Source organism: Mustela lutreola, chromosome 10 (genome assembly GCF_030435805.1).
Source record: "Mustela lutreola isolate mMusLut2 chromosome 10, mMusLut2.pri, whole genome shotgun sequence".
Taxonomy (NCBI): domain Eukaryota; kingdom Metazoa; phylum Chordata; class Mammalia; order Carnivora; family Mustelidae; genus Mustela; species Mustela lutreola.
In genome coordinates, this window is record NC_081299.1 from 96,126,811 (window position 1) to 96,412,504 (window position 285,694).

The 285,694-nt window shown below is 43.0% G+C and overlaps 8 protein-coding genes across 30 annotated transcripts; 5 read left to right on the forward strand and 3 right to left on the reverse strand.

Moving 5' to 3' along the window:
* The first annotated feature begins 8,022 nt into the window (after positions 1–8,022).
* On the forward strand, positions 8,023–57,015 carry CTTNBP2NL (CTTNBP2 N-terminal like). 2 transcript variants are annotated; one of them, XM_059137708.1, is made up of 6 exons: positions 8,023–8,172; positions 20,690–20,813; positions 23,705–23,812; positions 47,709–47,939; positions 51,342–51,449; positions 52,846–57,015. In XM_059137708.1, the coding sequence occupies exons 3-6, from the start codon at positions 23,714–23,716 to the stop codon at positions 54,334–54,336; spliced, it is 1,929 nt and encodes a 642-aa protein (XP_058993691.1). In that variant the 5' UTR covers positions 8,023–8,172; positions 20,690–20,813; positions 23,705–23,713; the 3' UTR covers positions 54,337–57,015. The 2 variants fall into 2 exon arrangements, with proteins under 2 accessions (XP_058993691.1, XP_058993690.1); XM_059137707.1 differs by lacking the exon at positions 20,690–20,813 and having other exon boundaries at positions 8,101–8,172.
* ST7L (suppression of tumorigenicity 7 like) lies at positions 47,898–166,996 on the reverse strand. 6 transcript variants are annotated; one of them, XM_059137710.1, is made up of 15 exons: positions 166,303–166,671; positions 164,462–164,544; positions 161,190–161,352; positions 159,066–159,120; positions 155,280–155,395; positions 149,592–149,670; positions 140,812–140,966; positions 139,001–139,098; positions 138,619–138,733; positions 136,550–136,622; positions 135,144–135,246; positions 118,319–118,469; positions 114,515–114,607; positions 107,918–108,057; positions 47,898–48,036 (listed from the first exon to the last, which is right to left on the reverse strand). In XM_059137710.1, exons 1-15 carry the CDS (start codon positions 166,508–166,510, stop codon positions 48,022–48,024), a joined length of 1,647 nt encoding a protein of 548 aa, XP_058993693.1. In that variant the 5' UTR covers positions 166,511–166,671; the 3' UTR covers positions 47,898–48,021. The 6 variants fall into 6 exon arrangements, with proteins under 6 accessions (XP_058993693.1, XP_058993694.1, XP_058993695.1 ...); XM_059137711.1 differs by lacking the exon at positions 47,898–48,036 and adding an exon at positions 54,403–55,171; XM_059137712.1 differs by lacking the exons at positions 47,898–48,036; positions 166,303–166,671 and adding an exon at positions 166,683–166,996 and having other exon boundaries at positions 95,394–108,057.
* Positions 75,485–88,242, forward strand: WNT2B (Wnt family member 2B). Of its 3 annotated transcripts, XM_059137722.1 has the most exons (6): positions 75,485–76,112; positions 81,900–82,120; positions 83,164–83,441; positions 83,892–84,156; positions 85,037–85,156; positions 87,388–87,496. In XM_059137722.1, the coding sequence occupies exons 1-5, from the start codon at positions 75,925–75,927 to the stop codon at positions 85,120–85,122; spliced, it is 1,038 nt and encodes a 345-aa protein (XP_058993705.1). In that variant the 5' UTR covers positions 75,485–75,924; the 3' UTR covers positions 85,123–85,156; positions 87,388–87,496. The 3 variants fall into 3 exon arrangements, with proteins under 3 accessions (XP_058993705.1, XP_058993704.1, XP_058993706.1); XM_059137721.1 differs by lacking the exon at positions 85,037–85,156 and having other exon boundaries at positions 75,489–76,112; positions 87,388–88,242; XM_059137723.1 differs by lacking the exons at positions 75,485–76,112; positions 85,037–85,156 and adding an exon at positions 76,142–76,288 and having other exon boundaries at positions 87,388–88,242.
* Positions 166,997–167,117: 121 nt separating the features above from the next.
* Positions 167,118–215,838, forward strand: CAPZA1 (capping actin protein of muscle Z-line subunit alpha 1). Its single transcript, XM_059137724.1, has 10 exons — positions 167,118–167,274; positions 190,021–190,084; positions 192,643–192,694; positions 195,882–195,945; positions 200,834–201,040; positions 203,935–204,014; positions 204,614–204,692; positions 210,367–210,438; positions 213,770–213,832; positions 214,204–215,838. The coding sequence occupies exons 1-10, from the start codon at positions 167,236–167,238 to the stop codon at positions 214,342–214,344; spliced, it is 861 nt and encodes a 286-aa protein (XP_058993707.1). The 5' UTR covers positions 167,118–167,235; the 3' UTR covers positions 214,345–215,838.
* Positions 215,839–219,754: 3,916 nt separating this feature from the next.
* On the forward strand, positions 219,755–243,021 carry MOV10 (Mov10 RISC complex RNA helicase). 5 transcript variants are annotated; one of them, XM_059137706.1, is made up of 22 exons: positions 220,055–220,128; positions 220,265–220,447; positions 231,328–231,476; positions 233,304–233,507; positions 233,736–233,971; positions 234,156–234,414; positions 235,267–235,401; positions 236,050–236,218; positions 237,127–237,281; positions 237,551–237,727; positions 237,840–237,987; positions 238,402–238,560; positions 238,822–238,925; positions 239,085–239,182; positions 239,280–239,496; positions 240,253–240,370; positions 240,579–240,770; positions 241,020–241,094; positions 241,920–242,045; positions 242,132–242,220; positions 242,483–242,604; positions 242,680–243,021. In XM_059137706.1, the coding sequence occupies exons 4-22, from the start codon at positions 233,335–233,337 to the stop codon at positions 242,769–242,771; spliced, it is 2,844 nt and encodes a 947-aa protein (XP_058993689.1). In that variant the 5' UTR covers positions 220,055–220,128; positions 220,265–220,447; positions 231,328–231,476; positions 233,304–233,334; the 3' UTR covers positions 242,772–243,021. The 5 variants fall into 5 exon arrangements, with proteins under 5 accessions (XP_058993687.1, XP_058993686.1, XP_058993689.1 ...); XM_059137704.1 differs by lacking the exons at positions 220,055–220,128; positions 231,328–231,476 and adding an exon at positions 219,755–219,858; XM_059137703.1 differs by lacking the exons at positions 220,055–220,128; positions 231,328–231,476 and adding an exon at positions 219,880–220,029.
* A 411-nt stretch (positions 243,022–243,432) lies between these two features.
* On the reverse strand, positions 243,433–249,546 carry RHOC (ras homolog family member C). The gene is made up of 5 exons (XM_059137726.1): positions 249,415–249,546; positions 245,970–246,133; positions 245,312–245,432; positions 244,843–244,973; positions 243,433–244,057 (listed from the first exon to the last, which is right to left on the reverse strand). The coding sequence occupies exons 2-5, from the start codon at positions 246,123–246,125 to the stop codon at positions 243,884–243,886; spliced, it is 582 nt and encodes a 193-aa protein (XP_058993709.1). The 5' UTR covers positions 246,126–246,133; positions 249,415–249,546; the 3' UTR covers positions 243,433–243,883.
* A 2,244-nt stretch (positions 249,547–251,790) lies between these two features.
* On the reverse strand, positions 251,791–257,076 carry PPM1J (protein phosphatase, Mg2+/Mn2+ dependent 1J). Of its 5 annotated transcripts, none has more exons than XM_059137720.1 (11): positions 256,715–257,076; positions 255,251–255,365; positions 254,683–254,793; positions 254,506–254,565; positions 254,104–254,216; positions 253,731–253,815; positions 253,054–253,172; positions 252,781–252,844; positions 252,524–252,631; positions 252,256–252,407; positions 251,791–252,112 (listed from the first exon to the last, which is right to left on the reverse strand). In XM_059137720.1, the coding sequence occupies exons 1-11, from the start codon at positions 257,038–257,040 to the stop codon at positions 251,965–251,967; spliced, it is 1,401 nt and encodes a 466-aa protein (XP_058993703.1). In that variant the 5' UTR covers positions 257,041–257,076; the 3' UTR covers positions 251,791–251,964. The 5 variants fall into 5 exon arrangements, with proteins under 5 accessions (XP_058993703.1, XP_058993701.1, XP_058993700.1 ...); XM_059137718.1 differs by having other exon boundaries at positions 254,506–254,583; XM_059137717.1 differs by having other exon boundaries at positions 253,054–253,124; positions 254,506–254,793.
* Positions 257,077–260,464: 3,388 nt separating this feature from the next.
* TAFA3 (TAFA chemokine like family member 3) lies at positions 260,465–269,720 on the forward strand. Of its 7 annotated transcripts, none has more exons than XM_059137342.1 (7): positions 260,465–260,838; positions 262,032–262,089; positions 263,378–263,586; positions 264,152–264,301; positions 265,068–265,192; positions 265,465–265,506; positions 265,657–266,070. In XM_059137342.1, the coding sequence occupies exons 3-7, from the start codon at positions 263,379–263,381 to the stop codon at positions 265,759–265,761; spliced, it is 630 nt and encodes a 209-aa protein (XP_058993325.1). In that variant the 5' UTR covers positions 260,465–260,838; positions 262,032–262,089; position 263,378; the 3' UTR covers positions 265,762–266,070. The 7 variants fall into 7 exon arrangements, with proteins under 7 accessions (XP_058993325.1, XP_058993327.1, XP_058993329.1 ...); XM_059137347.1 differs by having other exon boundaries at positions 260,472–260,838; positions 263,378–263,484; positions 265,657–266,066; XM_059137344.1 differs by lacking the exon at positions 265,465–265,506 and having other exon boundaries at positions 260,467–260,838; positions 265,657–266,069.
* The last annotated feature ends 15,974 nt before the right edge of the window (positions 269,721–285,694 follow it).

A 285,694-nucleotide genomic window follows, 5' to 3' on the forward strand; every position in this document is an offset into this window, starting at 1 on the left:
GTTCAACTCCAAATTCAAAAGGATAAATGGGGAACCAACAAGCAGAGTGAGGGGTCCTCACAAGGAAAATGTCTAAGATGTCCCATCGAGGGTAGGGGCATTCTTGCTAAACCGGCTTAACAGGATTCTTGCTGCAGGCTAAGGACCTTTATGTCAAAGAAGGGTGATGGAGAACTTGATCAGATATCATGTGTGATACCCTCCTCAGCGGGGTTATCTCTAAAGCTGGCCACAGCAGGCCCAGCAAGGCGGGGGAAGACTCGAGATGGCGCAGGGGAGCCTGACTAAAGTTTGTCATTGTCACTAGATGCCTGGGGCAGAGTGGTACCAGATGATTCTGGAGAGATACACAGGAATCAAAGGAGGGCTTTGTGAATCTGGTTGTCCTAAGAGCTCTGAAAAGTTTTGATTGGGAGGGAGGGGCGTGACACGATCAGGCTGTGTCTTCTACGAGTTGGCTCAGCCCATTACAGAGAAGGGACTGGAGGGGCCAGACCACTCAGAAGACAAAGCTATGGTCACGGAGAGAGAAGACAAAGGACAGACCAAGAGGGAGGTCAAGGTAGAAACAGACATAGAAGAATCTGAGATATTTAGCAGGTAAAACGGACAAGACTCGGTGACATTGGTGGCAGAGAAAAAAAAGTATAAGTAAATCTCGTTTCATCTTCACTACAATCCTGTAGTAAACACAGTATTATTTTCTCAACTTTATGGATGGGGGATTTGGAAACTCACGGTAGATGATAAGTGACTTTCTTGGGTCCCACAGCGAGTAGGTGGGGCCATAAAGTTTCTCTCTTTCCACTGCGCTCACCCTGGGGTCGGGCAGCTCTTCCTCACAAAGTCCGCTCCCCTTCTTGTGCCTCTGAAGCTATGGCTCTTCAGTACCCCCGGCCCTGTCGTTCACCAACATTCCCGGCTGGTCAATGCCGAGGGAAAATAAACAAAAACACGATCATGGAGGCTGGCTGCAGTTTGAGTCAGTTGACCTCCACCAGAGTGTACAAATTGATTCCTTTGTTGAGGAGAGTGACTTCCTGGGTTTCTCTGGCAATGAAAGTGAGAGTCCCCTGGGTAGAACTGAGATGAGAAAAGTTTGGGCCACAAGGAATTAAATTGCTCTACCTAGCAAAACTAAAGACACTTTGGACCAAACCACCCCTGCGGCCTTAGTGCCCAGCACACAGGCACTCAACATATTTTTGTTGAACCTCTGGAAGCGGGGTCCAGCGATCCCTGATTTCACAAGGTTTTCAGATGATTCTGATATACCCTCAAATCTGAGAACCTCCAATCTTCTTTTTTTTTTAACTTTTTTAAAAGAAGATTTTATTTATTTATTTGTCAGAGAGCAGAAGCGCACACAAGCAGGGGGAGCAGCAGGCAGAGGGAGAAGCAGGCTCCCTGCTGAGCAGGGACCCCCCCCCCGATGCAGGGCTCCATCCCAGGACCCTGAGATCATGACCCAAGCTGAAGGTAGTCACTTAATGGACTGAGCCACCCAGGCATTCCCAAGAAGCTTCAATCTTTAAAAGCTTTTTCTTTTCTTTTCTTTTAAGATTTTATTTATTTATTTGACAGAGGGATAGAGAAAGAGCACAAGCAGGTGTGGAGGGAGGCACAGGCAGAGGGAGAGGGAGAAGCAGGCTCTCCACCAAGCAGGGAGCCCAATGTGGGGCTCACTCCCAGGGCCCGGGGACCACGACCTGAGCCAAAGGCAGATGCCCAACCACCTAAGCCACATAGGTGCCCCCAATCTTTAAATGCTTTTTGTAGCACTATCCATATCATCCTCAGACCCAAAATCCTCAACGAAAAGCTGCTGCACACAAGAATCTTCCTTCAGTCGTGCTTCAGACAACAAAGGACAAAGACCAACCATCCCAAAGTTTCTGACAATGACCAGTAGGCAAGGAAAGACGAGGTCAAGAGTTGGGCAAGGTTATAGAAGCAGGCTGCAGCTCAAATTGACCTGAGAGCAAACATGAGACCACCCCCAAATGTGATGTAAACACTCACTGTTTGCTTCCCAAACAACCATCCCTATTTTTTTCTGCTAATGGAATGAATGAATGAACGAAATTTCAGTTGAGGTTATAGCTTTTCCCCACACTTAATCCATAGCTCCAGATAGAGCACATGACCCAGATCTAGCCAATCAAAGAAACTCTTCCCCCTGATCACAATGAATGATTGAGGGATGAACATAAAGTCCAAGAAGAGCCCAGAGAACAGAGTGGAATTTTTCTCAGACTTCTGGGAAAGAAAGAGGAAAATATGACCAGGAAAATATGACTCTGCTTACTGCCAACTGAGGAAGAAAGCTTGTCTGAAAACAGAACCAACACAGAAGTAGAGTTAAGAGTTACAGAGAGAGAAACCTGGTCCTACTAACATTTTTTTGAGAAGCTGGATCAAGCCTTATCTGAAGACAGCCTCATTCTGGACTTTTTCAGCGCATGAGCTAATGAAGAGTGTTTTTGCTTTGGCCAGTTTAGTTGGAGTCTTCTGTCCCTTACATAGGGAGGAATCCCGACTATGATGTAAAACAGTGGATCGAATGATGTTATTTGGGAAGTGTGGTTACAGAAAGGAGGACAACTGGGGTCAACCACAAGTCCACCTCCCCTCAGGACTATGAGCACCTGAGGTCAGACCTATGTGTTATTTCTCGTGGTAAGGATAATTGCCATGCAATGGTTCCTTTAGGAAGAAAAGGAGCACAAAAAGAAAGCAAGGTGGCAGAAAAAAAAGGTGAGGAGAAATGTACAGACCCCTTTCAACCTGCATCCCCTGGTCACTCTGTTAAAGGCCGACCACACCCTGCAGGGGCCTGGCAGGAGCTGTGAAGCAGGAAATGAGAGCATAGAAGCTTCTAGCAGCAGCCTACTCCAAAGGGCCACTTACCAGGAAATTGCCTAGAAATGATGATACAATCATAACTGTGTCATTACTTTCCCTAGAAATATTTCTCCCCTTTGTGAGCAACAAGGACCCATTCAACCAACTGTGTGGTACCTCAGTTGAAAAAACAGACCAGGGGAAGTGTGTAATTGGCTCTTCTCAGATCGAAACTGTAAGGCAGCTTGGCTGAGCCGAAGTTCTGTCTCTGACTATAGCACAGAAATTACTTTTTGCTTAATGTCAGCCCATGTATAGGGAGGAAGTGGGGATAGAGGAAAAGAGAAAGAGGACCAGCCTTCCGGTCAGTTTCAGCCCTTCTGGCAAGGCTACTCAGCCCAGGAGGGGGCTCTGGCTCCAGACTTTGGGGAGAGAAGTCACCCGGGACAGAGGAGGAACAGGAAGAGAGACCGAAAGGGGAAAGTCTGGAAGAGAGGGAAAGAGTTAACCTTTAATGAACTAAGTCAATTTACCAAAAAAAAGAAAAAGTGGCTAACTGAAATCTTTTCCCATCTGTTCGCCTCTGTGAAATTTATATTTGGAAATAACAAACATAACATCAACTAGTTTATCAAGTCGTCATCTGGTATCTGTCTTTCCATAATAATTTAATAATTTCAGAGATTAGAATGAAAAGGGAAATTTGGGACTATTCAAAGAGGCATGGAGTGTTCTTCCAGAGACCTATGACTAATCTGTTGTTTGGTTATGAAGGGGTGAGTTAAAAATGACCCCAATCCTCAGGAACTTGCCTGGGTGATTTGGGAACTTCGTGGCTTGTCTCAGCTACTTCCAGGAATTTTGTGTCCGGGCTAGGGCCACCAGGCAGCCCCAGTAATGAAAAGAACAGTGAGTCACAGAGGCCTGGGCTCCATCCCACTCTGTCCACCTGCCGGCTCCCCGGGAGAGTGGTGCAGGGGAAGCTGTGGGATTGAGGTCAAGAGGACCTCGCTCTTTGACCTCGGTCAAGCTTCTAAGCTATCTACTTCTTACACTCCCTAAATCTCAGTGACCTCCTGACTAAAAAGGAGATTACAGTAACCATCTTAAAGGTTTGTGGTGAGAATTAAAAGAAATAATGTGCTGTGAATTAGGCACTTAACAAGTTGGCTGATGTTGTTAACATGATTGTTGTTCTAACCTCTCTGCACTAGCTGTGTTATCTGAAAAACCAGAATAGTAATCACCTCTTAGGCTGATCACAAGGATTATATATGTAAAGGATCGCATGTGTGGAGATCACAAGGATTATACACGTAGAGATTACAAAGGATTGTACAGGTAATATAGGTAAAGCACCTTGGCACAGTGCCTGATGCAGGGAGATTTTATGTCTTCCCCTTTCCTCCCCAACCTTCCCCTAGCGGGTCCAGGATAAGAGTGTTGCTGCTCCCTCATGGCCAAGCTGGCCCCAATATTTAGCGAGAAGCCAGAAGAATCTGTCCCTGAAGGTGGTCCTTGAGCCCCTTACCTGCTGAGCCCTGGGCCTACATCCATAAAAGGAAAAACGGCCAGGTGAGAAGCCCTCCTGGAGCGCATGGGGACGGCCAGAAGGGAAGGGAACGGCTGCAGGACGCATCGCTGGGCACTAGGGGGAGCAATAAGCTCGGGAACACAGTGAGGGCGACGCCCCAAAATCTCTCCACTCCCTCTGTGCCCTAGTCGCCCCGTTGGGCCTATACAAGCCGGAAGAGAACGCTTAAGGATTACTGGGAAGTGCCTTTGTGGGGACAAATGATGGGAGAAAATGCAGGGATCTGCGGAGAGGGCGCACCTTACCTTCTGCGTCAGCTTGATACGGGCTTAGAAAGCTCTCCTCGGCTTCTCGACTTCCACCTTTGGGTCTTCTGGGGGAGGAATTCCATGGAGGTCAAGGAAAACCCGAAGTAGGGAAGACTGGCCACTTTTCCCAGTCACTCCAACTTCTACATTTAGCCCCCTAGCATCTCAGCAAGTCCCAGTGGCTCACAGCTAGAAGTCTTATAGAGAGCCCCAGAAATTGAACCCCCAGATGTTAGCTGAAGGACTGGAGCCCAGAAAAGAGAATGAGCTTGAGCAAGGTCTCCCAGACAGTTTATAATAATCCCTCAGAGTTCACCGAATACTTTCATGTCTATCATCTGTCTTGGATAGTCACCACCACCAGATTTGGGGGGCAGGAACTATTCCATTTTACAAACAGGGAAACAGGTTCAGGTAAGTACCCATAACTCTCCTCTTTGCTACTAAATTTCCATGGCCACCCACCATCCCTTCCTTTCTTGCTTTCCCTTGTTTTAAATAGGTCTGAACTATACTCATAACCTCAGGAAGATTGCTACACAGCTCCAAGTAGTACATAAATCTTATGGCATTCCCCAAACTCTCAACCTATCCAGCATGATAGAGAGATGATAGAGCAAAGTAATGAGGAAGGTACTCTTTGAGATCAGATCTGAGTAAATATTCATTGTTCATCTCTTACAAATTCCATGACCATGAACTTCTCTGTGCCTCAGCTTCTTCATCTGTAAAATGGCAATATTCACCCCTATCTCTTGGAATTCTTTTATAGGTTAAATAAGATGAACCGTAAGGCAATTTCACAATGCCTGGCATACATAAAGACTTGAGAAATGTTTCTGGTATATACAATTTATCATATAGTCATAGACCTGAAATGACCTTTAAGAATCGGTTCCTTAGTTTCATGCCATTTACCAATGAACTTAAATGGAGTTAAGTGGGGAATGTTACTTTGTGAAGTAGGTTTGCATACTGGTTTGAATGGTTTTCTGTCCTTCCCCAAATTCACGTCCACCTGGAACCTCAGAACGTGAACTTGTTTGGAAACAAACACCTTTACAGATGTAATGAGTTAAGACAAGGTGGTACTCTAATCCAATGGGACTGTTATCCTTATACATCCTTACAAGGAGAAGAGAGGAGATACGGGGACAAAAGACACCCAGGAAAGGCCACATGAACACAGGCAGAGCCTGGAATGATTTGGCTACCAGCCAAGGAAAACCTAGGATGGTCCAAGCCACCAGAAGCGAGGAGAGAAGCAAGGAATGGATCCTTGCTCAGGGCTCCCTCCCTCAAGGAGCCAACCTGCCAACACCTGGATTTCAGACTTCTAGACTCCAGACTGGAAGTGAGTAAGTTTCTGTTGTTTTAAGCCATCCAGTTTGTGGTGATTTCCAGCAGCCCTGGGAAACTCTTATAGCTTGGGGAGAGGGAGAACTCCAACAGAGCTCTTTTTTTTTTTTTTTTTTTTCCACTTCTAGTCTACTCCATCATTAACTCCCCAGACCAGCAAATAAACATTTGTGGAACACCTACCTAGGAAGTTTACGTATTTGGGGAAAAATCGACACAAGCTATAATCGTGACCACTTCTTATGAAGTTGTTGCCTGAAACACAGTAGCTGCCTGAAACACAACATTTACTGGCAAGTTGATAAAGCTATAGATATACAAATGTAATACAAACTTAAGATATTATTATGAGCCCACTCTCTACCTCTGCATACCTTTGTACTAGACTCTAAATTTATTTACATGCTTTTCATATAGAAGAATCACTAAACTTCAGAACCGTCTCACACTGCAGCCTAAAGGTCACCATGGGCTTTACAAAGCCTGCCTGTTCACTACCTCCAGAGGTGATGAATTAAAAGGAAAGCAATGTGAGCACCCTGAGGACTCTGATTCCTCCCAGACAGGGATGATGTCATTCTTGGAGATCCTCCCACACTCACTCAGGAATGGGCAGAGGGAGCCAGGAAGTCAGGAGAGCTGCTGATTACCATCAAGGAAGTAAACCAGGCTGGGAGGAGAATGGGTGGTGGTGGGTTAGCAGCTACAAAGGAAAGGAGGGGAAGGAGGGAGGAGCTGATTCACTAGGACAACTCTTAGGGTGACTCAGAAGCTAGCAGAAAATAGCCTGTTCTCCCACATTTGCCTCATTGTCGGGCAATGAGGCACTTCCCTCATTGCAAATGCTGAGGCAGGGCGAAAGGGAGGAGGAGGAAATGGGATTTTTCACATTTGTGGGCCTATTCCAGCACCCCCACTCTATGTTTTTAACCATTTCAGACATTCTCTTTCAAGACAGGTCAGTGTTCACTGAACACCTACTATGTGCCTGGCCATCATCGTGCCTTTCGGATTGTCTGCTCTCCTGAACACAGGGCATGATCCCTTTCAGTTCTGAATTTCCTATGTCATTACTTCAAAAGCACTTGGCCTGCTGCTGAGCTTCTCAGTATCTTGCTATCCTTAAATAGGGATGACTCTCTCAAGCCTCGCAGGGAGGCATGGAGCCTTATTCTGGCTCTGATTCTGGTTTTGTATATACTCTCCCAGGCCCCTTCTGTGGACCCGTCCTCCTTGTGAGAGTCTGTGTGCGTTAAGCAGAATATGGCACAGGTTTAGAGTCATACAACCTCATTGGAAGTTCTTTCTTTATTATTTACTAGCTCTGTGCCCATAGTTATTTGAGTTCTTTTCATTGCTATCTTCTCATCTGTAAAATGGGCAGGATGATGTCTATATTACAAGTTAGGACAGATTTATCATATAATAGCGGGAATTAAGTAAGATAGCATATGAAAGTGTCCGCCACAGTGATGACATATCTTCCTAGATCAATACTATGCCCCAGTACTATCTGGGTTTATCGTGTTTGCGCTCTTGCTTCTAGCACCACACCCACAAGCTGGTCCAAGAGAAAGAGACAGCAGGAAAGACACGTTACCAGGTTTGCGACAACTAATTCTAAAGCAGACGCCAAAGGGCATTTCATTTATTAACATTTTGGATAGAATGAAACGTGAATGTGCCCAATCAACCTGAGCTCCCAAAGCCCGCCATTCCTAAGCCTCCCAGACTAGGAGGATAAAGCAAGAAACACTCGGCACCGTGCTGCCCAGAAACCGCATAAGGTGGAAAGTTGCAGAAGCCGAGCCGGGAGGGGCGCGAGCCCACCCCGGAGCCCCGGCCGGAGGAGCGCGCTTCCTCCAGGAAGTGACGCGAGCTCAATCCCAGCCCGGCTCTCCCCAAACAAAAGGGATCTTGGGGCCCCGGGAGGAGCCTAAATGACTTTGGAGAAGCCCCTCCTCCAGCAGGCGCGGATTGGTGCCGGTGCTGAGGAAGCGAGGTGGCGATTGGCCCTGGTGAATGCCATTGCGCCCGTCTGGCGGTTGAGGGGCGGGGCCTCAGGAGGCTTGGATGGGAGCGGGTGGCGGAGGCGGCGGGGAGCAGAGACCAGAGCGCCGGGAAAAGGTAGGAGCCGCCAGGGCTGGGGCTCGACGGTGGCTCGGGGGCCGGGTTCTCGAGAGAAAAGCAAGGCTAGGACCACCGGTGTCCTTCCACCGCCGGCCCAACTGCCACTTGCGCCCATCCCCTGAGGGGGCGGGGCCGTCTCCTCCGCCTCCCGGTATTCCCCGAGGAGGCGGCTCCCCATCCTCCGAGGGTCCTCGCAACTACTTATTGTCCCCGGTCAATCCCAGCTCCGTATAAGGGGCTTCCCTCTGACACCCCTCGTTTAAGGGTCCCGCTCGCCCGGCGCCTCAACCTTGGAGAGGGCGCGCAGGTTCTCATTCTCTAGGCTGCCGCCCCCACCCCCATACGGTAGCCCCGGGAACCCAGACATCCCTCCCTACACTTGTCCCTGCTCGCCAGAGTGGGACCAGCGCTAGTTTCACCCGTAAGATAAAAATCAGTATTTTCCAAAAAAGATGGGTGAGGCAGAAATCAAGACCCTATCTAGACAGCCAGCTCCACAGAAGAAGCGGCCTTCCCCCACTTCAGTTCTTCCCATCCCCCACGCTCTGATACTCGGGCTTCCTCTTGAAGCCCCTCGGATCCTCTGTTCCCTTGGGCGGGGGAGGGGTAAGGTGGCGCGGGCCCAGAGCTCACCTGCTTCGGGACTGTTTTAGACTCTGGAGGAACGAGAAATACTAACTCCCCGCTCCCCCTTCACCCTTTGTGCGGTCCCTCTAATCTCTGCTCCTTGAGGGAGGACCCAACTTGTAAGGCTTTTTCAGGTTTGAGTTGCGTTTCATTTTGGCTTTCTACCCTATTTCTGCCTTGGGAACTTGATGAAAAACCATCCTTTTCTGTTTCACAGATAGGTGGGTGTGTTGGTCATCTGCAGAGTTGGCCTTACGTGGGTAGAATGCAGTGTGTATTGTTGGACTGCTAGTGAATAATAGCACGTTTTCAAATAAAACCGTGTAGATAAGTATATAAAGAGCATTAGATTAGGACTGAGTATCTCCCAGTCTAGGGTGGGCTGGTCCGTTGCTCAGGGAGACTGCAGTTAACCTTGAAGGTATAGTTCTGTTGAAACAAAAGGCAGGAAGTGTTTGAAGAAAATTCAGGTTCAGCCATCTAGGTTTATCATTAATCCCCTCTGTGGCCTTTGGTTACTGTGTAGCCCCTTTTTTATGGCGGAGGTTTTTCCTTCCAGAGGAAACTGAAACACACATGATGTTATTGACTGGTTTTGTAACAGTGGTATTACCTGCCAAAATTTAAGGGATGAGAAGTAAGAGCCAGGCTTAAATCTCAGAGATAAGGACAAATAAAAAGCAGGGTCAGCTCCAGCTATTCATGGACCTGTAGCCACCAAGAAGTGTCTCTATATTGTGCTCATAAAGGCTTTGCCAAGTTGACCTTCATTTCAGCAGGTGCAAAATGCTGATGATTTTGGCCTATTGTTAATGATATTGAATCCCCAGTAATCATCAATAGGTAGCACTTCCATGTATTAAAATTTGCCATACTTTTTAACATCGTTTCTTTTGCTTTCAAGTTTATCTTACTACTATTATCTGTAGCCAGGCTTATAGCCGTGAAATGCAAAGAGTTGAAATCATGGTGGGCAGTTGTAATGGCTGTCTCTTACCTTCCTGATTAGACTTTCTGAAGGTAGACTTCCTGAAGTTTATTATTTTTGAATAGTTAGCTTTGAAGTTTTCAGAGCCACTCTTAGTGCTCACAGAGCTGTTCAGTGATTGTTTCCAGACCTCCAATAAAAAAGCACAAAGAAAGAACCGTGTGGTAGGTCTCCCCAGCAAACACAAAACTTACTGTGATAGGAGAGGGTAAGACATGGGGCCCCCAGCAAAAGCAGCAGAAAAAAAACTAAAAGCAGAACAGGAAATCCCAAAAAGATATATCTTATTACATGAGCAGAGAACAGAAAATAAACTGAGGTAAGAGACTAAGAACCAAAGCAGTGATGATTGCCAGAGCCTTAATGAGCAGAGAGGAAAAAGCAAATAATGCTCTCTGATTATTTGGCACAACAAGCAGGACCTGCCTGATACATGTTTGGGTCTTGGAAATCTTTGGTCTGACTTTTTCAACAACTGTTTGGTCATATTAGATGAGGAAAAGCATTGTAATTGCAGAGGATTTTATGTATATATCTACTCTATGTGACTTAATTATAAATTCGTTGAGAGCAGGTAGTAGTAATTCTTTTTTTTTAAGATTTTATTTATGTATTTGCCAGAGAGAGTGAGCACAGGCAGAGTGGCAGGCAGAGGCAGAGGGAGAAGCAGACTCCCTGCTGAGCAAGGAGCCCAATGTGGGAATCGATCCCAGGATGCTGGGATCATGACCTGAGCCAAAGGCAGCCCCTTAACCAACTGAGCCACCCAGGCATCCCAGTAGTAATTCTTTTTTAATCATTGTGTGTTTCCCAGTCTCTGGGACAGGTGTATGTTGAACTTTGTTTGAAGTTGTCACCTTAGGGTAGACTAGAAAGATAAATTGCTGATAGGATATGACACAACTTAGTATAATCCGTTTCTTTTTGCTGTGATTTAACATTATTTTCCCTACCTGATGTCTTAGGAAACTCCAGTATCTTAAGTGACTCTAAAATACTGAATTTCCTATAAGAAAATATCTGCTGTTTATATATACATAATTTTGCTGTAATGAAATCTGAAACAGACTTACTAATGTAATCACTGCTAGTCATTTTGGAATTTTATTTCTCTGAGTCTCTGACCTGAGTGAGGTGAACTTAGGAGAGCACACTAGGAACTGATTGCTGGTTTTTAAGAATGGTTTCCGAGTGTTTGATTTGGACAAGTTACTCATCTACTTTGGGATTTTTTTCAAGTGGATTTTTAGTCGATTTTGTGCTTTTCTGAACTAGCACTAAATACATGAACAGGGACACAAATAGAATTGGGTCTCTGAATGTAATCATGTGGACTGATAGAGTGGGCCCAGTGCACTCGGGTCTATAATGGATTGTCTTGGCAGAATCAGATTTGCAATGCTACCAGTTTATTTGCAGAACAGGATTGGAATTCTTGGCTTTTTTGAGTGTAGGAGACCCATGTTTCGAGGGGTTGCCATTGTACTGGCATCTGGTGGCATGATATGAGAAGCAGAGATTTATTTCTAGAGGAAATATGTCCAGTCTCTGGTGGTTGACCCCAGGAATGACTTGTCAGCCTGTTTCTGAAGGCCCATTTTTTCTTATTTCCTACATGTTTGCTGCTAATAACTAAAAATCACATCTTGTAAGTTGCAGTTCAAAGCATTTCAATGACAAAATGGCTTATTTGTTTTGAAGCTATGGAGTGTGGGAGGTGACAGCAGAAACTCTAAAGGCAAACCTGGGTTCAAATCCCAGCTCTGCTGCTCTTTTACAAAGTGTGCCCCAGGCAAAGGCAGTTTTCTATCTCACCACATCCCATTTTCCTCAGCTATGACATAGAAGTAATTTTTAGAGTTTTATTTTGTTTTGTTTTGTTTTAAGGTTTACATGAACTAATGTATACATAAATCACAGAGCGAGGTCCCTGGCATGTAGGAAGCATACAGTATTGATAGGTATTATTGCTGTCCTTACTAGCACTTTGCATGTGAATTACAGAATTTAGTATTAAATATTCTTTTACTCCTTTGGCATTTTTTTTTTTTAAGATTTTATTTATTTACTTGACAGAGAGAGATCACAAGTAGACAGAGAGGCAGGCAGAGAGAGAGAGAGGGAAGCAGGCTCCCCGCTGAGCAGAGAGCCCGACCCGGGCCTTGATCCCAGGACCCCGAGATCACGACCCGAGCCGAAGGCAGAGGCCCAACCCACTGAGCCACCCAGGCGCCCACTCCTTTGGCATTTTAACAAAAGAAAAGAATCGGTATATGACTTTAGTTATCATTTGGTTGCTTTTAAATATTTTAGTATATAGCTAAGATTCCTAAGTTGAGGAAACAAAGCTTCTATACATCATGATCTCAGACATCTGATACAAGGATACAAGGATTTTTAGGGGAGTATGTATGTCCGCCTCATAGAGTGTGTATTTCATAATTTTGTCATGCAAATTATCTTTCTTGAATTTTTCGGCCTGAGATAAAGAAAGGCAAAGGATTCAACCATCTGGTATCTTCTCTGACTTGTCAGTTGCTACACTCCAAACTTTACCATCTTAAGTACCTCCATCCTCAGTGTCCTATAATTGGTTTTATGGACATGGGGATGACAGTACAGGGTTGCACCTTCTGTTAGATTAAAGGATTTTCAGTGGTAATTTTGATCAAAAGTGGTTTCTGCCTTTTGAAGACAGCTCCCCCAACTGCCCCCAAAGTAAGGAGCGATGATGGGAACAGGTGAGAAGAAACCATAGACAGGAATTAAGAGTGGAGGTGAGGGGAGTTGAGGACAGGGGTGTGTGGGTTGAGGAAAACAGGACTACAAGCAGGCATTGAAGTAAAGAATGCAGTAATATGGTTCCTCCCTGCCAAGTAATTCTAAACTCTGTATTTCAGGTCCAAAGCCAGAGTTTCCCATCTAAGTGTATCCTTTGCTGCTAAATGAAGCCTTTCTGATTTGTGGAGCCACAAAGGATGTTATCCTTAATTGTTACTGAGTTCAATAAAAACTAGAAAAGAAAATAGGAGAGCATAGGATGATGGGGTTTACAGACCAAAAAAACTTCTGATCTTGAGCCTTAAGAGCATCTGCTTGGGTCCTTTGTACACAGCTGCTAGCCAGGGCAAGGCTGAAGAGTGCTGTAGGTATGCCATCCTAGACTGGTGAGAGCCAGGGAAGAAGTACGGCAGGGAGAAGCAAGCAGGGAGGAATTGATTTAACAAGAAGTAAGAACTGTAAGTTACAAAAGAGAAAAGAACAATGGGTAAGTGACTGGTAGGTTACAAGAAAAAGAGAGAAGCACTAACTTTGCTTTGGGGAGGTGTGGGGGAAGGGGTGCCCCATCTCTCAGTTTTTGCCAGCCAGACCTTTCTGTTGTAGCAGGTGGTTCAGGAATAAGGACAGAACAAATCTTAAGTGCTTTAATAGTTGAGGATACAAAAATGATCAGGTCTCATCCCATGTATCAGCTCCTTCCTATTGCCTCTTGTTCTTAAATTGAAGGCACAGGAGGAATTTTCTTAAAGGCTCTACCCCTGAAGACTTCTACACTTCGAAACCTTTAGTCTTCCCTACACTAACTGACTCTTAACACATTTCGTTCTTCTTGGGAGTCTGAGGACTTCTCATTCAGCATGTCTCACATCAGTGACCATTTTCCCCTAAAACCAGTTCCTTTTCTAACATCCCCGTTTCTGTTAATGGCGTCATCATTCTAGTCAATCAGTCTAAAAGTTCAGCCGATCTGCGATAATTTTGCTTCCTGTGTCATGGAATGGAACCAGTACCAAGTTACTGTAAATTCCGCACGAAGTCTCCTGCATCCATCATTTCTCCTCCATCCTGACTGCTGCTATCCTACTTCACACATGTTTGCCTCATACCTGCACTGTTGAAGTTTTTTCATTTTTTTTTATTTTAAAATATTTTATTTATTTATTTGACAGACAGAGATCACAAGTAGGCAGAGAGGCAGGCAGAGAAAGAGAGAGAGAGGGAAGCAGGCTCCCTGCTGAGCAGAGAGCCCGATGTGGGGCTCGATCCCAGGACCCTGAGATCATGACCTGAGCCAAAGGCAGCGGCTTAACCCACTGAGCCACCCAGGCGCCCCGAAGTTTTCTCTTAACTACTTTTTCTGCTTCCAATTTTTCAGTCAAATCAGCTCTTTCCCTTCCTAAAAGTATGCTTCTGTTGTGAAATTTACCTGATGAAAAATGTTTAGTGGCTTCTCATTTCCTAGAAGAGCTAAAGCCCAGTCTTGCTGGCTGTAATTCAGGGCTGTACATTTCTTTCCAACCAGCATACTTTAAAAAACCCCTTTGAACCACACTGCTAGGTGCTAAGTTTAATCAACTTGAGTTTGTCAAGGAGAGAGGTCTTAGAAGACAGATATGAAAACAGAAGAACTGATAAAACAGAAGGTCGTAATTGCTCCTGGGTTATAAATATAGATACATATCCACTATGCATTTAACATAATGTAAAAAATAGCCATGTTATTTTTAGAAAATCAATTTCTCAAGCATTAAGTTAAAATTGTGACTCGAAAAAGAAAATTGTGACTTGATTAAAAGCTGTAAAAAATTCTGTGGAAATGAAGTCATGCTTTTCACCTGTGTCCTAAAGTCACAAAAAGCTAGTATAGGCAAAAGGATGTCCTTTTCTTTTCCCAAGTATGGAGATAACCATTGGCCTGAACAAATGCTGTGCATATTCCTGAGCTGTGACCTTCAAACTTGTTTTGATTTCTAGATTAGACACATGACTAATAGAAAATGGCAACTCATAGGAAAAGTAAAACTTCATTATCTTTGCTAATGAAGCCACGTATGTGCTCCAGGGATGAGAACTGACCAGCCACTCATTTTAACTGGTCTATATCCTGTTAAAGTAGTTGGTATTAGCCCATTTTATAAATGAAGAACTGAAAACTCAGAGGTTAAGTGAATAGAGGAATGATGAAGTAGCAGAGCCAGGATGCAAACCTAGGTCTGTCCTACTCCAAAGCCCACACAGCTTTTTGCGGCAACATACCACCTCTCAAGAGCATTACTGTCCCTGAGGAACCTTGGAGCAAAAATAATTGCTAGGTCCATCGTCGGTAATTTTCAGCTGGTAGCAAATTGTTAAACTTTTATTTTTTAAATCCATGATTTGATTTAGAATACAACAATTAAGGGGTGCCTAGGTGGCTCCATCGGTTATTAAACTTCCGACTCTTGATTTCAGCTCAGGTCATGATCTCAGGGTTCTGAGATCTAACCTAGAGTTGGGCCCCACATTGATTCTCTCTCTCCCTCTCCCTGCCCCGTCCTGCCTCCCCCTACTTCTGTGTAGTCATGCTTGCTCTCACGCTCTCTCTAAAAAAAAAAAAAAAAAATTCATTTAAAAAGGAAGACAAAATTTAAAAGGTAAAACACACACAGTTATAATATTTATTGTGGAGTTTTTTGCAGTTCTAGGAGAGTCAGGTTATGAGCATAGCTACAATACAGATACCTTGACTGTTTTATGGCTTGTGTGTATGTTCTGTTTCTTCCCGGTTTGGAATCCTGATGGAGTCAACAACTTCCTTCTACATTGACATTTGAAGGGTTTTTGTATTTCAGGCTGTTCCTAGAATTATGGCCCATGAATCATTTTACTGGAAAGAAAATCAATCTATATGTTATTTTTTTTCTTTGTTGTAGTATTTTACAACTCATGGTGGCATTATTTCAGATATACAGAAGTTTAGGGGAATGATAGACAGATAGATGATACAGGCATATATGTCAATGAATCTTGTTATAATTTCATTTAAGCTAAATAAAGTCAACCAGCATATACTTAATGGTTCATACTTCTGGTATTTTTCTAATGCTAAAAGACATTTTTAATGAAAAATATTAATGTAAAATCTATTATTCATTTTCATTAACACACATTCCAGTAGCTTAACTAATGTAGTTCTTCTGGTTTGGTCTTGTCTCAGATGAGAATACTTGAAAGGGTGTAAACAGATATCCAGGTAGACAGACCTGTTTTTAATAGTGTTGTGCTAAATGTCCTCATTTTGGGGGAGAGATGTTTGAATATTTGTTTATGGGCATGAGGCCACTTCCTTGTTTTCCTCAATACTCCTATAAATCTTATTGGCAACAAATAAGAGAAACTATGAGAGAAACAGACATATACACATACACACATAGAGAAGGAGATGGATATTCACACACAGAAAGAGATATACCAGAGATGCAGGAGTCTTCAAACAGAGTGAAACAAAACAAAAATCTCATATCCATCATGGTGTCCCAGAAAGTGGATTAGACTGGATCTATAGAAGACATAGGTGTTAGAACTAGTTTACTATTTAACTGTAATCTTCGGGAATTCACTGAACAACCCTGGTCTCAGTTTTCATCTGTAAAATGAAGAGTGCCAAATGAGATTATTGCTGAGGTCCCTTCCAGATTTGTGGATCACGTTGTAGAGAGGTTTTTCTACCGTACAGTTCATAAAACTGGTAAAATGAGAAGATCAGATGTGAACGATGGTTACCAAGTCGCAGTGGTTGTTAAGGAAACCACTGGAATCAAATTACTTAGGCTCAAATCCCATTTCTGCTGCATACTGTATCAGAAACTTCGAGCAAGTTATTTAGCCTCTGTAACTGACTTTTCTAGTCTGTAAGATGTGATGGTGGTTGTAGCATCTGTCATCTAAGGTTGTTGTGGGGATTGAATTAATTCTTGGCAGGTACTTGGAACACTGCCTGGAACACATTAATGTTTATCTTTTTTGTTTTGTTTTTATTTAGCTCGATAAATGTCTTTTTTGTTTTAACTATTCCTGCTTGAATTCTTCTTAGAAAACTCTGCTGTACAACTCTGAGGTGGTGGTGATTAATGTTGATAGGCTCAGTTATATCATTATTCATTTCTGCACTAAGCATAAATCCAGAAAATTTGGCATCCTAGAATCTGCTGTGAATAGAGTATGTTTGAATAGAGTACTAAAAGTATTTTAAATGTCGATGTTAATTAGCTTCATTACAGAACTGGTTTCTTGAGGCCTACTTCAAAGTCTGTATTGACTATCGATAAACAAGCATCTCAATCCTTTAGCACTGTTGCAATTTTTTTCTAAGTGTATTATTCATATTACATTTCAGAGTCGTGAAATTTATAATCTTCAAAACTGTTTTGAGACCATTTTGTTTTATATAATACTATCTATAGTGTGGCTTGAAAAAACAAACTGATAGCAATAAGACAAAGCAAGGCATTCTGAGAAGTGTTACAGCACTCTGCTGGTAATGGGAAGGCTCAGATCTAGTTGCTCTAAGAGTCTGTAAAGTAGTAAATGGTTAACATGTTGTATTCATTTGCTTAGACTGCCATAACAAGGCAGACCGGATGGCTTAAACAACAGAAATTTATTTTCTCAAAATCCTGTAGGCTAGAAATTGGAAATGTGTCAGCAAGATTGGTTTCTTCTGAGGCTTCTCTCTTTGACTCCTAGATGACCCTCTTCCCCCTGTGTCTTCACATGGTCTTTCCCTGTCCCTTGTTTGTATCCAGGTTTCCCCTCTTATAAGGCTACCAGCTATAGTAGATTAGGGCCTACCCTAATAACCACATTTTAACTTAATTCCCTCTTTAAAGACCCTGTCTCCAAATGCATTATATTCTGAGGTGTTGGGGATCAAGACTTGAATATCTGAATGGGGGCAGGCATCCAGTTTAGCCCAAACAGGTTTTTGTTGTTGTTGTTGTTGTTTTTTCCTGAGAGAGAGTGAGCAAGGGGTGGGAGCTGAGGGAAAGGGAGAATCTTAAACAGGCTCACACTCAGCGTGGAGCCCAATGCAGGGCTTGATTCCACAACCCTGAGATCATGAGTTGCACAGAAATCAAGAGTTGGAACTTAACTGACTGAACCACCAGACACCCCTAGTCCAAACATTTATTATAACACATAGACACATAAGGATCCAAATAGTCCAGTAATATATTTTATCTTCAACTGAAAGATTGATTTGTCATTTGTAATAAAGCTTATATTGCTTAGTATTGTAGAATTCAATAAAATGATATTTGTTTTTATACCTTGGTTTTAGAACCTTTGTAAATAATAATAGCAAAAACAACTCTCTTTAGTAAACGTACAAAAGATCTGCTTTCTTGGTCAGAAAATTATTTTCTGGTAGTATTTTGACATGTTTGTCTTCCCTAGACTAATCCTAAAATGCCAAAAGTGGAATGAGAAATATAGTTTGGAATGTTGCCACTCTCTTACCCCAAATGTGTAAATAACCCTTCCAAAAAACTAGAAGTGCCAGAGGGTGGGGAAACAAATATTTTTGAGATAGTCAAGGTAATGTGTCAACACCTTCCACCAGATAGTAGGTTGCTTTGGATACATTTTTAAAAATAGCAGTGCATTTTTGTCCATATTTAGATTTAGTATTTATAAATGTGACATGTTTATTTTATTTTTTAAGTTTCATATATTCTGGGTTTTTAAAGAAGTGCATTATCTAGTGGAAAGCTCTCAAAAACACCCATTTTGTATGTCAGTGTTGACTCTGAATTTTAAGAATTAATTGGCCTCCTATATGTTGCCTTAGCTGATATGTATGTGAAAATCCTCACATAGTTGGAACAAATTTGCTTTCTGTCTTATTGCTAATACTAAAAACTTACTAAATGGCCTGAATCCCAGTCAGTTGCAGCCCAAGTATGTTTTTTTAAATCTGATGTCTCAGTATATATTAAAGAAGTGATTTTTATGCAGTTTGCAAGTGTGATTTTCTGGGCAAAACAACTGATTTGTTTTTTATACTAGCCAAGTTGACTTAAAAAAGAAAAAAAAAAAACAAAAACCCAGATCTGTGTAGATTTTTTTAAGGTGTTTCTATTTCCAGAAGTACCTAAGACTTACCAAAAATGTGCTTTCCCCCTTTCATGCCCCATACTACCCACTATTTAGAAATCAAGCCTACTGTTCCACATAAAGACATACACACACCCAGATACTTGATATACAAACACATTTGTACTCCACCCTGCCCTGCCCTCCTGCTTACATAGCTATAGAAACCTAGGGTGTTTCTTTTTCTGCCAACCAGTGTCCCTGTGGTTAAAAAAAGGCAGCAACTCCTGCTCTCCTGTAGAATTCAGATTTCTAGAGCAAAACCTGGGGCTTCGTCAAGAATGAAAAGGAGCAACCAGAACCAGAACGAATGGAGCTTGGGTATTATCCAGAGAAGGGAAAATGAATAGAACCCGAGCCACAGCAACATACCTCCATGGCAAAATCAGCACTGCCACTGAGGAGGATCAAGGAGGGGTGAGGGCACCCTTCTTGGTAGCCTCCACTCTTGTGACTGTTGGCACATAAAAGCTTGTGTCGAAGACTCACACACTCCTGGCTTGATGGAAAGTAGCCTGTGAATAGACCAAATGGTGCGCTGGGCAAACTGATGTTTAAAATTTTTTATTGATAACCTAAAAATAAGTTTCATACCTATCCCATAAATAGGTTTACTTTTCCCCAGGTAGCAAAATATGTATAATTTGTATATATTTTTTAAGATTTTATTTATTTGACACAAAGAAAGAGAGATCACAATTAGGCAGAGAGGCAGGCAGAGAGGAAGGGAAGCAGGCTTCTTCCCTGCTAAGCAGAGAGCCCAATGTGGGGCTCAATCCCAGGACCCTGAGATCATAACCTGAGCTGAAGGCAGAGGCTTAACCCACTGAGCCACCCAGGCACCCTGTCTCTTTTCTTATATACATTTATTTTTTAATTGAGAAAGCTATATAGCTTACTATAGCTACAGTTAGCTGTGCCACAGTGTATGATAATGTATTCAGACAACTTGTCTACGAGTGGTTTTTATTTCAGATTTATAGACTGAGGCATGCCTTGTACAGGCATGCCTCTAAACTGTAAGGAAAGTTGTGTCTTGGAGACTTTCAAATGGAAGGAATGAACTGAGCATCTGGTTGAAATGATCTTGTCTTTCAGAGTTACTTAATGGATCATGACAGTGACAAGTAACAGCTCATTCAGAAAGCAAGTAGAGAATGAGTCTGTAGACTATGACACGCCAAAAATCTGGCACTCTTATTTCTGACAATTAATATGGAATTAGCAACAGCCTTTTTCCAAATATCTTGGGCCACATCATTTATATATTAGACAAGAACGGGAGTCAAGTTTAAGAGTTGGTGCTTTAAAGTACAGGACAAAAGTTGTGTTTCCTCATAAAATTTAAAGTCAGTCATTTTTTTAAAAGTTTGCAGGGTCTGATATACTGTTAGGAAAATATAAACGCAGAATTTGCATATAATTCAACACTTAGTATTTGGGGGAAAATGGGGAAAAGTAGGAGCTAGGATGAGGAATTAGCCTTACAGACAAAGTCCAGATGGTGACAGGTTGATTTGTCTGTGCATTGCCTGGCAGAAGGTGAGGGTATAAAGGTGTACCTTACAAAATTTAGCAGTTCAAAAAGTTCGGTTGTAATTATGTAATTTTTCCATCCAAGTGTATTGTGCATCAGTCATGGTGATTTAAGCAAATAGGCTTTTGTCAATTCAGGGAGACAAAGTCATTTCTCTTCTAGGACATTCATAAGTTAGTCCTTGAAATGGCAGTGCACATCTTAAAGTAAAAAAGGTTTTGAAAGCCCTCACCTTCCCTAACTATAATTGCAAAAAGGAAGTCAGATGCATGGTATTTTTATTTTATTACTCAGCTTCGACTTGAAAAAGTGGCTGTTTTCTTTCTTGTCTGTATCAACCCACACCTGTCAGGCCTTATCAGTTGTAATCATAGCTGATATTCATAGGGTTTATCCAATCATTTATGGTATAGTAACATAGAAATAAATTTCTTATTATTTTGTAGCATCGGACACTCTTCCACCATGCTGATGGCATTTTAAATATATTTGCCAATTTTCCCAAAGTTTAACTGAAGAAGACCTTAAGAATTTATCCTTGAGGCAGAAAGTGTGACTGCCACTTATCAGGTCAGTATCATCCCCACCCCCCACCTTTACCCCCACTCCCAGAAATATCACTATTCCCCTAATACATGATGTGGTTTTATGGTCTTTCATTTATATTAAATTTATTGCAAATTTAAGATTGGATTCAAATATAAAGAACAGCAAAGAACTGCTGAATTTTAGTATTTCCAAAGAAAAGTTATAAGAGTATGTGAAAACAGACCTATTGGTTTTTCAGTTACAGAGCTGTGACCCTTTTTTTCCTCCTGTGTCATATTTGTATTGTATTTACCTTATGTAGACACTCAGCTGGACGAGTGGGTACATATTAGCAGATTGTTCCAGATACTAAGATTTGTATGGTGAAGCAATTTACAAATGCAGATAACAAGATTATAGTGCTTTATGCCATTGACAACGATTGGAATTTTTTCTTGCCTAGGCTGAATAGTTAAGTGACTCTGAAGATTGTTTCAATTTTCCTGTTTTATGAGGACGTATATTTATCACAACAGATCCAAGACTTTGATTTAGGTACTGTCTGTTTTAGTTTATTGTATATTCACTTTATTTTTATTTCATTGGATTCTCTAACAATTAGTTCTGGATTTTTACCCATGAAAGTTTGGAATGGAAACCAGAAGGACTTTAGAGATGATCTAGTCTTTCTGATTTTACCTGTGAGGAAACTCCGAGCCAGAGCAACTGGGTAACTTTTGTCCCCACGCCCATAGAGCTACTCAGTGGCAGAGCCAGACTGAAATTCTGCACACCTCGCTCCCGGTCTGTTAAGCTTTCCTCACCGGGCACTGCTTCCTTCAGCCCCAGTTTTAGATCTCTAAATAAGAGTTTTGAAGGACTACAAAGATACTGAAGGAAAAAAAGGAGAATATGTGTGAACAGTGCCATTATTATTTTGGTGTTTCTGCATCCTGTTCATTTCCTCAGGGTAGCTGGTGTTTACAGAGTACTTTTCCAAGTGCCTATTATTCTGCTTAATATCTTGGGAGGGAAGGGCATGGGCATAAAATGACAGGATTTTTCCTGTGCTTTTTAATCTCTGCGAGATTGAACCATGAAACCATCAGGAAGAGGGGGAAGGGTTTCATCCACGAAACCAGTGTGACTCAACTGGTGGCTTAAATTCCTCACTGTTCTTCACTCCAGGATGCTATCACCCCTCTCCACTTGTGTTTCCAAACCACAAAAGGGCAGCTTGAAGGTATTTCTGAGGTCATTGATCTTGGCTGCCCCCAATTTTGATAATGCCTTTCTTAGAATTCTTGTGGAAAATGAGAGAGGATACTAGTTATTAATAATTAGACCATTGTTCAGCTTGTATTGGGAATTTGGCGAGATGTTTTACATTTATTAACCCAGTCTTCACAGCAACCCTATGAGTTTGATATCATCATCCCCCTTTCACAGATAAGAAAACCGAGAATCAGAAAACTTGCCCCAAATCACACAGCTAAGGTTATACAGACCTGGCATCTATCTGACTGCAAAGCCAGACACTCTTTCCAGCATCCTATCTTAAATTAAGTGTGTGGCATTATTAGGTTTATGTGCTTTATTAGGTTTTTTTAGTTATTTTTAAAATACCTGATGTGAGAGGTCTTCTCTAATCTCAAAGTGAGGACCACTTAACCAGCTGCTAAAACTCAGTAGTTAGAAAGTTAGCAGTTAAAACTGAAGTTAGATGGAACATATTTTGCCACGTGGCAAAAGATTCGTACGGCATGTCTTGGAACACAATCTAACAACAGTGAAATAGGCCTTCCCTACATGCTCTCCCTCACTGAGAGGCGGTAGCTCTGGAAGGAATCAATGACTCTTTTGTCTGCCTCCTAAAATTTCATGTGCTCTTAAGAGTTGGGAATTACTGGAGGGTGTGTGAACTAGTCATGCTGTAATTCACTTTAAAGGAAACTATATGAGAGTGACAATTTGGAAGTAAAAAGAGGGAAAAGGAAAGTAGTATTTGCTCAGCCTCGGAAGTTACAAAATGTATCTCACCATACCCAATGGTCAGAAGACCCTTGGAAAATTGTGTAGCAGTCTAACTTCTGTCTCTTTGTGATTTTTGAGAAATTAATCTTGTAGAAAGGATTGAGTCTGTGCTATGCAGTTTGCCATTTAACATATTTCAGAAGATATAAGACTTCTTGGAAACGCGAACTTGCTGAGTCCGATAAATTCAGTTTGTAGTAATCTGTCCAGTTAAGATGTTTAATAAGGAGGGTATATTTTAAGAAATTATTTGTAAGTATATTTGTATGATGGCTACATTGAAGTCTTATTTTACTATATGAAATATAGTAAATACCATGGTAGGTGTTTTTCCTTTTAGACTCTATTTCAGAGAGAACACCTATCACATGAAAGCAGATGGTTTGAAAAGAATTGTCTCCCATACTGCCACCAGCCATTGTCTTTGCCCAAGTTTTGTTTCATCCAACTTCAGAGAGATGCCAGAATGTTTTATAAAGAGTTTAGGAATTTGGTTCTCTAAAACTGGGAAGTCTTTCATGATCTCATGATTTTCTGGTGAAATAGTGTTCATGGTAACAGAATTTTACCTGTGCTTCTAGTAACAAAACTCATGACTAATTCTTTCTGAGACCTCCCAGGATGTTCATAAATATGCCTGGAGGAAAAATGATGAAAAATTGATCTTTCTGAATAGTGATGAAATCCGTAATTAAGGTGAATTTTATTTTCCCTTACTGCTCAGTTTATGATTAATATCAGAGGCTCTTATTTTTTCTACTTAATTGTACTGTTTGCCATCTTAAACCATTTTTTACAGTAATTGTTCTTTTCTTGTCTGGCTCACTTTATTTTTTTCTTTAGTAATATCAAACCCACTCTGTCTTCTGGAGATTGTCTGATCATTGTCTTTGTTTTAGGCTTTCAGGATGAATCTGGAAAAACTCAGCAAGCCTGAACTCCTAACACTATTCAGTATTCTTGAAGGAGAGCTTGAAGCAAGGGACCTCGTGATAGAGGCTTTAAAGGTGTGTTAAACCAAAAAAAAAAATTGCATTAATATTTATTTCATGTGTGTTCATATGAAGCTCCATTGTTGAAGGTTTTTTTTAAAGATTTTGTTTATTTATTTTATTTATTATCACAAGTAGGCAGAAAAGCAGGCAAGGTGATGGGCAGGGGTTGGAGGGAAGCAGGCTCCCCAGTGAGCAGAGAGCCCGATGCATCCCAGGACCCTGAGACCCAAGACCTGAGCCGAAGGCAGAGGCTTAACCCACTGAGCTCCCCAGAGACCCCATGAATATTTTTTTTTGCAGCAACAAAGATAATTTTCTAGATAATTTCAAGTAGGCTTAGAGAATCAGTGATTTCCTAAGTAGCAACAATAACCACTTAAAAGAGTTCATACAAAAAGCCTTTTTCCCTTCCTGCACTGATACAGAGTAAATGTGTTCGTTTGGTCATATCTGGGTAGTCTTTTCTTGGATTACTCTAAAATTATAATTGTGATAAAATTAAATCTAAACCTATTATTTCTATGTGCTCTTAAAGTGACATGCTAATGTGTTTTTCAAGAATGACTGAAAAAGACTCACATTTCTGTTTAATGAGTATGCCTCAGGGTAGTTTATCACTGAAAACTATTGGGTTTTTTGTTTTGTTTTCCCTGGTAGCTTTGTGATATGTGATAAGTAATTTCCAGTGGTTTCGTTCTCCAGAGTGCATGAGACAGTTCCCTTCTGATATGTGGGGGGTGGAGGTGAGGATGGAGTCTGTTTTCTGTTCTTCCTTTCCCTGCTTGTTTCAGTATTGGGTTTGCGTGGCTCCCTGGGGATCACATGTTTATGGCTTTGACACATGCCTAGTCATATATGTTAAAGTTCATTGCCTACGTCTTTGCCTTCCATACTGCTAATTAGAACTGTATGACTTTGGTCACATCATTCAATCTGTCTGGAGCACAGCTTCCTTCTCTGTAATAAGAATAAATGATTAATAACTAGTATTTGTGTAATATTGCAATTTGCCAGGCATTGCAGATCCTGCAACAGCTTGGGAGCCATTTTTTACCCTTTATGTAGATTCTTTCAGTGCATACCATGTTCCCCATATCCGAGGAACAGTCAGTGGTCGCTAATATTATGAATGGATGACTCTAGTGTGCCCTCAGCAGTGCCTGGTTTTTCTAATGACTCCCCTGCCAATGTACATTGCATATAAATGTTCACTCTGGCTGGTGATTCATTTCTGCCACTTCCACAGGCCTCCCCCTTTTGTCACTATTAGTGAATTTTCTTCCTTTCCCTGTATATCCCTGGAAACTATTCTGTTTCTCATAACCCCATCCCATTGTTACCAGTAGTTGTAAACTGATTAAACCCAGGACACCCTCCCATTTTGTATTTTTTTGCTCAATGAAGAGAAGAGAGAAAAGGATTGGGGGAAGTGTGAGCTCATTCCTAATTCTCACTCGTGTTGCCTGTTGTTTTCTCATTTCTTCTCTTGGTTCTCATCTGAGAACCTGGCTCTCCTGCCCGTAGGTGTTACCAGCTTAGAACCCGAAGAGTTCTCTGCCTAAGCTGCACTGGGAAGTGCTTGGCTCATACCAGTGACTCCCTGTAAAACCCAGAAAGCATTTTCTAGGAGCAATATTATTATAAATAGCAATCAGATTTTAGAAAACTCCAGTAGTTTGGCAACATGTGTTATAGACACTCAGCTGAAGATCTACCCCTGTTGGCACTGGGGCTCCGGGAGGCGGTTCCCCATATAAATATTACAGTTGACTTTTACAAAAACTTGTGGGCCTCAACCCCTTCACAATTGTGGTGGGATGGTGGAAGGATGGCTGCCTCGAATAGAAAAACCAGGCCAACCTTATTTTCTCTTTGCTTTTCAGCCTTAGAAACCAAAAGTGTCTATTTTGCTAATCACTGTATCCTCTGCACCCAGCGTAGGGCTTACAGACAGACAGTAAAGACTTGTCAAACAGATGAAATGATCGTGCCATTGTGATGCGTTGCTTTAAAAGACTGCAAGAGGGGCCCTGGGTGGCTCAGTGGCTTCAGCCTCTACCCTTGGCTCAGGTTATGATCTCAGGGTCCTGGGATTGAGCCCTGAATCAGACTCTCTGCTCAGCAGGGAGCCTGCTTCCCTCTCCCTCTCTGCCTATCTCTCTGCCTACTTGTGATCTCTCTCTATCTCTCTCTTTCTGTCAAATAAATAAAATATTCAAAAATAAATAAATAAATAAAAGACTGCCATAAGATTTCAGAGTGGATGTTGTGAATTATTAAATTTTACAGCTTGTTCTTATGTGGCTGAACATACTGCCTTCTGGTTTTAATGTTAACAGATGCGTAGGTGCTTGTTGCACATGTTTTCCTAAAATACATTTTTTCTGCGCGAATCCAATTTTAGTTACTTTAGGCAGCTTCTGACAAGTTGAAAGAGTAGCTTGAGAAGCAGGAGCTATAATTAAGGGAACATTTGGATATAAGATACCATTCAGAATGGGGCACAAGTGTTGTGTTTAGTCTGCATAGGGCTTGGAGGTGATAAAGTTATCTTCTGAAGCTTAAGCTAGATGCAGTCTAGGTTGAAATGAATAGCTTCACCAGAAGTGAGACGTCTTTAAACAGTCTATTGTTAGATAAAATCAGTAGCAGCTGGGGTCAAAACTGTTTCAATCCTTTTGAGAAAAGCAACTGCCATACCAGATTGTTAAATTTAAAATGAAATCTGTTTGTAGTTGTTTGTTTGTTTGTTTGGGCTTCTATAATATATAAAGATTTTACTGTTACTATTTCTATAATTCTTGCTTAGCAACAAGCACCTGTTGGGCTTCTCAGACTAATATGGCAGCTTACTAATTTTCTTACATTTAGTATTCTTTCTTAATTCATGTTTCGTGGGTTGAAAAGGTTTTGAAATAGATTGGTTTTTTTCTTTCTGTTTAAGTAAAAAAGCTTATCTTTTTTTTCTCTTTACCTTCAGAATAGATTTTTTTCCTGGGCATAAAATCTATTCTTCAACCTTGCAACTTTGAACAAAACCATATGGTTCACAGTTGCAGCTAAATAAATAGTAGGTCACATTGGCAGGGCTTGGGTTTTTATAGGAATATATTTATTATAAAGTCCCAGATCCTACATATAGAGCTAAATTTATAAAAGAACTTCATTCATTTTCCAGAATTTCTGCAAAGTGCCAGATTGCAACTACACCCTTCTAGAAAAGCCCCGCCATAGTTACTTTTCTCCCCAAAATATAAAAGCCTCCTCGTTCTTCTGTTGCAGCCAAGGCGTGTTTGGCATGGAACCAGGAAAGTCGGTAGAAAATAGAGTAATATTCAGCTTCTCTGTATTTAAAAATCTAGTTGCTACAGAGGCCATTTATACTGTATTTGGTCCTAATTGAACTTTTATATAAAGTGATTTTCTGTTTTACAAGAGATTATGTCAGCGTGAAACATTCTTGGTGAAAGTCTTTCTCTTTGACCAGTTTATTTTCATGAATGGGTACACTATAGGAATCCCTTCCACAGTGAAAGCAAATTACATTGCTCATGAACTAACTGTCCCGGGTTGCCTGGGCTGGCATCCCACAGTTCAGTAAGAGAGCTCATTAATTCTAAGCAGATCTAGGAGATGGCTTCCCAGTGAGGTTTGACTACTCCAGAGGAAGATGGAGGACCCTTAATGGCCATTTAAAACATTTGGAAAAATAGATTTGATTGCTAATAAAAGTTAGATTAAATCATTTATTTTTGAGTCCTCCACATTGGGTGTACTATATCTGCATGCCTTAGATCTCATGCGGTGTCAGGTTTTATTAAGGTTTTTAGATTTACGTTCATAACCTTTACTGTAAAACATGTTTTAGAAGGGATTTAATCAGTGGGTGTTTGGGGCCATATTTTAATTTTTTTATAGTTAGAATGGCTGATATTTTTTATTCTTACTTTCTCTGAGTGAAGTCCAGATGTGAAGTCCTAGCTTTTCAAACAAGAGAGACATAAAGATAATTACTAAGCAGTCTACAAAGCCATTGATTAGAATATTCAAATTAAGTATAGCTGTATGAGTATGGAGCTTTCAAATCAAAAAAGTTCAGAGTACTGCCATTTAATTGTGTGATTTTTGGCCAGTTATTTACACTATAAGCTTTATCAGCAGAATGATATATTGTGAGGATTAAATGAGATAGCAAGTGCTATTTAAGGTACTCAGTAGTCATTTACTCTTAGTTATGTTTATTAGAACAAAAGTTTTACAGTCCATCCATTTCAAACAGCGTATTCAGTAATATGCTGTTCTTCATACAAAAGATGAATCTTTAGATTAAATATTTGTTGTCAATAGGGCTTACACTTTAGCTTGTTTTTCTTGTGGGAATTGATGGTTGTGAGTGAATCCATCCCCACCCCCACCACCAAAGCTGTACTTTGAGACAGCTGGCAAGGGTTAAGGGTGTGCTCTGGGGCATGAAACAGATGTTATGTTATATCCCCCTTCCACCCATAATGAAAACAGGAAATACAGGGACATCGTGGAAGCCTTTTTACAAGTAATTTTTTTCCCCATTGATTTCCTTGTGTATTTCTCTATTGTTTGATTTGGCATGCTGTTATATTTTGTTTTTCTAAACAGCTTTATTGAGATATAACTGACATACTCTAGCTGCACTATGTATATTTAATGTGTATAAATTGATGTTTTGTTACATGTATACATACTGTCATGAAACCATTACTACAACCAAGATAATGAACATATCTATCCCCTCCCACAAATTTTTCTCATGCCTCTCTGTGACCCTTTTACCTAACCTTCCCCACTTCTCCCTCTACTGGCACCCACCCCACTAATCCACTAGAGATCAGTTTACATTTTCTAGAATTTTACGTAAGTGGAATCATACAGAATGCACATTTTTTTTCTTGGCCCAGTATTTCACTCAGTGTGATTATCTTGAGATTTATCCATGTTGTTACTATATTGATAGTCCATTCCTTTTATTCCTGAGTAGTGTTCCACTATATGTCTCCTCCATATCTGTTGGTGAACATTTTCATTTATTTGCAGCAGTTCTGAACTGCTGCAAATAAAACTGCATATGCAAGGCTTTACGTAGACATATGCTTTCTTGCTTTCTTTCTTTCTTTCTTTCTTTCTTTCTTTCTTCTTTTTTTGGGGGATGAATACCTAGGAATGAAATGGCTCTGTTACCTGGTGGGTGTATGTTTGTTTTTGTTGTTGTTAAGAAACTGCCAGACTTTTCCAAAGTGTACTTTACATTCCCACCAGCCCTGTGTAAGTGTTCAAGTTGCTCCACATCTTCACCAATACTTGGTATGGCCAGTCTTTTTAATCTTAGCCTTTCTAATAGGTGTGTAACATCTTACTGCAGTTTTAATTTCCATTTCCTTGTTGATTTAATGTTTTGTTCCATTAATCTGTCTTGATGCCAGTACTACGTTTTCTTGATTACTGTGGCCTTATAATAAGTCTTAAAATCAGGTGGTCTTAATCTTTCAATTGTGGGTTGGTTTTGTTTGGTTTGGTTTTTTTTTGTTTTGTTTTTTTTGGTTGTTTTGGTGATTCATGCTTCTTGGCATTGCCATATGAATCTTAAAATCAGCTCATCCGTTTCTCCAGAAATGCTATTAGGATTGGGATTCCATTGAATCTATAGATCAATATGGGGAGAATTGACATCTAAAAATTGTCTTTTCTAATCCATGAACATGGTATTTGTCTCCATTGATTTAGGTCTCTTAGCAGTGCTTTGTATTTTTCAATGTATAGGTCTTTCCCATCTTTTGTCATATGTATCACTAGTAGGATAGCTCTTTTTTCAATTTCTCGAGGAACCTCTATACTGTTTTCCAGAGTGCCTTGCATGGCTGCACCAGTTTGCATTCCCACCAGCTTGTAAGAGGGTTTGCCTTTCTTTGCATCCTCGCCAAAATCTATTTCCCGAGTTGTTAATTTTAGCCATTCTGACCAATGTGAGGTGATACCTCATTGTGGTTTTGATTTGTATTTCCTTGATGCTGAGTGATGTCAAGCATCTTCTTGTGTGTCTGTTAGCCATCTGGATGTCTTCTTTGGAAAAATGTCTGTTCTTGTCTTCTACCCATTTCTTAACTGGATTATTTGTTTTATGTGTGTTGAGTTTAATCAATTTTTTATAGATTTTTGGATACTAACCCTTTATCACATACATCATTTGCAAATATCTTTTCCCATTCTATAGGTTGCCTTTTAGTTTTGTTGATTGTTTCCTTCACTGTGTAGAAGCTTTTATCTTCATGAAGTCCCAGTAGTTCATATTTGTTTTTGTTGCCCTTGCCTTTGGCAATGCTTATTAACCTTCTCTTAGATCAAGTAAAGTGATGTAGAGTAGCTTTTTAAGCTTTGTTCTACCACTTTTTAGAAATTAAAATTCTTTGGGGCACCTGGGCGGCTCAGTGGGTGAAGCCTCGGCCTTCAACTCAGGTCGTGATCCTAGGGTCCTGGGATCCAGCCCTGCATCAGGCTCTCTGCTTAGGAGCCTGCTTCCTCCTCTCTCTCTCTGCCTGCCTCTCCACCTACTTGTGATCTCTCTCTGTCAAATAAATAAATAAAATCTTTTTTTAAAAAATTCTTTTTAAAGAAATTAAAATTCTGTAATTTGGTTTTTAAAATTTTGCTGAAGAGAGTTCAGTAATTATTTTTCCAATGGCAAAACTTAATAGTGATTTAAAAATCATAGCCATCTCAAAAAAAGAAACAGAACTGCTCCCTTCAAAGCAGCTTTTTATCCCTTGTCTTTGTTAGCTTTAATAGTTTACTATCTTCTTTTTTTGTTAAGATTTTATTTATTTGAGAGAGCGAGAGCAATACCGAAGGAGAGAACACGAGTGGGGGGCAGAGGAAGAAGGAGAAACAGACTCACTGTTGAGCAGGGAGCCAGAGGCAGGGCTTGATCCAAGGACCTGAGCCGAAGGAAGGCAGATGCTTACTGACTAGCCACCCAGGCGCCCCTGTATCTTATTTTTTGATAAATAATTTTATTTATTATTTTGAGTAATTTTTCTAAAGAGGAAAAAACAGTATGTACATTTTTTACCTTCTGATAGAATATTATTACCTCTTTCCTAAAAGTAACAACTGATCTAATTGAAGTTTAAAGATTATCTTAAAAATTAACGTTTTAGGGGCACCTGGGTGGCTCAGTGGGTTAAAGCATCTGCCTTCAGCTCAGGTCATGATCCCAGGGTCCTGGAATTGAGCCCCGAATCTGGCTCTCTGCTCAGCAGGGAGCCTGCTTCCCCCTCCCTCTCTCGCTGCCTGCCTCTCTACCTACTTGTGATCTCTGTCTTTCCAATAAATAAATAAAATCTTTTAAAAAGTTTTATATTGAATGATTTTCACTAGCCCGTAAATAGACATTAAAATATACTGTTTCCTTATTATTTCCTAGAAAGCATTCTTTTTCTCATTGTTAATTTGGACCATAGGAAGAAAATTTATTTTAAAGGGGATTTATTTATAGGCAACATCCCTGTATCTGAGTGTTATTCCAGAGGGTTACTGCAGAATAGGTAGACATAGTATTACCTCGCTGTTATGCTTTTGAATTAAAAATTCAATGTTGGTTTCTTTCATTAAATATACTAATCTCAAGACATCTATTTATTGAAGAGACTTGTTGTAGTCTAAATCGTTTTATGTAAAAATTTATTTATAGAAAAAATTTTCTGTAAGTTACTTCCAGTTACCCCCCCCCAAACAGCTCATGATAACATAGTTATATTGTCCTATTTCCAATTAATTCTTTATAAAGAGTAGCCTTTGGTTAATGGCTGCATGAATTAGGTAATACATCCACATGGCGACTGTTAGGTAGCTATTTTACATAACTATTTTAAAACATTGGCGTGCCTGAGTGGCTCAGTGGGTTAAGTATCTGCCTCCTGCTAGCAGGGACCCCACTTTTCCTTCTCCCTCTTCTCCTCCCCTCTGTTTGTGCTGTCTCTCTCTCTCTGTCAAATAAAAAATAAATAAAACCTTAAAAAAACATAATGCATATGAAAAAGTTTTAATGACATGGTAATGTTCCTATGGTGTAATGTTAAATTTGCAAAGCAGTGCGTAACATTAAATATATCCTTTAATCTTGATTATACGAATAACGTGTGCATGTGTGTATACACAGGAAAAGGACTCAAATAGATTGCAATTTGTAGTTTTATTGTATTTATTTTTTTTTCTAGAGAGAGAAAGAGTGCACATACATGTACGAGTAGGGAGGAGTAGGGGCTGAGGGAGAGAGAGAAATCTTAAGCAGGATCCATGCCCAGCACAGAGCCCAAGGCAGGGCTTGATTTCACAACCCTGAGATCATGACCTGAGCTGAAATCAGGAGTCAGACAATTAACTGAGTGAGCCACCCGCACCCTTGAAATCTGTAGTTTTAATATTAATAGTGGTTGTCCCTGGGTAGTGGAAACATAGGTACATTTTAATTTTTTTCTCCAAAACCTGTGTGTTATATGTAAATTACTTTGAAATCAGAAACATGTGCTTTTAAATATAGTAATCATATACAACAGCTTCTTGTTCAAATTTCTGTTTGTAGAGAGTCATGCCCTAAGACGATAATTTGGTTATATAATATTCACTTTGTAGGGAAAGATAGCAGAGCAAATTGGAACTACAGTTAAATTATCCCCTCTTTGTTGTTCCTGATATTGTTAATATTATTCTTTTTCTAGCTCACCCTAAATAACTATCTCTGCCTGAAAAACCAACCTCAATTCCCAAGCTATACAATAAAAAGATCATAGAGTGTAGGGAAAGAAGAAAGAAGGCTATAATAAAAATACCTCTTTATCATACCAGAGTCTAAAGAGGTGTCTTTCAAACAGTTTTGCAATATATTCCATCATTCTGCCACAATCCAGGCCACACATAGACAGCAACAAGCATGTATTAACTAAAGCAGAAATTTCACCAAAATGTATACTAACTTTATACTTTACTATAATATTTATACTATACCATACTATATTATATTATTTTCTGGTCTTTTGCACTTTATTTTTCATTAAATGCTCTTTGTGATCCTACTAACCTAGTTTCATGACCCACTTTTAGAAATTTTCCTCACAGATGTACTTAGACCCATCCAATCAAATGTATGTGTAAGGATATTTATTGCAATATTGGTCATAGCAGCAAAATGCCAGATACAACCTAGATGTCTATTAGTAGGGTTCCAGCCAAGTAAATTATGGTAATATTATGCAGTAGAAGTCTGTGCAATCATTAAAGAGAATGAGAGATAGAGCTTTATGTATAACATTCTCCAGGATATGGTTAAGTGAGAAAGTAAGGCACAGAACGGTGGGTATAGGAGGGTAAAGTTGCAACTGGCGAAGCCAGAAATACATCTCACAGTGCCTCTTTCTTGCTTCCTGTTGGCTTGGTTTCTTTGAGAATAGGAGGAGCTCCCAAAAAATGTTCTGTCCTGGGAATAGACTGAAATTCCTGAAAGGGATATACCAGGATTAATGGTAGGTACTCTGGCAGAAAAGAGCCAATTCTTTTGGCTTCTTGCAGGAAAGGCTGGTCCTATATGGACTGTTTCTAAATTGGGTATTTATATTAAAGAGAGGACTGCATTCTCAAATGATTAAGCACCTTTGTTGCATTCAGAAAAATGTGGAGCCCCAGAAGGAACAGCTAACTGACTCTTGAGAGTAGTTGTCTGATATCAGCTGCTTGCTCTGCAGATTTTACCACATCATCATTCATATTACAAATTATGGCATTTAGGGGTTCAAGAGGGAAAGTTCCAAAAAATAAGCAGATTTCTCATTTCACCACATCTTCCTGTGGCCTGTTATCCATATGCCTTTGAGGCAAGAAAGGGGGAACTCAGCTTGTACAAGGCTACCTATTTAGAGAACGCACAGTTCTCTAGCAGTTGGGGAGCAGTTCCACAAAAGATTATAGCAGTGGGGAATTTCACCGCATTTATTCAACCTGAAACTAAAGCAAATAAAAAAGGGAAACAGCTTATTCCTGTTATTTTGACTTCCTCTTATTGTGTCTTCCTTGCATGTGTGAGCCTTGTGATTCGGGATTAATCAGAAGTTATTTCTAGTTGCTCCCCTTAAAGAGAGAGAAAGGAAGATAGCGAGGTTGCTTGCAAAATTAAAGCCTGTGACCCGTCATTTAGTATTTCAGTTTAGCCAGTTATAGGAATATTTGGAAAGACAGGAGGAAACCATCATCTTGTATGTTTGCTGAAAATCTTAAGTGCTGGGGAGCATATATTGAGTGAAGCAGGGAATTTTATTATGTGGGGATTTATTTCCCTAGAAAAGCAGCGGAATGGATCTTTTCCACCAAACTAGTCACATCCATGAACAAGGATGCTCATTGCAGTATTGTTTAATACAGTATTAGAGAGCTATAAACAATCTAAATGTCCATTAAGAAAATATAGCAACATCAAGTGGTCCATCCTTACTGTGGCATATTATGTAATTGCTTTTTTTTTTAATGAGAAAAAAACAAGCAATGTACTGACTTATTAGAAAGATCTGAGACACAATAAATGAAAAAGTGCACATACACACATTTATGGATATACTTGGAGAAAGTCTGAGAGGATACCCATGACACCAAAAACTCTTGAAGAGAAAAGAGAGATTGGGTTGTGTTCAGGAAGGATTTTGGCTTTATCTATATAGTTAAGTTTTTTATTAGAAAATATTCATTTACGAAATGAAAAATTGTATTTTAAAGAAATATAGTATGAACTGGAACATTAAGGAGTTAAGAACCACATTTATTTCTTAAGTGTCTTTACTTCTAAGTGATTTATACTCTCACATATATCTAAATAATTCTTAGATACAGTTAAGAGGGTAGAGACAAGCCTGGCATACTTGGGAGAGCATGAGCTTGTTAACACCATATCCCTGATTTTCTCCCAAAAAGAGCACAGAGTAAATTTCCCATTAATTTTCAAATTCTCCTTTTGAACAGGATGCCTAAAAGTTCTTTCAAAGCAGATTCTTTCACAGGTCATGGACTCAAATTTAATAGCGCTTACAACATATATATGAGGAACTACATGACTAAAATTTTAAGAAATACCATTATCATAGCAGGAGACCTATAACCCTTCAAAGTGCTTTTCCTGGCTTCAGTTTCATATCTGTAGTTCATAATATTCCATTGTTTAACAACAACAAAAAGAACTTCTGTATCGGAAAAGCCAACCCCACCTAGTGAGTTCTAAGATAGGCATAACTTCCAAAAATTATTTTAATCTTATTCACTGGCTGTCTGTTCGACAAAAGCCTAAATTCATTGGAAGAACTGAGTATGGGACTGTGTTACCGAAGTCAGACGTCTCTGTTCTTATTGACTGGAAACTTCATACATAAAACCTCTCCCATTACTGTATCCAATAAAGTTTTGTAGGATCGAATCATACTTAATGTGATTTCTTTTTCTCTGTACCAGATTAGTGATAATACAGGAATTTATCAATTCCTGCTGCTAAGTATCACAGAAAATAGAGATTTTCATCTCTTTTATGTCTGATATTTCTCTTTTGCAATAAATGTAAGCAAGCCCCACGAGGGATGAATGCTTCATCTTGTTCAGCCCTGCATCCTGAATGGCTAGAACCTCCAAAGTTCTTGCAGAAGTATTTGTCATGTGAGGGAATAAGTTCAGGCCTTTGGGGTCTAAGTTGAATGTATTCAAGGCCCAAAATAGATTGCCTCTTATTAATCATATTTTTGAGAAGAGAGGCTTCACTATAGTTAATACAGTTTCATAACTTTTACTGTTGATAATTCCTAGTCGGTGACATTATTTACATTTCACCCTGCACTAAGGAGGAACAGTTTGTTCTTCAGACGGGAAATCATTGCTTGTGTTTGTTTCCATATTTGTCATAAAGGATACCAAATAATTGGGATTGGTACCTTTGTTCACTATGCCTGTGTCTTCATCTAAAAAAAATGAAAGACGGGCACGCCTGGGTGGCTTGGTGGGTTAAGGCCTCTGCCTTCAGCTCAGGTCATGATCCCAGGATCATGATCCAGCCCCCTCATAGGGCTCTCTGCTCAGCGGGGAGCCTGCTTTCTTTCCCTCTCCTCTCTGCCTGCCTCTCTGTCTACTTCTGATCTCTGTCAAATAAATAAATAAAATCTTTTTTTAAAAAAGAAAGTGAAGAGAAACCATATTTTAGTGGTTTTTTTAAAATGTATTATTTATTTATTTATTTATTTATTTGCGAGAGCAGGAGTAGACACAGGATAGCAGCAGAGGAAGAGGGAGAAGCAGGCTCCTCACTGAGCAGGGAGTAGGGAGCCTGATGATAACCCAGGGTCCCGAGACCATGACCTGACCCAAAGGCAGACACAGCTGACTGAACTACCGAGGAACCCCCATATTTTAGTTTTCAGCTGGCATTTTACCTCGGGGTCCCGATCTGTCAGATTGGAATGTGGTCATCTGCATTCCCTGACTGATCAACAATGGGAGCTTTGTAAGCCTCACTGAAAATTGTATATTATCTTTTTTTAAAGAGTACAGTATTGCTTGTCTTTCCTTATGTATCTTTCCTTAAATATATCCAAAAATACTGTTGCCCAGATACTGCAACTAAGGGCCTCCGTGGGCATCTGTCTAAACTATACATGTCCTCTCTCTTAATCTTTCAGAACTTGCTATCTCCCATTTCATCAGTGGGTTTTTGCTTTTGGCTCCCACCAAATCTTCCTCATATCCCCCTTTCTCTGGTTGCTTTCCAAATTGTTCACTTTTCCCTTTGAAATCCTTTCTTTTCCCTTTAAAACCTTTTCTTCCTGGGACAAGTAATGATCTCCAGGAGGCCAAGAAGCCTTTAGGGAAGAGGCTGAGACAGACAGACAGGTTTAGAATAGAGCCACTGGTGCTGTTTCTTTGGGGATTGAAATGGTCAAGGTTATCCCATTCTTGTCCTTGTTGACATTAAAGTTTCCTAAAGGTATTGCTACCCTTTAAAGTAAAAAGGAAGCACTCTTTTATCTCCAAGCAATGATAACTTCCTGTGCCATTCATCCTCTAATCTCCTCAATACACTTTTATTATGGAGATAAAAGCAGTGTGTGGGGGTGGGATTATTTGGGATTAGTAGTAGCAGGGGTCAATTTGAGCAGGCTGGGTTTCACCATACCTGTATTTATCCAGTACCTTCTTGTAGTGATAAACATTGCCAGTTCACATTTAATAAATTTTCATGAAATACCCACAATGCACTTACAGCCCACCTTTCTCTTCACGGTCTTGGCTGCTTTACTCCTCTTCCTCTTCTGTTCTCCAAAGAAAAATCATCCTGCCCTACTTTGAGTCCCCAGTTTCCGTGTATGACGGCTGGTTCAAACTGAATAGCTAGCTCCCCCTTCTTCGTGAGTCCTCAGTGAGTCAACAGAGGTTGCCACCTTTCCAGCCTCGGACTTGTGACAGAGGGCTTGTGCTCTCTCTCAGCATGTCATAATATATACTCTGTTTTACCTTCTCTCATCAGCGGGTAGAATTAGCACAGTCCCTGCTTCTGTTTGCTTGCCCTCGCATCTTGCTCTCCCTGTGGCTTGAGAGCCACACAAGTCCCCTTTCAACCCCCACAAAACTTCTTAGCCCTGTTGCTCACTAAACTCCTCAGTGTGAACACTTTCTACTCCTGAGTCTTGCTAATAAGGACCCTCTTCCCATGACCTTACCACTGAGCAGCTGGTTTCTTGCACGCTGCCTTGTAGTATGACTGCATGCGTCATTTAAGAATCTTGCCTTGAAAAAAACGCTTAGAGTTAAGACTCATCCCACAATCATACAGCTCCCTCCATAGGATCCCCTAACGAGAGGAAGAGGAAGATACCTTTTCAGTCTTATTAATGAGCTCTTTTTAACTGTTTTAGCTTTGAAGTTAGTTTCTGCACTGCTAATACATTGAGTTAAAGAGGCTGAGCACACTTCTAAGAAAGAAGTTTTTCAAGTTCACAGTTGCTTAAAGGATCACACGCAGGTTATAGTCTGTGGTCTGGGTCTCCCTGTGCCATACTTCAGAGACGGTTTTTGGATTATATGCCTGCCCGGCTCAACCTCCTGGTGTTTCCTGTGATTCATTATATCGCTGATAGTCCCATTTATCTGCCAGAACCCGCCCACTTCCAGGGTTGGCCTTTTCCTTCCTATTCTGAGTGTAAGGTCTGAGTCTTAGAAAGTCCTGATCAAATAAATTGTACTTGGTGTTCCTCTAAACATTAATGATACTGTTTAGAAAACATTTAAACAGCAGAGGCAGCTTGTTTATTTCTGCTCTTAGGTCTTGAACTTGTCTGGCATATTTTAAGCCCCTTAAGAGCAGAAGACTACATCTTACTTAGTTAAGCCTATATCCCCATTATCATTGCCCATATCACTCAGTATCTGTAGTACCCCACAAACATTAAATGGTCAATAAAGGCATTCAAAACACGTGTCCTTGTGAATCAGCCATGTGTCCAGGAAATTTTCCCAAACCTCTCCAGTGCTGTGTTTGGTTATCTAACCCTGATAACACGGAGATTTTTTTTTTGTTAACATTCTTATGTATTTGTTGTTAGGCCAAACATCTTGTGGCTTGTAGACATTTATAACATTCACTAGTTTAAAATAAAACAACAATACTGATTACTTTATCACTTCTTTTAGAATTTATTTATGATAGCTTAAGCTGTTTAAAATCATAGATTCAGGAGTCAGACTAATTGGTTCTTCATTCTATTTTATTTTTTTTCATACTTTTTTGATAGAGACACAGAGTAAAAATAGACTGTATTGTGACCCAGGGGACATACATGCAGACACACAACTATATTCTTAGGTCAGAAGAAAAGTCTCGAAACACGACTCACAATATTCAGTATTCTGTAATGTTTTCTGTTCTCTTTCATTTTTAAGCCACTGAGAGAGACCTACTAAATTGAAATTAATTCCTATAAAGTCCTGGGAAATATCTGTGTAAATAGTATTCATTGAGCTAACGTATTCAGTACTTCTGTACCATTAACAGTACTTCTGCTACTTAACTGGCTTTGTGGGAAAGTCACATGTTAATGTTTAGTTTCTTCTATAAAATGGAGGTATAATTGATGTCTACGTCCAGAGCTATGTCGTTTAGGATTAGATTAGATGTGCCCACTGCCTGGCAGGTAATAAGCACTACAATATCTGCACCTGCTTCATTGTTTAATTGTTATTAAAATCACATTGATTCCAGTGTCCCATATTTCTGAAACACTGTATATAAGGAATACATTTCATATAACTTCGTTTTCCCTTTAACTCTCAGTATGTATTTTTATATTTTTGAACTAGAGATATAATTTAGTTATAGTGGAGTGCACACAGCTTAAGTGTTGATAACACAGATCAGTAAGTTTTGACAAATGCACCCATCCATTTGACCTCCATCCCCATCAAGATATAAACAGCCCCATCACAACCAAAAAGTCATCTCGGGTCCCTTTCTAGTACCTTGTTCGCCTACACCCAGAGGCAACCGTTGCTCTAATTTTTCTACCATAAAACTGTGGTGATCATTTCCAGTGTGGGACTGTTATGAAAAAAACTTTAGACAATTGTTGTTTATGTCTTTTTGTGGATTTATGTTTTCGTTTCTTTTGGATAAGTACTTAGCTGGAGGTAGGCATTTTCTAACTCTATGATTAATTTCCAGTTTATTTCCAAAGTGGATATACCGTACTCCCCGCAGCAATGTGGTGAGTGTTCTAGTTGCTCCAAATCCTTTCCAACATTTGATGTTGTCAGTCTTTAAGTTTAGCCTTTCTAGTGGCTTTCTAGTGTTATCTTCTCATTGTTTTAATTTACAGCTCTTTGATCACTAATGAGTTGAGCACTTTTTTATGTGCTTTTTGGCCATTCCTATATTATCTTCATGTCTGTGATCCATCCCTGTTTTTTGTGTGTGGTATGAGGTTGATGTCAACTCTCATTATAGTCTCCTGGATAAAAGAGGTTAGGATCTAATGTACCATTAAAATTATACTTTATAATTCTTAATTAATGTTCATTAATTTGTTTAGTACTTATTGAATCTCTTTGCACATTTTCTTTCCCAACTCAAAAAATTATTTATGGAGACCCCAGTCCAGATTGTATATGTAATTTGTTTCAACCACACACATAAACCCACCTCCAAAATAAAACAGAACAAAGACAACAACACTGAATACATTTATTTCAATTTCATTAGGAGTTTTCATAAGGCTTTTTGGAATTTGAATGTTGAAGCAGCTATATTAAGCTGTTTACCCATTTTTTTTTTTAAGTTTTTGTTTAGATTTTAGTTAAGATACAGTGGAGTATTGGTTTCAGGAGTAGAATTTAGTGATTCATCACTTACATACAACATCCAGTGCTCATCATAACAAGTGCCCTCCTTAATGCCCATCACCTGCTAGCCCATCCCCCACCCACCTCCCTCCATCCACCCTCAGTTTGTTTTCTGTAGTTAAGAGTCTCTGATGGCTTGTTTCCCTCTGTCCTTCTTTTACTCCCTTCCCATGTATTCATCTGCTGTTTCTTAAATTCCAGATATGAGTGAAATCATATGGTATTTGTCTTTCTCTGAATGACTGATTTTGTTTAGCATGATACATTCTAGCTCCATCCACACTGTTGTGAATGGCAAGACTTCTTTCTTTTTGATGGCTGAGTAATATTCCTGTGTGTGTGTGTGTGTGTGTGTGTGTGTGTGTGTGTGTGTTGTGTTTTGTGTACATATACACACCACATCTTTATCCATTCCATCAGCGTCACAGGAGTTCCTAAAATTTGGAGTTTTGAAACCCAGTCCTACACCTGAGATGAAACATCTCAAACACAGGCAAAGAGAAGGCAGAGTTCTGACAAAAGCCAGGGACACAAGAGTGGTGATTGATTGCTCTTCTGTGGGGGCTTCCTGAGGAGTGGAGGATGTGAACTTTCAGCTCCAGGGCTAGACTGGGGCAAGGTAGATGGGGTCAGGGTGCCGCCATATTCCTCCCCCAATCTGTGCTGAAAGCCTGCATCCTGGAGGCCCATCTCCACTAGGGCAAGTCCACCTTGGACTCAGCACAACAGGCCCCTGGGAGACCAGCACAAACACCTCGTCCACACCAAGTCTACCGATTATAGAGTGCTGCAAAGCTTCAGCTCTAGAGGAAATGGGATCTAGCTTCCTTTTATACCCATATTCTTAGTCTATCAACAAGCAGCATTCTAGCTGGAAATATCACACTTACAGCTATTTGTACTAAACTTACCATTTTTAGTCTTCAAAAGAATTTAGTGCACTTTAGTCAAATAATAACAAATGGTCATTTGTCCTTATGTAAATAATTGGTTTTATAAACAGCAGCAGCTGCAAACTGACTCCAAAGGGAATCTTTGAAACTCTTTCTACTTTAAAGTCAGTTTGCTAAATGTATAAATTAATATTACCTTAAGTGATTGTATTAAATAAATCCTAGATTTTGTTAATGGCAAAATGAAATATTGACCTCACTAAAAATGATGAGAGTTAGGAGAGGCTGAAACATCAGGAAAGAGCTGGAAAGTGAACATCCGTTAAATGCCTTAGGCTTAAGTGGAAATATAGGATATAGGAAGAAGAAAGATGTATGAGAAGTGCTTTTTCCTTTGCCTCATTACAATCTGGGCAGGAAGAAAAAAAGACAGAAAACTGGGAAATGTTTAATCATAATGCAGGAGATAAATACCAAATGATGGTATTACATAAAATATCACATAGCAGTTCAGGATTATTTGCTAAAGAAAATACTGTTATCAGTATTTCTTATCAGTTATACAGGTTCCCAGTATATTTTTAGTAATTTGTATTACTTTGGAGTTATCTGTTGATTGATTAATTTCATTTGCTTTTAATGAAGATTTCCTGGCTCAGTCCAATTTTAGAGACTCTTAAATATCCAGGAATAGGTTTAGTCATAAGGTCTAAAATAAAAGGAAAACCTATCCTCTACACTTGGTTACTGAAAAATTAATTCCTGTTTATAGTACATAACAATGTACCAGGCACTTATAGGAAACATTTTTTATTACTCATTTAATTTTGTAAAACAAACCTGTAGGTGGGTCATTAACCTTCATTTTACGTATGAGGGATCTGAGGTACAGAGAAATTAAGGGAATTGCTGAGAGTATACAGATAGAAAGTCGTAGAGCCCAGATACAAACCAGTTCTGGTAGGCTCCAGAGCCAAAAATTATTTAAAAAAAATAAATGTTTAGAAAGTATATTAAAGAAAATAAATGTATAGATTTGAAAAAAAAAATAGCATTTATGGTTAAGGGGAAAGAGCACTGGATTTTCAATAATATATTAGAAGTATTTTTTTTAAGATTTTATTTATTTATCTGACACAGAGAGAGATCACAAGTAGGCAGAGAGGCAGGCAGAGAGAGAGAGGGGGAAGCAGACTCCCTGCTGAGCAGAGAACCAGATGCAGGACCCTGAGATCACGACCTGAGCCAAAGACAGAGGCCCACCCACTGAGCCACTCAGGCACCCCCAGAAGTATTTTTTAAATCATAAAAATTTTCATGTCGAATTTTGTACCCTTTTCCAAAAGTAAAGGTTTAATTCAAACATGGCTAAATCCTCTCTTATCAATATTGTCAAATACTGAAATCCAGTTTTCTCTGAGCAAGTCAAAGGCACTTTCAGAACAGAGGGTGTACTTGTAATGTTCTTGCATTTTTATCCAGAACAGTCACTTTATTTCCAGTTACGGTTCATCAGGGACTCCAGAGTATAAATTAGTTGAGGATTAGTAGATTCAACTTGTGTGTGAAAAGGATAGTTTTTAACATGCTTTTGGTGCTGTATTAGTTAAAACCATCCTGGAATCATGTTCTCTGGTCTTTCTGGTCTCTGTCATAAAGATACTCAGCTATTTTTAAAGGCACAAAGTTTGTATTGCTGATTATTGTTAAAAGTATCACTTCAGGATTGGCAACCGATTGCAAAGATATATCCTCATCCAGTTAGGGTACCAGCCTGAGTCTTAAAAATAAAACTTGTACTTGAATGTAAACCCCCAGTTAAGTGGGCCTTAAACAGGGAAAAAACATAAGGATAGGTACACACACTATTACTATAATAGGATTTTATCATACTATACTATATATAGAAATATATTGCACTGCTTTTATGTATTATACTATTTATGTATATTGTCATATGTGACATATCTAATAGTATAAATTGCATTGGAGAGGGGAGAGGAGGTTACTGTTTCATATTTCTTTTTGAAGTTTGTCATAGCAAAGCTGAAAATTTTGGAGAGCAAGCATGACAGACTCCCAAGAATTATACAGTTTTATTTTAAGCTTTCAGTAGTGGTGGTGTTTCATTCAGCCTGTGACAGGAAAAGTGAGTAATAGATGACTCGTGTGTTTTGTCTGCTGTAGCAATACCCTTTATCAGTGAATCTGTCTAACCAGCCAGTTATATTCCTGTTGTCTGAAATTAAAGACCATGATGTTTTCTGACATTGTAGAAATTTCTGTTCAGTTAAAATACGTTGTCAGTGAAGTGAAAATAATGAAATCGCAAGAAGTTGATTGATTTTAGCTGTATTACTGAATTCCTCCCTTCAGAAGTCAAATTTGGATCACTTAAAATTTCTTACAAAATAGTTCATACACCATTAATGTATTAAAATTCAGCCTTAACAGTTTTTAGTGTTTAATAGGGATTTGGTCTCTAAGTTTGACTTGAGATGTAAACAGTAGTGGTAGCATATCTAGTCGCTCATCTTGTGGCAGCCAGCCTTCAAGATGGCCCCCAATGACCCCACCTACTGATAGTCACACCTTTGTGTAGGCCCCTCCCACATTTGCCAGGGTTGGTCTGTGTCTCCAATAGAATACATCAGAAGTGATGGTATGTCACTTCTGAAATTAAGTTATAATATAAAAGACACTGGGATGCCCATCTTGGTGTCAGTCTCTGTCTCTGCCTCTCCCTCCCTCTCACTCACTCCCCCATCCCTCTCTCTTCCTGTCTCCCACCCTCTCCCCGCCCTCTCTCTTTCTCTCTCTCTCTCCTTCTGTCATGTCACCTGCTCTGTGGGAAGCCAGCACAAGCAAGGAACCAAAGCCTATGCCAGCATCCCCGTAAGGTGGGAGATGGATGCACCAGCCCCAGTTGTATCTTCAGATAACCACAGCCCTGGGCAAGGGCTCCGCTTCAGCCTCATGAAACAGAGTCAGAACCACCCAGTTCAACCCCGCCCAGATTCCTGACCCTCAGAAACTGTATGAGATAAGGAAGGGTTTACTGTTTGCGCTGCTGTATTTGGGAGTGACTTATATAGGACTAGATAACCAATCCACACCTCCACCAATGTTCTTTTCATTCTTCAGTTCTTAACGTCTATTTTAGTTGTCCTTACTTGTTCTGTGAAACCTGTCATCCATACAGTCCACCCGACTGAGGCATTAAGTTGACTGAAAAATACCATATTCCATCTTCCATTTTCCAATTCAGTGTTTGGTTATAGTAAATGCAGACTTTGAATTCACTTTCCCCATATCTGGGCCCCATATTTGAATGTACTTTAAAGAATTGTTTTGTGACAAGGAGCCTTTTTTAGATTATTCCACAGATTCTTTTCATTTATGTGCAAAACCACCAATTTTGTATAACTTGCAATTACTATGCAAGTGATTATGGAATTACTATGAAGTACTTCAAGAGAAAACAGACAGCTTAACAACTGTTCTCAGAGAAGTCTGAGACCTCACCAGAGAAGCTCATCTATTACTCGTAACTCAGTGATGGTTATTAATTATACAGGATAATAACAGTGTGGGTTTTAAAAAGTCATGCTTTTAAGTATTAGTTAACTATATACTCCAGCCTGAGAGACAGCTTCTCAGCAGATGTGTCAAGGTCATGAATTTACACTCCCAGCTCCTGCGCTCCCATCCCACGTCCCCCCTTGCTGTTCTGAAAAGAAAGCTGTAGAAATACTCAGGTTTCCGTGTTCCTTTCTGCCCTACCAAACCAATTTCAGTACCGAAAATCATTCCTTTACCATTGCTAACCAGACCAGAATGGTAATCATGAATAAAACAATGTGAGAGTAAGAAAAGTAGAATTTCAACTTTCTGAAGAGTCTTTTTTCCTCTTGCTTCCTTTGTCTAAGCATTTTTCTGAATTTGGATTTGCCTTTAGGACGTAAATAGCTACAGACAGTTTCTTTCATCACATCCTGGATTGTCAATCTCGAGTTTTTATACCTGAATTTAAAGAAACAGATGTTCTTGGTGAAAGGAAAATATTGATGAGTCCCTGTTGTCTGACACTATTCCTTTTAAAAGTCTAACTCAAAACTAGCTTTTTCTGTTTTACTCCTGCCATGATTTTAAAAAACAATAAAAATAGCCAATTCAGGAATTGGTCTTGTGTTTCTCTATCCTAAAATGGAATAGAGACTATTTTGAAATTTTACTGAGGATTTTCTTTTTAATTGGGAGCTGAGAAAATAGGAGTCTGTCTTGGGTTCTGTCTTTCATATCCTTACCTCTTTAATTCTCATGCTTACACAGAGACACACAGACACGCACGTACACACACACTTATAGTAAGGTCAGGAAGATGGTTATTTTAAGATGGCAACTTAAAGGAACAAATCGATTTGGTTCTTCATAATTCCAGTATACCAATAATGCCATCTTTTAAGATGGTTATAGAGGGGCACATGGGTGGCTCAGTGGGTTAAAGCCTCTGCCGTTGGCTCAGGTCATGATCTCAGGGTCCTGGGATGGAGCCCCGCATCGGGCTCTGCTCAGCAGGGAACCTGCTTCATCCCACTCTCTGCCTGCCTCTCTGCCTACTGTGATATCTGTCTGTCAAATAAATAAATAAAATCTTTTTTTTAAAAAAATGGTTGTAGTTAGGGATACCTTGCTGGCTCAGTCAAAGGAACTGCAACTCTTGATCTCAGAGTCATGAGTTCCAGCCCCATGTTGGGTGTAGTTAAAAAAAAATAAAATCTTAAAAAGATTTTTAATCGTTGTAGTTAAGCCAGAAGTAAAACCCCAGGGCTTCTAACTTTGCTTTGAACTTTTGCCAGTTGACACCAATGTATATTTATAGCATAAAGCTAAGTGATTCCTAGGTCTTGAACTTGGACAGTCTAATGAAGGAAGCATTGTGTTTTCAGGACTGAAACATACTTCTGTGTTAAAGCCCATGTTTGCTTTATTGTCTTGAGAGGTTTTTTTTGTTTTTGTTTTTGCTTTGTTTTTTAAGCATAGCCATTGAATTGTAAATTTCCCTTTCTTTTCAAATGGCTTCCTCTTTGTGGATGGTACTTAGCTCCCCCAACAAAAAAAAAAAAAAAAGAAGAAGAAGAAGAAAACCTAGCTTTTGATGTAATACTTTTTTAAAAAGTGATAAATGACAGTAGTTTTCATTACTAGATATCATATCAAAGCGTAAATCATACAGTACTTTGCTGTGGTTTTTGAGAAAGTTTCTTCAATGCTGTATTAACACTTCATTTTTTTTTCATTGTAAAATGTCTCAGGAACCTTTGTAATGTCTGTGTAGGAAAGTACTCGTTACTATCACCCTGTTCGCCTGCATGTAATATATGATGTTCTTACAAAGTAGTACTTCAAGTCCTTCGTAGCAGACCTGAAAGAATAGGGAAGGAAGTCAAAGAATCTCTTTCCACTCCCTTCCTGATCCTTGCATCCAGTGTGGCCCCAAGCCCTAAAGCAGACTCTGATACCAGCCCGCATTCCCTGCTCACCTTCTGTCTCATCCCTGAAGCCCACCGAGCCCTGAAAGGGACAGAAAGATGGCAGGTAGCCCCAAACAGACTAAAAAAGGGGTGGAATTTGGCAGCAGGTAGAAGGGATTTTTGTCTGCACCTCTGGCTGTGAGTGACCTGGTCTTCTTGATCCACCAATAACTGAGTCACGTTCTGCATGTTCAGATCACAAATAGTTGTAAAATATAATGTGAAAACACGTTTAACATTCTTTACTTATATACAACTGCCTTGTTACATCCCTAAATATGTAAACTTGTAAAATTCTCATGTTTACCATATTTTAGAAATGCAAATGCCATAACAGAAGGAAAGGATAAGGTATTCCTGCTGGCAGTCACCAGCATTCATAAGCAGAGGCAGTAAGCATGGTGCTTAAGGACAAAGACGTAGAGCCTGACTGCCTGGTTTTAAATCCTGGTTCTGACCACCTGTTACTTGACCACTTTATCATAGTTTTATCATCTGAAAGTTGAGCATGATAGCACTACCTTAGAGGCTTATAAAATTTAAGTAAGTTAGGGGCACCTTCTGCTTTTCAGTTCAGGTCATGATCCTGGTGTCCTGGTATCAAGCCCATCGGGCTCTCTGCTCGGCAGGGAGCCTGGTTCCCCACCATCCCCCCTCCGCCTGCCTCTCTGCCTACTTGTGATCTCTGTCAAATAAATAAATAAAATCTTTAAAATAAGAAAAAAAAGGTTATATTCCTAAAGATATAACCACATAAAGAAACTTAAAAAATTTTTTAAGTAAGTTAATGCGAATATAAATGCTTGTAACAGTGTTTAATGCATAGTTGGCTCTACATAAGACTTTGTCCTCACTGATGTTACTATACTGTGCCCCCTTTCTGGTGTTGCTTCTCCATTAAGATGGCTTGATCAGCAATCAGATTTGTAGTTGGCAGATTCCGTTCATACTCACACTGCCGTCTTTACCATATAACTCCTAGCAAATCCCCGGCCACAGTAGTTTTAAAAAGCAAAATGCTTATTTTTTTTCCCTCTTTCCCAGGCGCAACACAGAGATACGTTCATTGAAGAACGCTACGGGAAATACAACATCAGTGATCCTTTAATGGCTCTACAGAGAGACTTCGAGACGCTGAAGGAGAAGAATGATGGCGACAAGCAGCCAGTCTGCACAAACCCACTCTCCGTCCTGAAGGTGGTGATGAAGCAGTGTAAGAACATGCAGGAGCGCATGCTGTCGCAGCTGGCGGCCGCCGAGAGCAGGCACCGCAAAGTACGTTCACCCACCTGACTCGTGTTTCGTGGACCTGCACAGACACCTGCTAGGCAACGCCCGATCCCGTTCCCACAGTACTTCAGTCGGGGGTCTCCTAGAGCCAAGAGTTCAGGAAGAAAATGCAAGTTATGCAGAATGTTAAATTTAGGGACTATGCCAGGCATGTTATTTACGACGGCATTCCTTCCTGATAGGACACTCTAAAACACTTGCTCTGTCCTTTCAGCTCTTGAGCATCTAAACTTTGTCAACAGACTGGGGTTTGACCAAGCTCTCAGCTGAACAGAGTGTTCCCTGTGTGCTTCCCTAAGTGACAAATAGCAAGATTAACAGGTATTTGGGGAATCCTGTACAAGAGAGAGAGGATTTACCTGATTATAAACATGCAAGCCAATGGATTGTTTTTCTGTGTCTCTAGTTTTGAGATTCATTGCATTTTACTTCTCCTAAAACCATAAACAGTCCCGAGCATTGTTTATCTTAAAGCTCTTCTATCGTATTAGGAAAGTGTAAGGGGGGGTTGTGTGTGTGTGTGTGTGTGTGTGTGTCTGCATGGGCGCACACGCGCGCATCATGCACACATGCACCTGTTTGGCTCCTCTTACAGACCCTAGTTAGGAAGGCAAACCTGTGCTTTCCTCTGTCTCATCTTATTGGATTTCTAGTGCTTGTGATTTCATTCCCCGACCTGATTTACCACTCAGATTTGGCCTGTAAAAGATGCTTGGCTAGAATCTACATTTTCTAAAACTATTGGTTTAGATTTATACCAGCAAGGGAGACATCAACACATTTAGTAGGAAGCATTTTATTCTGAAAAATTGGGTCAGCAGTTGCAAACTGATGAACTTTAGCTTGCTTTTATGATGACTTGCATTAGAGAATCTGCTTAAAATGCACCTTCAGATTGCTCAGGCATAGATCTTGCCCATCATTTTTCTCATTCTCCCCAGGGTCCAAGTGAAAGGCCAGGGTGGAGATTCTTAACCGTGGATGGGCCTCAGATGTTCCATGATTCCCCAGAAAATACACAGAATGCCAAAAGTCCATACGTTTTTATAGAATGTGAATTTTTCCCCCTATCTGTAATTGAATTCTCAGAGTTGTCCAAGACCCAGCAGAGTTTAACCATTGGTCTAGAATGAAGGAATCTAAAAGACATTTATGCCCAATTTAAAATGTGTCAGGTCCGTGTTAGTTGCCTAAATTTGGGGGCCTTTTACATAATCCTCTAAGAAAGTCTTCACAGCATGGTTTGCTCGGCCTTTTAACCCCTTCATCCATGAAGCAGCTGAAGGGTTGACCAGCTGTCATGCCCATGAAAATTGTAGTACTGGGATAATTTGTGGCTCTTGGTGTTTAGGAGAGGAAGAAATTAAAAATAATTCAAAATTCTTTAATACTATATTTCAATGTAAGATTCTTTGAGCGTTAAATATTTTTAAACCAACTCCCTATCTGTAAGTGTTTATATCAAAGTAAAACCCTGACCTTGTTACGAATCATACAGTACCTAGAGGCTTATAATTAGGGTGCTTATTGTCCTAGTTTGCCCAAGAGAGTCCCAGGTGACGTCTGTCACCTCGGCATAGTCATTAAGAATACCTCCTTTGACTCTCAGAAGTGCTGTGGTTTGAGTGGTAAATTACACGCTTACCCTGCTTATTATGAAACAGAGTTCCCTCGTCCACCTCTCCCCCTTCCCTCTTCTCCGTAGTCAAAGACCATTTATTTGGGTAGCTAAATTCCATATTTCTAAGTGGTATATTATTCCCACACATGTCCATTCTTGACACCTGTCTTGCTTCCTGTCATTAGAGATACGGATTTACTTTACAGCCTGCCTCCCATTCCGCCCTACCACCTTCCCGAAACCAACACAGCCCCCTTCCCTCACCCTCCTTCTCTGCTATTCCCAGATCCTCAGCCTGCCGCATTCTGTTTCTTCTGAGGATAAACATTTGCCTTGTTCCTGGGCAGTGGATACCTAACATTTTATGTACGGGAATCAGGTGGAGGAGACAGATAACCTTCTAGAAAATAGACATTTTGATTCAGTGGCCTTGTTTCCTACCCCACATCTCACCTCTCCCCTGTAGCACCTGCCATTTCCAGGTTCCATATCTCTTTGGGGCCCTGCAGGGCAAAACGGCTTCTTCCCCCATACCAAAGTAGCCACCGCACCTCCTGCCTCCTGCCCTCTTTAGATGTTACTAACATTTCTTGTGTGCTACAATTTCTGTCTTTGCGGGTTTTTATCTTTTCATTCCATTTCTGTAATTTTAGAGGGCTATCCAAAAGGAGAGATGATTGACCATCATTAGCCAAAATTGTTTTTCAGTTAAATTGTAAAGTTAAGGTTTGGGGTTTTTTAGTTTAGTTTTGTTTTTTTTAGAATTTTATTAAGTAATCTCTATACCCAACGTGGAGCTCAAACTCAGAACCTCGAGATCAAGAGTCCCATGCTCTAATGACTCAGCCCATCAGACGCCCCAAGTTAGGCTTTTTTTTTTTTAAAACCAGAAGGAAGAACACCAAGATGTTTTCATTTTTGTTGAATGAAAACATTTTGGGTTTCATGTCCCAAAAACTTTTCCTCTCTCCATATAAGAAGATTCTTAGTGTAGAGAAATGCTGAGAAATGGTCATTGGGAGGACAGTGCTCTGCCTTAGAGGTCTGGGCCAAGGTATCTGGGAAGCAGGGGCAGAAGCTGCTAAGAAAGCCCTGGTCTTTCAGCATCTTGTGCAGTATTTATAGATGGGATTATGTGGGAAATGTCCCTTTAAATGTGGACAGTATTAGCCTTCAAATTGGGCTTAATTCTTTGGTGCCAGGATAAGTGGATTGGGGTGACAGATGAGTTAAAAGGCCTTCTGAAAAAATCTCCACGTAGGATCCCAAGTGTTGAGGCTTTTTACGTGCAGGCTGAGCTCAAGAATCTCCACCTGTCCGCTAACTCTACACAAAATGCATATTGCTGACTAAGTGGGGCACAGAGATTTGAGCTGGGGAGGAAGATCTTGGCGTTCAGCTCTCGGTGGTCCTATCTTGCTGCATCCCCTCCCCCCAAACCCTAGTCTTAGCAAAAGGCCTGTGGTTGCTGGACCTATTAATTCTTGGAAACCTTCTCAATCCCTAGAGCTCATTAGTTGACCTCCTCTGCTTACTTGCCATTTTGTATCTCCAATAAAGCATCGATCTTACTGTTTTCTGGCACGTAGCTTGCATATCTTTCACCCTGCTAGATAATGTGATCCTGGATGGCCCTGATGAGGGTGGATGGATTGATCTCTGGAACTATCTTAGGTGCTTAGATAGGTGCTTAGTATTTAATTGTGTTGTATTATAAGTGTGTTTTCTTGATATTTGGAATTTTTGTTTCTTTAATTCTTTTAAAGGTGATCCTGGACCTTGAGGAAGAAAGGCAGAGGCATGCGCAAGACACAGCTGAAGGAGATGATGTCACCTACATGCTGGAGAAAGAGAGAGAGCGGCTGACTCAGCAGGTAGTGACGGTGCTCACAGCACCACGTGGCAGAAGCAGCATTTCTCAAACATTGTTCTGCAGGGTGTAAATTAGTGTTACTCAGAAACAAAGGGCTTTGTGGTCAGATAAATCTGGGAATTACTGGATTAAACAAAGTTAAATAGGTTTCTAATTTCTTAGACCTTTTAGTACAGAAAAGTGCATTGTGAGTCTTCAGAACAAGATGGTATTCTGAGTTTAGCAAATCTATTTTCATAGAGTCTTTTTTTTTTTACATAACTCACTCGCTGTGGGACTGTCATCATGTAGCACATACTTTGGAAACACTAGCTTCGAACTCACTTAGGAATTCAGAAACAAATACATTTTACATCACAACCCAGCGTACAGGCATACACAAATACGTGTGTGCCTGAAACAAAAATCCCGTGAAATTATATATAACCCTTACTGCCATTCATTTTTTTAAAACTTTGATCGTGACTCATGAGACTGGTTTCCTCAACCACTGAGTCTCGTTAATGAGTTTGAAAAACATTGACTAATAGGGTTCCATCAATGCTCTCTCTCTTGCTCAGAGTTTCTGTGCCTTAAATAGGGTGGAAATAATAATTAAAATAGACTGCATTTGTGTAAAAAGTACAGTTTATTTATTTATTATTTAAATAAATTGACACATAATTATTAGTTTCAGAGATAGAGGTCCGTGATTCATCAGTCTTACAACACCCAGTGCTCCTCCTATCACATGTTCCCCACCCCCAACCCCCTCCAGCAACCCTAAGTTTATTTCATTTGGTTAAGAGTCTCTTATGGTTTGTCTCCCTCTCTGGTTTCATCTTGTTTTACTTTTTACCTCAAAAGTACAGTTTAAATGCAACTATTTGTTTGTTTTTAAGACCAGAAAGAATGATGACCAAAACTTGAAAAGTTTTATTTTCATCACTTAGGCTGATGAGAGCCTTATATTTTATACCTGAAACTCATGGAACACCGCATCAACTCTGCTGGAGTTAAATAAGATGCATAGTTTTGTTTTCCTCAGTATTCATCACAAAACCCTATGTGTGTGGCTTTGTGTTATCAGTCCTGACCGGTTCCGATCTTCTGACCCCCCCACCCACCCCCACCCACCCCCGCAGACCTAAAACACAAACAATGGTCCGGATTCCTACCGCTAACAACAGAAGAACTAGAAGCGCATCCTAAATCACCAGAGCAAGAGTAGACCCTAGTGTATACCCCCACGTGGCAGGCGCTCTGGTGCCTCAGAAGCATTTGAGCTGAGCACATGGCCACGAGGCCTCCGTGCGTCAGACGAGAGCCATCCGGGACGCCCCACCTGATAACAGTTTTGCGACCGAGCTCTTTGTTGTCTTGTCCTAATCAAGCTGTCCGGTGGCCTTCTTTTCTAGTTGGAATTTGAGAAGTCCCAAGTGAAAAAGTTTGAGAAAGAGCAGAAGAAGCTGTCCAGTCAGCTGGAGGAGGAGCGCTCCCGACACAAGCAGCTCTCATCCATGCTGGTGCTCGAGTGCAAGAAAGCCACCAGCAAGGCGGCCGAGGAGGGCCAGAAGGCAGGCGAGCTGAGCCTGAAACTGGAGAAGGAGAAGAGCCGGGTGAGTAAACTGGAGGAAGAACTGGCGGCTGAGAGGAAGCGAGGCTTGCAGACAGAGGCCCAGGTGGAGAAGCAGCTGTCCGAGTTCGACATCGAGCGAGAGCAACTGCGAGCAAAACTGAACCGAGAAGAGAACCGCACCAGAACCCTGAAGGAAGAGATGGAGAGTTTGAAGAAGATAGTGCAGGATCTGGAGGCTTCTCACCAGCACAGCAGCCCTCCTGAGCAAGCGAAGAAGCCGGTGACCATGTCTAAAGGCACGGTGACCGAGCCTCCCGTGCTGGTGTCTGTGTTCTGCCAAACCGAAAGTCTGCAGGCAGAAAGAACCCAGGGGAACAGCGCAGCCAAGGGGACAGCCACTGGGCTGCCTGGTCCCGCCACTCCTACTTACGCGTATGCAAAAGCCAATGGCCATTTTGAGCCCGAGATGCAGACTGCCCGGGAGCCAGGGGCAGGCAGCAGCGTAGAAAACCAAGTGCCTCCACGAGAGAGATCTGTGGGGTCTCTGGGGTCGGCCCAAGAGAAAGCAGTGGAGAATGGCGGGTGTCCTGTGGGAATCGAGACTCCTGGCCCAGCACCTGGTCACCTCCCGTCCAGTGGGGGCTCGCTGTCTCCCAGCAGCACAGCCTCCTCCTCCCTCACATCCTCTCCTTGCTCCTCCCCAGTGCTAACTAAGCGCCTGCTGGGGTCGTCAGCCAGCAGCCCTGGCTACCAGTCATCCTACCAAGTAGGGATCAACCAGCGGTTCCATGCAGCCCGGCACAAATTTCAGTCTCAAGCAGATCAGGACCAACAGGCCAGTGGTGTGCAGAGCCCCCCATCCAGGGACCTGTCTCCCACCCTCATAGATAACTCTGCAGCCAAGCAGCTGGCCCGCAACACCGTCACTCAGGTGCTTTCCAGATTCACCAGCCAGCAAGGGCCGATCAAGCCTGTCTCCCCCAACAGCTCTCCCTTCGGCACAGACTATCGGAATCTGGCCAACACCGCCAGCCCAAGAGGCGACGCCAGCCATTCCCCGACTCCAGGGAAAGTGTCCAGTCCGCTGAGCCCTCTGTCTCCAGGGATCAAGTCCCCCACCATCCCCAGAGCTGAGAGAGGAAACCCTCCACCCATTCCGCCCAAAAAACCTGGCCTCACCCCTTCTCCATCTGCTACCACTCCACTGACCAAAACTCATTCCCAGGCCTCCTCTTTGGCCACCACAGAAGACCTAGCCGTCAGCTGCTCTTCCCCGGCTGTTGTAGCTAATGGCAAGGACGTGGAGATACTCCTGCCTACCAGCAGCTAGTCCCTCTCGGGAGTCTCCACGGCTGACATTCCACCGGATTTCGTCCAAGAGCTCAGAGTCCAACCGTTGAGTCAGATCATGTTATTTATTTTGATAGTAGCTGGAACCATCTGTAGAATCCATTTAGTGTTTTTCGCCTTTTTGTATTTTTTTAAGTAGAAACTGAGTCCTTCGGATTTTTATGCCTCCCACCTTTGTACTAAAGCTAGAAGGGCACCTCAAAGACGTCTCAAGCTGAGCAGTCACTGTCTCATTGTGATGGAGAAGGCTAACTGAGGACCGGCTGGTGATTTGCTGTCTATTTGGGGACTGGAATCACTCAACACTCACGGCGAATTATGCAGAAGTGGTTCGTGCAGATTTTTATTCCAGATGAACATGTTTCAAAAGTGCCTGAAATAAGACTGCCACATGAATGTGATTCTGCAGCAAAAACACAGAGTGGATCATTTAATTACAGAAAATGAGATCCTCCGTGAATCCTGAATGTCAAAAACCAACACTGCTTTTAATCCTCTTTTACTGTTTTTAATATAAGCTTTGTGTTCAGAAACCAGGCTGCGTCAGTAGAACGGGAATTGGAAAAAGGTGGATGTGACCTTGCCACCAAGCTAAGCTTTCTAGAGCCCTTGAGAATCCCTCCTGAGCAGGAAGCAGCTGGGGTGCTGATTTTTCTCATACTTCTGAAAAATTAAGTCATTTGCAGTGTCCTGCAGCAGTTCTTGAATAGAATGAAATCACCTCTCCATTCAAAAAATGTCTTCAGGCATCTACTGTTGTGTAAGGAACTTCTGATTCCAATTACTATTACTTGAATAGGAAATGGTTACTTGTTCTGTATAAAAAAAAAAAAGGTTTGCAACAGAATGAAATCTTTATTATGTAATCAAAGAGCAATAACTTAAAATTCATTGTCTTTGTAATATATGTCAGAATTATACAGGTTTTACCAAATTGTTACACTTAACTCTTGGAGCTGCCAGCACTTGGTGTCTGTATCTGTGGAACCAAATTAACTTTTCCCTAAATGGAAGTATACATAGATCTGTATAGATACACAGCCTTTTATGTGTCTGACATACACACACTTAAACACATAAATATTAGTGTGATTATATCTTTGAAGTTTGCAATATAGCATAAAGGGCGAGTAGAAATGCACATTAAGATTACTTAACAGAGCAACTCCATGTGCCTGGGACCTAGTCGGTCAAAGGAGGAATCTTGTCCACAGGGATGGGCGGGGCAGGGTGGGAGGAGTTCCAGATCAAGTCAGGTCTTCAGCACCCTAAAACACCAGAGCCAAACTGACCCGTAGCACAGAACTCAACTGGCCATATGAAAAGAATGAAACAGGTCACTCGATCGAGTGCTATAAGTCAGCTGGGGCAGGGGAAGCTGTGGCTAACGGAACTGCCCGAGCCCCCTCTGAAAGGCAAGAGCCAGCTGCTTGTTGCCATGCAACAGTGCTAGACCAGGGTTACCAGCTCCTCAAATTTTTGTGAAATCCAAATTTTCAGAGAAACAGTCTCACTTTTAAATATCAAAACAGACTCAAACACAATTTGAAACTGCTAGTTAAACACTTCTGCAGCTGGGTTTAGCTCACAGACTGCCAAATTGCAACCTCTTTCATTCTAGAAACTTCTGTCATTGCCATCATTGTGAGTTTGTGAGGACAGACACCTCCCCCCTTTCCAGCGGGTAGTCTAGTACAGCTGACAGTGGCCATAGAATATAATGACGATTCCCGCCCTCCAAACAGGACTGCAGCCCAGCTCAGACAAGGTGGTTATAGGACTTTGTGGCCACAGTGATGGAGAGGCCTTGGTGTCCTCACATACTTTCTCCCTAGCCAACATCTACCCAGCAGCCCTGCCTTCCTGCTGTAATTTAAGTCTATTTCCTCTTAATCCAATATGAATTGATGGGGGACCGGCTGGTGATAGAAATCCATGTATAAATCATAATTGGTGTCTCCAGGGCTTACGGTTTGATTAAGACCAATACATCAAAAATTGAAATGCTCCTTGTGCCCCAGGGTGTCTACCAATTGATGAACGGGGTATCTTTTAAGCTGCCCAAAGCAATCATGCATTAAACTTCATTCCCATGCACGGCCAAATAAAGTGATAAAATAGCTGAACTTCCTGAACAGGAGAGGGGCTACAGTCCCAGAGTGTTATTACCTCTCTTGCTTGAAATGGTAATCTTAAAAGTTGCATTGTGCTATTCCTTTGTTTCGGCATAGATATATATATAGAGAGAGATACTATAAGGAAGTTTATTTCTTAGGAAGTGCACTGAATAATGTATTTCTTTTACAGTGTAATATGGGGGTGGGGAAATGCAAAAGAAATGTGTATTTTTGCTAGTTGCCTATCTTCTAAGATAAATAAGCACAATACTGCAATGGATCCAGTAATCCAGCTAGGTCTTAGAGATTAGTATTTAAGTTTGCTGTAGATTGTGTGTGTGTGCTAAGTAAAAGTTCCATGACTCACAATTTTGGTACTAACCCACGTTGTGGACGCTAGATGACTAGTCAGCAGATGCTAATGGATGTGCCGCGCATACCACAAGCATTAACTCGTCGTTCTCGTTTGTAAAGCCAAGTGTACCATGCAGAAGTCTTCATCCATTTTTATAGCAGACTACATTAAAACAAGTTAAATCATACTGTCTGGGGAAATCTAGTCTTGTTTGTACAAAGTGAAGGATGTTGCACAACTGGGCCTGTTTTGTAGGGGAAGGAGCAGGTGGTGTGGAGAGAGCGCGTGCCTGGGGCTTTCGAAAACCAAGAGAAGTCTGTGACCCGTTCAGGTTAGACTCCAAAAGGAGCCAGGGTCTTGGTTTTCTTGAGAACCTTGGAGCTGTAAGAAGGTTTTGCAATGATCCAGCCTATAATTTTTAAGCTCTGGAGGGGTTTAAAGGGGTTCTGGACCTTCTGAGAATCTAAGACTACATCCCCGGAAAAATGGATATACTGACAGGCAGAATGTGGCTGATGGCTTCCCAAGATCCAAAGACCTTGAAGCCATCCATGATTCATGTACTCAAGCTATAGAACACCTGATCTTGCCCTGCCCACGCGTTTTACAAGTGACTAATATATCCCTTATCTCCTAGTCCAGTGCTATGGCGCTACCCTGCTGTAGGCAGACAGAAGCACCTGAAAAATCCTTTGATGTACAAAAGACCTGGAGACAGTGTGGATGTTTACATATGTTACATTTCCACCATTTAAGGCAATTAATGATCATTTCAACAAACACTGGGTATATCTGTTTTCCTGTAAGAGCCTCACTGTCAGCCGTGCTGCCTTGTCTTCCCAGTGAGGGTCCCTCGTGCCTGGCATGGAGTCTCTGTGCCCAGAGTGTCCCTCCTTCCCACGGATAGTCCCGCAGGTCTCTTTGGTTCCAGACCATGTCACCACCCTTCCTACCCTCTTGGATGTGGCCTCTTCTGGAGAATGTTCTACCAGTCTTTGGATCATTTTTTCTGGGCTATTTCTACTGCTGTGGAGGTGATCTAGGTATGTCTGTGGGCCAAAGAGCCTAGGATCCTTCTGCTCCGCCATCTTCCCAGAAGGAGCAATGCTGCCTTGTCAATTAATTTATAAAGTGCTCTTCTGATTCTTGGTCCTCCCAAAAGAACTTCAAATTTCTTGAAATGCTGGCTTCAAAATAGTATCTGTTCTCAAGATCATGAGTCCGAAGTAGGTAATGAGCACAGTTCCACTGCAGTCATTTCAATTTCATTGCTGTAAAACCAGATGAGAAAACTTGAGAGCACCCAGCTGCTAGGGTACCAATGGCCAGTCCATTGGTAAAAGCAGAGGAGAGAGGAGACCGCAGTGGTTCACAAACTTTCCTGTAACCTGGGAACCCCTCCAAAATAAGGCCTCCTGAGGACTGGGCCTAGGGCCGGCTGATGCAGGTGGGCGGAGGCTCACATTTTGAAAGACAGCGCCTCACAGCCCTTACCTTTCGCAAGAACTTGGTCTTTGCCTCTGACCTGCGGAGCTGTCTGAGAATCTTGAAGCCGGTTTGCCGCAACGTCAATGATAGACAACTGAATGGGAAAAGCACTATAGTAGCACACAGGGCTCTTGGTGGGCAGGAAAAAGTTCCTAGAAAGGAGCAAATGTCTTTTCTCCTCCTTCCAAAGCATTTCCCTGGGGTTCTGCAGTATCTCTCTGTGTTTGCATTATGTCTCAGCTGGCTTGTCCTACTCTTCGGCTGTGGTCAGAGACAGCCGCACCGGAAATCCCCCAAGAACACAGTGCTGTTTCAGGGAGACTGACAGACACCCGTGTGAAGTGCTCTCTGTGAGGGCTTGGGCTGGTGGAAGGAGCTCCCAGGGCACAGCACTCTGCTAAACATTCCCCAACAGCTTGTAGGGAAGACCCAGGAAAAGGCAAATAGAGAAAGGACCGTCTTGCAAAAATACTGCATTCCCCTTAAGTGTTCCCTCCTACCCTCAAAATCTCCATAAGCAAAAGAGAAAAATGAACATCAAGCTTTGGAAAGAGGCAGACAAGTCCTTCTGGGACACCTGTGAGTGGCTTACTGCCTTGGAGGGGTATAAAAGCAGCTTGTCTTCTCGTAGTGCGACTGTGCTGCCATTAGATTGGCAAGCATGTTGTGTGGCTCTCCTTAGCGACTGGAAAGTGGAAACGGGAAATTCCTGGGAAGTGTTGCAACAAGACTGGCCTTATCCCTAGGGAGTCAGTCACCTATTTAATTTGACAGAGGAGTCCAACGGACTAACTCCACATGGTAGATTCTTGGGTCCCTTCAGAAATGAAGGATTTAGGGGCATGTCAGGGGCTCAGTCAATTAGGCATCTGCCTTTGGCTCAGATAGAGCCATGTCGGCAGGGGAGGGGGTGTTCCCTGCTCAGTAGGGAGTCTGCTTCTCCCTCTCTTTCTGCCCCTCCCTCCATTCATGCTCTCTCTCTCTCAAACAAACAAAATCTTAAGAAAACAAAAAGGTTTTATTTTGCTAGCTGCTGGAAGTGCTAACAGTAACAGCCCAAGGCTACCTACCACTTCTAGGAGTTGCCTGAACTGAAAGAAATGAACTTGACCAAGGTCACCTCTCCTTCAAGAGGGCAGTTCATGTCCAAAGACTGATTGACTTTCAGTATAAAGACCTGGCCCTGGGGTTCCTGGGTGGCTCAGTTGGTTAGGCATCTGCCTTCAGCTCAGGTCATGATGTCAGGGTCCTGGGATGGAGCCCCACATTCTGCTGTCAGCTCAGCGGGGAGCCTGCTTCTCCCTCTCCCACTGCTGCTCACCCTCTACACCCCATCCCTGCTCCTGCTCATGCTCGCTCTCTCAAATTTTTTAAAACCCTGGCCTCCTGTCCCAAATCAAGAGAACTCTGAAGGGTCATGCCCTGCTTCAAAACCCCTGTACGGTTGGCTGAGCTGTTTGTTGGGACGGCTTTCTCCGTTTTTCCTCCCTTCTGTCCCTTCCTATGAACACCAAGGATACACCCTGGTAAGCCTCTTGATTCCCAGTCTCCTTCTCATACTCTCCTCTGTTCCTTTGGGTCATGATTAAGTCCTCTCAAGGAGGGCAGGCACATTTTCTGAGTATTTATTTGGTGCCAGGGTATCCTCCATGTTATTTCATTCAATCAACACCACTACTCCATGAAGCAATGAATCTTTCTTGCCCCACAAGGTAATGAAGGCCGCCTGAAGCCTGGTTAGTTGCCTGCGGTCCTGCAGCAGAGCAGGGCTGGAAGCCGGTGGCACAGCTGGGATTCAAACCTTCACCCGTTTGGACTTCAAATCCACCCTCCTTCCACAGGCCACACGACAGCCAGAACAGTAACGATACGTTTGAGGAGTTAAGAGCATTAGTGTGTTGTCGGTCAAACACCTAAGTAGAATCCACTATTTAGCTATCCTGCTTGTGAGACTCCCAGCAGGAACAGGATACCAAAGGCATGAGGGTTTTGGTGAAGAAAAAGGAGAAAGATGATTTGCCTACACAACGGAGTCCTCAACGGCTGCAGCTAGCAGAAAGCTTAGATACCCTGCATTCTGGCTCTGACCTATTACTGATCAGGAGAATGAGGCCCAGCAAGGTCAGGTGACTTGCCCAAGTTGACGTGTCTCATTAATGGCAGAGCCCAGACCGCCTTCTCAGCCTGCAGCCAACCGTATAGCTCCTCCCTGAGCTGACCTGGACCCAAAAAATCCTAGCCCAGCCCCAGCAGCTCCTTCTGTCGCTCCTTCCTCCTCTCGCCTGCTTCTCTACAATGTCTGGGCTTTGATCTTGTTCACCTGGGCTGCCCCATACCCCCAGCTTTGTCCTCTGCCCATTGTCCTCCGGCTGCCTGCCACACTTGTTGCCACAAAAATCCTGTCCTCGTGTCCCTGGACCGGTTTGACAGCTGAGGTAAGGTGACGAGTGGGGAAGCTGGGAGAGCTTCTGTTCCCAGGCGGTGCCTCCCTCTTCTAGCATCAGCTCTGGGAAACTCTTACGCATTGGGCATGCCTTCCTTGCTCCTCAGGTGTGGACAAGAGGCTGCGGAAGCTGTGAGCATATCTCTCCCCTGTACTTGTGAGTGTGACCTGCCCATGGAGGGGGTACAGCTGAATGCTGAGAGAGAGGGAGACCGTCTTCTCCGGTCCTCCTTCCCCACCTGAACTCCAGACACAAAGCTCTCCCAGGAAGGGCCTCTGGTGTTCCCAAAAGACTTGCCCATCTCGCTTCTGTGCAGTACCCACTCTCCAGCTCCCCCAGGGCACCTAACCCCAAGCAAAGCCTTCCAGGACCTGTGGGGCCTCAGAGCAGACACGGTGTCCTCAGGGTAGCAGGGCGGTTTCGAGCAGTGACCACAGCATACAGGCCCCTTCTTCAGCCCTAGCATGTTTTCCTTCCCCTGCGTCTTGGTGAGTCAGCACCATGGGGACACACACAAGGCTCCTATTCAGGGCTCATTTTCCTTCTGCTCTCACTCAGATCTTGGCATCTGCCTCTCTCTCTTTCTCTCTATGTGGGCCTTATTCTGGCCATGGGAAAGCTCTGCTCCCTGCCCTGTACCACTGCGCAGTGCCCAGGCTGCTCCCCCAGCTGCACACGCCCACATTCCTTGTCCTCACCTTCTGCGGGTTCGGCAGTCCCAGCTGGATAGGCCGTAAAGGCGGTAGAACAAAACAGATGTCAAACTGTTATATCCTCCATCGCATATTTTCCATGGGGGTTTGTTGCTGCTGGCTCTGTGCAGGCCCTGAGCCTTACACACACACACACACACACACACACACACACAGTGCCTGTCGGCCATCTAGTCACCATGAGTTTATTAAGAACCGACACGAGTCGGTTTGACACGATCAAGCCTCATGCTAGTGCTAAGGGCCGGAATTTACACTCTGTCGGGAGAACAAGTCTCAGCACATGTGACAGCCGGCGCTGGGAAGGACCCAGCAGGTGCCCCCAAGTGAGTAAGAAGTTCAGCAGAGCAGGGCAATCGGTGGGGCTAGAGGCACCGTACTTCACCACGCAGAAGGGAGAAGGATGCGGGTTTGTGATGATAGCGGGGTGTGCACACTGTACGCAGCACGTTGCACACGGCGATGCAAAAGCTAGTTCAGACAAGGGCATTGTCATTCCCTGTGCGGCTTTGCGCAAGTCCCTGAACCTCTGCCTCCAAGTCCCTGAACCTAGCCTCCTGGTCCGCATCAATAAAATGAACCGCAGCCACGCGCTGAGGACTTCGCGAGAATTCGCTGTAATGACGCGGGCAAGCGCCCGGCCCCCAGTGAGTACCCTACGCAGGCCTCGCGGCGGGTGCGGGTAGAGTCGGCGAGTCTCTGGGGGACTCCCCCGCCCCGCGGCTCCCGGCCGCCAGCAGCCCCGCCCTCGGCCCGAAAGCTGAGTCTCTGGCGCCCCCTGGCGTTCGAGTCGCTGTGCTGCTCCGGGCCGGGGTCTGCGGTCAGGAAGGGACCCGCGGCAGAGCGGCGGGCGCCAGCAGGGGTGCGTCCCTCTGTGGGCCCGCGCTCGGCCGCCTCCCGGCTGGGGAAGGTCTCAGCGCGCGGGCGCAGACCTCACGTGCCCCACGGGTGGTGGCCCGAACTAGTGACAGGGGAGAGAAGAACGGAAGCCGCCTCCGCAGGCCGGTTGAGAGCCTTAAAAGCCAGTCCAAGACGGCACCCTCCGTAGGGCACGCGTAAGCCCTCAGCACCCCATAGCTGGTAGCATTCTGTAGCTTCGCGAACACTGACCCGTAATACTATTTTAAAAGGGGGGCACCTGGGTGGCTCAGTGGGTTAAGCCTCTGCCTTCCGCTCAGGTCATGATCTCAGGGTCCTGGGTCCCACATCGGGCTCTCTGCTCAGCGGGGAGCCTGCTTCACCACCCCTGCCTGCCTCTCTGCCTACTTGTGATCTGTCAAATAAATAAGTAAAACTTTTAAAACAAAAACAAAAAAACAGGAAGACACGGCTGTGGCAGAACAGTGAATTCCCCAGGGAGTGGTCACAGAGGCAGTGACACATGTGCTGGTCTTCAAGGAGAGGGAGATGCTTTCAAGAGAAGAAGGGGATGATGGACATCCCAAGGAAGAATAACAATGTTTGGGATGGACTAAGTTACCCCTGGGCATGGTGAGAAGCCTGGGGTGGAAGTGGATCTGCAGAAGAATAGAAGAGGAAAGGGCAGGGTCTACCCAAGGAAGGAATTTGGACTCTGGTCTGCTGAGCCACAGGGAGCCTGAACTGAGGCACCAGGAGCAGAAACAGTTATACCATGAAGCTAATGAAGTTTCAGTTTCCCAGCCCTGAGGAGCCCAGGAAATGTGTTCACATGGTCATATGTCATCACAAAATTTGCACAAGGAAGATAACTGCAATCAGTTAAGACTGCTGTCTCTCTGGGCATCTGGGTGGCTAAGTTGCTTAAGTGCCTGCCTTGGGCTCTAGTCCTAATCTTTGGGTCCTGGGAGGGAGCCCCATATCAGCCTCCCTGCTCAGCTGTGAGTCTTTCTTCCTCTCCCTCTGCCCTGCCTCCTGCTTGTGTACTCTCTTGTTCTCTCTCCCTGTCTCTCTCAAATAAATAAAATCTTAAAAAAAAAAAAAAAAAGATTGCTGTCTCTCTCCATTCTGACTTCTCCTACATCGTATTTTCCCCCATGTGGGTGACCTTGGAATAGTGGCCACAAACATTTTTGGAATTCAGTGAAAGGGGACTAATTTTGAGTGAAATATATTTATGTGGTTTGCAGTCACTTCCATGTATAGTTTTTGCTAGCTATCCCGGTGTAAGAATGGCTTCCAGGAATGCTCCCATTCCTCATCAAACTACCTCACTTTGCATGATGTGAAGAAGTAGCACCGAAGGTTGTATGGCTGATCTACGAAAAACCTACAGCGAATATCATTATCAATGGGGAAAAACTGAGAGGTTTCCCCCTAAGATCAGGAACATGGCAGGGATGTCCATTATCACCACTGCTAGTCAACATAGTACTAGAAGTCCTAGCCTCAGCAATCAGACAACAGAAAGAAATAAAAGGCATCTGAATTGGCAAAGAAGTCAAACTCTCACTCTTTGCAGATGATATGACACTTAATGTGAAAAACCCAAAAGACTCCACTCCAAATCCACTAGAGCTCATACAGGAATTCAGTAAAGTGTCAGGATAGAAAATCAATGCACAGAAATCAGTTGCATTTCTACACCAACAGCAAGACAGAAGAAAGAGAAATTAAGGAGTCAGTCCCATTTACAATTGAACCCAAAACCACAAGAGACCTAGGAATAAACCTAACCAAAGAGGCAAAGAATCCGTACTCAGAAAACTATAAAGTGCTCATGAAAGAAATTGAGGAAGACACAAGGGGTATATTTCTCAGCAGAAACCTTGCAGACTGAAGAAGAGTGAGATTATATAGTCAAAATACTAAAAGAACAAAACAGCCAACCAAGAGTACTTTAGCCAGCAAAGCTGTCATTCAGAGACAATAGAGATAAGACTTTCCTAAACAGACAAAAGCTGAGGGAATTTATTATGACTAGATTGGCCTTACAAGAAACAATAAAGGGAGCTTTTTAAGCTGAAATGAAAGAATGTTAATTAGTAACACAAAAAACATGAAAGTATAAAACTGACTGATAAAACTAAGTATATAGTCAAGTTCAAAATACTCTGTTGTAATGGTGGCATATAAATCAATTAACTCTAGTATAAAGGTTAAAAGACATAGTATTAAAAATAACTATAGGGGCGCCTGGGTGACTCAGTGGGTTGGTGCCTCTGCCTTCGGCTCAGGTCATGATCCCCGGGGTCCTGGGATTAAGCCCCGCATCGGGCTCTCTGCTCAGCAGGAAGCCTGCTTCCTCCTCTCTCTCTGCCTGCTTCTCTGCCTACTTATGATCTCTGTCTGTCAAATAAATAAAATCTTTTAAAAAATTAATAACTATATTAATTTTTAAATGGATACATAAAAAGATGTAAATTGTGACACTGAAAACATAAAATGAAGGGGGAATAAAAGAGTAGAATTTTTCTAGGGCACCTCTGTGGCTCAGTTGGTCAAGCATCCAAGATCAGGTCACGATCAGGTCATGATTTCAGAGTCATGAGACTGAGCCCTGTGTCAGGCTCTGCATCAGCGTGGAGTCTGCTTGGGATTCTGTCTCTGCCCCTCCCTCGGTCCCACCCCATGTGCTCTCTCTCTCTCAAATAAATGAATTTTCTTTAAAGGAGAATTTTTCTATGTGAACAAAGTTAAGTTATCAGTTTAAAATAGACTGTTAGGGGCGCCTGGGTGGCTCAGTGGGTTAAGCCGCTGCCTTCGGCTCAGGTCATGATCCCAGGGTCCTGGGATCGAGTCCCGCATCGGGCTCTCTGCTCAGCCGGGAGCCTGCTTCCTCCTCTCTCTCTGCCTGCCTCTCTGCCTGCTTGTGATCTCTCTCTGTCAAATAAATAAATAAAACCTTAAAAAAAAAAATAAAATAGACTGTTATAATTATATGTTTTATGTAAGGCTCACAGTAATAAAGCAAAACCTACAGTAGATTCGTAAAACATAAAGCACATACCACTGTAATTATCAAATCACAAAGGAAGACATCAAGAGAGGATAAAATAAAGGCCAGAAACAATGAACAAGATGGCAATAAGTAGTCCCTACCCATTGATAATTACTCTAAGTTACTCTAAATCAATTTAATTAATTAATTGATTGATTAAAATTACTTTAAATGAAATTGTAAATGGACTAAATACTCGAATTAAAAGACAGAGTGGCTGGAACAACAAAAACCCAAGACCCAACTATGTGCTGCCTTCAAGAGATTTATTTCAGCTTTAAGGACATACATTGGCAGCAAGTAAAAGGATGGACTAAGATATTCTATGCAAATGGAAACAGAGGTCAGGGATGACTACGCTTTTATCAGAAAAAAATGGACTTTAAGTGAAAAGCTGTAACAAGAGACAAAGAAGGTCATTATATAATGATAAAGGTATCAATTCGTCAAGAGGATATAACAATTATATATGCACCCAACATCAAAGTGTCTTAAACATATTGCGACACAAGGGAGGCTCAGTCAGCTAAGTGTCTGCCTTCAGCTCAGGTTATGATCTCTCTGAGCAGAGAGCCCGATCTCTCTCAGATCATGACCCTGAGATCGAGCCCCATATCAGCCTCCCTGAATGACAAGGAGTTGGCTTCTCTTTCTGTCTTTGCCCTGCCCCCACTCGTGCGAGTGCTCACTCTCCTCTCTCTCTCCCTCCCTCCCTCTCTCAAATGTTTTTTTTAAAGATTTTATTTATTTATTTATTTGACAGAGAGAGAGAGATCACAAGTAGACAGTGAGGCAGGCAGAGGGAAAGGGGGAAGCAGGCTCCCTGCCAAGCAGAGAGCCTGATGCGGGGCTCGATCCCAGGACCCTGAGATCATGTCCTAAGCGGAAGGCAGAGGCTTAACCCACTGAGCCACCCAGGTGCCCCTCAAATAATTTTTTTTTAAAAGAAGTGTCTAAATATATTAAGCGAATATCAACAGATCTGAAAGCAGAAATAGACAACAATGCAATATTGGAAGATGAATTCAGTGCCCCACTTACAATAATGAATGGATCATCCAGACAGAAAATTGATCAGGAAATATAGGATTTGAAGTACAATTTAGGCCAAACGGACCTAACAGATACATACATAGCATCCCATCCAACAGCAGCAGAAATGCCCACTCTTCTCAAGTGCACAAAGAACACTGTCCAGGATAAATCATGTGTTAGATCACAGAACAAGTCTTAACAAATTTAAAGTTGAATCTTACCAAGGATCTTTGCAGCCCACAATGGTACAGAGCAAGAAGAAAACTGGAAAATTCACAGATATGTGGCAATTAAACAACAGTCTCCTGATCAATAAACAAATCAAAGAAGAAATCAAAAGGGAAATCAAAAAATATTATGAGACAAAAGAAAGTTGAAATGCAACATAACAATATAGTATTCAGCAAAAGCAGTTTGAAGAGCAAAGTTTATCATAATAATTCCCTACATTAAGAAAAAAAAAAAAAGAAAGCTCTCAAATAAACAACCTAACTTTATACCTGAAGGAACTAGAAGAAGAAAAAGAGAAAACTAAGCACAAGGTTAGCAGAAATAAATGAAATACACATTACAAACACAAAAGAGGTCAGCAAAACTTTTTTTTTTTTTAAGATAAAGTTGACCAATCTTTAGCTCGCCTAATGGAAAAAGAAAAAGAAAAGACTCAAATAAATAAAATTAGAAATAAAAGAGGAGACATTACAGGGGATAACACAGAAACACAAGGGATCAAAAGATAATTGTGAACAATTACATACCAGGAAATTGGATAGCCTATAAACAATGGATATATGCTTAGAAACACACATCCCACCAAGACTGAATCATGAAGAAACAGAAAATCTGAATAGATCTGTAACTAATAAGGAGGTTGAATCAGCAATCAAAAATCTCCCAACAGGGGTGTCTGGGGGGTTCAGTGGGTTAAAGCCTCTGCCTTCATCTCAGGTCATGATCCCAGGGTCTTGAGATCAAGCCCCATGTGGGGCTTTCTGCTTAGCGGGGATCCTGCTTCCTCTCTCTCTCTCTCTCTCTGCCTGCCTCTCTGCCTACTTATGATCTCCGTCTGTCAAATAAATAAATAAATAAATAAATAAAATCTTTAAAAACCAAAAAAAAAAAAATCTCCCAACAAAAAAAAGCCGAGGACAAGACAGCTTCACTATTGAATTCAACCACTTAAGGAATTAATGCCAGTCCTTCTCAACTCTTCAAAAAAAAAACTGATGAGGAAGAAACACCTTCCAAATTCATTTTACAAGGTTACTATTATCCTGATACCAAAGCCAGGCAAGGACACTACCAAAAAAAAAAAAAAAATTATAAAAAGGAAATTATGGGCCAATATTTCTGATGAATATAGATGCAAAAATCCTCAACAAAATATCAGCAATCTGAATTCAACAGCACAATAAAAGGATCATATATGGGGCACCTGGGCGGTTCAGTCTGTTAAGTGTCTGCCTTCCAATGAGGTGATGATCCCAGGGTCCTGGGTTTGAGCTGGGCAGCAGTTTCCCTGTTCAGCGGGAAGTCTGCTCGTGCTCAGTGTCTCTCTCTCTCTCTCTAATAAATAAATTAGAAATATATAATAAATTAGAAATATATATATATTTATATAAATAAATAATAAATAAATAAACCTTTAAAAAAAAAGAAAAGAAAAGGATAATATATCATAGCCAAGTAGAATTTATCCCTGGGTTGCAAGGATGATTCAACAGGTATCAGTCAATCTCATGATTACAGGGGGGTTATGGGGAGGAAAACCACAGAGGTAAAGTGTCTTGTTCATCACATCATATCCAGGGTACATACCATCAACATGACTTATCACTGTTGATGTTGACTTTGATAAGCTGACTGAGGTCTGTGGGCTTCTGCACTGTTAAGTAACTCCCTGCCTTGTCCACTCTCCCCTTTTCTGTTCTGTACTCTTGTAAGGAAGTCACAACCTGGAGCCCACACTTAAGACGTAGCTACATAAATTATTTGGGCTTCAGCATGGGAGATTCGCCCCCCCCCCTTTGTATTTACTTACTTATCTTTTCATGTCAGTACATATACATGCATATTTATTTATACCTTGGGTTATAATCCAAAACTATTCTGTGGCTCCTGTGGTCCAGCTTTGGCCACTGGGATAACCCTCGGCTGACTCCTATGTTCCTCGTAATATTTTCTTAAGATTTTATTTATTTATTTGAGGGGAGGGGAGAGCACACAAGCAGGGGAGGGACAGAGTGAGAGGGACAAGCAGACACCCCGCTGAGCAGGGAGCCCCAGGAGCAGGAAGCGGGTGGTGGGACCTTGGGATGATGACCCTAGCTGAAGGCAGACGCTTAACCGACTGAGCCACCCAGGCGCCCCTCCTTGTAATTTTTCATATGGATGGCTATAACGCTCATAAATAAAAGGACTTTGGGATCCTTGATAAATTTCAGTGTAAAGGCGATCTGAAACCAAAAAGTTTGAGAACTGGAGCTCTAAGGGACCCCCCTACTTGAACCCAAACAGCACGTGTGGGCGTGGTTCTTCAGGAAGGGGCTGCAGACAGCGGAGGAGCAAAGGAAACCGCACACCCACACGCAGGGGGACACGCACTTCTCCGTGCCACGCGCTAGGTCCTGGAGTTTTCTCGTGGTCCCCACGCAGACGCATCTCACCCTGCCGTACCTTTCCAGGAGAGGCCACTGGGGGGCGCGCGGCCCACAGAGTGAGTTACTCACCAGCGAGTGCGAAAGGGACAGAAGTTTTGGCTGGCTCCGCGCTTTCCTCCGCGGAGCCCGGCCCCGGCCTGGCCTTGACGATCTCACTGTCTGCAGGCTCTGCCGGCTCGCCCTCCCGGGCCACATCCGGCGTGCCAGTGTGGCGGCCGGGGACAGGAGCGCTCCCGCGGCAGTGGCGGGGCGCGCGAGAGGCCGCCGGGTTCTGCAGTTCTCGGAAGGGCGCCCCGGGGCCTTCCACCGGCCCGTTTCTGCTGAAAGCCGCCGGACAGCTCCCGGGGCCGGCCCCCCTCCCGCCCTTTCGTCTCCGGCCGGCTAGCTGGGCCAGCCGACCCTTCCTTCTGCGGGCGCACGGCAGACAGAGATAACCGGCTGCAGCTGGAGACCCGGCTAATTGATACAATAAGTTCTATAATTGCCTCGAAAATAAGGTAATGATTTGGCTGAGGGAATGCTTTGATCTTATCAGCCAAGAAAGACCTCTCCAAATGAAAGTTCAGGGGGGCTGGAGGCCTCCAACTCAGAGTGCGAAGCTGGGACAGCCTACTCTCCCACCCTACCACCACCCCTGCACCCCATGTCCCCTGGGCCTTGAGTCACACTCCAGGCTTTCCAGGCTTTTCAAGAAGGGATGGAAGCACCCTTTTCCTAGACTGCAGAATAATATTCGCACATATGCCATTGGTTATGTATGGAGAAGGGGTGAGTTCTGGGAATGATTTCTCCAGCCCTAGAGATGCTGTAGAAACGGAGATGGGGCAGGGTGGGGGGCAGGCTGGGATTCTGAAAACCCTGATTTGGCTCAAGCCTGATGAGGTTTCTTATACAGTGAGGGCTGATGATTTGGGCCTTTCAGGCAGGAAGGGGTACCAGAGGGAGGAGAACCTTGGTCTTGACTTCTCCGAGAATCTGCACACACACACACACACACACACACACACACAGTGCGCTGTGGGTGTCCCTGCCTGGCAGAGGCCCCAGCACAAAGAGGATTAGAGAGATGAGCTAATCTGGTTTGTATGCCAGACATGGCCCCAGAAAGGGACCTTGTCTACCCTGATGTTTAAGGAGGTGAAGGAGTGAGGAGTCCTCCTTTTGGGGCCTGCTGGCTGACAGTATCAGAGCCTCCTTCCCACTGGGGTTCCGGAGGATGTGGAGTGCTGGCTCTAGAAGCAAATCTTAGGGAAGAGAAAGCAGAGGCCTTGGAGAATTGGGTGGGCTGTGCTGCAAGAAACCAGAGAGATAAAGACAGAAATTGGCCCCCACAGAGGGAACTAGGTGTCCGCCCTCCTTGTTTTGCCAGTGAGGAAACTGAGGCCAGGAGTGCAAAAGTGATCTTTAGAGGATGGAAATTGTGCATGGCTAAGTGGAGGGGGAAACTCCAGTTTTCTAATTTCTTTCAGTCCAGTGCACACACTCTTCACTGTCTCAGGGCCTGCCAAGGCAAGTGTGGGACAGAGAGCAGGAGAAAGGAGCAGAGACAAAGAAAAACAAAGAGACACGGGATTGGGAAGCAAGAATAGAGAGGGAACACAGTCCGGTACAGAGAGTCAAAAAAGACATGGAGAGTGAAAGAAAGATGAGAGAGAGAGATAGTCAATATAGATTCATAAAGACAAGGAAAGGTGAAGAGAGGGTCAGACAGTAGACGAAAGGCCAGCAGACACAGACACACAGAGAGACAAAGGAAGACAGAGAAACAAACACAAAAGATAGGAATGGACACAGCATGATAGTAATATGAGCCAGACAGAGACAGACCTAGAGAGACAGAGGACATGGAGAGAGCAAGAGCCAGAGTGAACTGAGGGAGGCAGAGTGGGAGGGAGGCAGATCGAATGGGCTCTGCAGATTTGTGACCACTGGAAGCAAATCTCACTTCCAGAACATTCTAGGGCCCAGAGCAGGTGGTGGGGAGAGAAAGAGAGTTCAATGTTTAGACTATTTGATACAGGCAGATTGGGAGAAGGTGGCTGGGGGCAAAGTGGGAACCTCTCTCCCTTGGGGTTAGGCTGGTCAGTGACCACCCAGAATCCCAGCAGCACACCCACTGGCCTCACACAGAACCTGGGCCACCCGCCCAGGATGGCTGTGAGCCCGCCTACCGCCTGGCTCCAGTCTGATTATAGCCCAAGTGCTAAAGGGCTCCAGACCCCCTTGCCCCGCCCCCATGGTTTCCCCTCCCTATCCCTTCTCCCTTAGCTATTTTCCTTTCTCCCAAGCCCCTTGGGGGAAGAATCTACTCTCCTGTTTGGCCACTGGCTGGGAGGAAGAGGGTCCCTGTCTCTGCCTCTGCCCCACTGAGCCCCCTTCCCTGATTTGGGTTGGATCCTCCTTCCCTCCAAAGTTCTCTTGGCCTGGCCTCTTGGAGACACGCTCCGTGCCTCGCCTGGGAGCTCATAAATACCAAGGAGGGGCCAGTCAGGCTGTGTACAAAGTGTAGATTCCCTGCTCTACTCCCCTTAAAAGCCCCCGAGTTCTTCCCAAGCTCTTTCCTCTTCCCTAGACACCTACATGGGGTGGCCAGGGCGGGAGAAATGGGGTGGGGGCATGAGGGGCTTGTGTGAACCTGGCCCCATTTCAAATAAGACTTGCCTCCGTCTGCAAAGAAACCTCAGGAAAGGCGTCTCAGGGCCCCTTGTGCAAGCAGCAGGCTCAGGAATTCCTTGACTCCCATCCAAACCTCCCCCCAGCCCCTTCTCAGCCTTTCTCTCTGCTCATTACCGTCCACACCACCTCCCACCCACCAGGAAAGAGAGAAGGTCATCACCAAAGGGGCCCAGGGAAGGGGGGAATGGCCTCCTGGGGGGGTCAACCTGGGTAGAGTAAGAGCTGTTTACCCACACCACCTGAGCTCCCCTTAGTTCATCTCCACTCCCATCTAAGGGCCAGTAAAAACTCGGAATCATTCAGCCCCACACAGCTGAGAAGAAAGCGAAAGTAGTCCTCATGGGGGAGCAGAGTATGAGGTTAGACATCTCCAGTGAGGGGAGACCCGTCTCCCTTGGGCAGCCACTTGTGAGAAGGCAGGGGGCTATGGTGCCACCTTGAGGAAGAAGGGAGAACTTGGCTCTGCAGGCTGGGTGGAAGGTGCCCACCTGGAGGCCCCAGGGAATCCAGAAGCCTCGAGGGGGCAGGGCCGCGGGGGGGGGGGGGGTTCTGGAATTCTTCCTCCCGTCTCTGCTGACGTTGCCCACTAAATCTACAATATACAGCCCTGAACAGCAGGGTTCAGTGTGCTGCCCCTCAGGGGGCTTTATTGTATTTGCCTGAAAACGTCCTGGGAGTAAGACCCTGTCTCTCCTTCTGTGTCATTTAGGATGCTCTGGCCAGTGAGAGGCATACAGCAGGTGCTCAGTAAGTGCCAACCTGACTCCATGCAGTGCCCTCCAGACCAGAACTTGACTCCCAAATCGGTGATTCCCCGCCTCCCCTAATTAGGGTGGGGTGGGGTAGGGGGTGGGAGGGAGGGAGGGGCAGGTCAGGCCCTAGCCTGAGTCTCTGGCCTTGACCCTCTGGCTTGAAGTTGGCAGCGGGCTCTCGCGTGAGCTGCTGAGCTCTACAGTGGTGTCTAGGACCTTGAGACTGGAAGTTTGTTTTGAGATCTGAAGTCCAAAGTGGCAGATCCCAGAAAACCTCTTCTTTGGCTCTGTATTTGTTCTCTAGTTAAGTGGTTGAGTGCAGCTCTTGCACTCAGCTGGCTCCTGCAGCCTGGGGTTCCTCTTGGGGAACTGGGGGCTCAGATGGGAGGGGAAGAAGAAGAGGCAGGAGCAGCGCTGCATTTGGCTTGTCCACTCTAGAGCAGAGGTAGCCGGTAAGCCCCGGGGGAGAAAGTCTTGTCCCCTCACCCACTGTCCTTGCTCTTGGAGCTGCTGATGTTTCTGGGGGCCCCCTTCCCTCAGCAACATGCTTCAATAGCTGAGCATCTATGTTGTGCCAAGACACAGTCCCACTTGACTGTGAAGACAGCTGAAGCCAAAGAAGGGGCCTCAGAAGTGAGTCTGGGGCCCACGTGGGTGAGTCCATGCACGGTTAGGGCCGATGTGATCATCTCCAGCCCACCCCGCAACCTCGGGCCCATATGTAGAAATAAACACAGGGCCAGAGTCACACCCAGGCCTAAACACACAGGGGAGTCTGGGAGAGGCTGCCAGAGCCTGCAGACCTTGTAGACCACTGCCCAGCATCAGGGTGGGGCTGGGCCGGGAGAGGTAAATCAGTGGTTCAAGGGAAGGGTCCCAGCCAGGAATGAGACTGGGCCCACTCCTCTCTCACCTGCCCCTCTCAAGGATCCTCAGCAGAGAGTCTGACAGGAGAGCCAAATGGAGCCTCCCAGACTGAGAGGAAGGAGAGGAGGGGAGGGAAGGGTCAGCTGGTTGGCAGGAGGGAGGTGTATGGCTGCATGCCAACCCTGCTTGGTCTTTGTATTCAATCCTCTCCCATTCTTATGCAACTCCAGTCCATCCCCTACGTTCAAGCCCTATCCCCCACCCTGCAGGACATAGACCACCCTGGCTACCTAGCTGAATTCCTCCTCTCCAACCCTGGTCCTTGACACCAGCTGGCTGGCCCCCTGACTGAGTTTTTGCACATCAGCCCACACCCACCGTGGGGTCTCTAGGTTGGTTGTTCCCTGTGGTGGGAATACTCTTCACCAAGAATCTGCCTGGCATATTCCCAGCCTCAAGTCTTTGCTTGAAGGTAGCCTTCATGGGCCTACCTTGGTCATCCTAGTTACAACTCCGTTTTCCCCACTGTACTTACCCATCTGACATACTAGATGTTACCTATGATGTCTACTGTGTTGTCCATCTTCCCTCCAAAGAACGTAAGCTCCATGAGGGCAGAAATTACTTTGTTTTGCTCTGTTCACTGATGCATCCTTGGTGCCTAGCACAGTCTGGAACGTGGTAAGCAGTAAATAAGTATTTGTTTAGTTAATGAATACACTGCCTCCTGCCACAGAAGGTGAGGTTAAAGGAGTGAGAGGTGGGAGAGGGGATAAAGGTCCTTCTGAGCCCTTCTCTCCTACATCTGCCTCTGGATGTCTGCAGCATCTCTGAAGCCAGCTGCGCCCTGTCCACTCACACTCTGGCATCTCTAACATCCCCCTCTGGACACCCCCCCCACCCCCAACCAAGAACTGGCAGTGAGTTTGGTGTGGAGGAGGGTGGGCAGTTTCCAGAGCATTGTTTACACCAAGGCTTTAGAGTTTAGATAAATCGCAGGGAGAGGCACGAAAGACACCTGGGAATGAGGGGCTAGGCAGGAGAAACTGAGGCTGGAGAAGTGGTCAGGGCCATTCCCCAGGGAAACTCTCCAAGTTGTAAGCCCAGGGTTTTAAAAACTTTTTTTTTTTTTTTTTTTTTTTTTTTTACATCTTGGTGAGGGCTACTCGGACCCCAAATGTCTTACCAGCCTGCCTGATGAGTGCGGGGAGAGAAGAGCAGTGTCACTTTCAGCAGTCGGGGCTTTACTACGCCCCGGGGCGGTGTGCAGGGGATAGGTGGCGGAGGGGGTGTAGGATAGGAGGAAGGATGGTAAGGCGAAGAGGAGAAATGGCTCCGGGGCTTCCACTCTCTCAGCAGGACCCCCACCCTGGCCTCTGGTTTGGGGAAAGCCGCCCAGCTGTTTCTGATTCTTCCATACTTGCAGCCCCGCCCGAGGGGGTGCGGGGGGGGGGGGCGGTTGGGGAAAGGGGATCGAGGCGCCGGGGGAGCCGGGAGAGACTGATCCCTGCAGAGGCCGGATGGTAAAGTGCGGGGAGTCCCTGCCGGATCCGCAGGTGTGCCCCCTCTGCTTCCGTCTTCGATTCGTCCACAGGACAGAGGGAAGCATCGGGGCCGGGCAGGCGGGTGAGAGCCATGTCTAAACATTGTTTAGGGGAAGGGGTTGCCGTGGGCAGTGGGTCGGAGGAACGAGGATCAGCAAGCCCTAGATGAGAGAAGCCCCTACCTGAAGCCGGCCGCCTAAGGCGCCCCAGTTGGCAGCGCTCAAAGGGAGTTAAGATCCTCTCACAACTCCCCGTGGCAGAGGTTCTACCCATTTCACAGAAGCGCAAGAACCGAGAGAGGCCCGAGGAAATGAGTGCATCCTCCGTGGCTCAGCTCCAATGTCACCGGAGGTTAGAGGACCCGGGAAAGTGTCTGCAGCCCCCCTTATTCTACGCTCCCGGCCATCACCCACGGAACTTGGGGTTGCCGAATGAAGGGCGCTAGGACCCGGTGGCGCGGCGTCGGCCAGGACTGGGCTCCGCGGGCTCGGAAGGGCGCCCCCGCGCCCCGTCGCGTCCCTCCAAAGCAGGTGGGGGCGCGGCGCGGTGCAGCGCGGAGGGGCGGAGGCGGCCGCCACACCTAGGGCGCTGTGGAGCCCGGGGCTGGCGCGGGCGGAGCCGCCCAAAGGGCCGCGCGGGTCCCCGGCTTCGGCCCCGCCCCGCGCCGTCCAATGAGAGCCCGCGGCCGAGGGGCTGTCCGCGCACTCTGCCCGCAGCCCGGCTCGGCGCAGCCGACCCCCTGACACCAAGCCCTGCGCCGGGGCAGCGCGTCCCAGACCTTGAGCTTGGCGCGCCCCGGTCGGCTTCCGGACCCCGTTCCTTGCGCCCCTCTCCGGGTCGCTGCGCCCCGGCTCCTGGTCTCCAGGTGCCTCTGGGTCCCGGGCCAGCTGCGAGCCCTATGGCCCCCCAGGGGGATGAGGTAGGAGCAGCCTGAGTACCCCGAGCCGGTGCCCCGTCCACGCCCCTCCGGGCCGCGCGGCGGGAGTCATCGGGGAGCTATGGTGAAGCCGGGTAGTGCAGAGGAAGCCGCGCAGCTCCCCCTTCGGCGCACCCGTGCCCCTGTCCCCGCGCTCGGGCCAGGACCCGCGGCCCCCGACGGCTCTCGGGCCTCTGCCCGCCTCGGTCTTGCCTGCATGCTTCTGCTGTTGCTGCTGACGCTCCCGGCCCGCGTAGACACATCCTGGTGGTGAGCGTGGCTCTCGGGGTGGGGTGGGTGAGGGGCTGGGTCAGAGGCCGGAGGCGCCCAGAGGGACTATGCAACTCCTGGCACCCGCTGCTCTGGAGACCACGCTCTCGCTTCGACGGAATTAAGAGACCATCCGAGCAGGACTGTCACTTAAGTCGCGGAGTGCGTGTGAGGAGGTGGGTGACTAGGTGTGAAGCTCGCTCAGGGAGGTGGGTGCTGGGAATTTGTAGCGAGGATGCCCCGTGGTCGAGGCTTCCCAGACTCTCCTGGGCTGCGCCCGCTCCATTTCAGCTCAGTCTTCTTAGAGGGGAAAGCTACTTTCCAAGTTTCCCTCAGGGTGGATTTAAGGAACCAGTTGCCCATCTAGGGCCTTCGGTGGCCATCCAAAGGACCCTCTGATCGCCTAGGTCGCCCCCCTGAGAAGTGGAGAAAAGGGCAGCTGGCAAGGGCAGACGAGCCTCTCGCTAGTCTACCCCACCCAGTAACGGTAACGCAGTAAGATTTTGGTGAGGCTTCAGCACCCAGCGCAAGGTTTAGAAATGGAATCAAGGCAAAAATACTCCATTAACTCCCACAATTAAGACAAACAAAACACTTGGGTTTGCATAATTTTGGCGTTTGTCTTTAGCCTCAGCTTTGAGGATGTTACTTCGAAACTTGATAACTCTCTCTTCTTCCTTTTTCTTCCCCAGATGACCACCCCATCTCTTCCATCTCTCTCCCCTCCAAGATCTAGAGGCTTCTGGAGTCCCAAAGTATTACGAGATTTCTTGCAGGCCTGAGACTCCAGACACTTCACAAGAGGGCAAATGAGGCAAAAGGCGTTAAATACCCACTGGATGTCTGTTCTTTGCCCAATCCTCCTGCCCCCCCCCCCCACCCCATGGCATTCATCTTTTTCTCTCAGGATAAAGAGCTGCTCTTCCCGCTCCCCTACCTTCTGTGGGGAGGGGGGAGAGGGGGAGTTGGACTGAGAAAAGACAGTCTTCTCATCTTTCCCCTTCACTGACCACCCCCCCCAATCGAACTGGCCTCAGACTGGGATCTTGCCCCTCCCTACCCATGCCCCCTTCCTTTCCTTACTCTGCCCCTCCCCCTCACCCTCCTCCCCACAAAGAGGGGTCTCTCCCTCCTCCTTGCACCCTGTGGCATTTCTCCTGTAGACTTGGAATCTTGGCTAGAAGGGTGAGGGGTGGCTGGCTGAGGGGCCAGCAAGCTTCGGCTGCAGATTCCTATCATTTCAAGATGCGTTGCTCTCCATCCCCACCCCCACCTCCATTTTCCTGTTTCAGAAAAATCTCTCTTTTGGATCTTTTTAATCTCTGCAGTGTTGGGGAAGGCAAGGGAGGGGGTTCTGGATGGGGGAGAAGGGAGGCCCGTATCTTACATCTGGCTTGAAACATTCTTTTAGGAAGGGAAAGAGAAGAGGGGACGAAGAGGAGAAAAGCCTTTCAAAGTTCAGAGTGAGATCAAAGCCACCCTTTACGTCAGAGGCTCAGTTTGGCTGGGGGGTTGTGTGTTCAGTGGTCCGATGGCGATGGCGAGAGGATGAAGTGACCACTGCCTATCTTTATCTATCCCACATGGCAGTTTGCTCTTATGGACTCTTGATTGCTTCTTACCAGTTTGGCAGGTAGTTTGGGGACCACTTGGTGTTTAGGTGAGGAAGTATCACTCTGCTGATTTCAGCATCCTGGTAGAGCTTCCTAAAGACCCAAATAGGGCGCTTCCTCATCCCCAAATGCTACTTGGCTACTCCCTCTCCCTTTATTTCTCCCTCCTACTACTCTCACCCCACGTGGTTCACATTAAATATTTTGGAAAAACTCTGGGTAGAAGAGCTGGGTGGGGGGCAAGCCAGTGATACAGAGGAATTCAGCAGTCCCAGTGAAAGGGAGGAAGGCAGCCACGGAGCCAGGATGGGGAGTGAGTGCAGAGGTCATTTCAGTCTCCTTGCGTCACACCTGTCATAGCTGTCAGCCCCAGATGCCTGCCTTAGTGGTCATCACTTCTGAGATAAAGTGGAAAGCTGCTTTCTAAAGGCAGGTCAGGCCCCCAAGGTGATTATCTCTCTTTCCTTTAGGAAAAAAACCCAGCAAGATTGATATTCTGTCCAAACCCTGGAAGAGTTGCCTGTTGACTCTGTGTGTGTCCATGTTCCAATCCGGAGCAGGTCATCACTATCGCCAGCTAACAGTCTGATCTTCCCCACAGCCTTTCCCATACTCCCCGGTCACGCCTTCCCTCTCCCCACCTCTCGCTGGAGAAGACAGATGGTCCCTTCTTATTCTGTGATAAACAGAACAAGAAATAAGGGGTTCCTCGCATGTGCATCCCTGTTCCAGTTTGCATTCTGCAGGGAGCTGGATGTAGGGAATCCCAAGAGCAGGGCAGGGTTCATGGATTCACAAAGGGAGAGGAACAGAGTGGTATAATATTAGCATTATTGTTACCAACAACAGCAGCCGTTTCGTGAGCGGTTACTAAGCTCCGGACACTATAGCTAAGTACCTTACAAGCAATCATCTTTTTCAATCCCCGAGTAACCCAGGGAGGTAGATGCCATTATTATCCCCATTTCACGCATGAAGACAGGGAGGGCTAGGAGGGGAGTGCTAAGGCTTGCCCCAGTGCACACCAGTTTTGGAGCTACCGCTCTATTCGTGGTTAAGCACTGTATGTCTTTCTTGCTCTTGGGATGAAAACGAGCTTGGACTTTGGAGTCCCATATCTTTGGTTCAGCCTGGTTCTCCTCTGGCCAGCTCTGATGGACAGAGCTGGGTGTTATCACTTACACTCACTGAACCTCAGTTTCTTCCTCTGTAAAATAGAGCTCTCTCTCTGTCTTGAGGGGGTTTGTTAAGGAAAACATTTCATGAACTGCAAAGCACCATATAAATGTTGTGGTATGGAGAGACTGAGGGAGGGTAATAGTTTTATCCCTGCATTCAAAGCCCTGTGTGGGCTGGGCTGAATTGTGTACACTGGGGACCGTACGAGGGGAAATGAAAAGAGGATCCCTGGCCTCATTAAAAAGACACAAATATAAAACATCTGCAAATAGGCTGGCAATGTCAACAGGAGTGAGGCTGTTAATTGAAATGAAGTTTATGGCTGGCTGGGGAAAAAAGAGAGTTGGCAGCAAATCAGAGGGGTTAGGTGTTGATTCAGCAAACAGTTATTAAGTATGTACTATGTGCCAGACACTGTTCTAGGTCCTGGGGATACCCAAGTGAACAAAACAGATGAAAATCCCTTTCGTGGAGCAGGGTGTCTGCATCACCTGGGGATGTTGGTAAAAATGCCGATTCTGATTCAGTAGGCCTGGGGTGGGGCCCAAGGCTCTGCATTTCTAACAGATCCCCAGATGATGCTGATACTGCTGCTCTGCATCGGGGCCACACTTTGAGGAACAAGGGAATGAGAAGAAGGTATGAGTCACTCTGTCAAAAGGAGGGGTGTGAACTGGTCAAAAGCAGGTAAAGAGAACATTCTGGGGCAGGAAGCTGAGAAGGAAGTGAAAACTGCTGAAAGGGAAAACGGAGCTGGGGGTCAGAGGCATTTCACCCCTCTTACCAGCCAATGAGCTGGGGTATGCCTTAACGGTCTCTGTGCCCTAACAGCTGGGCTCTGTGCTTGGCACGTGGTAGGCATTTTGTAGGCATGTGCTGAATTGATAGGGGGCTCAGGCTCAGTTTCATTGGAGGCCCCCACCCCAACTCCAAGGGCCTGACCCCAGGCCAGCAGGCGAGAGCCCTGCTCTGTAGAATCTTAGTGGGGTACTTACTGCAGCAACATTAGTAGGGTAGGGGTGGTAATAGAGAAACGTAATTATCTTCCCGTCTGAGATACTCAACAGATGTTCCCACGCTCAGTGAGGATGTAACAAGAAGGACCGACGTGGGCTGCAGCAGAATGGATTTAAGTCAGACCACAGGAAGGACTTTTTGCCAGAGTTTGGCCTGTCCCCACTCCAGACTGTCTCATGAGGGCTGGATTACTGGTCTCCCATTCCCATCCAGCCCCCCTCTTTCCAAGCCCCAGTAAAAAAAAACAAACACCCATTGCTTAGAGCAGTACTTGGGCTGAACTGGGGAAGCAGAACGGTGGTGAGACAGGGACGAGCTCCAATTCCAACGGTCTTGATTCTCCAAACAAAGCACCGCGGCAGTGGGTGTAACTCCAGGCTGTGCGTCAGGCGGCCTTTTCCGGCCTGGCCCAGCCGGGGGTGTTTATTTTGTTTGTTCCTGGAAGCTATTGCCCTGATGGACAGTGCTGCTGGGGACGCTGATTCCATGGGATTTGTCAGGGGTGGGCCAGCCCTCTCCCCCCTCCCACGGGACAGATGGGCCCCATCAGCCCTGCTGAGCTCCAGAAGAGGCAAGCATCAGCCCTCCTTGTGTTTGTTTGAGTTGGTGTCACCAGTGGTGACCTAGTTTGTGGGTGAGGGCCGGGTGCGTGAATGTGGGTGGGGGGTGGGCATAGAGCCCAGGGCAGTCCAGCTTTTCCCCTCTCCCCACTGGCTGTCTTCTGTTCTCCTCACCCACTTCTAGGCCCATTTTTGGGATCTTTCCCAAACCACAGGCTCATTCACAGACCAAAACAAATCTTTTCAGCCTGTAGCAGCAACTGCCCTCCTTGACCCCCACCTGTTCAGAGAAGGGGATAAAGGTATCCTTTTGATGTATTAGGATAGGAGAGAAGAGAATCCGCAGCAAGCCAAGGAAGGTGCTAGGTGTTGGGAGAGACAGCGAGGAGTGAGAAGTGGATGAATGGGTCAGGTCTCATTTGGTGGCCTTGGGGAAAAAAGGTCACGATGCAGTTCTGTCTTCTCTGAAACATTCTTCCCGAGGCTTGTGGTGGAGTCTAGGGCTAAGAGTGTTTGAGTGAAGAGAAAATAATGCCTTGAGAAATTTGAGAATGACTAACAACCCACCTCACTTCTAGTAACCCACCTCAACTGACCTTCTTAAAATTGCTTGAATTAGCTGCACTGGGGACTGGAATATGGGGAGGGTCACCCCCATTGTTTTATCTTTGCTTTGGCTTCCCACTCCTAACAGCCCTCTGCCCCTGCAGGTTCATCCAGGACATCATGCCTTATAGGTTGGGGAGGATGATGTTCGAAGATTCATTACTTAAGAAAAGCTGTGGGACCTGGAAATAAAGGGTATAGGGAGGAGATCTGTGGTGGGGTCTTCTTCCCCAGACCTCAGGATTGGGGATGAGGAGTTTTAGCTAAAACTAAAACATGGATCTGACTAGAGCTGGAGGCATTCCTCACCATTGCCCACGATGTCTCTTCCCACTGGCCCCGCCCTGTCTCCATCCTTCCTCCCCCGAACCCTGTCTTCGTGGACCAGCCATGAAGGACTTGCCTCTCATATGTGGGTGTAAGAGTATTGCTTTGACTCTCGTTTTGTTAGTTTATTTTTCTCTGAGGCTCTTAATGTTTATTAAATAAACAGGCAATGGGTTTGTGTGACATGCGCATGGCTCCTATGTATGTGACACATGCCTGGCCTGTGTTCTGCGAGTGTGTGTCACTTTGGTCTTTGGCTGGGGAGTGGGTGATGGTGAGAGAGCACTCAGTGAGTGTCCGTGACTGCTTAACCATTTCTCCAGAGCTCATGGGGAAAGCTGCACCCTCTGGCCTCAGGGGACATGGTTGGAGAAGGGGAAGGAACCTCTTCAAGTTCTGAAGGCCAAACGTCTCCGCTCCTTATCCCCCCTCCTGAGGCAGGAAAAGGACCAGGATGCTCTGACAAGGCCATCTCCACCTTGCAGGTACATCGGGGCCCTGGGGGCCCGAGTGATCTGTGACAATATTCCTGGTCTGGTGAGCCGGCAGCGGCAGCTGTGCCAGCGTTACCCAGACATCATGCGCTCGGTGGGCGAGGGTGCCCGAGAATGGATCCGAGAGTGCCAGCACCAGTTCCGCCACCACCGCTGGAACTGTACCACGCTGGATAGGGACCACACTGTCTTTGGCCGTGTCATGCTCAGAAGTAAGGGCCTCTTGCACCCTTTCTGCACTCCCCCCACACCGCTTACCTTTCTGTGCCTGGGGTGGTGAGTGGGTAGGACAGGCACGATCTCCCTCCCTTCTCCTACACACTACCTCATAATCAGAGAGACAGCTGAGGGCAGAGTCCAGGATCCCCTTGGGAAAAGACCCTTAGTACCTGAGAGATGTCGGCAGGGACCCCTCTAAATTCCAGTATTCTGGAATGATGGCACAAAGGTACAGCGTTCCCTGGTAACTCCTGCTCTTTTCTTCCCTTTCCCTTCCCTCCCCACCAACCCCAGCCCAGCCTGGGTGTTCCCAGCACTGTAAGGCTGAAGGTTAGGAATGGCTACTCTGTTCTTACTGCCACCATCACTACCCTAGCCCCAATGCTCCCAACACTCCAGTAATGGCGGCAAGGGATAAACAGAAAGGTGATATGTAAATATTTGGAGAGTTGGCGGCTTGGCCCTAGCTCAGCAAAAAAGCTAAGTCGAGCTAGACAATGAACTAGGAGGAAGGGAATGAGATGGGAATCTGGCTGTGTCCAGGGGACAGGGGTGATGAGTCATCAATCCCTAAGAGCAGGGTGGGAAGGAAAGTAGCAGGTCTCCCCAAAGAGGCTGACCCCTGGGCTGGGGTCTCTATTGTAGGGGAACTGTCCAGCAGAGTAGGCCTGAAAAGGTCTGGAATGTGGACTGAGGTTGGCTTAGCTGAGCTAGGATTGGTACTCTGTGGGAGGGGATGACTCACTGTGCAACTTTTCAATGCATGAACCCAGGGAGTTTGGAAGAAGGCAAGAGTAGAGGTCAGCCCAAGAGGTCAGATGCATAAAGTGGATGGAAAGTAGTGAGGGCCGAGGCAAAGAGGTCAGATACTCTCGAGAATGCTCTTGGAAGGGAAGGGTGCCTTGAATAAAGGGGTACAGGAGTTGCTCTGAGAAAGACAAGAAGACAGGAGGTTGCAGAGTTGCGGGTTGTGTGGGCTGAACAAGGGGCAGACGGGGGCCTCTGCTGAAACCTACTCCTGCCCTTCTCTCTGCAGGCAGCCGGGAGGCAGCATTTGTATATGCCATCTCGTCAGCAGGGGTGGTCCATGCTATTACCCGCGCCTGTAGCCAGGGTGAACTGAGTGTGTGCAGCTGTGATCCCTACACTCGTGGCCGACACCATGACCAACGTGGGGATTTTGACTGGGGTGGCTGCAGTGACAACATCCACTATGGTGTTCGCTTTGCCAAGGCCTTTGTGGATGCCAAGGAAAAGAGGCTCAAGGATGCCCGGGCCCTCATGAACTTACATAACAACCGCTGTGGTCGCACGGTCAGTACTCACGTCTATGCATATACAATCGTGTCTGCTGGGGGTGACCAGGATGTGTGATCATGGACTAAATGCGAAGGTGGCAGCACTAAAGGCTTCTGGATCACTTCCAAAGACCCCAAATCCCATGGCATTGGAGCAATAAATGCAAGGGAGCCTGGGAACGCCTAGATTCAACCAAGTGCATAATGTGTCTTCACACAGGTGGAAAGACGGGAAGGGTGGAGAAGAGAGGGGAAGAAGTTCCAGGAAGGAGTCATGGAAGAAGAGGTTCTTGAATTTGGTCAGGAAGAATGGGTGGGATCTGATGGGGGAGAGAACAGCCAATGCCCCTTCTGTCCAGCCTAGGCCACGTCTAGCAGATGTCAGAGCACTCCTGCTTTTATCCCTGGGGAGGGCTAAAAAGTGCCCTGAGGCTGCATCTCCCTTACCTGCTTCCCCAACCCCCAGGCTGTGCGGCGGTTTCTGAAGCTCGAGTGTAAGTGCCACGGCGTAAGCGGCTCCTGTACTCTGCGAACCTGCTGGCGTGCACTCTCAGACTTCCGCCGCACAGGTGACTACCTGCGGCGGCGCTATGACGGCGCTGTGCAGGTGACAGCAACCCAGGATGGCGCCAACTTCACGGCAGCCCGCCAAGGCTATCGCCGTGCCACCCGGACTGACCTTGTCTACTTCGACAACTCCCCAGACTACTGTGTCCTGGACAAGGCTGCCGGTGAGTAAGGAAAGTGGGTAGGGACATGGAGCCCCAGCTCCTGCAAGCAAGCAGGGGTGCAAGCAGCCCTGTTTAGTCACAGGGTGGTCAGCCTCAGGATTTAGGGGAGCGGTATTGTGGGAGGAGTTGGTCTCCTCCCTACATGAACACCTTACAATGAGGCTGGTGGTGAATGCCTGAGTCCACCAGTCCCAGGACTTCCCAAGCAGGGGAGAGGTCATCTGCCACTCCTTTATATCCCCAGCCTCTGGGGTACAGTAAGTACTGTGCAGGGAACATTTAAGTGAGTCACTCATTTCTCCATAGCAAGCAATGGGTGGGCTAAACAGAAGAAACATATGATAGAACCCTAAGTCACTTGCTCTTACAATCCAGCTAAAGAGAAGAGATGTAACAGGGAGACACATGCAACTGCAAAAGACAGATGACTGGAGAAATCCAGAAAAGCTTCTTTGAAAATGTGGAACTTAAGCTCTTTCTTGAAGTGTAAGGATTACCTGGACAGCCTAGTGAGAAGAGCAGACAGAGAAGCAGAGTGGTAGGGGGAAAAGTACATGTTGTTCTAGGAACTAAGAACTCAGATTAATCTGACTAAGTGAAGGTTTGGGATGGGGGGACTAGAGGTAGATAGAAGGGTTCAAATAAGACCATGAATGGCCTTCGAAGACTGTATCCATGAGGTGCCTGGGTGGCTCAGTCAGGTTAAGCGTCTGCCATTGGCTCAGGTCATGATCCCAGGGTCCTGGGGTTGAGTGCTGCACCCGGTTCCCTGCTCAGAGGAGAGCCTGCTTCTCCCTCTCCCTCTGCTCTTTCCGCCCCGCTCATGCTCTCTCTTGCTCACTCACTCTCAAATAAATAGATAAAATCTTTTCTAAAAAAGCCTGTATCCAGTGTGCTGCCATTGAAGATTCAAAATGGAGTTGGGGATGCAAGGAAAGAGGAAATCCCAAGAGGGCTAACCACTAACAGAAAGCAGCAAATTGTTTTCAATCTGTTCCAGGTATTTGTGGTGGAATTCTTGGGGATGGTGGAAGTTGATATGCTATTAACCCCAAAAAGTAGAAGTTACCATCTTGGCTCAGATTTTAGGCTGAGACAGGTTAGACAAGGAATAACCTTATGTGCTGAAGAACTGTTCTTCCCCTGGTCTGTCATGGGCTCCCAGGCTCTTCTCCATGGACTTGGCACTCAGGCCTTAGGAGAGATAGAGCCAGAGCCCTCAGCTGTTTTCCATTCTGTTTGTTTTCACCCATCCCGGTCATTCCTGGAGAGTCGAGTGGCTCAGAGCAAAACTGGGCACAGAAACAGGGTGGGGCTCCGCCCAAGCAACACAGAAAGTAATCTGTGTCCTTTGGATGGTGCTAGGAGAAAAAGGGTGGAAAGAGCCCTTCCGGTTGTTCCAGTGATTGACTTCCTGCCACTAGGTATGCTTCCTTCCCACATGATGGAATTCAAAGGATAACTCTCTAATGTCTTGCAAAACTCCATGACACCTGAGGCCAAGCCTATGCTGCCATACCTAAAATGAACCTTTGGAGTAGGATCTTTGGAGTTAGAAGGGAGGATGGATCATCTACATGTTGGTTTTCCTTGGAGGCATAAAATGAAGTCTCGTAAAACCCAAAGTGGTGCCTGGAATTCAAAGGGTTCGAAGTCAGCCCAAAAGGGAGTAGCGTACCAGAAATTCCCTTCAAAGCAGTCCTGTCCAGTTGAACTTTCTGTGATGATAGAAATGTTCTACATCTGTGCTTTCCAGCATGGTAGCCACTTAGCCACATGGGATTACTATCTGAAATATAGCTAGTGTGACTGGGAAACTAAGTTTTAAATTTTATTTAATTTTATTTAATTTAAATCTAGATGACCACATGTGGCTAGTGGCTATTACAATGGACAGCTCAGCTCTAGAATGAAGAGGCGGCTCTGGGTGCACAAGAGAAGGACTTAAGACCCAGCCCTTAGAGTCCGGAGAATAACAGAGAGTACAACTAGTTAGCTCACACATCAGAGGAGTGACCTCCTAACATTTTGGGTTGTATACTCCTATCATTAAAAATGTCTTGGAGCATGCACTTCCACGATGTGGATATTTACTTATAACAGATAGATATATCCTACTGTATTAATTATGTACATTATAAAACATACAAAGTAGAGATTTTAAGTTTATGAGATAAAAACAAATATAGAAGTTCTAAGTTCCAGCATTTTCTTTGTGTATCACAGTAGAATGTGCAGCCGGCTGTGACAGAATCAATCTGTCAATCAGTCAATCAATTAATCAATCCAGTCAGTCTCAGCCCCGAGGTCAGTACCTGTCCATTTCTGAGGAAACACTAGGCTAGATACTTTCTAGGGTCCATCCCACCCCAAATTCTATGATTTTTATGATCTGTTGGCAGGATCTCTTTTGCTAAAATTGGTCAAAATGAAGTCCTAAGCATTCTCTGCGCAGAGGGATAACATCATCCCTACCCTTCAAGGGTTCCTACTATAAGGGGTAAGGGATATTCTGTAGGAATTCCATAGGGATATGCTTCTGGGCAGTCACGTGAATCAGTCTGCATCCTCAGCTGAATGGAGATTATAGACATAATTTAACAGTCCACTGAGTTAGATGCTATTATTATGCCTATTTTCATAGGAGAAGGCTTTAGTCCAGAGAGATGAACTACCTTGCGAAATCACACAGCTAGGATGTGGCGGAGCTGGAATTTAAACTTGGACAAGCTGATAATAAGGCCTGTGCTTTTAGTGGCCATACTGTACTACTTCCCTGTATGGTACAACTTCATAAACTATCAACTAAGGACCAAAATACTAACAAAGGGTAGCTGGATTCGAGCTGTGGCAAGACTTCTTAGAAAAGATAAATTATAGGCTTATTTGTTTTGTTTTTTTAACTTTTAGTATGGACAACTTCAAACACAGAGAGCCCTTACACAGCTTTAACAGTTGGGAGCATTTTAAGGCCAGGTCTTGAAAGAGATGCAGAGCTGTGTATTGGCTGGGGGATGTTGCAGGTGAAGTCAATGGTCTTTGGGGAGCCTTGATGGTGGGAAGAAGCCAGGCTGGTGCAGAGGGAAGCAAGGAGATGGTCATTTTGGCTAATTGGGCATATTTTCAGGAAAAGGGATTCTTTATGGTTTCCTCTTGAGGATGTGGGTAAGGGAATCCAGGGCAGCTGAAGGAAGAGATAACTTGGTTCTCACTCTCTCTTCCCCAACCCAGGTTCCCTAGGCACCGCGGGCCGTGTCTGCAGCAAGACATCTAAAGGGACAGATGGTTGCGAAATCATGTGCTGTGGCCGAGGGTATGACACAACTCGAGTCACCCGCGTCACCCAGTGTGAGTGCAAGTTCCACTGGTGCTGTGCAGTGCGGTGTAAGGAGTGCAGAAACACTGTGGACATCCACACGTGCAAAGCCCCCAAGAAGGCAGAGTGGCTGGACCAGACCTGAACATATAAATACCTCACTCGTCCCTCTACTTCAAACCTCCTGACTCAGAAGCACAAGATTTTGCATGCACACCTTCCTCTATCCTCAACTTTGGGCTGCTACAGTTTCTATTTAAGGACTTGGAGAGTAATCCAGAAGGACTCTGGTGTCCTGACTGGTTCCTTAGCCCTGGGAAGGAGTTGACAGGGGATGTAAGAAATTGAATGGTTCCCTGACTGCCCCCCTGGAGGTGAGATGGGAGAGGGGTAGAGGTAGGGTCTTCAGAATGATAGAAGTTGCACTAAAGCCCACAGTCAAGGCTCATCTTTTCTTTCCTTTGCACCGGCTCCCTGACACTTCTGGTGTGAGCAAGAGGAAGGGTACCTGGAGAGAGCTTCTTTGTGTTCCTACCTGACTGAGGGGAGATGGGACAGAGATGAAACCACATCTGTTCCCTGGGTCAGTTTGAGCAGACTGCCTGGTACCCCAAAAGAAACTCTTAGGCTACAACTGTCTTCCATTATCAAGAGCCTGGGATAGCTAGTTAAGAGTTAGCCATAGTGGACAAGGTTCCATTCACATGCTCATAAGGTTTATAAACTGCTGTACTTTGTAGGGGAAAGAATTATATAATTATACAAACATACATTCTCTTCCAATCTCCCGCCTCTTTTCAACCTATATCAGACAGCACGTTGCTCACTCGCCTGTTGCTCACTTGCTGCCTGTTCAAACCAAGTGGCATGTGGAGGTTCTTATGCCTAACAGATCACTAGAACACCCGGAACACTCCTGAGAAAGAGTAATTTAGTAAGCCTGCCTAGGCCTTGGGATTTGATATATATTTTTTTAAGTTTCTATGCATTATTCTGGAGGCCAGCCAGATTTGGGAAACACTCAGTAAAAGTATGGGACTCATCGAGGGTGGGAGAGGGCAGTAGGCCTGATCTCAAGGGCCCCACATGGGACATGAGTGTACAGTAGGCAGGAATCTCTGGCTTGGGCAATTTTTAGGAGAAGATCCTGGTCTTTGAAGCTGGGAATGGAAGCCAGTGGCTACAGAGGGCAGGAGAGCTAGGGCTTAGGGCCAAATGGTAAACAGCTTAGAAAGCAGCCTTTCTCAATTTACTCAACAAAATTTTTTTAGTGACTCTCCAAGTCCTCGTGATTATTATTTTTCACTCCATCTTTGGCTCAAATAGGGGAGTTCCTTCTATGCTACTACTCGCTGCTTAACTAAGCTTGCAGTAGTGGAGTCTCCAGAAATGGTAGTAAGTTAGAAGCTAGGACATGGAGTCCCAAAAACCGTGATGTCCTATTTTTATGTGACTTGGACAATGGCTACCTCTTGCCTGGTGACACTCTAAAAGACCAGAATTGCATAGAAATTTGCAGTTATGACAGACCTGGGTTGAAATCACAGCTGTGCCATTTACTGTTTTTGATATTTTGAACAAGATATTCAAATTCTCCAAGGCTTTATCATCTCATCTGTAGAGTGAGGTTACAAACCTATCTCAGATATTGAGTTTAAAGTATACCCCCAATTTCAGCCATCGGACACTCTCACCAAAGTCCCTAACTGGTCTAGCCCATCATGGCGTCTCTTGGAACCCTCCATTTAGAACTGTAAAGTATTGGCAGCAGGCTAAAGATTAAGGGGCCTACACAAGGAATTCTGAATATAGGCGCCCCCCTACCCCGCCTTTCCAAGTTCCTCTCTAACATCCCTTGGGGTCCTCACATGTCTGTGAGCAGCTTCACTCTGCACAGGCAGCAGAAGGATGGGGGAGCCAGAGCTCTGGGCCATCGGGGCAGATTTATTTGGATGATAGGACTAATATTTGTGTAACCTGCTGAGACCTGTGTGGGAGAGTTTAGGGTGGTTTTTCTTTTGGTGAGGGGTTTGCTCCGGTTTCACATCCATTAACACAAAACATGAGCTAGTCAGGGCCCTTGTGGTCTGCGGTGAGGGGATTCCTGTGGAGAAATGGGACTGAGTGAGTCAGGCCAGGGGAATGTCTTCCTTGCTGACTGGAGTCAACTGGATAACTGATGAGCCAATGGTGGGATTAGGGAGGGGGAACGGGAGGGGAAGAGAAGAGCTTCTGACATCTTGAGCTGGGATTAGGAGGAGGAAAGCCTTGGGGTAGTGGGAAGGTAAGGGGGTCGTAGACGGTCTGGATCAAGAATAGAGCTGCAGGAATTTACACAAGGGTACTGTCTTTGGGTACAGCCTCAGGTCCCAGTCTACTCGTGCTCTCATAAGAATGCCCGCGTGACTGCATAAATGTCCTAGTTCTTCCTGGGACTTCAACCCAAGTTCACTCTGCCTGTGCTCTGTTACCTATTCCTTTTCTGTTCTTACCGTGGAAGGAATGGAGCCTCTTCAGGCATCTCATGGTGCTCTGTGCTTCCCCCCTGGACTCCAAATTGAAATTCATAAAGATCCAAGTTTTACAGTTTCCTATAAATGGTTAAGAGAAGAGCAAGCTGGCAAGAGAGTGACACGTATGAACAGTGGGGTGGATAGTGAGGGAAAAGAGGTCCACGTGAGCCCCACTAGAGAAGCTATTCCAAGAAGGAATGATGGCTAAACCATTAATTTTTCCTCTTATTTCTTAGCTTGCCTCTGCATTCCAATTTGCTTTGGACAACTAGCATCTATTCTGCAATAAACAAACTAATTTATTTGGAATGAACAGCAAAAGAACTGCATTTGGTGCGGTCAGGGCTCCATTTAGTTCTACTGCCACCCACTCACTGCCTCTAACCCCCCCTCCCACCCCCCATTTAGTCAGTAGACATCTGTCTCTCTGGCAGCGGTCCCTTTGCTCCTCTCCTCTCTGATACTCCGTGTCGGTCCTCATTTCTTCTAACTTATAATATTTAGTAGAATGCATTGCAGAAAGTGCCATCTGAATACAAAGTTAACTTCAAACACATGACCTCTATCCTTTAAAGGTCTTAGACTCTCTTAGAGAAGGCACGTGGCTGTGGACCTTGGCTGCACGGCCTGTGGACAGTTTCCCTTGCGTGCAAGTCAGAATGCCAGCCTGAACCTAATCCTGCACCAAGAGCCAACCTCTGTGATTCCTAGCCTCAAATAATAGTGCTAACCCATATGCTTTCTTAGAATGATGCTGGAAAAATGAAACCAGGGACTTTGGATTATTTTTTAAAAATTAAACACTGCCTGGCCCTGAATGTCTGTTTGCAAAAAGTCTTGTAGGTCTGACTCATGACCATTTACGGCCTCGTTTCTCTTCTTCCCTATTGCAGAGAGTAATTTCTTCTTTTTCTCACCTCCCTTAGCAAGAACACCAGCCACTAAGTCTTCTGCCAAATTCTCGGACTCACTCAGGACATTGGTTTCTACACAGCTTAATATAAGAGAGATAATCAGGTTTTTTTTTTTTTTTTTTTTTTCCCCTTAGCCTTTCTGAGGTTTTTAAACGCCCTCAGTGGTCACAGGGTAGAAGCCCAAGGGAGGACGCCAGGGAGAGAATGTTTCTCATCCCTGGGAGGCCGTCAGCCTAGCTCCTGCAGCCAAATTACAGCACCAGAGAATAATGTGATGCATTCCTGGGCAGGTCCGTGGGACCCTGGGCGCCTGGGCCTTGTGGAGAGAGGTGCCAGACACAGAACTCTCCGTAAGCAATCCTGCAGAGCTGCCCCCTGGGTGCAGAAATGAAATACGGGAGAGCTTCACATTACACGGAGACCTGTAGCTCACACCTGGTTATTGATGGCCTTGGTGGAGGCCTCTGCCCCCACCCTCCACTTGGGAACTGCCTGCTACTACGGGGGTTGGGCACCTTTGAAGTAATGTTGGAAAACAAGAAAGAGATGCTTCCTTTCCACTTTTTGTTCCTCCTGTGAGCCTGCACACAACAGTGAGGAAATGCACACATGTGAGATGCGTGTCTGTGGACACACACTTCTCCCATGTCACAACAGAGTTCTAGTCCACCTCCCTCTCCCCCAAAACAGAACTAGCAACTAGATTTCAATCAAATCCTTCAAAAGTCATACCAACATCAGGGATTCAGCCATCACCAAAGGAACGTTGAAGTGTTCCATTATTAATATGCAAGCAGCTGTGTGGTTTGGGGACCGGTATTCCCCTGAGGGGTAGCAGGGAGAGGATTCAGAAAGAGCAGGGAGAGGAGAGGTCAATGGGAGACTACTGCCAGCCACCCAAGCAGAATGGTTAAGACTGGGGGACTTCTCGTGACTGGTTCACACTGGAGATAGAGCAATTCATGCCCTGTGTGCCAAGGATAATGGGGCAGCCTCTTAGGACAGCACAAGGTAGAACTGCCAAGCCTGCTGCCCAAGACCTGTTCTGTTTTGTTTTTAAGATTTTATTCATTCGACAAAGAGAGACAGAGAGAGAGAGGGAACACAAGCAGGACAAGTGGAAGAGAGAGAAGCAGGCTTCCTGCCGAGCAGGGAGCCCAAAGCGGGGCTCGATTCCAGGACCCTGGGATCGTGACCTGAGCTGAAGGCAGACACTTAACAACTGAGCCACCCAGGCACTCCAAGACCTGTTATTTTTAACTTTTATTCAGTTAGAAAACAGGATAGCTTTGGGTTTCAGAGATAATGTCCACAAGAGAGAAGTCCTGGAGGGGAGCAAGCAGTGACTTTACCAGGGTAAATATATTACAGCTGCTGCACTGAACTGAGCTTTCCTAGAAGCTGTTAGTCTCTTCGGGTGACTGGCGGATTTCAGGCAATAGTCAGTGGAGTGTCAATAATATGCCTGTCCCTGACCCCAAAGGTCAAAGGGATAGAAGAGAGGGAGACTTTTTTTTTTTTTTTTTTTTTTTTTTAAAGGACAAAGAGTTATTTTTTTTTTTTTTTTAAGATTTTATTTATTTATTTGACAGAGAGAAATCACAAGTAGATGGAGAGGCAGGCAGAGAGAGAGAGAGGAGGAAGCAGGCTCCCCGCCGAGCAGAGAGCCCGATGCGGGACTCGATCCCAGGATCCTGAGATCATGACCCGAGCCGAAGGCAGCGGCTTAACCCACTGAGCCACCCAGGCGCCCCGAGAGGGAGACTTTTTAAGTACATTCTTCCACTTCCCATTCATGGCTTAAATTATCCCTGAGCATCTTTGTGGCCCTTCCTCATTTAAGACATTTTAGTCATCCTGGAGTTGAAAAAGCAAGGGAATCATTGTCCCCCTGACCCCCTAACTCTGAACTACTGTTTGCTCACTTCCATTCTGCATATGAGGCTTTAGATGGAGCAGCTAGACACAGTTCTCTTTCTCTGACCAAAAAGAGCTGAAATCTGGTGACTTGACTTCGCCACCACCAGCCCCTGCAAGCAGGCCTGACCAAACAGAAAGGCTAAACTGAGTGAAGAAAAAGGGAAGACCAGGCAATCCTCAGCTGTCCTACTGACAACTTTCAGGGTAGGGATACCTGGATTATTCTTTAGGATGTGATGCTCATGAGAAGCATTTTCAGGTACAAAATGGTTCAACATATACATAATTTTCACACTGATCCTGTGAGGCAGGAGACATTCTCACTGCATGAGAAAGGCTCAGTGATTTGTCTGAGGTCATTTGATACTGAGTGGCACAGACAGAACTCAAATACATATGAGGCTTCTCACTTCAAACTGTGTGCTCTCCTCAAGGACTAAGAATACCTCAGGCTGGAAGGGCCAAAATCCCAGCCCCTTCAGAACAGAAACTGATACAAAATATACTAGGAGAGTACAGGTGAGCAGAATTTAATAGAAGAACAGCCTAGCCCTTCTTTCACCACATCAACGAATCCCATCATTTCCACCACCACAAAATGATCATTACACTAAGTAGTCTGCATTTAATCAACTCTGGCTCCTAGCACTTTCTATTTCTTTTTTTCTTTTTCAGATTAACATTTGTTTTCATTTTATCCATTTCTTTTAAAGTGATGCTAAGCATGCAGAGTATAAGTAGTCCTGAGAAGCCATGAGAGGAAACTGTTAAGGCTTTGGGTCTCTAAAGTATGTATTAGAATTTCCTTTGAGATTTCACTCTTTTTTTTAAATGTTGTCAACTCCTGGGCTAGGGAAGTATGAACAGGGAATGAGAGTGCTAAAAACCCGCCCTATCCCAGGTCAGATGCCTACTGAAGGCCTGGTAAAAGGCCTTGGGATCTCTACCTGAGACAAGTAATTTATCTACACCAAGGCAAGGAGAATATACCTTGCAGAGAATTCCCTACAAGATGAGGCAGACAACAGATTTTTACTTGATCAAAAACTTTTACTGCTCTCAACCCCACGTCCCACCCTCATTAAAAATCTGGACTTCTGTTTAGGTCCAAGACAGTGAGACAAAGCAGCTCCAAGAGAGGATGTGTGCAAGAGGAGCCCTTCCCTGTTCAACCCTGGAATGCATTCCTTCAGCATAAGCCTGCACATACCCTACCTATCCCACTCCTGCACCCCAACTGTGAAGGCTAAAGGGAAAACTGCAGGAACACAATGTTCATCCATCACAGACCTGGGCCCCCACTTGAGCTAGGGGAAGGACACCTCATGAAAACAGTCTACCTTTAGTCAGGATCTGTCCCAGAGCAAACCTTACTTTTTGGTCCATCCATCTTGGCTCTCACTGCTCTCCCTGCTCCCCACCCCCACTGCCTCCGCATGTGGGCTCAGAAGTCATCATCTAAAGAATTCCACTGCTCACCTCCTGCATAGCAGCACAGCCCCATGAGGCCGCACACCAGATGGAGGGGATAAAAGTACGAGGTCATGGCTTCTAGCAAGAGGCTTTTTCTGAAACTAACCCCGACTCCTGGAAAAGAGGCAGAGCAGGAGAGTGTCGGGTGAGCTGCTGACAACAGCAGCTTCATGGGTCTTGTGTGAAAAGGAAGGAAAAAGCCTTCATTAAAAATTTCCCTGCTCCCATCTCCAGACCTATTTCGGATCCCCCATCTACTCCTTGAAGGCATCTGAGTAGAATGCAGAGATTGCCAAGCCAAAGGGTTAAATCCTTCCCATTTGTCGGGGCCTATTCAGCCGGCTGCCACACACAGGCTGAGGCGGAGGCCAAGCCCTGAACACGTGCCCTATTCCTCCAGGCAGTCAGCTATGATGTAAAGGGAAAAGGTGTGGAAGGCTGACTAGAACACTGGGGAAATTGAGAAGGCCATCGGCAGGCCTCCAAAAGACAAGAGATGCAGGAAAATCATCACTCCTCTGGTCATTATGGTTGTTGGGTGACAAGGTACACAGGCAATAATCACAAAGGAGAAACAGTTGGAGGAATGGACTGAGAAGCAGATGTCTCCCAACATGGCAATGGGGGCCGGCGGGGGGGGGGGGGTGCAGAGGTGATGAATCAGCCTTTCTACAGGGGTGACTTCTGAGTTGGGAGTTTTAAAAGATAAGGGATGGACTAGTGGAGGGGAGTCAGAGAAGGCATTCTACAGTGAAGGAACTGGTATGTGCTGAAACGTAGAAGCAAGAATGTGCAAGCAATATATAAGGAATTTCAACCGGTACATATTATATACACTAGGGACGACCGAGAAATGAGAACGCTGAGATAAGGGCTGAACTAATGTGAGCTAGCTGCATGTGCCTCAACTGTCACATGGTGTGGAGCCCCCGCAGGGCCGGGCAGCATCTTGATCTGTGTCCATCAACTCCAGGGCACCAATGGGAAAGCACAGGGATGAGCCCGTTTGTTACATATACAGGGACGAAAAGAGAGCTACACTGTAAATAACAAATGCTAAGTGTTAACTACAACTCACTAGCATTTGAGGTTCTAGACTAGTAAGAGATGTGAAATATTTTATCCAGAATTGTGATGCACTAATGCAGGCTTACAGGCCCAGAGCCTGGCATAAATCAAGCCAAACTCTTGAGAAATTACAAGGTGAAAAAGGAACAATTTAAAATTAAAACTATGTGGTTATTTCCCTCACTCCCCACCTTAGAATTTGACAGGCTGTGATGTCCTGTTTGACATACGGGACTTCTGTGGCAAGCAGAAGTCATGTCTGAGGCCACAGTGAATGGCAGGAGAGTGATGAAAGAGCTTTAGGGACCACAAAACCAGTTCACTGATAAGGGTGAATGAAGATACGTCTCGTGCACTACAAGCTGCTAGACAGAGCAGCTGCCAAAAACAAGAGACAAATTTCCAACTCCTAACTTCTGGTTAGGTCTCTGGCTTCTTGCATCTGTGAAGGTAAAAACAGAGCTATTTACCAGGTTCCTGTTCTACTTCCTTACTGAGCTTTCCTAATTTTTGAGGACAAAAATCACAAGGATAACCAGGCCTTCCACAGCACTCTCCTTGTGCTTCTTTCAGAAACAGAGTAAGTTGACACCTGCACAACACAGGTTTGAAGTGCATGGGTCCACTTCTATACAGATCTGTTTTATGAACACATTGCAGGGCTGTAGATGTATTTGTTTCTCTTCCTGATGACGTTCTTAATAACATTTTCTTAATTATAAGAACTCAGTATATAATACATATAACATATAATACATAGTATATGTGTTAACTGTTTATGTTGAGGAGGGTTCTGGTCAACATTAAGTTTTTGGGGAGTCAAAAGTCCTAAGTGAAGGGATGCCTGGGTGGCTCACTGGGTTAAAGACTCTACCTTCGGCTCAGGTCATGATCCCAGGGTCTTGGGATCAAGCCCCACATGGGCTCTCTGCTCCATGATGAGCCTGCTCCCTCCACCCCCACCCGACCTCCCTCTCTTCCTACTTGTGATCTTTGCCTGTCAAATAAATAAATAAATAATCTTTAAAAAGACAAAGTCTTAAGTAGATTGACCGTACAGGAGGTCAGTGCCCATAACGCCTATGTCATTCATGGCTCAACTATATTACAAGACACACACACACACAGACACACACACACATAACACTGAATAAGCCAAAAGGTGAACAGTATCCCAAGTGTTTGCTTTACTTAACTGGCACAGTCTGGTGCTAGGAAGCAGCCACTTACACAGTGACAGCATTTGGTTGGTATCATCTTAGTTTTTTCCTCCTTCCCTGGCAGTTTATAAAAGGTGATTTCTGAAACCTTTCACAATAGAAAAGCTCAAGGGTTTACATTCAACTGTGACACCACTATGAATTCATTAAGAAGCATGTTTCAGGTTGCACTATAATTTCCCTATGTAACATAAACCCATGGAATCTGACATAAGCTGATTGCTCATGCTGGTTATTTTATTTACATTTCTGAATGGAAGGGATTTCGATACTCTTAAAATATCTAACTGACTTATTATTTTTCATCTATTCTCCCAGAGCAGCTAGTATAATACAGACATCAAGACAAAAGCCTCTACTTTTATGACTGGTTAAGCGACCAAAGAAAAGTTATTGCTCAAAAGCAATTAAAAAAAACAATTTAATATGGAACTTGAGGCCAAACAAGAGATATGATTAGTCTCAATGACACCTGAAAGCTAAGAGTTTAAAAAAAAAAAAAAAAAAGGTTAAGTAACTGTGTTCATTATCTTTGTCCAAATCCCATAGGAGTAGGTAGTAGCCAGGGGTTCAGAGGGCCTAGAGTTGATTTTTGACTTAACTCTTTCTCTAGAGACCTAATATTGGCAGACATGGTCTAGTCTACATGGAAACATAGGTGAATGGATGAGAGTGGGCTCCTTACAACCCAGAAATATGAAATATGCCTCTTTACCAGCATGTTACAAATCAGACTTCTGAGTTGGAAGATGCTATCATGCATCTAAGTCACTATTTGGAGATACATATTCTGTTAACCCACCCAAAGAATAATAATTTCTATTTATACCAGCAGATATAGCAAGCTTGGATGGATTGCTAGAGAACTAACAATCAGCAGTAAATTCCAAAGCCTCATCCGTAGTCTTCCGTCTCCAAGTCATTGTTCAAATTGTCCTACTTCCTTTCTTCTGCTGCCACACTGAGTCAAATCAGTATACTCTTTGGGCGCACTCTTCTACTCTATATACTTCCATCACATTACCATATTTATTGATGACATGCCTAATTAGTATAAGCTCCCTAAGGACAGACATGTCATGTGTCTATTTTGAAATATGTATTCCAAGGTCATATCCCCAATGACCAGTTAGCACATACACTTAAGTCAGCCAATAAAGATCGGAAATATTTTGTAGTTACTCAGAAAATCTTGGTGGTTCCCCCTATAAAAAGGTAGAACTGTGCAGGATGTAGAATCGATCATCAAAATTCAGCTTCACAGAGAAGGAAAAGGTCCCTATTTCAGTGCCTATCCCAATATCCTTTTATTATTTTAAAAAAATTAACATATGTTCCGATTTTCAGAATCAGTGACTGACTGGAGGATGCAGCTTTGACATTAACAGTAGGCTCTGGGAAATTCTGTAGTGGCTCTTTCCTATCTTGCTCACATGACCTAACTCTCACTATCCCATTCTGCTTCACCACGATATTGCACTGTTTCATTTTCCAAACCAGAATGGCCCTTACCTCTTATCAATCTGTCATTAATAGGGATGAGAGGACACGAAAGAGGGTGATGAAAATGTAAAACCACGAGAGGATTTTGTCTCATGGCAGCTGATACGTGAATCTGAGGTGAGACATCTCTTAAGTTCTGATTTGTGGAACACTTCATTTTTTAACAAAATTTAAACTATTCAGGAAAAATAATGAATACCACTGTTTATAAAAATATGCACTTGGTCAGTTAGGTGTTAAGATGAAGTCCTACATACCTCATGTTTGGAAGAGAATAGAGGCTCCTCTTTCTATCTTCCTTGTGTGACCGAAAGGGCTCCTAACTAAACAGAGTCTTCTGAAAGGGAAAGTCCTCTCTGAGTCTAGAATGATTTTTTAGGTCACTACATCCTAGGTGAGGCATGTGAAAATAATTCCTCAGTCACTTCCAGTCAAATGAATAAACATGCAAGGGTATGCCAATCTACTGCTGGAGCAGTAGCTTCGGTTCAAACCCCCTCCTGCTAGACTATGAGTTACCTGTGAACACACACTGTACCTCATTCTCCATGAAGGTGCCCAACACGTATCTGCTCACCGCATGGAGAAAGGAACAGATCCATCCGTAGTAACATCTTAACATAATGAAGGTGAATGCTGAAAATGTGGAGTACATTACAGAATAATCATTACCACACTGTGGCAAGCTATAGAACGAGAGTTCACGTAGTTTTAAATGCGGAGGCTCTTTAAAAACTACACTTTGAAAACAAACTAAGATAAGCCCTATTGGAGTCCTTCCAGTCAATCAGCCAATACCGAAAGAAGAAATCTTTTCAGGGTCTCCTGGCCTCTAAGCTACATGTTCTTTAGTGCAGCTGTTGTTGCGGTTGTTGTTTATGGTGGTCTGAACAAGAGCTAAAATACATCCAGAGCAAATTAATAAGAAAAGTCTACACAGCTAGGGCTTAGCTGAATTAGAATCCCCAGGCTTCCAGTAAGGGCTAAATCCAAAGGGATCAGAGTCAAGTAAATAAGAAATCCAGCTGAATTTTATCAGAGGGCAAAGTTTCAACTCTGAGTACCCCAGCAACCAAGGATGAATTATGCATAAGATTAGTAAAGTGCCTTCATCCACACCCCAGCCAGGGAACATTCTTCTATCTCACTGTGACTGCAGGAAACACAGCAATGTGTTTGCCTGCCAAGAATGGTTGCAGCTATACTCTAGATAGGAGTCTAACAAACACTAAAGGATTAAAATTTAATTGTAAAGCTGCCGCTACCTGGGAGTCAAAGCTTGAACTCTGGCTTCACAAAGAAAGTGGGACTCCCGTATCTTGAATAGATGAAAACAAGAGCTGGCACGTTCCTAGCAAAGGGTGTGAGAATATGCTCCTTTCTGAATTCTTCCCCAAACTGCTTCTCTTGCTTTATTTCCTACTGGTAATTCTCAACTGCTCAGTAAGAACAGAGCCCTTTACTACACTTTGAAGAATATATACATTTCATTTTCAGAACACTTGAAATTATAGGATGAGATGAGAGGGTGATTATGTGGTCTGAATATCAGTTAACTGAATATGAGTTCTCTTAATTTTGTCGAGCAGCATCTGAAACCCAAGTAATTTATTTTCTCGAAGCTGGCTGTTAGAGATGGACATAAGGCAATCTTAATGTCATCAGAGAGATAAGACAGATAATTTTATTTTTTCCTCAAATTCAGAAAGAATACTAAAAATAGCTAATCTTGTATTGAGGCCTCATCAACATTAAGAAACATACCTACGTTTCCTACTTACTAATACAACTACTAGAAGTACACCTGCTACCTAAAATTCCCATGTTAACCAGAAAATACACGCAAGTTATATTTTAGACCAAAAGTTTATTCTGTTCAGTTAAACTTCCCCAGATAATCCTTCACAAACTTACCCTCTGATTTTGAAAGAAGAATGATATTGAAACATGGGGTATACATTTGTAATTTAAATTAAGTTTCTTTTTTTTTACCATTTCAGACTGTTGATTAAATTCCCTCTGAATCATTACAAACCTACTGTTTGTGCCTACTGTTTTAGTATTACTGTACATTCAGAGAGTTAGATAGGCTAAAGTTTTTTATATTGTTGTCTAAGTATGTGATGGAATGACCAGTGTTCTTCATTCCTAAGAGGCTTACTAGCAAGAAAAGGAATGAAATTAAAGCGAACCAATTTGAAAGACAAAAAAATAAATGGGCATTCTTTATTTTAAAGCATCAGAGTTCATCAAATAGGCTTATGCTGTAAAGAAGGAAGAGTTCTCCAGGTAGTTGTTCTACTGATGTTTTTGTTTTGCTGTAAGCATTTCTGCAACCTAAATGTCTTTTCTATTTTTTGAAAATCTGTATTGGCCTTTTCATTCAAAACTCTTCTCCAAATTCATCTCCTGTAGGAAGACTTCCCTAGCAAAACCACTGTACTATCACCACTCCATCATTCTATATCCCTTCAGCATTACTATTTTATTTAAAATGTATTCTTTTGTACTTGTTCTGCTCTAAGTTGTAAACTGACATATTATTGAAACCAAAAATATATATCATGACTAAAGAACGATCTATTGTGTGATTTCAAGCAAGTCACTTAACTTGAATGACTCAAAATTCCCCATTTAAAACATTGGAAAACCACAATCTGTCCTCTAATGGCTCAGGTAAAAAAAAAATGAGAGTCTAAGTATATACTCTTAAGAACAATGATAATAACTAACTGAAATCTAAATTACTCCTGGTTTAGAATCATAATATATTAAGTAGTCATACAAATTTAGTTCTCTTAAACATTAGAAATTTGATTGATGGGAGAAGGAGCAAAGCTTGAAAAGAAAAAAAGAAAGAAGCCAGTAGGGGCACCTGGGTGGTTCAGTGGGTTGGGCCTCTGCCTTCGGCTCTGGTTGTGACCTCGGGATCCTGGGATTGGGCTCTGCCTCAGGCTCTCTGCTTGGCTAGGAGCCTGCTTCCCCCTCTCTCTCTGCCTGCCTCTCTACCTACTTGTGATCTCTCTGTCAAATAAATAAATTTTAAAAAATAAATAAATAAAAAATAACTAAAGAAAGAAGCCAAGCAAAACTATTCCTCAAGATTATTTTATTCTGTATACCATTATTCTATCCATTTAGAGGACTGTGCTGGGTCTGCAAAAAACAAAGATGTTTTCTAAAAGAAAAATCAGGAGTTTCCTGATGTGAATTCTAGTATCACTTGTGTAATGGGTTTGGAATAAGCAATCTACATCAATATCTAAGCACCAGTCTTCTGAAAACAGCAAGGCAGTCCGTTTACCCCAAGTGCTAATGATTAAGCAATCAGTATATCAGTAGCAATTAGTGACAGGATGTCCTCAACTTTGACACTGGGATGTTGCTTTGGGGGGAAAGGATGGTTAAATATACTGCCAAATAAATTCAGGGAAAGCTTTTGTGAACTTCCCAGTTGACAGGCACATGTTAATAGGGAAAGAATATGTTTTCCACAAACTTCACGACTGAAGGAAACCCTGGGGAAGGGGTATAAACATTCATTAAAAAGTACATTGTCTTGGGGTGCCTGGGTGGCTCAGTGGGTTAAGCCTCTGCCTTCAGCTCTGGTCATGATCCCAGGGTGCTGGGATCGAGCCCCACATCGGGCTCTCTGCTCAGCGGGGAGCCCGCTTCCTCCTCTCTCTCTGGCTGCCTCTCTGCCTACTTGTGATCTCTCTAATAAATAAATAAAATCTTTGAAAAAAAAAAGTACATTGTCTTGACTTTTATTCTTTTTTCCTCCTCTTTGAAAAGAAAAGTTTAGTATTTAGAAAAAATGGATAAAGAAATATAACAGCAAGATCACAAACTTCAGTCTGGTTCTTTTTAAAGAACAATCAGAATGAAGCATGATAAATACCCCTAATAGAAGTAGAGAACATTTCTCTTGCTAGAAATATCCCAATTAATTAAGAAAATCAAAACGGGAATATGCTAGACTGCCCAAATAAAGACTGAATTCAGTGGCACTAGCAAGAGAACAAAAATGTAAACATACAAAATGTTTTGACCTGTCATTCAGTGGGCTCCTTTTGTTATCAGTATAATCTCTGGGAAATGCTTCAGATATATTGCTGTGGAAATAGTATGGTTACAGAAAAATATTTTGTGGGACTATAAGCTTGGTTGCAATTCAAAATGTTTTAAGAACTATGTCAGTTCTTAGGAACTAAAGAAGTCTCACAGGTTTGAAGAGTAATCCATTTTCAAACAAAGTGAAGAAACTTGTTTTACTTGGTTGAATTTCTGAATGTGGCCCTAAGTACTTAATAAAGAAGGATACAACTTTCAAAGGTTTTTAGTATGAATGAAATCAGATGGAGAATATAAAAAATCACTTCCTCCTATGAACAGATTTCATGTCATGGTTATAACAATGGAAAATTAGGAACCTTTAGAAATAATATATTTTTCCACTGGTATATATCAATATAAAGTTATAATTATCTATCAACTCCCCTAGGTATTAAGACGGTCTTTACCCTGGGGGGGGAGGGGGAAATGATGAGAACAGTGCACAAACCTCGAAAGTTTTGATCACTATTCAGTAAAATATACTTGGCATTTATTTCTGCTTATTATTTTTTAAAATGTAATTTGGGGAGAAAAATGTTAATTATTTTTGGGAAGGGGCTGAAGAAATCCCAGTGGAACATTCCGTAGAAAGGTCTTTTGTTAGCATAACATCTGACCTTCTATATCTTTGGAAATCATACAACTTGGCTAATGTAGTCCTTAAAGAATTAATCAAGCAGATTGTTAGGCCCTAGTTACACTGAAGCCAGCCAATTATGAGTTGCTCAGAAATTCATCACTGGCATGTCCAACCACATTTTCCCACATAAAGATTAGTAAAAATATGTGGAAACAGGGCCCATTCCCACCTCAGCACAGCTATAGTATGTGTTCAGTGAAACAGATTTCAACAAAGTTTTGCTTTAGTGAAACAAACTATTTATTTGGGAATCTTTCTGATCCCTATCTTTGCCCGCTAACACCTATTTCTGCCAGGTTGCAAAGGCTAGCTATTCTATTTCATTAAAACCCAACTAGGGGTTTTTATATGCAAACACACTTCCGAATTCAAAGTACTAAAATCACATGCCACAAGCCTGAATTCATCAGTAAGTCAGTAAAACCTCCAAAGACCATCTATAGTCTTCACTGCTGTGATAACGCCCTCCCAAGACTTAGTAAGAAGAAAGCTTTTCTTGCAGGAGAGAAATGAAAGGGGCCAGGCTAGATGAAGATTGGTTCTCTAAGGAGAGGGCAGTGCTGCTCTTAAAAAAAGAAGCTCCTTTCAGATAAGCAGAATCAGATTCCAGTTCATTTGGTTTGCTGGCTACCCTTACTTTGAACTCTCATATTTAACCCAGCAGGCTTCAAAGCAGGTGAGAAAATGACCTACTACTTAAAAGCACTTTTTCCTTTTTCAGGAATTCTGGCCTTGGAGAGTATCAGCTCTGATATCAGCACATTCCACATCTCCAGGGATTTATGAATTTTTTTATTTTTTATTTTTTTTTTATTGCTCTATGTCGAATGTCAGACTTGGTTTTCATCTCAGCCAGGAGAAAAATCAAGAAAGAAAACCCTAACTTGCTGAAACTGAAGTCTTATTCCACACAGCTTCATACATGCAAAAGACAGGGCACTAAAACCACTAACCATTCTAATTACTCTTCCATTTATCTCAATCTGAGGCACAGTGAGGATTATAAAAGACCATTAATCCCTAGTGCCTTGTTTCACAAAAAAGCAATTTTTGTAACAAACGTATTTTCACAAATTCAAATTAAATTTAGTCTATCATATGAGCTAATATAAAAATATATCAGATGAGGAAGAGACCATGGTAACAATGGAAAAAATTTAGGCAATTCTCTTAAATTGCTTTGCCTGACAAAATAGATTAATTTCCATTTTGGCTATCAAATATCTGACCTAATTGAAAATCCTAACATAGGCAGTTTGCAATTTGTCGATATTTGATGTTCTACAAGGCAGTTTGCCAGTACCTACAACCTGAAACATTTCTCCACTTTTGGTGGTACAAATACACATAATGTACGGGCAGTACTGTTTAAATGACACCTAGTCACCATTTATGCTGCAATTTCTATGGGAAAATACATTTTGAGTTTACTAGCAGGACATAACTCCTCCCAACCGTGAGGGGGTTAGGATTTCTCATCACAGCTGCACTTTGGTGATAATGATGACAATGATGGGTGGCGACAAGAGTAACACTTCCCTAGTTTCTACTGTGGCCAGACATGGTTCTAAACACCTGTCATATTTCAAACTCATCTAACCCTCACAAGTGTCTATGAGGGGGAGAAATGGTTAAGTAACTTACCTGAAGTTGCACAGCCAGTAAGTGTCAGGGCTGGAACTCAAAGGAAAGCAGTCTGGCTCCAGAGCCTATGCTCACTGCTATCCCATAAAGCTGTGCCTCTTTACCTGGAAGAGGTGGCACTCTCCAAACCGCATAAATTCCTCCTGTTGCAGGGAGAGGACAGCAGGGCTTCTCAAGTTTTAAAAGTGCATATACGATCACCTGCGGGTCTTGCTAAAATGCAGATTCAGGGGACGCCTGGGTGGCTCAGTTGGTTAAGCGGCTGCCTTTGGCTCGGGTCATGATCCCAGGGTCCTGGGATCGAGTCCCACGTCGGGCTCCTTGCTCGGCGGGGAGCCTGCTTCTCCCTCTGCCTCTGCCTGCCACTCTGTCTGCCTGTGCTCACTCTCTCCCCGCCCCCAATAAATAAATAAAATCTTTAAAAATAAATAAATAAATAAATAAAATGCAGATTCAGGAAGTTGCTAGTGGCACCAGAGGTTCTGCTTTCTAACAAGTTTCTGGGTGATGGTGAAGCTCCTACTGCATAGGCCATTAAGTAAATAGGGAAAGAAGCAGAATTTGAACCTCTGGCTCCCTCCTAGCTGGCTGGTAGGCATTTTTACATTGTGTTTATAAGCTGAGGATTGCCTGCATGTAACCATTTTTCATAAATTCTTCAGTGGAACCTGCCCTTGGTACTGCTGCATGGCAAATATTGGTGTGCAGGTATCCTGAGTAAATAGTTTGCTTTTAGGAACTAAAAATGTACATGTAAAGGCCACTGGATAAAATGTGGCTATAAAAGTTTGCTGTGAGGCACATTTTTAACTATATGCGACCAACTATACAAATATCTAAGGATGGTAAATAAATGCCTGTTTATTGCTCATTACCTAGAACTACAGTAAATTAATAACTTTTGGTCTAAAAAAGAAGATTTCAGTTTAAAATGTATAATTATTCATTCTCAGACCCTGCTAGAGGAGTGCTAAGGAGCTTGTGCTATGTAATCTTAAGGACTCTTTTGGAGCATCAGCCATGTCTCAGATAAAGACAGATACTACATACTAACATTGGTGGCTACAGCGGATGGTGAATCCGCTCTGCACTAATTTTAACCAGTATCTCATGGAAGTACATGACTAACATATGCTACATATCAATTCTAGATTCTAAATCTCTCCCTTACTCTATTTTCCCTCCTTTCCAATGCCCTGAGAGAACTCCAAGGACCATCCCTCCCACCGCTTGCCTGTGATCTCAAATACACAGCTGCAGATATTTTTCCAGTTCTTAAATGGATGGGATTCCCTTTCTAGTCAATTTTTTTCCATGCCAGAGTACACAGTAAGGTCATCTCAGTTTGAGATGCACTCACTCCCCAGCCAGCACCACTGTGAACAACAGTTACCGTACGATCACTACACTTCACTTTTACACCAAAAGGAAACAGTCAGTTTCCAACCCAAATATCTATACTCCCTGAACAATAGTGGAAAGTCACTCTCCTTGAAGACTGACCCAGAATCAAGTGCAGTCTCAGACTGCTAGGCCTACTGCCAGTGGCAACTTAACACATTATACAGCTGACCTTCAGGGAAAAAGGGAAACCAGTGCTTTTACTCCTAGTGCCAGAAGAAAACCAACTAATCTTTAAGGCACCAAATAAACTGTTCTTAAGGTAGCAAAAAAGATTGTGAGGAAACAGGGAGTTAGAACAGATGCATATAGAGAAAAATATAGAAATTACATTGCTGATTAAGGGCTAGTGTTTCTATAGTTCTCAGTGCTTTTTGATTTGGGACTAAAATGAATTAGCATTTTCCTTCTGTGTTTGAAAATGTGAAGATGTATAAGAAAGACCCATTTTTATCCAAATGGCCAAAAGACATATGAAAGTGTTCAACATCACTTGGCAACAGGGAAATACAAATCAAAACCACAGTGAGATACCACTTCACACCACTCAGAATGGCAAAAATTAACCATCAGGAAACGACATGTGTTGGTGAGGATGTGAGAAAGGGGAACCCTCCTACACTGTTGGTGGGAATGCAAGCTGGTACTCTGGAAAACAGTATGGAAGTTCCTTAAAATGTTGAAAATACAGCTACCCTACCTACGACCCAGCAATTGCACTACTGGGTATTTACCCTAAAGATACAAACATAGTGATCTGAAGGGGCATATGCACCCCAGTGTTTATAGCATCAGTATCCACAAGAGCCAAGCTATGGAAAGAGCCCAGATGTCCATTAACAGATGAATAGATAAAGAGGATGCGGTATATACATACAATGGAATATTATGCAGCCATCAAAAATGAAATCTTGCCATTTGCAACAACATGGATAGAACTAGAGAGTATTATGCTAAGCAAAATAAGTCAATCAGAGAAAGACAATTATCATATGAACCCACTGATATGAGGAATTTGAGAAACAAGACAGAGGATCATAGGGGAAGGGAGGGAGAAATGAAATAAGATGAAACCAGAGAAGGAGACAAACCATTAGAGACTCTTAATCTCAGGAAACAAACTGAGGGTTCCTGGAGGATAGGGGCATGGGAGGGATGGGGAGGCTGCGTGATAGTCCTTGGGGAAGGTATGTACTATGGTGAGTGCTGTGAACTGTGTAAGAGTGATGATTCACAAACCTGTACCCCTGAAACAAATAATACATTATATGTTAATTTTTTTAAAAAAGACCTATTTTTAAAGGCTTATCAACTTAAAGGGACTTCTCTTTGGTAATTTTACTTTGAGCCAGTGACATTAATTACTAAGTTTGTATAGAAGAGTAAATAGTCGTGGGATAGTCTCTCTAATATCAGTCTTCACGTACCATCTGAACTCGGCTCAGGAAACGGGGAAGTAGTTCAAATTAAAGGAAAAAATAAGAATAAAGGTCTATCCATGGTTCTACATCCAAGGTTGGGGAAGGCCAATTAAGAATACACAGATTACAACAGTGAGAAGCTTTGAGTAAAGAAGCATATTCTGTACCCAGGCGAATGCTCCATCTGTCCATCTTACCTACTTACTCTCCATCAGCAGACTTTATCATTAATAATTTCATTTAAATGGAAAAATTGAAATAGGAAATTGTTTCCCAAATAGGGTTTTTTTTTGCCAAAAAGAAAGCATTGAAAAGAACTGGGTTATTCCTTAGCTAGGAACAGCGCTATATTTACCACCAAAAGTGATCTACAAAGACCAACTTTATCATGTTGTACCACTGTATTCTTTAAACTTTTACGCAACAAAAATATAGCCCAACTCACCAAAAACTTATATTTGACACATTTATGGAGCTACTTGACAAATCAATTCCTGTAATTTATGGTAACAAACATCTTCCCCTGATCAGCTGGTTTAGCACAAACAGATCAGAGATGGTTTCTTATGTGTTTTACAAATACTCTACACAAGTCCTTGAGATCATACTTACAGCTTTAGCAAAAACACTCATGATTTCAGGAAACTGGTGTGTGAGAAGAGCTATCATTGCTGTAGAAGAACACAGTCCTGCTGTGAAATGGATGAAAAAAGGAAGCTCCTTCTTGGGGTAAACAGAAACATGATGAAAGGCTGTAAGGGAGAAAAGGCAGAAATGGATTTTATTGGAGAATAAATATAGTATAGGCCAGTTTTGGTATTTTCAAACAACATTTGAAACTGAAAAGGATAAAATTTTCAAGTCTCAGTGACAAAGAGAAAATCCTGAAACTGAAAAGGAAAATAATTGTTTTAAAGAAAGAACAAGGCATCTCTGGCTAAGTAAGGTAGAAGAAAGTTATCCATTATTTATTCCAGCAGCAATGATGTATCTACAGAGCCGGATGACTGTGCCAGCAATGGGAATAGGATGGCATCGTGGGAAAGAACACTAATTGTAAAGTCATGCTGAGGTAGTTTGAAAAAGAGCTTTGTCACTTATTAGCTGTGTGATCATGAATAAGCTGCTAAACCCTCTCATAGTTGCTATGGAGTTGTTATGATGAACACTCTAAGTCCCTAAATGTGAGTTGTCATAATTCTCTTTGGGAGTTTGAGAGACAGAAGTGTGGTTGCAGATTTCCCAGAGCCATAATTTTACCCAGTTATTAATAAATGTTCTATGTGTGGCATTTCATAGAGCACCATAAAAACTGAACCAGAACACCAAAGCCCTAGGATTCTGAGCATAAATGAAGTCCCTTGTCTTACCTTATCACATTCCCACATTAACTCAGGTATTATTTTTCTAAGGACTGGATATTTCATTACTAATAGTATTCAAGTACTTATATCTTACTTGAAATTTGATTGAATATACCTAATACCAATGCTGAGATGAGCCTATTACCATGCTTGGCACACAGTAGGTGCTCAATAAATATCTGTTAAACTGAGAACTATTCTGGGACTTCATTAGTCCAGGAAGTTGACTGCTTAGGGCTGGACACAAACCCAGGAATTCCTGATGTAATATCCTGCATAAGTAAGGGATGACTAATTCAATGCTGAATCAAGGTCAGCTATAAATTTCACTTTTTTTTTTCAACATAATGATTCACAGAGAAGATTACACCTAAGTTTCCTTTGGTAGCCATATTTGTTATGTCTTATACTATGCTTAAAAGTATAAGCCAAAAACTGAACTCATTAAAAATCCAGAAAATTTCCACAGGCTTGAGTCACATTTAAAGTAAAAGCACACCAAATCTGAATTTTTTTTTTTTAAAGTTATAAACATTAGAAGCCGTGGACAACATTGTATTTTCAGGACCCAGAAAACCAGCAGTCCCTTCTGCCCTGTCCCTCAAACATAAGAGGTCAACTTCTTCCAGCAAACCAGGGAAATAAGCTATGGTACTTGCAAAGACAGGGAACACTTATGTATACCAATGCTTACTAAAATTCCTATCACGTAAGAGACAGCAACACTGATAATTAATTAAACTGTATAGCATTTTATGATTTACAAAGTGCTTTAATTTATAGTAGTTTTATTTTTTCAACAGCCTTAAAAGATAGACAGTATTATTTCCACTTTATAAGGTAGAAAACAATATAGCTTTAGTAAGATAAATTCCTAAAATACAAGCCTTTTATATTATAGGAGACACCTAATTTTTTCTTTTTGGATTGCTTTCTTTCTTTCTTTCTTTCTTTTTTTTTTTTTAAGATTCCATTTATTTATCTGATACAGAGAGAGATCACAAGTAGGCAGAGAGGTAGGCAGAGATGGGGGGAAGCAGGCTCCCCGTGGAGCAGAGAGCCCGATGCGGGGCTCGATCCCAGGACCCTGAGATCACAACCCAAGCCGAAGGCAGAGGCTTAAACCACTGAGCCACCCAGGTGCCCCTTGGACTGCTTTCTGTAGATCTGTTTGTCAGTCAATGTTTGGCCAATACATCAGTATAATGGATGACTAGTACAGAAACACTCTCTTGGACGTAAAGTTCAAATTTCATCACTGGCTTGTAGAGAAAAATTTATCAGGAGGCATAAAAGACAACTAAATAGCTATGTGAACTAAGGGAATAGTTCAAGTCTGAACTTATGAGGTTCATAAGCAAATTCCAGAATGCTGTAAGTCATATCAAGGTTGAAAGAGAATTGAAAACAAAAAAACATTAAAGACTCCTGGGTATTAGAACTCCACATTATTAAAAATGTGTGCATTCTACCATAGTCCAAGACAGACAAATGCTCTCAGAACAAATAATATAATCAAACAAAACCGCCAGCATATCCCTCCTCTTCTACCTCCTGGATTTGCAAATGTGTAAGTACCCTAGAAATAATAAAGCCCTGCTAAAAAAAGCAAACTCTCCATTCTTGTAGCCTGTGACTCTGGCAGTACATAATAATTACCCTGATTTTATTCATATTACTATGTAAAATTGGCCTTATATCAGAAAACTTTTGTAATGATTTGGGGGAGGCATTTTATTAGGCTAAACATATTAACCTAATATAATACACTCATGCATATTGATGTTCCATAATTCCAAAGACTGATTTCTTTGCTTAAATATCCTTGTTTCTATGAATGGAAAAACAACAAGAACAACTACTACCAGCACCACTATAGGAAAGAAAACAAAATTTCTTTCACTAATGACCTTCTAATTGCCAGAGTCAATGGATTCTTCGTAGTAATCACCTTCCTTGATATCAGATACTCCTCCACACTTGGACATTTTTCCCTCCCTTTAGTTCCTAGCCTATCTAGTTCTGGTTCTTGTCCTGTCTCTCTGACCACTCCTTCACTGAATCTTCCCAACACCTTATCAGCCACCCATTCCTTCAACATTTTTGTGCCCTCATGGTTCCACTCTGAGTTTACTTCTCACCTACACAGTCTCCTTTAGTGATTTCATCCATGCCCAGAAAATGAGGATTCCCAAGTTGGTTTGGTGATGTGAAGCAATGCAGAGAGAAAGAGAGAGTAGAGCCCCCAGGAGTCCTGTTTACACAACCTGACTCTGTCCCTAGGCCACAGCTAACTGCACCAGGAATACACACCTGGATAAATCCATGCTCTCTCTCTCTTCCAGAAGTTTTAGAAGCCGGACTGAGATCTTATTCATGGTGTATTATTTGCTTGAACTGATGATATATAAAGTAGAGCCATGTAAGGGCATCAAGTTTGGTACATGAGTGTCCAAGAAGGGAAAGCCGAATGACAAAGATAGAAAAATGAAGCAGACACACTGAGAGTAGCAGAAACGAGAGCTCATACAGAGAGGAGATGGAGTTGGGAAAGGAGAAAAAGAGAAGTATGAACAGGAGAGACAGAAAAAGGCAGCCAGATATAGAGATATACAGATAACTGACTCCTGGAAATCCTGATAGTCTTCTAGTTTCTGGTTCTAGTGCCTTCTGAGGTCTGACTAGAATTGCTGCCTTTGGATTCTTTGAGATAATCCAGTCATCTCCTATCAAATTTCTTTGAAGTTTAAAACAGCTATTACCCAAAGAATACCTACAACATTTACTATTTATATAATGTACATGTATTTATATATATATATATATCTTATAAATATATCTTAGGCCCACATATTATTTAGAGATATAAAAAATAAAAAATGTGTGTATATATAAGTACTAAATAGATTATATAATAAAATATTTAAGAATGCGTTCATACACATACGCACACACACACACATATCTGGTATATATGCAACATACTCAAAGCCTGAATTTATTTACTTCCCCCCACTCCTGTTCCCAAACTCACTCCTCCTGCTGTATAATGGATTTCCCATTCTTCAAGTCAATCAAGTCAGATTTGGGAATCATCCCTGGCCTTAGAGAGATAGGCACTCCCCATCCCCATTCCAACTTCCTTATAATCTATTTCATATATGCAGCACTTAACACATGGTTTATCAGTTTTTCTATTAACTCGTGAGCAGTTCAGGAGTTTGGAGTAGGATAAGGAGGAAAAGGTACTAAAATTTAATATTTTTGCTGGGTACTAGCAATATATTTGGCTCATTTATGACATTAAGGAGGGCACTTGATGTAATGAGCAGTAGTATTATATACAACTGATGAATCACTAAACTCTACCTCTGAAACAGAAAAAGAAAGAAAGAAAGAAAGAAATTAATAAATTTGACTAATTAAAATATTTACTGAATATCAATTTTCACTGTGAACATTATAGAGATGCATAGAGAGATGATAAAGAGAATCCTGGCCTCTAAGTCTACAATCTAGAAGGGGGAGGTTAAGAAGTACACGAAGTACTTTGAGAGTTCAAAGAAAAACAGATAACTTATCTCAGAGGATGGAAGAAAATAAAAGACTCTGGGAGAAAAATATCAGCATACTCGACTTCCATAATCTCTCCTATATTTTCATCTGTTTGTTTGGACTTTTCAGATCACTATGTTTGTTGGCTGTAAAACTGCAACTTTCCTTCTTTGACTTGAGTTCTAATGGCCCCAGAACTGTAAAAACTGTGGTGTGGGTTTATATCACCGAAGGAAATATGGTGCTAGTGTTTATAACCTTCAGCATGCTTACTTATTGGTTAAATCATAAAAAGAAAAGTTACACATAAATTTACCAGTTCACAAAGAAGAGTGAGTGGATAAGGCAGCTGAGACAAATAAGTATAGATCATTCTTTTGAGGTCTGGCTTCCTGAAAGCAAGGACTCAATGAGACTCTCAGCGATCTTAACACTATATACATCTGGTTCTGCCCCTAAGTCTGTGACTGCTCTTTTTAGAACTGGAAAGTGTAGTCCCTTCAATTTCATTCTTTGTAAAGATTGTTTTGGCTATTCTGAGTGTTGTACCTTTCCATATAAATTTTGAGGTCAGCTTGTCAGTTTTCGCAAAATCCCTCCTGGGATTTTAGTAGGGATTATATTAAATCTGTAGATCAATTTGGAGAGAATTGCCATATAAATAATATTGGGTTTTCCGGGGCGCCTGGGTGGCTCAGTGGGTTAAAGCCTCTGCCTTCGGCTCGGGTCATGACCTCAGGGTCCTGGGATAGAGCCCCACATCGGGCTCTCTGCTCGGCAGGGAGCCTGCTTCCTCCCCTCCTCTCTCTACCTGCCTCTCTGCCTACTTGTGATCTCTGTCTGTCAAATAAATAAATAAAATCTTAAAAAAATATATTGGGTTTTCCAATTAATAAACATGGAATGGCTCTCCATTTACTTAGATTTTCTTTAATCTCTCCCAGCAAATTACATTGTTTTTAGCATACAAAACACATACTTCTTTTGCTAAGTCATTCCTAAATTGTTCTTTTTGATGCTACTGTGATTAGAAATGTTTTCTAGGGGCGCCTGGGTGGCTCAGTGGGTTAAGCCTCTGCCTTCGGCTCGGGTTATGATCCCAGGACCCTGGGATCGAGCCCCACGTCCGGCTCTCTGCTCAGCAGGGAGCCTGCTTCCCTTCCTCTCTCTCTGCCTGCCTCTCTGCCTACTTGTGATCTCTGTCTGCCAAATAAATAAATAAAATCTTTAAAAAAAAAAAAAAAGAAATGTTTTCTAAAGTTCATTTTTGGACTGATTACTCACTGCCAGTATATAAATATGCAACTAAGTTTTATATGCAGATATTCTATCTTGCAAACTTGCTGAACTTGTTTATTAGATCTAAAGTATTTTTATGAATTTCTTAGGATTTCCTACAGAGAACATGATGTCATTTGTGAGTAAAGACAGGTCTTCTTCCTTTCCAACATGAATTCCTTTTATTTATTTATTTTTTTCTGCCTTGATTGCACTGATTAGGATCTCCAGTACAATGCTGAAGAGGAGTGGGGAGAGCAGACATCCCTGCCTTATTCCTAATCTTGGGAAAAAAGCATTCAGTGTTTAAATCATAAAATCACCATTAAGGATGCTGTCAGCTGTGGGGTTTTCGTAGATGCTGTTTGTCAGGTTAAGGAAATTCTCTTTTATTCCTAGTTTGTTCAAAATTTTTACCATGAATGGTTGTTGGATTTTTGTCAGTCGCTTTTCCTGCATCTGTTGTCATTTATTCTCTTAACATGATGCATTGCCTTTTGAAATGTTAAAACACTTGCATTTGTGAGGTAAATCCCACTTGCTCTGGAGTATAATCTTTTTTATATGTGGCTGGATTCAGTTTGCTAATATTTTGTTGACCATGTTTGTGTCTATATTCATGAGGGATATCGTTCTATAGTTTTCTTGTAATGTCTTTGATTTTGGTATCAGGGTAATACTGGTCTCACAAATAAGCTGGGAAGTGTTCTTTCTTCCTTTCTTTTCTGAAAAGAGTTTGTGAAGGAATGTATTATTACTTCTTCAAATTTTGTAAGATGACTGCTCTTTTTAATATCTTCAATTCTTGTGTTCTTCGTTGCATCTCACATAGCATTTTACCCCAAGAATACATGGGAATGAATTTATGCAACTATATCCAAGAAGTGGCTAAAGTAATATTTTAAACAGTATCCTGAACTTCAACCAAACACAGTTTTACTATGAGAAAAATACTATGAAAAACAATCTTACAAGTACTTTTAAGTTTAGGAAAATCAGAATATTTACTTACTAGGTAATAGCTCTCTATCAGCAGTCTCTGTGCAGCTGGGATAAGGATAGAATAGATGGCCTTTCTCTAATGGATATGGAATCATTCTAAAAGCTGAGGAAAAAAAATACACAGGTTGACATTCCATTCAGATTCAATTTCATCTCATACTACAGATCGAAGCTATTTTGGAGGCATATCTTTATAAAACTTTCACATAGAATTTATTAATTTTTTTAGCAATACTTTTAGATGAAAGAAACAAAGTAAGCAAAAGAAGGACTAAGAGGAAGAATAAGATTTATTTAGAGAATAGAATGGTCTGGCTGGAATAAAACTAAAGGGAGTAATGGGTGATAAGGCTGGCTGGATCCTTCTTGCCTCTGTCTCCTGGCTAAAAACAAAACAGACTTAACTCTGTGGGTATGAATTCCTTTTCTTCCAGGTATCTTCATAAAATTGCCACATGTATAACTGTTGTGACTTTAACTGTTAGCAACCTATAAGAGTTCTCAACGGCTCCTAACTTCATGTGTTAGATATCACTAAAATTTTCTACAAGCCGAATTTAACTTAGATCAGAGGTCACCAAAGCATCACCCATTGGCCAGACCTGGACTAATATATATATTTATAAATACAATTTTATTAGAATACAGATGTTAAAACTGCTTGTTCAGGGGTGCCTGGGTGGCTCAGAGGGTTAAGCCTCTGCCTTCAGCTCAGGTCATGATCTTGGAATCCTGGGATTGAACCCTGCATTGGGCTCTCTGCTCAGCGGGGAGTCTGCTTCCTCCCCTCTCTCTGCCTACTTGTGATGTCTCTCTCTCTCTAATAAATAAGTAAGTCTAAAAAAAACCACAACAACAATCCTGCTTGTTCATTTATATATTATGTAATGCTGCTTTCATGCTACAAGAGTTGGGTAGTTATAACCTCAGCTATAGCCACAGAGACTAAATACTTACCATCTGGCTCTTTACAAAATGAGTTTACCCAACCCAGATGATTATCATCAGTTCTTTCAGACTTCTTAAAGAAGGAATCTTTGTTACCTACTCAACTAGCTGAGTATTCATAAAAATTGTGATAAGGTTTCTGTTTTTCCTTTAGTGCTTAGCTCTATAAACTTCTGTCAAAACATGAATTTTGTTCTGCCACAATAAAAAGTAGGAAGTTGTCCAAAGTCACAGAACAAATCAGTGGTAACACTAGGAAATCATTCATAAAGAAGATTATTTATCAAATATAATGTAAGTTCCATATTTACTGAAAACCTCCTATGTGCAAGGCAGAACATCAGGCACTGAAGATACATACAGGATCAATGAGATAGAGGACCTAGCTTTGAGGAGCTTATAGACTAGTAGAGAAAAAGCAAAAGGAAGTCTAATTACCCAAAGACATTCCACTCCTCAGTTTTAGCAGTCCCAGTTTCATTAATCTGCGTATTGTCAGCGGCAAGCATAGTGCCTGACCCTTAGCAAGCAGTTAATGCAGAAGTTCCCAAATTCTCTTGCTTCAAGGATACACAGTACCCTTCAGGTCTCTGTTTATGACATTCCTAGGCTGAAAGAAATACCTAGCAGTTCCCTTTACATAGTGGGTCCAATATACATATATACATTAATGGAAAAAATATATATATGTATATATATATATACATATACATATAAATTAAAGGGAAATTATATATATATATATATATATATATATATATATATATATAAATAAAATGAAGGGGAAAACAATTATTTCATTTTTTAAAGGATTTTATTTTTTTAAAGTAATCTCTACACTCAGTATGGGGCTTGAACCTACAACCCCAAGATCAAGAGCGGTATGCTCTACCGACTGAACTAGCCAGGTGCCTCTTATGATTTCATTTTTAAACAATTACATTTTCTTACTAATGGCATGTATGGACCTCTTGGGCACCACATAACTTTTAAAACCTTTGAATCAGATTAGGCACTGCCATCCTCATTTCCTGTTCCACATTAATTTTTTTGTGTGGTACTTCTTTTAACCATAGCAATTAAGAAAAACCCAGCTTTGCAAAGCTATGACATCAAAAGAAATAGAGAATGGAGAGCCACCTAATGGTGAAACCTTAACCTATGCAGAGCTAACAGTTTGAATGATGCTTGACAGATGTTGAGTACTGCTGTGTTTCCACTGAAATTTTTAAATATCCCATGGCACGCTTGTGAATTTGCTACAATGCCCCAAGGTACCTCAGTACAAAGTTTGGGAACTTAGGGGGATAACCAATTCTAGTTAATGAGTATTGAATTTATTTTTGAATTTTTATTGATAGCAGGAGTGTATTTTTCAAGACAATCATTATAAGAATTCAACTGACAAAATATTTTGATTAAGCTTTTTCATTTTCTAAGTGATTTTAGGAAGTTACAAATCAGGGATCTGGTAGTTAGTTGAAAAACAATCTAGTTCTCCAAAGAAGATACACAAATGGCCAGTTAGGACATAAAAAAATTTTCAACAACACTAATTATTAGGAAAATGCAAATCAAGCCCATAATGAAATACCACTTCACACCCATTAGTACAGCTATTATTAAAAAAAAAAAAAAAAGAAGAACAAATGTTGCCAAGGAAACAGAGAAAGAGAAACCTTTGTGCATTGCTGGTGTAATATAAAATGGTACAGCTGCCACAGAAAATAGTAAGACAGTTCCTCAGAAAATTAAACACAGAATTATATAAGCTACTGGTTCCACTTCTAGGTATATACCCCAAAGAACTGAAAGCAGGAACTCGAACAAATACTTGTAATACCCATATTCATATCAGCATTATTCATAATAACCAAAAGGCGGTAATAACCCAAATGTCCACTGACATATGGATGGATAAACAAAGAACATATATACATACAGTGGAATATTATTCAGCCCTAAACAGGAATGATTTTCTGACACGTGCTGCCACATTATGCTAGTGAAGTAAGCCTGATTTAATATGGCAAACACTCATTATAGGATTCCACTATAGAATATACCCAGACTAGTCAGTCAGAAACAGAAAGCGGAATGGTTACCAGGGGCTGGAGAGGAGGGAAAAAATGGGGAGTTACTGTCTAATAGGTACAGAATTTTCAGACTGGGATGATGAAAAAGATCTAGGGATAGATGATGGTGATGGTTGCACAACAATGTGAATATACACAATGTACATTTTCAAACTGTTAAAATGGGGGTGCCTGGCTGACCCAGTTGGCAGAGTATGCAATTTGATCTCAGGATTGTGAGTTTGAGCCCCATGTTGGGTGTGGAGATTACTTAAAAATAAAATATTTAAAATATAATTTAAAAAATAAATAAAATGGTTAAAATAGTAACTTTTATGCTATGTGTATTTTACCACAATAAAAAAATAGATTTTTAAAAAAAGACAAGAGTTGACACTAGTTGTGAAGAAAATAGTTTCAAGATGTAAAATCAGAAAATAAAACAAAAGTCCAATTTAAAAAATATTACAATATTTTTGTACAACCATATTAAAAAGCCTATAAATCAAGGAATGTAAGTTTTCATTTTTTTCCCTTACAAATATGTAATTTAAATGAACATATGGCAGATACTGTAACAGTTTCTCATTTTGCTCTTCCTAAATGTGGCATCAATATAAGTATATTAAGTATTTCTCCTACCAATAAACCAAAATACCTCTGGGTTCACTTTGAAAGCAATCTGAAAAAGAATACGTAGGGAAACTCAGACGAACTCATTTAAAAAGGCTGCTTGGGAATGCAATGAATAGTCTGAGAGATTAGTAGTACATTTGGAAAAGAATACTTACTGCCTTCCCACGTACACTGTAGGAGATTAAGAGCACCTTCTATTCTCTTCCAGTGCTGAAGATGGAAGAAAGCATAGGCGATTGCTTCACTATCACCCCGTTTCAGAATGTGTTCTGGAGGTAAAATTAGACTTTTCATCTCTAGTAAGTACTAGAAAGATAACACACAGAAAAATGAAAAATTAAACAATGTTAAGTTCAAATACCCACAAAAATGTAGATTCAAATTTTATAATGTCAATTTGCTTTAAAAAACAAACATTAAGCTTGTTGAGATGACAAGAGGGTCACACTGATAACATGTATATAAAATGCTTCTATTTGCCAATTCCAAAGATTGGAATATTCCTTAAGTCAAAAATAAGGGATAAATGGCTTATTTATGATCTTGGTAAATATGTAATGGAAACTCATGCTGAGGAAATAATGTGAGAATAAATATGCATTTTTCCAAAAGAGAATTCAGTATAAAAAACATAAAATACAATTTTGCAACAATATTTTGTGGTGACATTCAATTCTTTTTTCTCTCGTTCTCATTTTATAAATGGAGGAACTTAATTGTGAATATGTTCAATTAAACTAATATCTACTGAGAGCAAAGCACTATGTTTGTTAGGAAACACTAGATTCTCTGGAGTGTCCTAATATAATGAGAAAGACAGATTTCTTAAGTTAATAATTATAACAAGACTCTGCTGAGTGCTTTATTAGAGGTATAAACAGTGTATGTAAGAATTTGGATAGAAGACACTTTTTTTTTAGCTTTTTAATAATGGCTTTATTGAGATATAATTCATATTTTACAATACACCCAATTAAGTCTACAACTCAAAAAAAGTGTACAACTCAATGGTTTTTAAGTATATTCACAGACATGTACAACCATTACCACAGTCAATTTTAGAACATTTTCATCACCACAAAAAGAATCCCACCCTCCTCCTTTATTACCTTCTAATCCCCATTCCCCCTAAGCAACCACTAATCCACTTTGCATCTCTATAAATTTGCTTGTTCTGGCTATTTCATACAAAGAGAATCACATAATATATAGTCTATTTTAACCAGTTTCCTCCACTCTGCGTAATGTTTTCAAGGTACATCCATGTTATATCATATACCAGTACCTCATTCCTTTTTGTGGCTGAATAATATTCCATTATATGAATATACCATATTTATTTATCCATTCATTATTTGATGAACATTTGGTTGTTTTCATCTTTTGGCTATTATGGATAATGCTGCGATAAACATTAATGCACACGTTTTATGTGAACATATGTTTTCATTTCTCTTGGATATATACCTAGGAATGGAAGTGCTGGGTCATATGGTAACTATACATTTAAGAGGTATTAATTATGATTTAGGAGTTAAGAATAAACCACTTGATGGAATTTGGGATTCGAATTGATATAAAATGATGTGTAAAACGTAGGTGAACAGATCGGGCAGCAGGTTGGGGAGACACAGCAAGCTAGAGTACAGGCCAACTTAAACAAGTTAAGAAAGCTTAGAGTAAGATACATTTAAGGAATTAGTGAGTGTACCTGTTAAAGAAGTTATAGCCCATCAGTTCTTATTCACATATGAAATTAAATCATATCTTAAATTCTTAAAGAAAATACTTGTCTTAATATTATAATCCACAACAAAAGCAGTCTAATTAAATGTACTAATTACATGAAGAAAGATGCAAAATTAACCACTTGTACATCATCTTCACTATTAAAGTGGCCAACTTAAAACTTTTCAAAAAATGTTTAGTTAGCTAAATACTTCCTCCAAAGACTAAGACCAGAGTACCTTTCCCCTACTAGACTGGTCTGAAACAACCTCTTGGGTTCTACATAATTTGATACCAAATTATGTGTCATAAGGTCCAAACCACATTAATTTCCATTATAAAAGATAGAAAGAGAAACACTCCTAAGAAATGTTATAAATTATCTATTCTCAAACTTTAAATTCTAAGTTCCTCAGGTTACACAAACTAAGGAGAAAAAGGACATAAATTTGAGCTGAAATTTCTGACACTTTGTAAAACTGCTATAAGCAGGAAGAAACAAAAGGGTGTAGTGGTTTCAAAATTGAACTTTAGTTTATTAGTCAATATATATGTACGCACTGTATTAATAGAGCTAAAATAATTTTTTCTTTTTTATGAAATGTGCCTTTCCAGCACTCACTGAGTTTAACGCTCATCTTTAATTACTCTTACTCCTATACCTCAATAAAGCTGGGGAAGAAAAAAAAAGAATAGTTAATCTTGATGTCTCTGGCTCTCTCCTCAAAAAGTAAGAATGCAGTCTACTCATCAATTTATTTTAGCAGATGTCACAAGCTATGAGATTATTTACTAATCCAGTTTGGGGACTTAACATTTTCCATCAGTTTCTTAAAGGAATGCAGCAGAGGTTGTGTCCTGGTCAAGCAAAGCCCATTTGCTGCCTGGTTGGGTTCTCTCCCCTTAGTGCCTTGGGCCTATGTTCGGGAGGGTAATATTCTTTCTAATCCTCTCTAATCCTTGCCCATTTTTTTAAAACACAGTAAAAGATCACTCGCACCAGGCAACTGTGGGAAAATGGACTCAAATAGCTGACCTCTGACATGACTCCTTATGTTCTTAGCAAGTGCACTAAGAGCTTCTTCAGTAGGAAGAAAAAAAAAAAAAGAAAGAAAAAGAAAAAGAAAAAAGCTGCAATCACAATGGAATCTCCATCATAAAAAGAGTATCTCATTTACAGAAGAAAACTGTTTAAATACATAAACCAAGTCCTTTCTATTAAAATTCTGCTTCATTCTACAGGTAGAGGAGACAAAATATCCCAAACGATTTTCAATGAGTTTTAGAATCCTGAAACTTTAAACCAAACCTACCTTGGTAGCAAATGGTAAGCCAAAGATATTCAGTTAACAATTATTCAGTCAAACTTAGAGAAAATATCAACTAAGTATGTCAAGAAAATCCTTTTTGTACAGCAACTATAAATCTGTATTTTCACTGTTTAATGATCTGAGTGACAATTCAGATAGTAGTCAAACACATGGCATCTTTATTAGGAACCGACTTCACGGGTTTATATTTTAAAATGTTTGCCATTTAATCACTAAAAAAATCTTTCTTATGCTTATTTTTTCATCATGTCTTACATACAAGCAAATGTCCTTTCTAATCTGACTTTACAACAAAATAATTATTATGTTTCAGTTTCTAATAAAACACTGAAGTAAAGCTTCATCCTCAAAATATAAGGGAAATTTTTCAATTTAGAGAAAATATCTTTAAAATAGGTAATTATATGACCATAACTTATTTTATCTCCTTCACAAACTGCTACTCAGGAATTTTTTCTACTCAGCATAAGCTCTAAGTTACTACACAAGAGAAACCACATCCTTCAAATTCTACTACAGCACCTGGCACGTTACACTCACACAGTAGACACTTAAACACTTCCTAACGGACCTGACCTGATATATATAGCTAAAACATCTTCAGACTCATGTTTATATTTCAGTTTTTACTTAAGGATATTTTTTAACTCTCTGGGCAAACTAAAAACAAAACAAAACAAACTTCTGCTATCTAGACTTTATTTTTTTGTGAATAAGAATACGAAAGGTTGAAAACTAAAGAGTGGTTGGTTTGGTGGGTTTTTTTTTTTTCTACTTCTGAAAGTACATGCTTAATGTACAAAAATTTAAACAGTGCAGAATTATATAGTAGAAATACTATATTAAAAGATTGGAGAATAAGAGCACCTACGTGGGTCAGTCAGTTGAGCATCTGACTCTTGGTTTCAGCTCTGGTCATGATCTCAGGTTTGCGAGACTGAGCCACCCCACCTTGGGCTCGACACTCAGCTTGGAGTCCGCTTTAGGGTCTATCACTCCCTCTGCCCCTACCCCTGCTCATGCTCTTGTGCTCTCGCTCTCTCTCTAAAATAAAATAAATAAATGTTTTAATAAAAAGTTTGGAGAATAAAAAATAAAGAAAAAAGGATAATCTAACTTATATTTGTCTTGATTTCTTTACACATAAGATCCTTAAAAATTGGATCAAACTTTTATGTAACTCACTTTTTACTTCACAATATATCTTGTACATCTCTTCTTATTTCTTTTTTTTTTTCCGAAAGTTATGTAGAGGTTTATTCTATGCCAAGCATCAGAAGTCAGACTGACCGGCCAGGGCCGCCTCCAAAGAGAGCGACCCCCTCCCCATCTCACAGGCTGGTTTTATAGGGCATAACTGCAGACCCAAGGTACGTGACTTCTATTGTTAAGGCGTTTACTCCCAGAATCAATATCCAGAACCATACCAGGAACTACAGGGGCATTTATTCCCGGAATGAAGTCTGTGGATGTAAACAATATGGAGTTGCTCTGGCTAAGCAGGCCCTAATAGTTAAACAGGTTTTAACATTAAATTGATCCTAACATTCCCCCCTTTTCTTTGGAGATTAGTCAATTTTTTGACTATTCAGACAGTTCTTGAGGATGAAAACAGGCTGACCTGAGGTGTCGTTAACCTTGAGTGTTGTTTCATCTGCTGTTTTTCTGATTTCCTATTAAGCTGTTTTAGTCTGATGAGGTGTCTCCTGGCTGCTGCTGAGTAGGAACAGGGTTAAAATTGACCAGGTTATGAAACCCTTTTGAGTCTTAGTTTTAGTCCTCAGTTAGTGGGGTGTACCGGCAGTGGCTCCCATTTCTGGGGGGTGTCCTTGTTTTCAGCTCATTTGACATGACACGTGTGAATCCAAGCCCTGATGCCTTCTACTTTTACTCCCATGGGGGTCATCTCTTCTTATTTCTATGGAGATCTAGCTCATTATTTTTAGTTGCTACATAGTATTCCATTAAAGGCTGAGTTATTTTATAAGAAATAAGGCCATGCCAAAATTGTACTACCATTCTTAAAAGGCCAAAAATAATAACATTAAGAAAAACTCATAAATTAAGCAAAATGGCTTCAAAATTCCAAAAAGTGATGGGATCTAAAATTTTACTTTGTTTACTTAGGTCTTTATAGTAAAATAAGTCTAAAGTACAGACATGTCTGTTTACCAAACATTTACTAAATGCCTGTTCTGTGCAAGCAGAGTTGCAGACACAAAATGATATGTAAAGCAAGAGTTCTGCTTTTTTAGGGAACTAAGGAAGAGACATATAAACAGACCAAAAACCAAACCAAACCAAACCTAAGATATGATTAAGGCATTGGAGGAATGGAGAAGAAAGCCATTATCTCTGCTTTGGGAAAAATGGTAAAGACATAAAGACACCTCAGCAGAACAGGCAACAGATGAGCAGGATCCTGAAGAATGCGTAGAAACTTGCCATGTAGAGAAGAGAGTAGGCATATGTGCAAAGGTAGGGAGACACGATGAGGCATGACCAATCCAGGGAATAATGAGATAACGAACAAAGCAGAAGTGGCAAGGAGTAAGGTTGGAGACAGATGCCAGGCCCAGACTGTGAAGGGTTTCTATATATGCAATACTAAGGGGTTGGTCCGGATCGGATAGGTGATAGGGAACAAGGAGAGCTCTTTAAGCAGAGTAACTTTGCTATTTAGGTAGACAACTCTGTTAATGGCCAGTGTGGAGATGAGATTAGGCAGGGAGACTACTGAGAAAGATGTTTTAATTATCCAAGCAAAAGATGGAAAGTATTTGAGATTATTTCCACATCTTTACCTATATGTTTAGAAATGCACAGAAAGTGTCTGGCAATAATACAAACCAAACAGACACAGTGGTTGCGTGAGAGAAGTAGAATTGGGAGAGAAAGAATTGGATTTTTTATTTTATAAACTTCTGAAGGTTTTGATTTCTTTTTTTAAGAAGCATTCATTATTTTTACAATGATAATGAGAATTTTTTAAAGAGCAGGTGGTGAGGGCATATACTGGGTCAGTAACAGAGGGGAGGCAGTAGATGGCTAGATCCGAAAGACAATTCAAAGGTTATGAGCTGGCAGTCTGGGAAGGGCAGAAGTAAAGATTAATGATGAGAAGATGTTAACAAAGCCATAAATCAAAATACACAAATAAGGAAGGACAGGTAAATTGGGGAATCTTAAAAATAAGATTTTAAAAATTCAGTTTGAGGGGCACCTGGGTGGCTCAGTTGGTTAAGCATCTGACTCTTGATCCTGGTTCAGGTCATGATCTCAGGGTCATGAGACTGAGCCCCCTAATGGGCTCTGTGCTCAACAGCGGATCTGCTTGTCTCTCTCCCTCTGCTCCTCTGCCTGCTTGTCTCTCTCTCTCAAATAAATAAATAAAATATTTTAAAAATATTCAGTCTGAGGGGCACCTGGATTGCTCAGTTGTTGGGCATCTGCTTTCAGCTCAGGTCATGATCTCAGGGTCCAGGGATCAAGCCCCGCTTCAGGCTCCCTGCCCAGCGGGAAGCCTGCTTCTCCCTCTCCTACTCTCCCTGTTGGTGTTCCCTCTCTTGCTGTGTCTCCCTCTGTCAAATAAATAAAAATTACTTAATTAATTAATAAAAAATTTCAGTTTGAGACACATTGAAGTGACTGAGGTACCTAACAGATACCCAGGTAAAATTCCCATGAGTAGATAAAAATACAAGTCTATAGACAAGGGAGGAAGCCAGTTAAAACATACAGGTTTGGAAATTATCAGCAAATAAAATATAGTTGAAGATATAAACCAAGGTTGGTACCTACTATATGCTATAGGACCTTCCTTCTGTATTACCTCCAAATCATTCTACTGTTATATTTGGAACAGAACTGAAATTGTTGGAACAATTTGTATCCAACTATGGACAACATACTCAAATGACTACTCAAGTCTTTTCCCTAAAAATTAAGAAAAAAATTGAAGCTCTTTTAGAAGTTATAGTTAAAAAAAGACAAATAATGTATGGTCTGAGGTCTTTTTTACTCTAAAGCCATACCTACGCTTACACTCAGATTCACTTTAATTTTGAATCGCTTTGATCTTCATAATTTATCTTTAGATTGCTTGTTTCTATTACTTTGTAAATCTTACAACAGCTTTTGACCAAAAGCAATATAATTCTGACCTGAAGTAATGATAATACTTTATAATCTTCCTCTTAAAAGGAGAGGTTAAAGAAAAAGCTCTCTGAAGGCATCTGAAATTAAGGTACTTTGCTCTTGATCAGTCATGCACATCAAGAACCAATTTATCTCTGCAATTAGTTTTCTCAGTGCACATTCTATGAGATTGGACAGGCAGGCTGAATGCAAAGAGTCCACATGGATGTGTATTAAGTGGGGAGACTAAAGACTGTTCCCAGAAAGTAAACAGAAATGCCATATGAAAAAATTAAAAGAGAACATAATACTCATGGCAGCCTCAGGAGCAAAGTGAAAGTGATCTTATATTGAAAAGAAAGGGAAGGGAGACTAGAGAGGGCATCTGCCACAGGAAAACTCCTTTCCACATCATCCTACAGAGCAGTAACTCAAGAGATAAGCATTTTATATATCCATTCTTCCACCTAGGCCACAGTGTAATACAACAGAAAGGCAAAGTGCCTTTCTGTGCCCTAAGTTTGGGTCAGAGACTTCAACACCACTTCCCATTTCTCCTTTGATTCCTGCCATGCCACTAAGTCTCAATCAAGTGCGTGTTTCCCTCTTTTATCCTTCATATATGCTACTATAATATAGGTAGTTTGGCCAATTAAACGTATGTTTGATGCTAAAGAGCTGGTATCTTCTGTTAGTGGATGGGACTCAGAACATCCTACATGCTTCAATTCCTTGATCAATCAGAATGGATTTTTCCCTTTCTGTATCAATTTATTTTTAAAATCCCCTTTATACTTTAAAGAAACCTCCAGGCATGATCTGGTTTCTTGGCAACACAAAACAGCTTTCTGGGGGGCGCGGTAAAATAAACAATAATTTTTAAAAGCTACAGATACCATATTCTCAAGTTGTTATTTTGTTTTTAAATGTTCTACTTTATTCCCTCAAGAGCTTCTCTTGCCAGACTCAAATAAATTGTCTTCAGGATATTAACTAATTCAAATTAGTTTGAATTTAGTTGAAATTAGTTATGTAAAGAATAATCCTGACTCTTCAGCATTCACATCTAAGCAAGGTTCATGATCTATCCTCATGTTTACATTTCAGGGGTGAAGTTATATTATAGTGGTATTTTCAACTATGGAGATTCACAGTGGTTTTGGACCATATTAATCAAGAGTATAAATAGCTTAGAATAATGTTAAAGAATACCTTCTTTGAGGGGTGCCTGGGTGGCTCAGTGGGTTAAAGCCTCTGTCTTTGGCTCAAGTCGTGATCCCGGAGTCCTGGGATCGAGCCCCGCATTGGCGGGGGCTGGGGGGGAGTCTCTGCTCAGCAGGAAGCCTGCTTCCCTCTCTCTGTCTCTGCCTGCCTCTCTGCCTACTTGAGACCTCTGTCTGTCAAATAAATAAATAAATAAATCTTTAAAAAAAATACCTTCTATGATAAAAAGACAAATTTAAAAGTGTTCAAAGAATTTGAATAAGCATTTATCAAAAGAAGTTATACAAATGGCCAAAAGCACATTAAAAGATAGATGTTTGACATCATTAGTCATTAAGGAAATGCAAACCAAAATCACAAGACACTGTTCACAACTACTAGAATAACTATAATGAAAAGACAAACAATAACAAGTGTTGTCATGGGTGTACAGAAGTTGAAACCCTCACAAATAACAGCACAGCCATTTTGGAAAACAGTTTGGAAGTCTCTCAAAAAGTTAAACATTGGCGGGGGGGTGGGGGCACCTGGGTGGCTGAGTGGGTTAAGCCTCTGCCTTCGGCTCAGGTCATGGTCTCAGAGTCCTGGGACCAAGCCATGAATCAGGCTCTCTGCTCAGCAGGGAGCCTGCTTCCCACCGCCCCCCAACCCCGGCCTGCCTCTGTCTACTTGTGATCTCTGTCAAATAAGTAAAATCTTTTAGGGGTGCCTGTGTGGTTCAGTGGGTTAAAGCCTCTGCCTTCGGCTCAGGTCATGATCCCAGGGTTCTGGGATCAAGCCCCACATTGGGCGCTCTGCTCAGCAGGGAGCCTGCTTCCTCCGATCTCTCTCTGCCTGCTTGTGATCTCTGACTGTCAAATAAGTAAATAAAATCTTAAAAAAAAAAAGTTAGACATGGAATTACCATATGATCCAACAATTCTGCTCCTAGGTTTATAGACAAGAAGTGAAACTGCATGTTCACACAAAAATGTGTACATGAATATTCATTGCAACATTATTCAAAATAGCCAAAGAGTGAGTGGGACCAACCCAAATGGCCATCAATGGATGAATAAATAAAATGCAGTATATCCATACAATGGAATATTACTCAGCCATAAAAAGGAATGAAGTATTGATAATGCCACATTATCCTAACTGAAACAAGTCAGACAGAAAAGGCCACATATTCTATGATTCTAAATCCACAGAGACAGAAAGTATGATTAGTGGATGCCAGAGATTAGGGAAGAAAAGAATGGGGAGTGACTATTAATAGGTAAAGGGTTTCAGTCTGGGACAATGAAAATGTTCTAGTATTAGATAGTGATGACTGTAGAGACTTATGAATATTCTAAAAACCATGGAATTGTGTACTTTTTAAAAGGGTGAATTTTATGGCGTGTGAATTATCTCAAATTTAAAAAAAAAAAAAAAAGGAAAACTTCAGGCACCCGGGTGGCCCAGTTGGTTGGGCAACTGCCTTCGGCTCAGGTCATGATCCTGGAGTCCTGGGATCGAGTCCCGCCTCAGGTTCCCTGGTCCATGGGAAGTGCACTTCTTCCTCTGACCTTCTCCCCTCTCATGCTCTCTCTCACTCTCTCTCTCTCAAATACATAAATAAAATCTTAAAAAAAAAAGATAAGTTCTATAAAACTTTTGATGGTTGGATAATAAAGGATATGAGACACTAGAATGACTGAAACAGGATGCTATGAATACTTAGAAGGTATGAAACATATTCTACTCTTATAAAAGAACCTATTTCTATAGTTGCTGAAAGATGCACAATTTTTTTCTTGTCTGGTGACTAAAAAAATTTTGAACCAAAGCCATAGCTAGGTAATGAAGAACAAGTCAAAACCCATGAAAACATGCTGTTCTAATTTTTTGCTATTACTATCATAGTTACTGTACACTGAAACTCATTCAGTAGATTAAAAAAATCTGTACAATCAATATTAATGAAATATCTAAAGCAAATTCATAGCCTGAAGAGATTTATGTGATCTTTCTCTATTGTGCTTCTAATAGTTTCCAGCTTTAATAAATTGCACTGCTCTAGACCTGCAGCCATTTCTGTTGTAGTTATGTGGAAAGTTGCCAAAAAATATTTCCTGCTAAAACAGCTTTATCCTTTGTCATTTTACTGGTAAGAATCATACAACATTTGACAAATTTGCTTAATACATTTTTTTAAAAGATTTTATTTATTAATTTGACAGAGAGAAATCACAAGTAGACGGAGAGGCAGCCAGAGAGAGAGAGAGAGAGGGAAGCAGGCTCTCTGCTGAGCAGAGAGCCCGATGCGGGACTTGATCCCAGGACTCTGAGATCATGACCTGAGCCGAAGGCAGCGGCTTAACCCACTGAGCCACCCAGGCGCCCTGCTTAATACATTTTTAAGAATAAATGGTTACGTTTATGTATGTATGTATGCATGGCCACTGTCTGTTAGGTTAAATAAGTTATCACAACCCACAGTTGAAGTCTGAGGAGGAAAACTCCTAAAGCCCTTCATGTTTGCTTGGCTCCAGCTGAAAGGCAGGGACAGAGAACAACACTGGTGGAGGGGGATCTGAATCAGTACATATTTCATCACTTGTAAACCCCTAGCAAAAATAGTCTTACAAACCAGAGTTCTCCCAGTTCATGTAACACCAATGTTACTTAGATGGGATATTATCCAAGTTGTTGGAGCTTAAAATTTCTCCAAAATACCTTACTAGTTATCCTGTTTGAAAATACCCAGCCTAAAGTGTGTATCCACAAACTATACTGCAAGGCTTATAGCACCATTCTACTTAGCTGGATATTTTGATAGAGTTGAACTGGCTTTGAAGTTCAGTTGGAGGAAAAATACTTAAATTTCTACCTACAAATAGAAATGATGTAAAAATGTTAAAGTATATGCATACTATATGCTAGTTAAATATGTACTTATATTAAATTATATATTATAGTTTTACTGAGATATGTATTTCATATCACAAAATTCACCATTGTAAGTATTTGGTTCAGTGATTTTTAGGGAATCTATACAGTTGTGCAACCATCACCACAAAAAGTTCCCTCATGTCAGTCTGCAGTCAGTCCATACTCCCACCCCCAGCTCCAGGGAACCACTGATCTGCTTTTTACGTCTATATTTTTCCCTGCTCAAGAAATTTCATATTAATGAAATCATATAACATGTTGTCTTTTGTCACTCAGCATAAAGTATTTGAGGTCCATCTAAGTTGTTACAAGTACTTATAGCTTGTTCCTTTTTAGTTCACTCACCTGTTTCCAAGTTTTTGGCTATTGTGAATAATACTATTATAAACACTTGAATACAAATCTCCGTATGGACATATGTTTTTATTGCTCTTGGGTAGGTATCTAGGACTAAAATTGATGGGTCGTATGGCAAGCATATGTTTAACTGCAAAATTGTTTCCAGAGTAGCCATACTGCAATATATGCAGTTTCTCCACATTCTTGCCAACACTTGATTTTGTCAGTCTTTGTGAGTATAGCCATTTGAGTGGCATAAAGCAGTATCATATTGTACTTTTAATTTGTATTTTCCCAATGACCAATGATGCTATCTTCTCATGTGTTTATTACCTATTCATATATCTTCTTTGGTGAAGTGACTATTCAATCCTTTACTAATTACTTTTTATTTGTCCTCTTATTATTGAGTTCAAAGAGTTCTTTTTAAGTTCTAGATAAGGAATTTAACAGTATATGACTTCCAAATATTTTTCCCTAGACTTTGGTTTTCCATTTTCTTAATGATGTCTTTTAAGGAGCAAATGCTTTAAGGAGTCCAATTCATCCATTTTTTTAATGGATCATGCTTTTGAAGAAATCTTTGCCTAACCTGAGGACACAAAGATTTTCTTCTGTTTCCTTCTCTCAGTTGTACAATTTTACCTCTTACATTTAGATCTATGTTCCATAGTGAGTTCATTTTTGTAAATGGTGTGAAGGAAGGGTCTCAATTCTTTGTTCTCTTTTTTTCCCTTCTTCTCCAAATAGATACCTGATTGTTCCAGCACCATTTTTTTCCAGCCCCATAAAAAAGACTGTACTTTCCCATTGAATTGCCTTGGAACTCTTGTTGAAATTCGACTGATCATCACTAGGTGAGTTTATATCAGGATTCTTTATTGTCTTCTATTGCTCTATATTTTTAATATATATTATTGATATTATTTTAACTTCTATAGTTTAAAAAGGCATTGAAATTGGGAAAGCTACGTAACTTCTAATTTTGTTCTTCTTTCTCAAAATTGTTTTGGCTATTCTATGTCCTCTGCATTTTTGTATCAATTTTAGGATGAGCTTATAATTTCTAAAAACAAGCCTAATAGAATTTTAATAGGAATTAGACTGAATCTCAGATCAGTTTGGGGAGAACTGTGGTCTGAGCCACATACATGATTCATATGTCTCCATTTATTTGGGTCTTCTTTAACTTCTTTAACTTCTCGTGTGTGTTTAAATTTTGTAAAAATCCCTAAAAGCATTATAGATTATCTAGAGCAGATTCAATCTGGAGATTTATATATTTTATCTATCCAACAATTTAATTTAATTTAAATTAAATGTCTGGAATTTCTACCACCCTCCCTCTACCCAAGTGGCTCCAGCAGTAGTTTTGAAGACCAATGTACAATGCACATTATCAGAATTGTTTCTGCTGGGGTGCCTGGGTGGCTCAGTGGTTAAGTGACTGCCTTTGGCTCAGGTCATGATCCCGGGGTCCTGGGATTGAGCCCCATATTGGGCTTCCTGCTCAACAGGGACCCTGCTTCTCCCTCTCCCACTGCTGTTCCCCCGCTTGCTCTCTTTTTCTCCCTCTCTCCCTCTGTCAAATAAATAAACAAAATCTTAAAAAAAAAAAAATTATTACCACTTAGAATATATTTTGCATGAAAGCATTTTTGAAGCAGAAAACAAATCCACAACTATAGGGTGCAGATTTTGTTATTTTCAGTGGAAATTAAATAAAAATTTTAGACACCTTAGCAATGTATTTAATTTGAATAGTTCCAATTAATAACTGCCGCTTATCCTCTCACAAGGAATAGATTTCTATCCCATTCTGAATAATAATAATAACAAAAATCACTTCTGAAATGTTTACTGTATGTCAGGCATTCTTCTAAGCACTTTAAAGATACGAACTCATTTAATCTTAATAACAACTCTAAGGGATAAGAGATATTAGCCCCTTTTTACACATGAGGTCACTCAAGTCCAGAGAACTTGTCCAAGATCATACAGCTGGGAAGTAGTGGAGCCAGAATTCAAACCTAGGCAGTGTAGCCACAGAATCCTTTCTCGTAATCACTCTGCAGCATGAGAAAGCAGAGCATTTCATATAAAAGGATTTTCAAACCTCTGCTTCCAGTAATTGAAGACTGGACAATTCAGATCAACCCTCTCAGACAACAAAATATTTTTTAAAACATAATCAAATACATCAGAGAATTAAAAAACACTCCAAAGAAGGCAGCAACAAGAGAAGTAAGCCACATTTGGGGCTTCTTATACCATAGAGATATTTGCCAATTCTGGACAAGATGGCTAAAAAGCTGTTCAACCTTTTTGCCAGTTTTATAAGACTAAAGGAACAAAAGTCAGGAGTTCACCGTGTGTTAAGCACGAGAGCTTTGGTAAAATCTCAGGATTAAGTTGAGACTCAGAAAGGCTGCATCCTAGGCATAACGGTAAGCCAGAAATAAAAACCAAACTTTCACAGATTTTAGCCCAATTTCTAGTCATCTGGGGAGATCAGAAAATATCAATCCCTCAAATTGAATTAAGGTGATTCTGTGTTGCTGGCTGCTGCTTCTAGGCATCTAAGAGCAAAGAAAATCTCTCCGAAAGAAGATACTATTATCTGAGGTTCCAAGTTATTTCTACAATTTTTTTCCAATAAAATAGCGGGTACATAGTCAAAGAAAATCAGGCATAAGAGAAAGAAGAGAAGAAGAAAAAATGTAGCAGAAAAAAACACATTATGGAAACAGACACAGAAGTTCCAGATATGTGGATTATCAGAGAAAGACTTTAAGATAATTACTTTAAATTATTTTCAAAGACATAAAAGAGTGTACTTTAAATTTTGGCAGAGAATTACAAACTATAAATAACACAGGAGATGTGAAAAATAAACAAAAATTCAAGAATTGAAAAATGTTTCAAAGGAGTGAAATCACACAGAGTATGTTCTCTGGCCATAATGCAATTATGCAGAAATCACTGATAAAAAGATAATCTCCGCATGCTGGGAAATTAAGAAATAGCTAAATGGAATAAATGTATCTCTAAATCAAACAGGAAATCAAGATGGAAATTAGAAAATATGTTGAATTAAATTAAACAAGAAATATTGCTATCCAATGCAATTAACACTGTACTTAGAGGTTTACAGACTTGAACAACTATATTAGAAAGAAGAAAGGTAGAAAAATAATGTGTTAATTTAAGTACCTATACAAAAAGATACAGGAAATAAAAAAATAATAAAATAGAGCCAAAGAAAGTTGAAGAAAGGCCATAAAGAGCAGAAATGAATGAACCAGGAAACAAATAGTAGAGTGGATTGACAAAGCCAGAGCTGGGTTCTTTGCAAAGAATAATAGAACTGCTAGATTTTTGGGGAATCTGGTAAGGAAAATTAAAAAGGTAACTAGTGTTAGGATCTAAACAGTGGATATCACAACTGATCCTGCAAACATTAATAAGATAAGGATTTTATGAAATCTTTGTGCCAATAAATTTCAAATAAATATAAAAATTTATTTTGATAAAATAAATTCCTAGAAAATGTAACTTTACAAAAACCAACACAAGAAGAAATTTGAAGAGTTATGGAATGGCTAAAGAAACTAAACTTGTAATTAACCTATTAAACTAATGAAATAAAATTTGTGGTGAAAATACTTTTCACAAAGGCAACAGAATTAGGGGTGCCTGGCTAGCTCAGTAGGTAGAACATGTGACTCTTGATCTTGGGGTTCTAAGTTTGAGCCCACACTGGGTGTAGAGATTACTTAAAAAAACAAAAATTCGATAAAGAAATAGAGAAAACTGCAGAATCAGATAGCTTTATCAGCAAATTCTACCGGTCATTCAAGGCAGAAATAATTCTAATTTTACACAAATTATACCAGAGAATTTAAAAAGCCACTCCTTAACTTATCTTATAAAGCCAGCAATGAAAAGTATAGACCAAAAATATAGGAAAAAAAGAAAATGAACATAGTTAATGTCAGAATAGTGATTACCTTTAGGCAGGAGGAAAAAGGTGTAACTGGGAAAGGGCAGGCAGATGGGCTTCTGGGGACTGACACTGTTGCTTCTTGACCTCAGCGGTAGTTTCCACTCATTTACTTTATAATAAATCACTACGATGCTTTTTATACTTTGCTATACATGTAATACAATTCATAATAAAATTATTTAAATTTATGGGACTGGTTCACTTAGTAAGAGAATGGTATGAATATTTGTTGACTGTCATCCTTAGATTGCAGTAATTTTCTTGATTCTATCTATATTGTTAGAGTACTAACAGACTTACAACTTCCACTTCTTTGAGATTATCTTTTAGAGATTAATCTCTTTCATGTTTACTTGCTTCCAAATTCCATTAACCCACATTACACTGGAATCAATAGTTATATTACATTCAGTAATAAAGGCACCTATTTCTGAAGATTCTATACTTTCTAACACGGAGCATTACTTTTAAAAACCCAAAACTTAATCTTGGGTGACAAGACACAAAGATTAACCAATAATCTGTGGTCTGCAATGTGTACAATATAAAGACAAATGAGATGGGTACAGTTTCATCTGGGACTAAATAAACATCAACTTGGCAGTGTTTTCTGCGAATTTCCACATCTGTTTTCTATCATTGATTATTTTAATCTATTTGTCTTCAGTCTTTGTCTATCTAGCCCTAGTTTCAAACCCAAGCATCTGTTTAGATGTAAAAAGCCTTTATAGTAACAGGAAATTTGATGTAATGATCTGAAAAATGAATGATCTTCTATTAAGAGCATGCCATTTTATTTCTTCTCTGTAACTAAAGTAAAAGGAACTGCCAAATGAACACATTTCAAATTTTGTTTTGACAGCAATTACAAAGCCTACAGTGAACGACTGCTCCTATTCACCTCATTGAATACCTTTAAGATCCTCTTTACAGTTAGTAAGTATCAAAATATAATAGACTTGGGGCACCTGGGTGGTACTGTCGGTTGAGCATCCAACTCTTGGTTTCAGCTCAGGTTGTGATCTCAGGGTCATGAGAACAAGCCCTGCCTCACGTTCCGCATTCAGTGTGGAGTTGGCTTGGGGCTCTCTCTCCCTCTCCCTCTGCCACTCCCCCCAATGTGTATGCTCATGCACATTCTTTCTCTCTCAAATAAATAAATGAATCCTTAAAAAAATATGTAACAGACTAAAATAATTCTGACTCAAATTATGGACACCCAAACTTTGGTCTACATGCTTTCATGAATTTGATAAACTCAAATAAAGGTAGCATTTTCATCATAAAATTTCTCACTTTTGGAACATGAGGATTAAATTCCACAGCTCTATGAATTGCTTCCACAGCATTAATTTCTGCTGTGCTTAGCCCTCTTCTGGAAGCTGTTTCAGGAGAGAATCTGTAAGAAAACCACAAAATGAAGAAATAAATATAAAAATCCATGAATTTTGATCATAATCTAACTTCCTGAAGCAGGGGTTTCTGGTTGATAGCCAAAGCCAAATAGTAAACATGAAAGTAACACCCTTGGTTGAACATATAAAGAAGGGCAACGTGAAAAATAGAAATCTTCAAATTTAAGTAATGAAAGCCTTCAGGAGAAGTCCACTGGCATATTCTGGGAAAGGTGATAAAATAAGAAATGCTACATAGGGACATCCAGAGAATGTAATGAAATAGAAGTACATTCTTATCAAATTTTCACTGAGAGGAAACAGACTGTGAATATTCCCTTCTAATCCGTATTGAGGCATAGTAATCTAAGGCGAAAGAAAATGGTTGCCATTTGGTTTCTGAAAATCTTATCTGTGGAATAAAGAGAAATTCGTTAAGGACAGCCAAAAAGATAAGGGAAACAGAATAACTCAGAATTATAATCTCAGAACAGCTTGAAACTATTTCCCTACCATACACCTTATCATTATCATCATAGCTACTATGTACTCCATGTACTTTCTAGCATTGTTTTAAGCATTTTAACACACACAATCCTCACACAACCATGCGATGGTATTATTATTCTCATTTTACAGAGAAGAAGAGACTCAAACTTATTAACATGCCCAAAGTTCCACAGCTGGTATGCAGGAGATTTTGAATTGGAATCCAGGTTTATTTAGCTCTAAAAACTGTGCTCTTGGGATGCCTGGGTGGCTCAGTGGGTTAAAGCCTCTGCCTTCGGCTCAGGTCATAATCTTGGGTGCTGGGATCGAGCCCCGCGTCAGGCTCTCTACTTAGCGGGGAGCCTGCTTCCTCCTCTCTCTCTCTGCCTGCCTCTTTGCCTACTTGTGATCTCTGTCAGATAAATGAATAAAATCTTAAACAACAACAACAACTGTGCTCTTTCCACTACACTGTTAAGAAGTCTCAAAGTCCCATCAGATCAAGGGTTATTCAAAAGGAAATAGGGAGAAAAAAACATTATTTAAAGTCAGTGGTGAAAAACATAATACACGTTTCCCCTGTGATCTGCAAGTAGAGTGTTCCTAAGAAACCTTTCCTATGCTAGAATGGCATAAAGGGAAGAAGCAATTACCATTTCATAAATGTGAGCATCCTGTTCAGATTTCTTTCAGTTAGCAAACACAGGTATTAGTGTAGGGATCTCGTAAAAGTGAAATGGCATAAAGTGAACTTTCAGATAGCGGGGGAAACCCGTATTGAGTTTAGTAGTCTAAATTAATGTAGTTTTCAATACTTACTTATCTGAAACAGTCCTTGTCTTCAATAGTGCTGCTGTGTAACAGATTGCTGCTGACTTTGGAAGGCTTATATCTGTAATTGTAATTTTCAACTTAGGTAAGAATCACAAAAAGTTTCTTAAGATAATTTTTAATAAGAATAATTCCTGGTACAAATTCAACAGATATACTATAGTAGTAGATACAGGTAGACATGTAGTTGGAAGAGCTGAGTTTTAATCCTGATTCTAGTATTTACTAGCTATGCATCCCTGAACTAGCAGCAACTTCTTTAACCTTTAATGTCAGTTTTTTTTTCTTCTCAAAAATAAAGAAATAATACTTTTCTAGCAGAGAAAATTAATTATAATTATATGTATAATTATATATATTACATTATAATTAAATTTTGTCTATGAAAGTCCTCGGAACAACAGTGAAAAGTACTCAACAAATGTTTACAATAATCTGTTAACAATAAAAGTATTCAGGGAAAAAGACATATAGATATAGAACTATTTAAAACTCTACCTATTCACAGAGAAAAACTAAGATTCAAAAAAAAAAATTTAACAGGAGTTAAATCCAGGTAATACAACAGATGATTCTAATTTTTTCTTCTTCCAGTGTTTTTGATTTTCTACAGTGTTTTAAAGGATTTTTTTAGAAAATAAATTAATCAGGAAATATAATTAATTATATCAATCCTTTCTTAAAGAACGCCCCAAATAATGTTATCAGGAGAATAGTATTAGTGGACTCTCTTGAAGTTTTAGATCCTGGAGTTATACCAGCAAATTGAGAACTAAAGAAATAAATTTGCTTTTAACTTCTACAGGATTCTAGAATGGTAAAACCTGGGGAATCATAAAAACAACTGAAAACACAGAAGCATAGCTAAGTTGTTAGTTTTATTTTATTTTAAATAAATCAGATCCTATCTGATTTTTTGTATTTGGTTCCTAAGCTTGTTCACTGTATCATAAGCAGGCCACGCATCCGATAAGTTACATATGGAAAGAATTTCTCACAAATTTCTCCATGAGCCTACACTATCGTGAAGCACTTGTAAGAATTCCAGATGTTTAAAAAAATAAACTTCTCTTTCCAAGTGTGACACATTTCAAACTTTACAAATCATGCGGATTCCCAAACTAATGGCTAGGAACTGACAACAGAACAAGCGTGAATATGTGACCTGTAGATGCTATGTTACAGTGAAAGATGTGACCAGAAACATTATGCTAGTTAGGATGTTTCCATCTTGAGGTTAAAAGGGGATGCCTCACTCAAAATGAGGAGAACTGGCATGCATCTTAAAAATTCTCCCAACTCCATTTGTGCTAACTGGCACTGTTTAGTATAATAATAAAAATAACCAATATACGTCAACTTCTTACCATTGGAAGACTAGTAAACAAAGAAATGGAATAGCTGGATTTAAGTGTTGGCTTGCCATACTGACTGGCTGGGAGAACTTATCTTCTTTAACTCCAGTTTCCTTGTTTACTAACAAGAGTAAAACAACTTGTCCTACCACCTCACAAGATTATTATACTCCTCATATGAAATAATAAATTATACTTTGTAACCAAAAAGCATTGTAAAAATGTTACTCTGAATTTTTTATACATACCATAAAGCAACTTCTGTTAACTATCTCTGACACTCCAAAACAAATGAGGTACCATCCCATGTCCATAGCACCCCACACTTTTCCAATTATCTCACCTTACACACTATGCTTCAATATAACTATTGTTCATTTGTCTTTGTCTGTATGTTCCTTTACTAAACTGTAATTTCTCCAAGGACTAAGTCCATGTCTTCTTGTTCACCACTGTATTCTAAGCCCTTCACTCAACAAATGAGTAAATTTTTAAAGAAAATTTATTCCTTGTAGACTTTTGCTCCCAGAAGTCCTGATAAAGAAGATACTTACTATAACTTGTATCCATGGATTCTAAATACTGACTTGAAAGAATGCAAAAAGAAAAATAAAAGAAATACCAGAATAGGATCACATTTATGATTACATAATTGAAAAAAATATTTTAACCATGCTATCAACTAAGTCAATTATCACTCACCATCATATTTTGCTAGGACTGCCTGAACATCTGCATAGGCCTGTAATTCCAGAAGTGATTCTAGGAGATTCTCATGGATGTTCAACATGGTAAGAGGAGGAAATTCTTTCATCAACTGTACATTAAAAGGGAAAAAGGTTAAAATTATAGTAAAGGAACTCAAAAGAGCTGAATCTGATTCATTAAAGTAGAAATTCTTTAGTTTCTTAACAAAACTGTGGACACTCAACTCTTAGAAATATATGTATATTAATAAACACCTTATTATAAAAGCTACCAATTAAAAAACAATGGTTTTACATTAAAATAACTGGCAGCTTAAAACACATTTTCAAGTTTTTGAAGGAAGAAATACAAACATCCAATCATCAAACTTACTTACATCTCTCATTATTTTTACTGCTTCTCTTATTCTTCCTAATTTTCTTGCACACATTGCTAGTCTTCTTTTAATGTATACCAGTACATTGGTATCTCTTCCTATTTAAAAAAAATGACATAATTATCACTTTGCATTATGACCTACTATTTCGTTAACATATCATCCATTAACTATAATTATAAGTAATTATTTGATTATCCTGGAAGTTTCAATTAAAATTAAACTGTCTTGGGGCACCTGGGTGGCTCAGTGGGTTAAGCCTATGCCTTCAGCTCAGGTCATGATCTCAGGTCCCTGGGATCAAGTCCTGCATTGGGGGGGGGTCTCTGCTCAGCAGGGAGCCTACTTCCCTCTCTCTCTCTCTCTGCCTGCCTGCCTCTCCGTGATCTATCTCTGTCAAATAAATAAATAAAATCTTTAAAAAAAAAAATTAAACTGTCTCAGAATGAAAGACTATCAAAGATTATTAAACTTGGGTGATGAACATTGAATGGGGGTTTATTATACTGTTCTATTTTTGTATTTATTTGAAGTTTTTTATAGTAAAAGCTTAAAATCCACAAATGCAGAATCACTTTTGCCTCTAACAGTAACCTGAGTACATTATATATGAATTAATTAGTGTATACTTGACAAGTACATTTTAGTATTAACATAAAAGAAATACATACAATAGGAAAAAATAATTCTGACCTAGTTTTGAGTTTCTGCATAAAATTTTTTTTAATAATCTCTATTGTTTTAACTAACAAAAGATGTTCAAAACAAAATATCCATGGTTACTGTGAACTTTTGCTCAACAGCTAGTAGTTAGTAAACTATAAAACCATTTCTAGAAAGAGCTAACAAATATTTTTGTAACTATCTCAGAATCATATTTGAGATTATACAAAGAGACAAATGGCAAGGCTTTTTCACAGATGTAGTTTCATTAGTTCCAGACTGCAAAATTATATATTCCCACAGTTGTGTGCTATAACAACATACATTAACGAAACATACTGTATACATCAATATTTAGTTTGGAGAGAAAATATTATCCAAATTTTAATTTCCACAAACAAAAGATTTAGAACTTAACTGCTAACAGATAATGAATTATGTAAACATATTTCAATTTATTGCCCAATATCTGCCAAAATCATTAAACGAAAACCCTCTGGCCACGAAAAATAGCAGGAAGCAGGAGCATTACAGATTCTAACATCTTTGGTGGAAGTATCTCAATCCTAACTGAAAGAGTATCCTTAAGAGCGGAAAGAATCTCGGTTGGTTTGGCCCATATGTTCTCAAACGTATCACAGAGAAGAGTCAAAAGAATCAATGCCAAATGTGAAGCTGGGTGTTATACTGAAGCAGTCACTTCCTGGCACTATGTGGAGATACATACGGTCTGAAGGGCACAGCCAAATGATGTACTTCTGCTACTGCTTGGGGGAAGGGTAAGGATAAAGCTACTGATCACTACCAGAAGGCTCTCCTGAATCTTGGGTATGTTTGAGTTGTGTTTCTCCAATGACCAGTCCAATTCTCACAATTTAAGTAATTCTTAAATTACCTTAAATCTCAGAGCAGCACATCTCAATAACCAGAGCACATCTGTTCCCTTCCACAAGCATTCTCTAGCTAAAGCCTGTTTGTCTTGTTGGCTTACAGATATTACGAATAGATTAGTTATTTCTTATGAAAAGAAGCTAACTTCTAAGTATGAAGGGTTGTTTTTACTATTGTTATTTTGTGTCTTATACATAAAAGAGTCAACTGCAGAAGCTAAATAAAAGACAGGTGAAAATAAGTACAAATTTGCTTACGCAGTTGAGCTTCATGCTGAGGACTTTGATGCTGGCACTGCTGTGACCGCCTGTAAATTGTTTCTCCTGCCTTGAGTGCCTGTTTAAATAACCTTTCAGCATCTACAATAGTTGTTGCTTCTTCCTCGGCCAGTAAAACGTATGCAGTGGCACAGCTATGAAGAAAGCAAGCAAGGCAATTTTAAGTAAAATGGTAAAGAATTATTTTCTCCTGGATATGTCTTTTGTTCTGCATCACACTTTCCTACCTTTACCTACATTTTCCATTTCTTGAAGAAGGTAAAAAACTTTCACTCGACATTCTGTTAGGGGCATGTTGGTATATTTTTGGTGTGTTTCCACTATTTTTCTCCTTTCTTACATTTCTTCACTGTATTTTCTATCTTCTATGTTTATTCTCTAACTGCTTGTCTCATATTTTCCTTTTGTAAAAGGGGGGAGAAAATAAGATCTATAAAGCCTTACCTAAAAAGTAGTTCAAGGAACTATATACATTCTAGTGGTCATGCCTGCTCTTAGCCAGTACACACTTTGTAATATCCATCTAACAGGGGCAAGTATGGGAGAGGGTCAAGATTGAGAATAAAGTCCCATGGCCACCTGAGGATCTTTAGGTCCTTAACATTTGACTTAGAAATATATCATTCCAGGACTAACCCTTTTTTCCAATCCTGAGCCTTCTTTCTGTGTGCTGCCCCATCCTTTTTTGGGCTTAGCCACAATTGTATTGCAGCAAAACTTCCTTGGTGTGAATTCTAGTCTTTCCTCCTACACTGCTGCTTTTGCTCATCACACCCAGGCTCAATCCAAGTTCCCTTTCTTCACCCCACTAAAACAGAAAAGTTTCTCTTTGTTATCAATTATGTCAAAGGCTGGCTAATAAGGTAAATCAACTTGTTTGGGGGACAAAAAAAAAAGAAACAAAAAATTTCCTTTCCATTCCCAGAAATAGCAAGTACATATTGTAGTTCCTCTGGAGACTATATTTCAGTTCTGATTATCTAAGCCTGCATTGTCCAGTACTGAAGTCCTTCACTACGTATAGTTATTGAGCACATGAAATGTGCCTAGTCCAAATTGAGATGTGATGTCAGTGTAAAGTGCACACTGGATTTTGAAGACTTAGAAAAACGTAAAAAAAACTTTAATAGTTTAAGAAATATATCAATTGTATATTAAAATATTTTAATATTTTCAATATAGCTAAATAAAATATATTCATTAATTTCACCTTTTTCTTTCTACTTTTTAAATCTGGCTACCAGAAAAATTACTTACAAATATGGTTCATGTTATATTTCCATCGAACAGTGTTTAAGCAAGAGAAGAGAAATTGTTGGCAAAAGTACAAGACCAGGCATGAAACAAAAATAATGGCAAGGAGGGTGCCTGAGTGGCTCAGTTAGTTAAGCATCTGACTCTTGTTTCCAGCTGAGGTCATGATCTCAGGGGTGTGAGACTGAGACTTGCACTGGGCTCTACATTTAGCATGGAGTCTGCTTGGGATTCTCTCCCCCTTTCTGCCTGCCTGTCCCCTCATTCACAATCTCTCTCTAAAGTAAATAAATAAAACCTTTTTAAAAAATGATGGCAAGGTAGCTATCAAACAACTGGGGGCAAGGAGGATCTTTTAAATTCAGAAAATGCAAATCAGATCGTTTCAGCATCCTTCCAACAGTACACTAAATTGAACTATCTGATAATTTCACTAATCAACAGAGATTTCTCCATTACATATATTAGATTTCTCTGAAACATTAGATACATTGCTGCTTTAAACACTGGGCTCCAAACTGCCATTCTAAACCCAATTCAAATGTTTTTAAATAACAAAAAACAAAACTTTTTTAAAAGATCTAGATGGCTATAAATTGATGCGATAGAATCAAAACATAAATATTTTAAATTACAGTTTAGCTATATGAAAAAAGAAGTTCTTTCCTCTGAGAGCTTTCCTATATTTGTTCAAAATATTTTTATTATTTTTGAAATATTAAAATTAATATGAATACCAAATGACACTGCTATAAAGGTTTTGGGTTTTTTTAAATTAAGGTAAAATTCACATAATAAAATTAATCATTTTAAAGGATGTCATTCAGAGACTTTTTTTTTTAGGGACTTTTAATATATATACAAAGTTCACTCATGTAGCATGGAGAAATATTTCAGTCCTTTTTAAGACTGACATTCCACTGTGTAAATATACCAGTTCTATGTATCCCTTCATCATCAGCTGATGGACATCTGAGTTGGTTGTAGTTTGGGGCTATTATAATATTGGTGTGAACACATGCTTTCAGTACTCTTCAGTATATGCTTAGGGGTGAACTTCTGGGTCATATGATAGTTCTAATTTTATCTTTTTGAGAACTGCCACACTGTTTTCCACAGTGGCGACACCATTTTACATGCCCACCTGCAATGTATGCGGGTTCTAATCTCTCCGTATTTTTGCAAACACTTGGTATTTTCTGAAGGTTTTTGTTATACCCATCTTATGAAGGGGCATGTCACTGTGATTTTCATTTTCATTTCCCTAATTATGAATAATGTTGAGAACCTTTTCATGTGCTTACTGGTCATTGACATAAATGTCTGTCTGAATTCTTCTTTGAAGAAATGTCTGTTGAAATCCTTCCTCCTTTTTTTTTTATATAAACTTTTTTTTTTAAGATTTTATTTATTTATTTGACAGAGAGAGATCACAAGTAGGCAGAGAGGCAGGCAGAGAGAGAGAGGAGGAAACAGGCTCCCTGCTGAGCAGAGAGCCCGATACGGGACTCGATCCCAGAACCCTGAGATCATGACCTGAGCCGAAGGCAGCAGCTTAACCCACTGAGCCACCCAGGCGCCCTCCTTCCTCCTTTTTTAATTGGGTTATCATTTTATAAATGAGTTGTTAGAATCCTTGATACATTCTGGATATGACTCCTATCAAATATGGTTTACAAATATGTTCTCTCATTCTGTGGGTTGCCTTTTCACTTTCTTGATAGTATCCTTCAATGCACAAAAGCTTTTAATTTTGATGAAGTCTAATTTATCTAATTTTCTCTTTGTTGTTGCTTCTGCTTTTGGTGTCATATCTAAGAGACCATTGCATAATCCAGTCATAAAAATCTGCCCCTATGTTTTCTTCCTCTGTTTTAGGTCTTTGATTAATTTTGAATCATGCGAGGTAAAGGTTGCTTTTATATGTGACTATCCACTTGCCCAGTATCACTTATGGAAGACTATTCTTTCCCCATTGAATGATCTTAGCACCCTTGTCAAAAATCAATTGACCATAGGGGCTCCTGGATGGCTGAGTAGGTTGGGCATGCAACTCTTGGTTTCAGCTTGGATCATCATCTCAGGGTTGTGAGATTGAGCCCCATCTGGGGATCCCCACTCAGTGGGAGTTAGCTTCTCTCCCTCTGACCCTTCTCACTCTCTCACTCTCTAAAATAAATAAATGAATCTTTTTTAAAAAATCAATGTACCATAAATGCATGGGTTTATTTCTGAACTTACAACTTGATTCCATCAATCTAGATGTCTATCTTTATGACTTAATTACTGTAGCTTCACAGTAAGCTTTGAAATCAGGAAGTGAGTTCTCCAATTTTGTTCTTTCTCAAGGTTGTTTTGGCTGTTTGAGAGCTCTTGTAATTCATTGTGAATTTTAGGATCAGCTTGTCCATTTCATAATAATGGCAAATGAAGTTTTGATCGGGATTGCATTGAATTTGTAGATCAACTTGAGGACTGCTGCCATCTTACCAATATTAAGTATTCCAATTCGTAAACATGGGATGTCTTTCCATTTATTTAGGTATTTTTTTAACTTTTTTAACAATATCTTGTCATTTTTAGTGTACAAGTCTTATACTCCTTGGTTACATCTATCTTTAAGTGTTTTAACATTTTTGATGCTACTATAAATGGAGTTGTTTTTTTAATTTCTTTTTCAGAGGCACCTGGGTGGCTCAGCATCTGCCTTTGCCTCAGGTTGTGATCTCAGGGTGCTGGGATCTTGCCCTGCATTGGGCCCCCTGCTCTGTGGGGAGCCTGCTTGTCCCTCTCCCCACCATCCACTCATGCTTTCTCTTGCTCTCTCAGATAAATAAAATCTTTAAAACAATTTTTTTCAGACTGTCCACTGCTAGTGTATAGATATACAACAGACATAAATAAAGACTTGCTTTTTGCCATTTTCCTCTTTGTTTTATATGTCTTTAGACAATAAATTTGTTGAACTCTTTTGCTAGCTCTAATGGTTTTTTTGTGTGTGGATTCTTTGAGATTTTCTATGTACAAGATCATATAATCTGTGAATAAAGACAGTTTTTACTTTTTCCTTTCTGATTTGGAAGTCATTTTCCCTTCCTTCTTCTTGCCTAATTTCACTGCTAGTACTTCTAGTACAATGTTAAATAGAAAGGACAAGAAAAGATGCCCTTGTCTTATTCTTGATCTTAGAAAGAAACCTTTCAGTCTTTCATCTGTAAATATATAAATAAAAACTGCATATCTATAGATGAAAGACTATGGGTTTTCCTTTATCAGTTTGAGGAAGTTTTCTTCTATTCCTTTTTTCTTAGTGTTTTTTTTTTTTTAATCAGAAAATACTGTAGGATTTTGTCAAATATCTTTTCTCTATCAATAGAAATGACCATGTGGTTCTTGCTCTTTTTTCTATTAATGTGGTATCTTACATTGACTGATTTTCATTTGCCTTCTTGGGACAAATCTGACTTGTTCCTGGTGTGTAATTCTCTTAATATGCTGCTGGATTTGCTGTGCTACTATTTTGTTGAGGATTTTTGCATCTACATCATAATGGTTATTAGTATGTAATTTTTGTTTCTTGTGATGTCTTTGGTTTTGGTATGGGATAATACTGGCTTCACAGGATGAGTTAGGAAGAATTATTTCCTTTCTATTTCCTTTTTTTTTTTTTAAAGATTTTATTTACTTATTTGAGAGACCGTGAGAGAGAGCATAAGAGGGGAGGTCAGAGGGAGAAGCAGACTCCCCATGGAGCCGGGAGCCCAGTGTGGGACTCGATCCTGGCACTCCGGGATCACGACCTGAGCTGAAGGCAGTCACTCAACCAACTGAGCCACCCAGGTACGCTTCCTTTCTATTTCTCTGAAGAATTTAAGAAGGACTGGTGTTTATTCTTCTTCTAGTTCTTGGTAGCACCTGCCAGTGAAGGGATCTAGTCTTTGGTTTTCTTTGGAAGTTTTTAAATTACTGATTCCATCTCTTCATTTGTTATAAGTCTACTTAAATTTTCTATTTCTTCTTGAATCAGTTTTGGTTCCTAGAAATTTGTCCCTTTTATCTAATTTATAGATCTATAATTGTACACTGTATTCTGCTTTAAATTTCTGTAATGTTAAGTAGTAATGTTCCAGTTTCATTCCTAATTTCAGTAATCTGAGTCTTCTCTCTTTTTTAATTGATCAGTCTAGCTAGAAGTTCAGCAATTTTGTTGATTTTTTAAAAGTATTTATTTCACAGAGAGAGAACGAGTGCACAAGCAGGGGGAACAGCAGGGGGAAAGGGAGAAATGGGCTCTACACTGAGCAGGGATCCCAGTGTGGAGCTTGACCCCAGGACCCTGGAATCACGACCTGAACCGAAAGTAGAGGCTTTAACCCACTGAGCCACCCAGGCGCCCCAGTTTTACATTGTCTTTTAAATCATATTGAAAAAAATATTTGCAAACCCAAAATACATTAACTTTTATATTTGCTTACGTAATTATCTTTACTGGTGTTCTTTATTGCTTTGTGTGGAGTCAAGACTGTCTAGTATCCTTTTATTTATAATATATCCTTTTATTTATAACATATCCTTTTATACATAACATAGATCTGCTAGCAATGAACTGTTTCTGTTTATCTGGAAATGTCTTAATTTCTCCTTCATTTTTGAAGGATAGGTTTGTTGGATATAGAATCTTTAGCTGTGGAGGCACCGGGGTGGCTCAATTGTTTAAGAATCTGCCTTTGACTCAGATCATTATCCCAGAGTCCTGGGACTGAGCCCTGCACTGGGCTCCTGTGGGAGCCTGCTTCTGCCCCTCTACCCTCCTCATGCTCAAGCACACTCTCTCTTAAACAAATAAAATCTTTAAAAAAAAAAAAATCCTTAGTTGACAGTTTTCTTTCTTTAAGAATTTTGACTTTGTTATCCCACTGCCTTCTGGCTCCTAGGATTTCAGATGAGAACTCAGCTGTTTTTCTTACTGAAGATTCCTCATTCATGATGTTCTTGCTGCTTTCAGGAATTTCTCCTTGTCCTTGGTTTTGGAAAGCTTGATTATAATGTGTCTCATTGTAGATTTCTTTGATTCTATCTTACTTGAGGTTCACTGAGTTCTTGATCTTTATTTCTAGATCTCTTTCTAAATTTTTTCCCTAGATTTCTATTGATTTCCTCTAGTGGTAAGATATCCTTCTTATGACTTCCATTTGTTCTTTGCACATGGCTTCCTTTACCTCTTTGAGCATATTTAAAATATTTGATTTAAAGTTTTTGTCTGGAAAGTCCAAAGTCTTGACGACTTCCTTCAGGACAGTCTCCATTCATTTCCTTTCTTTTCTGTGAATGGGGCATATTTTGTTTCTTTGTGTGTCTTTTTTAATTTGTTTAAAACTGCAAATTTTGAAGATTATAATCTAGCAACTCTAGCAGTCAGATTTCCCCTTCCTCCCCATGGCTTGTTGCTGTTGCTTGTTGTAGCTGTTTAATGACTTTTCTGAACTAATTTTCTGAAGTTTGTAGTCATTATCATATATACCAGTGAATCCTCTCTCCTTTAGCCTGTTCATCAGCCAGTGATTTGATAGAACTTGCCTTAAACACTTGGAACCAAAAACAAAACAAAAAAAGCCAAGTCTTTGCAGATTGGTTCTGAGTGTGTTGGGGCACACCTTCAACATTCAGCCAGGCAGTTTACAACCCTGCCTTAGCCTTTACTTTCTGTTTGTGCAGAACCTGAAATTCAGACAGACATGAGAGCTTAGGGTCTTCTTAAGTCACTTCTGAGCATGTGCCCAAACTTGGGCATGTATGGGACATCTGAGATTCCCAGGAATATGTGGGAGTTTTTCAAAAGCCTTTATTTTCCAAAGTATTTCATTCCCCAGCCTTTCCTCTCAAGCTTTCTGGTTTGTCTATTATTTGCCCCAGCTATTATCCCTTGCTCCAGGGCAGCAGGGACTAATGCATTTGTCTTTATGTATTTTCAACAAATGCCCCCCAGTGTAGCTGTGTCAGTGCTGGGAGAGTTCCAAATTAACCCAAATAAAGGCAATACCTTTGAGCTGGCCCTTCAGAGAGCCAACCAGACAGGTCAAAATAAACAAGCACAATTCTTCAAGAATAAGAGCCATTCCACTTTCTCTGGTAGAAGGAACCTATATCCAGAATGCAGACTTTTGTCTTCAAGGCTGCCACTGAGCAAGGGAGTGGGAAATTGGGGGGGGGGGGCAGTGTAAATTAAAACACTTAAAACTCACTTAACAGTGATTCAGCTGTTTTTTGTTTTTTGTTTTTTTTAATTGATCATGCAGTCTCTAGGATACTACAAACTTTTGATTAGTTTCCAGAGTTTCAATAAAGCTAATTGACTGCTTTTGGAGTTCCCTACACTGATTTTTGTTCTATCTTAGGAAGGTCTTCTTAATATTGATAACGTATCTTGGGGGGTGGGGTTGTTGAGGGATACCAGGGACAATGCTAAATTCATACCATTCAGGAAGCATTCTCTGATTAACCCCAACTAGGGCCATACTTTTACTCCTGGCATTTATTTAGTATCAGATTAATACTTATTGATCTATTCCATTTAAATATTAGGCTAACTCATGATTTTACATTTTGCCTTTTCAAAATAAAGAACTGATATAAAGAACTATAAAAAATAAATATCCCTGGGATGCCTGAGTGGCTCAGTTGGTTAACTGGCTGCCTTTGGCTCAGGGCATGATCCCAGAGTCCTGTGATTGAGTCCCACATCGGGCTCCCTTCTCAGCGGGGAGCCTGCTTCTCTCTCTGCCTCTGCCTGCCACTCTGCCTGCTTGCGCTCTCTCTCTCTCTCTCTGACAAATAAAAAAATAAAATCTTTAAATAAATAAATAAATAAATAAAGGGTGCCTGACTCAGTGGGTTAACGCCTCTGACTTCAGCTCAGGTCATGATCCCAGGGTCCTGGGATGGAGCCCTGCTCAGCAGGGAGCCTGCTCTCCTCCCCCCCCGCACCCCCCCCCCCCCGCCGCCTGCTTCTCTGCCTACTTGTGATCTCTGTCTGTGAAACAGATTTTTAAAATCTTTAAAAATAAATAAATAAATAAATAAATGCTGCATTTTGCTTATTTTGATCCTCTTCACATGCCTCCAATTCCATTAGCAACTAAAGTTCTCAGGACTGAATGAATGCTTTGAATGAATGATTTAAATGAAAAACAAAATTTAAAAGGTGGTATAAGTATTTTTATACTCTTTAACTATCCAAAAATTATCACCAATTAGATCAGCATTCCCCATTTTAAAAAGTATCTCTAGGATAATTTCAATTCAAAAGCACAGGTAAGTTTGTAATTTAAGAACCAAAGTATAGATGCCCATGAACACTAAAATTTATCTCTAGTATATGAAAAAAAAAGCAAGGGGGGGAGCTGCTAATGACTCTAAGTGTCTTAGGAAAAGACAAAAGATAACATGAAATCATTTGCCTGAGTTTCCTGCAAAACAAAGTTACTTTCCATATATTTCACACTTACTCATTGTTTAATTCTAAAGCTTGATAGGCTGCTTTGATTCGAGCTGGAGGATTTCTTTCCCTCCATGCCTTCTGCATAACTGTAGGAAAAATATTGTAAAAAGCAGATGAGATGGTAAACATAAATAATCTTATGCAAAACGTATGAAGAATGAGCTAGGAGAGTAAACAAAGATTTAAATAACATGTTCTTAAACATAAACAAGAAATTGGGATGTCAGCTCACAATAATCTTTTGAGAAATTTACATTAAATGGAAGCATCACACAAAAGAAAAATATATTCTTTCTCTGATTTGAGTAACAACATATAAGGTATTTAATCCAGTTAACTATGCCATTACTATACATAAACATTAATATTTCTAAATGCATATTAAAATTGGGTAACATCGAATTATAATCATATGAAATATTCTAGTCCTTTTATCACTTTGAAAAGGGTCGATAAATGCTAAAAATATACAAAACTTAAAAACAAAGTATTTGTCTAATCAATGATTCAATCCAGGAAGAATGTTTGAATTTGTATTCTGTACAAAAAGGTGGAAAAAGCAATTAATTTAGAATATAGTATATTTATGGAAAATGTCAGTCTCTACCAAGATTCAAGAAAAGCCTGAATTAAAACCTCTCTAGAATAATAATATTAGTTTTGCTACCAATTACTGTACAAAATGAAAATTAAGTTTCTTAAAAATTAAACAAACAAATAAAGTAGATTCATGAAACTATCTGGTCTATTTCAAATTTGATAAGAAAAATAGAGAATCTATGAATGTTGCTTTTGGAACAAAACCTACAACTGTCTAGAAAGAATAATGTGGAAAATGTTTGAGTTTTCCTTTGGAAACAAAATATTAGTCTTGGCTTGGAAAAGAAGACAATATATTTCACTTGTGTAACAAAAATACATTTCTCATATCGAACATGTCAGCAGCTGTCTGACAACTAATGCTTCCTGAACGTGACATATTGATGCACGTCAGCACCCATCTGATAATAACCAGGTAAAGAATAGGGTTTTGCTAAAACATTAAAATATTACATAAAATTAAAGAATATTAGACTTGCCAGTTTTAATGATGGGAATTTCTTCTTTAACTTACATGATTTAACTTACAAGTCAAATTTGGATACTGAAATCTTTATCAACATTTTAAGTGGCTATTTGGGATTCTAGCCTATTATGTATATATCAAAATTAATAGAAGCAATTCTTTTAAATTATTAAGTTACATGAAATTTTTGCTAATTATAAAAATGTTATAATAACCATCTTTTAACATCTACTTTTGCATACCTGACCAAATATTTCCTTTCTAGAAGTGGAACGGTTGATTAAAATGTAATGCATCTTCTGAAAGATTTTGGATATAATAAACTCCCAAACTCTTTTCAATAAGATTGTATTAATTTACATTCTTTCAGGCAGTGGAGAAGAGTGAATGTTTCCCTACTTAGCAACACTGAGTTAGTATCAATTTTTGCTAATTTAACACATGGAAACTATCTCATCTTCATTTGCCTGCCTTTCTTTTTTACTGAGATTATCTGATCCACCTTTAAGCATTTTTTTCTTATTCGTATTCTTAGAAAACGTTTTCAACTGCTCTACCCAGACTTTTAAGATTAATCCTCACAACGAATTCAGTTCTAAGCCAAAGGGAAAAGGGGAAATAAAGTATAAGAAGAAATCTGTATTTCTTTCTAAAACAGGCTTAAGAATAATTAAAAGGAAAATGCTGATTTAGTATTTAGCTGTCTTTTTTTTTTTTTTTAATGTAAAAAGGTGGTTTTATTAAAGGACAGGGACAGGACCCATGGGCAGAAAGAGCTGTTCACCTGTCCTCTTTTAAGAGCTCTTGATATGCTTAAAAAAACAACACAAGCAATTAGCAATTCAATCAAATTTATCTATTTTTTAAAGTTAAATAATATTGTAATATGCTATCAATCAGAAATTAGTCAATCCCAAGATCAGGGGCTATGAAATGTAGATGCCTATGAAGACTAAGCAGAAAACAGAAATGTGTAAATTAAAAGCATTTGCACAATCTAAAGAAGAGAGTCACAGCTCAGGTCTGATTATTGCAAGGTGTACATACAGGTCCAGTTTTGCCATATTTTCCAACTTCTAAAAAGTGTAAATTTGGGTTTAAATGTCAAATCTCAAGGCACCTGGGTGGCTCAGTGAGTTGAACCTCTGCCTTCTGTTTGGTTTGTGATCTGAGGGTCCTGGGATGGAGCCCCACATGAGGCTCTCTGCTCGGCAGGGAGCCTGCTTCCCCCTCTCTCTGCCTGCCTCTCTGCCTACTTGTGATCTCTCTCTGTCGAATAAATAAAATAAAATCTTTCAAAAAAAGGTCAAATCTCCTGATTCTTAAGTGTTGAATTGAAAATACCATGAAAACAAATTATTGAAAAAACACTGCTGGCTGGGGGACCTCTCTGGCTCAGTTGGTAGAGGATGAAACTCTTGATCTCAGGGCTGTGAGTTTGAGCCCCACATTGGGTATAGAGGTTACTTAAAAATAAAATCTTAAAAAAAAAAAATCAAAAAAAGATAGAACACTGCTGGCTGGCCCTGAAGATCTGTTTGTTTTATGTCTTAAATAAATAAATCAATAGGATGAGAACAGAATCTACTAATTTAGTAACTGATGGCAATTCATCAAGAGAAATTTGTCGCATCACATATATGTACACATTTTAAAATATAAAACTACAGATATAAAATCATTACCTTTATATGAGTGTCTGAAAAGATCAATATGGATCAATTCACAGGTAAGAGTCTGTCCTTGAGCTCAGTATTTACCTGGGATTACACATACCTCTAGAAATACATAAAACTTTGCAAGGACCAAAACAGCATGCGTGGTTTTAAGAGAACCAATTTCTATAAAGTCTCAGCTTTATATGACTCTTCCTAGAACTGATCTACCTAAAGAATGTGCCTCTGACTGGTCTATGTACCATGCTGGTTGCCCTTTCCTACCCAGTATCTGCTTCCCTGCTCTCCAAAAGATAAATTCCTGAAAAAACTCTTACTTCTCACCCACCCTGAATCTTTCTAAGGTACATTCCGAAGAGTGTAAAAATCTCCAAGTGCCCAGAGGAAAATTCAAAGTTTAGGTTTCGAGGCAGCCATTTTTTGTGAAGGCACCTACAACAGGAATTCCTTTTACTTAACAATAAATCTTGGCATTAGAAATAAGAGTATTCTGGCCCCTGGATGCTCTCCAGGGGAAGCAGAGGAAGTGATAACCGTTTTTATCAGTTCCACTTATCAGCGCCCCTTGCCCCTCACTATCAAAGAATGTGTTGCTCCTAAGGAAAGGTCCCCTCACAGCAAGGCAAAGGGGGCACTAGTAAAGGAAAATAAAGGTGGTGGAATCTTATTTTGGCCAAGTGATAGGCCCTAGGCAAAGCTCCAAAAATTATCTATGTTTCTATCTTAGAATTTAAATTCAGAAGAGAAATGGCTGTCATAGGGATGCATGTTAACACGTTTATTTGACTTAAAAAATGAAGTCAGACTTTTCTGTCAGAAAGTCAGTCTGATTTGGTCAATGAGAACTCACGCAGCCAAGTGCTGTTCTATGGAGGACATTTTCGAAAGCTGAAAAAGCCAAATATGTAGCTCCAAGGATTTGACAAAAATATAACTAAAGTACATGATACCATTTAGAACCTTATGATCAAAGCAAATTAAAATTTTTAAAAACTTAGGCAAAACAATTTTATTGTGGAAAAGCATATGTGATAAATTAAGACTCTCAGGTATACAATAATTATAATATGGAGGTGTGAAATGGATGAGTTCAAGAAGCAAATGAACTTATGTAAAATTTACTACTGCTGAAGAGTATTCGTTGATGTCTTTTTCAATAGATAATGGTGGATATCAAGTCATTAGATTTCTTGAGATACATTCAAATATAGGGTATTCTAGTTTTATTTTTAATTGTCTGTAATATGCTAAAAATCATATTCTTTGCAATTATTTAATCTTATGATGTCAAGTTAAAAATGTTTGAAAGGATACATAGTTTTTCAAAATTCCTTTAGGAGATAAGTGAACAATAATGTTTGAGAGCACAGCTTTAGTGGATAGCCATGGATGCTACCAGAAAAGCCTGCCAACGTCCGCAATTCTGCTTATGAAAATTTGGTGAAGCCTTAATTTCTAGAGTTACTTTTAGAGTCAACTTTAGTCCCTAAAGTTAACATACTAATTTGCCATTAATATAAACACAAAGCATATAAACATAAGGCAATTCCTTTTTCTCCTATTCACAATTAAATCCCTTCATGTAACCATTCCAAAGATCCTTGCATTTACTGCTATCACGCACCCTTAATATATTTAATCCAACAGATACAGATCACAAAGAATTCACTTCAATGCTGGAAAACTGGCTATTTTTCAGACCCCCTAGTGGTGATCTTCTTTTGCCTGTCACTATGATGAGTAGAATCAATGTTAATATAGTGGTGAAGAGTCAGACTTGAATTTGAAATCCAACTTTATCATTTATTAGTTAGGTTACTTAGGGCATATTACTTGATTTTCCTTTGCCTGCCTACCTACCTATCTTCCTTCCTTCTTTTCACACGTTTATTTCTGAGGTTGGTAAAAGTACCTATCTCATAAAATGATGGGGAATACTAAATCAGTACATTTATGTAAATTGTTTGGAACAGTATTTGGTGCATAATAAGTGCTATACAAGTGTTAGCTATTATTAGTGAAATTGCTTAAGACATCTGTGACACTAAGGTCATTCACTGATACTTTCATCAAAGAATAAATATTAATATATTTACAGTATGCCAGGCAATGTGCTAGATGAAAAGGATTCAAAGATGATAAGAATACAGTCCCTGCTTTCCAAAGTTTCCCACCCTATTAGGGAAGATAACCGTTAAAACAACATGATAAAATTAACATGTAAATGGCTGTGGTTGAATAAATTAACTAGAATTGTTTCATTGAGGCTTGGACTAAGTACTGTAAAAATGCAAAAAATAAAGTGTTTAACTCTCAAGTTCCTAGAGAATGTAACTTTTAATTTGGATCTTGAAGGATAAAAGCAGGAAGCACAAAAGTAGGAGGATAGATAGGAAAGGAGAGGGCATTCAAAGTGAAAGAACAGTGATAAAGATCTCTGTCTTTAACCATGTATTTAAGAGTCTCAATACTCTCTTCCATAGAGAAGACTTACACCTAAACACAGACATTTCTATGATATTCCACCACTTTCCACACACTTCTAACTTATGACTGGGATAAAATATATTCCATTTTAATCTACATGCCATGCCCCAGGGTTTACACTTTGCCTTACTCTTATGTATAATTGCATATGTTAACTCCCCAGACCAAACTGGGTACACTGTTCTCTGCATAAGCAGTTGCTATATTTGACCTGAAAGGTTTTTCAAGTAATAAAAGAAGCAATTTCATATTTTTATAAAGTACTTTATATTCTTTATAAGGAGGATATGTAGTGTAACAACCTAGTTTACGTTCATAATTAATTTCAGTTTAATCTGTGTCTGTTATCCATGATGCAAACAACCTCAAGCCAAGTAACTTTGCGGATTATAATAAGTTATGCTAAAGAATTTTAAAAATAATTTTCATCACCACTGTTTACCCCATGAGCAGATATGACACGTACCTGTGTCTGAAGGACGTAAAAAGTCCGTGTCACAGGTGAAAAAGGTCTGATGGTCCTGAGCTGACAAATTCATGTCATAGTATGTAAGTGGCTCTTTACCAGTCACCCAAGTGTATCTTTACCAAAACACAAGAAAATATGTAAATTGAACATGAGAGAGCCTCTACCTATTACAACAGACACTATTTAAAATGCAAAAATATATGGTTACAAATTCTATATCAGGATGTTTTAAAAGCTTATTATCAGAGACACAAGAGATAACAATACAAACTACTTACAGAATGACAACAAAAATCAAAACCAAAGGGAAAAGGCCAGATTATTAGTGCTTCTGTATTAGATTTGAGAGGATAAAACAATTTGACTTATATACATACCTTATAAAATATTCTTAACTTCTCAGTGAATTTGAATTTTAAAAGTAAAACTACAAAGAAACTAGAAGAACACATGGGTGGACTTTACTAGATGTCAAAATGGTAAAGAGCTTTTGAAGCATAAAGCAAATAGAAACTTTTTCTAGATTTTACTAAATTAGAAATTTAAACTTTCATATCCCCCTGAAGCCCACAAAAATTAATAGCAAGTTAACAAACCGGCTAATAAATACATTTTTAAGGGTCTAATCTCATTAATAATTAACAAATAGTGAATTAATTTAACAAATTTTTACTTTTCATTTGTCAAACGGCAAATATATGTTGCTGAGGATGAGGAGGAATATGGACTCACACATACTGCTGGAATTAATTAAATTGCCATTTACCTTTCTCTTTCCAAAAATCAATTAGGTAATATCTATTAGGAGTCTTAAAAATATTCACCTCTAGCTAGGGAATGGGCATGTGGAACTCTACTATGCCATTCTCTCTACTTTTTAATTTTTGAAAATCTCCATAAAAAAAAAAAAAAAGAAGGGACGCCTTGGTGGCTCAGTTGGATGGACGACTGCCTTCGGCTCAGGTCATGCTCCTGGAGTCCTGGGATCGAGTCCCACATCGGGCTCCCAGCTCCACGGGGAGTCTGCTTCTCTCTCTGACCTTCTCCTCACTCATGCTCTCTCTCTCTCTGTCTCTCTCTCTCAAATAAATAAATAAATAAAATCCTAAAAAAAAAAAAAGGAAAATAAAATAATAAAGTGGAGAGGGGAAAATAAAAACTGTTCACATCCTTTAATTCGGGAATCTCAGTACCACAAATCAGCCCTAAGGAAATAATCATAGATGTTTAATATCATGTGCTAAATATTTATATATAAAGATACCACTTTAGTCTATATGTTGACAGTGAAACATAATCTGTGACCCAGATAGGGGAGCAATAGGTAAGGTAAGATACTTCCATATAACAATAGAGTACAATCATTAAAAACCATGTTTTTGAAGAAATTCATGTATGAAGGGGAACTTGGGTGGCTCAGTCAACTTTAAGTATCCGACCTGATTTTGGCTCAGGTCATGATCTCAGGGTCCTCACCCAGTAGAGCGTCTGCATCTGCTTAAGATTCTCTCTCCCTCTCCCTTTGCCCCTCTGCTACCCACTCTTCCAAAAAAAAAAAAAAAAAAAAAAAAAAAAAAAAGCAATTCGTGTATTAAGAAATTCTGAGGAAAATTCATACATTGTGTTAGAAAAAAAGGATGTGAAATTATATACACATAATAATGCCCAAGTTTTGTTTCTATACATGCATACAGAAGAGATATCAGATGGAAATACTAACAACAGTTATCACTTAGTGGTAGGAAATGGTGATTTTTACTTTCTTTTTTTTTCTTTCTTTTTGATACATCTCTTCATTTTCCAATTTTCTACAGTGACTATGCATACATTTTAAAATTAAAAAAAGCATTTTAAAAGCACATTGAATTATTTATATGTATATGATAAAAGATTTTAAGTAATTTAATAAGTCTTTCATTTTCCAATTTTCTACAGTGAATATGCATGCATTTTTAAATCCAAAAAAAAGCATTTTAAAAGCACATTGTAAGTATTATTTATACGTGTATGATAAAAGATTTTAAGTAATTTAATAGTCCAAGTTGCATTGTTATTTAAAGTTTTTAAGCTATTTTGTGAGAAATTTCATAAAGAAAAAAGTAGACCCTTTTTCAATAAGCAAAGTTTTGCTACATATTCTAAACATGTAAAAAGATTATTTATTAATGATCTACATTATTCCCAAAATGACTTAAAGGAATTAAAAAATATAGTGTACAATATTAATGACCTTAATTTAAAAACAAATAAAAAAGACTACGTGAAAGCAAAAATTGGGCCATACAGTGGAGCCAGGAATGAATCTAACATATGAAATACATACCAAAGTTCTGTACATTTATTAAAGGCTGACTACAGTAGGACTTTAAGCTTTCTAAAACCACACAATGATTAGCAGTGCATTGAGACCTTTACATTAAGATAAACTAATCATTCAAAAAGAAGTATAAGTATTCCTGATATCAAGATAAGAAATTTCTTTTTTAGATCTTTGTGAGTGAACCCTGTAATACAACAAGAAATAGCCTAAAACCTTTTTATTTTAACAAATGGACTGAGAAATTCAAGGACTTGTTTCTTACAGAATCCCTTAATACAGACTAAAGGCATCTCTCATAAAAACCTAACTTTTCCTTCCCAGGATACTACTATCCTACACTATCAAGTCCTTAAGCACAGGGATTATCACTCTGTCACTCTGTATTCCCATCATTTTCACAGTGGTCATGGATAGTAGATACCTAATGTTTCTTGATCAATGAATTAAATAACATGCCCCAGTCTACTTCCAGGTAAAACACAGTTCTTATTAAAATAAAGTATCGGGGCACCTGGGTGGCTCAGTGAGTTAAGCCCCTGCCTTTGGCTCAGGTCATTATCCCAGGGTCCTGGGATTAAGCCCCACATCAGGCTCTCTGCTCAGTGGGGAGCCTGCTTCCCCCTCTCTCTCTGCCTGCCTCTCTGCCTACTTGTGACCTCTCTCTGTCAAATAAATAAATAAAATCTTTAAAAAAATAAAATAAAATAAAGTATCTTTGGGTATCTTTAAGTGTCAAAAGCTGCTTTCTCATCCAGAGTTAAAACCAGAAGAAAAATGGACACAGCAGTATGGATAGCAAAAGGCAATATAAAATACAATGGGTGCCTGGGTAAATCAGTTGGTTGAGTGATCAACTCTTGATTTAGGCTCAGGTCATGATCTCAGGATCATGAAATTAAGCCCCACATTGGGCTCCACCATCGGCAAGGAGTCTGCTTGAGATTCTTTCTTCCCTCTGCCTCTGCTTCTCCCCATACATGTGTATGTGCTCTCTCTCAAAATAAATATCTTTAAAAAATTTTAAAAATGCAATATAAAAATACTATACCCTGTACTGTTGCACAAATTAAGTTCATATTCACATTCAGATTGATATTTTCTAGTGAGTGTTCAAATAAATTTTGAAATTGAGCATATATGCATAAGAATATGCTCACATTTGTACTTCTTTTCTTAATCTCATGAATTCTCTGAAAAGGTTTTTTGCCAAAACCAGGAGCCAATTGTATACTTACTATTATCATAAACAACTGCTTGAAGCAATGTTTCTCATGATTATAGAAGTAAATACAGTGAAGATGCTGCCAACTAAAGGTTGGGCTAATCATTTTACTTTATTATTAAGTTTTATTATCAGTGTCTCCAATTAAAAGAGCTGTAATGTGTTTATGAAAACAAATGTTTCCATAATACTTCTACTATAAACTTAATGCTATAGTTATACTGAAAGCAAAATGCAATACCTCCTATATTCTGCTCCTCTGAAAAGATTTAGAGGGTTTCTCCATACCTTGCATTCTAAAAAACAAAGGGGGGAAAGGGAAATGAATTAATCAGCTGCAGTTCAATCTTAATTTCACCAACATTTATTGTACAGTCAGTATATGCTATGCACAGTGTTAGCCAGATAGCCACAAAAATGAATAAGGCCTGGATCATCCCTACTGTCATGCAGCATACAATTAAATCTAGTCATTCTCCTATTTCTATTATTTCTATGGCATTTAGTTCATGATTCAATGACAGCACTTCACTGAACATATTATAATGTGATTATCCATTTGATTTTCAGTTTCTCTCTTTAGAACACGAGGTGTTAGAATTTATTAATTTTTGTATTCTTGGAGCCTAGCACAGCATTTGGAACTAACTTGTTTAAATGAATGAAATGTCATATAAGAGTCAGTTATGTAAACTACCATCTGAACTGTATGGTAAATGCTACAGGAGAGATATATTTTGTTCCAAGAGAAGAAAAACAGAAAGTTAATTAATATTTTTCTGGGGAAATTAGAAAAGGCTTTAGAAAGGAGGCAACACGTGAACTGACACTGAATCGTGGTAAAAGACATTGAATTATGATAAAAAAAAAATCATGGTAAAAGAAAGTTGCCAGATGACGAACATTCTAAGGAGAAAACGTATCATAAAAACCACAAAGTAGGGTGTCTGGGTGGCTCAGTCCTTAAGCGTATGCCTTTGGCTCAGGTCATGATCCCAGGGTCCTGGGATTGACCCCCCATCAGGCTCCCTGCTCAGCGGGAAGCCTGCTTCTCCTCTCCCACTCCTTCTGCTTGTGTTCCCCCTCTGTCTCTGTCAAATAAATATAAAAAATCTTAAAATAACATAACAAAACAGAACACCAGTATAGTTAGGCTAGAGTGCAGGGTAGGGAGTGTCTTCACTCTCCATATGCAATGATATACTCAATCTCACAATAGGGAATAAGATTACAGAAAGCATTATTATCATAATTATTTACATACTGGACTCAACTTCTTGAGGACAGATCTATGTCATATTCATCTTAATATGTCTCATTCTTAGGAGTTCTGTAATTATTTTATGAAAGAGGAGAAAAGAAAAAGATTAAGAAAAGTATCATTATTCCATCCTGTACTCTTGAATGATTGCCAATCCCCTCCCGACTGTTCCTGGTCAATACCCACTCATGCTTCAGAGCTCAGCTTCAATGGCGCTTTCTCAAAGACTTTCCCTGACCATATCTAAAAAGTGGCAGTATTTTTCTACTAAACTAATACAACTCTAAGTTCCTAGGGTTACCAAACAAATGAGACATCTATGGAATTAAGTCATTTGTATTATTACTGTATGAATTTTACTGATATCAAATTAAAGGAACAATAATCCAAAAATATCATTTTTATCTGGCCTTCAAATTTTTACTTTCCTAATTACATATCACCAATAATATTTACTTTGTATTACTGGATACATATAGAGGGAAAGCCTACAATTAAAGTATGATTAAGAGTATCTATACATGAATAACTAAGATTTCAATACCTTTGTAAATATATTGAGAAGAAAAAGTATTTTTCCTAACTTTGCTATGTTGGCAGAAATGGCTAATTGTCTCTGTTCTCTCCTTTATCTAGTAAGATCTCCTAATTATTAGCTGAGCATATGTATGCTGAGAAAATGGTTATAATCTCTAGCTTCCCTTATAGCTACTTGTGGCCATTTGGCAGAGGTCTGACAAAGTAAGCTGAAGTGGTAATGTAACATTCTGAGAAGTATCCTTGGCTGCTGGGGATTGAGTAGGAGGGAAGGGTGGCCTCCTACTGGCCTAGTCTCCTTCCCACTGACTGCAATGTAGATATGATGGCATAAATGACATGAACTGTCTTGAACCACAAGGGAAAACCTCACTTGAAGATTGGCAGGCTAACAAAATAGGAGACTGATGATCACTGGGTTTCTGATGATCACTGTCCTCTGTATCAGTGCAGATTACCTATATTTACATGGAAGACAAACTTCTCTGTGTTGTGAGTTTTCTATCTCCCACAGACAAATACAATCTTAACTATACAGCTCTGAAAACATATTATATAAATAGTTACCTGACAAATTCTGTCTGCTGGTTTCACTTTCTCTGTTGCTAGAAGGAGAACCTGGCTCTGAAATGCTGCTTTCTGTTCCTCCCATCAGTGGTCGCAAATGGCTCACAGATACTTGTTCAATAAAAGACGTGCCATGTTTATGAAAGTACCACCATTCAAATATCTACGACAAACCAAAAAAAATCCTTAATTTAAAATAGAACTGATCAGCAGATATATGAGCTCATATTAAAGCATTCCTAAAAGATGCTCCCATTTAATCTGGCATTTTAAATGTACTCTCCTTCCAAAAAATAAACCAAACATAAGATTCCCCAATAACACATGCTAGGCAGAAATAAAATACCCTTTTTATAACTTTGTTATGAAATTTAGAGAAGCTGGGCAAAACTGGAAGAAATATATCTGTAAATGAAATATTAAAAGAACAAGAAACAGGAGTGCCTGGCTGGCTCAGTCAGTAGAGCATGTGACTCTTGGTCTCTGGGTTGTGAGTCTGAATTCCATGTTGGGTGTAGAGATTACTTAAACAAATCAGCAAAAAGCATTTAATCTATAAGTAATCTAACTCCATTACATTACATTGTCATTTTATTCTATCTACAGCATAATTAAGAGAAATAATTTTGAAACCAGCATGGTGGATTAAGACTAGGGTTAGAGGGCGCCTGAGTGGCTCAGTGGGTTAAGCCGCTGCCTTCGGCTCAGGTCATGATCTCGGGGTCCTGGGATCGAGTCCCGCATCGGGCTCTCTGCTCAGCAGGGAGCCTGCTTCCTCCTCTCTCTCTCTCTGCCTGCCTCTCTGCCTACTTGTGATCTCTCTCTGTCAAAGAAATAAATAAAATCTTAAAAAAAAAAAAAAAAAAAAAAAGACTAGGGTTAGAAAGCTCACATTTAACTCCCAGTCCCCTTGTGTGCTTTGGGTAAGTCACTTAACCTTTACCCTTTCAGAGCCTCAATGTCCTATCTATTAAATATGGTTAACAAGAAGTGTAAGTGCCTTCTGAACATGAAGTACTACTCCAGTATTTGGCAGTATAATTAATGTAGGTTAAGAGGTTGATTCTCATACTGAACCATTTAAAAATCAGGATATTCACTCCTTTAGGTTTTCATGGTTTATCAACGTTATGAAAAGAGAAATCAAAAGAATCCCTGCCGGAGTGCCTGGCTGGCTCAGTTGGTACAGAATGAGACTCTTGATCTCCAGTTCTAAGTTCAAGCCCCATGTTGGGCTAGAGAGTACTTTAATTAAAAAAAAAAGAAAAAAAATTTAAAAAAAAGCTCTGTGTTGAATTAGCAGAATGTTTCATATTTGGATACTAGCACTCCCAATTCCCTTTGCCTGGCTTTTTTGGGGGTTTCAGCTTAAATGACAGGTCCCCAGGGAGATTTTCCTGATTCCACAGAACAGAAAACAGTATTATATGCACTCCCCCTGGATCCTCCATTTTCCTTTCAGAGTAATCTTTTCATTTGTAATAATTAGCTAAACAACTGGCTTCATTGCTATTCTTCAAGCTCCCAAACACACTATCCCCCACCCCTTCTGGTGGAAGTAACCCAATCAGCATAGATAGAGCTCCATATTTCAGGAAGTAGAAGAAATTATAAAAATAATAACCTTTGCTAATAAAAACTCATCAATATTATAAGGGTCATGACACAGTTTAACCTTTAAAATGTTACTTGAATTTCCTAATTTTCTTTGCAGTATATTGTTATGACCACTCTATTTTATTATTAGCTACTGCTATTAACTATATTAACACATAGTTTGCATCCTAAATTCCTCAGTAATTTTTTTTTTTTTAATCAAGAGAAAATTCCTTTCTTGGCTAGCATTTCACTTTCAAAAATGGCCAAGTATTAGTTCTTATTTAAAAAAAAAAACAAAAAACAGAAACAAAAAACACTCCAATACATTAATGCCATTATTTCTACTATAATAGAAGAGCACCATCTAGAGATGAGAAAAAAGCACAGAAAAATTCCTTGGTCATGTATGCCATACTTCCTCAGATTTTTATCTGTAGCAGTATTTTTTCAAGGTTTATACTAGGACACACTAGTTCTCAGGGATGTTAATAGAGATTTTATATATATATACATATATATATTTTTTTTAATTTCTTAATTGAAAATGAGAGTTCAGTCAATTAAGACAAGGGAAAGCCGAATTAAAGTTACAACTTCTCAGAATAATAATGGTCAAATTTCATTAAGTGCTCACTGTAAGCTAGCTACCATGTTATTGAAAGATCTTAGACACATTATCTCATTTAGTTTTCATAATCTATGAAATTGATATTATCATCATCCCCAGTTTATATGAGGAAATTAAAGCTTAGAAAAGTTAACTAACTTGCTCAAAGTCACACAACTAAAGTGATGGTTCTGAAAACTAATATAATATTGTATGTGAACTATACTTCAATTTAAAAAATTTTTCTTCTCGCAATTAAAAAATAAATAAATAAAGTGATAGCTTGGCTCCAATACTCTGCTCTTAAACACTCCAGAGAAGATAACTGGCAACCTATGGGCTGAATTCAAGACACGAATTTTCAATCTGCCCAATGTTCCCAAGATTAAGGTATTGGCAGACTTTTATATAAAAACTTGCTGCATCCAGAGTCTTCCAAAGTCATATGAAAAATTAGAAGATCTCATAAGAGTGGTCTGCAATCTATATGGCAACAACTAGCTTTATACCCTTTCAAAAGGAGCATGAATTGTCCAGATTACCCAGTGCTAAAAGTAAATAAGAAACTTAATTTTCACACATTTTTTTTTTAAGATTTTATTTATTTATTTGACAGAGAGAGATCACAAGTAGGCAGAGAGGCAGGCAGAGAGAGAGGGGGAAGCAGGCTCCCCACTGAGCAGAGAGCCCGATGTGGGGCTCAATCCCAGGACTCTGGGACATGACCTGAGTGGAAAGCAGAGGCTTTAACCCACTGAGCCATCCAGGCGCCCAATTTTTACACATATTTACACTCTATATCATTTGTTGCTAAATTGGGCCCTGCAATCATTTAGTTGGGAACGCACCCCCAATCCCTGCCCCTTCCAGTAAGCAACAGTCTTTCATATACAAAGGAATACTGCCAGTCTCTAAATGTGGAGAGGAAGGCGCAGTATTTTTTTTTTCAAATTCTGAACACATATTGAGAATGCTGATTTATAAGTATTTATAATTATTGTAACCGTATAAAGATACTTGATCTTTAGATAAATACCAAAACATGAAGGAAATGGAAACTACTTACAAATATTAGTCCTGATATCAAAGAAGATGTTCCTGTAAGTGCCACATAGAATTTCGGTGTCAATGAATTTAAAAATACTGTCACTGCAAAAGGAAAAAAAAAAATCAATGTTTAAAAAAATGCAAATGCAGAATATTCAAGTTACAAATATGCAAGTGTCTTTATGAGTGGAGGAACATAAATAGTGTTACTATCTAGTATGAGATTCCTTTGAGAAAGCTCTACTTTTTAAAAAGGTACTTTAAATTTCCATTCTATCACATCTTAAAAATTAGCTTTGCACATGTAAGGGTAGCATTTTAAACTGACAGTTTGTTAAATAAGCAAATCAAAGTGGGATAATTCAGTTTACTTTTGAGAATAAATTAAGAACTTAAAGAAGTTTTGCAAATCCCTTAAGAATAAACTAAAAAAACACCCTGTTACAAAGGAGATTTAAAACAACTCCCTAATTATTTTGGTGAGATACAAACCAGTGTTTCAAATTAGAGGCAAGAAACCAGTATGTGTATGTATTCAGTTTGTCAGCTAGAGAGGAAAAAAAACCCCAAAGAGAATAGCAACAGACTGAGAGAACTCCTTGAACCTGACTCACTGGAAGCCTGGACCAGATTTTTCACTTCAAATAACTGTCTCATAAATACCACAGGTTTCATAAATTAATAAAAATCTACCACAGTTAACTACTCTCATCCCAATGGTGTTATCTAGTTAACACGTGGAAAAATAAATGATAAAATCAATGAATAATATTTCACTGAGCATGAAAACCACTAGTAAGCACTTCATTAACCAGTTACAGAGACAGCAAATTAGCTCTTCCAAATAGTCTAGGAAGGCCAATTTACTTAGTTTTAGTATGTTATATCCGAACTTACATAAAACCTATCTTCTAAAAAGTCCAGAACATTATCTCACAGTATTTCATGTCATCTTATGAAAAAGAAAAGGAGACATTTGCCTTTTCTTGTTGCAGAAAAATAAACCACAGGTACTGATAGTCATAGTCATCACACAGCAGAAATACTTTCATCTTGTTCAGAGCTTGAGTGGAAATACTGTAATGTAATGGTAAAAGGCCCTGGCTCCCATCCACTTTGTCCTGGCTACAGGTAAAGAATAGTATTTGCAGAATCCACGGGGATCATCACTTCTGACACGTCTTTGTATCTTCAGCTCAGACTACATAGCAAGCTTTCTACGAATGTTGAAAGAACCCATTACTGTTTGTGGCTCTCTTCCCCTTAACTTCCTGTACTGTTTTATTACTCAAGATAAAGCCTAAAGCAAAGAAGAGACCAAGATACCACAAAAACTTTCTTGACAGAACTATCTTAGAATATGATAATGGCTGGCTAAGATCATGGCTTTTTTTTTTTTTTTTTTCCTTTTAGGTCTTTGAATGCAGAAACCCTCATCTTTGTAGTCTGGGTGTGGGAACTCTTGGCTAACCGGCGAGAGACTCAAAAGAATGATTTTCAATGGATCCTACCAATGCTGGAAGTATATATAAATTCTGCAACGGATATGAAAATGCTCTCATCTTGTCCTACTACCTGAAGCCTACAGCGTGTCAGGTGGCGGGCTCTTCCTCGGGTAAACGAGGACAGTTGAGAGAGGGCGGATCTTAAGAGCTCAAAGGAGGAGCCCATAGCTGCTGCTCAGGTTTGACAATCAGCTGCGGAGTTGCAGACCGGGAGAAGAACACACTAGGTAGAGCACCAAAGACTCTTTCTCTGAAGCTCTCCAGTGACTGCGGAGAATCTCTGCCCTTTGCCTCTTGCTCCCGGTCCCTCTTCTAGCTCCCCCCGCCCATCCCCAGGGAGGTCTGGGCCTCTCACCCGCAGCCAAATTCTCACACAGCCTCAGCGGGACCCTCAGAGCGTAAAGCAGTCCCAGCCCCGCCACGAACCACAGCGAGGCCCCAGTCCCCGCCAGTCCGGCCCGCAGCCGCTCCCTCCAGCCGAGCGACGGGCTCAGGCCCGGAACAGGTGCAGGAGGAGATGCCGTAGCAGTGGCTACTTCACCCAATCCGTCTCCGTCCGCCATCTTGCCGCTCCCGCAGGCTCCGGGAGCTGGGAGGGGAGAAAGGCAGGAAACCGGGAGTCGGGAATCCTGGGATAGTGGCGGACCTAAAATTGGCCTCTGTGGAGGCTGAGTCCCAGGGAACGCGGACCAAAAAAATTTGGAACGTGAGGGAGCGTCCCAAGACGGAGGTTACCTTTCCTTCGAAGGGCAGGAAAGGGTGACTGGCGGCACATATTGGAGGAACTGGACTGAGATGTGATCTCTGAGTGAAATGTTTTCGCTTCCATGCGAGTGACGGTCACCTCTCACCCTATTCCCAGGGTTGGAAAAGCCACCGACCGTTCCAGGGCCCGAACAGCAGTTAGCCCTTTGGACTCGGCCGCCACAGAGATCACTGGTACTAGGAAAACCTACAGTAACAATTGCGATTTGGTCGGACGGAATTCGGGTGTCAGGAATAGTCGAAACATGCTCCCAGCGTCTCATAGATGAATGGAGGAAATGAACGTAACTCAGTGAGAAAACTATTAGTTTTAAAATCATTTAAGGAAAAGTTTTAAGGCAGAGTTAGGGACTTCGCGGAGGGACGGCGCTCAGAACCACCACCCCGCCCGAAACTGACATGGCGCCCTCTGGGTCGGCGTTTCCGGGCGGGTCCTTCCGACAGCCCCCGCGGTGATTCCATCACTCAGCTTCCTTCCCGGCCTGCCTCGCGCTGGGGCCGGGCTGGGCCAGAGCAGCCCAAGATGGCCGACTTCGAGGACCGGGTGTCGGATGAGGAGAAGGTAAGGGGTCCGCCTCTCTCTCTTGCCTCCTCTCGCGACAGGGAACGGGGGCCTGACCTGGCTGCGGTGAGAACCCTGGCGGTGTCCCCAGAAAAAAGAAGCTTCTTGGCCTGTACTGGGATACGCTCTGCAGTTGGGACGCTTCTCTCTTTAGGGGCTTTGGTCTGCCTCACGGTGGCCCCAGTTCCCCATTCCTCAACTCTTTTTCTCTTCCTGGGCCTGAAGCACAGCCTAGTGACCCTTAAGCAAGAGAAGAGACTTTCGTTTATTGAATTGTGACTGTGGACTTTCTTGTGTAATTAAGAGCGGGGGCGATGGTGATGTCTCGATGTATCAAGAAGCAATTATTTTACCGCCTTTAACTGTTGGGGCTCTCCCCATCCCCCCATTTTTAGATACGATTGAGGCTAGTTTAGGGCGAGTCACTTCCTGGTCAGGATGGCCTCTTAACTTCCCTTTCGCTCCTCCTTCCTCAGGAAGTGATTTTGCTGTCACGACTCCTCGACTGGGAGAGGTACCCATGTGTTGTCCGCCCATCCACTCTTTTCTTACTTACTATCGGCTGAACTGATTCTCAGTAATAAATGTGTAAGCCTCAGGACGTTAGCTTCAGAATTTGACCACTTTTCCCTGTAGACATTCCTTGATTGATTGCATGTATGCACATAAGCCTGCGATGACTCCATCCTTTGCGTCTTCCATCCTATTAACGGTAGTTTTTGAAAAATAGTTTTCTGTTTCTTGTTAACAAATCAAGAATAGACAGCGGATTTTTTTTTTAACTCTATAAAGGTTTTTTTATATAGCACATAAACTTCATATTAACACATTCAAGTCTGGACAAAGCATCATGCCTTCTTTGATGCCCCACTGTTAATGTCTTTACAGTTAAATTTGTCAGTGTGTAATTTGCATATTTACTTCTTAAAATGTGTTTTAAATACAAGAGTGTATTCTACGTTAGGTAGATTAACCTTTTGCTAACAACTGTACACCTTTTTTTTAACACTTCGTCAGGCATTTCAGTAACTATCTGATTTTAAAGTCTATAGAAATTAGAATGATATCACTAGATGACTCGTTACAGGACAAGAATTATGTCTTTCGTTTTCTATAGTGGCTGTTACAAAAATGTGCATTCTTGCGCGCTCTGTAAATGTATCTGGGCTCTTTCTTTTTTTAATAAAAGATAATGGGATGGCACAAGGGACTGTTTATGGTCCAGGAGTACTCAGTACAGAATAATTTGATTTGTTGTACCTACATATACCATGTCATTTTGAAATGTTGAAAGATGTGCTAACCATTCACAAATCATTGAATAATACTTTAGCATTGAATTTTCTCATTCTTGAAAATTCTTGAAATTTCTCTTTCTTGAAAACTCTCCCAGAGGAGAAAAGGACACCTTATATATGAATTTATGCTGAAGAGAAGGCTGTAATAAAATGTCTAAGTCAAAGAGTTATGATTCAGATGAAATTAAATTATAGTAAAAATCGGGATAACCAAACATTTGTTAGCTCAACTGATGGTCCACTTGTTTTAAGGAAAAATACATTACAACAAGATTTCACTAAACACTTAAATAACAATAAACTTTAAAATTTATGGTATCCAAACAATACTGCATTTACCAGTATTGTTGAGTTTTTGTCTTTAACAATAGGGTCGAATGCCTTCTTTTTTTTTTTTTTTTTTTTTTTTTTTTTTTTTTTTAATTTGACAGAGAGAAATTACAAGTACACTGAGAGGCAGGCAGAGAGAGAGAGAAGGAAGCAGGCTCCCCGCTGAGCAGAGAGCCCGATGCGGGACTCGATCCCAGGACCCTGAGATCATGACCTGAGCCGAAGGCAGCGGCTTAACCCACTGAGCCACCCAGGCGCCCCAAATGCCTTCTTAATTAAACTTGGGAAAATGTAATATATGTATTTCAAAAGAAAAGTACAAATTGAGGTGTCTTTGATTATTGACAATATTTAATAACATTGTCTTGATTTTATAACAGATTTTTTTATTAAAGTATTTTGCACTTTATTTTTTTTTTTAAAGACTTTATTTGACAGAGAAGGACAGAGTGAGAGAGGGGACACAAGCAGGGGGAGTGGGAGAGGAAGAAACAGGCCTCCTGCCAAGCAGGGAGCCTGATGAGGGCCTCTATCCCAGGACCCTGGGATCATGACCTCAGCCAAAGGCAGCAGCTTAATGACTGAGCCACCCAGGTGCCCCTATAACAGCAAATTTGTGACCAGTTTCCTCTTATCTCCCAGGATACTTCTTTTTTTGCTTAATTTTAATAATGACACAGCAAGCATGTCAAAATTAGTACAGTAAATCTGTCCCAAAATGCTGATGAATTTCATATTTAGTAAACAGTTTTAGATTAGCCACATTTCTTCATTATTGTGGATAACTATGAATAGCTGGTATTAAGAAGTGTCATATAACCCAATGATTTGAGATTCCTGAAAGTAACTAGACAGTAACTAAACTGTGTTTCTCTGTTGCAAATCTGTAAGTAAAAAGAAAGTGCCTTGACTTGTAAGATTACTTCAGTTCTCCTTTAGCTTCATAGCTACATTACCCCCTTTCCTCCAAGCTTCTAATTCCTTTTAACTGAATTCAGGAATTGAAGTATTTTCCCAATAAAACTAGTTGATTTGATTATCTTAGCATTCACAAACAACCCATAAGAGAGATTCTTGTCCTATAAAACTTTCACAACCAAGGCACAATTACAAACAAAATTTTAAGTTATTTTCAGCTGTAATTTGTATTGATTCTTCCTTGAAGGAACTCTAAAGTTTCCATTTTATTTTTTTTTAAAGATTTTATTTATTTATTTGCAGACAGAGATCACAAGTAGGCAGAGAGGCAGGCAGAGAGAGGAGGAAGCAGGCTCCCTGCCTAGCAGAGAGCCCGATGCAGGCCTCGATCCCAGGATCCTGGAATCATGACCTGAGCCAAAGGCAGAGGGTTTAACCCACTGAGCCACCCAGGCACCCCTCCATTTTATGTTCTTTTTAACCAAATTCTCAACTGCATTGGATTTGGATTTTTTTAAGGCATTTATGTCATCATGTGGGGTATATATATATATATATATATTTTTTTTTTTTTTTAAATCTGTGAATTTGATGTTGGTAATCTCTGATTTCCTTGCAAGTATTTCTATAAAACCTCGTAAGATCAGCCATTCTCATAAGTAACTGCTTAGTGTTTTTATCACTTTACAAAGAGGAAGTTGGGTTTTTTAACTTCTACATTGTTACCTGAAATGGTCATGATGAGCTGCCTAAATAAAACAGGAAGTTGAAAGTGTAAAATTACTTGCAGAAATAAATGCTTTTAGTTTTCTCCTCGAGTTCAGTTTCCGAGAATGAGTTATAGTCTTCCAGTCACTTAGACACTTCAGTTACTAGGTTCCAAAAGCTTAACAAGACATACTTAACAAGTATGACAATTAGGAAACTTGAAGTATGAGACAAATTACTCACTTGGGCTCCTTGCATTGTCTGTTTCCTTTATTTCATGATTCAGCATTTAAAAAACATAATTGCAAAAAGAATTTTAAGGCTGAAAAAGAGGGCAGTTAGTGTATTTTTCCCTTCAGCTTATTAACTAGTAGAATATTTCTGAACAATCTAAAAAATGCCCTAACTAAGAAAGAAATCTATATGCCTTAAGCTTAGACAATTATATCATCTTTAGGGCACTTTTTGAGAAATACATTTATCAAAATTATTTAGGAGTGATGTGGGAGATGTAAATAGATACAGAAATTTGAGGGCTCTGTTAAAATTCATAAAAAATAGCCCTTTAAACTGGATTTTTAAAGTTATATATTACCTCTTTATTTTACCAGATGAATTATTACCCTCACAGGATAAACCCTAGAGCTTATTCCCAATAGGTATTTTCTAAGAAGTCATCAATTAGGATTAGTACTGCCATTCTTTTATCTTCCCTTTTTCCAGTTGGCTTAGCTGAATAGTATTTATAGAATCTGTTACAAAATCCTTGGATAGGCTCATAAAGGATAAGCAGGTGCACATTCAGATGCCAAATCTTTGGTTAAGAGTGTAGGTTTATTATAATTTCTTCCAGAACATTTACCTATTTAGGATCAGTCTTAATGCTAAGCAAAGTGGTATAATTTGTTGAAAAATTCAGACCCTAGATTTGTCTGAATCAGAAGCTGCGCATTTTTCACTTTACTGTTTTTCCCATGTAACCGTGAATGAAAAACCAGAGTAGAGGTGTCCATTTAATGAATTATAAATGAAATATTGTGATGTAGTAGGAAAGAATGATACTGAGTGTCAGGAGATTTGGCCTCTCTCTGCGGAGCTTTTAGCTACCACAGTGCTTTTGGAAACATCACTTAACCTCTGTGGGTCTCAGTTTTCCTGTAAAATAAGTAAAAAGAATTGAATCAAAGTAACCCAACGAAGTTTAATGAACCTTTGCAAATTGGAAAAAACAGTCTTTTAAAAATTGAAACATTAAAATGTTTCAGGAGTTTCTCTCATTGTCTGCTTTTGCACATTTGCCTGATAAAGAAACTTAGTTCTTTGGTAACTGAAACTGTATCTTTTTATTTAGTGCCTAGCATAGCACCAGGTACAGAGTTGAGGCACAGTTTATTTATAAGAAGACCAATCAATCACACTTTCCTTCATTCTCATATTTCCTCAGCACATCCTCCCTTCCCCACCCCCATCCCCAGTTATTTCTGGGGTATTTCTCTAAGTATTTCTTGGGTTCTGGAATGTGTCTCACACTCTGGGTTCTTCTTTGGACTTTCATTGTGCCTGAGCAGCTGCTACTAATAGTGGTGATCTGCCATGCCACTGCTGGGAACCCTCCAGGAGCATTTCTCCTAGTAAATATCATAAAACTGCAAAGCCTTATACATTCCCATATGACAATGAATATATACATCTAGCCTTGCAGAACCCCTAATAAAATAATAAAAGTATTTCCTTCATCCACTTTAAGTTCTCTCCTTTAGAGCTCAGAAAAAGCACACGCTATAAAACGGGTATCATTTGTGCTTTTCTACTCAAGAATTTCATTTTCTCACATGCCAAAAAAAAAAAAAAAAAAAAGGAAGAAGAAGAAGAAGTTCAAGTTCTTCTATGGAGCAGCTCCTGAAAATAAAAACCCTGGATAGGAGAAATTAGTCATGATACTGAAGACCATTTAACTACTTGGGGATTTCTGAACTAGGTGATAATTTTAACATGCACTTAACTATTGTTTTCTCTTTTCCTTTCCTCAGAACGTCCTGACACCCTTTGCCTTTCAGTTAGTTCATCCCACCATTGTTCCCTTTTAGTCACAGAGGCCCAGTACCTTGGCATCATCTTTTTCCTTCTTCTCTCACGTTCAGTTAGTATTCCAGTTCTATAAGTTCTTCCTTCCTGTCATTAGATTCTGTTCCTCCATTTCCATTAGTATTTTTAAGAAAATTATTTTTTATGTATATGAGTTATAATCACATGCTCAAAATTAAAATGTAGGACAGAGCATGAGTAAAAGTCTCCCCACCCTGTTTTCTAGCCATCTAGTTCCTGAGAGGCGGCCAATCTTAAGCAGTTTCTTCTATACCTTTTCTAGTCTGTGCATAACAGACTGACAAATGTACTTTTTATTTAACATCCCGTCCATCCACATTCCTTCTTCATTTAGTCTTCAGGACCTTTTTTGATGCTTAAGTTATTTTTAACAACATTCTTAATTGTTCTCTTTGCCTCCAGCCTCTTTTTTCTGTCTACATTTTCAAGTATTAAAATTCTATGTATCCCAGTTTCTGCAGTCCTTCTCCTCTTAAAGACATCTTCATTCTTGAGTTGCTCAGGCCAAAAAGTTTAGTGTTATCTTTGACTTCTGTTTCTTTCATAATCCACGTATAGTCTATTAGCAAATCCTGTAGGCTCTGTCTTCAAAATATGCCCAGAATTTGACTGTTTCTCACCACACCTTATTCCAAATACTATGGAAAAAGCCACTGTGATCGCTTACCGAGGTTATTGCAATTGTCTTCTCTCTGATGTCCCTGATGCTACTCTTGCCTCCTTACCAGCCGCAGGCTATCCTCAGTGCAGCACCCAGAATAATCTGGTTAGAAAAATATAAGTCAACATATCACTTTTTTGCTCATAATCAATGACTTCTCATCTTCTTCAGAATAAAAGTTCCTACTCTGACTACAAGTCCCTATGTCTTTACCACTTACCTCTCTGACCTCATCTCCTACCTATTTTCCACTGGTTCTCCCCATTCTAGCCACACATTCTTGCCTAAAAGGGTCTTTGAGTTTCTTCTGTGTGCTGGAGCTCTCTTCCTTCTATGTCCTTACTTCCTTCAGCTCTTTCATCAGAAGTCACCTTCTAAATGAAATCTTCTCTGGTCTTTCTCTATATTTCCAAATCCTAATATTTCATTATCCCCTTACCTTCCTTTATTTTTTATTCCTTAGCATTTATCAATGGCTTTCATACCATGTAGTTTATTTAATGTTATCTGTTGTTTCTCCATTTGAGTGTAAGGTCCACAAGTACCATACACTGATGAGTCTCCACTGCCTAAAACAGTGCTTGACAAATAGTATGTTGTCAGATAATTTGTTGAATGAATGAATGAATGAATGAATCTGACCAATAATAGTATCTGTCTTGATTTCATAACTCTTAGAGGACAGACTGATTTCCAGATTTTATGAAGACATATTAAGGATTCCAATACTTCCATATTACTAACAGTTTAATTTTATTAATGGAGCTTCCCACTCGGAAAGTTTCAGCACTTCCACATTACCCACAGAATAAAACCAGACTTGATCTTAGTAAAAATACTGCCTTCTGACTCATCTTACTCGACTCTTCTCTTTTATTATCTCCAAATAAACCCTCCGTTCCTATGAGACTGGTCTGCTTACAAGAGGCTGTTTTCCCCCTGCACCTTTTGTCAATCCTACGGTTTCCTCCTTCCCCACCCCCCAATCTAAAGCACTTTGGAGAGCTCAATTTAGACCCAACTTCCACTTCCACTTACAGTAGTCTTTCACCAACCCAACCCGTATCCATCTCCCGTTTCCTCTTAAGCTCTGTGCTCTGTATTTGTACTAGTAATTTGGCTTTGAATTAGTTATTTTTAAATGATTGATAGATCTTTACTGAGGGCAATTATTTGTATAAATTCTTTTGCTAACAGTGGTAAAGTATAAAAAATTTTAAAAGCCAAGGTGCTGACTATATACAGTCTTTAAAAAACAAAATCTTGATGCCCAAGCTCTACCCTATATCTGTTACCTCAGAATGTCTGTGGTTGAAACCTAAGCATCAGTATTTTTAAAGTTCTTCAGGGTGTCCTAACATATAGCAAAAGTTCAGAACCATCAGCTTAAGGCAAAAGGGGGTTTGTTGGTCTCTTGCACTATTCTTTTTTTCTTTTTTAAAAGATTTTATTTTATTTTATTTATTTATTTTTTTTAAAAGATTTTATTTATTTATCAGAGAGAGAGAGGGATTGAGCGAGCACAGGCAGACAGAATGGCAGGCAGAGGCAGAGGGAGAAGCAGGCTCCCTGCTGAGCAAGGAGCCCGATGTGGGACTCGATCCCAGGACGCTGGGATCATGACCTGAGCCGAAGGCAGCTGCTTAACCAACTGAGCCACCCAGGCGTCCCTAAAAGATTTTATTTATTTATTTGAGAATGAGAGAGAGCAAGAGAGAGAGAGCACATGACTGGGTGTTTGGGGGCAAAGAGAGAAGGAGAAGACTCCCTGCTCAACAGGGAGTCTGCTGGGGTGCTTGACCTCAGGACCCTGGGATCATGACTTGAGCCGAAGGCAGACGCTTAACTGACTGAGCCACCCAGGCACCCCCCGTTCACTATTTCACAGAGATCTGAACTTTAAAGAAAACATCTTACTCAAAATTCAGTAATATCTAGGCATTTACTTAGTTAAAGAAAGTTAAGTATTTGCTATGTGTTAGTCTCTCATGTTACCTCATCGGATTCTTAAAACAATCCTAGATATGAGTAGGTATTATATCTACAAATGAAGAAACAAAGACCTAAGCAATTAAATGTTAAAGCCAGCACGTGAAACCACATCTGACTCCCAAAGGTTTTGAAGAAAAATTAAAATTGGTAAAAAGATGTAATTTTGAGTTAGAAAGCCATAAATGCCAGTTGTGCAGTAGATCTTAATGTCAGAAGCTTTTGTTTCCATGCAGCAGAGGTTTTCACCACTGAACGCTACCCTTTTGGACTTTGGTCATTGCTCTCAGCATCTGCATCTCAAGGTGTTTGGTGTGGATTTTTCCCTAGTTTCGTAACTTGGTCTTCCTGTTTCCAAAACAATGCCCATTGTATATCCGGCATTTGGAATCTTTAACCTGTCTGTCCAGTCACCTAGAATAGATGGTGAGAGTGTGTACATTTTAACCCACCTCCTAAGCAGAAGGTTGCTTACATGATCTTTTCATTCATTTTTATCTTTTCTTTCTGACTCATTAGTACATATCTGACTTTCCTACTTCCTTGGTTCTTTTTTTTTTTCTTTTAATAATTTGTGGATTAGTTTTTTTTTTTTTAAGATTTTATTTATTTATTTGACAGAGATTACAAGTAGGCAGAGAGAGAGAGGAGGAAGCAGGCTCCCTGCTGAGCATAGAGCCCGATGGGGGGCCTCGATCCCAGGTCCCTGGGACCATGACCTGAGCCGAAGGCAGAGGCTTTAACCCACTGAGCCACCCAGGCGCCCCGTCCTTTTTTTTTTTTTTTTTTTTTTAAGATTTTTTATTTATTTGACACAGAGAGAGACAGATCACAAGTAGGCAGAGAGGCAGGCAGTGAGAAATTGGGAAGTAGGCTCCCTGCTGAGCAGAGAGCCCGGTGCAGGGCTCGATCCCAGAACCTCAGGATCATGACCTGAGCCCAAAGGCAGAGGCTTAACCCACTGAGCCACCCAGGCACCCCTGCTTCCTCAGTTCTTGAACTAGACACTTAGATCCTCTAATTAAAACAAATAGGGTCTTGGGGCACCTGGGTGGCTCAGTTAAGCATCTGCCTTCTGCTCGGGTCGTGATCCCAGGGTCCTGGGATCCAGCCCCAAGTTGGGCTTCCTGCTGAGCAGTGAGCCTGCTTCTCCTCTCCCTCTGCCTGCTGCTTGTGCTTGCTCTTCTACTTGTGCTCGCGCTCGCACTCTCTCTGTGTCAAATAAATAAATAAAATCTTCAAAAAAATAAATAGGGTCTTTTACCTCCTTCCATATGCATTTAAGGTAAGACATTTTTTAAGGGTTCACTGAGACTGAGCCAGTACTTAATTTTTTTTTCTGTTCAATAGTTGATGTCATATGGCTTACCACTGACTTTGAACTTCTAAATGAACACTTAAGACGTATACTTGGGGGAAAAAAGGCGGGGGGCACCTGGGTGGCTCAGTGGGTTAAGCCTCTGCCTTCGGCTCGGGTCATGATCTCAGGGTCCTGGGATCAAGTCCCACATCAGGCTCTCTGCTCAGCGGGAAGCCTGCCTCCCCCTTTCTCTCTGCCTTGCCTCTCTGCCTACTCGTGATTTCTGTCTGTCAAATAAATAAATAAAATCTTAAAAAAAAAAAAAAAAGATGTATACTTGGAAATCTTTTTACCAACATTCTGAGGTTTTATATTAGAGTCCAGAATGAGAATGAAGGGATAATTTCCTTCTAACTTGGTGCGTAGAGAAATTAAAAGGGAATGGTTGGGAAAATAAAATAGACAAGAGCTGATTTTTTTGTGTCTCTTGTTTTATGCTTAAATATGTCATGTTTGTATACTGTTATACTAGGTGACATAAAATACAACAATGACCCTGTTAAAGAAAAATTATTCTGACACTTGTTAAAATAAGAAGACTTTATGCAGTATTTTTGCATTAGGGGAGAGAGCTAGAGCTCAGCTCCAAATAAGGTAAAAACAGCTGGGGTGGGATGCCTGGGTGGCTCAGTTGGTTAAGCAGCTGCCTTCGGCTCAGGTCATGATCCCAGCGTCCTGGGATCGAGTCCCACATCGGGCTCCTTGCTCCGCAGGGAACCTGCTTCTCCCTCTGACTCTTCCGTCCACTCTGTCTGCCTGTGCTCGCTCTCATTCACTCTCTCTCTGACAAATAAATAAATAAAATCTTTAAAAAAAAAAACAAAAAAAACAGCTGGGGAGCATAGCCATCAAGCAGAGTGAGGGGGTCAGTGATAGAAAATTACTAAGAGGACACATCAAGGGTAGAGGGATTCTTGCTAAACAGCTCTAACAGGATTCTTGTTAAAGGCAGATTGAGGACTTATACTTCGAAGGTGGGGATAAGGAGCTTGATCAGATATCAGAAGTGGAGGAATTCTCCCTAGACTGACAACAGGATTCTTGGTACAACTGGGTTAGGCAGGTCCTAGATAGGATGGAGCCAACATCAAGGCCTAGCTGAGGAGAGAGCTCAGAGGAGCCTTATATTTGGTCAAGGAGAGACTTTGATACTTACATGTATGTTATGTAGTTACTTCAATAAATTTTCAAGCAATTATTCTATAGAGTTGATAGAATTTTAAAAATGAAATTGTTGGGAGGTCCTTTCTGTTTGCTAGATGGAGTGCTGCCCAATTCATGAATCATTTAATAAAGCCAATTAAATCTTCCATGAATGAATGAGTGAATGAAATTGTTCTGCTTAAGACAAACTTGCCTGCTTTCCCTACCTATTGTCTATATCTGACAAACTTAAAATTGGTTGCTATAGAGAAAACAGTTTCTAAGAACTACTTTAAAATGGCTTTTAAATGATGGACATGCCATCATTTGTTTTTTATAGTATCTATCCTAATTTAAGACATTTGGTGCTTTTGGGGCACTTGGGTGGCTCAGTGGGTTAAGCCTCTGCCTTCAACTCAGGTCATGATCTCAGGGTCCTGGGATTGAGCCCTGCATCAGGTTCTCTGTTCAGCAGGGAGCCTGCTCCCCCGACACCACCTACTTGTGATCTCTCTGTCAAATAAATAAAATCTTTTTTTTGGTAAAGATTTTATTTATTTATTTGACAGAGATTTAGTAGGCAGAGAGAGATCACAATCTTTTTTTTTTTTTTTACAAAAAAAAAGATTTTACTTATTTGACAGAGAGAGAGATCACAAGTGGGGGGGGGGGGAAGCAGGCTTCCTGCTGAGCAGAGACCCCGATGTGGGGCTCAATCCCAGGATCCTGGGATCATGACCTGAGCTGAAGGCAGAGGTTTAACCCACTGAGCCACCTATTAGGTGCCCCTAAATAAAATCTTAAAAAAAAAAAAAAAGATATTTTGTGCTTTTAAGCCGTGCCCTTACTGATAAACTGTATATAGCTAAATTTTTATTTCTAAGTACATTCTGAGTCTTTATAGTGTCTCTAGATCTAAACTAGGAAAATAATATTTATTTGAAATTTTAAAAAACAGCTAACAGTAAGTTTTATTTAGTGAAACCAATATTCCATTTGGTATAGAGATCACTGAGAATATATTTTTTTTCTAGAATTACAGCCCCAAATTAAATTCTCACTAGCCTCTGAGAACCCTTAGCCAGGAGGGATTTTGTTTATTTGATAAAGGCACTGAAACTGGAATTCTACAGCTTTGGTACCATCATATGTACATGTTAACAGCTTGGAACCTGCCTATTAAATTATTGCCCCAGACAGTTTATTGTTGATATATACCAAAAGCTTTAGAATCAGATGAAGAATTGAACCACGTTGAGGCAATGTATTTTTTTTTTAAGACTTTATTTATTTATTTGACAGACAGAGATCACAAGTAGGCAGAGAGGCAGGCAGAGGGAGAGGAGGAAGCAGGCTCCCCACCAAGCAGAGAGCCTGATGCGGGACTCGATCCCAGAACCCTGGGATCATGACCTGAGCCGAAGGCAGAGGCTTTAACCCACTGAGCCACTCAGGCGCTCCAGTGCCCCTATATTTTAAATATTCTGCTGACAACAAAAATTATTATCTTTTTAAATTTCATAATAATTGAAAGTAGATACTGTCCCACTTTAGGGTAAGGATATGATTTAAAGACATTAAGTGACTGACTTTCAAATCCAGGTCTGTCTCCAGCTCCAGAGCCTGTATCTTTCCGGTTTACCATAGTATCCCCTAGTAATCTGAAAAGCTAAGACTTCCATAGTATCCTGTTATTCAGAAGAATTTTTGTCAACATTTAGTAATTGCCTTCTATGTGCTCTTACTTTGTTGGACTTTGTATAGTAGAGGAAAGGAAAGCAAGGCAGTTTTCAAAGAAAACTTTAGTTTTGGGGGACAGAATAATATCTATAGAACTAATTATAGTAATTGTATTTTGGGTGCTATAATAAATGTTCAAACAAAGTATGGTATAGTATGGTAGAGGATTCTTGAAATTGTAAGTACTTGGAGTACTTCTTGGAAAGAAACAGAAGAACCCAACCTTTAAAGATAGGAAGTGTTTAGACGGGTAAGGATAAGTGGAGAAGCAAAACTTTCAAGGACAGTGTAAGTCAGTCCCAGAAGCAAAGTCTTTAATAGTCTAAGAGGGAGGTCAAGGTTTTGGAAAACACCAGAGAAACAAGCTGGCAGAGATTTGGCTCCTGAAGTATTCAAAGTTTGGGCAGTATAAATGGGCCTGGGCCTTCCTGGTAATAGAATGGGGCTATTATCTAGAGGGAAATATCTTCCTTGCCTGTACAGAATTATCCACTAACATTCAAACAGAGCTACAGTTGTTCAATACTCTAGTCCTGTTGTATGTGATTGTCAAGAAAATCATTTTTAAATCAGTTATGAAGATGTACTGTTGAAATATATGGATCTGTTATTAAAAGATTATTTAATAAGCTAAAAACCCAAGTTTTATAAGTTTTCTAAGTGTCTTTTAATATATTTTCTAAAGCTTCTTACTATAGTATTTGAAAATTAACAAAATTAGCAGTTTCTGGGGAACAATAAGATATATTAATCGGTTTGACGTTTAAACTTTCACTACAGGTATTAGTAATGTAATGAAATTTTGAATCTTGCAAGGATTAGGTATTTTTCTTTACTTCCTTCTTTTGGAGAGGTGAAAAGGTAAGAAGAATGGGAAGAAAACTTATCTCTAGGAAAATCTAGGAAAACTTATCTCTGATACTTAGAGTCTAAATTCTCCCTTTTTAGGTTAGAAACATAGTACACTGGACTCTGTGAAATTAACATTATTGCAGTATTTAAGTATATGAAGGGATGGAATTGTGTATGAGACTTGAGTTATTCTCCCTTCAAAATATATGTGCAGGCACCTGGCTGGCTCAGTCTATGGAGCGTGTGACTCTTGACTTCAGGTCATCATCTTGGGGTTGTGAGACTGAGTCTGCTTAAGGATCTCTTTCCCTTTCCCTCTGCCCCTGCCCCTGCCCCACTCTAAAAACATAAATAAAAATAAATATTTTTTAAAAACTTTAAAAAAAGGTGTACATGGAGGGGCACCTGGTTGGCTCGGTTGGTGGATTGTGTGACTGCTGATCTTCAGGTTGTAGGTTTGCGCCCCCCACTGGGTGTGGAAATTAGTTAAAATACTGTTCAAAATAAATAAAATATATGCGGAGTTATATCCTTCACTGCAGATGACTGCTACATGCAGTGAAACTATTACTTTATGGAACAGGAATTTATTTTAAAAGTCTTGTTTTTGGTTTGTTTTTTAAAGCAGCAGTTAACTTTTTGTTCCACCAGAACCTCCATAACAGTGATTCTCTGTTAGGCTGGGGATGACATGCCTCCCCTCTATGGGATATATGCTTTCTTAAAAAAAAAAATCAATTTTATTTATTTGAGAGAGAGTGAGCGAGTGAGAGAGCACAAGCAGAGGGAGAGGGAGAAGCAGGTTCCCTACTAAGCAGAGAGCCTGATGCAGGGCTCGATCCTGGGATCCTGGAATCCTGACCTGAGCTGAAGGCAGATGCTTAACTAGCTAAGCCACCCAGGCACCCTGATATACCTGCTTTCAACTTTTCTTTCCCTACCCCAGTCTTAGGAATGATTGATTAAATCACTGTTTTTAAAAGTGTCATCCCTCCGGACACCTGGGTGGCTCAGTGGGTTAAAGCCTCTGCCTTCAACTCAGGTCATGATCGCAGGGTCCTGGGATCTAGCCCCACATCGATCGGGCTCTCTGTTCTGCAGGGAGCCTGCTTCCTCCTCTCTCTCTGCCTGCCTCTCTGCCTACTTGTGACTCTGTCAAATAAATAATAAAATAGAAATATAAAAAAAATAAAAATAAAAGTGTCATCCCTCATTTGCATTGCTCCCCAAAATATTTTTGCGATCTCTAACTACTTAGCCATTTCACTTTCCCTTTTTACTTCTGCCAATGATTTGGTTTACCTCTACCAAATTTCATCTTGTATTTATTTATTTATTTATTTATTTGAAAGAGAATGAGTGATCACAAGCAGTGGGGAGGGGTAGAGGGAGAAGCAGATTTCCTGTTGAGCAGGGAGCCCAAAGTGGGACTCTGTCCCAGGAACCTGGGATCATGACCTAACCTGAAGGCAGATGCTTAACGGACTGAGCCAGCCAGGTGCCCTTCATCTCATTAGTTCGACCAAGTTTTGAAGCTAGATAATACTGATTAAAAAAAAAAAAAAAAGATTTTATTTATTTATTTGAGAGAGAGAATGAGGCAGAGAGAGAGCATGAGAAGAGGGAGGGTCAGAAGGAGAAGCAAGACTCCCTGCCAAGCAGGGAGCCTGATGCGGAACTCAGTCTCGGGACTCCAGGATCATGACCTGAGCCAAAGGCAGTCACTTAGCCAACTGAGCTACCCAGGCGCCCTAGATAACACTGACTTTTAGAGTTATTTTTTATCATTGTATTTATCCCTCCTAACTTTATTTCAACTACAGCTTTCATAAGCAAGGCTCTGACTCATTTCCTGATTTAAAAAAAAAAAATTCTAAAAGGACTAGGCTAAATCCATGTGATACCATGCTAAAGACAATCCTTCTGAATTTTAATACCTGTTACTACTGCATAGTACAGTTGATTGTCCATTTGTATGTCCACCTCTGTATAAGTATGTGACCTTGGACAAGGCACTTAAACTCTGAACCTGTTCCTTTTGTAGTGGGGATAAGTGTCTCTTGCCTGCCTTCTTAAACAAGCTGTTTTAAGATCAGAAGAGAAGCTGGTTATGAAGGAGTTTTGTAAACAATAAAATAGTCATTCATTTACATTCCTAGCATGTGCCAGGTCTCAGTTCTGGATATACAGCAAGGAACAAACATAATGAGTTTTTATGTTCTGTGCCAGGGGTTGGCCAATCTGATCCACTACATGTTTTTATATAGACTACACGCTAATGTTTTCTGAATGGTTAGGGGAGAAAATCGGAAGAAGAATATTTCATGACATGGGAAAATTACATGAAATATAAATTAGAATATCCAAAATAATGTTTTAATTAGCTCAGTGGAGGTGGAGGTACCTGGCTGACTCATTCTATTAAGCATCTGATCATGATCCTGGGGTCCTGATGTGGAGCCCAGGGTCCGCCTTCCTGCTTGGCGGGGATTCTGCTTCTCCCTCTCCCTCTACTACTCCCCCTGCATGTGCCCTCTTACTCATTCTCTCTCTCTCTCCCTGTCATATAAATACATAAAATCTTTTAAAAAATAATTAGCAGGTCACCTGGGTGTCTTGGTTGATTGGGTGTCTGCCTTCAGCTTGGGTTCTGATCTCTGAGTCCTAGGATGAGCAGGCCTGCTCTTTTGGCGGCGGTTGGGGGGCGTGCGCTGCTTCTCCCTCACCCTCTGCCTGCTGCTCCCCTTGCTTATACTTGCTCTCTCTCTCAAATGAATAAATAAGTTTTCTTAAAAATTAGCTCAGTGGCAATAGTCCTTTACAATGTATACATTTATTAAATCACATCTTACACTTTAAATATCTTATAACTTTATTTCCCAATAGTACCTCAGTTAAAAATGAATAAAACTTATTGGAACATACCGTGCTCATTTGTTTACAGTTGGGACCAAGACCATGTGCCCCACGTAGCCCTAAAATGTTCACTGTCTGGCTTTTTACATTAGTAGTTTGCTGGCAGTTTATATTAGCAGTTTGCTCTGTGTTCTTGGAATGCTTTGGGGGGTATTGAGAAAGAAACATTAGGATAGTGCTTATTTATTTATTTATTTTTCCTAGAGAGAAGGAGGGGGAAGGGAGGCAGAGAGAAAAGAGAGAATCTTAAGCAGGCTCCACACCCAGCACAGAGCCCTCCCTACACGGGGCTTGATCTCACAGCCCTAAGGTCATGACCTGAGCTGAGATCCAGAGTTGGATGCTTAACTGACTGAGCCCACGAGATGTCCTTGTAGTGGTAACAAGTTCCTTGAAGAACAAGCAGGTAAATGGGCTACAGTTGTAAAGGGTGCAGAAAGTATCATGGCTAATTTGTATATAGGAGTCAGGAAATCAGAAGGTGACTTTTTTTTTTTTTTTTTTTTTTAAGATTCTGTTTATTTATTTGAGAGACAGACACAGCGAGAGAGGAAACACAAGCAGGGGGAGTCAGAGAGGGAGAAGCAGGGTTCGGCTAAGCAGGGAGCCCAGTTTGGGGCTCCATCCCAGGACTCTGGGATTATGACCTGAGCCAAAAGTAGACACTTAACCCCTGAGCCACCCAGGCACCCCTGAAGGTGACATTTGAACAGAGATTTGAATGAAGAGTGATGCTCTGACAGAAGAGTATTTCTGGCAAAAGGAACAAGAAATGTAATCACCCTGAGGCAGTAGTGTAGCTAGCTGTAAGGTCTCAGAGCTGGACAGTAGGAGATGGGGGGAGTGAACCAAATATTGAAGGGCCTTGGAGACCATGGAACAGATTTTGTATTTTTATAGAGAATATATAAATGTAGCATTAAGATTTCAACTACTGTTTCAAAGTATTTTTATGGAATTGTTACAGAGAGAAATCACCTTGCCACTTCAGAATCTGTTGTCAAAGACTGGCAAATTCTAAGACTTACCTGATACTAAGTAGCCCACCTTTTTAAAATAACTCTCAGAAAATAACATGGGTATTATTGACCATGACAGTGTTTTTGGGATCCACCTTTGGCATTTAATGATGACTACATTCTTTTTAGGCATTCATTTAGAATTTCACCCTTGTTGTTGCATATGTCTCCACCTCTCACCGGCTTACATTTAAAAATGGGGGATGTTTTCATTTCTGTAATTGGATATTTTTCCTATTTTATTTTTTTAAAGATTTTACTTATTCATTTGAGAGAGAGAGAGAGACAGAGCATGGGGTGTGGTGGGGGGCTGCGGGGAGAGGCAGAGGAAGGAGGAGAAGCAGACTGCCTGCTGAGCTGGGAGCCTGGCATGGGGCTGGATCCCAGGATTTGGAGATCATGACCTGAGCCAAAGCAGACGCTTAACCATTTAAGCCACCCAGGTGCCCCCATTTTTCCTATTCTTGATATTCTCAGATTTATGGGGATCATTAACTATTTTTTTCCAGCACTTTAATTACAATTCTTCAGCACTTAAGCCTGAATTCAGATACTACTACTCGATATTCCTCTTTCTCTGACTTTTGTGCACTTTGTGTTTTTTTTCTTTAGAAAATGGAAGCAAGCTTTTAGTTTACTTTTCTCTTTCAACATAATCCCTTCATTTTACTAATTAACTATCCTGTACTTTCGAGCATTACGCACTGTGCAGCTAGGAAGTGAATAAGGCTAAGCTCCTGGTCAAAAAGCCTATGCAAAATATGACTTTGAAAAGCCTCCTTTTTGCTTTCAGCATTTTACCAGCCTCATGTTATCCTGTCCTTCAGCTTCCTTGACCCATAGCTTCCTTGAACCCTTGCTTTCAGTTTTGATGTCACTCCAAAGCTTTTATCTTGTTTATGTCCTCTTTCATCTTTTTTTTTTTTTTAAGACTTTATCTCATACCCAGCGTGGGGTTCGAATTCACAACCCCAAGATAAAGAGTCTCATGCTGTACTGACTGAGCCAGTTAGGTGCTCGTCTTTCATCTTTAAAAAAAATTAATTTATTGGATGGGAGATGTTGGCATGCTCCTCTTTGGATTTTTAAAAATTTTTAAATTATCTTTAATGTACAAGTAATGAAGTAATGGGTGAAATAGATAAAGGGGAGTAAGCAGTACTAACTTCAGGGAGAAAGTTCTCTTACTCATTCAAGTAATTTATATTCCTTGTACAGCTTTTTTAATATGGAGATAAGCCCAAAAAGAAAAGAAAAATATCTTGTAATACCAGAGGAAGTCCTAATTAAAATTAGTAGCTACAGTTGTAGGTGAATATATTTACTCTTAATAAAACAGGAATACACCATTGTGTGAACTTTTTTCACTCAACAGCAGATGACAAACATCAACCTGTGTTAACAGATAGAAAACTTCTCAGACTTTTTTGCTCCCAGGAACCCTTTGCACTCTTAGGAATCAAGTTTTTATTTATGTAGCTTATATCTATTTACTAAATATCAAAACTTAAGAGATTTTTAAAGCGTTAGTTCATGATTACTACATTTTAATATAAATGATCGGTATTTTGTTCTGGGGAAAAAAACTATTTTCCAAAACAAAAATTAGTGGGGAAAGTAGAACTATTTTACATTTTGCAAATCTTTTAAATATCTACATTCAGTTTTTTGTACGGTGTTATCTTAGTTTATACATATTGTTTCCTCTGACTGGAATGCCCTCCTTGATACTACACATCCTTCAGTCCGGCTCATACGTCACTGTATTTAAAGGCTACCCCATCCCTCTTTACATACATTAGAGCTGATTACATCTTCTTGGTGCCTCACTGTGGCCTTTAATACTTTAAAGGCCCTGTATGCTCTGTATGTGTCAGGTTCTTGAACTACACACACTTCAGTTTTCTTGACTGAAGGGAGTTTCACAACTATGTGAGGGTTATGGGGAAAGCACCTGGACAGAAGTGGGATAGACCACAGCCACTCAGCAGATTTGCCACAAATAGACTAAAAAAAAAGTTTGCTGTCAAAGTAGGTTTACTAATTTCTTAAATGAGTGATTGACAGCAACAGTTGATGAGGACAGAAATGTGATTAACTGCACAGGCCAATGCAAATATATACAGTTGGCAATCCATATGGGAACTGTTAGTCCTGTGTAGTGTAATTTTCATGAGTCGAGCAGCATTTCTTATTTCCTAATTAGAGCTGTTCTTTTTATTGTTAGTTAATGTAAGAGCTTTATGGAGTATTTCTTCTTAATCTCCATCAGTTTTTGTTTTTTTTTTTTTTTTTTCTTAAAGATTTATTTATTTATTTGACAGAGCAAGAGAGACCACAAGTAGGCAGAGAGGCAGGCAGTGAGATGGGGGAAGCAGGCTCCCTGCTGAGCAGAGAGCCAATACGGGGCTCAATCCCAGGACCCTGAGATCATGACCTGAGCCGAAGGCAGAGGCTTAACCCACTGAGCCACCCAGGCGCCCCAATCTCCATCAGTTTTCATCCCAGAAAAATAATACATTATCTGTAATTACCCTGTCATGACAGGGTTCTCAAATTTTATGTACATAGAATATTTTAAGGTGTGTGGTGTGGATTCCTTGCCTCTGCTTCCATACACATACTAAGTCTTAAAAAATCAGGTAGAGTTTTATAGCTCAAAGATATTTTGCAGATACTCTCATCTCTTTTAGGAGTTGGATTATAATGAGGAAATTCAGAACCAAAAAAAGGTTAGTTAGATTCTAGTGTTTCTAGAATCACAAATCCAGTTAGTTAATGGACTGACACATCTAGTAATTAGAATCTAGGTTTCTGGTCTGCCTTGTTCCATAATCAGTAGATCTTTCTTGATGAAGAAGTAAGTTTGTCCATGGGACAGCTTTTCTTTTATTCTTAGAATAAGAGTGTAGTCATATAAGATCTCTTCTGTATAAACCTAAAATTGTAAAGTGTTTTTTGTCTTTTTCTTTCTTCTCAGTTCCCAGCCTTATTTTCAAGACTCCTGAAATTCTTTTTCCTGCTTAAGAATGGTTTGACTTTGATGGTAGGCTTAATTTGATTGGGTCAGCAAAAAATTTAAATTGTGTGAAGGAGGGGTGCCTGGGTGGCTCAGTCATTAAGCAGCTGCCTTTGGCTGAGATCATGATTCCAGGGTCCTGGAATCGAGCCCCACATTGAGTTCCCTGCTCCACGGGGAGCCTGCTTCTCCCTCTCCCCCTGCTTATGTTCCCTTTCTGGATATTTCTCTCTCTCTCTCTCTCTCTGTCAAATAAATAAATAAATAAAATCTTTAAAAAATAATAAATTGTTTGAAGGAAATTAAGAGGTCAACAGAGGATGCCTATTTGGAAAGTAGGGTTTAGATTATTGGTAGGTATATCATGTTCCTCTTTGCCTTTCATCAGTGGATTGAATCATCTTCATACTCATTATCACATCAAAAATTAAGGAATTTTCATCATTTTTTCTGTCATAGTGTGTTAGAATTATACTGTGAGACTCATTTGAGGTCAGTCCTATTATTGCTAGCATCATAATTATATATTTATAATGCCAAATGATACTCGAGATTATTTTTTCTTTTAAATGGGTTTGTACATTCTTTGTATTTCACATTTGACTTGATGAGAGCTAAGAGATTAAATTATATGGCAGACTGAGCACATGGTTTCACCTCACAGTTTATGCCAAACCTTATTAGAATGGAAAGAGTGGGGGAAAATCGAATGAGAGGAGAAATGAACTAGTAATTTTAAAAAGTGGGAGTGCCATCATTGGACCAAAACTTTTTAGCAGTTCTTCATAGAAAGAAAGCAGAATGGTAAATTCATAGTGGTGAGAAGTAAGATGAGAAGAAATTATAACCCAAAGCACTTTAAAGAAAACTGTTATGGAAGTAGGAATCATTTGGAGGAACTTTATTTTTAAAACTCTTTTTTTTTTCTTTTTAAGAGATTATTTATTTATGTATTTATTTGACAGAGAGAGAGAGAGCGGGAGAGGAACAGAAGTAGGGGGAGTGGAGAGGGAGAAGCAGGCTTTCCCGCAGAGCAGGAAGCCTGATGCAGGGCTTAGTCCCAGGATACTGTGATCATGACCTGAGCCAAAGGCAGATGCTTAACATCTGAGCTACACAGGAGCCCCATGGAGGAACTTTATTTAAGGAGCAAGAAAGAAAAGACTCAAAAGAATCTTAGTGTAGATTGATTAGGGAACTTTCCTGTAAGCTAACTGTACCACTTGGCTCCTCTTTTCTCTCCCATTTGGCCTGGACTGCAGACAGAAATCCATTTGTCCTCAGAATATAGCATAAGAATGAGCATTGAGAGGAGAGAGGCAGGGCAGTACCTCAGGTAGCCTCTGGCCCTTATGAGGCACCCTCAGAAATTAATCTGCTCATACCTCCTGCTCATAGCCAGTAGCAAGTCTACTTTTTCCCTCCCCTATAATCACTGGAGACAAACTGCAGGTAAACAGAACAGGTAAGCTAAATTAAATTCAAGGAGGAACACCAAACATTTCTGGAACACCAGTACAATGGAAGAAAATCACCAAACTCAAACAAAAAGCAGATCTAAATTCTTAGGAGACAGTCCATAGAACAAGACTTTAAAGTCAGTATAGTTTAAAAAAAAAAAGTAATATCCTCAAGGAGACTCAAGAGATTATTACCCACACAAAAGTAAAAGTTGTGGAAATTTAAAATAGGACAGTTAAAATAATTATCTGAATAGCAAGTAGACCTAACTGGAAAGCATTTTAGTGAATTGAAAAATGGAACTCTGAGGCCTTCTCTCCCAAAAAAGTATAAAATAACAATAGAAGATAAAAATCTAGGAGAAAAAAAATGAGATATACAGATTAGATTCTATGATTTCAACATCCATCTCTAATAGGAGATCCAGAGAAGTAGAATGGCAATAGGGAGTAGGAGAGGGAGTTAGAAGGAAGAACGGAAGAAATTTTGTCTGTAGGACCTTAATGGTGTTTAATAGTTTAGGTGATGTCATTTTTAAAATTAGGGGACACTGCTTGCATTTATGCATCATCATTAGGTATGCTATAGAATTTTGGTAGATAATCCTTTTTCAAGTTAAAGAAGCTTATTCCTGCCCCACATTAGTAGTTCTGTGGTTTTATGATATTTGAGTGTTGAATTTTGTACTTTTTTCCCAGCATGAGTTAAGAGAATCACAAGGGTTTGCTCCTTTATACTGATTTATTAGTATTGAACCATTCTGCTTGGCTGTAAACACCATAAACACAATTTGGTATCCTACCAATTTACTAATTTATTTAGTTTTGTTTAAATGTTTATAAGAGATTAGGATCATAGATTTCTCTTTTTGTGACTGTGGTATATTTGGGGGAAAGTTTTAAATTAGCAATAATTACGCTCGGATAAACCTTGTTGGCTTTGATTCTGCCAACTGCACAAAGCTATAACTGTAGTATATTTTGACCAAAAACTGATTATTCAGCTTTTTAAAGAAAAATAAAACTTAATCAAAGCAGCATGGATATCCCTAAATCAGGACTAAGCTATATTGATGCTAAAAGTTTTGGGATATTTTGCAAACAAATTTTTTGTTTGCTCCTAAACAGTAAAGGTTTAAATAGGAAGTGTTATTTCAAGGAATGTGATGAAATTTTTGTAATCTGTTATATTATTTTATATATTAGTCTCATTTTATTTCTCTTTAGGTGCGCATAGCTGCTAAATTCATCACTCATGCACCCCCAGGGGAATTTAATGAAGTGTTCAATGGTGAGTAAGTATTAGTATATTTTAAGCTCTCCTTAATTACATATAAACTATCTCTTTTAATCCTTACAGCACATTATAGCTGTAGCTAAAGAAGTCAAGATTCAAATAGGTGAAAGTAACTTATCCATTGTCACCTAGCTAGTCAAGTGTCAGAGCAAGGATTCTCACCCAGCTCGGAGTCAAAAGCAAATTCTTAACCCATAAATTAGGTTACCTATCTTATGGGAGAAAAGATCTACAGTAGTTTAATACTGATTAAGTAGAGAAGCAATATTAAATTGTTTTCATAGTCTTATATCATTATAAATCATAGCTTAAGCTTCTTCAGTGCTTTCACTCAAGACATTACGGGACACTTTCTAAAATCATTGGGGCTGAACTGATTGCATCTGGGTGGCTTGTCACATACATAGCTTCCAGCATTACCGTCCTCTTACAATTTCTCATTCATTAGATCTGAGGTAGAATTGGGTAGTCTGTTTTATCAGGTTCTCCTAGGTGATTCTGAGTCACAGCCAGTTTGGGAACGACTTTTCCAATACATTTATAACCTTCTGTGCCACTCACTGGCTTAACATAATACAGAATGAAAAATGTAGACGAGGCATCTTGAACTTCATGATAAAATCGATCATTACAATCCCATTTTAAGTTGTTGAATTATCAAAAAAAAAAAAAAGGTTGTTGAATTATCGTAAAGTTCTTTGTGCATCTTGGCTCATTTGCGCAAGCATTTATTTTGGAAATTTGCAGTTTTACATTAGACAGCTACTTACTTAAAAGGAACTATGTGATGATATTCATCTGTACTTGGCCCAGGGCCCTATACATCATAGAACAATCAGTAATCTCCACCGATAAAAATTCATGATATAGATAAAGAGTAACCAGGAGAACATGTAAACATTTACTATAAGGAGTAAATAATTACAGTAGAAATAAATCCAGACATTCTTCCTTATAGACTTGTTTGTGGATTTTGAACACTAATAGCAAAAGAAACAAATGCAGCCTTGTTTTCTCTGGTCTATTTTCCATATTGATCAGATATAAATTTTCAACAACTGAGCTGTTAGGAAGTTTTCTTACGACTTGAGCTTTATTCAGTTGATTAGCTCTGATAAATTCTTGTTTTAACAAGTTAATAGCCTTTGTAGTTAGAAGTCCATTGTTTTATTTCTGACAACTGAATGTACTTTACAGGACTATCATGAGAATAATTGATATGGAAGCATTAGATTAAGAATTGGCAAACTATTAAAAAAAAAAGTTGGCAAGCTACTTTTAGCATGAGAGGGCTGGTTTTTATTGGCATGCTACACGTGGCCTCTGCCAGCCTCTTTCAGAAGCCCTAAGAGTCAGTGGCCTTTGGCTTATAGTCTTCTGTATTAGAATTAATGCTTGATAGTTTCTTATATAACAAGGACTCTCCTCTCCCAAAAGAAGAGTGACTAGACTCTTCACACACAGCCTTTTTTTTTTTTTTTTTTTTTTTTTTTTTTTTTGACACACAGTTTTTTAAAAGGATATAGTCCCCTACATTAGATCCTTCATAGAAAAATATATTCAGCGATTTTACTGCCACTGATTGAATTTTGCCCAGCTTTCTTGGTCTGGTGTTACAGGAAAACCTCCAGTTCTTAATCTCATTTTAAAGGATTTTTTAGATACAAAATTAATAATCCTAACTATAACTTTCTTTAAACCATGTTTTTCATTTGCTACGAAATACTTTAAGAAGTTACTGTTGTGGCGCCTGGGTGGCTCAGTGGGTTAAGCTTCTGCCTTTGGCTCAGGTCATGATCTCAGGATCCTGGGATGGAGCCCCACATCGGGCTCTTTGCTCAGTGGGGAGCCTGCTTCCTTCTCTCTCTTTGCCTGCCTCTCTGCCTACTTGTGATCTCTGTCAAATAAATAAATAAAATCTTTAAAATAAAAAGTTACTGTTAGATTATTTTATCACAAATAATTACATGCAAATTTATGAACATTAGCATCTGTCACTTGCGTTTTTAGAATTTCTGGTAGGGGTGCTTGGGTGGCTCAGTTAGTTAAGCATCTGCCTTCCACTCAGTTCGTGATCCCAGGGTCCTGGGATTGAGACCCACCAGGGAGCCTGCCTCTCTCTCTCCCTCTGCCTGCTGCTCCCCCTGCTTGTGCTCGCTCTGTCAAAAAAAAAAAAATTTTTTTAAAGGTTTTATTTATTTATTTAACAGACAGAGATCACAAGTAGACAGAGAAGCAGACAGAGAGAGAGGAGGAAGCAGGCTCCCTGCCGAGCAGAGAGCCCGATGTGGGGCTCCATCCTAGCACCCTGGGATCATGACCCAAGCCGAAGGCAGAGGCTTTAACCCACTGAGCCAGCCAGGCGCCCCTCAAAAATATTTTTAAAAAACAAAGAATTTCTATGTGTACATATATCTGAAAACTAACTTTGCAAAGCCTGATTTTTAAAAAATTTTCTGAAGTTCATCCTTTTAATTTTAACATCTTTTTAATTATAATTTTAACATTTTTAAAAATTTTAATTTTAACATCTTTTAATGTTTTCTCCTCAGATGTTCGGCTACTACTTAATAATGACAATCTCCTCAGGGAAGGGGCAGCACAGTAAGTATCCTACAAGATCCACTTATATATGTATTTAATTTTAGAAAAACTATATTGATAATAAATCTGTACCCTGAAAACTAAATTTAAAATAAAATACTTCAATATAAAGCAGTTGGTTTTAGCAATTTTAGTTGTATTTTTTTCTTGGAGAAAACATGCCATGTTGTTTACTTTCATTAAGCTTATTATATATGATCTTATTTTTTTTCTTTTTAATTTTTCTTTTTGCCCAGATTTTCCCTTTTAAAGCAGAGCTTAATATGAGCTCTTAGGGTTACTTCTGTACTCCATTTGGTTCATGTTGGATTTTTTTAAACCACTAGCTGTAGAAAAACTAGGCTGCTATAGAGGAATATTGTTCTCAAATTGCCACAAAATAGTAGATATTCATAAATAGCAATAATAGAGTTAACCATTGAATAGTAGCATGGTTATTCAACCCAGACACTGATTTCCTAGCACTGTCAGGCTAATTAATCTTTCTAAAGTACCATTTTCATTTTATTATTGTCCTCCAAAACATTATAGTGAGGTGTTTTTGTTTTCTTAAAATCTAAACACTGTCTAGCTTTCAAGGCCCCCTGTTATCAGGCTTTATTACTATTCTCTTTTACATACAAAATTCTCTTTTCAATTACTGTCTTATCTAATTGGCCGAGAGTTCCTTTGTAAAGAGGAAACCAGAAAAGGATAATGACTGGGAAGGGGTGGGGTAAAGAGGATTGAACGAGGATTTTGATGTAGAGCAACAAATAATTATCATAAAAGCATTTGGTATGATATACGGTTGGATTTTAGCTATAAAAAACTGTCTTAAGAGCTGCTGCCTGGGAAACAGTCATCTTCTGCCCTGTGTCCATGCTGCTTTTTTGGAATTCATTTTAGGATCAGATTCTCCAAACCCTAACATTTGTTCAGCATCACTATAATTGTCATCATGAATGATATTCTAATTATACATTATTTAGGCACACACCAAAGATACATTCCAGTGCTGGTGCTGGTTTCTCTTAGATGCATATAGTGCCATAGAAAAAGGCTTTCATGATTTGCTAGTTCAACCCCTGTCTATCTCTGCCCTGTCATTGAAAGAACCTCATCTACATTTTGTCAACAGATGGCTGTCCAATCTGAATGCTTCTAATAATAAGGAATTCACTATCTCGCAAGGCAAGTTCCTTGCCTGCAATATATTGGTCTTAGTTTTATCCTTGAGAGCTACCCAAAATAAATCTACTTTATCTTTCACATGGTAAGGTACCGCTGAAGGAGGTGGGAAGTGGAATGCCAACAACCAAGATTGATTGCATCCTAAGCCTATTGTGCCATTTCCAATTAGGAGTAACAGTGGAATTTAGTTCAGATGCTTTAATTGCCCTGACAATAAAACTTTGTTTTTATAAATGTTATGGTTCTTAGAGATTCTAGATTTTCAGAGAACATTCTTACTAAAGGAGAACTGCCTTATGCCCAAATATTTGATTTTCCACAGGGATGAAAAATTCAGGTTTATTTTCTGTAATGAGGTGCTTCAGTCCCTTGGCCATAGTCCTTCATAGTAAGTGTTCAGTAAATGTTTGAGTAATCATCATCCTCATCATTATTGCCTTCTATATAAAATGAAGGAGGCCTGAACAACTTCGGATTTACTCTTTCCTGGATTTCTACCCAGCCCTCTGGACTAAGTAGGGTGTTGTAGGCCATGTTAAAGAGAGGATTTTATTTTTAAGAGAGGGCAGATTATTAGTGTTTTGAGCAGAGAATGACTCAATGAGATTATATTTTAGAATAATCACTGGTTGCTATGCAGGGGGTCAAAGATTGAAGCAAGATGAGTAGTTAGAACACTTAACTGCAGTAGTTCAGAGATAAATGGCAGTTTGGACTAGAGTGGTAGTAGTAAGGGTGGTGGGAAGAAATCAAGATTCTGAATATGTATCAAGGTAGTAGAACCTAGGAAATTGTCTGATGGGATTGCATGTGAAATTTGGGAGAAAGGAGAAGCAAAGACAATCTCAAGTTTTGGGCCCACATGAATGATAGAATGGAGATACCATTTTCTGAGATGGGGTTAAATGTTAACAAATTTTGATGTTGGTATTTGTATTCTATAATCTTAGGATCTGTTTTAGAATTGAGTACTTATTTACTCCCCACTCCTTAAGCTTTTCTTTAAAAAAAACAAAAAAATTCACTGTCCATGACCATTTGATTTATATTCCTTTCTGAAGAACCACTGTGTTAAAGACTCATTTTGTAAATGGGGTTGTGTTATGAGGAAATGATTAATTAAAAAACGCAACAATAACTTAAAAAGAAATGATTGAAGATTAGCTTTAAATATGTTTCTTTGGTCTCTCTAGAAAAGTCTAGGAAGAGTTTAATAGTCTGCTTAAAAACAGTAGTCTAGTACTGTTGTAGTAAAGTTAAAATTGGGCTAGAGAGGTATTTAACTCTTGCCTTGCCAAGTGAATTCTGTGAGAAGACTGACAATTTGTAAGTGTATTGTGCTTTTTTACACTGCAGCTTATTTCCATTTTTCCTTCATTTTACCTTTTTACTTTGTAAGATGTACTAGGGAGTCACTGAAAATGCAGTTTTATGAGTGTAGCAATGGACAAGTAAATAATAACATTAGGCATGCACTTTGATTATTCATATCCCCCTTTTCAGATAACCTCTAATACCTTAAACTCTCATCTTAGACTTGATTCATGCTCAGCTCTTACTTTACCCTCTCCCCATGTCAGATGTCTTCCAGTACATGTAATTGTGGTCTCTCCTACCTGCCCTACCTCAGAGAGCCCAGAATAAAGAAGACAGCATTACTAAAATAGTGCATCAATTGAAGATTTTTTTGAATTACTAAAAGCTTCTGTCTAAATGATTAAAACTGTTGGTAATTCATGAAACAAATAAACTTATGAATAGTCTAAGGGGGACTTCTGTTGGAGCCTAGGAGTGAAGAGGAAAAGATAATTTCAGAGTTTGGGGCTCATCTGAGATCTCTATGGAGAAGAGTTCCTTCAGAAGGCTGGAAGGCATTAGGAAAATACGAGTTGCCTAGAGGGAGGGAAAGAGCGGCCAGGGAGTGTTTTCACATTCTCTTTCACTATTATGTGAATTGCCTTTGTATTTATATGTTATTCTCACCCCCCTCCTTTTTTTACTTTTTAAAAAACAGTGCATTTGCCCAGTATAACATGGATCAGTTCACACCTGTGAAGATAGAAGGATATGAAGATCAGGTAATGATTGTTCATTTGGTAGGATGTGCCTGGGTGGTAGTAGAAGTCTTAGAAACCAAAGCAAATGTCTGAGGATAAGATGCTGAATAAATTCATGTCTTAGTTTTCATAACTTTTGTAAATGTTCTACATGTTAGGAAATTTTTCCTCTCTCATAATATTTGAGAGTTTCTTTAACAAGAAAAATGAGGTGCCCCTAGCAAGAAGAGTGAAAATAAGAGTTTTACACAAATTTATAGCTTTATGTAATTCTCCTTGGTAAGAATAATAGGAGACATCAAATTTGACATCGTATGGGAAATTAGGCATCCCTATTCAAATAGAAGAACAAAGCAAATATATCCATCATTATTACCATTATTAACATTGTATGACAGGACTTAGCAAATTTATTAATGTACACTTCAAAAGCAGTATGTCACTAAATACCAAATGCTTTTTAAAAGTCTGAATCTTCCTTGAACCCACAAATCTGCTGAATTTCTCCTGGGAAAATAAGCATGTAAATGTATTTTAAAAGATTATTTGAAGCTAGGTTTATAATAGTGAAAAACTGGAACAATCTGAATTCCCAACATTAAATTAAGTATCTGTAGACCAAAATAAAATACCATGTAGTCATTGGAAACCACTGTAAATACCGATCTGGGAATATTAATCTGGAAAGATGTTTGTGATATATTAAGCTAGAACATAAAGGAGCCTATGTAGAATTGTGCTAGTTTATTTTTTTTAATAGGTATTTATTTATTTATTTATTTATTTATTTTTTTAAAGGTTTTATTTATTTATTTGACAGAGAGAAATCACAAGTAGACGGAGAGGCAGGCAGAGAGAGAGAGAGAGTGGGAAGCGGGCTCCCTGCTGAGCAGAGAGCCCGATGCGGGACTCGATCCCAGGACCCTGAGATCATGACCCGAGCCGAAGGCAGCGGCTTAACCCACTGAGCCACCCAGGCGCCCCTTTAATAGGTATTTAAGTGAATGTAATGTATCAGTGCATTTTTTATTTTATTTTATTTATTTATTTATTTATTTAGAGAGCGCATGTGTGGGGAGGAGGAGCAGAGGGGGAGGGAGAAGCAGGCTCCTGCTGAACAGGAAGCCCAACATGGGGCTCAATCCCAGGACCCTGAGATCATGACCTGAGCCGAGGGCAGATGCTTAACTGACTGAGCCACCTAGGCACCCCTCATTATCATGCTCTTTAAAAGAGCTGCCCCATTTCAGGGCACTGAATCCATGTTCCAGAAAGGGAAAAAGAGGAAATTGCAGAAGGTGCTATTGGCCTTTCTAGAAGCAACTTCCACTGATAAGTTATTGACAGAACTCCTATCACTTTGTCATTACTAGCTGGAAAGTGTCTTTTTATTAGTTGTACACACGGTCTTTTTGAAAATCTTTGCAGTCCTGTTAGTAAGGGAAAGCAGAGAATAAATATTAGATTGGAAACTAGCAAAACTCTGCAGTACAGTTCACACACACACACACACACACTTTAATCAGGGAAATAAATGGAAAATCAAATAGATTTGAATGCCGTGTTTCTGAATAAGAAGTATAAATAATATGGAAAGCTTATCTGAATAAGAAATGATATGGAAACTTGGTTTTTCAAATAGATTTCATACAATTCATATGAAAAATAGACCATACAGGATCATTCTAATCAAGAAAAACAAATGAGGGGCACCTGGGTGGCTCAGAGGGTTAAGCATCTGCCTTAGGCTCGGGTCATGATCTCAGGGTCCTGGTGCTCTGCTCATCAGGGAGCCTGCTTCCCTCTCTCTCTGCCTGCCTCTCTGCCTACTTGTGATCTCTGTCTGTCAAATAAATAAATAAAATCTTAAAAAAAAAAAAGAAAAACAAATGAAAGAAGACTAATAATGAAAGACACAGGGCAATAATCAGAAAGCACCTAAGTAACGTAAAACAAAAGGGAAAAGGAAACAATTGATAAAATTTATGAGATTAATCTAACTTTGATTTACAATGCCAACTGTACACTTAGATTAATTCCAGGTGGAGTTTAAAGGTTAAATATTTTTTTAAACATAAAAATTTAGTAGGAAATGGAAAGGGAATCATAACTTAAGTAATGATGAAACATTAAAAAAGTTCATAAAAGGAGGCAGGCGCCTGGCTGCCTCAGTCGGTAGAAGATGCAACTCTGGATCTCAGGGTTGTGATTTGCAGCCCCACATTGGATATAGAGAGCACTGAAATAAATAAAAGCTTTAAAAAGTTTATAAAAGAAAGTGACCTTTGGGGCACCTCGGTGGCTCAGTGGGTTAAAGCCTCTGCCTTCAGCTCAGATCATGATCCCAGGGTCCTGGGATCGAGCCCCACATTGGGCTCTCTGCTCAGCAGGGAGCCTGCTTCCCTCTCGCTCTCTGCCTGCCTTTCTGCCTACTTGTGATCTCTTCTGTCAAATAAATAGATAAAGATTTTTTTTTAAAAAGTGACCTTTGCATAATAAAAAGTTTTAAAAATAAAGGTTTAAAAAGGAGTAAATGTTTCTCAAGCATAAAGAGGTTATTCAGATAGCTAAGGATGATGCCAAGAGTACAGTGAATAAATAAGCAACAGACACGAACCACTTGCACACAAGTGGGAGATAGAAAAGCAAACTTAGAAAAGTGTTAGATTGCCCAGAAGTAGTAATTAAGGAAATCCAGGTTAAAATTTAATGTGAAATACCTTTTAGTTATAAAAGTTGCAGAATTTTAATGGGAAAGATTTATGAGGGGAAGACTAAGGAAATAGTTATATTCATGGTTCCTACTATCATTATAAACAAGTTTTTTAAGGGTTAGTCTGTTAATAAGGATGGGAATCTCAAAACTAGGAACTCTTTCCCAAGAATTTTTTTTAAGCAGAAGCTTTTTTTTATGGTAGAACGTATAGTAGCTTTCAATAATGGAAACCCTAAGTAGCTTAAACCTCCTTCAATTCAGAAATGATTAAGTAAGTGTATTATGGTATTTCAGTTATTGTGAAATTGTATGTAATTATTAAAAATGGTAAATGTGTCAAAAGACAAATGGGAAATTAGGGAAAAATAAATGAAACTCAACACACGCAAAGCATTATCTGCCTAAATAACAGAGAGTTCAACTAAAAAATTATTCTTTTTAAATAATGAAATGCCAATTATAATTTCTACTGCTTGTAACTTGGTACGACACCCTATATTATGTATATTAATATTAGTAATACATTTTCCCTTTGACCTAGTTGTCCCCTTTCAAAGGATTTATCTTACCTGTGTGCTTGGCACACGTACATAATTTGTACATAATGAATATATGAGGACATTTGTGGCAGTATTCATAATAGCAAAAGATTGGAAACAACCCAGCTGCCCATTAATAGAAGATTGGTTGAATAAATTTTTGTATATCCATACAGTGGTGTAGTGTGCAATTGTAACATAAAAAAAGGAGTTCTCTGAGTACTTATCAGGAAAGTTTTCCCAGATATATTAAGTTTAAAAAAAAAAACTAAGTACAGTATAGTGTGTTAGTTTTTGTGTAAAAGAAAGGACTGGGGAGTTAGAATACATATTCATACTTGCTTCTATTTGCAAAAAAGAAACTCTGAAAGAATATGTCAGGGATTGGCAAATTTTTTTTTTTTTTTAAGATTTTATTCATTTATTTGACACAGAGAGAGAGAGATCATAAGTAGGCAGAGCAGCAGGCAGAGAGATGGAGGGAAGCAAGCTCCCTGCCGAACAGAGAGCCCAACACTCTCTGGATCCCAGGACCTTGAGATCATGCCCTGAGCCGAAGGCAGATGCTTAACCCACTGAGCCACCCAGGCACCCCTGGCATACCCTTTTTTTGAAAGGGCCAGAGAGTAAATATTTTCAACTTTGCTGGACATAGAGTCAATTGTGACTTCTCAACCCTGCTGTTTCAGGAAAGCAGCCATAGACGATACAAAAATAAACAAGTAGGGCTGTGTTCAATAAAACTTTATTTACAAAAACAAGTGGCAAGTGCCATGCTGAACCATGCTCTAAATTAATAGTCAGTTGCCTTGTGGAGAAGGGAAAATTTATTAGGAATTTGATGGATAGGAGTGAAAGGTGAGAAAAAGATCTCACTTTATATAAATTTTTTCATTATTGAACCAAGTAAATAGATTATCTATTTTAAAATGCTAAATATAATGACTGGGAAAGTTTTATGAAATATGTAAAAAGAGAATATAAAAGTGTATCGATAAGTTATTGTTATAGCTCTGTATAAGGTATATACACTGGCAATACAGTAGACAGAAACCAAGAAATAAAGGGTAGATGGGCAGATGTTGTGGTTTAGAGGTAGGTGACTTAACCATAAATGTAACACTTCTATAATAAAAATGTAAAAATGTAAGAAAATTTAAAAAAAATTTTTTTTAAAGAATAAAAATGTCAGGAGTGCCTGGGTGGTGCAGTCAGTTGAGTGTCCAACTCTTGGTTTTAGCTTGGGTCATGATCTCAGGGTTGTGAGATCAAGCCCCTAGTTAGGCTCTGCGTGGAGTCTGCTTGAGTTTCTACCCACCCCCACCCCCCAGCTCTCACTCTCTCTCAAATAAATAAATCTTAAGGGAAAAGAATAAAAATGTGACTTTACGAGCACCCGGCTGGCTCAGTCAGTAGAGCATGCTACTCTTGATCTTGGGGTCATGGGTTTAAGCCTCATGTTGGGGATAGAATTTACTTAAAAAATGAAATGAAATTAAAAAATATATATGTGACATGATTGAAAAATCATTCTGGAAGAGAAATCTAAGTATAAATGAAAAGTTAACTGTCTTCAGAATTTTTATTTGTTTTGTAAAATTTGACAAGAACTGTCTTTTTACAGTTACTCATATTTGTAATTATTCTTTGGAAGGTCTTAATTACAGAACATGGTGACCTGGGTAATAGCAGATTTTTAGATCCAAGAAACAAAATTTCCTTTAAGTTTGATCACTTACGGAAAGAAGCAAGTGACCCCCAGCCAGAGGACGTAGATGGAGGTCTGAAGTCTTGGAGAGAATCCTGTGACAGTGCTTTAAGGGCCTATGTGAAAGATCATTATTCCAACGGCTTCTGTACTGTTAAGTATCTGCCTGCTTAATATTAAAGAATGTTTTATTTCTTACATTTATCTTATCCTTTGGGGGCTTTGGCCAGCCAAACATCAACTTCTTTCTTCTTAGGGTCTCATCTGTATTTTATTCCCTAATTCATTTTTGAAAGAGTTTGTATAAATGGAAAATTTTATATGGAAAATTCTTTTTAAAAATCCCAGTACATTAAAATTTTAAATTTCATTGTATGCTATTTCACCTTTGTCTTATTTATTCATCAAAAATTGCCTTATACCCATAAAAAAAAAAGTTGTTAACATCTTTAGACATGGGAGAAAAGTATATTAAGATTGTCAAAGCAGCTATTGCCATATTTATGACTTTTTGGTGTAGGCATTTTTATAGGAAGCTACTTCTTTCATACTTTAGATGCTTTTATTAGATTGTCAGAACTGTTTGCACTATTTTTTAATCAAATAATTTGATTTTTTTAACTACCTCTTGATATTAAAAAAAACGATAAATTTGACTCTATCATAATTTTTCCTTTGTAAATTGCAGATATGATTAAGAAAAACTTATCTGTTAGAATATTTTCAGTATGTAATGATGATGAGTTAAATGTCAATAATAGAATATTGTTTAAGAGCCCTTAGCTTGAAACCATACTAACTGGTTTGATTTCTTGTCTTGCCACTTAGTTAGCTATGTGACCTTGGGCAAATCGGTTAACATATCTGTGCCTTTTCACTAAAAAAATGGAAATAATAGTTCTTATTACCTCACAAGATTGTTATGAGAACTGAATGAGCTAATAAGGCATATAAAATGCTTGAAAATGGCACAAAGAAAGCTCTCCCTAAATGTTGGATATTGTTGCTATTACATGTTTTATGTTTGTTTTTTTATTTTTTAAATAATGGAGAAAACCCATTATGGTGGATAAATGCAGTTCTGTTTTGCAACCCAGTATTGCAAAGGAAGACACAACACAGCCTCTTTTAGAAGTTGACTTTGCAATCCTAAATGTATTTTCTACTTAACATTTGTTACCTATTTAAAATTTGGCATTACCTATTCTTACTTTGGAGCTTTTACACCAAGTAACCCTACTGTGTCCTTTTCTTACCTTTTCTCACTTGTCTTAGCTAACAAATGAGCTACAGAAAGCCATGGAATTGTTCTAAGAGTGTCTACTGTACCCAAGTGTTTTATGTCCTCAGAGCTGTCCTGCTTAGTAATTCTTAATGTCATGTCAATATTTCCTATGATGTTTTCTATATAGTGTTTTCCAAACCATTCCCATTGTCCTTAGGCATCTGTCTTATCCCCCACATTTTGGTAAGACTGACTTGAAATCCTTTTCTCTTCTTTACACACTCTGCAGTTTTCCCCCTTCCACTGTACTTAATCTTAGGAAGAAGGATCCTTATTCTTGATTTTATGTTCTCCTATCTGATATATCTCTTTTTACCTAGAAATATTTTTATTTCTCTACCCTTAAGGAGAGCACACTTTTCCTCAGTCATAATAATTGCTTTTCTTTTCTTTTCTTTTCTTTTTTTTTTAGTTGTAATAATTTCTGTAAGTTACTTCTCTTTCTCCCTCCCCGTCCTCCTCCTTCTCCTTCACTTCTTCCCTTACCTCTCTCTGCTACATAAGCGCACCTGGGAGCATTCTGCTCCTACTAGTTCCACTTCTTCATTACCTATCTACTTCTGGACCCTGTGAATCTTGGCTTCAGTCTTTACAGAAACCTCTGAGGTTATTGACGGTTCCTGAATTGCCTGACTCAGTATCCTTTTCTTCATCCTTGACTTCCATATGGTATTTCACACCGAGACCAACCAGCTACTTCCAGAAATTCTCTTTAGCTTAGACTGCTCTGTCAGCACCCTCTACTCATTCTAAGTCTGTCTCTACTTCTTTTCTTCTCCCCTATCTCTGTAAATGTAGGCATTCCCCATTGCTGTATTTCTCTCTCTTGAAAACTCATAGTTATTCAATATAGGGAAGTTAAACGTGAAAACATTTTGTGGACTGTAAGCACTATATGTTTTTTTTTTTACTTTTCCTTCCTATTGCATTTCTGTTCACCTCTTCCACATTAAGGAAGAGTTGGGGTTTCTAACCACTAGCTGAATTTCCCAGTTTGTTAATGACACTACCATCTTTCTGGTCATCTCAGCATGAGATGGCTTTGGCTCTTTCTCCTTTTTTGCTCTTCACTTGCAATATATTGCTAAGCTTGATTATGCTTCTGTATCCTGATATCAACTGATACTACCCTGCCTTATTGCCTAGATTAATGCTTTGGCCTCCTAACCAACTTAAGCTTTTCCTCCATTTTATCCCATATACTAATATTAATTATTCTTCCAAAACAATAGTTCTGGTTTTGTTATTTTGGTGTCTTTCCATTGCCTGTAGAATAATGTCCAGACTTTTTACATCTATGACTACGGGACTTTAATTTTCTATTCTGGATTATCACCATTTGTCGACTTCACACACAACTCTCTAACCTGAAAGAACTAATTGTCATTTCTCTGAATAAGCCCCCAGTTTTCTGTCTGAACAGTTTATTCATCTTTCTTCTCAGTCTCTGCTTATGAGTATCTCATCTGTCTTATAAGGCCCAGCCTAAGTGGCACCTCCCCTATAGCCCTAGTCAGGAGTGGTTTTTTCCCCTCAATTTGAGGGGACATTAATTCTTCATTCATTGTATCACTGTCTCTTGTGGAACTAAACATGTTCTTTTCTGTGTTCACATGCCATGAAGTCTTATGAGTTGTATGTTTATCCTGTCTGATCTTTTTGTCTCCCCCAAGGATTTAGTATGCTGCTTTTTGTACAGTATTTGTCACTTAGATTAAGTATGTTTTCGGAGTCTAACCTTTTTTTTTTTTTTTAACAATAGGTTTATGCTAAAACTATAGATGGCCAACAGACCATTATTGCATGTATTGAAAGCCACCAGTTTCAGCCTAAAAACTTCTGGTAAGAAAGTAGATGTACTCTTTTATTTTTATTTAACTTATATTGGGAAGGAACCAAACCAGCTGTTAATTGAAAGTTGTTTCTTAATCTAAATAGTTTGGGATAAGTTATTTGACTGAGAGACTGCGGTTACCATCTGTAAAATGAGGGATTTAGATGTGGACATTTAGCTTCTTTTAAACTCTGAGATTTTATAATCTTTTTAAAAAGGGCTCTTAATATCAAGTGAGAAAAAGTGGTTGATTAATAAAGTGCCTAGTTGAAAATTTGAGTTTTATTTGGGTTTGGTTAATAATACTCAAGCTAATTATAAAGTTCAGCAGCCCATCTATCTGTGTATGGAAGAGACTTCCATGAACAGTATAGGCATGTTTTCTATTCCAAGATTGAAAAATTAAAAATGAAAGTCAAAATAATTTAGAAAAGGTTTATGTTTAGGGACTTGGATACAGACTTATATTTGAGTAGATAGAGCCTTAGATATGTCAAACTGGAAATGACCCCCCACACCCCACTTTCCCAAATTCTTTGCCTCAGTGGCAAATCACCTCTTTCTCGGGCTTACTGCTAACTCTGCAGTCGTGTGTGTGTTTTAATAGGAATGGTCGTTGGAGATCAGAGTGGAAGTTCACCATCACACCACCTACAGCCCAGGTGGTTGGAGTCCTTAAGATTCAGGTGAGACCCCCACATGTTAATAGGCCATGTTGAAGTTGAAAACAAACATGGAAGTTGGTATTTGAAATAAGAAATGACTATATATAGTAAGATGCAAAGGAATATGGATGGTAGTAAATAGAAATAGGAGCCTCCTTTGTGGGGAAGTAGTTAAAAAGCTCTTCTGGATTGATAACGGATTGTCATGTGGTATGTACTGCTTGCTTATTATTTTTCTCTTCCAAAGATAACCTAAGGTTTTTCCAGGAATTATCAAATAGCAGTTCTAGGGGGACCTGTGTGGTTCAGTCAGTTAAGCATCCAACTCCTGATTTCAGCTCAGGTCTTGATCTCAGGATCGTGAGTTCAAGCCCTGCATTGGGCTCCACACTGGGAATGGAGCCTACTTAAATAATAATAATAATTTTTAAAAATAGCAGCTCTAAAAAAAAAAGAAAACAATTATTAAGTGACTAAGTAGCAGCCACTCTAACTTACTTAGGGTCTCTTTGTATATTACCTCATTTAAGCATGTACATAGACATAAAACGTAACTCTTAGCTCTGAAAAAAAGCTACCTGAATGGGATTTTTATTTTGTTTTTTACAGTAATAACAGAAGGTTTTTAAATCAAGTAAGTGACACAGGAACTAGAGAAAATTGCCAAGTGTCATCATGTATGGAATATAAGTAACCAAGCTGAGTAGATTTCTAACGCTTATTTCAGAACAGATAGGCAGGTGAATAAGGAACTGGTTAATTCATTGGATGCCTATCTGGGTCAAAAAGTCTTCTGGTATCCTAGCAGAGATTTGACTTTCAAATTGAGGGTGATTTAATTCTTAAGCCCAACTAACTCTCAGGTCAGATTAAAAGTTACTGATAACAGAAAGTCAGTACCTAATCGTACCTTTATTATATTGTGTTCAGTCTTGCTTTTATAATAATTAGCAAGAGCTGCCTTTTTAAAGGGTATAATTTAATCAGATATCTGTACCCACTATTTTCAGGATAGCTCCCTGCTACAAGTAACAGCAACTTTCTTCCTGGGAACTTTTCCTAGCCACAGAAGCATGCCCAACTCCGATTAGGCAAGCTGGAAATGTTAATTTCACAGCTCTGGAGTCGCCCATAGTGCCATACAAGAGTTGGTAGATAAATAAATATGCCGGCTTCCTCACCTCAGGTGGGACAACTCTGAAGCATGTTCTACTTAGTCTTCCAGAGACCAGGGCCCATAGCTGAACATACTGTTCATTAATGCGCCCATAACACTCCTTCCCTTCTGTGTCTCAATACTTCAGTCCTTACTAGTCCTTCCTGAGGTTACCTCCCAAATAAATTACTTCCTCTCAAATCTTTGTCTTGGGGTTTGCTTCTGGGGGAGCCCAACCTAAGAAAACACACATACTATTTTGTTACTCTTTTTAACTATTGATATGAGTAGCCTAATGCTTTAGGTCTCCTATAACTATGATATTAGCACTAACCTAGTAGCTTACTATAAATTTATGTAACTTTATTTTCTTCTAGAAGGAAATGATTGCTTGTGTTTCAGCTTTGCCTTTGAAAACTTATAAATTAAGAGTACATTATCATAAAGAATGATAGTTTCTGATAAGGCTTAAAATAGGGGCTAGTACCCAGACCTCATTTATACCTTTTAACCAGATTGGCTCATCACACCTTGAGGAAAAACTTGCTTCATATACATATCTTAAAAATCAGAGTGAGAATTACTTGGAAAAGTCACTAAGATATTTAGCTCTTTGGTTATTCTGTAGGCCAAGGGGTAGTTCTGGGAAGTCTTGGTTTCTGACCAATTTATGTTGATGATGGTCATGTTGAAATTTTTATTAGAAAATGAGACCTTGGGCGCCTGGGTGGCTCAGTGGGTTGAGCCGCTGCCTTCGGCTCGGGTCATGATCTCAGGGCCCTGGGATCGAGTCCCGCATCGGGCTCTCTGCTCAGCAGGGAGCCTGCTTCCTCCTCTCTCTCTCTCTGCCTGCCTCTCTGCCTACTTGTAATCTCTCTCTGTCAAATAAATAAATAAATAAATAAATAAATAAAGAAAAAAGAAAATGAGACCTAGAAAGGTTTTACTGCTTTTGGCAACTTTGAAGCTGGGGAGATCCTGGCCAAGGATCTTATTGAGAATATCTGATGTCATTGTCCTCCCAACCCTTGGACTCCTCCCCCTAAGCATCTCAATAAAATGGTTTGTTCCCTTACCTGCCCAAAAAAGAAAGTTTGTTTTACAGTAGAGTTTGGGGTGCCCAGGTGGTTCTTGATCTCAGAGTTGTAAGTTCAAGCACCATGCTGGATATAGAGATTATTTAAAAATAAAATCTTTTTTAAAAAATTTAAAAAAAAAAAACAAAAACCCTCAGAGTTTAAGCTTAATTTATCATTGGTGTATTAGATAATGACATCAATATTTTTAGAATTTTCAACTGAGTTTATAAACAGCAAGACTTAGTGGCCTTAGTCTATATTCCTATGCACGTCCTAGTTGTTAAGACACATGTTAGAAGTTCAAACCTGTTGCATGGTCCTTGTTCTTGGACAAAAAAAGATTGCACTGCATAGTTCTTTCTTTCAGATGGTTCTTAGACACCTATCTCAAATATGTAAGTCCTTGTTTCTTCTCTGGACAGAGCTTCATTTTTTAAATATACCTTGTCCTATTTGTATTCACTCCTCTTCTTAGTGTTCTTTTCAGTCTCTGGACTCTTAGTTAAAAAATGATTAAAGAAAACTAGTGTTTGGGTGTGATCCACCTGTATCTTGAACTTCCATGTCCTTGTAACATAGGCGGGCCAGATCTGAGGACCCAGAGGGGGCCCACAGGACCAGCCAGGAGGGTCATTGGCTTGGCATAGGATAGAAATGAAACTCAAGCCAGGAGGAAGTGAGAGCAGACTTTATTGAATAGTGTAAGTGATAGAGTATGGCCGATAGAACGACTGGCAGACTCAGAAAAGGAAAAGCGAAGCTCCCCATCACTTGGAATTAGGGATTTAGACTGGTAAGGGATCCAGGGTACATGTTCCTTCAGGAATTCAGGTTCCAATCAAAGGTGAGTGCCAGGTGAACAATAGGTATATTCCATAAATCACCAAAGATAGGGTATATTAATGCCAGTGTCAACCAAGGTTTGTTTGAAGCTAATGTCCCAGAACATGCTTGGGATCCAGTTCTTCTAAGATGTTATCAGGTGTTTGAGGGCCTGGGATGAAACTTAGAAAATGATTAACTTTCTTGTGTCCGCATGGAGTGGGAACATAGCTTCTTTGGTTTACTCACATGCAAGTATGAAGAACATGAGTAAATAGGACAGCCGAGAAACAGCAGAAATAGGGCCTTTCTAGAATGGACTCCATTCAGCTCCCTATATCACTTGTGTGTTGGAATTTTAACCCTTACATGTCATCCTTCCTTAGCACAGTCTTTTTTGCCTAGATCTTTTCTGTTCTGATTCTTGCATGTAGGTATTAACAGGCATTTATCAACTCCTTGCTTTTCCAGTGTATTCTTAAATCGTCTTTTTCTCTTTAAACCCCTTTAGAAAGCCAAAAGATAAAATTTAAAGTCTGCTTTGTCTTGCCTATCTGGACAGAGTGAGCTGGGTTTTTTTCTCCCCTTAAACAAGGCCCTGTAGTGGATTCATATTGCCTAGGGAAGTCCTTTTGTTGCTAATAGGATCTTGATTTCTGTCTAGATGAAGTCTTGGGTATTTTAATTCCCTTCTGATGATATCTTAGAAGAGTTAAGTCCCTAATGAGACATGTTACTTCTATCTGAATCAGGGAATTCCCAGTTTTTTGACAAAACTCAACAGTGGGAGGTATTACGCATGTTGAACATGGTTTTAGTTCTGGAATTTGACCTAATTCATTGTCTAGCTCCTCTTCTTATTCAGTATGTGAACATGGATAAGTTATTAAGCTGCCTCAAGCCTGAGTTTCCTTAACTGTAAAATAGGAATAATAAGGGTGCCTGGGTGGCTCAGTCAGTTAAGTGTCTGCCGTCTGCTCAGGTCAAGATCCCACAGTCCTGGGATCAAGCCTGGTGTCAGGCTCCTTGCTCAGCAAGAAGCCTGCCTGTCCCTTCCCCTCTGCCTTCCATGCCCCCGCCCCACCTTGTGTTCTCTCTCTGTCAAATAAATAAAACCTTTAAAACAAAATAGGTATAACAATGGTCCCCATTTCAGAGTTTTTGCAAACATTGAATGAGATAAGTAATAACTAAAATGTTTGGCATAGTGTTTTGGGTTTTTTTAAAGATTTTATTTATTCATTTATCAGAGAGAGAGAGCACAGAAGCAGGGGGAGCAGCAGGCAGAGGGAGAAGCAGACTTCCTGCCGAGCAAGGAGCCCAATGCAGGACTCGATCCCAGGACCCTTGGGATCATGACCTGAGATGAAGGCAGATGCTTAACCGACAGAGCCACCCAGGAGTCCCTGGCATAGTGTTTAACATATAGTAAGGACTCAAATAATAGATATAGTATTACAGGTATAGTTCTTCTTTTTTTCTGCTTTGTCTCTGCAAACATTCCTTTTTGTCCAGATGTCTCCTGGTAGCTTGAACTAGATGAAGGAAACAAACAGTACCTAGACTACTATTCTAGCATTATGCCCCAGTTTCAGCTCTCTCCACTTAATTTCCTTCATAGCACAAGTGTAATCTTTCAAAAACATTCCCTTTCCCTGAGTCCTGTCACCTTTAATAGGATAAAGTCTGGATTCTTAACATGGTTTATAAGGCAGTTTGCTTTTCACAGTCTGTCTCCTGCTTGCCTCAGAGCACTATCTCCTGCCACACTCCCCTCCACACATACTCATCTGCTGTGAGTTCTTTATTCTTCCCTAAACTAAACCATTCTCTTGTCCTTTTTCTATCCCCTTGCTAGATGTTGTTCTCTACTTGTCCATTTAGGTGACAGCTCCTATTTGCAAGACCCTGTTCAAATGCACATAACAAAAGGATACTCTCATCCTATTTTATATGACCAGATTGAAGCCATGTTAAGGTGTTTGAACCTATCTTGTAAGTTGCCAAAACTTCTGACACGTTTTTGGTTAATCTGGTACGCCTCCTTCTTGCTACTTGGTCTAATACTTAGAGCACCCCACTTTACCATACATCCTTAGAACTGCTTTTGCCTTGCTTTTGTAGTCTAATTTACTAGTAGCCTATTTGCTTTTTCAGTTTGTCTTTAACTGTCAGTTCAGTTTTTCCTGCACTTGGTCAGATGTACTTACCAATATTGATGATTCTATATGTGGAGAGATATATAAGGGATTAGGATCCATTAAAATTCTTGGGTTTTCACAGAGAGAAACTGTTAGATTTTATTTTAATTATTTTAATACTCTTAAGAGTGGACTCTTATTTAAAGTCTTTGTATTCGCAATACTAGCACAGTGCCTGGAATGCAATAAGCACATAATAAATATTTGTTGAACTTAAAGTGAGAGAGAGTGAGAATTCTTAAAAATTGAAAGTGTTCTGTGAATTTTAACCACATTTTAAGTTACAGTTGGTCATATTAATATTTTGTTCAGAGTTGGTGAAGATTGGGGATGGCTTTAAAAAAAAGATTTGGCATGGCTTAAGGCATGGATTTGTACCTTAGCAGTGGGTTTCCATATGAACTACACATAAACTTGCTCAACCATTGTCTCAACAGGTTCACTATTATGAAGATGGCAATGTTCAGTTGGTTAGTCATAAAGATGTACAGGATTCAGTAACGGTCTCGGTGAGTGTGGAATATTTAATATCTGTCTCACTTGTGCCTTATTTTTCTGTAAAAAGTTGATTTTTTTTACAGAAAAATAGTACTGATTCTGCCACTAGAAATTCAGTTTGTTTTCAGTGCTTTGATTTTGGCAGCTTATAAAAGTATGCAGTCAACCCGATATATTAGTTCACAGTCTTTGACTAAATATATAAGTAATTATGTAAATACCATAATGTAACATAACATGATATAACAACAGATAGGATAATGGCTTTAGAGAATCCAAACTTTCTCAATAGTGAGATTTGCTCAAGGACAGCAGTGTCTTCCAATCAAAAAATCCTATAGGGCTACATTCGTATCACTAGAGAAGCTGAACATTTTTAGGACTATTCAATTAAAAAGTATTGCATTCTGGGGTGCCTGGGTGGCTCAGTGGGTTAAAGCCTCTGCCTTCAGCTCAGGTCATGATCCCACTATCTTGGGATCGAGCCCTGCATTGGGCTCTCTGCTTGGCGGGGAGCCTGCTTCCCTTCCTATCTCTTTGCCTGCCTCTCTGCCTACTTGTGATCTCTGTCTGTCAAATAAATAAATAAGGGGCACCTGGGTGGCTCAGTGGGTTGAGCCTCTGCCTTCGGCTCAGGTCATGATCTCAGGGTCCTGGGATCGAGCCCCGCATCGGGCTCCCTGCTCAGCGGGGAGCCTGCTTCCTCCTCTCTCTCTGCCTGCCTCTCTGCCTACTTGTGATCTCTCTCTGTCAAATAAATAAATAAAATCTTTAAAAAAAAAAATAAATAAATAAATAAATAAATAAATAAAATCTAAAAAAAAAAAAAAAGTATTACGTTCTGTACCTGTAAAGAAGGGACATAATTTTTTTGCATTCTCAGTACTTCTTTATATTCTAGAAGTTATTGAGCACCTTCAAAAAGCTTTTGTTTAGGGTGCCTGGCTGGCTCAGATGGTGGAGCATGCAACTCCTGATCTCAGGGATGTGATTGAACCCACAATGTGGGGCTTGAACGCCCCACATTGAGTATAGAGCTTAATTTAAAAAAAAAAAAAAATCTTAAAAAAATTAAGGACATCTCGGTGGTTCAGTGGGTAAAATGTCTGACTTCTGTCAGGTCATGATCCCGGGGTCCTGGGATCAAGCCCTGCATCTATCTATCTATCTATCTATCTATCTCTGCCAGATAAATAAATAATTAAAATCTATAAACAAGTAAATAAATAAAAATTTTTAAAAAATTAAAGGGGGCACCTGGGTGGCTCAGTGGGTTAAAGCCTCTGCCTTCGGCTCAGGTCATGCAGGGTCCTGGGATCAAGTCCTGCATTGGGCTCTCTGCTCAGTGGGGAGCCTGCTTCCCTCCCTGCCCCCCCGCCTTGCTCCCTGCCTACTTGTGGTCTCTGTCTGTCAAATAAATACATATAAATTAAAAAAAAAAAAATTAAAGGGATTCCTGGGTGGCTCAGTTGGTTAAGCAACCAACTCTTGATTTTGGCTCAGGTCGTGATCTCAGGGTTGTGAGATCCAGCCCCACACTGGGTTCTGCACACAGCAGAGTGTCTACTTGAGATTCTCTGCCCCTCTCCCCACCACCAGGTGCTCTCTCGCTCACTCACTCACACTCTCAAATAAATCTTTACAAAATAAATAAAATATTTTTAAAATTTAATAATCATAATAATAATTTAAAAATTAAAAGGAGGGGCGCCTGGGTGGCTCAGTGGTTTAAGCCGCTGCCTTTGGCTCAGGTCATGATCTCAGGGTCCTGGGATCAGGTCCCACATCGGGCTCTCTGCTCAGCAGGGAGCCTGCTTCCCTCTCTCTCTGCCTGCCTCTCCATCTACTTGTGATTTCTCTCTGTCAAATAAATAAATAAAATCTTTAAAAAAAAATTTTTTTAAAGGAAAAACAAAAAACCAAATGGCTTTTATGTATGTTTTATCTGTCAGTATATACCTTATTAGAAATTAAAACTCAGTAATGTTAAATATTTATTAATTTAAAAATACGGTAACAGGGACACCTGGGTGGCTCAGTCGGTTAAGTGTCTGCCTTTGGCTCAAGTCATAATCCAAGGGTCCTGGAATCGAGTCCCACATCAGGCTCCTTGCTCCGTGAGGAACCTGCTTCTCCCTCTACCTGCTTATCTTCCTGCTTGTGCGCACGTGTTCTCTCTCTCTATGACAGATAAATAAAATCGGAGCGCCTGGGTGGCTCGGTGGGTTAAGCCTCTGCCTTCAGCTCGGGTCATGGTCTCAGGGTCCTGGGATCAAGCCCCACATCGGGCTCTCTGCTCAGCAGGGAGCCTGCTTCACCCTCTATCTCTGGCTGCTTGTGATCTCTCTCTCTGTCAAATAAATAAATAAAATCTTTCAAAAATAAAATAAGTCTTTAAAAAATTACAATTAGAAACCCATTACTTGTTAACCTAAATAACATTTTCATGAAAAACAACTATGTTTTCACAAAAACAATATAGTACAAAGAATGGCATTGATTTACTTTTTTACGAATTGTATAGTGTCTGACTTAATAAAAGACAACTGGATTCTCATATGTGCCCACACATTCCAGTAGCTACCAGAGTGATGAAGCCATCACACATTATGCACCTTCTGGGACCTGCATTATGCACATTTGAGAGGGGTAGTGGAAAATCAAATGACTTAGAGTTGTGTGAAAACAAAACATGGTTTTGACTATTTGAAAGAATCTGGAGAATGCTGCTCTAGGCAGAAAATCGTACCTTTTACCTTTAATTCTGTTCTACTTAATGATGAAAGGAAGAGAGAGAATGAAAAATGAACCAAAGTGAAAAGGCCACGTTAATATGTTCCTGAATCATGTAAAGCAAAATGTGGTTGGTTGGTTTAGTACCATAAGTAGCCAATAGAGGAGTGTGAGTTTAACATATATGGCTGACATTGGTGAGGGCATTGTTTATATCATCTTAAACCAGAGATATTTTCAAGGCATAAAAATTTTAAGACATCGTGATGATGTCTTTTAGGTATACTGTGGTAGATTGGAAAAAGCATGGGGTCTTATGGTGAAGACATGGATTCAGACCCTGTCTTTATCTTTCAAGAGCTGTATAATTTTGGTCTAGTCACTTACAAGGATTCTGTCTTCTCATCTACAAAATAGAAGTGATGCTAATAACAGATCTACTTCACAGGGTTGTTGTGAGAATCAAAGAAGGTAGCATGCATGGGAGCACTTGACAAACTATAAATTGTTCTACAAATCTTAAGATTTCTTTAAAAGGTCTTTTCAATATGTTTTTATAGACTGCTTATACTTTAAGAAAAATTCCTATTTCCCCTCTTCCTCCATTAGAATGAAGTCCAAACTGCCAAGGAGTTTATTAAAATCATAGAGCATGCAGAAAATGAGTATCAGGTAAGATTTGGAACTGATTTTTCTAGATTTTTAGTACCTTATTATTTTGCTGCTAACACATTTTGTTAGGCTTCTCTTTGTCCTTTAAACATAAATATTGGTGGTGTTCAGTGTTAGTAAATGTGGAGACTGCAGACATTGTACTTATAGTCAAGGTTTCAACATTGGAACGGATTATAGCCCTAGTTTTAGAAATAATATAAGTGGGCTTCTTAACTCACTTCGGAGATGGGAGAGGAGCTTATTAGGACTATTACATGCTGTCTGTCCTTTTTAGAAGACTCAGGCATGTCCTTTGACTACAGAATTACTTTCCTAGTCACAACCATCCGTTTTCATTCAAGCAACTTATCTTCAATTATCTATTGCAGACAGCAATTAGTGAAAACTATCAAACAATGTCAGACACCACATTCAAAGCCTTGCGCCGGCAGCTTCCTGTTACCCGCACCAAAATCGACTGGAACAAGATACTCAGCTACAAGATTGGCAAAGAAATGCAGAATGCTTAAAGGCTGAATGTAGGATTCTTCAGTATGTGGAAAGAAAGGATTTAACATGCGGTCATATGATAAATAAGTGATTTATAAACAAGAGTGATATTTTGCTAGGGCTTTCAGAGTTAACAGGTTTTCTAGCCTCATGAAATACTGTTGAACCTATAGCATTGTCTTGATTCTTTTGTGTTCTCTGCCTTGTAATTTTCTGTTTTCACTATATCTACTTGTAAAAAAAAATTTTTTTTTTTAAAATTCTGCCACATTTAATGATGGAGAGAGAGAGAGATCTATCCTGGAGTCATTTTACTGTTTAGAAAATTTTCCTAGCCATGAAGTTCTGTTACTGATACAGACAGGTAATATGCTCAGTACTTTTCTACCCCTGTCCTTCAAAGCACTTCTGGTACTTCAGTGGTTTTTACTGATCCACCAATAACTAAAGAGGCTATGCTACAAACTAGCTGAATGGAAGACACATTCATCCTTCTCCCTCTGACTGCTTTGATCATCATTTATAGCATTTCATAACCATAGTTTTCAAAAGTTTGGATTGGGCTTTTCAGGTCCTTTTGTGGGACAAAGGAAGTTTTCTGGAAATTCCATTATAGTCAGCTTCTCTGGGGAAGTTGTTTTTAAATCCAAAGACTTGAACCACATTCCCTGCACATGAACGTGTTTGCTTTTTTCTCTTCCCTCATTGTCTCCTTCCCATCTAGTACCATTTTAGTTACAGACATCTGCATTTTTAGAAGGGTTTTACCCATTTATTATTTTTTATTATTGTTCAAGAACTGCTGACATACTAGGGATGTAGTCGAGTATAAAACTTGAAAAATGCAGACGTTGAAGGAATAGTAGGTATCTTGTGCTTTAATACTTTGTGGCAGGATTGTACTATGAACAGATGAATCAAACAACTATGTACATCACAAACAAAACTAAAAATGAACCAAAGTGAAAAGGATACGTTCCAGGCAGTATCTTTCTATTGTAACCTGTTATTTAAGGGAATACTAGTGATTTGTTCTAAATGGGATGTAAAACTTGTTCCAAATTACTCTTCCTCAGTCCTGCCTGCCAAGAACTGAAATGTAACTGTGATATAGCAACCCTTCCCAGGTATATTGGCAGGTATATGTGTGATCTCGGAGTACACAGGTGACATAGATATGATATGACAACTGGTAATGGTGGATTCATTTACATTGTTTACACTTCTATGACCAGGCCTTAAGGGAAGGTCAGTTTTTAAAAAACCAAGTAGTGTCTTCCTACCTATCTCCAAATAAATGTTAAAAAAGAAGGGTGTTTGTGCTTCAGCTTTGTTTTTGCTCAGTAATACAGTCAAGCAAGTTTGTTTCCAAGTGACCTGTTGAGCTGTGTAAGCATTTTTGTTTATTTCAAATAAAATATATTTGTATTATGTGTCATTCATACTATCCATTCATATCACACTATCCTCTGTATCAGGTAGTTCAATAGAAATATACCTGTTTTGTTCTTAAATTGTCTGAGTCTCTCCTTTGCAGCCCATCTCTTCAGTTTTTGTTCTCAAGGTAAGGTAGAACTGTGTTAGGTCTTATTTGATGAGAATGTTCAGGGTTCTGAAATTGGTTCCTATTACATAGTCAGTGATATCCAAAGACTTGGAAAAAATAGCTTTTTTTTTTTTATTCCCTCCAGTCTGAGCATTGTCTCTATGGATAATACTGATTTCTTCGCCCAGAGGCCACAAATGGTTCCAGGTTTGGATTCTTGGGGCGTTTCTTGTTTTTTGTTTGTTTGTCTTTTAAAAGTAATCTCTACTCCCAGCATGGGCTCAAACTCACAACCCTGAGATTAAGAGTTGCATGCTCTACTGACTGAGCCAGCCAGGCGCCCCAAAGTTTTTGTTTTGTTTTCCATTTCTAGTTATCTCCTCTGTCATTGAGAAAGCAAGGCCCAAGTATGGTTGTAGTCACTAGGCAGGAAGTAGAAATGAAACAATCCCTGTACCTTGAGCTTGGGTGATATTTCACCTTGGCTTAACTCTAAATGCAGCTTTCCTTCCATGCAAATCTGACTTAGCTTCAGACATGAGAAAAAGGCTTTTATCCTGGTTCTTAAGAGAGAACCAGAGGAGTTTCAGTGATTCACATTCCATCTAAGGCCAGTTCAAAATTTCCACCTTTTGGGGGAACATTTGTTGTACAGCATTCTGTACTTGTAGTGCAAGCAGACTCAAATGTTCTTGCCTTTAACTTACTAACTCCCATCAGCCTGTCCCCAGCCTATCCCATCCATTTCCCTAGCCCAGACAGACTTTTATAAAAACTCTTAATCTCTTGGCCATCTGAAGCCCTTGGTTACTTGTATAATCGGGAGGAAGTCAGCCCTTCTTGCCAAGTCCTGCAGAGACCTGACTTCCTTAACCTCCTCCAGCAGAATATTTGCTTGAATTGTGTCCATTTTATCGTGCAATGCTGCAATCAGCCTGTGGGATCCTAGGGCAAAGGTTTCTCAGCCAGATGGAAAGCAGTTTTCTGTGAGGCCTCACTCCTCTATTTGGATTTGAAATTACACTGCTGAAAACCATTTGTTTCATTTGAGCCTGGGTGGTTATGCTGCTGTTAGTTGCCTAGTTCCAGGGCCTGTTCTCTTTGATAATCTGGAACTTTGATGCTGGACTCATCTGGGTTCACGACATGCTTGGCAAACCTTGGCACATTTTTCTCCAAACTCACAAAAAGACTGATACATATCTGAATGTCAATTTATAGTTTTATGATTTTATACAGAACTGCAAAGCTGCCTACTGCTTGGAAGAGCAAAGAAAAAGGAGGATTGGTAAAAACAGAACAAAACTGGATGGTCCCATAAGATAAGTTGAGCTAGCTAAAATTCTCCCTTGAACAGAGAATGTATAAAAAGACGGTAGATATTAGCTGAGAATAGAAACCGATCTCATACCTCTTCAAATCCAATGTATCAAAGAGCACTATTAAACATAAGAACGTACTACTGATCCTCCTTATTCACAGTAAGTGTAAGGTTGTTCGAAAACACTGTTTGCAAATACTTAACACTCCTCTTAGGGGAATACGGGGTGATGTTACTGGGAACTTCTGGCCACAACATTTTGGTCAACAGATCAATACATGATCTTGTTTTATATGTGTTTCTATTTAAATCATTTAATATACATTGTTTATTCATTAACATTGAACTCCCAGTCAACAGCACTATACCTCCTGCCTGACAAAGCTTACCTAAAGGGAATTTTCTCTGTAAGACCTATTGCAGCATTGTGCTTAGGAACACGAGACAGCACTGCCCCACTACACAGGCGTGGGGACTATTTTAAGCAGAGAAATCAACGAAAAGGACAAATGCAAAGGCAAGAAATGATACCACAAAATAGACCATGAAAAGGACATTTGTTTATAAAAGGAGCTGAAACAAGAAGGCAGAACATTACCTTGTTCCATTTCAGCTAGGACCACCTATACTGGACAACTTGAATTTGTTTTGCCGCTCTGCATATGTCCACAAATGACTACAAAGGTACCACAAGTACCAATTTGGTGGTTTCGAAGACACTTAAGGGAGTGGTGAACTTGGAAAAGACACAATCTGCAAATAACAAGGATCAGCTGTACCTGCCACAGCCTCACCAATGTTAGCATTCAGTTGAAGTGTTGACTTTGAGTTGTCTTAAGGACTACAATCTGGTTGGAATACCTGAACTGGGAGTACACTGAAATAATGAATCATAGAACCCAAGTAACTATGAAGTAATGAAGAAAATACAGAGCTTTAAATAGTCTCCAAAGTAGCTCTCTTGGGAGGCTATTATGGGTTTATTGTGTCGCCAGCCATGGTTAACTTTCAGATTCCCTTCAGTGTTGTTTGGACCCATACAAAAATCAACCACTTTTGACTCTCACAAGTGCAGATGGATTTGGGGAAGGTTTCGAGAAGTGAGGCCTAAGCTGGATGTGAAAGGTAGGAAGGAAGACCATTCTAGACCTCTAGACAGGTGTGAAAATCATTACAACACGGGAAGTGTACTTTTTTTTTTTTTTAAAGATTTTATTTATTTGACAGAGAGAGATCACAAGTAGGCAGAGAGGCAGGCAGAGAGAGAGGGCGAAGCAACCTCCCTGCTGAGCAGAAATCCTCATGCTGGGACTTGATCCCAGGACCCTGAGATCATGACCTGAGCTGAAGGCAGTGGCTTAACCCACTGAGCCACCCAGGCACCCGGAAGTGTACTTTTCAAAATGAAACTGGTTTAGAGAGGTTTTATTGTAACCACAGCCACATCACATCACATTTTTACTCAAGTTGGTACAGTCCTATAGCTGTTTGCATGTTTTGACAACAACTAGGAGATAGGCCTAACCAGGGAGGAAGTACGCATTAGGTATCCAAAAGTAATGGAGACTTAGATATGCTTATCAGAATGGGGTCATTCAGTATGGGTGTGGTGAACGGTACTTTTTTGAAATGGTAAGGCGATTTTAAGGGGTTCCTCTTTCCTACTCTCACACCTCAGCGGGTAATTGTGGAGAGAAAAGGGTAAAATTGGCTCTTTTTCTGGTGTTTTCCTCTACTTTGCATAATCAACTAAGACGTAAATTCTAATACAGAACTTCCCCTGCGCTGTTTTCCCCTTGCCATTAGCTTTGGTTCACACTGACTTTGCATTTCCTGTTGCTAAAATCTGTTATTCCTGGCTTTAGTTGGTTGTTGGCCTGGGAGAAGGCACAAGAGTAACCCAGCTGGAGCCTGACCTGGGTTCTGGACGTTCCTCGCACTAGGTTAGACTGAACGTGTGGCCTACGGGGAATTACTCGGAGAACAACACTACCTTTGATATATTTGGAACTCTGGTATAGTTGTCTAAAGAAAATTTTTATATAACTTTTATTATCAGTGTGTGTGTGTGTGTGTGTGTGTTATTAGGGAGCATAAATAGATGCAGAGGTTCATTTTATGTTTATTGTGGGAGCCCCACCCCTCTTAGTTTGTCTTAATAGTCTTGTCTTCTGAAGAGCGCTGCTCTTTTACTTCTCTTCCTGGTACTGATGCTGTAACAATTAACCAGTTACTGCCTAGCAGAAGAGCTTCTCGCTCTCAGGCTGAGATTTTGATGACTGGGGCAGCCCTTGCTTATATACTCGTAACAATTAAGAGCAACACAGACTGGAATGCAATTAAGTGCCCAAATACGTAGCTCAAGGGCAGGGATCATCAGCCTTTACACTAAAACGAAACCTGTGTGGCTGAGAAAAGTAAATGACTCTTCGCGCCGGCGGAGCCCCTTGTTCCTCCCTCCCACACGTACACACCTTTATCTCAGAAACACTTGGTTCTTTCCCTCGAACTTATCTGGCTCTTATGCCTTCCTCCCTGCGTCTGAAAAGCCCGAGAGGGGTGAATGGGGGAGGGGGGCGTGCCGCTCGCTTCCGCGCTGGTTTCTGTCCCTTGCAGTCTGGGGGAGGTGCTGGATGAGCTGCCCTAGTCCAGTCGCAGCCAACCCAGGTCCCAGTCCCTGCCCTTTGCTCTCCTGCTTTTCAATAAGTCCCGAGGCCCCAGGGGGTGGGCGTGGGAGTAGCCCTAGCTGCGGCTCGGAAGTCCTCCCGGGCGGCTCTGGGGGCCCCAGGCGGTAGCCACGTTCGGATTCTGGCCAGAAGCCAGGGGAGGGAGCTTGGGGTAAGGGGAGGGCCCTGAGGGAGGGGTCAGACTCCTTAGGAAAGAGTTAATGGGAGGAGGGGGAGGGGATAGGACGGAGAGACCGAAGGGAAGGCTCAGGTAGGAAAAGAACAGAGGAGGGAATCCTGGTGGGGCGAAGGGAGCTTGCAGGACCAGGGGTCAGAGTTAGGGGTCTTCCCCCTGTTGCACCCGCATCCCAGGGCCGCCAACTTACATCCGCGGCGGCGACTTTCAGTTTCATTTCCACGGACCCTCCTGCCTGGGCCGCAGCCGCCGCCGCGATGCCCAGTAAGTTCAGCTGCCGGCAGCTCCGGGAGACGGGCCAGTGCTTCGAGAGTTTCCTAGTCGATCGGGGACTGGACATGGAGACAGATCGCGAGCGGCTGCGGACCGTTTATAACTGGGATTTCAAGATCAGGTACGGGCCGGCCCACTCCCCGGCGCAGATTCGCGGGCCCAGCTCGCCGCCACGACCCCCTCCGCGGGGCCACCCTTCCCGCCCCGGGGCGCGGAGGGACGCAGCTCCCCCAGTGGCGCAAGCCGGTCCCGGGGCGGCGCAGACCTCCCCTCCCGCGCCGTGCCCACGCCCCGCCAGCGCCGCCCGAAGCCCGCCCGCTCTTCCCGGCCGGGCCCCTGCACCCGGTCCCCGCGCAGAGCCTCCCGCGCAGCCCGCGCCCCCCGGCGGCCCGGGCCCCGGGCGGGGAGCGGGGTCCCGCGCTCACGCGCCGCTCGCGGGGGTGGGGGGTGCGCTCGGCGTGGGGGGAGGGGAGCTCGACAGGGAGTGGGGGACCCAGGCATCGCGGGACCGCGGGAGGGAGCTGCCTGCCGCTGGCGGCCGGCTCTGGCGCGGGCTCTGCGGGGACCCCCGCCCCGCTGCCGAGGGGCTGCTGCGGAGGGGGTCCGCTATCCCGGCGAGCGGAGGAGACCCGGGTTCGGAGGGAGAATCTTGGGCAGCTCGGCAAAGAAGATGAGGGCGCAAACTACGTGCGTACCAAATCTCCATTAGCACCTGTGGCTTCTCCATGGAGACCCAGGGCCAGCCTCCTGGAGGCCCTTCTCACCCTGTGGCTGCAGGCTGTTTGGTCCCCTTTTCCTTTTAGCATCTAAGTGAAAATCAGACACTTCTCTCTGGCAAACCACCGAATTGTGCTTCCCAAACACCTATCAACAGGCTGCAGCCTTGGGCCGAAAAACCACGACACGATTTAACAGGGATAAATGTGAAGACTTACACAAATAACTACAGGACGGCGGGGATGTCGGCTTCATAACCGACCTCCTGAAAAAGGCTCTGGGTTTTAACAGACCAGAAGGTCGGTGTGGCTGCTGAAAGAGTCAAAGAAGTGTTAGACTGTGTTAATAGAAATGTGGTTTGGGGTTGGGGGAGGACGTAGTGACTCTCCATATTGACCAGATCATATCTGGGTTTGGTTTGTTTTTAGTAATGAGTGTCACGTTTTAAGAGGGACTAACAGGCTCGAGCAACATCTGAGGAAGGGCCAGCGATTAAGACCTGTTTATGCCCTCAGCCTGTGCTGGGCCCTGTGGGGGACAGAGAGGAATAATGCACGAGGCTGTAATAGGCATGGGGTATGCGTGCATACCGTATACCATCATAAGTGGTCAAATAAGGAGAGAAATATGATAGAGAAAAGAAACCTGCTGAAGAGAAGGAAGGAAAGAGCAGTGACTATCGAGACATCGGCACTTAACATCTCTGAATTCACCTGTGTTCATGAAATACAAGTACCTTGTGGCCCTGAACACAAGTCAACTATTTCTTCTGGCTTTGTTAATGTATTATTTTGGATGCTTGGTAGACCAGTGGAGAAGGCTTTATTTAGGCTTTATTTTAGGGGTATTGTATGGGAGAGCGAGCTCTACTCCCAACCCAGCAAAGACAGCTGGGAATTGATAGCCAGCAGCAGGGGGTCAGTGGATGGGAGATTACTAAGAGGACACATTAAGGGGTGGGGGACAAGGTTGAGGCCTAATGGAGAAGAGGTTCAGAGAAACCTAACTAAAATTGGGTCTAGGAGAGAGTCTTTTATCAGCTCTGAACCAAAGCTAGGCAGTGTGTTCCAGTCCTGGGAAAACGCAGGCTCTGACGGCATATATGGAAAACCAGAAGTAATGCGCACTGTGGGTGAATATAAGGGGTTTCATAAGTAATTTTACTATATGCATTTGTTTTGTATGCCAATAAGGTACCACTCCCCTGTCATTAGGGAAATTTGTGTCTTATGCAAATAGGTTCCATTCCTCTGTATGGGAATTTGCTGGAGAAGGTGACATTGACCTTGGCTTTGGCCTTGGATTTGAAGGCCAGAGGTAGTCTTAATTCTCGGAGGAGGAGGAGAAAAAGAGTCTGTGTTTATTCATATTCTGTCATGAGACCTAGTTTTTAGAAAAAAAAAAAAGGAAGAGGGGCACCTGGCTAGCAAGTTGGTAGAGCATGCCACTCTTGATTTCACGGTCATGAGTTCAAGCTTCCTGTTGGGTGTAAAGATACTTAAAAACTGGAGAAATGTGTGCCTTAAAAAGAGACACTGGAGAGAACAAGGTAGTAATCGTTGAATTTTGAAGACAGTCTTGGTGGAGAGGTTTATACTAACCTGCCCCTCCAGAAGGCAGAACTAGGTTCATTCAACATGCCCCCCTACCTCCCCACGCCTGCTGGCTGGAGATTTGTTAAGATTAGAGAGCTCTTTATTAGCGCATCCTTTAAACCCAGGCTGGAATGCTGTGACATCAGCCCTCTTCCTCCCAGTGGGAATTCACTGCTGCTCTGTGAGCTCATTCTTCACAGCCAGGTTATATAGCCCGGTACACTTGTGTTGTGTTGGAACTGGTCTGTGGCCGGCTCCCCAACCACACTGTCACAGGCTTTTTGTCACATTGGCACCTTTCTCTGACCCCAGCCTAGAACCAGGTAGGGAGCAGACCCTCTGTAAGTCCTGTCAGGATGTCATTGAATTAGTAAGTCAAGTGGATCTAGAGTTGATCTTCGAGAGGGTGGGCTGCCGGAGAACCATAGCCAGTCACCCCCTATCAGGAGGTCTGGGGGAGATTTCCTATGCTGGGAGGGGTGCATCCCATCCAGCTGGGTTATTTCAGGATGTTGTGATGCTCTGCAGCCAACTTTCTGCTTTTCCCCCATTGTTCATTATTTAGCAGATAGGTTTAATGAGACTCTGCCTTGGTTCCTGCCTCTGATCTAGTCTGGTGGGCGGGGGACCGTGGCAGATGTGGAGACAAACGTCATAGAATACTTCAGGGGCTGGAATAGTTGAGATGGATAGCTGGAGTTCAAATCCTTCCTGGGCCACTTAGGAGTTTAGCACTGGATTTTGAACAACTATCTAAATTTTCCTGTGAACGTGCATTAAAGAATGTATGTCGTCCTCTCTGGCTTGGGCGAGGCCAGAATGAGCTATCCTAGGTAAAGCCTTTACCTTGCATAGCCTGTTACGTGGGCTCTGGAAGTGGTAGCTGTCATTACTCCAGTGATGGCTGGAATGAGGAGTGGGGGGGGTGTCAAGAGAAGTTTCCAGAGAAGAGTGCTCTCGCCTTGGGCAGGAGACTCATCCTTTTTCTTTTCTTTTTTTTTTCAACAAATCTTGGCTGGATACCTCCTGTGAGCAAAGCAAAACTGTGCAAGTGGCTGTAGATGCGCTGTTAGATGCACAGAACGAACCTAAGGAAGGCGGCAGCGGCCCTGAAACGTCCTTAGTTAATTATGGTCATGATAAGTATTTGGAACAAAAGGTCCAGGACGCGATGGTAGTTATGGAACTCGGGAGACCTGACCTGGTCTAGGAATGAGAGGTTTCTCCGAGCAAGTGATGTTGGAACCTAATCTCAGAAGATAAACAGGAGTTCCCGGACGCCAAGGGGGAAGGGGACAGCATTCCAGACCCCGAGGGAGTAGCACCCTCACGACCTTAGAGTGAACTCAGTAACCGTGACCGGAGGCCAGAGGGAGGCAGGGGCTCCATGGGGCAGGACCTTGCCAGCTGCCAGAGAGGCCTTGTTTGTTTGCTTACTTTTAATCCTAACAGAAATAGGAAAGCACAGAAAGTTTCAAAGTAGGAGTTGACGGATTCACAGTTTTAGAAAAATCCCTCTGGCTTCCTGCATAGAGAATAGCTGGGTAGTTAGACCTGTATGGGCAGGAAAGAATATATTTTACTTTGGAGCCTGGGGTACTCCGCTTTCACAGGACAGTGTGTGTCCTTGAAACAGTTCAAGAGCCTCACTCCCTGTGCCCTCTGATTTTTATTTTCTTGTCCTTTTCTACTTCAGTTTTATAAAAATCCTGGTCTTGACCCACTAATGAGAGTTGCAACTCACAGTTGGTAAAAACACAGAACTAGATGTCCCTTTAAGATCGCTGCCAGTTTTGATATTTTGTTCTGAAATGCCATTCCTCTAGCTACTTTTTCCTGCGCCGCATCTAAAAAGATTTATTATTGTTCACCAAACAAATGACAGGGCCAAGGGCAGGGCATTACAGATTGAGGATGCCCATGGGGACAGGGAAGTCTGGAGAATGATCCAAATAGTTGGGAATGGCCGAGGTACGGTGGAGGAGGGTTGACAGGAGAACCTGTCAGTATTTTCTTCTCTAAAATGGGGTGATAATAGTCGGTACTTGGTTGTGAGGATTAAATGAGATAATGCGCGCGGAGACTTCAGACGGCAAACAGGAGTGTTCAGTAAATGTTTCCTGTTGTTGATGTTGTTTTGTGTGTGCAGTGTCCTTGTTCTGAAGAGGATCCAAGTACGCCGCCTTAAAAGGTTTGACACCATCTTGTAGATGGCGGAGTCATGTGGGAGGGGCATGTCATATTTGTGTTTGGTGGTAACTCCTGTTGGTTTAGGGGAGGAAACACAAATGACTAAGCAACGGAAGGAAAGGTAGTCGACTGTGTCAGTGATCTGGGGAAATGCAGATTTAAGCAAGATACTTTTTTTTTGTTTATCAGATTGTCGAAAGTTGAGAAGATTGAAGATTTCTGATGTTAGGGCGTGGGAAAAGGGTATTCCCAAATACTTGTTGGTGGTAATATTATGTTTATACAACCCGTTCAGAGGACAATGTGACAGAACTTTCTGAAGGTGTGAAGAGTCTGTTTGACCCAGAAGACCTACTTTGAAGGCATTTGTCCCATAAACTTCCTACAAGAGTTTTTGTGCATGGATGGTTGTTAAAACATTTGAAATAGCCAGGAATTGTGGGTGCCTAGCTGTCTATTACTGGACAAATAGTGAAACACACCACCCACATTCATACCGTGCTGTTCTTTGCAGCCATCCCCATGAACGAGGCAGCTTGGTAGAATGTCCAGAAGGATGTCCGTTCGTGGTGGTGAAAGAAGTCGGTTGTAGGAGAATGTGTGCAGCACACAGGAAAAACTTGTGTGCTTAAAAAGTCTTTGGGAGGGGTGCCTGGGTGGCTCAGTGGGTTAAAGCCTCTGCCTTTGGCTCAGGTCATGATCCCAGGGGTCCTGGGATCCAGCCCCGCATCGGGCTCTCTGCTCTGCAGGAAGCCTGCTTCCTCCTCTCTCTTTCTCTCTCTCTGCCTACTTGTGATCTCTGTCTGTCAAATAAATAAATAAAATCTTTAAAAAAAAAAAAAAAAAAAGTCTGTGGGATACCTGAGTGACTCAGTCGGTGGAGTGTCCAAATCTTGATCTCAGGTCTTTTTTTTTTTTTTTTTTTTAAAGATTTTACTTACTTGAGAGAGAAGGCCAGAGAGCATTAGCAGATGGAGACATAGAGGAGAAGCAGGCTCTCTGCTGAGTGGGGAGCCTGATTTGGGGGCTCCATTCTAGGGCCTGGGATCATAACCTGAGTTGAAGGCAGATGCTTAACCCAGTGAACCATGCAGGCGCCCCTGACCTCAGATGTTGATCTCAGGATGGTGAGTTCAAACCCAGCGTTGGGTGTGGAGCCTACTAGGGGTGCCTGGTCCCACATCCGGCTCCCTGCTCAGCAGGGAGCCTGCCTCTTCCTCTGCCTGCTGCTCTCAGTGCTTGTGCATGAGCTTTCTCTGTCAAATAAATAAATAAAATCTTTTTTTTTTTTAAGTCTATATAAAAAAGTACATATAGAAAAATTACACATCAAACAGTTTAATTGGTATTTGGGAGAGAGGGCCCTTAATGCTTAATGTTCAGAAGTTTTTGATCCTTTGGGTGTCCACCCCATCATTTATCTCTTTATGAACCCAAACTTACATCACACCTCTGTCGGTTTGCACCCTCCCCCCCCATCATCATAATATGTCCTTGTTTATTGTGGGTCCCGCCCCACATCAGCATCCCACCTCCCATTTCCACTTTCTGTCCCATGCTCAGAAAACTCATGTTATCAACCTGGGTGTTCTTTGGGTTGTTTTATTTAAAAAGGGTGATGCTGGGGCACCTGGGAGGCTCAATCATTAAGCAGCTACCTTGCGCTCAGGTCATGATCCCAGGGTCCTGGATCAAGCCCTGCATCTGGCTCCCTCCTCAGCCTCTTCTCCTTCTCCCCTCTGCTCTAACATTCTCTCTTGTGTTGTGCCTCTCATTGCATCTGTCTCTGTCAAGTAAATAAAATCTTCAAAAAGTAAACAGACAAATAAATAAAAAGGATCATGGTGCATGCATTTTCCATATTCTGCTTTTCTTACTCAACAATACATCACAGAAATCCTTCCTGATCTGATCATCTAGTGTAGACCTCTAATACATAATTGGAATTTTTTCCCCAACACTTAATATAATTTAATTTTTATTTTATTTTATTTTTTAAAAATAAGCAGGGAGCCTGATGTGGGACCCAATCCCAGGACCCTGGGATCATGACCTGAGCCAAAGGCAGGTGCTTAACAACTGAGCCACCCAGGTGCTCCTCCCCAACATTTTATTAATGACAAACTTCAAACATAAAGAAAAGTTGAAATGACTGTACAACAAACACACAGATACCCTCACCTAGATTTCTTAATTAGTATTTTGCACACTTGCCCATCAGTCCATCTTAGTGTTTTCAGTATATTTCTATGTAAGTTACAGACTTCAGTGCCCCTCACCCCAAAGACTTCAGCATGATGATTATTAACTGTAAGAGTTCAAAATTTAAGTGAAACTTACAGACTGCATTTTAATTGCACCATTCTGTGAGTTTTAACAAATCATATATCGTGTGTGGTTTCTGTCAGGACATAGAATATGACATCACCCCCAAAGTTTCCCCCATCTTTCCTGGTGGGTCCTCACCCTTACCCACCCAGAGGAAACCACTCTTGATTTTTTTTTTTGAGGTTGTGCTTCTCTGGAACTTCATTTAATGGAATCAAGAGGTATACACTTTATGGGGGGGATTGTTTTGTTTTGTTTGTTTTTAAAGATTGATTTATCTGAGAAGGGGGGCAGAGGGAGAGAGAGAATCCCCAGCGGACTTCCCACTGAGCCCACAGAGCACGCCCCCATCTCAGAACCCTGAGATCCTGACCTGAGCAGAAACCAGGAAGCACCCCAGGTATGGACACCTGTGAAAGCCACCTTTCACTCAGCATAATGTTTTGTTTGTTTTAAGTAAACTCTACCCCATCCATGGGGTGCGAACTCATGACCTCAAGCTAAAGAGTGGCGAGCTCTATCAGCTGAGCCAGCCTGGCTCCCCTCAGCGCCATGTTTTTGAGATTCATCTGTGCTGTGTTCATCGCCAGCTTCTTTTTATCACTGAGTACTATACTGCGTCTGAATACAAATCACAGTTTGTTCCTCTGTTCTGTTCGTGGACCCTGCTGTGGGTTTAGGGCCATGTTGAATAAAATTGCTGTGAACATTGTTGTACATTTCACTTGGGGATATACCTGGGAGACTTGGCTGGATCACAGGGTAGATATGTGTTTATTGTTGTTTTTAAATCTTAGGCAAGCTGCTTGACCTCTTTTTTGGTGGTTGGCAGCAAAGCTTCCCGGACTCATCCTCCATTGTGACCTTGTCTAGGGTCTGGCTGCTCAGCCTTCCCTACTTCCTGCCAGTTTCCTGAGCCCATTTCTCAACTTCCTGCAAGTTACTGATAAATAGGTCTTATCGCTTAAGTCAGACATAATTTACTCTTTTGGCTTATAACAATAATTTCAAATGTATGTAGTCATCTAAAAGTAGAGTCACTGGGGCTTGGTCTTCATGCATTTTATTTCACTTCCTTTCTACTCCCTGCCTCCGTTTATATATATTATATTTATTTATATGTGAACTTAGTAGTGTTTTTTTTTAAGATTTTATTTATTTGTTTGACAGAGATCACAAGTAGGCAGAGAGGCAGGCAGAGAGAGAGGAGGAGCAGGCTCCCCACCAAGCAGAGAGCCCGATGCGGGGCTCAATCCCAGGATCCTGAGATCATGACCTAAGCCGAAGGCAGAGGCTTTAACCCACTGAGCCACCCAGGCACCCTAGTAGATTTATATATTATATGTGTGTTCAAGTTTGGACAGTATATGTAAAGGAGTATGTAAATTATATACTTATCACATTTATAATGGTACATAATATTATATAATTATATATATGTCCAAGTCTGGACCATGTGTCCCACCTGACATGTAACACTCCAGGCTCCTGCCCAGCAGCGCTCTGGTGCCAGCCTATGGTTCAGTGTTCACAGTGTGATCTGTTTTGTCCATAAAAGCATAGTTTGGGGGCACCTGGCTGGCTCTGAGGTTAAGTGTCTACCTTCAGCTCAGGTCACGATCCCAGGATCCTGGGATCGAGCCCCACATCGGACTCTCTGCTCAGCAGGAAGCCTGTTTCTTCTCCCTTTCCAATTCCCCCTGCTTGTGTTGCCTCTCTCACTCTCTGTCTGTCAAATAAATAAATAAAATCTTCAGAAAACAAAACAAAAGTAGTCTAAATTTACTTGCTAATCCTTGCACCCATTTCTCCCAGCAAGTACTTATTGGATAAATACTAGTGCGAGGTCTATACTGGGTTTTAGTAATGGAATTTTTATTGCACATGTAATACTCCTTTTGTTAAAAATAAGAACATGGCATCCTATGTTTAGTTTGACACGAAACGGCGCCTTTTTCCAAAGTGATTACACCAATCTCTACTCCAGCTGACAGTGCAGGAGTGTGCTGGTGTAGTGTGCTGGTGTGTCTGCATCCTCACCCACATTTGGTGTTGTCGGCCTTTTAAATTTTAGGCATCTGGGTGGGTGTGATTCTTTTTTCACCGCTGCCTAGCTTCCGTGGGTGGGCGTTGGCAGTTTATTCAGCCGTCTGCTAAGTATTGTCAGATCAGATCCTATTTTTTTTTTTTAAGATTTTTAAAAATTATTTATTTGACAGAGAGACACACCAAGAGAGGGAACACAAGCAGAGGGAGTGGGAGTGGGAGAGAGAGAAGCGGGCTTCCCGCTGAGCAGGGAGCCAGAAGCTGGGCTCCATCCCAGAACCCTGGGATCATGACCTGAACCAAAGGCTCAAGGACTTAGCCACCCCAGTGCCCCAGATCAGACCCTTATACACAGGCACTTTTCTTTCTCTGGGGTACCTTCCCAGGAATGCAGTTCCTTGGTTAAAGGAGACCTGTATTTCACATGTTCAGAGATGTTCCAGATTGTTCCCCAAAAGGTGGTCGGACTTCCCCTTTCTGCCAGTAGTATGTGAGAGCCCACTTCTCATGCTCTGATGATTTTCCACTTTTGTCGGTCTAACAGGAGTCAAATGGTATCTCGGTTTGACTGTAATTTGCATTTCTCTGCCTTTGGAACATCTTTTCATCTGGTCGTGTTGGATGGATGTGTTCATCTTTCTTCCTAGAAATCTGGGTGACTAGATGAAGAAGAGTACAAGAATAGGGACTTTCTTCCCCACAAGCATGTACTAAGTTTCTGATGGAAAAAAAAAAAAATGTTTTTGTTCTGACTGTTGCCTTAGACCCGGGATAAGGGAATTTGGGGAGTGGTGATAGGGCTGGGGAGTAATTTGAGAAATACTGAGATAGTGGGTAGTATCCCGGGCAGAAGTTGCAAAACTTGCAAAGTTGAGTTCCTCCTGGCCCTGTGCCTATGCACAAGCTTCCAAAACTAGGAGACTGCACATTCAGATTTTGATTTGGGCTTCTCCCTTTCTTTTTTCAAGATTCATTTATTTGAGAGAGGGGGCACAGAGGGGAAGCAGACTGCCTGCTGTGCAGGCAGCCTGACATGGGGGGGGGGGGGGCTCCATCTCCAGAGCAGGAGATGATAACCGGAGCCGAAACGGGAGTCGGATGCCCAACTGACTGAGCCACCCAGGCACCGCGATTCTGGTTTCTCTTGAAAGCCAGAAGATCTGGCTGCCTTGGACCTCCATTTCCTGCCGGCCACAGCTGTGTGAAGATGACAGCAAGCAACTGCCCCCACTATGAGACAGGGCTGCAATCTGGGGGTTGCGCAGCCTCCTTGGAGCCCGGCTTGCTCCCTGGCACTATGCTGAGAGCCTGCTGCATCTCTAGGTACCTGCACTGTTGTTTCCTCAAGTGGAGTTAGGGGGCATGTGAGTCTTTATTCCACCCATGGCTCAGAAAGGGGAGTGTACAGGTGCCTGAGAGGGTCAGATATAGAAGATGCCCATAGCTGGCGTCCACTGGCATTTGAGTCTGTGCTCCATCTGGGATACTTATCGAGGGGCCCTGGGGAATGGCTGTGACTCCTCCTGATTTCAGACCCTTTGTGACTGGACCTCTGGGCAGCCTTTGAGCCTGTAGACTTCCAGCTGATTCTCTTCCCTTTCTCATGGAGTTTTCTCCTCCTCCTTGGGTCCCCCTGGTCTTGGCTCTTCTCAGAAGACTCACACTCCCAGGGGAGATCCCGCACACGTCTGTGGTTGGAACGACCGCTGAGGATCTCCTGAGTGTTAGTCTGGGCTCAGGCTTGGTTTTGGCCTGAGTTCTCAGTTTCCGACTCCTGCAACCAGCTGCCTCTGGACCCCAGGAATCTCAAACTGAGCGTGTCCAAATCCAGAGGTCATGGTCAGCCCTCCAGTGTCCTCCTACTCCTCCTCTTGTCTTTCCCTTCTATCCCAGGAATGCTCCCGGAAACCAAGGCATGGATTTGAGTACTGTCCTGGACGCCTCCCTCTTCCCTGCTTCCATTCCCCCCTCCTGTCAGTCACCAACTTCTGCTCATTTCACATTCTAAATACATTGTCCGATCTGCAGAGCCCCTCTTCTGTACCACTTCCTCGTGCAGGCCCTTGTCATCTTTTTGATTGGACTGTTGCAATGGCCTTTTTCTAACTGGTGTCCCTGCCTTCAGTCTTGCCTCCAGCAAATCCTCCAGCAAATCCACCAGTCCTGGTGCCAGAGTGATCTGAAATGCACATAAGACCTTGCCACTCCCCTGCTTAAAACCCACCACCCGCGGGGGTTCTGTAACCACAGTGTAGCCTCTGCTGTGGGCTGCAAGTAAGTTGTTACTACTCCTACTACCACTGCTACTCTTAGTACTACTGTTACTACTAATACGAATACTAATAAATAGTAGGTACCGCTTACTGAGCATTTTCTGTTATGTTTTGGAAATGATTGACTATCTTTTTAAAACAAATCAGAGCTGATTCAAAGTTTCCCGAATAGTATCACTCTCATTTGCTTGGGGTGAGAAGGGAGAGGGGCAGAGTGACAGGCAGGGGGCACCAGGGAATGGTCCAGACCACGAATGATCTCATTACACGCTAGTGATGACCATGCTGCGTTAGCCTTGCCAGTTAAGTAGGGCTTACCGTGGTTCCTAGGAACGAGCATTTGCTTTCGTTCCCTAGAACACACTGAGGGAGGGTGGTCGGCGGTCCAGATCTTGGACATGTCCCATGTGGGGATGCCCCCCGCTGCTCCTGGTTGCCAGGAGAGGAAGGGAGCTGCTGGGCCTTCAGGGTGAAGTCCAGGCTTCCCAGCCTGGCAGGCGAACCCGCGTGACCTGATCCTGCCCACCTCTGCTGCCTCCCACCACGCCCGCCCCACCTTTCTCACGGTAGTGCGCACCCCCCCCCCCCCCCCCGGCTGTGTGTGATGCTAATGCTAACCGGTGCACACCTTACAGAGATCTCCTTATGTGCCAGGCCCTGGCTAGACGGACACCGCAGCGCCCGTCTCGTAGCAGCCCCGCCGCGGAACCTGGCCTTATCCCTGTTTCACAGGGGAGGAAAGCAAGACTCTGAGAAGTGAAGTAGGCCAAGGTGACCCAGCCTGGGGCCAAGTGGGAGGTTGACGCCGCCTGCCCCACGGCCCCCAGCATCTGTCCTTACATAGCCTTCCACCTCGGCTCATACTTCGCACTCCGAGCTCTTGTGCCTGGTTAACACCCATTTGTTCTTCAGGACTCCGTTCAGACCACTGTCCCCAGGGAAGCCTTTGCAGACAGCCTGGCTCCGTATCCCTCCTTGGCTGCGCCCCCCTGCTCCCCGCCCCCGGCAGCATGCTGGAATCCATGTGTTCAGTCTGTGCTGGGCTCCTCGAGGCGGGCCTGGGTCTTTCGCCTCCTTGAACCCCCAGGGCCTAGCGCAGGGTCTGGCACATAAAGATCTCTGTAAGTGTTGACTAAACTGAATTCCAGGCACTAAACCTTGAAGTTGTTGTCCTTCTGACCAGTTTTCCCTGTCTTCACCTTCTCTAGGCACAAAACCAAGCTCTTTGATCTCTGGAGAAGGATCCTTTCCCTTCCTGCTTGGGTTCCACCTGCACCCTTTGACTTCGGGTGGAAACTGCTGTCTGATCAGCCACCTTGCCCACACACCCTGGACATCTGTGCTCTCTGACCCCTCTCTCCCCTCCTCCACCGTCAGGCAGGACCCCAGGTCCACCCCTCTGAATCCTCTCAGTTGGCTTCCCCTTAGCCCCAGCTCTTTCCGCTGGGTTGCTGCTATCTTTTTTTCTGTCCCAAATAGTTCCCCTCCCCTCTCCCCCCACCAAAAATCTTCATTTCTTTCTCTGCCTTTAGTCCTCCAAATCACTAGCCCAGCACTGGGCTTTCCTCCTCAGAAATGCACTGTCTACAACCTGCTGTTGTAAACAATCATATTTTGTCTTGGGAAGCCTACTGAATTCCCCGAGAACTTTAAAAATTCCTATGAACCCTCCCCCCCAGCCTTGAGTCTCTGTCCCTGGGTCCTGTTCTGTTCCACAGCCGTGCTGGTATGTCCCACATAGAGCAACCCGCAGACATGGTCCCCTTCTGCCCTCCCCACCAAGCTCCCCTGCCTTCCCTCACTTCCCAGTCTCCTCTGCTTCCGGCAGCTTTGGGACCCCTGCCCCTGGCTTCTCCTCCATGCTGTATGGAATGAAGATTGCGAATCTGGCCTACGTCACCAAGACTCGGGTCAGGTTCTTCAGACTCGACCGCTGGGCCAACGTGTGGTTCCCAGAAAAGAGGAGAGTGAAGCTGGGGTCAGACATCAGCAAACAGCACAAGTCACTGCTAGCCAAGATTTTCTATGACAGGTGTGTGGGTATGGGGGTGGGGGGCGGTATCCGTCTGGCTGGGGGAAGAGTTGGTAGCCTCAGGTTGGGGTAAGGCGCCCTCCTTCAAGGAGTGGGGGAAGGGTGGGGAAGGAGCAAGCTCCACTGGGGGGAGGCAGTGGGGTTCCTGAGCTGAGCTGGTTCTTTGCCAGCCTCCCCTGTTCTAGGCCCTTCCTGTCCCAGCCCCGCCTTAACTCCCACTCTCCCCAGGGCTGAGTATCTTCACGGGAAACATGGGGTGGACGTGGAAGTCCAGGGGCCCCATGAAGCCCGAGAGGGGCAGCTCCTTATCCGCCTGGATTTGAACCGCAAGGAGGTGCTGACCCTGAGGCTTCGGAACGGAGGAACTCAGCCTGTCACCCTCACTCACCTCTTCCCACTCTGCCGGACCCCCCAGTTTGCCTTCTACAATGGAGAACAAGAGCTGCCCTGCCCGCTGGGCCCTGGTGAGTGGGTTTCCACAGGAAAAAGCCTTTGGTAGACAGGGGCTTGCCCTGGGAAGAGTTGGTGCCTCGGGAAACACACTTGTTGTCCCTTGGGTGAGGGGAAGGGGATGCTTCCTGCCCTGGGCTGTGGCTCCTGGGGGAGTGTCCCTTCCCTGTCCCCTCTCACTCTGCTGTCCTCCTCCAGGCGAGTGCTACGAGCTCCATGTCCATTGCAAGACCAGTTTTGTGGGCTACTTCCCGGCCACAGTGCTCTGGGAGCTGCTGGGCCCTGGGGAGCCGGGTTCAGAAGGAGCTGGTACCTTCTACATCGCCCGATTCTTGGCCGCTGTTGCCCACAGTCCCCTGGCTGCGCAGTTGAAGCCCACGACTCCCTTCAAGCGGACCCGGATAACTGGAAACCCTGTAGTGACCAGCCGGATAGAGGAAGGAGAGAGACCTGATCGGTAACGCCTTCCCCTCCAACTCAGTCCGGGTTGCGGTACCCAGCACGACAGTGGGGGCCCGTGGGAAGAACCCAGAGCCTGAGCCAGGGCCCCTTTCCCAAGTGAGTCTGTAATTCCTCTAGGCCTCAGAGACCTTTTCTGTCTTGGGAGAAAGTTGCAGGTGACCCTGAAAAAATGCTAAGCATTTTCGATCGCATGATGGATTGTCAGGCAGCCTGTGGTAGACCTCTCTCTCTCCCTTTTATAGCTTTGTGGAGATAATTCACATACTGTACAATTCACCCATGTAAAGTACGCAATTGAGGTTCTCTGTATATTCACAGATACGGGCTACTAACACCGTGATCCGTTTTAGAACACTTCACCCGCAAAGGAACCCGTGCCCGTTCTTTCCTTCTTCCTTTCTTTATCTTTTTCTTTATTTTTAAAGATCTTATTTATTTATTTGACAGAGAGAGATCACAAGCAGGCAGAGAGGCAGGCAGAGAGAGGGGGGTAAGCAGGCTCCCTGCTGAGCAAAGAGCCCGATGCGGGGTTCAATCCCAGGACCCTGAGATCATTACCTGAGCCAAAGGCAGAGGTTTAACCCACTGAGCCATCTAGGTGCCGACCCCCGCACCAATATGTGTTTTTTTAATGTTTCCAAGTATGGTTCTTTCCCAAAAACGAATGGTCCAGCCTTGGGATGCGCAGCCTCATGGGGTAGTAAGTTCTGCCTCCTGGGGCAAAAGCTGCTGACCCTTTCAGCAGCAGTTTTCTAGAAGGTTGCATCTTCCGGGAAGGGGCTGTCTCCACCACTCTGAAGGGGCGAGATCTCGGACTTGGGGTCACTCTGCTTCCCCCCATTTGCAGCGCTAAGGGCTATGACCTGGAGCTGAGTATGGCGCTGGGCACGTACTACCCACCCCCTCGCCTCCGGCAGCTACTCCCCATCCTTCTTCAGGGGACAAGTATCTTCACTGCCCCAAAGGAGATCGCTGAGATAAAGTAAGAGCCACCCTTCTGCTCCCCTTGTGCTGCCTTCCAGTCTCTTCGCTCTGCCCCACAGCTCTGTCCCCAGCCTCCTGTGTGCCATTCCTTCATTTCTGTACTGAGCACGCAGCATGAACCAGGCTCAAGGTGATGAGGGCCTTGCCCATGGCAGTGGGGGGAAATGAGCATCTATCGGACAGTTTCAGGTAGTGCCAAGTGCTCCAAAGAACACAAGTGACGCTACAATTTCAGATAAAGGGATGGTGTGCGCGGTCTTGTGAAGGGCAGTTAGTGCTGGCCTCTTTTGAAAAGGTGATATTGGAGCAGAAAACGACATTTGAATGAGGCGAGGGTGTACGTCTCAGGAGCATCTTAGCGGGAGAATGTTCCAGGCCATAGCATCCATGGTGTGGATGCCAAGGCAGGTCTGAATTAGGGGGCAGGGGCATTAGGAGTAAGGAGTAGAGCCAGGGCTCTGTGCGCCGAGGCTTCTGAGCTTCCAGCTGCTTCTCTGCCCTTCTAGTCTTCTGATTCCTGGTGCTCTCAGAGCCCCAGAACCCCAGAGCCTTGGACGGGAGAGGGCGGCCGCTCCTGGGCATGGGGGTGGCCTGACCCATCCTGTTCTCACCTCCGTGCCGCGCCCCACTCCCCCGGCACTGCTAGGGCCCAGCTGGAGACAGGCCTGCAGTGGAGGAACTACGAGGTGAAGCTCCGGCTCCTGCTGCACCTAGAGGAGCTACAGATGGAACATGACATCCGGCACTACGACCTGGAGTCGGTGCCCATGACGTGGGACCCCGCGGACCAGAACCCGAGGCTGCTTACCCTGGAGGTCGGGGCTCGGGGCTGGTGTGGGGTGGGTGGACTTCCATCAGCCAGTCCATAGGCTTAGGAGAGAGCATTGTTCTGTTTCCCTGATGATGTCTTGTTAGAGCAGGGCAGTGCGGAGGGCGGGACTGGGTTTTCATCCACACGTGGCTACCACTAGCTTTGTGGCCTTGGGCAAGTCTCTTGCTGTCTCTGGGCCTTAGTTCCCTTAGCTAGAAAGTACAGAGCTGGGCTGGATGATTCTTATATCCCTGTCCGACTCTCAGATGTCAAGCGTTGTACACATAAGCCCAGAGTAACACATGAGCATTGGGTGCTGCACACAGGTGCTGAGGAGGACACATGCTGAGAGGCAGGGGGGCTGGAATGATCAGGGAAGATTCCTACAGGAGTTGTTGCAGGTTTTGTTTGTTTTAGATTTTATTTATTTGACGGACAGAGATCACAAGTAGGCAGAGAGGCAGGCAGAGAGAGGAGGAAGCAGGCTCCCTGCCAAGCAGAGAGCCCAATTTGGGGCTCAGTCCCAGGACCCGGGGATCATGACCCGAGCCAAAGGCAGAGACTTTAACCCACTGAGCCACCCAGGCGCCTCATGGAGCTGAGTTTTGAGCAAGATTTCAAGGGCAGAGCAGGATCTGAGCTGGCTGAGAGGGCAAACGGATGGGCTGGGAATCTGGCTCTCAAGTCCTGAAATGGTAAAAGGACTGCTGGGCTCAGTCTCTCTCTGCATTTTGGGGAGACTTGTCTTCTTGCCCATCCCCAAACTTCTGCCATGGCAAGTCGAAGGGTCTTGGGGTAGAAGGACAACACCACCTCCTATCCTTGGCTCTGAGGAGGTCTGGAGAGCCAGGCGGTTGGGCCCTCTAGTAGGCATCCCTGGGATAGAAGCTTGCCTGTGTCCACCCCCCACAGGTTCCCGGGGTGACCGAGAGTCGCCCCTCAGTGCTGCGGGGTGACCACCTGTTCGCACTTCTGTCTTCTGAGACCCATCAGGAAAACCCTGTCACCTATAAGGGCTTTGTCCATAAGGTGGAATTGGACCGTGTCAAGCTGAGCTTTTCCACGAGGTGGGTATTGGGGGACCCTTGAGAAGCTAGAAGGGTCTATAGATAATTCTTAGGCCAGAGCAGCAGCTGTGTTTTTCCCTGAAATGAGTGGGACCCCGAGGACAGAGCTTTTCTTCAGGGGTAGCCCTGAGATGCCTCAGTAGCAGCTTCTCCTTGTGGGGGGGCGGGCAGTTTCCATATGGCTGTTTTGAAAAGTGGGGATGGAATCAGGATAGATGCAGAACATCCTGGCCCCTAACCAGAGCTCTTTCCCCACTCCTTTCCCAAAGCCTCCTCAGCCGCTTTGTGGATGGGCTGACCTTCAAGGTGAACTTCACCTTCAACCGCCAGCCCCTGCGCGTGCAGCACCGTGCCCTGGAGCTCACGGGTCGCTGGCCGCTGTGGCCCATGCTCTTTCCCACGGCCTCCCGTGGGGTCCCGCTGCTGCCCTCAGATGTGAAGCTCAAGTGAGACTGGGCAGGGGTGCTCTGGGGCCACTTGGTGTGTGGGGCATTGGGGATGGAATCGGGGAGGCCTCTGGGACGCCAGCCGACATCCTGTTTCTGGCCCTTCTGCCAGGCTGTACGACCGCAGTCTGGAGTCGAACCCTGAGCAGCTGCAGGCCATGAAGTACATTGTCACGGGCACTACCCGCCCAGCCCCCTACATCATCTTTGGGCCTCCAGGCACTGGCAAGACTGTCACCCTGGTGGAAGCCATCAAGCAGGTGGGGCCTGACCAGAGACCCGGGGCCTACACTGAAGTCCCCCAGGGACCGAGCAGCTCTCAGATTCTGGGTGCTTCCAGCTCCCTGATCACCCCCTGGCTGGCATCAAGACTCAGTGTGGCCACTGAGCATTGTTGGGCAGGGTGGGTTCCATATGACTCGGAGTCACCAGTCACTTTTTGGCCATTATACACTCGAATATTTACTACACTAGGTTTCCAGCAGTAAAGTGCAGACTTGAACTTGGTGGGGGCGGGAGGTTGGGAGGAAGGGGTCAGAACTTGGCTTTTGGGTCACTGCTTCCTTCAGGTCTGGGACATAAATGCCACCCCATGCCAACATGAGTCACAATCAGGTCCCCTCCCTCTGGAGCCAAAGAGGCTGCTTCCCACACCGTGCTTCTCCCCACTCCAGGTGGTGAAACACTTGCCCAAAGCCCACATCCTGGCCTGCGCTCCGTCCAACTCAGGGGCTGACCTCCTCTGTCAGCGGCTCCGGGTCCACCTGCCCAGCTCCATCTACCGCCTCCTGGCCCCCAGCAGGGACATCCGCATGGTACCCGAGGACATCAAGGTACCTGGAGATGTATGCCAGGCTGAGGGACGGCAAGTGCTAGTTATGGCTCAGGGTGGATGCTGGGGCCAGGAAATGAGGTTACCTGGATTCTGATACTTGCTGTGGGAGCTTGGGTGGGTCAGGACCCCTCTTGGGCCTTCCATTTCCCTGTGTGGGAAGTGAGGGGCTGAATAAAATGGCCTAGAAGACCCAGAGCCAGCATGAGGGTGAGGATGGGCAAAGTTGGCTTGATTTCCCCTGTCCCTTTGCACCCCACAGCCCTGCTGTAACTGGGATCCAAAGAAGGGGGATTATGTGTTTCCCGCCAAGAAAAAGCTACAGGAATATCGAGTCTTGATTACCACGCTCATCACGGCCAGCAGGTGGGAAGTGTGTGTGTGTATCGTGTGTGTTAAGGAAGGAGGTAGGTGGGCTAGGGAAGAACGGTGCCTGGCAATGGGGCGAGAAGCTGGCCTGGGTGGGCCTTCGGTTTGGTGGTTAGGTGCCCAGATGTGACCCCTGGTCCGCTTGATGCTTCCCAGGCTGGTCTCAGCTCAGTTTCCCATCGATCACTTCACACACATCTTCATTGACGAGGCTGGCCACTCCATGGAGCCTGAGAGTCTGGTGGCCATAGCAGGTGAGGGGTTCAGGGCGGGCTTCATGTAAACAATGCTGCATGGGGTTGGGGGCGGTCCCACTGCTTAACTTTGTCCCCACGGCACCCCGCCTCTCAGGGCTGATAGAAGTCAAGGAAACAGACAATCCGGGAGGGCAGCTGGTGCTGGCAGGAGACCCTAGGCAGCTGGGGCCTGTGCTGCGCTCCCCGCTGACCCAGAAGCATGGGCTGGGCTACTCCCTGCTGGAGCGGCTGCTGACCTACAACACCCTGTACAAGAAGGGCTCCAGTGGCTATGACCCCCAGTTCATAACCAAGCTGCTGCGCAACTACAGGTACCCTGCCCCTCACCGTGCTTGCCAGTCTGCGCCTTCACCTGCTCCGCGCAGTCCCCGCCCGGGGCTCCCTCCTACCGGCACTGCTCAGAGCTTGGGGGTGGGCCATGGGTATCCCATGACCTCCATTCTAGCCCCATCACTGCTGCTCACAGGCTCTGACCTCTCAAGTGGCTTCACTCTAGAGCAGTTTGCTTATTCGTGTATTGGGGGATTTGTCTGGTCTCCGGGCAGTCTGAGGGGAAATCAGGAAAATCCGGACAGTGTGGCTTTTCATAAACCTAATCGTTATTCAGATTAAAGAGCCGTACCTGATTTAGTTGAGGAGTTCATGTACCTAAAATGCTCAGATGAATTTCTGAGCTCTCAGTTCTCAGTGGGTAAGTCCCACTGAGCGTTCACTCAGCGGTAGCTGTTGTGTTATTCTTTTAGGCTTAACACATGATTTCATCAAATCATGGCAGTAGTAGATGAAAATTGTTTTTGTACTGTCCTTCCTTGACAAAATGGAAACCTGAGGATGGGTTCCCCCTTTCTTGTGGTTTCCTTTTAAATTTGACTGGCCCGTGAAATCCATGGACCAGATGCTCTCTGACTAGCACCCCTGCTGGGTTCTGCCTCTCATGCAATTACAAGTGTCCAGCCGCACACTGCAGTCCCGCGAGTCTGCCGTCCACAGAGGGTGGGCGGCAAGGGGATGCTGTGGGGAGACCCCAAGGGTGGGGCGGAAGTAATCTTCCTCCTCCTGCCCCCCAGGTCCCACCCCACCATACTGGATATTCCTAACCGACTCTATTATGAAGGAGAGCTGCAGGCCTGTGCTGACGTTGTGGACCGAGAGCGCTTCTGCCGCTGGGAGGGTTTGCCTCGACAGGTGAGGCTGAACAGGGCAGGGACTCAGGTTGCTGCCCTGTATCCTAGCTTCCCTTCTACTGAAGGTACAAGGTAGGAGGCGGGTCTGAGCAAAAGTCACAGGCTTTGTCCCCTTGGCCCGGTATCCCACATTCCCTGGGTGGGTGTCGGGCTGGGAGAGAAGGGACACAGGGGGTCTGGCTGAAGGTTTCCCCTGACCCCTTATCCAGGGCTTTCCCATCATCTTTCACGGCGTAATGGGCAAGGACGAGCGTGAGGGCAACAGTCCATCCTTCTTCAACCCAGAAGAGGCTGCCACAGTGACCTCCTACCTGAAGCAGCTCCTGGCCCCCTCCTCCAAGAAGGGCAAAGCCCGCCTGAGCCCTCGAAGCGTGGGCGTCATCTCTCCTTATCGGAAGCAGGTCAGGCCCTCAGTTCCTGTTGAGGGTGTGACACCTCCCTCCCCACCCCCGCCCCGGCACCGAGACCATACCTCCTCCATAGCCGGACCACTAGATGGAGATTCCAGGAGCTCGGGCCTCTGCTGAGCTCAGAAGAGCTGAGTGGTCAGCTATGACAGCTTTTGCCCCCCAGCTCCCTGGCCTCCTGCCTGGCTCCCTCTTGCACTGCGGTAATAGCATGAAAGAAAGGCACCTGTCCCCATCTTCCAGGTGGAAAAAATCCGTCATTGCATCACCAAACTTGACAAGGAGCTTCGGGGACTGGATGACATCAAAGACTTGAAGGTGACACTCACCACTGTTTCACCCTCCCCGAACGTCCCTCCGCTTCCAGAGACCTCCCCAGGCGCCCCACCCTAACTGCCTGAGACACAAGAGGGCTCACCCCGCCCCTCACTCCTGCAGATCCCAGCTTGTTGGCTTGTCCTCCTGGGCTGGGACCAAGAAGCACCCCAGCAGATTCTTGATTCTTAGCTGCAGGCTGTCTGAGGCCTCTGTCCTGAGGTTAAAGTCCCAACTCCCAGCCTGTCTGCCCTGTCACGTGGTGGTGTGCCCCACTCACCATTCCCACCCTGTGAGTGAGTCTGCACCTTGACTCTTCATATGGCTGTCCTTGCCCCTGGCTGCAGATAAGAATCACCTGGAAAGCTTTTAGCAGCCGGTGCCAGAGCCACACCTGGCCTGCTGGCACGGCTCTCTGGGGACAGAGCCAGGGCATGGCCATTTTTTTATGGCTCCTCAGGTGATCTAGCACGTGGCCGGAGTGGATGCTTGAAGGTTTAAAGGCCTCCAGTTTGTCTATAAGTACTTAGCGATTGTTTTTTCAGGAAGTTTGAAAACCACTGCTCTGGGTTACCAAGTCCTCGCAGCTCTGTTTCTTGGCTGAGAACCCTTTCTAGCCTACACCCCTTTACCTGGACTCCCCCTTCAGGTTTCAGCTTTCAGGGCAATCCACATGCTCTCTTTCCTGCTCAGTCCCTCCACTGTGACAAATGCCCAGGATGTCTCTCCACTCGCCTTGGTGCTCAGCTCAGGTTCCCTGAGGAGGGGGCGTGGCCCTCGATTTCCCCTGCGAGCCCCAGGTTGCAGGCCCTGTCTCTCACCCTCCAGGTGGGCTCCGTGGAAGAGTTCCAAGGCCAAGAACGCAGCGTCATCCTCATCTCCACCGTGCGGAGCAGCCAGAGCTTTGTGCAGCTGGATCTGGACTTCAACCTCGGTTTCCTTAAGAACCCCAAGGTTTGAGGGCTGGTGGCCGGTGTGAGCACTTCCTTCCTTCAGGTCCTGTCCTTCCCTCCTCTGACCCTAGCACTCCTTCCTTCCAGAGGTTCAACGTGGCTGTAACCCGGGCCAAGGCTTTGCTCATCGTGGTGGGCAACCCGCTCCTCCTGGGCCATGACCCTGACTGGAAAGTGTGAGCATTAGCACCCCGGTAATCCCTCTCAGGAGCCACCACCCCCAGCCTGGGGCAGGTGCAGCTGTATAAGCGCCTCCTTGTGGCTCAGTTAATCCTCAAGTCTATTCAGTGGGTTCATCTGGTGGTCCTCAGTCCCCACCTTTAAGTTGCCTCACGGAGGATAAGCTGCTCGCCCAGAGGCACAGGGCAGTGTAGTAGGACCAAGCCGCGCCTCGGCTAGGCCTGCACAGCTCTGTGTGAATGTCCCTGTACCCCACAGATTCCTGGAGTTCTGTAAAGAAAACGGGGGGTACACTGGGTGCCCCTTCCCTGCCAAACTGGACCTGCAGCAGGGACAGAACTTGCTCCAGGGCCTGAGCAAGCTCAGGCCCTCTACCTCAGGTATGGCGGGGCCAGGTAGGGGACAGCACAAGGGGAGGAGCTAAGGAAGCCAGGCTCACCTCTTTTTCTTTCTAGGGCCCCAATGTCACGACTACCTCCCCCAGGAGCAGGAGGGAGAAGATGGCCTGTCCCTGCAAGTAGAGCCAGAGTGGAGGAATGAGCTCTGAAGACAGAGGAGACAGCCTTCTCACACCAGCCAAGCCTTAACCACCCACCCGACCCTGAACCAGAACCCAGCCTGAACCAGAGCCCAGCCAAGCTGCCCCCTCTGCAGGACAGGAAGACTGGGGGAGGGAGTTTACAATCCACGCCATTCCACCCCCTCCCCTGCTGGGGAGAATGACACATCAAGCTGCTAACAACTGGGGGAAGGGGGAGGAAGAAAAACTGAAAACAAAAATCTTGTTCTATGCAAAAGCTTCCTTGTCTCCTCAGCCTGGCCCCTCTGGCCTTGTGGCTTTCCTGAGCTCCCAAGCGGTCCCCAGAGGGGAGGATGGGACTATCACCCTGCCCTGGGCCTTACCCCTCCATGCCAGAGAGGAACCCAGCCCCCAGGTCCAGGCGGAGGAAACCCAGTGGGAGGTGGCAAGGAAGCCACCCACAGGCTTCTAAGTTTAGCCCCTGCTCCAGACCACTCCCATCACCCGCCTCTGAGGCCCAGAGCCAGGCATGACCTCATCCTTTGCTCCCAGACTCCACCCTGCCTGCTGGGGAGTCCTGCCTTTGCAGACTGGGGGCCAGCCTGGCAAGCAACTTGTGAGAGATGGGACTCTAGGCTCACAGCCAAGATAGGGACCAGGAAGAGAGAGACAGGAAGCTACCACACACTTAGGAGCCTGTGGCCTTTATTCATGCCACCACCACCACCCCCCCCCAAGTAGAGCCAGAGACCCGGGGCTCAGGGTTGCACCCTCCAAGTCCCCTACCCCAGACACTCCTGTGAGCCAGAAGTGGATAAAGTGCTGGTGTGTGATGATCCTCTGGGGAAGGCCAAAGGGATCCAGAGCCCCACCCCTGGGCCAAGGCAGTGGGAGGAGGGACTCTTCTGAAGGGCAGGAAATTGCCCTAGGTACCCAGAGAGTGTGGAGGGAGAGCCAGCCACCTACCACCACCATCACCTTGGGGGCCAGTGGGGCTGGGGAACTCCGATGCAGTCCTGGGCGGGAGAGAACTGAAAAGGGAGCCTTTGCCAAGGAGCCCTAAGGGGGTGGGGCCAGGAAATGGACAGCTTCTGCCCCCTGTGGAAGGAAGTGGGGGAAGAGGGGAGGCCTCCGTGGTCTCAGAGAATGGGACAACCCCTCCGGCGCTTATTCTTGCGAACCTGGAGGCCGGCCCGAGTGGCCATCTCGAATACCTCCCTCACCCCCTCCTTGGTCTTGGCCGAGCACTCGAGGTAGCCAAAGGCACTGATCCGGTTCGCCATGTCCCGGCCCTCCTCAGATCGCACAGGTTCCTGAGAAGACAGAAAGCTAGATGTCAAAGGAAGCTGGTGGCCAAGTGTACCTCTCCCCATTAGACCTGTAAGGTATAGTGACTAGAACAAATACCTCCCTCAACCAACAGACCACCCAACTCTCTGGACAGTTTCTGGGCAAAGACCCAAGACATTTACATTAAAAACGGTCTCCCTTGGCCCAGTTACCCCATGGTACACCCTCCTCTGGCCCAAATAGTATCTGCTGCCTCCTAACCAACCTTCCCCACCACAGTTCTCACACTCCATGCTCTACCGAAAGAATTTCTCTATCACCGATGGGACCAGGTTTAGGACTTGGCCATAATTATCCCTCTGGGAACGTCCACATTCCTCATCCTGGCAACTTGTGTAATAAGCCCTAGTCCTCTGGCCAGAGTCACTTTACTGGTAAGCCAGCGCCCTCTCTCCAGGCCTTCTGGCCTTTTCCAATGCCCGCCTTCCCCTGTCCATGTCTCCTCACACCTCCCAGGTATACACTGATGGCCTGACCTGCAAACCCCAAGCAAAACACCTATTTTAAGAAGCTGCCTTCGAGGGTGGGTACTCCTCTTAATAGTCCTGACCCAACAGGAAGGGACAATAGATGACATTAAAATGCCAAGTGACCTTAGACAAGTCACAATTTTGACCATTTCATCAGACATTGGACAGGAGACAAAGGGCCCTTCCGGTTCTTCCTCACCAGGGAGGTCAGTTGGAATGTAGGCCTCACGAGGGTCATCAGCCCTTCCAGGGGCTCCTGGCTTGGCCACCCCACCCACCTGCTTCATCTTGGCCAGCTCTCTCCTGGTATGTTCGTCTTGCCTTAGGTCCTTCTTATTCCCCACTAGGATGATGGGCACATTGGGGCAGAAGTGCTTCACCTCCGGGGTCCACTTCTCAGGAATGTTTTCTGTACAGACATGTCCTAGCAGGTGTCAGTGCCTCCACTTAAGCTAGAAACCATCCCCCCACTGCCCCCTGGGGCCCCCTTCTCCCCCCAGAGCAGTTGTTAGAAGCTCTAGGGCACAACAGTCCCTTGCACAGCTCAGAGCACACCCCCCCGCCCCCACAGTACCCCCTTTGAGCCCTCCCAAGGATCACAGTGCCCCCCCCCCAGCCCCAGCACAAGTGACTAACAGCACCCGGTCTCAGAAGGTGGGTGAAATGTGCCAAGATGAGCTACCTCGGGGTGGCTGATTCCAAGAGCTCCCCAGTGCCCTTCCTCCATTGCCCTCACCCCCACCTCACCCAGGCTGTCGGGGCTGTCAATGGAGAAGCACATGAGGATGACATCAGTGTCCGGGTAGGAGAGAGGCCTCAACCGATCGTAGTCCTCCTGCCCAGCTGTGTCCCATAGTGCCAGCTCCACCTGCCGCAGGGGGCCAGTGAGTACCTGCCTGCAGGTCCCAGTTCTACCCCTCCCTGACCACCCAGAGGTCCTCTGAAACCATGGGTCCTTTAGGTTTACTCAACAGCTATCTCTTGAGCACTTGTTGTGTGCCAGGGACAATGTTAGTCACCGTCCCGCAGTATAAATTTGGTGAGTTTCTAGAAATCCTGAGATGGGTGCTTGATCTGTATGTAGCTTATGAGCTATTGTTGTGAGCACCACGATTTGATTTTAAGTCACAAAGCCCTTTGAAGGAAGCCTTACCACTCCATTTTGCAGTCAGAGGGGCTTAAACTCAGAGGCAAAAGGACTGGGCCCAGATTACAGAGTCAGGGCGTAGAGACCCAGGAAGTGTGGCTAGGTTTCCTAAAACTACAATTTGGCTTCCTAACTTGCACTGGTTCCAGCAGGGAGAGTGGAGGAGGGAGTGGGTCGGCGGTGAGGAAGGCTATCCAAGGTCCACAGCAACGGGGTGGGGGCTCCCAGGGGGAGACAAGAAGGGTTCTTGGCCTTCACCTGCTTGCCGTCCACCTCTATGTCTGCGATGTAGTTCTCGAAGACCGTGGGGACGTAAACTTCGGGGAACTGATCCTTGCTGAAGACGATGAGGAGGCAGGTTTTCCCACAGGCCCCATCCCCCACAATCACCAGCTTCTTTCGGATCGCAGCCATGGCTGGGGCTGACAGGAAAAAGGGTAGATTTGGGGAAAAGCCAGTAACACCAAGAATGTTTCTTTGGGGGCTCCCCAAGACCTGGAAACCGAGGTCTCCAGCAAAGGGAGGGAAAGGGGCCTGCCCTGGTGTGTTCTTGTCAAGAACCAATCGTTCAGACAACTGATCTTGAAATCGTAATCTCTGGGGCAGGGACAGGAGCAGGAGCAGGTCTCCCTGGACAGGTCAGAATATGAAGGCGGGAGAACCACCCACCTGGGAGCCAACTATGGGGTTCTGGACACTTAGAGGGGTGCTCAGGGATTAGGGACATACCCAGAAGAGGCAGCTTGAATCTGGTACATATACCAGGCATTCAAGTCAGACTTCATGCTCTAGCAGGATTTTGATACTTGTTTTCAAGTTTCATAATCACTAGGGTGCAATCAAGAACACATTGTCCCTCACTCAGGACAAGTCATGCCTGCCTCGCCACAAGTGAGGAGTCCCTCTCCCACAGGCTGGCAGAAGCTACGAACAGGTGACAGGTGGGTAAGGGAAAGCGTCCTGAGCGTTTGGACAAAGATCATCTCCCTCAGTCCCCGGAAGCCTGCAAAGGTGGATGGCATGCTTCCTTCCCATTCTGACACACTAGGAAAGTGAGGCTCAGGAAGGTTACAATGTGTGTTCCGAGTCATGACAGGGATGGCATTCAGGGCACACAGGGCTGTGTGACTCTGGAGTCTGTTGCCTTTTCTACCTATCACCCCCCAGTAATGGGAAAAAGAGGGGGCAGGGAAACCCAGATAGAGGGCCTCAGCAGCCAACCAGCTTCCCGGGCCCACCCCAGTCCAGTCCCCAAAGCCAGCCCCGAGTCACACAAAGGAGGCTCAGTCCCGGCAGTGCCCACAGCCCACATTCGGGCAGTCTGCCCTCCTCCCCCCTTCCTCCTGGGCCTGGCAGCAACACTGGGTCACTCAGCCCCAGGCAGGGGACAATGACCACACTGTAGGGAGCCACACATCCACCACAGCAGAGTGACAGAGAATAATCCACTAGGGAATCACCTCCACCCATCCTCTGGAACAGCTCCTCTCCCCCCCCCCCCCCACTCTGTCCAGCTCACCCCCAGGCCCTGCCTACCACTCCTCCCTGTGACTCAGGGCAAAGAGTCAGCTTCCTGAGGTTTCCGTGTGTCCCCGGCCCCCAACACACCCAAATGAGCATCTGCACAGTTCATCACACCTAGCCGGCCTCCCTGCCCCTGAACTGAGCCTCACTTCCTCCCTCCCTGGGGAGAGCAGCTGCCTCCAAGCCGTCTGAGGTTCCCAGGCCTCCAGCCTGGAAGGAAGGGAGGGCGGGCTGCAGAGCCTAGATGGCCATCCAGGCTGTTGGGAAGGGGGAGGGGGCTAGAACCGGAGCCGGAGCTGGGAGGAGCTCCCCAAAAAAGAGCTGAACAAGGGCCAGTCGCCTCACCAACCAGGCAGCGAGCAGTTAAGAGAGAAGGGGATGGTAACCTGATCTCGGCCCTAAACCTGGCTTTTTCTCTCAGTCCCACATCCTGTCAAACTGGGCTGAACTCCTGTACTCCCCACAGACCACCACCACCCCACTGCCCTGGCTTGGGCTGCCTTTTAGGAAAGCGAATACCCCAAGCCCAAAGCTGGTTCTCTCCAAACGGTGGGATCCTGGGTGGCCTCCCTACTCTCCAACACACACACACACACACACACACACGGGCACAAAACTGGGATGAGGAAGTGGATATGAGTCAGAGAGAATTTATAGGACTTGAGAGGATACGGCCACACTCTCCCCACCACAAAAGGGGCTCCCTTCCCGGTACCCCGAGAGATGGCAAGAAGGCATTCACCATGCCAGTAGATCCTTTCAAAAATGGAAACCACCTTCAGAAAGGGGGTTCTCCCTGGAAATTCTGCCCAGGGGATCAACTCATCCCTTCCACTCCTGCTAGTTCCACTGGTCCAGCAGTGCAAAAACAGGCTGGAGCAGCCCCATCTGGGACGTGACCACCATGGTGACAGTCACCACCACGGTGACAATCACCACCATGACAAGTACAGCTGCTTAGGTGTGAGCACGCCACTGGCCGCCTACAGCAGGTTAGTCTCAGTGGCACCAGATGGTGGGAAGCACAGGACAGAATTCAGAGGCAAGGGCATGCATTAAATGACCTGGAGCCCCCCTCTCAATGAGAAGACTTTCCCTTCAGGCTCTCATTGGACAAGAAGAGCAGCTGGCCTAGGCCCAGACCAAGCCACTAGGCCCAAGGCCAACATGGCAAGGAAAACAGCTCCCTGTGAGAGGCAGCGCCAGAAGAACTGCCCCACTGACCCTAAGACGGTCAGCAGCGGCCCTTTCCCAACCCCACCCGGACCTGACACAGAGGCTGGAATGGAGCCCGAAGCTCCTGGGTGCTGCGTGCAGACAAGACATCCCACCGTCTCCTCAATCATTCTCTAGATTTCCAGATGACCCAGAGCTGGGCTGTCCCCTGTAGGCCAGCCCTGAGGGCCAGAGAACGAATCCGATTCCACCTCAACTTTAAAACCAGAAGAGAGCGCAGGACTCAGCCTCGGACCCTCCCAGCACAAAGCCCCAGGATAATCTCCGGCCAGGTTTGTGGGGGTGCAGGGAGGGAGGGGTCTGGAAGGGAGGAGATTCTTGCATACATAAAAACGAGCGAGATCCTTCCCAACCTCCCCTACATCCCGCCCCAGGCACACTCCATGGAACCGTCTAGGAAGGCGTCCAGACCTCTGGGAGCTGTGGCAGGCCCCACTCGGTCACACCACGCCCCTATTCCCGCCATTCCGCCGGCCCGGCCTGGGGGAATTCCCACCTCCAGCCGGATTCGAGCCCAGACCCACACCCCGGCCCAGGTCCACATCGGGCCGACCCGCCAGCGAGTCTGAGCGCCTGGACTGGGGCTCCCTCGCGGAGACCCAAGTTGCCTCCTGGCTTCTCGCCCGGCGGGACAGATTCCGGGAAGCCGGGCGGGGAAGGGCAGGGACACAGGCTCGGACACAGAAGGCCAGAGGCCCCGCCGGGCAGTTCCCGTAGTGGGGTAGGGGAGAGCCCTCGCCGCGGCCCAGGGAGGGGCCAGCCCGGCCGACTCCCGCACAGTCCCGACGCCGCGCGTCCCAGGGGAAGGAGGGTGGCCTGCGCTCTGGCCGAAGCCCCCTCCCCTCCCGGCGGCCCGAGCTCCGGCCAAGCGGAGGGCGAAAAGTGCTCTCCCGGGAACGAGTTCCCGGGACACCCCGCCACCCCAGCCCCCGGCCCCGGGTACCTTCCGCTCCGCTGCCTCCAGCTGCGCGGCCAGTGCCGGAGGCTGAGACTGACCCGGGGGGCCCTGCCCCGCCCTCCTTCAGCGCCGCGGCGGGGAGAGGCGGGCCCGCCAGGGGGAGGGACCGGCCGGGGGCGGGGGGTCGGCCCTTGGCTCCGCCTGCCCACCGCCCAGCCTGGGGCCTCCACGGCTTGCCCAGGCTACTAGCGGGGGTCGAGGGTGGGATCACCGGGCGGTCGGGGAGTGGGCGGCGGGTGGGACCCCTCGAAGACCCAGCCTCTACCCCACCTTCCAGCCCCCAGGGGCGGACCGGCGTCGGGAAAGTTGTGAGGCGCCCGGGGTGGGGTCGGGAAAGGGCCGCTGCTGCCCTCCCGTGGCCAACCCGCCACGCGCGCCTACAGCTCCCGGGACCTCGCGAGAGGGGTCTGCGGAAGACGCCCCCCACACACACCCCGCCCCGCCCCGGCTCGTAAAATTCTGTCATGGAAGTACTGCCCAACATCACGCCCCAGCCCTGAGTGAGGACTTTTCAGATCCTTTGAGACCCAGGCCACCTTTCCACTTGACCATTCCCTTTCCCCTGCCTGGAATTTCCTTGAGTCCAATTACTGCGTACCCCTCAAAGGGTATTCCTGGAGGCCTTTCCTGATCCCCAGCTGGGAAGTCAACTTCTACCCACCAATGCGTTATTTCGGTGCCGCTAGGGACACTTGGCCCAGTCTGATGTGTCACATTGGGTTATTTACCTACGGGTGTGTCTCTTTTCCTCCTGAGGTGGATGATGACCGAGGATGAGAAGTCTGCCGCTACTTCATTAGTTTGTGACCTGTTTGCTACATAGCTCAGCCCTTTGGGAGCTCATTGGGGATCTTTGGGATAAGTGTACCCATCTCCTTTTGCCTGCAAGGAAACTGAGGCTGACAGAAGTTAAGTGGCTTGCCGAAACTTTTGCGGTGTGTATGGAACAGAGAGAGAGTTCAAATAGTCAGGCCTGCCTGGCTTCAGGGTTGGTGCTCTCTCCCTGCTGTCATTTAAGCTCCTCCTGTACTTCCCCACTGCCTGGCACGCTGTGTGGCACCTAAGTTTTCCAAAAATATTGTCTGAGTGAATGAATGTCAGAAGTCAGGTAAATTTTAAAGCTCTGAAGTGCAGCCCACACATCTGATAAATGAGTAAGCTGAGGTCCAGGGAACTCTGGCCCCCAGGCCTCTTCACCCACGCCATAAATACACACTGAGCATTAACTGAGAACTACATGCTCAGTTCCGATTGATTTGGGTCATCTAAGAACTTAGTCTAAATTCGAAACACACAACTTAAAGATAGCAAGTTACTGAACACTTATTGCATGTACCTGACTCTACATTCAAATTTAAGTCCTTAAGACAACCCTGTGAGGAAGCACTGTTACTCCCGTTTTGCTGAGAAGCAAACTAAGGCTCAGAGAGGTTGCAGAGGACCCGGGAAACAGGACTCTAGAGCCTCCGCCCTTCACTGTTCCTCCATGTAGTCAGCTGTATATACAGGAGGCAGTGGCTGTCCTGGGGGCACGCATGGACTATGGGATACCCATCTCTGAAGGACAAGTGAAGTCTTCCAGTTAAGGTGATGAGTAGATATTAAATGGGCTGGAGCCCCAACAGGCCCCAAGAGTTATGGAACCCTCAGGAGGGTGGCGACAGGGCAGAAAGACAGGGCTGGAGGAGGACACAATGGACAAATGATGAACGTCCTTGGATGCCACACTCAGGAGTTGGGTGTTGATTTTGGCCTAGGGGCAGTAGGGAGCCACTGAAATGTTCTCTCAAGAACCAACTTAGATTCACACTGCAGTAAGATCACATTCAAGAATACAGGGACATGACCTGGAGACATGGTTAGGAGCCTAATGTGGTAATAAGAGTAGGAGTGGGTCTAGGTAGACAAATAGGAAAAATATTGTGTGATATGTAATCAATGGCATGTACTGATTGATTCGCTTGCTGGGTAAAAGCCAGACCCAAAGGTGACCAGCGCCAAGATTTTTAACTTGGGCTGAAGAACTAGTGCCCATGGACATGATGAACCAGGAGAGGGCACACATTTGTAGGGCAATGGTGGATTCCGTTTCAAGTACGTGGAGTTGGAATGCCTGTGGGATGTCTAGATGTTCAGGAGATGGCTAGGACACACGGGCCTAAAGCTCAAGAACAATCTGGGGGGAAATACTGACTTGGAAAACACCACCAGGTAGGTGAAGCCATGGGAGTGGATGAGGGCACGTGGAGTGGGACAAGCAGAGGGTGAAGATGGAAACTGGGAGTGCTACATTTTTAGGACGGCTTTGCACCACCTGAAAGAAGCCTTTTCGTTTCTCATCAAAGTAAATAAAGACACACGTTTTTATCCATCGGGTTTATTTGCCACTAGCTATTAATTTTGGATCTAATTGACACTCCTTCTTCAGTTACGGTACCACTAAAGAAGGTGAGGGAGACAAGTTCAGAGTCTGGATTGGCAGAGGGTAAGCACGGAGGGGCTAGGATGGTGGTGGAAGGGGTGGGGCTGAGCCCCTCAGGAGTAACTGCCTGGCCCCCCCAGGGGGATGACGAAGACCGAGATGTCATCCCCGGAACCCAGCTTGTTGTTGGGGAGACGCCAGCCACGGTCCCGGGGGGTGCCCCGGGCCCCCAGGACCAGAGCTTGGGCCAGAGCTTTGTACCTGCCAGGAGCACACGTGCACACTCATGTTCCAACATGTATATGGAAGATCGATACACTGGCCCTCAGGTGGGTCCCCAAGCATTGCTTCCCTTTGCCCCTACCTTCCCCATTGTCATCCCCGCACCTCCATACAAGCCCTACCTGCTGGGGTCATTGGGCTCATAGGCTGACAGCACCCTGTCCACAGTGGCAGCTACCTCACAGTCACTGGTGACATCCCACAGTCCATCTGTTCCCAGGACTAGCACGTCATCTGGGCAGTGCTCATACTGTGTCAGGTCGTACACTCGCACCTGGCAGGGAGAAGAGAGTGGAGAAGAAGCTGCGGGACAAAGGGACCCTGGAAGAATACCAGCTTGGGCCCCTGGAGAGGGAAAGGTCTAGCTGAGGAAGCCCCCATACGGCTCACCTCCGGGAAGCAGGAGAGGAAGGGCTTGATGGGCAGAGTGGAGCTGCAGACCTTGAGGTTGTGGTCTCCCAAGCCCCGGGTTACCCCGATGGTGGCCATCACACGAGCCTAAAGGGAATGAGCGTGGGTGCTGCCCTGGCCCTCTCCCAGCCTCTGAAGCTGTGGGCCCTCCCACTCCTGCCCTCGGGTAGAACCTCCACCTCCCTAGACAAGTTGTGGTGGGTCCTCCTGCCCTCTCCCACCTCTACCATGTTTACCTTTTTGCCCTCCCCACAGACCAGAGGAAACCTGAGATCCTCCAGCTCGATCTTTTTGTAGGCCCTGGGGGGGTGGGGGGAGTAGAGGAGGCATCACCCAGGCATCAAAGCCCCTCTCCCAGAGGAGCCATGCCTCTCACACAAACCCCTAAGAAGGACAGCCCCCCAATAGACCCCCCCCCACAAACCCCCCCTCCAGCTTCCACCTTGCTGCTGGTGAGGGACTGGTTGTGTTGCCATGGGAACAGGCCCCAGCTTGGAGGAAAGTGTTACCAGCCGGTCATGTTCTGGTCCCGGTACAGCATCCTCTGGCCCAGCTCCTTAGGCTGAATTCTGCGGGGGAACTCAAGGTGGGTGAATTCACCACCTAGCAGCTCTGGTTTCAGGAAGCCCTGGGGTCGGGAGCGGCCAGACAGAGCAGAGGCCCGGGGAGGCATTAGGCTTAGTGGGCGTGTAGGTGATGTTAATTACTGCAGGGCCTTAAGTGGGCTTTCTTTGCCAGGTGCCATGCATTGTTCTAATACAAATAAGGTGTATGAACTCGCCTAACCTCATGACAACCCTGAAGGCAGGAGCTACTGACTCAAGTTAAGGGAACCATCTGCAGGTCTGACAATTAGCAAAGGACTCGAACAGGGGTTCAATCCCAGGTGGTCTAGCTCCAGAGTCAGTCCTTTAAAGCACTAAACCGTCCTGCCTTTCAGGAGCCTTTGCTACTTCCTTTCCCCACCTCTGACTCCACTTCCTTCCTCAGCGGGGGGCACAGTGGGGGCCCTGGAGTAGCCCCTGTTCCTTCCTGCCACATACCGCCACCAGCTCAGCCCTCTTCTGCAGAGTAGAGGGGCTTTCCCAGCGGTGGCGGGGGTGGGGGGCGTGGAGGGGTAGCATAGGCTATAGAGAGCCATGAAAGTCAACAAAGAATGGGAGCAGGGAGGTTAGTTCCTACTTACAAGCAGCTGAAGACGCTGGCGCTCAGTCTCCGGGGTGAACTCCCGGGACATTGGAATGATTTCACCATTCCGGACAATGATGGCTCTGCCCAGAAAAAGAAAAGGTTTGGGCCAGGCTCTCCTCAGCCCCCTTGTGGAGAATTCCAGAAAGACCAGGCCTTCCCCACAATGACCCTAGGGGTTCCTCAGCCAGACCCCCATCTTTCCTCCCCTCATGGCTATTTCAGGCCATCCCTTATGGCTGTGACTGCTCCTGACACCATCCTTCCCTCTGGGTTTTGATTTTTAACACCCACCGCCTCATTCTCTTCTATTCCCCTCATCCCAGAGTGTGCGACCCCCTGTAGGCATTCTCAAACCCCGCTTCCCATACCTGCTGTCACCTGCATTGGCCACATACACCTTGCCTAGCAAGTAGACCACAACCAGTGCACAGCAGCCCCCCTCCACTTGGTGGCCACGCCGCTCCCGGGCCATCTGCTCATCCTGCCATGTGAGGAAGGGCCAGAGGGGGTGAATGAAGGAGAGTTTCCAGGCACACAACCACCGCCCCCAACTGCAGAAATAAACTGACCCAGCCAAGCAACCCTGGAGGAGAGGAGGGCAGACATGGGTGTAACCCCCTCTTTCTTCCCCTCTGAACCAAGCTCTGCTCAGGCCCTCCAAGGTGTTGTGGGTACTCAGGACCCCTCACACCACTTGATTTCTGTATACAGTGGACCAGAGTATCTGCCTAGCAGGCTCCTGCTTGGGGGGGGGGGGGGCACACACTCACCATGAACTGGAAGGCATTCTCAATGGCCCCCACTACCAGGCTCTCATGGGTCACTTCCTTCTGTGAAGACCAGCAGGACTGAGGACCAACCAAGTGAGAAGAATCAGAGGAACCTGGGGCTCCTGGGGTAGACGGGAGGCAGAGGGGAGGTGGCGAGGGGTCCTGGAGTATCTCTACCAGGTCCTTTAGCTGCTCCCGGATGTGGCGATGCAGGAGCCTGGCGGCCATTTCAGCAGCTCCCCCCCCTGCATGCCCATCAAACAGGCCCCAATAGTAGAAGCAGAGTCCCTGGTGGAGGAAAAGTTGGAGGTGAATAAGGGATATTGTGTGTGTGTGTGTGATGCAAGGAGAAGAAGAGCAAGACTCTGGGCAACCATGTAAACATCAGAGAAGAGGTCAGAGTTTGGTATGAAAAGTAAATTAGATTTATTCGCTTATTTACCAAGGACCTATTATGTGTCAGAGGGTAAAGCACCAAAAAAGCCAAACTCAGAGGATAAAAGACACAAAAATAAACACTGGCAATGAATTAAATCATCCATAAAGACGGGAGCACTTATATTCTAAGTGGTAAACTGAATATTTACACTGACATTCTAATTGGTCAATGCCAGTTCTGTGCCAGAGGTAGAAAGCTAGTGAGTTAGGAGTTAGTTAGGTCTGAGATTTAAAACAGGATGCCTAGAATCCCTGGGGAGAGGTGTTACCGTATCTCTGGAGTCAAGGGAAAGCAGTGGGGGCTTACCTGGCCTTGGCTAGGCTCCCTAGGTGCCCCTGAAACACTCCTCCGTCCTTCCACATACACCACCTCACAGCAAGCCTGGTCCTCATTGTGCCGGCTTTTGCCCGCGTTGATGACCCTGCCAGGCCAGAGTGACCACATCAGGTTGGACACCAGACCAGGTCCTGGAATAACCCCCACCTTAGACACACACACACACACCCTCTCTAGCCTGCTGGCCAAACTGAGAAAGGTCACAGCCGCCTGGGATCCAGGCCAGAAAGAGGAGGAGAAGGGAGGCAGGGCAAGGCACAAGGAGTACTGTCTGGGTGTCGGGCCCCACCACCTCATAGGAAGGCCAGCAGTAGCACGTTCCTGCCTCAGTTCCCCCATCCCTGGCAAAAGGGGCACTCCCATGGGCTGCTGGGGAAGGGGCTGGACAGGGCAGCAGGGGTCTTACTGCCCTGCTTGCCAACCCCCTACATCCCACCCTGAAGCCTAGTCAACTTCTCTAGTGCTTTGTCCACAGCACCCCACCCTCATGGGCACACCCACCTTTATCTTAAAATCATCCAGTGAAAGTTTCTGCGGCTTTGGCAGTGAGGAAGTGCTCCAGCCCAGACAGGGAAAGAGGAATTGAAATAGGGTAGGGATAGAAGCCCACCTGGACTGCGCAGAAGTCACAGAACCACTAACTCTTCCCAAACAGAAAGCTAAAGGAGATAATGGTGCGGCCACGGGTCTACCAGCCCCTAGCCTCAGCGGCCTCAGCGCCCCCATCTCCCTCAGTGCTCTGCTTTTCCAGTACGGACATTAAAAATACACCCGGCCGGGAGTCAGCCGCCTGCTCCCCACTAAGACCGGGGGTCCACTTCCTTGCCAGCCCCGTGCCATTGCCCTCCCTCCGAGAGGCATCCAAAGGAGACCCTCCTGCTTCCTCGGGCGGCCCCCGCCCCCGCCCCTGAGGAAGCCTGAGGCCGCCTGGTGTCGCGGGCTATTTCTGGGTGTGGAGGGGGAGGGGAACGGTAAGAGGGACAGAGAACTGGGGCGCTGGGGTCGGGAAGCCCAGGAGCGAGTCTTTCCAAACGCCATCTCCCCTATTAAAAGCGCACCCCCCCCCCCACCTTGAAACCCCGCCTCCCTTAGCCATTAAACTGCCGGGCCCCGACTGAGAACTGGCCAACTCATCCTCCACGGGGCCCTCCACCCTCCGGGCTCTGGAAGGGAAGGAGGTCCTGAGGCGGCGCCGGTGAGGGTAGTCAACGAGCTGGAAGGTCCTGAAGAAGACTGCACCGACTTGAGAAAGGGCTGGGGGGAGAGGGGTGCGGCCCGAAGCCCAAAGGAAAGCAAAGGTCCTGGGAGAAGGGAGCTCCCCGCGCCGAGCACCGCGAGGGGCACGCATCCCAGCGCCGGGGATGCCCAGCTGGGGAAGGGGTTGGGGGATGGGGGGAGTCCCATCACGCCTAGGGTGTTCCCGGGGGCGCTCACTCGGCGTAGCCCGTGCTCCAGGGCAGGCGACGGCCCGTGTCCGGGGGGCTTTGCACAGCCCGGCCAGCGTGGTCATCGGCGCGTCGCAGCCCCCCCGGGCTCAGCTGCAGGAAGGTCGGTCGGGAGAAACTCGCTCGAGCTTTTACTGTCTTCGCCGGCGCGGCGCTCCCGCTCCCAGCCGTCGCCGGAGGGCTCCTGGGCGCTTCTGGCGGAGCGGCGGTCTGCGGGGACGGCGCGTTGGGCAGGTCTGGGGACTTGGGGCGCGGAGGCGGGGCGCCCCCGGAGCTCACCAGGTGCGCCACCGCCGAGCGCACCCGGTTTAGCATGCTGCCTCCCTGCCCCGCCCTCGGCCGTGGCCCCGCCCCCAGGCGGGCCCCTCCCCCTAGGACGCGCGGTGGGCGGTGCTCGCTCCTACGGGCTCTCCCCCGCCATTGGCTCTGGGCGGGCAGGGTGGGTCCCGGCAAAACTTCCTCCTGCTCTGGGCCGCCGCTGGCACCGCCCCATCAGCTCGCGGCTCCTACCCGCGGTGTTCGGCTTCCCTCCGCCTCGGCTTTTTTGCAGCAGTAGGGTCTGCAGTCGTAGGAAGGGGACGGAGGGAAGTACACCCTATTTCAGCCGTGCTCTAGATGAGACATCAGCTAGAACTTCCCCTTTGTGACGGGGGGAAGGTCTCCTCGCCCTCGGTTCGTAGCAGCCAGCCTGCCGGGAGGGTGATGGAGCTGGTGACCTCAGGGAAACCAGCAGCTTCCGCCACCGCTGGGTGTGAAGCACCTGGTGTGACAACACCTCTGGCTGGGGCTTCTGGAGTGAGAGCGAGGGCGAGGAGCTGGTGCTGGAGGTGCTAACGACGCGGACTGGAGCCGACCACCCTGAATTAGGGAGCCGGGGCTAGGTTCTTGGGCTCCTGACGGCGCTGTTCCCCATTGACCACCACCTCTAGATCTGGGGAGCGGTTGCCGCTCTGACTCCGCTTTGCTTCTCAGGACCCAATTTCCCCCCACATTTAGGCCTCCCCTGACCACAGCAGGGCTAGTTGATAAGGATAACAATAACTGCTCCGACTTACTGTATAGTAGTCTCGCTACAAAGCACTTTCCACATATTAGGCCATTTATACCAAACAGCAGCCCTTCGAGGTGGGTGTTCTGTTCTTTTTACCGATGACGCGCCCGTCGTTTACAGGACTTGTCTCAAGAGGTCACACAACCAATGACTCACAGCCGTGCCAGTCCCCAAACGCCCAAACTCGTTCTGTCTGATGAACCAAGCTGATTTGTATGGATCGTGGAGGAAGGACTAAGGAGCAGGTGAATGGCGGAAGAGTGAGGGTTCCCCCTCTTCTCACCTTCCCCCCCTGCAGAGGCTGAGCCTGCAGGCTGAACAAGATCTGTAGTCACCGCCAGGGGGAGACAGAGGCCAGGCTAAGCGCTTGCTTGCAAGGGACCGGTAATACTAACTTTGATGCCCAAGGAGCCCTGTTCCTAAGCCTGCTGTCAGGTAATTGATCAGTACATTTCTAGCGACACCTCCTGCCCCGTGCACTGTCCAAATGGAGACAAGGCCCTGTGGCCCTAATGTAAGTCAGGGTAGCTCTCAGGAATCACTAGCACTGAGTTCATGGTTGGGACTCCATCACTGGGTCTGTGGGCAGAATGCTCCCTGAACATAGCCCTCTTTTTTCCTGAGCTTGTCTGGCTGGACAAGCAGGGCAAGTTCAATGCCAGGACCGCTCGACTATTGGTGCCTCCGAGTGACTGCAGGTTGACCTGGGGTCCCAGAAGGAGTGGTTTTCCTCCCAGCTTCCAAATAAAAATCTCATAATGGTCATTCAGGTATTGATTTATTTATTTACTTACTTATTTGAGACAGATCATGAGCTGGGATGGGGGTGGTGGGCGGGAGATGCAGAGGGAGAGGGAGAAATAGACTCCCCACTGAGCAGAAAGCTCAATATGGGGCTTGATACCAGGACCCTGAGATCATGACCTGAGTCAAAAGGCAGACACTTAACCAATTGAGCCACTCAGGGGACCCTTCATTCAGTCTTTGGACTTGTTGTAATCATACCTACACTCTGGGCAGAGAGAGCCAGAAAAATAGAAGTCACGAGAAAAGAAAAACAAATCAGATGCAAAGGCATAGACTGGCAAAGGCAAAGGAGAGCCTCTGCCCCTGCCCTGCTCCTTGAGGAACAGCTTCAGAAATGGGCTTTACTCCAGGGCGCCTTTTGTCCTCACCCAGGTGCTCCCTCACTTCCTGTAGGGCAAAAACCATGCTGTTGCTATGGGTATTTCCCTCCTGTTCGAGAAAAACAGGAACCAGCTCTCAGATAAATGGCATAAACAACAACAGCAAGCCAAGACTGATGAAAAAATATAACACCCTGGCTATTTTTATTATTCAGTGTTTCTGGGGCAGTTGGTTTCCCACTTCTCTGTGTCACCCTGCTCCCTGGTACCTGCTCTTCACAGCACCCACCATGGTGTAGCTACAAACAGGCCACAGAGCCAGGACAGAAAGATCCCTAGCTCCAGCAGCAGATGGGTAGTGGGGATGTCAACAGCACTCTTGGGCTCCAGAACCACACCCCCCTACCTAAATCCTAAGGCTCTCCTCTCTCTGAACATCTTACCTCTGATTCCTGACATCATCACACTTTCTCCATCCTCAGACTGCCCCAGAACCTGGTAAGAAAGTCATCATTTCTACTAGTCCCAGAGGCAGCAGAAAGGGGAAGAGGTAAGGGGACGGGTAGAGAGTCAGACTTGGGAGATACTCTTCTCTGAGAACTGAGACTGTTCAGTGCCTGGCCCTGCCAGGGGTGTGTGTGGCCTTGGCCAGTGAGGGGGACAGGGCATCCTCGAGACAGTCCCCTTTATCCTAAGCCACGTGCATTGGCCCAGAGCTCAGAAGTAGGCTTTTCCCCCTTACCTCTACCCACCCCATTACTCCAATCACAAAGCCTTCTTAAACTATGAGGAGTGTCCCTCCTGCTAAGAGACAAATTCACAGACCACCTCTCTCTCCCATTTGTCTAATGCTTCCACATCCAGATTCTTACCCTGTAAAGATTTACAAAATTGCAATTATATTGCAACTCATATAATGAGGATATTGGGTCTCAAGTTTGGTTCTCAAGTTGGGGTTCATAGCCATCATCCATAAGGACTCATCATCAGAATATTGCAGCCCTCCTGCCTGCTTAGCCTCTACCCTCATGCCTCCTCTAGTCTTTCCTGTCCCTGAGGACACCACTCCTAGGGTAGAGATCATTTGTTCTTCCCTCCTGGATTTTAACATTTTCTCAGTTAGGGCTAACATATCGATCTAGAAATGCATTGTCTGATAGAATTGTGTGCAATGATGGGAATGTTCTGTATCTTTTCAATACAGTAATCCCAGCTACATGTGACTATTGAGCCCCATGCAAATAAGAAACCATTTTTGGATTTTATCTAATTTATGTTTAAACTTACATAATCACGTAGAATCAGTGGCTATCCTACTGGACAGTGCAATTTTAGAATATTCAAGAGTCAAACCCTTGGGGGTCCTGGCAGTCCCTCCTCACACACAGCCCCCTCCCTCCCCGGAAGCCAGAAGACCGAGTGTTTTGAGGGACCTCTTTGGGTTATCCCGGCCTGCCCCAGGGAGGTGTTCACCGGGACTGCAGACAGCGCCGCGGGACCGGCCGGCCTCTCTTCGCTCTTCTCGCCTCGGCCGCCAGGGGCCGCTGCGCCCGTTTGGGCCCGCCCGCCCAGCCTAGCGCTCTGCGCTGCGCGGGGAGCTGTCCGGGAGGAGGCTGTGGTGCCCGCGGCGGGCTGGCGGAGCGGGGACGGTCCCCGGCCCCAGAAAGGAGGCGGCGGCTGCAGGCTCTCTGGCCTGCCGGCGGGAGCCTCCAAAACACCGCGGCTGGTCTCGCAGAGCTGGCGTGGTGGGCCAGGAGGTGCCCGTGCGCGGAGTAGGGCCGGGCATGACCGTGATGCCAGTTTGGCCAAAGCTCCGCCGCCTCGGGGACGCGGCAGCAACTAGGTGAGGAACACGAGGCTCCTGGCTCGACAGCACTCGCGCCGGCCGCTCCCGCTTGAAGTCCGCCTTTCGGAGTCTTGGTGCCGGACTCAGAGGCAAGTGGGCACCGCCGTGGGGCGGGTGGATCCTGGGGCTCAGAATTTGGAGCAGTGAGTGGGCGCTGGAGGGGGCGGGGAGAAGACCTGGAAACTTAAAGCTTCTCGTGGTCCACATCCTCAACGCTATGCTGGTATGCTGGCTGCTAATTCAGCCTCCCCATACCTTGCATCCGGGTTTGGGGGAAACAGTCTGGGACGCTGAGGCAGGAGTGTGGAAGCCCAGAACAAATCCTAGAAGCTTCTTTCCCCCCTTCTCCCGAGGGAGGGAATAGAATGCCTGAGAACTCAGCCCAAAAGTACACACCCCCACCTTTTGGGTCTTGGGGTTCAGAGGAGAGCTGGGTTGGATGGTGTGGCAGCTCCGAAGGAAAAGGGATGAGGACTGCCTGAGAGAGAAGACAAAGCTGTATTTGAAATGATCAAAATGAAGGTTCCGGAAGGGGACAGCGAGAGGAGATACCCACTCAGAAAAGAGAGACATCGAGAAGGCTGGGAAGCATTTACCCGTGAACACACCTGTCTCTGGGATATTGGCACCACTTCTTCCATCTGTCCCCATAGTCCTCTCAGCCCCACCATCCTACCTGCTTCAGCTCCACCTCCCCCTTGGAGGCTGAAGGAGGAGAGGTCTTTCAGAAGAATGCAGGGGCTGTTCGGCTGGGGCCCCTGAGACCCGGAGGCACCCCATTCTAGCCCTCCAGAAGGGAAATGGGGGTGACGGGGGCAGAATGGAGCCAGCTCCGCTCCAGTCCAGGACGCAGGTGCAGTGGAACTAGGAGGTGGAGGCAAAAGGATTCGAGACGTAGGGGTCTTTTCCCGGAGCCTCTTGGAGCAACATTTTGTCAGATCCTGCTCAGAAATCCGTCCCTGGCCTTCGGCTCCCTCCCAAGGCCAGAGCTGTGATAGCCTTGATTCCTAGACACCTCCCCACTGTCTGCCCTGCTTCACTCCTGGGCCAGAGAAATCCTCAGGCTACTCTTCTCAGGCTAGCTGCCATGTGTGTTCCCAGAGTCTGCAAGGCAGAGGAGAGCCTCTGGCCCCGCCCTGCTCCTTGAGGAACAGCTTCAGAAATAGGCTCTACTCCAGGGCACCTTTTGTCCTCACCCAGGTGCTCCCTCACCTCCTGTAGGGCCACGGGCTCCCTCTGTTCCTGTCCACACCACCCTCAAGAATCTTTCCTACTTGCCTAGGTGGAGTAAGTCTGAGGCCTGTGAATGAACAGACAGAAGCTGGAAGATCCCCCAAAAAGTGAGTGAGGAGACACCGAAGAGGGGACAGTTGAGGGGATGGTGGTGGGGACAGAGATGAAGAACCCAGTCCACAGTCCCGGCATTTGGTTTGGCCTCTGGTGATCCCAGGGAAGTGCTGACACCTGAGGGACTCCAGCGATGTCCCAAGGGGCCAGGACATCAGTGCAGCGGAGGAGGGGACAGACTCCTGTTATGCCTGGGCAGCCCCCTGCTACTCTCTGCCTCTGTGTCCTTGGGATCCCCTCTGTCTCTAGCTCATCCTCTGGGATAGATGGGAGGCCTGACCCATCAAGGTTAGAGGAGGAGAAGCTCAAGTGGTGAGGTAGGAATAGGCCAGGTTTCTGGGCTCGGGCACCCCCATGTGTTGCCTGGCCTGGGGCAATCATTTGACTTCCATTAGCCCTGGTGTCATTTCTTCATTTCTAAATTTAAAATTGTTGAAAAAGAATTGCTTACATTCTTACAGTTTAAGAGCCTCCCACCCCCACCCCTGTCCGCCAGAAGAAAAGCAACAGGGAAAAAGTTTAAGTCTCCCTTCTACCTCCATCTCTCAGTGAACTGGTTCCCCTTCTTGGTGACACTCAATATTACTAGGTTTTCTTTGGTACCTTTTCCAGAGCTAGCTTATACATATTTAAGCAACATATATATAATCCCTCCCTTTAACGCATTTTCTACACCCCATCCTGCACTTTGTGGTGCACTTATTGTGGTGCACAATAAGCCTTCATGGTGGCTTATTGTTAGAGATCATTACATGCCTCAGTACATAAAGCATTTCCTCCTTCTGTGGAGGAGCGGTCTGGATGTAATTGCATTGGTACAGATGCCCCACAAATGTATTTAGCCATTCCTTTATTGATGGTTGTTTGGGTTCTGTCCAGGCTTTGTGAGGATCAGTTTGCTCATCTGTCAAATAGGTACAAATAATCCCACTTTGTAGGACAGTTGTGAAGGCTGCAGGAGCATGTATGTGACATGCCCAGGTCAAGGGCTCAAAAAAATGGGAGTCAGCAGTATAGTTCCTCCCGTGGCCCTCCAAGACCCTTCAAGGCCCTCTTAAAAGGCCTCTCTCCCCCCGCCACAAAGCTCTCCGTGGTGGTTTTCCCAACTGGACAGTCTCCCTCTCGGACACCTTGTACGGTGATCTTATGCCAGGCTGAGGGCCGCTGGGGATAAGGTGTGCATCCTGCCCGCCTCTGGGCCTCCCAGAGGGCATGGTGCCGGGGCTGGGCCCTGCGGAGCTCCTGCTCTGTGTTGAGCCGGCTGTGTGCTTCTCTCCCCAGGATGTGTGAGAGGACCTCTCAGAACCGGAGCGCGGGCCACTGGCTGCTGGCACTTTCCCTGGCCTGGCTGTGGACCCTCCTCGCCTCACAGCCGCCAACTCCCACAGGTCTGGGGCAGGCGACACAGACTGGGGGAGGGTTTCCCTGGAGGCCTGGAGAGCCGGGCACTGCTCCTCCCCATTCTAGAGCCCGCCGATCGCCAAGGCCGGGTAAAATGTGGATTCTAGGGTTTCTGGCTCCTTTTCTGTTTTTCACCCAGGAAAATCTGCCCTCCTCTGCCATCCCAGCCCAGAGAAGTTGTGGGCAGACCTGTGGCTCCCTTTCCTTGCAGGCCAGACCATGTTCTGCAGGGAGAGAGGCAGTGGGGAGGAGGCTTAAGTTCAACCTCCTGGCCCAATTCTGTGGTATTGCTTTTGGGATGGCTAAAGCCTGTGTAAGCTGATGATCCTTCCCACGCATTTTAAGCCCCTGGGCCTCACCCGGAAGAAGCTGGAGGAAGTAGGGGCTGGTGGGGAATTCCACCTTTCTTCCTCGGCCCAAGGCCTGAGTCTGCGGAAGAGGAGTGAGCGCCGCCTCACTGGGGCGGAAGGAAAGACAAGCGAGACCCCTGAAGGAGCAGGGGGTTTTCCTGTTTCCTCCTCTTCCCCTGCAGCAGGCCACCCTTTGAACATCCCTCCCCCTGGCCGGGAGGAGGGCCCGAGAAAAAGCAGGGCAGGTGGGAGGAGAGCTGGGCTTCCTGAGTGGGCTGAGCCCTGATCTCCTCCACCACTTCAGTCGTGGTGAAGCAGGGCGCCTGCGAAGTGATTGCGGCTCATCGCTGCTGCAACCGGAACCGCATCGACGAGCGCTCCCAGACGGTCAAGTGCTCCTGCTTTTCCGGCCAGGTGGCCGGCACCACCCGCGCAAAGCCCTCCTGCGTGGACGGTGAGTGAGAGGCCGGCCCACCGGGGAGGGCGCAGTCACAGAGATAAGAAGGTCTGTTTGGGGCGCGTGGGTGTCTCAGCGGGTTAAAGCCTCTACCTTGGGCTCAGGTCATGATCTCAGGGTAGGGTCCTGGAATCGAGTCCCGCATTGGGCTCTCTGCTCCGCAGGGAGCCTGCTCCCCACCCCCACCCCCCATCCCCCGCCTGTCTCTCTGCCTGCTTGTGACCTCTCTGTCAAATAAATAAATAAAATCTTTAAAAAAAAAAAAAAAAAGATCAGTCTAGGCCGCACCATCTGCTCGGATACAATTTCATACCAGCCCAGGGCTTTTGTGATCGGTCTGAAATGATGGGTAACCTCTGCAGGGAGGAGGGCAGATGGGACTGTCCGCTCCATAGAGAAGAAGGGGTCCTGTTCGTGAGGGCCCTTCCTCTTATCCGCACTCCCTGCCTGATGGGCGGGAGTGAGATGAGACATTCTGTCTCACAAATCTTTGCTCCCAAACTGGGCAGCAGACCTTGACCTCTTCCCCTCCTGCTCCTCCATCGGCCTCTTACACACGCCCTCCTCTTGTTCCCCTGTGGCCTTGACGTGGACACACAGGGGTCACTCACACCCACCCCTCTCCGATGATCCCACCCCTGCTCATGAGCTCCCTCACGTGGCAGGGCTGTAAAGGTGCCCGCTTGGGCTCTCACGCACGCGGGCCCACCAGAGGGCTCCTTGGAGAGCTTGCCCTGCCTCTCCTTGCCCCCTGTTCCCACAGCCTCCATCGTCTTGCGGAAGTGGTGGTGTCAGATGGAGCCCTGCCTGCCGGGGGAAGAGTGCAGAGTGCTCCCGGATCTGTCAGGATGGAGCTGCAGCGGCGGACACAAAGTCAAAACCACCAAGGTATCCCGGGACGGCCCCTCTATCCCTCCCTACTCTTCCCCCTTCCAACTGAGTGTGGAGGGACAGGGCTCAGGAGGGGTTGGGAGGGGGTGGTTTCCAGGAGATCTGTGTCCTCAGGTGAGATCTGTGAACTATGTGGGCACATGCCTGGACAGTCCCTCTGGACTGTCTCCCCTCTGGGGACTGGAGTTAGGGCCTTGGGGTTTGAAGTCTGATGTGTCCTGGGCCAATCCTTGATGCTCCATATGCCTTGGTTTCCTTTTCTCCCTAAGGTGAGTTTGTCTTCGAGAAAATGGCAGGTCCATAAGAACAAGGTAGAGAATTAGGAAATGGTCCAGATAATTCAGAGGGGAGTCTGTGCAGGGAGCCCCTCTGCCCACTCACCCCTGCTGCAGACTCCACCCCCACCCCCCGGATTAACTCCCTACGGCTCACACCTGTCTTCCTCTCCTCTTACCTTTGAGGGCACCCAAGAGGATTATTACTTTCATGGTTTACTGCCTGCCACCACAGAACAAGGAGTAATTAAAATTGTATTAAACTCATTAGCAATTCCATGTGTGTCATAACTAATCAGTGGCATGGCTGTGCCATCACCATTTGTAAAGATGAGTGACACGTGAGGCAAGGCAGATCCCTTCCCATCACCAGGAGAGCAAACAAGGAGACACATAAACAGAAGAGAAGGCAGCCTTTGGGGCTCTGAAGAGAGCCGCATATTTGGGGAGCACAGAAGAGAAGGAGCCACAGCTAGGAAAAGTGTAGCAGTGTAGCGCTTCCTAGCTGCAAGCAGGCAAGGGAGACAGCCTTCTGAGCCTGGTTAAGACCAGGAGAGAGTGAGACCCACCACAGGGCTTGCGACATTTGTCACTGTTTTATAGTTTTGCATTTGTTGCCCATAGATGCTGTGTCTACAGTTTGGGTCACCAATCTGAAGCAAGTGCTCTGAGATGTGCTTGACTTACTGTGCTCTCCCAGTCTGCACTGCTTAGGTATAAGGGAACAACATTGATGACCTTCATGTGACCTTCATCTCCTGGGGAGTCTTAGGCATTCCTTTCTCCCCCCATCACCTGCTCTCTAGGTCACACGATAGCTCTTGGGTCATGTGTTGGACAGGACAGCTTGACTGAGCCATGGACTGAAGAATGGTATTATTATCAGCCAGCAAAAGTGGAGATTCACTTACCTGGACACATGCCCTGTGCCAAGTGCAGAATCACTCTTCTCAGGGGGCATCTCAGTTGAGTTACTCAGCAGATAAGGACAGATCTCTGGCCACATACCTGGTGTTGTGCTGGGTTCTCCTGGGGGACCCAGAAGAAGGTCAAGATACAATTCCTGCCCTTGAGGAATGTCCAGTCAAGTTGGAGAGTTGTTGAAAGACAATTCAGCTAATTGAGGTTAAAGCACATGGTATGGGACTTTACCATGCAGACCGTATATGGGTCATGTGCTGTGGACATGTTGGGGGTGTGAGGGTGAGACCCCCATGACCCTTTGGCCAACCCCTCAGCTCAAGGCAAGAAGACAAGAAGTCACATTCACCACCTGCCACATCCCTCTCTCACGTCAGTCTGAACACCCAGCAAGCTGCCAACATGCCCAAGGAAAACCTTTCCCCCATGAGAGACCAACTGTACCTCATTTGCATGGGACTGGGTTGACTTGGGGAGTGAAAGCTGACATGAAGCCAGACAACTTTCTAGCAAAGCTCTGCAGAGGTGTGGCCTGGTTTGGGCTATTCAATGGGAATGAAACATACAGGCCCTTAAAATCACTCCCATGCAAAGACCTCAAGTTTTTGTTTGTTTGCTTATTTCAACAGATGAGGAAGCTGAGTCCCAAAGAGGAAAGAGGACTTGCCCCAGATCTCCCAGTTTGGGGTTCCAAATCTCTAAGGCTTTTTGCTTAACCCAGATACGGTATTCCACTTGGGTCTTCCATGTTGTTTGTATCTCAAGAAGAGAAGCCTGCAGGGGACTGGCAGGATAGCAGCAACATTTTTCTTGGGAGACTCTAGAACAGGTCCCTGTTACCTGAAGTAATCCAGAATACTTACATGCCAGCATGTGGGACCATTGGATCTCCACTCGGCCCTCAGCCCCCAAAATTACTACCAGGCCCCATGGTAGCCAGAGATCATTCAGCCCAGTTACATCCAGGCACTCTGAGCCGGCAGCCCCATTGTGTCTAGTCTGGCACATCTCTCCCAGAGGACTTAGGCTGAATGGAATTCTCAGAGGCTCTGGCTCTAGGAGAGGCTCTGGGTGGAGTCCAGGGCCGGTCACAGTCGTCTTCCTTCAAAGGCCCTACTAGGCCATAGGGGAGCCCTTGCAGGGCTGGATGGAGCCTCTGTCCAGGATTGAGGGTTGGCAGAGTCAGACTGACATAGGCTTTAGGGACTCAGAGACGGGGGCTAGTCGGGTATCTCATCAGTACAAGAATTATAGACTCAGTGACCGCTAGGATCAGCTGGGATCCACTGGGATCATCAGGATCTCAGGGTGTGTGTCGGGGGCATGGAGCTTGAAGGGAAGGGTGTCAGCAGAGACCAACCAGGACGATGCTGACCTCTGACCCCCGGATGATAAGCTGAGGCTGAACCTCAGCCCATCATTGCTGCTTCCTCTTCTTCCCCAAGCAGTAGAACCAAGACCGTTCACTTCACTCGAGGGTGTTTTTCTTGTTTTTGTTTCGTTCTGGTTTGGGCAATGGGGTGGAAAATGATGCCCCACATGGTGGGGTCAGGGAGTGGTGTAGTCAAGGAGTAGGTCCGAGGTTGTCAGCTCTTCCTTTAAGACTGGGGAATGGGCTAGGGGGTTAGCAAACTTTCTGGAAAGGGCCAGATAGCAATTATTTTAAGCTTTACAAGCCATATACAGTCTCTGACATGTTTTTCTTTGTTGTTGTGTGTTTTGTCTTTAAAAAAAGCCTTTTAAAAAATGTAACAACCATTCTTAGCTCAAGGGCTGTACAAAACCAGACCCCAGGCCGTTTTTGGAAGGTTGCCAGTCCTTGTGAACCTTTGAAGGCAGGCTTCTATGCAGCTTGGGGCTGCCTCCCAGCCTCCTGGCCTGCCTTCGGTGAAGTGGAGGGGCTGGGTTGGGTTTTGTTTTCCTTCTAATGCTCCTTGAGAGATTGGTGACTGAATTATTTAGACTACAAATGAGGCAGCTTTAGCAGAGTCACACAATAAAGGCCTGCTCTTCTGAAAGCCAGGATGTGGGCTTCTCTACTCCCTCCCCATCCCTTGAGACTGTATACAGGAAAATTTGGGGGTGGGGGACAGCCCCTTGCCCATTTGCTGCATCCACAGGCTGCTGGGGTAGGAGCTGGGGGAGCCCGAGAGAGTGAGGATGATGCTGTATAAATTCCCCCCACCAGCTGCCCACCAGCACCAGCCCCTGCCTCAGCCAGAGTGCTGATTCCCTGATCCTCCCTGAGGTCCCTCCTCTGTGCTTGCAGAGAAAGCCTCTTTCCTCTGGCACTCGAATTTGCCTCCATTTCCTCATGACCCACTCATCCATTTATTTGGTGGGATTTGAGGGCTGTCCTTTATCTGGCTGGAAGAGCTTCACACAACACAGGAGGGACTAGTGGAGAAGAGAAAGCCTCCCACCTCCAACAGTAGCTCTCTAGAGTCCTGTTTCCAACTGAGTCAATATTTTTGGCCATTTTGTAGCGACTTTAATGGAAGTTTAGGAATGCAAATTAATTTTCCTGGAGCAGAGGGGTCCTGGAGTCATTTGTCTCTGGGCTGGGCTCTCAGATTCTCTCAGGTTAGCTAGTATGCCCCCGCCCTCAGCTGCACAAGCCTTAGGAAGGTTGTCAAGTACCAGAGATCATGTGGTTAATTTCTGTGACCTCCAGTGGGTTTCATTAAGTTCTATGAGTGACATTGTCACTAATTGCCCCAGACAGTTGCCTCAGGTTGAGGCTGTAGCTAGATCAGTTAGCCAACTTTCTCATTTGACAGATGAGGAAAGGGAGTCTCTGAGAGGTTAGGTGATTGGCTCAAAGTCACATAGCAAGGTGGTGGTACATCCAACCCAGTGATCCAGACAAGTGTTCTTGGCTGTACATTGCCTCTGTACTTCCATACAGATGAGGAACCTGAAAAGAAGCCAAGGATGGTTGGCAAGGAGTCTCATTCTACAATCTCCAAACCCTGTGCGTGCAAGAGGACAAATGAAGAATGGGAAGCATTTAGAGATATTCACAGAAAGAGAGAAATAAAGACAAAAAGGTGGGTCGAGAAAACTCATTCAGAGGAACATCAAAATACCAAAGCACAAAACAAAACAAATCAAAATAATCAGAAGAAAGCTGATGCCACACCCAAAACAGTAGATTTTTGTCCTTTCTGAAGGAGATAGAATGGAGCTCCTATCAAAGTTCGGAAGACCCATGAGGCCAGTTTTGATGGCTTTTGGCTTCTTTAGATTCTAGTGTGGGGTTCTGCAAACTAAGGCCCCTGGGTTGAATCTGGCCCACCGACTGCCTTTGCAAATAAAGTTTTATGGAAACATAACTGTACTCATTTGTTTATTATTGTCTGGGACTACTTCCCTACTGGGACAGCAGCTGAGTCACTACAAAGAAACCATAAGGCCCACAGGGCCTAAAATATTTACTATCAGACCCTTTCTAGTAAACTTTTGCCAATCCCTGGACTCCTGGTTTTTTTTTGTTTGTTTGTTTGTGGGTTTTTTTCCTCCTCCTGTTTTTTTTTTTTTTTTTTTTTTTTTTATTTATTTATCAGAGAGAGAGAGGGGGAGAGAGCAAACACAGGCAGACAGAATGGCAGGCAGAGGCAGAGGGAGAAGCAGGCTCCCCGCTGAGCAAGGAGCCCGATGTGGGACTCGATCCCAGGACGCTGGGATCATGACCTGAGCCGAAGGCAGCTGCTTAACCAACTGAGCCACCCAGGTGTCCCTCCTCCTCCTGTTTTAATTGAACCTTTCTCAGTATGTGCCTGCAATCTGGAAAATGATGATTCAATGTTGTATTTCTGGGTTTGGTATTTCTTGGAGACTGTGCCTGTGTCCCCTTTAATCCTTTCCAGTGCCATTTGTAAGACCTAACAACCAAAGGAATGAAGACATAAAGACTAGGAGGCCAAGAGAAAGACTTGAAGCAGATAAATGCTTCCTCAATATTGCTGGGTCCCCCAATAATGGGTCCATGGTCAAAGGAGCAAGACTGATACAAAGCGAAGGTCAAGCAAAGCTTTATTTTGCGCCAAACATCAAGAACCAAAGTGACCGTCAAACAGACCGGTCGGGGCCGCCCTTTACAGAGAGGGCGACCCCTCCCTGCCTCACAGACTAACTTTTATAGAGCAAAGGCCATGTGGTTGAGCCTGGCCACACACAGGTGGCCGATGAGATTACAACACACAGAGAAAGCTGCACAGTCATGCTAGGTCCCACAGGGGTGGCCAATTGAATTACAATTCACCTATAGTAGCTATTTGAACTAGCCTATCACCTTGGTCAGAATTGACGCCCAAAAGGCAGGGCCCACACTCCTTGGTAGCTAGGGAGACAGTATCCGCGCTCTACTGATTGGCTGTCTCCACCTGACCCAACTCATCCCTGCATTCGGGCTGTTATCTCCACCTGACCTGACCCACCCTTTTTTTGGGCATAGTTATCTGGGACTGGTTTCCCAGACTTGCTTTTAAGTAAGTTCCCCTGGCAGGGGCAGTGTCAATTTAAGTTTTACTGCATGAACAACAAAATGGCTGTTCAACCAAAGTGGGGCCCCTCTGGCTAAATAGGCCCTTACATTCCCCACCTTTTCTTTGGAGATTAGTCAAATCCTTGACTCTTCTAGTCTCTTTTCATGGCTGCCAGCCTGTTTTTAATGACTCCAGTGTGATTTACCCAGAAACAGCATTTCTCTCCTAGGGCTACACAGAGCCCCCCTTTTTTAGAAATACTATGTCAAGCCCTAATTGTCTATATTTCCCACCTATACTTTAACATCAGGAGCAACAATGAACTTAATGAACTCATTGTTTTTTGGCTTTTGTTTGTTTGTTTGTTTTTTGAGTCTTCGCTTTAGTTCCGCGATGGGCGGGGTCCGTCGGCAGCGGCATCCATCTCTGAGGGGCGCCCTCATCCTTGGCCCGTTTGATGTGACCTGTGCAAATCCAGGCCCCGATGCCCTCAACTTTACTGCCGTGGGGGTGGTCAGGATGACAGGAAATGGTCCCTTCCAGAAAGGCTCCAAGTTTCCCACTTGGTGGCAGCGTATCCAAACCAAGTCCCCGGGTTGGTAGGGATGTGGTTCCACCTCCGTCTCCATCCCATTGTGGGCAGTTTGGATCCCTGTGAAGGCTCCTTCCAAGACAGACTGCAATGCCTGCAATGACTTGTTTAAGCAGGGTGTACATTGTGCCCTGAGGAGTGCAAAAGGAAGGAGATCCACCCATCCACTGCCAGTCTCCAGAATTAGCTTTGTCAGGGTCTATTTAAAAGTTCGGTTCATTCTCTCTCCTTGCCCGGAACTCTGGGGCCGGTAGGCACAATGTAGTGTCCGATTAGTGCCTACGGCCTTGGCCAATGCCTGTGAGACTGAACTCACAAATGCAGGGCCATTGTCTGACCTGATCACGAGAGGTACCCAAACCTCTAGTAGCTTTTTGCTACCACTCCCGCCATCTCGTGTTTGGCAGAAAAAGCCTCTACCCAGCCTACCGTCCATATAGATGTTGGCGGTCTTACCCTTGGTCATCTGCAGTGCGTTGGCGAGTGCAATCAGCTCTGCTTTTTGCACCGAGGTCCCGTGTGCCAAGGCTGTTGTCCAGAGTTTCTGCTCAGGAGAAACCACCGCAGCCCCTGCATACCTTGTTCCATTGACCATGTGGTTACTACTCCTGTCTGTGAACTGAGTCATCTCTACATCCAAGAGGGGAGTGTCTCTGAGATCCAGCCTTATTCTTGTGTCCTGGGTTAGGACCTCCTGCAGTTGTATGGGTGGTCAGCCGGCTCCTCCCACAGCAATGTGGCTGGATTTAGCACCGCTGGGGGCCAGAAAGTCACTTTTGGTTTATTGAGGAGGAGGGTCTAATATCCCGTCCCTCGGGTATTTGTCATCCACTGGTCTGGTGGAGTCTGGAGAAGGCTCTTGATAGCGTGAGGGGTGGTCAAGATAAGATTTTGACCCAAAGTCAATTTACTTGCATCCTTGACCAGGAGGGCCGTGGCAGTAATTATGCAGAGGCAAGGGTTGGGAACCCAGCTGCTACTGGATCTAGTTTCTTGCCAAGATAGGCTACTGGCCTTTGCCAAGGCCCCAGAGTCTGAGTCAAAACTCTATTGGCCACCCCTGCCTTTTCATCCACACACAAGTGGAAGGGCTTGGTAACATCTGGGATGGCCAATGCTGGGGCACTCAGTAAGGCTGTTTGTAATTCCCGAAATCCTCCTTCTGCCCCAGTTGTCCACTCTATCATAGTGAGTCCTCTCTTAGCCAGTTCGTAGAGAGGTTGCACAATAACCATGAACCACAGTATCTACAGCCTACATTAGCCCACCGTCCCAAGAAACTCCCTTGTAGAGATCAACGCCTAAATAAGTGGCGTGGCTCTGACAAAGCTGTGCTTTCATTGCTGACACCTGATACCATTTCTCCTGCAGAGCAAAGACAACCAAATCTAGCCATAAAGATGTGTTATTAAAACATAATTTTGTCTCTAAAATAACCCTCATTCCCAGAGATAGCCAAATCAGGACTAATTCATTTGAAGAACAAGTCCAGTTTTAACAAACTTGGCCTAATTATTCACATAAGCTCAGCAAGAATAGTGAGTGTGATCATATAAACCTTTTAGAATCTGCTTTGCTGGAACTTCTTATAAGGAATCTCTAGGTTGAACTTTTAGTAGCCTCTCTGGGCCAGAAGCCAAGCCACGTAGTTGCCATCAGACATGACTGCAATACCTGTCGATTTGGGCGAATTCCTCTTCCTGAGGTTCCCAAAGTATCCTGCCAGAAAGTGACATTCTTTACTCACCTGGCTAGGCTGCTGGGAACTCTATAAGCAAGGTATCAGGCCAACAGTTCCAAGGGGCTTTACGGCTCCAGGTTTTATAAAGTCAACCTTAGTTCCTTTAAGCTGTCTGGTCATGTCTGAGTCTTTTCAAATATGACATTCCAGTCAAAGCGTTGGTAAAATAACCAGTGTTTCCAGTGGTGTCCTGTTACAAGGAGAACAGATTCTTATTGAACTTATGCAAATGACTGATTGCCATGGAAGCTAGAATACTTGCTGAGACCTTTTGGTTTCAGAGAGTTCAGATAGAAAAGTTGAATGCCTTGATTTGTTTACAAATGAGTACTTTTACATCTCTGTAAGTTGCAGATAACTTAAGAAAAAGTTTCCCTAGTCTGGAAGAGCAAACATTACAGAACCAGTAATGTTTAAAATAAGACAAAACATCAAGAGACACAACATTACAATCTTTCAGTTCATCTAGTCCTATGTTGCTTCCCATGTTGCTAATTCTGGTTTAGTCCAAATGCAGCTTTTACTTCTGGAAATTCTTACTCATTTCAGTTCCAGGATTTTAACATATCAAAGACCTGTATTTGTCCTGAAAGTCTCCCATATGAATTTCCTTTAGGGCGGAATTCATCTTACAAGAGAATTAAAACAATTACAAATGACAAAAACTCAGAATAGATATGGTTAAATATCAAGTGATGACTCTTATCAAAACATTAAAACTTTAGGAAATGTATAGAACCTCTAGAGTAGTTACAGCATTTACCCAAATGTAACCCAAAGTTTATCATTGGTTTAGCAGTACTCCCTGAGTAACTTAGCATATCAAGAAAAAGCCTTATGAGTCAATCAAAGAGACCTCATTTACAACTCTGGGCAGGCAAAGAGAAAACCATTTACTTTTTTTTTTTAACAGATCAATTAACCTAAGAAAACTTTGTCCTTTTAAACAGAGAGAAAATACTTTTAAACAGAGAGAAAATTTTTATACCAGTGTCTTTCCTTTTTATTCTTAAGCATGCAGTCTTAAGATAGTGGGTTTACTGTGTTTCCCTCCCATTGTGAATGATGTTGCAGACAAAGGGGAGGGGGACCTTTCAGATGCTGTCCTGCTCACACCCCTCGAGGGAACTTAGGAGTGTCTTAGCTAAAGTCTGTCCGTATAAGCCCCGGACCAGGCTACTCCATGGAGTAGGTGACCGCTATGCCATATGACACCCTGAGAGACTCAGGGAGCCATACAGACAGATTCACACAGTCAGGCACTCTTCAGATTTAAACAGGTTGGACAGCCCCCCTCCGCCAGTATCCCTAGCTAATGGGAGGTGATCAGTCTCCCCTTCCATTCTTTACGAAAGGGTCTGGCTCAGACAGTGGCCCCGGGGCTTTCCTGGTTCAATGGGCAGATCCAGTCAGTTGTCCCTGGCCTCCTATTGTTGGTCCAGCAGGGAGGAGGTGAGCCTCGGCTGTCCAGGACATCCCAGCCTTGGATCCGCGGAAATCAGTGGGGCGAGCCTTAACCCTAGGGCAGGTGCTCCGTTTGCCCTCTGAGGCCTGTCTCCTGTCCCACACCGGTGGTAAAATGGGGGATGGTAACGGGGTGTTTTCGCAGTCTCTCAAGGCCAAATGGCCCTTTCATGTGAAAGTATAATATATATATATAGAGAGAGGCACCTCAGGAGAGTGCTAAATCACCTTGGGGCTGTTTTTCTTTCTTTATTATTCAAACAGGATCAGGAATCTGGTCTTTTTCTCATTTTTTCTTAGTCCATCCTGACCATACCTAAATTTTTTCTCCTGAAGATTTTCCTTCACAAACCTCCTATAATTTTCCTTTACATTCAGGAAAATACATACATCCCAAGTCATTTTCTTCCAAATAACCATTTCATTTAGGACAAAATTACCTTTTCTTACTTTCTTACATACAGAGTTGCTTTTCTTATTTCCATCAGTCTTAGTTACACTTAGCAGAATTTTATACTCTTAGAAATACCTTAACTTCTACTGAAGACTAAATATTAACCAATTGTGAACTGTTGCAACAGCAGTTAAGCACAAAATATGTTTACCAACAAATTTCAAAAGCACAAACCTAGTTCCAGCAACCAGTGTTCTAGCATTTTGTCCCATTTTGTTTAATGTTTCAGGTTACCAAAGACTTTGAAAGCTACCTTAACAATTACCCATTAAAATTTTGAGACAATTAACCATCAGTTTAGTCATCTCTTTGTTAACAGATTTTAACAAATAACACAAGCTTATTTGACCTTAAGTAAAAACATTGAAGTTTCACGTTTACTACTGTTAACTCAAAAGATATGTTCATCCTAATTAACCCAACAAACTTAACTTAGTTCAAATACTGATTTATGTTCCACCTGGGCCCACTCCACATCGAATGTTTACCTGAGACCTGGGTGGAAAGGCCTGGAGTTGGGGGTGTTAGGTCCTGGGGCTTCTCTTCTTGTTTCCTGACAGTGAAGAACAGAACAAAGTGCTGCCAGAAGGCAGAGAAACGGTTCCCAGTTCTAGAGCTCATCAGCTCCAAGAGAGGAGCAGATGCCATAGTTTCCCGCTGGCAATGGGAAGGGGCTAGGCAGTCCACGTTGGGCCAGAGAGGGCAAGGAATGTCCATGAAACAAAGGGATATTTGGCAGCTGCTTGGGAATATTCCTTGGAGTCTCTGTCTTGAGTTAGACTAACCCCAGTTGGCTCCAGTTACAGCCATTAACACAAGAAATGAGTAAGGGAGAAGCCCCACATCTATTAGGAGGAACGGAGAGATGAAAGTCAGAGTCCCCTTACTCTCTGCTTGCCCCATTTCTTCAAACACAACAAACAATGCAACAGAGAACAAAAAGACAGGACAAAAACAACCACAGACCCAGCGGCCCTCACCCAGAGCCTGCTGCTGGTGGGGGTTTTCTCGGCCTCCTAGAGACACTCGCCAGTGGGGATTTTCTCAGTCCCCTAGGGATGAGCCACACAACAGGCAACAAAAAGACAAGACAAAGACAACCAGACCCAGCAGCCAGTGGAGATTTTCTCGGTCTCCTGCAACCACTTGCTGGTGGGGTTTTTCTCAGCCTCCTGACTGCCTAGCAGGACTTGAACCCCCTAGACGATCTACCAGAAGAGGGATGGAGTGTCCCCGCATCCATTCCAGCCCTGGGGGGCATGGCTGCATCCAGCTTCTCCCCAGTGGGCAATACCCTGGAGCTCTGCAACCAGACAGACAGACCGGATCTCACAGAATAAAATCTGGAGATCTTACCTCCAGAGGCTTTTCCCAGAAATTATGATGCTGGCTCAGTTCTCGTCGTTTGATCCCGGACGAGCCTCCAATGTTGGGTCCTCCAATAATGGGTCCATGGTCAAAGGAGCGAGACTGATACAAAGCGAAGGTCAAGCAAAGCTTTATTTCGCGCCAAGCATCAAGAATCAAACCGACCATCCAAAAGACTGGTCAGGGTCGCCCTCTCTGTAAGGGGCAGCCCCAACCGGTCTGTTGGACGGTTGGTTTGATTCTTGATGCTTGGCGCGAAATAAAGCTTTGCTTGACCTTCGCTTTGTATCAGTCTCTCTCCTTTGACCATGGACCCATTATTGGGGGACCCAACAATATGTTATCACACCTCAGATCAGCTTGGTTCATATTTTCCAAGTTTATATAACTTCAAGGAAAGAAATTGTGTGTGCACCTCTGAGTAAAGATGTAACTGTATGTACACACACGTTGCTGGCAGTTCTGTGCATCTGTGGTTTGAGTATCTGCCCACAAACAAGACTGATAATTACCATATAAAAAAGCTAGATTGGCACAGAGACTGGCTAATCAAGATAGATGCCAGCTGGGATGTCAGGCCAGCGTGCACTGGCTACCCAGGGCTCTGCACGTTCCCACTCTACCTATTAGGACTGAGATGGGACTCCAGAACAGGAGAACACTCATTGCTCTCATCCCTCAGTGTGAGTAGCTAAGCTGGATCCTGACCTCCTGGGACTTGTGATTTGCACTGAGTGTGGGTTGTAGATCTGGGTGTATGCCTGCTGTACGGAAGCTACTGGACTCCGATGGCTGTAAACATTGTATTTGGAAGAGATATGTAGACAAGATAAGGAGGACCAGGCAGCTACCTTTTAAGCCTTACATGAGGCTTAAAACTCCTTTTCAGTCTGGCTTAGGGGGAGAGGACTACAGCCATTTCAAAGGCGAGATTGATCCCTATGTTTGACCACCCACCATCATCTCTATTAGTGAATGTCTACCTTGTTTCAAGCACTGTGTTCGGCTCTTTATATAGGGAACAGTATGTTTAATGGTACTCTTCCCATCTCAGAATTTGGGCAGAGGCCCCAAGGGTCAGGAAAAGAAAGGGAGGTATCAACTATTCTCAAATACTGCCATGTTCTAAATCAAGGTGGTAGACTATTTCTGCTGATCTGGAAAAGTGGTGATTATCCTCTTTCAACTTGCTTGTTTGTCCTGCATAGCATAAAGATGGATTTGGGGGAATAACCATGGATTATCATAAACTTAATCAGGCTGACTCAATTTCAGCTTCTATTTCAGACATGGTTTCTCTGCTGGAGCAAAGACAACCTTGCACCTGTTACTCAGCTATTGGTCTGGCAAACTTTGTTTCTTTATTCCTGTTATTAAAGATCACCAGAGGCAGTTAACTTTCAGCCAGAAGGGCCAACAATACAGCTTCAGTCTCCTTCCTCAGGGCTTTGTCAACCCCATGGATGCCATCTTGCTGGATGGACCTGGCAAGTGTGAAATAGCATACTTTGGTAATAAGTATGTAAAAAGCATACTTCTTTGGTAAAAAGCATACTAGATACTTTGGTAAGACCCATGCATGCTGGCTGGCATGAAATAAACCCTATGGAAATTAGGGAGATTGCCACTATGGTAAATTGACCAAGAGCCTGGTGACTGGGGCCATGTCAAAATATCTCTGCTCAGATGGAAGACAAGTTGCTGCCTTTGGCCACTCCTACCAGTAAGGAAGAGGTACAATGCATAATGGGCCTCTTCAGCTTCCAGAAATAACATGTTCTTCATTTGGGCATGCTGTTCTCACTAATTTGTCAGAAAAGTCAAAAGACTCTCCATTTTGAGTAGGATCCAGAACAAGAGAAGGTTCTGCAAAAAAGTGTAGGATGCTGTGTCAACTTCTCTGTCCCTTGGGCCATACTAACTGTCACATCTGATGGTGCCTGAAGTGTCTGGCACCATATGGAGCCACAGACACTTTGTAGAATCTTTGGCAGCCTCTGAAGATGAATCAGAATAAACCCTTAGGGTTACAGATCAAACTCAGCCATTCTCTTCAGATGACTGCTTTCCTTCTGGAATCTTCCAGCATTTACTGGACACTACTAGAGATTCAATGTTTGATTGTGACTATATTACTGATGGCCTGAACTGCCCATCATAAACAGGGTGTTCTTTGGTCACAAAGCCAAAGAGATGGACATTCATAGCAGTATCTCGGTAGAAGGGTATGCACACATCACTGGACTTGAGCAAGTCTTAAAGGCAAAAAGAAGTTATGTGAACAAGTGCCTCAGGCTCCTATGGCTCCTATTCCTACTAAACTGCCTCCTTTTTCTCATCCCATACATACGGTCTCACAAGAAGGTCTCTAGGACCAGTTGACTGAGGAACAAAAAAAAGTTGACCTGCTTTACTGATGGTTCTGCATGGTATGAGTTGGTTCTGCATGGTATGAGTTGGTTCTGCATGATTTGAATTATTTTGGGTAATACCTGAAGGTAGAGAGTTGCCGCACTCCTGCCCTGCTCAGAGGGGACCCTTAAGTCTTCCCAGTGTACAGAAATTTGAGGGATACACATAGTTGTTCATTTTTCCTGGAAGGAGAGATGGCCAGAGGTATAGACAGACACTAAAGAAAGGGTGTGTGTTGGGACGCCTGGGTGGCTCAGGGGGTTAAAGCCTCTGCCTTTGGCTCAGGTCATGATCCCAGGGTCCTGGGACTGAGCCCTGCATTGGGCTCTCTGCTCATCAGGGAGCCTGCTTCCCTTCCTCTCTCTGTCTGCCTCTCTGTCTACTTGTAATCCCTATCTGTCAAATAAATAAATAAGATCTTTAAAAAATCTTTAGCTAGGGCTAAAGATTTGACTTTTAGTTCAGAGTTTTGAAGGGACTGTATTTGGGAACTTGGTGGTAAGGATGATGGGGAAGAGGTAGGTGGTTAAACCATTCTAAGCTGACACAAAGCGTGAAAATATTCATATCTTACAGGAGTGTTCACCAAAGTATAATGTCATTGGAGGAGTTTTTTTTAAGATTTTTTTTTAAATTTACTTGATAGAGATAGAAACAGAGAGAGGGGAAGAGAGCCCAAGCAGGGGGAGCAGCAGAGGGAGAGGGAGAATGAGGCTTCCTTCAGGGAGCCTGATGCTGGGCTAAATCCCAGGACCCTGTGATCATGACCTGGGCTGAAGGCAGATACTTAACTGACTGAGCCACCCAGGCACCCTGGAGGAGGATCTTAATAGTAAAGACAACGAGATACCATATTCTTTCCCCACCCATTTTCTCCAGTTGTCCCTGGCTTTGCCCAGTGGCTCATGATCAAAGTGCATGTGGTAGCCAAGACAGAAGCTCTGCATGTCTCAGCAACTCGGGCTCCTGTTCATCAATTCTGATATGGCTACTGCCACTGCCGAGCACTCAACCTGCGACCAGCAGAGACCAGCACTGAAGCCTCAATGTTGGCACCATTTTCCAGGAGAGCAGCCAGCTGCCTGGTGACAGGTCAGTTACATCGGGCCACTTCCATAATGGAAGGGGCAGTGCTTTTTCTCACAAGCAGATACTTACTCTGGACATGCATTTTCCTTCCCTGTTCACATGCTTTGGCCAAAAGCACCATTCAGAGACTTACGGACTATCATTTTTATTGTCATGGTATTCCACTGTGTATAGCTTCTGACCAAGGAACTCATTTAGCAAATGAAATAAGGTAATAGGCTCAGGATCATAGAATTCACAGGTCTTACGATGTGCCTGATCACCTTGAACTAAATGGCCTTAAGGAATGGTAGAATGAGCTTTTGGATACTCAGTGACAACACGAGTTGAGTGCCACACTGGGCAGGGCAAAGTCATCCAGAATGCTGTACATTCCCCCACTGATTGACCAATATATAGTGCTGGTTTCTTCCATAGCCAGGATGACTGTTCTGAAAATCAAGGGGTTAAAATGGGAATGTCTTCTCTCATTGTTACTCTTAGTTACCCATTAGGGAAATTTTTGCTTTCCAGACCCTCAACTTTGGGCTCTTCTGGCTTTGAAAATAACTTATCTGTGTAGGTTAAAATATATTAATATTGATATCTTTAAGAGTATTAGATGAGGTGTTTGCTGAAAGCAAAGAGGATATGGAAAGAATAGTAGAGAATCAATTAAAAACACTAGCTTTGACCACATGACCCATTATAGCAATGCAGACTGTAGTATTTACAAGTATTCTTTACATTAATATGAATGTATTAATGAAAATTAACCAGTTATTGTCTTCTCTTTTCTCACTCATGAAAGTGATCAGGACTATTTACTACCTGAAAGAAATCAGAAAAATATACAGAAGTTGCCCAAGATTTCATCCAGAACTACAAAAATGAGTCCACATTCATCCAGTACCACACAATGTTGAAGGTTAAAGGTGAATAAAGGCGTGATAAAGAATAAAAGTGTTGGGGCACCTGGGTGGCTCACCAGATTGAGGGTCTGCATTAGGCTTGGGTCAGTCCTGGGATCAAGCCCTGCATCAGGCTCCCTCTTCAGTGGGGAGCCTGCTTCTCCCTCTCCTACTATTCACTCCATTTGTGCTCTCTGGATCTCTCTCTGTGTCAAATAAATAAAATCTTAAAAGAAAAAAAAAAAAGAATAAAAGTGTCTCTGGGGTGCCTGGGTAGCTCAGTCCGTTAAGCTTCTACCTTCTGCTCAGGTCATGATCCCAGGGTCCTGGGATCAAACCCCGCATCAGGCTCCCTGATCAGCAGGGAGTCTGCTTCTCCCTTTCTTTCTGCCTCTCCCCCGTGTTTGTGTTCTCTTTTGCTCTCTCTCAAATAAATAAAATCTTAAAAAAGAAAAAGAAAGAAAATAATAAAAATGCTTTGTATTTGGGGTGCCTGGGTGGCTTAGTTGGTTAAGCCTCCAACTCTTCATTTCAGTCCAGGTCATGATCTGAGGGTTGTGAGATCAAGCTGCCCCCCTCAAACCACCCCCCACCCCCGCCCAGTCGGGGTCATTACATATGAGGCGTGGAAGCTGCTTGGGGTTCTCTCTCTCCTTCTCCTTCTACCCCTCCCTACTCTTAAAAAAAAAAAAAAGTGTTTCCTACTTGAGTCTTACCATGGCATTTCAATTCAGTAAACTAGTTTCACACACCTTGAATCAATCAATTTCCACAAGAGCCTGTGAGGTAAGTGTTATTGTCAACAATGTACAGATGCAAAAGCTCAGAGAGGAAAGAAAGTCTGATGTCCTTCATTAACTGTTTCACTGGCTGAGAATTCAGGACCAGGAATAAGCACATTCTAAGTGAGCAGTGAGGGGCAGACATTTTTTATGTGAATTATCTCATTTAATCCTCACAACAATTCTATAAGGTGAATATTACTATTCTGATTTTATAGACAAGGAGTCTAAAGTCAGAGAGGTTAAGTAATTTGTCAAAGATTACAGAGGACAAAAAAGCCAAATAAGGTTTGAACCCACATCCACTCAGCTCTAAAGCTTGTATTCTTTTTTTTTTTTTTTTAGATTTATTCATTTATTTTAGAGAGAGAGAGAGAGAGAGAGAGCAGGAGGAGGTGCAGAAGGAGAGAATCTCTAAGCAGACTCCACGACTTCCCCTTGAGCAAGAGCCCTACCCCAGGCTGGATCCCGCAACCCATGAGATCACCACCTGAGCTGAAACAGGAAGTCTGTGTCTCAACCAACTCAACCACCCAGACGTTCCCTAAAGCTCATATTCTTCCAGCACACATGAACTGTGTTCTGGCTATCTCCTCCAGGACTGGGCTGCCCAGAGTCCATATGCTTTACAGTTAATGCTTAGAAAAGATGGGAGGGGTTGAAGGATGAATTGGGTAATAAGTGTCATGGTCAATCTGTATTCTCTGTGTTATAGTAGAGAAAAGAAACCAAGTCCAGCATAGGACAGGTATCCTGAGGACCAAGTCTTTAAAGGTGAATGGAAATCAGTCAGGTAAAAAGTGTGCGCCAACGGCGTCTGTGGGCGGGGGGGGGGGGGGGGGGGGTAGGGGGTGGGGTGGAGAGAGAGCCATTATGGCATTCTGACCCAGGCAGAGGAGAGGGGAGGACAGGAGAGAGAGTGGGGCCCAGTAGGAACATGTAAAAACCATCAAAACTGAAGCAGGTAAACAGGCAGGCTCACCTCCAAAATGTCACTGTGTCACTATAAATAAAAGAGGACGTGCAGTTCTCCAGGGGCCCCTGCTCACTCCGGGGCCACAGCCAGCCCTGGGCTCAGTGGAGGGCACTGGAAAGACACAAGCTCATGAGGATCCCCACCCAGGTCTGTCTGCTCCCCACTGGCAGGGCTTCACAAATCACAGGGTAGGGACCAGAGGTGGAGGTGGGGGGTGGGGTCGAGGGTTGGTTTGGACTCCACCACTGGTGACCTCCACCAAGGACTTGAACTCAATGAACATTGTACTTTGCTGATTAAAAATGTAATCCTTGTCTCAAGGTCAGAAGACATCAGAGAACGTCAAACACTGGATGCAGACAAGTTGACAGAAATTGGGGGTGGGGCTGGGGGGCGGGGAGTGGAGCAAGCCAACTGCTTTACTTGAGAGGGAATGGTCCCCAAGGCTGCTGAGTGTGGAGGCAGCAGAGGGTAGGGGTGGGGGTGGGCACTCCTGTCTGTTCCCGGGGAAGAGGGTGGGTATCTAGAAAGGAGTTCTACTTCGGAGGGAAGCTCACCAGGCTGGCTAGCCTCTGCTGGTGTGACCTTGGGGGCAAGGGGCCTGCCCAATACATAATGATTACAACACAGTTAGCGGTTCTTTCCACCAACGTGCGGGGCTGGAATGGATCTAGGCCCCTTTCTAGAAGTTGGACCGGTAGAAAAGAAAAGAAAGAATAAGAAAAAGAAGTCTCCGTATCTCCTCTCTTCTTTCCCCTTCGTTCCCTACCTCCTCCTCCCCCTTTCTGTCCCCGTGTCCCAGGCTTGATGCCTAACTCAGAAGAAGGGGAAAGACAAGTCAGAGCGGAGGGAACGGGGCGCTGAGGCAGAGAGGAAAAGAGGAGAGATTTGGGGGATGGGACGGAAGTGAGAAGGTTGGTGATCGCTGTGCCCACAGCCCTCTCTCTCTCCTGCCTCTTATTTTCATCCCTCCCAGTGGATTCTTTGGCTCCCAGAGACAAACAGTGGTATCCACCATGGCCCGTCCGGGAGAATAGAATAAGCCAAAAAAAAAAAAAAAAAAAAAAAAAAAATACTTGCCACAGAGTGACTGTCAGGCTCTGCCCTAAGCACTTTGCTTTAATTTAACCCACAGCCCCACCCTCACCCTGAGACTGTTACCCCCGTTGCCCAGGAGAGGGCGCTGTAGCGCAGCGAGGTTGAGGGACTTGCCCCAGAAGAAGGTTTGGGACCGGCTAACTCCACTTCTTGTCAAAGCAGCCCTCAAAACTTCAGGGAGAGAAGGCTGTGGTTTGATGGGGAAGGGACAGGGGAAGGAAAATCCATGTGGAGAGGCTTCTGGGAGATCACCTCACTGGACAGTTGCATGTTCTGGCCAGAAGCAGCGGGGTTTACTTCCTTCTTGGTCCTTGTGTGCCCGTTGTGTGTGTGTGTTTGTGTGTGTGTGCGCGCGTGCACGCGCGTGTGTGATGTGAACACTGTGAATCCATCCCACTTGCTTTTTCCTTCTCTCACCGCAATCTGTTAGGGGAAGTGGGTAGACTCCTTCCCCTGCTTATGACTGCCCGGTGTTGTTCTCAAGTTATTGGTGAAATCCATGACTTCTCAACCCAAAGGCAGGCTTGTAGTCGTGCCCCCGTACACTTGGCCTGCCAGAGCTGTGAGAAAACCGAGATATCTTCTCATTTACCCCTGTTCCGAGGCCCAGAGAGCACAGCTAGTAGGAGATACAAGCTCCAGTCCCAGAATGGGCCTCGGCTTGTCTCTCTCCAAGCCCACTCATCTTCCACCCCCCAGGCACGCTTTTTGCCAAGAGCACAGTGTCTTGATTGCCTTGACCTTATAATAAGTATTGAATCAGAGTTACTTTCTCAACTTAGTGCTTCTTATTAAAGTTGTTTGGATTATTATTGTAGGCACTTTACATTTCCACATGAATTTTGTAATTCAGCTTGTCAATGTCTACCCCAAAAAGCCAGCTGGGATTTGGATCCGGACTGTTTTTGATCTGTAGGTTAATCTGAGGACAGATGGGAGGCAGATAGGAGTGAGAACCCGAACAGAGTTGATAACTGTAGCCCTTATCTCAGGGTTTTGAAGTTGTCCGTTGACTTGGGTCTCTCTCCCTACAGGCTATAAGTCTGTGAAGTCCGGGAGGCTTTGCTTCATTTACCACCGACCGTTCACCGTTCCAGCCCCAACACCAAACACTGTGTCTGGCGTACGATAGTTGATTGAGACACATTTGTTACAGGAACCAATATTTACAGGATCATCTCTTTCTTCAACAATAAAAATAGGAGTTTTTTTTGTTTTGTTTTGTTTTGTTTTGTTTTTTTTTGCTTTCATTCACTTTATCTTCTTTATAAACAGTCTACTCCTATAAATGTTGAATCACGCGCCTCTGGTTTGTGGACTGAGCATGCGCACAACGTCCATATGAGCAGGTGGAGGGGACAGAAGACCTGCGTGAGGACACATGTGGGAGGATAGGAGTGGAGGTGTCAGAGGAGCCCTGGGGTCCCTGTGGCTGCGATCTCTCTGTAGCTGAAGTCTGGGCTCCTCGTCCTTCCTGTAGAGGGCTGCAGGTCAGCATGGGAGGAAACCGCCGGGGACCCTTTACGGGTGGACTGGGGATTGCAGGGGTGCAGCACCCTTTTCCTTGCAGAAGAAGAAAGTCCTGTCTCGGTATTCTGGGCATCACTTCCACTGTCTTGTTAAGAGAATTCAAAAGGAGAAACTGCACACCAGAAACCTCGCTTGCCATTCACATTTTTTAACATTGAAGACATAACCGTAAAGAACACGTCTATGAAAGTTAATTAGCCTCTAGAGAGAGAGAGAGAAAGAAGCGAGACAAGAGACACAGATAGGGCGCCTGGGTGGCTCAGTTGGTTGAGCGGCTGCCTTTGGCTCAGGTCACGGTCCCAGAGTCCCCTGATCGAGTTCAGTATCGGGCTCCCAGCTCCATGGGGAGTCTGCTTCTCCCTCTGACCTTCTCGCCTCTCACGTTCTCTCTCACTGTCTAAAAAAAAAAAAAAGAGAGAG

Bases quoted from the DNA above. Each gene is read 5' to 3' on its own strand.
- CTTNBP2NL (XM_059137707.1), top strand. From the start codon at position 8,119: ATGGGAGCGGGTGGCGGAGGCGGCGGGGAGCAGAGACCAGAGCGCCGG. The intron at 8,173-23,704 runs GTAGGAGCCGCC...TCTTTGTTTTAG, and splicing joins GACCAGAGCGCCGGGAAAAG to GCTTTCAGGATGAATCTGGA. The intron at 23,813-47,708 runs GTGTGTTAAACC...CCTCTTTCCCAG, and splicing joins TCGTGATAGAGGCTTTAAAG to GCGCAACACAGAGATACGTT.
- WNT2B (XM_059137721.1), top strand. From the start codon at position 75,925: ATGGTGAAGCCGGGTAGTGCAGAGGAAGCCGCGCAGCTCCCCCTTCGG. The intron at 76,113-81,899 runs GTGAGCGTGGCT...TCCACCTTGCAG, and splicing joins CGCGTAGACACATCCTGGTG to GTACATCGGGGCCCTGGGGG. The intron at 84,157-87,387 runs GTGAGTAAGGAA...TCCCCAACCCAG, and splicing joins TGTCCTGGACAAGGCTGCCG to GTTCCCTAGGCACCGCGGGC.
- ST7L (XM_059137709.1), bottom strand. From the start codon at position 166,510: ATGGCGGACGGAGACGGATTGGGTGAAGTAGCCACTGCTACGGCATCT. The intron at 159,121-161,189 runs GTAACTATTTAT...TTTGTTTTTTAG, and splicing joins CAGCAGACAGAATTTGTCAG to AATGCAAGGTATGGAGAAAC. The intron at 140,967-149,591 runs GTAAGTGTGAAA...CTTTCTTCATAG, and splicing joins GCTTTAGAATTAAACAATGA to CTGTGCCACTGCATACGTTT.
- CAPZA1 (XM_059137724.1), top strand. From the start codon at position 167,236: ATGGCCGACTTCGAGGACCGGGTGTCGGATGAGGAGAAG. The intron at 167,275-190,020 runs GTAAGGGGTCCG...ATTTCTCTTTAG, and splicing joins GGGTGTCGGATGAGGAGAAG to GTGCGCATAGCTGCTAAATT. The intron at 195,946-200,833 runs GTAATGATTGTT...ATTCTTTGGAAG, and splicing joins TAGAAGGATATGAAGATCAG to GTCTTAATTACAGAACATGG.
- MOV10 (XM_059137702.1), top strand. From the start codon at position 220,079: ATGGGAGGAGGGGGAGGGGATAGGACGGAGAGACCGAAGGGAAGGCTC. The intron at 233,508-233,735 runs GTGTGTGGGTAT...CACTCTCCCCAG, and splicing joins GCCAAGATTTTCTATGACAG to GGCTGAGTATCTTCACGGGA. The intron at 240,771-241,019 runs GTCAGGCCCTCA...CCCATCTTCCAG, and splicing joins TCTCTCCTTATCGGAAGCAG to GTGGAAAAAATCCGTCATTG.
- RHOC (XM_059137726.1), bottom strand. From the start codon at position 246,125: ATGGCTGCGATCCGAAAGAAGCTGGTGATTGTGGGGGATGGGGCCTGT. The intron at 244,974-245,311 runs GTGAGGTGGGGG...ATGTCTGTACAG, and splicing joins TGACAGCCCCGACAGCCTGG to AAAACATTCCTGAGAAGTGG. The intron at 244,058-244,842 runs GTGGGTGGGGTG...CTGTCTTCTCAG, and splicing joins AGCTGGCCAAGATGAAGCAG to GAACCTGTGCGATCTGAGGA.
- PPM1J (XM_059137716.1), bottom strand. From the start codon at position 257,040: ATGCTAAACCGGGTGCGCTCGGCGGTGGCGCACCTGGTGAGCTCCGGG. The intron at 252,632-252,780 runs GTAAACATGGTA...CATTCCCTTTAG, and splicing joins TCTGTGGGGAGGGCAAAAAG to GCTCGTGTGATGGCCACCAT. The intron at 252,408-252,523 runs GTGAGCCGTATG...TCTCCCTGCCAG, and splicing joins TCCTCTCCTGCTTCCCGGAG to GTGCGAGTGTACGACCTGAC.
- TAFA3 (XM_059137342.1), top strand. From the start codon at position 263,379: ATGTGTGAGAGGACCTCTCAGAACCGGAGCGCGGGCCACTGGCTGCTG. The intron at 265,193-265,464 runs GTATCCCGGGAC...TTTCTCCCTAAG, and splicing joins ACAAAGTCAAAACCACCAAG to GTGAGTTTGTCTTCGAGAAA. The intron at 265,507-265,656 runs GTAGAGAATTAG...CTTACCTTTGAG, and splicing joins GGCAGGTCCATAAGAACAAG to GGCACCCAAGAGGATTATTA.